General features: G+C 47.7%; 3 protein-coding genes, 1 non-coding gene and 2 pseudogenes across 6 annotated transcripts; 2 read left to right on the forward strand and 4 right to left on the reverse strand.

Moving 5' to 3' along the window:
* Positions 1-5,912: 5,912 nt before the first annotated feature.
* On the reverse strand, positions 5,913-6,328 carry LOC138075272 (proline-rich protein 13 pseudogene; annotated as a pseudogene).
* A 6,770-nt stretch (positions 6,329-13,098) lies between these two features.
* TRNAC-GCA (transfer RNA cysteine (anticodon GCA)) lies at positions 13,099-13,169 on the reverse strand. Its single transcript has one exon. It is a non-coding gene; the product is annotated as a tRNA-Cys (tRNA).
* Positions 13,170-21,721: 8,552 nt separating this feature from the next.
* SBK1 (SH3 domain binding kinase 1) lies at positions 21,722-26,032 on the reverse strand. The gene is made up of 3 exons (XM_068969605.1): positions 25,807-26,032; positions 23,852-24,054; positions 21,722-22,561 (listed from the first exon to the last, which is right to left on the reverse strand). Exons 1-3 carry the CDS (start codon positions 26,030-26,032, stop codon positions 21,722-21,724), a joined length of 1,269 nt encoding a protein of 422 aa, XP_068825706.1.
* A 61,148-nt stretch (positions 26,033-87,180) lies between these two features.
* LOC138076160 (tissue alpha-L-fucosidase pseudogene) lies at positions 87,181-88,596 on the reverse strand (annotated as a pseudogene).
* A 10,679-nt stretch (positions 88,597-99,275) lies between these two features.
* On the forward strand, positions 99,276-99,686 carry LOC138076790 (histone H3.3A-like). The gene has a single exon (XM_068969109.1). It carries the CDS (start codon positions 99,276-99,278, stop codon positions 99,684-99,686), a length of 411 nt encoding a protein of 136 aa, XP_068825210.1.
* A 17,355-nt stretch (positions 99,687-117,041) lies between these two features.
* Positions 117,042-224,272, forward strand: XPO6 (exportin 6). 3 transcript variants are annotated; one of them, XM_068967327.1, is made up of 24 exons: positions 117,042-117,218; positions 154,255-154,345; positions 157,334-157,446; positions 158,425-158,622; positions 161,740-161,899; positions 163,851-163,928; positions 173,503-173,956; positions 177,207-177,333; positions 181,934-182,043; positions 190,956-191,064; positions 192,519-192,611; positions 193,734-193,803; positions 199,920-200,079; positions 203,139-203,231; positions 208,277-208,421; positions 210,228-210,374; positions 211,289-211,478; positions 214,179-214,334; positions 215,291-215,405; positions 215,569-215,740; positions 217,084-217,245; positions 220,489-220,587; positions 220,725-220,955; positions 223,714-224,272. In XM_068967327.1, exons 1-24 carry the CDS (start codon positions 117,216-117,218, stop codon positions 223,813-223,815), a joined length of 3,378 nt encoding a protein of 1,125 aa, XP_068823428.1. In that variant the 5' UTR covers positions 117,042-117,215; the 3' UTR covers positions 223,816-224,272. The 3 variants fall into 3 exon arrangements, with proteins under 3 accessions (XP_068823428.1, XP_068823429.1, XP_068823430.1); XM_068967328.1 differs by lacking the exon at positions 210,228-210,374; XM_068967329.1 differs by lacking the exon at positions 157,334-157,446.
* Positions 224,273-239,300: the final 15,028 nt, after the last annotated feature.

A 239,300-nucleotide genomic window follows, 5' to 3' on the forward strand; every position in this document is an offset into this window, starting at 1 on the left:
CAAATCTGCATCCCCTGCTTTAGAAGTGTGGGGTCTTAACCACTGGACTTCCAGGAAAGTCTCTATTTATATTATTTAAGGCCATTTTTAACCCTTCCTTCAGCTCTGTGATATAGCAAGTATTGTTGATCCTATTGGGGATGAGAAAACTGAGACTTGGAGTCATGAAATGACTTTCCCAGGACCTTGCTGAGTGGTGGCACTGCTTCCGAAAGGGGGCTTGTCTGCTCCTGAGCCCCACACACAGATTTCTCCAAGTTCCCATGGGTGCAAGGGGCCCCTCTTCCTCCCTCTCCCCCAGCCCCAAGGCGGAGGCTGATCCTCAGAGAGGAAATGTCACTCGAGGCCCCAGCTGCAGGGGGTGGGATGAGGCTTCACCAGGTGGCTGCAGCACCAGCTCCTGTGTGAACAGACCTCATGGGCTGAGGGGCTGGGAGCCTCAGCCGCTCAGCCCCTCCCTGCAGGGCTTGGTCACCTCTGCGGGGAGCCCAGCTCTCCGAGGAGGCGAGAGCATGCTCTGGGCAACCCTGAAGTCCTTGAAAGAGACCTCGGCTCACCACTCACCAGCTGTGTGACCTGGGGCGAGGCCCTGACTTCTCTGAGCCTCAGTGTCCTCATCTGTCAAATGGGCAGGTTGTGGGGAGACTCAGAGGGGAGGATGTGTGCAGAGCAGGATGGTGTGCAGGGGTTGCAGGGGTTGATTTGTGGTGGCCTGCTCATGTGAGGCATCAAACAATGTGTTGATTTCTACCCCCCCCCCCCCCCCCGCACCCAACAAAGGCAGCTGGGAATGGAGACTTAGCCCAAACTGCCAGTTCAAAGGACTGTGCCAGGTGTGGCCCAGAAGGGATCGGGGAGGGGAGGCCAAGTGGGAGAAAAGGTTTTCTCCTTGCCGGCAAGTGAGGAAATGTATCCGATCCAGAAAGGGGATGGACAGGGAGAGTTTGAGGTGACGGGGAGCCTTGGTGGGGTTCTTCCCTCCCTCTCCTGGGGAACCCATCCAGGGGCGAGGATGGGGTGGGAAGAGGGCAGCCCCTCAAGGAGTTTGGGGTCTTTGAGGAAGAAGAAAACCAGCAACCTTCTCAACTGGATTTTCTGGGCCGGGTCCTTCCAGACAAATCCAGTCCCTTCCCTCTGAGTTGTGCTGCCAGGGGTGGCAGATAAAAATATAATATTTGGGCCACACTGACACAAAAACATTATTGATTTTCTGAACTTTGAATTATTTAACAAGTCTACCATGGGCTTGAAAGGAACAGGAGGGCATTTCTGGGGGGAGGGCGTATCCCACGGCCTATGCCTAGAGAAAAGGCCTTCCAGAACTTTCTGTGGACTCCTAGGGGAACACAGAGGAAGCTGGAATGAACAGCTTGGGTGCTTGCCAGCAGGGAGGCTCTTGCTTCTTGGAGGTGATGTGACCGTGTAGCTGAGGGCTGGTACCAACCAGGTATCGAGCAAAGGGTTGAGAAGCCTCAGCAACAGTGAACCCAAAGAAGAAAGCCTTGAAGCTGTAGGGGAAACCACAGCGTTCCTGCTCATCCTCTCCCCAGGGCAGGTGGGAGGGGGTGGGGCAGAAGCACCAGCCAGGCCCCAGCTCAGCCTGACCAGTCCTAGAGGCAGATGATGGGGGAAGAATCTCGTGACCACTGTCATAAAATGGCTGAGACTCAGTCTTCACCATGATTGAAAGTCACCAGTCTACACTGGATTTCCCTGATGCCATCTCCATTGTGGTGTCAGAGGTGATGCGGAGGGTGGGGCATGGGAGGGTGGGAAGGGTCCAAGTCAAGAAAATTAGGTCCAGAAAACAAAGTTGTACTTTCTTCGTCTGCTCCAGGATTCTGTGATTTTCGCTTCTGCAGGGAGCGCCTGGTGTGGAGCAGAACACCCAGCCCCGGATCTGGGGTGGAGGGTCAGCTGGGAACAGGGCCTTGAGGGTGATGGATCAACCAGGGTGTAGTGTGAAGGAGTAAGTTGCCTGGGAAGTAAGGGCCCTGTGACCTAGACCTTGAGGTGGCAGGGGCAGGGAGTGAGAGCTGGCCAAATGTGGACCCTTGAAGGGGATATAGTGGCTTATTTTTATTCCGACAACCCTCACGCAGCATTGCTGTGGCCAGCCCTGCCTTAAGTGCTTTATAAATAGCCATTTGTTAATCCTGGTTGGAGCCCTTGGAGGTAGGACGACTGTTATCCCTACATGGCCAGTGGAGACACTGAGTAACTGAAAGATTAACTTAAGTGACTTGCCTGAGGCCCAGAAAGAGATAGTCCCCCTCTCGTTGCAACATAAGCCCAGCCTGCCTGTTCAGGCAGCTCTGGGCCCCAGCCTCTAACTGCCATTCACCACCAGGGAGCTGGACCTCAGTCATTCATCCAGTAAATCAGATAAGTGTTGAGATGGCCTCCAGTGAGGGCCTTGTGCTGGGCTCTGGAATTTCTGCTCTTGGGGTGCACTCGGCCCAGTGGGAGAAACAGACAAACACAGTGTCCACAAATCAGTGCCATAAAAATGAGCCTGCTGTAACGAACATTCACCGTGGGGCAGGCCCTGTCGTTAAGCCGGTTACCCAGCTTATCTTTTCATCTTTGAACAACCCCTTGAGCTGTTGTTGGCCCCATTTTGTAGATGAGTAAACTGAGACTTAGAGAGATTCAGTAATTTGCCTAAGGTCATAGCAATAACGTGACAAATTTGGGACTCACTAGGGGAAGTTTGGAGTTCTATAAGGGCATATCCCAGAGGGCTTCCCAGAGGAGGTGTCCTGCTCTTGCGATGTACCAGAGAGGGAACTGGTCCAGTGGAGAGAAGAAGGCAGGTGATTGAAATAAAGAAAACTCTCTGCAAAGGCCTGGAGGCTGAGCAGCCTGGCATTGAGGGAAGCTGCAGGCCATTCTCAGGAGCTCTGGCTGGTCTGAGCTGAAAGAACCGGATGAGGCCCCAGGGCAAAGACCCAGCCTTGCTGGGCCCTTGGGCAGTGCTGGTGCTGATGGTGATCATGGAAGGGAGGGCCAGAAAAAGTCACCAGGCCAAAAAGGCAGGATCGTATAGTGAGTCTGTGCCTGGACTCGGGCCATGGGCCGCCTGAGTTGGATTCCCTCCTGTGTCCTTGTCTGGCTCTGTGACCTTGGGCAAGTCGCTTCCCCTCTCTGGGCCTCAGTTGCCTCATCTATCAAACAGGGACCATAGTACCTCATGGCCTTTTATGAGGACTAAATGTCTTCATGGATGCAAAGGGCTTGGAGCAGAGCCTGGCTGAAGTCAGCACTCCAGAGGTGTCAGCTGTAATGAACACCGAGGCTGCATTTGTCTGGCGGGTTCACTGCTTTCACTTAGGGGGAAGGAAGTGAGGAGTTGTTAGAGAGCCTGGTGCCCCCCGACCCTCACCAGCCACCCTGCCCACCTCTCAGATCCCGGCCTCACCAGCCCCACCACCAAGCCCCCACCACACTTGACACCAGAACCGACTGGGGGTGGCCCTGGTGGCCCTGGCTGGGGAAGCAGAGGCTCCCGGCTGTCGGGGGAGGGGTGGGAACCAGAGACCTGGTGACTAAGACAGAACCCGAAATGCACTCTTCTGTGGGGGGGTGGGGGGAGGGGAGGCTTCTTTCACTCTGGCTTGGGGCGAGTGACTCATGCGGGGGCAGGTACGGGAGGTGCCAGGGCGCAAGGGGTGATGATGCATGTGTCTTCCAAGAAGCTGGGGGTCCAGTGGGCTATGGAGGGCTGGGATTTCTCCCAGATTCTGGGGTTTGGAGGCTGGATAGATCCTGTGACTGAGCGGCCTGGAGCTGGAAAGACCTAGGTTTGGATTTGGGCCGTTGCTTTGTGGGATTTCCCCTCTCTGTGCCTCAGTTTCCTCACCTGTAACATCACGCTAATTAAATCCACTTCCCAGCGTTAAGCCTTTTCTGCTGTGCTTTTATTGGGGACTTCCCACCTCAGAGCCCTGCAAAGGCTCCCTGGTCCCCACACAGCAAAGTGCAGACGGGGCCCAAGTGCAGTCTTCCATCAGGGGGAGCTTGGGACAAGGGGGAAAAGGAGGAGGCACATTTTGGAAGGTCTGCAGACACTCACAGCCTTGTCTTGGTTAAACCTCACACACATCTATTTACAACTCAGAAACCCACCGCCAAATGTGCGCACGCTGAACCTTGGGAACACCGAAGAGTAATTTATAAATGTACCTTAACTTGGCTCTTGGGTCTTCGTTCTGTCTCCAAACTTAACATTTATGTCACATTCCCTTTTTTGAATGTGTAAAATTGTTTGTAAAGGCACCAGACCCTTGCGATTTCAAAGATGAGTCATCAGACAGTTTAGATTGATGAAATTAAAGGTAATTTCAGTGTTACTTAAACTATTCTAGATCAGAGAAAAAGATGGACACTCTCCATTTTATTTTATGAAAGGAACATGACATTAATATGAAAATCTGATAAACATAGTAAACCAGTAAACAGATTACAATAATAAAAACAGAAAGACAAAACCCAAGCCAATAAATTGTAGACCAATCTCTCCACATTTGGATGCAAACCTTATAAATAAAAAGCTAACATGCAAAATAAAATTACATATCAAAAGAATAACATAATTTGAGCAGATAGAACTTTATTTCAGGAATGTATGACAGGTTTAATCTCAATAACTCAGTTGGTAAAGAATCTGCCTTCAATGCAGGAGACCCCAGTTCGATTCCTGGGTCAGGAAGATCCGATGGAGAAGGGAAAGGCTAGCCACTTCAGTATTCTTGGGCTTCCCTTGTGGCTCAGCTGGTAAAGAATCTGCCTCCAGTGTGGAAGACCTGGGTTCAATCCCTGGGTTGGGAAGATCCCATGAAGCAGGGAAAGGCTACCCACTCCAGCATTCTGGTGTGGAGAATTCGAACACAACTGAGCAACTTTCACTCAAGCCAATTGATCAATGTAATTCTTTACATTACATTAAAGGAAAGTAACAATGTGATCATATCAATTGATGTAGAAAAGTCAGTTGAAGAAATTCAATAGCTTCTTCAAAAAATTCCTAAAAAAAAAAGAAATTAAAAGAAATAAAACTACTTAAAGATGATAAGTTTTCTCTGCCAAACATTGACAGCAAACATTATTCTAAATACTAAAGCCATTCCCTTGAAATCAAAATAAAATAGTATTTTGGAGACTCTATCAAATACACCAGGATTTTATTATTATTATTATTTTTTGCCTGCTGGGAAATGTTTATTTGCCACTAAATCGCCGAAGCACGCTACAATTATAAGAAAGGTACAGGTCGTTTTTCCTTTCCATAACAATATCCATAGCATCTCCTCAGTCATAAATATTACAAAAGAAAGTTAAAAAAAAATCACATTTTACAGATCTTAGACTTGTCTTTGGAGAAGGCAATGGCACCCCACTCCAGTACTCTTGCCTGGAGAATCCTATGGACGGAGGAGCCTGGTAGGCTGCAGTCCATGGGGTCGCTAAGAGTTGGATACGACTTCACTTTCACTTTCACTTTTCACTTTCATGCATTGAAGAAGGAAATGGCAACACACTTCAGTGTTCTTGCCTGGAGAATCCCAGGGATGGGGGAGCCTAGTGGGCTGCCGTCTCTGGGGTCGCACAGAGTCGGACACGGCAGCAGCAGCAGCAGCAGCAGATCTTACCATCTCCAAAAAACAGTTCTGTCAAACTCATCAGCTAAAAGTTCTATCCAAGCAGTGAGAAGATGGCCTTTCTTAGCCCGTGGAAATTCTTTTCCGATTTGTCCTAGCTAGTTAATGCTGAACAGCAGAATGAGGATTAGATTGCAGGGGTGGGGGTGAAGGGGTAGCAAGAGTTAATTTCCCCCAGTACAAGATGGCATCTGAAGCTTGAATGGGAGAGCTGAACTGGAGAGAATTGAGGGAAGGGTCCAGGCCCTGTATTCAGTCAGAGTTACTGCTGGAAGAGGAGGAGGAGGAATGCTTGTCATGCTTGTGGTGTTTCTGCTTCTTTTTATGAGCTTTCTTCATTTTCTTGTGCATCTTCTGGTCAATCACTGTTCCTGGTCCTACTATACCAGGAACCAATGGATTCACAGGACGCATGCCAGGGCCAGGTGTGGAGGAGGGTAGGGACCTGAGGGCTGGCATCCTGGATATCCTGGCTGTGGCACAGGATGACAGGGCCCACCAGGGGGAAAGGCTGGATTCCCCTGGGGTGCTCCTGGGGGAGTGGGAAAGGGGCCTGGAGGAATGGGAGGGTTGGCAGGTGGTGCATGGCTAGGATTGCAACCTCCAGGATGCCCAGTGTTAAGGGGGTGTGGATATGGTCCTGGCTGCCTGGCATTGGGATTCCACATGTTCAATGTTTCCTTCAGCCCAGGAATTGAGAAAGGAGACTGGGGTATCTAGATGACCGGTCACCCTTACACCCCACACCAGGATTTTAAAACGTGAAATGCTCACTCTGGACGAAGTAATTTGATATTGTAAAAAATTATTGGTAGAAACGGGAAAAGAAAAATATTTCATTCACAGTTATATTATCAGAGGATGTAGGATCTCTATGAAGGAAAAAAATGTCTTGAAGGAAAAATAAAGAGGCGACATCAGAAAACAGGGTGTTTTTTTTTTAAGAAAATAGGGTTATTTAAAACATCAGAAAATATGAATGCTCCCACATGCAGCTCCCATTAAAATATAAATGGGGTCTTTTTGAAATTAGGTAACATGATATAAACTTTAATATAGAAGTTCACATGGAACATGTCAAAATCTGCAACCAGGACAACTAAAGAGACAACCCAGAAATGGATCCCATTATCTATAATAATCATTACAGAAGTGGAACTTCACATCAGTCAGAGAGGGCAGTTTGTTTATTTTTAACTTTTTTTTGGCCCACACTGGTGGCCTGTGGGAGCCTAATTCCCTGACCAGGGATCGGAAATCGAACCCGTGCTCCCTGCAGCAGCACCTCGGAGCCCTAACCCCTGGACACCAAGGAAGTACCAGAAGAGGGCAGTTTATATAGTAATGTGTTCCAGCACAACTGGCTGTTTGGAAGAAATAAAGAAATAAAATTGAATCAATATCCCCTTATATCATAGGCAAAAGTAAATTAAAGATGAATTAAAATCTTAATAATAGTCTTAGAAGAGGGACTTCCTTGGTAGTCCAGTGGTTGAGAATCCTCCTGCCAGTGCAGGGGACATGAGTTTGACCCCTAGTCCTGGAAGATTCCATATGCTGTGGGGCAGGAGCCACAACTACTGGGGCCTGTGTGCCCCAGAGCCAGTGCTCTGCAACAAGAGAAGCCTCTGCCATGAGAAACCCAAGGACTGTAACCAGAGTGGCCTCTGCTTGCCACAGCTAGAGAAAGCCTGCGGGCAGCGACGAAGACCCAGTGTAGCCCGAAAAAAAGTCTTAGCGGAAAATTCCGGAAATTAGATTTACAATCTAGGGCTTGGGGGAAATATTTTCAAACCAAGTCAAAAAGCCCAGAGGCCGCCAAAAATCTTTAGATGATTCTATGTTAAAATTAGAGGGAAAGGTATGGGAAGATACCATCAGCAGAGTTAAAAGAATAATTAGGGACTTCTCTGATGGCTCCAGGGTAAAGAATCTGCCTGCCTGCGCAGGAGACAGGGGTTTAATCTCTGATGCAGGAAGATTCCACACGCCTCAGAGCATCTGAGCCTGTGCACCCTAACTAGTGAGCCCCAAGTGCCCTAGAGCCTCTGCTCTGCAACAAGAGAAGCCACCGCAATAAGCCTGCACACCGCAACTGAGAGTAGCCCCCCACTCATCACAACTAGGGAAAAGCCTGAGCAGCAAGGAAGACCCAGCACAGCCAAAAATAAAGAAATAAAATTATTTTTTTTAAAAAAGGGATGATTTGTATTTGCAAAGATGGTCCAGGCTTGTTCCGCTCAGACAGTCCTTATAGGTAGACAGCAAATCCAAATGGCAAACCCATAAACTAAAAATGTTCAATCTCATAGGCAACAGGGAAAGGCAAATTAAAGCTCCAATGAGCTGGCAATTTATACCCAGCAGGTAGGCAAAAATGAAAGAACTGGAGGGGTCTGGGGTTCATATATTGCTGATGGAACTGCAAACTGTAACAGCTCTTTTAGAAAGCAATTTACCAACATCCCATAACAATTTTTGCAAGATTTTATGCACACTTTATTGAGCAACTGCAAAAGAATGTGCTCCACCAAAACAAGAGAGGAAATCAAGGAGGCTAAACATAATTTCATATAGAAATAGGAGCTCCAACATAGAAAAGAGGGAAGGGACTCCTCTGGGAAATATTGAGAGACAGACCCCAGGATGACATGGCAACAGGTTCAGAGAGTGGTCAGTCCACCTTGGAGCAGGGCGAGGGGCTCCAGCGGAGATTTTCTTCAAGAAGATTAGATTTGTAAACCAGTTAATCCAACCGAACATCTTGAGAAACAATTTAAACAACTGGTGGAGAGTCTGAGGTTGAATTAACACATGCATGGCTTTTTCTAAGCAGATTGGGGGGGGAAAGAAAGAAAATTACTAACACCAGGAAAACCAAAAGTGCAGAAAGAGAAGGTAATTATAATTTACTACTTGGCTCAGCACTGAGTAGTGTTTACATGTCTTAGCGACATTGGCTGAGATTCTTTGATGGACAGATTAATATCTCTTTCATCAAGTTTAGGAAGTTTTCAGCCACATTTTCCCTCCCTGCCCCAATATGTTTTTCTGTTTTCCCATAGTTTATTTATTGATTTTCGACTGCACAGGGTCTACGCTGCTGCTCACGGGTTTTCTCTAGTTGCAGTGTTCGGGCTTCTCATTGCAGCGGCTTCTCTTGTTGTTGCGGAGCACCCGCTCTGGAGTGCGCGGGGTTTCAGCAGTTGTGGGGCAGGGGCTTGCTTGCTCCACGGCACGTGGGATCTTCCCGCACCAGGGACTGAACCTGTGTCTCCTGCCTTGGCAGGCAGATTCGTTACCACTGAAACCACCAGGGAAGTCCCGTTATTATTTTTTGGCTGTGTTGCATGGCTTGTTAGTTCCCTAACCACAAAATGAACCGGCACTCTCAGAGGTGGAGGCACCAGTCTTAACCTCTGGACCCCCAGGGAAGTCCCTGTGTTATTAATAATAAGTTATATGTAAGTGATTATGAGATTTTGTTTTCATGCAGCTTTGGGGAACCCAAACCCTAAACCCAATTTAGTTTTATTCAGAATGATGAACACATGCGGTGTCTTCTGGTTTATAATTTGATAGTTATGCTTTCCTGGTGCAAACTGGCAGCTCTCTGGGGCTTGGCCATGAACCATTTTCTAGGTCATCCATTTTGCCAAGCCTCAAAAGGAAAACATCTTTTTTAAAAACTATAAATTAAAAAAAATAAAATCAGATCATGTCACACCCTGCTTGAAACCTTCCAGGGCTTCCTCACGCACTCAGGATAGAATCCAAGGTCCTTAAATGACCCAGAAGGGCTGACAATAGCAGCCTCTACTCAATTAGGCTGCAGCCATACCTTCTCCCCAGCTTTTTATTTTTCAAATATTCAAACACGGAGGAACTGAAGGAATGGTATAACAATCACTCATCGTCTGATTCAATAATTACCAATAATTGCTTTATTGCTTGGGCCGTGTGTGTGTATTTTGCTAAAACATTTTAGTTAGTTGCAGGCAACATGACGTGCGTGCATGCTAAGTCGATTCAGTCATGTCGGTCTCTTTGCAACCCTATGGATTGTAGCTTGCCAGTCTTCTCCGTCCATGGGATTCTTCAGGCAAAAATACTGGAGTGGGTTGCCATGCCCTCTTCCAGGGGATCTTTCCAACCCAGGGATCGAACCTGAGTCTCTTACATCCTCTTGATTGGCAGGCAGGTTCTTCACCACTAATGTCACCTGGGAAGCCCAGAGCTCATGACACTTTACCCTTAAAGACCTCAGCATGAATCTGCTAAAAACAGGGACATCTTCCTTCACAGTCCCATGCCCTCATCATATCCAAGAAAATGAACAGTAATCCTCAAATATCTTCTAATACTGAAGGAGGAAACAGAACAGGCTCTGTCTTGAAAGCATGACTCCATCTTGGGCCAGACTGTGGACTTTGAGCTATATGTCCAGTATCTATGGAAACGACATACCGACTGGAAAACCAGGCCTCCAGAAGGAAGAGCCCCAGGGCTCTCCATAACCTAAAAGAGTACCCTAATTATCTGTGTAACTGAATAGAATCATACATTCTATTATGCTTACTGGGGTATGACCACAGGCCTATTGATAATTGTCCACTGTTAACTACTTAGTCTTAAGGCATATGATCGTGGGTTAACTTTGTATCTTTCTTTTTCCTTTGTTCAGACTAGTTTCAGGGAACCTTATACACTTAGGGTATATAAGTTTTCACAAAAACTGGTCAGGGTCCTTGGCTAAGAGGAGACTCTGTCTTGGGCCCGCTGGTGTGAAAAACTGCACTCCACTATCTGCATTGTCCTTCTGAGTGAATTTGTTTCCCGGAACCCATGGCTACAACAATACTGAGTCCACATTCAAATGAACCCAGTTATTTTCCAAATGAGTTTACAGATGTTTATTTCTTAAATCAGGACCCAGTAAGATTAATATGTTGTATTTTTTCCGGTCTCTGGTAGTCTAGAACAGTTACACATGGTGAGGTTTGGGACCACAGATTAGAGCACCTGGAACCTGTTAGAGATGCAGCTTCTTTGGCCCTGCTCCTGACCTCCTATCTCCAAACTCTGGGGGTGGAGCCTGGGAATCTGTGTTTCAACTAGCTACGTGATTCTTATTCATGCACAAGTTTGCGAATCACTGATAGACCAGCCCAACTTTTCTTCCCCCTGCTTCCTTGTCCTTCACCGTCTCCTGGAGATTGCTCAAACTCGCGTCCATCAAGTCGGTGATGCCATCCAACCATCTTGTCCTCTGTTGTCCCCTTCTCCTCCTGTCTTCAATCTTTCCCAGGATCAGGGTCTCTTCCATTGAGTCGGCTCTTCACATCAGGTGGCCAAAGTATTAGAGTGTAGGAATTTAGAACCAGAAAATTGGTAAGTACCCAGCCAGTTGTCTTCATGATCATTTCTGGCCATTCCGCTCCGCTTTAGTCTATCAGTTTCCTCCCTCTTGCTCTCTCTCTCCAGTCCTGTAGCAGAGAAATGTGGCTCCTTCCCTCTTGGGCATTTATTTCCCAGCCTCCCGTATGGTTAGTTATTGTTTAGTTGTTCAGTCATGTCTGACTCTTTGTGACCCTATGGTCTACAGGCTCCTCTGTCCATGGAATTTTCCAGGCAAGAATACTGGAGTAAGTTGCCATTTCTCCAGCGGATCTTTAGGTGTGGTCATATGACCAGTTCCAGCCAATGGGATGTGAGTGGAAGGTGTGTTCCATTTCTGGGACAAAGAGAGAGAATTTATCCTCTCTATATTGTTTGCCATCTCCCAACTGAGGCCCCAGGGGGAGCAGAACCACAGACAGAGGTCCTTAAGTCACCATGCAGAAGACCAGCCTCAGACTGTTTGGTGAGGCAGATATAATGTTTGCCACATCAGTTATGATGTTAAGCCACAGAGATTTAGAGTTTCATGTGTTACAGCATCAGTTTAACCAACACACTGACTGTTCCTGCTTCTCTAGGCTCAGATTAAACACAGCTGCCCCGTGACTTCTACGCACTCGTATTTTATTGAGATATTGAAGCAGGTATTGATCAACTTCTCAGTTTCAATTCTACACCTCTGGGAGAAAGACTCAAACTGGCCCAACTTGGGACAGCTTGAGACTACCCATAAGTTACCAGCTATGGCACAAACATGGCAGCGGACCCCTCCATTGCCAGTGGAGGGACAGGGCCATTCTTAAAGAAGATAACTATTTCAATACTTTCTAGTCCTTAAAAACATATGCGTATGCAGATAAGGAGTAAAGAAAAACAGGGGGGGTGAAACTCCCTGGTGGTCCAGCAGTTAGGATTCTGTGCTTTCACTGGGTTTGATCCGTGATAGGGGAATTAGGATCCTGCAAGCCATGTGGCACAGCCGAAAGATAATAAAAATAAAAGATGACATTCTGATGTTAGTTTGCAGGCTTCCATGTGTTGTGCCGTGCTTAGTCACTGAGTTGTGTCCAACTCTTTGCGAACACACGGACTGTGAAGTAGTACTTAGAAAAAAGAAAAACGGGGAAAAATACAAAGACAGTTATCCCAGATCCATGAAGAAGAAACAAACATGGTTTCGTTGCAATGGGAGAAAGTAAGAGACATTGAGCACCCAGGAGCAAACCCCCTTTCAAGCCTCAGGATCACACCTGGGCTCACATTGGGCTAATACCTCACTGACTGCAAGTCATACGCTTTGACCCCAGATTCAAGAGAATGGGCAGGTCATCCTGCCTGTGGTTGGAGGGCACTGCAAAATAATCTGGCAAACGACGTGGGTGGAGAGAAGGGTGAAGAATTGGAGGCAAAGGATACATCCCCCACACCCCATCTGAATTTTCCCTGGGAGAATACACCCTCTCTGTCAGTTCCTTGAGTGAGGTTCCACCTCCTGCTCAGGGGTGGAGTAGCTGACAAGGCGTCAGCCAATCAGAGAACTTCATTGCCCTGGCTACTGGTGATTGGCTCATCCATGATACAGGATCCATTCAGGACCAACCAAACGCAATGCAAACACCAGCCAGGACAAGACTGAGAGGAAGGGGACTCACACTCTTTCCAGCTGGGAATCACTCTGAGATGACGCTGGCTGGGGGGACTGGCAGCCATCCTACGCCACCGGCAGAGAGGAAGTCCCGGAATAAGTTGACACAGAGGGGGCCGAGCTGGTGGAGAGGGAAATCCATCGCGGTGTTGAAATTGAAGCCTCTGCATAAGCTGACCCTGATTTGTGCTTCACTTTTACAAATCAGTTTCAAATCAGCCAGTCTGTGTTGGTTTATCTATTCCTGCTGCTGCTGCTGCTGCTGCTGAGTCGCTTCAGTCATGTCCAGCTCTGTGGGACCCTATGGACTGTAGGTCGCGCCAGGGTCCTCTGTCCATGGGATTCTCCAGGCAAGAATACTGGAGTGGGTTGCCATTCCTTCTCCAGGGGATCTTCCCAACCCAGGGATCGAACCTGGGTCTCCTGCATTGCAGGCAGATTCTTTACCACTAAGCCACCAGGGAAGCCCCATTTATCTGTTATTCCGGATCAAATAGATCCTGATGAACACTCAGGTAATCTCAGCCTGAGAAGTGAGAATCTAGACCCAGAAGGGCTCAGTGGCTTCTAGAAATCAATGTTACCTATGTTGATCCGTGGCTGCTGTGGGACAGGACCCCATAGATACTGGTGGTTTCAGGGGTCTTACAGATTAGGTTTCTCTGCCTACCAGTCAGAGCTCTCTCTCTCTCTCTCTCTTTAAATTTATTTGGCTGCATTGGATCTTAGTTGCAGCACACCAACTTAGTTTCCCTGTGGCATATGGAATCTTCCTGGACCAAAGACAGAACCTGGGCCCCATGCATTCCAAGGTGGGTTTTTTACCACTGGGCCCGCAGGGAAGTCCAGTTAGAGCTCTTTGTTTGCAAGGGACAGACAATGAACTCAAATAGATTTGTGAGGATATGTTGGCTCATGTAACTGCAAAACCCATTTTGATCTAATTTCAGTCATGGAAGCATGCTAAGTTGCTTCAGTTGTATCGGACTCTTTGCAACCCAGTGGATTGCAGCCCGGCAGGCTCCTCCGACCGACTCTTTGTGAGCCTATGGACTGTAACCCGCCAGGCTTCTCTGTCTATGAGATTCTCCAGGCAAGAATACTGGAGTGGGTTGCCATTTCCTCCTCCAGGGGATCTTCCGAACCCAGGTATTGAACCTGTGTCTCTTATGTCTCCTGCATTGGCAGGCAGGTTCTTTACCACTAGCGCCACCTGGGAAGCCCATGGATCATTCATGGATCCTTGTATTCAAATAATGTCATCAGAGTCCATCACTCCTTGTCTCAACTCCGCTTCACTCACTGTGTCGGTTTCATGCTTAACGAGAATCTCCCCAAGTGGTGGCAATGATGGCCACCAGGCTTACATCTCACAGGTTACAGCTCTAATGAAAAGAGCATACTTTTTCCCCTAATAGGTGCGGAGAAGAGCCAGGAGCTGCCTAAACGTAGTTATACAACCTGGGCTGTATAACCCAGTTCTGTAAACCTGAGCCAATCGCTGTAGCTCATGAGTAGGAAGATGCTGCTTGACAAGACCTGGGTCATGTGATCACCCCATGGAGCCAAGGGATGGAGTAAGCCCCACCAGAACCACGTAGATCAAGAACATGCAAGGGAAACTTGGGTTGCTGTCACCCAGAGAGGGGCAAATGAGTGCTGAACAGGAAATAGCAGATGTCCACTAAGTCTTCTGTTATTCTTAGCATCCCATGGTCCTTATCACAGCTGTAATTAATTATAAGCCCCAGTCCTCTACTTTCTGCAGTTGCCCCCATTTTCCTTAAATATCAGAATAAAATGTCATGAACCTCTCACCACATGCTAAGGATATCCAGGCCCCTCCATGATCTTTCTGAGGATTCCCAAGTTGGGGCTCACTGTATCTTTTTTTTGGTTGAATCACCTGGCACGTGGGATTTTAGTTGCCTGACCAAGGATTGAACCCACATGCCCTGCAGTGGAAGCCCAAAGTCCTAGCCACAGAACCACCAGGAAAGTACCAGGGCTCACTGTCTCTTGAGTTAGGCCATCCTAGTTTATTACTTTTTTTTCCTTAGCTTTATTGAGGTTTAATTGACAAAATAAAATTCTTATATTTAGGGTGTACAATGGGGCTTCCCAGGTGGCGCTAGTGGTAAAGAATCTGCTTGCCAGTGCAGGAGATGCAGGAGACATGGGTTCGATCCTTGAGTTGGGAGGAAATGGCAAATCCACTCCAGTATTCTGGCCTGGGAAATCCCATGCACAGAGGAGCCTGGAGGGCTGCAGTCCATGGGGTCGCAAAGAGTCGGACACCACTGAGCATGCACACACGCCATGTACGCTGTACAACTTGATGTTTTGATATGAGTATATTATGAAATGATTACCACCATCATTAGCTAATTAATATATCCTTCAACTCCCATAGTTCAAATTTTATGTGGTGAGAACACAAGGTATACCTTTGTGGCAAATGTCATGTATACAATACAGTATGTTAATTATACAGCCTACTCTGTGGCTGTCCCCATACGCTCTCGGCCTCTGAAGCCACCATCCTCTTTCTGCCCTTTTGTTTCCACATGGAAACCCCTGAATTCCTCCACTGCCCCAGAGCTCTGTTAACCCAAGGCTGGGTGATGACTATTCTCCTCCCCTCAACTTCTAGTAAATACCTCAAATTTACTTTTCCTCCACCCATATTTCCACCCCAATCCAGGCACTAGATGGCTGGGTAGGGCTTGACATTTTTGAGACAGAGATGCTGTGTGGGGACTGTCTTCCTGAGTGATATAAGTTGAGCAGCCATCCACTGTCTGGCATGAAGGGTATACTGGGAGCTTTGAGGTTGCCCCCGCCAGTGCTCCTTGTCTTGACAGCCTTAACTGTCACTGGCGAGGACTGGGGAAATTTTGCCTGGGGTTCAAGGAGCACCTTGGGGAAAAAGGAACCAAAGAAGAAAATCTCTTCTCTTCTGAAGTTCAGTGTCATAGGAAATCTTTTGAGGGACTAAATTAATCTAGACTGAAGACTATGGGCAGGAAAGGACACTAAATGCTCTGGAGAAGAAACTTTCCATGATCAAGGGGTGGTTCAGTTCAGTTCAGTTCAGTTGCTCAGTCGTGTCCGACTCTTTGTGACCCCATGAACCGAGTGTGCCAGGCCTCCCTGTCCATCACCATCTCCCGGAGTCCACCCAAACCCATGTCCATTGAGTTGGTGATGCCATCCAACCATCTCATTCTCTGTCATCCCCTTCTCCTCCTGCCCGCAACCTTTCCCAGCATCAGGGTCTTTTCAAATGAGCTAGCTCTTTGCATCAGGTGGCCAAAATATTGGAGTTTCAGCCTCAACATCAGTCCTTCCAATGAACACCCAGGACTTCAAAAGCGTCAATTCTTCTGCACTCAGCTTTCTTTATAGTCCAGCTCTCACATCCATACATGACCACTGGAAAAACCATAGCCTTGACTAGATGGACCTTTGTTGACAAAGTAATGTCTCTGCTTTTTAATATGCTGTGGCCTGGGCTAAACAGAAGGATCCAAGGGATTTCCGGGGGTTGGTTGGGTTCTGAAACAGTGTGATGTTTTTATGGAAACCCTTCTTGTCAAGCCCATTTGAGCTGGCAGGACAATGACTTCTATCACCTGGAGGATGCCTGAGTTCAGCAGTGACACTGAATGGCAGACAGAAGCAACAGCACAGAAAACCAAGGCCCCCTAGTGGCAAGTCCTGGCATTCTCTGACACATTGTTCAGTAGCTAAGCTGTGTCCTACTCCTTGGGGCCCCATGCACTGCAGCACGCCAGGCTTGACACATTGGGGGTTACAAAGAGCATGCCAGGCTTGACACATTGGGGGTTACAAAGAGGGGATATTTGTACATTAGTAGATTTCCCTTCCATCTCCATGTTGTTGTTGTTTAGTTGCTAAGTCGTGTCCAACTCTTTTGCAATCCCATGGACTGTAGCCTGCCAGGCTCCTCTGTCCATTGGATTCTCCAGGTAAGAATACTGGAGTGGGTTGCCATTTGCTTCAGGGGATCTTCTTGACCCAGGGATCGTACCCATGTCTCCTGTATTAGCAGGCAGATTCTTTACCACTGATTCACCAAAGTGTTCTGTTTTGTAGGGGACTATTGCCCCCAGGTATCCACCTTTATCATTGCAAACAAATAGCAGACATTTTCAAAAAATTCTTGGGTAGGATTCCTTCCCCATCTGATCTAGTCTGGGTGGATTTTTTTTTCCCCTCGCTGTCTCTATTTTTTTTTTAATTTGTTTTTATTTATTTATTTGGCTGTGTCAGGTCTTAGCGGTGGGATCTTCCATCTTTGTTGCCTCTTGTGGAATCTTTGGTTGTAGCATGCAAACCCTTTAGATGTGGCATTTGGGATCTAGTTCCCCAACCAGGGTCCGAACCCAGATGCCCTGCACTGGGAGTGCAGAGTCCTAGCCACTGGACCACTAAAGAAGTCTTTTTTTCCACTTATTTCCCCCCTTTCTCTTTTACCTCCATGCCTCTCAATTTCATAGATAGTTTTGTAACCTATTTAATGCCTGTTTTTAGCAAGTAAGCTTCAGGAGATATGGATTGTATATCTTGTTTATTTCTATATCCTCGGCCCCTAAAATAGTATTAGGCATTCATTCACTCAGTTGACAAATTCTTATGGAGTGTCGTGTGCCAGGCCCTGTACTAGGCATTGGGTGGGGGTGGGGAGGGGAGTAGCAATTTGCCAAATACTGACTCTGCTCTTATGGAACTTATGTTCTAGTGGGGAGAGATGGAGAACAAACCAATACTTGGTATCGGGAATGGTGGGGCGTGAAGCAGGGTGAGGAGCATCTGCTCCAGGAAGTGGACTCTGATCATTGGCATTGGAGCAGGGACCTGAAGGAGGGGAAAGGGAGCTGCAGGGAGATTTGGGAGAGCCCAAGGCAAGGATTCAAGCCCTGAGGGTAGAGTGTACTTGGCTGACCTAGAGGCCAACAGGGCCTGAAGGCAGCACAGGCTTGGAGTAGGGAGTGGGACCTTTGAAGGCCACTGTAAGGACTTCAGCTCTGATTTGGAGTGAAGTAGGGAGATTTTCTGGGGCTTCCCAGGTGGTGCTGATGGTGAAGAATCCCCAGCTAATGCAGGAGATGCAGGAGACACAGGTTCGATTCCTGGGTCAGGAAGATCCCCTGGAAGAGGGCATGGCAACCCACTCCAATATTCTTGCCTGGAGAATCCCATGGACAGAGGAGTCTGGTGGGCTGCCATTCATAGAGTTGCAAAGAGTTGGACACAACTGAAGTGACTTAGCATGCATGCATGCAGGGAGCTTTTGTAGGCTTTCCAACAGGATGACAGGTGTCACCTATGTGCAGACTCATTCTGGCTGCTGTCCTGATAAGACCCTGAAGAGGCTCAGGAGAGGAAGCTGGGAGTGAGTGAGGAGCACCAGGCAAACGAGGGGTGCCAACTTCCTTGCTGGCAGTGCATGCACTCAGATTCTGGGTAGAGCTGTGGCTGAAGGCAGAGCCGACAGAACTGTTCTGTTGTCACGAGTACATAATTAATAAATATTTGCTGAATGAATGTCGAATCATGAAACTCCTCATCGCCCGCCTGACTCCCCTGCGTTAGAACGTCCATTTGCCTGCTGCCTCGAGTCTGCAGCCTCAGCCAATCAGCTTTTTTGCACCCGCTGTGCCTGCCACCCAGACAACAAGCCTCTGGTCTCCGTCTTTGGGGAGTTCCTGCCGCCTCCGAACTTGACCGGCTTCCCGGTTACGTAATTTCGCAGCCCCCAGCCTTCCACGTGGGTGATGTCTGCTACATCAGTAGACCACTGGCTGCCCGAGGATGGGGCCCCATCTGTCCTGTTTACTGGCACATCCCCAGGCCCCGCTAGGAAGCCAGGTGCACAGAACGCGCCCGGTAAACATTTGCTGCTGGGCGGCTGGATGAGTCGCCTATTCTGGTCCTCTGGGCTTTTTGGCCGCTATTTCCTGCCCAGTCTGTAGGGCTCCATGCTGAAGCTGGAGTCCAGTTCAGGGAAAGCTCCCTACTTCTCCCCCACAGAACCCAGGTCCTTGTTCCTTTCATGCTCCATCATCCCTGGCTGGGGCCTCCTCTAGCTCACACAAGAGGTCGCAGGAGGCCTGGGGTGGCTGCCTTTGGACCCTGCAGACCCCACCTTAAACCATGTGTTGTCTTGTTTCCAGAGTTAATTCTGCGTATCTCCCTCTCTAGGCCCTATCTGAGACAACACAAGACACCCAGTGGTAATTTTTCTAAACTTTTCTTTATTTTATAGCAATTGTCATGATTAGAGAAGTAAATAACACATTTAAAAACCTTCTGAGGGTCAAAGGATGCCAGAGTATTTACAAACACACGGTGGAGGACGGTGGCAACATGAGGGTCTGGGGCTGCGGGGCTGGGATCCCACCCAGGCCCCGAGTCAGGCTGGAATGCTGACACCAGCCACCAGGATGGTCCCACCGGCCACAGCGTGGGCCCGGGGAGCATTGGCAGCCTTAGGGCTCTGCTCAGCTGGCCTGGTGGCAGACCGCTTAGCTAACCTGTGGCCCTGCCTCCTGCCCAGGGGCTCACCACACCCCACAGGCCAGCTCCAAGGGGCCTCTGGGAAGCACCGAAGGACAGGGGGCAGTGTAGGGGGCGCGGGGCTGGGACAGAGGTCGGGGATGACCCGGCCGGCCCCAGGTGGGACAGACACGTGCGCGTGTGCGCACACACAAACACCTGCACAGAAGAATCGCGAGGGTTTTTTTTTCCTAAGTTTTCAGGTCTACGGTGTGATTCATTTTTTTGCTATTTACTTGTTCTTTGACAGTGACATAAACTGAGGTAAACATCTGTGACCAACACCTCTCCTAAGGGGCAAAGGGTCCCAGCCCCCACAGCAGAGGTGGTGGTGGCAGCGGCGGCGGTGGCAACGCGGAGGGCGGGCAGAACCGGTTCCAGTCCTGCTTCGCTGTAGGCTGCCGCTGCCCCCCTCTGTGCCTCTGACAACAGGGGCTGGGCTACAGAACTACGGTCCCTTCCCAACTCTAACATCCTAGGTACTACGACGAGGGAGAGACTCTCAAACAGGATCTTAACAGAGAGAGAGAGAGAGAAAGAGGGCGCACGCGAGGGGTGTCTACTTGGAATCTCGCTTCCGTGTTATTGCAGGAGAGACGGGATGTCGAGAGGCCTAAGGCAAAAGGAGAAGTCGCGGCTGGGAGAGGTGCCCAGATGGGCTCCAGGTGGGCTGGGGCGGGGGCAGTGATGGGGAAGCAGGCCCTGCTCCAAGGCTTGGCCCTTGGTGGGAGGGGGGGGGTTGCTACTTACCTGGCATGTGTTGGGCCCCCATGCCCGCCGGGGAGGTGGGTCTCTAGATGGGCGGGCACACTGAGGAGAGAGGGGGACCAGGCCCTGGGGCAACCACACACTGTAAACTGGACCCGGGCAGGGCGGGGGGACCTATAGCCCTTTTACATGGTGGGAATGAGGGTGAATGGAGAAGTGGGGGCTCCTGGCCAGAGGGTCCCCCCTGGTCAGCATGGCCCACTAGGGAGCCCCCTCAAATGGCCGAGAACCCTGGAAGGGACCCTGGAAGGTGTGGCCTGGGACAGTGGGCGGGGTGCTGCCAGGCAGAGGGAGCAGCCTCTCCCAGGATGAGGTTATTGCGGGGTCCCAGGCCTCTACGGACAGGGCAGGAGTTGTGAGGGCGGGCTTTGTGAGTCTGGGCTCCTCCGGCCTGCGGGTGCCTCCTTGCCAGGATCCCTGAGGGGTGTGCTGAGCCGGGGGCCTGAGCGCCCTCTGGCAGCTGCCCGCTGAGAATCCTGGGGCGGAGTGACTGGAGGGTCTGGATGCAGTCACTGAACACACGAGGCTACACGCACACAGGTGCCTTCTGCATGTGCTCACACCGCACAGGTACCTGTTCACACGCTCACTCCCTCCCATTTCCAGGGCCTCTTGTTCTTACACCCACACCCCAGTATGAGCAACTTGGGAGACATGGGGATGGAGTCAGCCCCAGGCTCAGATGTTGGACTCCAGCAGAAATCCGGGAGAAATTCCTGGCACAAGTAACCTCACCGCCTGCTCAAAGTCCAGGCCACTGTCTGGGCTGGGGCAGCGAGGATTGAGAGGATCTGAGCAAGGTTTCCCTGGCCTGGGGAAGGTGCCAGTGGGCAGGCCAAGCTGGGGCGCGCCCGGGCTCTGAACTCATTCCCCGGGCCTGGTGATGCAGGGGCATGAGGCCCCTGGCCACGGAGACCAGTTGTCCTGAAATCCCTGTAAGGGGAGGGGGAGGGCTGCGGCCTCTCTGGCTGTGTGTGATCTTGGCCGGCCGCCGTCCTTTTGGGCTCTATGTCCTCATGGGTTGGGGGTAAGGACTGGATGGTGGGAGAGTCACTGGATTCTTGGGGCCTGTGTTTACACACACACACTGCTGTGACATCCAGACGTTTGCTACATTTTTGCAGGGGGCGTGGTCCCTCCCCTCTAACCCTCCCTGGAAAGGGGCCGGTCTCAGATGAGCAACACCCCTGCCCTCGGCTCACCGCCCTCCTCCCGTCAGTGAGTGCCTAGACGCCCTAAGCCCTTTCTCGGCCCCAGCACTTGAGTTCCTTTTCGTTCCCAGGGTGGGGGTGGGGGCGGGAAGGTTGGGAGGGGGGCAGGAAAAGGGGTAGGGCTGCTGGATGATCTGCCAGGGGGTTGCAAAGGGCCCGGAGCCACTAGTTCAGGGTCCCAGGTTCAGGGAGGTGTGGGGGAGTCTGCCGGCAAGCTCCCTTGCTCCTGGTGTCGGGGGTGGGGGGCGGGGGGGGGGGCCTCTGAATCCTCGGGTCTGTGGGGCTGGGCTCCTTTGGTGGCATCTCACCGGCCTGCCGCCGGGCCGGGCGCCTGCCTCGCCTACCACTCCTCCCTCCTGCCGCCGCAGGGGGCTGGCCGCTTCGGCCAGGGCGGCTCCCTGCGCCCCGGCCTGGCTGCTGCTCGGCGCCCGGGCCCCGAGGGCGGCGGGGGCGGCTCAGACGCAGATCTCGATGGCCGTGGCCAGCACCACCTGCCCTTTGCTTTTGTCCGGGCGGCCGTCGGTCCTGCCGGGAGGCCCTGGGGGGGCCAGGCCGGGCTCGGGCACGGGGACCGGCACGGGCACGGGGACGGGGACCGGCACAGGTCCGGGCCCGACGGTGGGAGGCGCGGGCCGAGAGCCGCTGCCGCTCTCGGTCAGCACCGTCCGCTTGAGCGGCCCGGGCGCCTCGAGGCGCAGCGGCCCGGCGGCCGGCGGGCGGTCCCCGGCGGGCTTGCGCGCGCGGTGCGAGGGCCGGCGCCGCAGCTCGGACGTGAGCTCGTGCTTGAGGAAGCGGAAGACCTCCTTAGCCGGCCCGCGGCGCTCGGGCTCCAGCGCCAGAAGCCGCTGGAACATGCGCAGCGCTGGCTCGGTGAAGCGGCGCCACTGCGACGGCAGCCCCGGCAGGCGGCCCCGCTGCCAGCGCACGAACTCCTCGAAGAAGGCGTCGGCGCCCGACGCCGCCTCCCACGGGAAGTTGCCGGTGAGCACGCAGAAGATGAGCACGCCGAAAGCCCACACATCCACGCCAGTGTCCACCGCGAAGCCGTCGGCGCGGCCCGCCTGGCACACCTCGGGCGCTGTGTACGGGATGGTGCCGCTCACCCGCTTCACGCGGCAGCCCACGCGGCGCGTCATGCCGAAGTCGGCCAGCTTCACGCGCCGGCACTCGCGGTCGAACAGCAGCACGTTCTCCGGCTTGATGTCGCGGTGCACCAGCTGCCGACCGTGCATGAAGTCCAGCGCCAGGCCCAGCTGCTGCACGCAGCGCTTCACGGTGTCCTCGGGGAGCCCCACCTGTGGCCGGGGGAGAGGGCGGGAGGGCGGCTCAGGGGCGCGGACAGGTTCCACCGGGCCCTCTCTCTCCACCCCCGCCCCGCCCCCGCCCCCGCCCCGCCCCGCCCCGCCCGGCCCTCTCCTCCCACCCCCGCCCCGCCCGGCCCTCTCCTCCCACCCCCGCCCCCCAACCGCCCCCTCCTTCCCACGCCCGCCCCCCCACCCCCGCCCCCCAACCGCCCCCTCCCTCCCACCCCCGCTCCCCAACCGCCCCCTCCCTCCCACGCCCGCCCCCCAACCGCCCCCTCCCTCCCACCCCCGCCCCCCAACCGCCCCCTCCCTCCCACCCCCGCCCCCCAACCGCCCCCTCCCTCCCACCCCCGCCCCCCAACCGCCCCCTCCCTCCCACGCCCGCCCCCTCCCTCCCACGCCCGCCCCCCAACCGCCCTCTCCTTCCCATTCCTCCGCCCCTCCCATCCCCGCCCCCGCCCCGTCCCTCAACCCGAACTCCTTGCGGGGTCCCTTTCCTGGGCAGATCCGGGGCTAGCCGCCCTTCCTTATCCTACTTGGGCATCCCCGGCTCCCTCCCTGGCCCCCGGGTTTTCACACACCTCTCGAACCTTCCCCACCTTTTCCCCCAGTACCTGTACGGAGCGCCTGCTTTGGGCCAAGTACTGGGTTAATAAGGACCCTATCCGGCATGGTGTGCTGTATGCCCATCTCACTTAAACGGCAGCTCTGAGAGGCCTTGTCACTTATCCGGTGAGCGGCAAGGCAGTGTTTCATCCTGGCCGACTGCAAAGCCAGGTGTCGGGAATCCCCGGGGGCAGTCTCCCCATCCCGGGCACCTCCTCTGGGAAGGCTGGTGGCCCTGCCACCTTCCCTCTTGGGTCCCCACCTCCTATACAGCAGCGGAGGAGGGGGCTGCTGGACTTCATCCCACCCACCGGCTGGTCCTTATCACAGTACGGTGCCTAAGTCAATTCAGTCGTGTCTCTTTGCGACCCTGTGAACTGTAGCAGGCCAGGCTCCTCTGTCCCTGGGATTCTCCAGGCAAGAATACTGGAGTGGGTTGCCATTCCCTTCTCCATCATCTTAGTGCCTCATGTGGCCAACTGTGGAGTGTCTGTTTCCCCCACTAGGCCCATAGCAGGAGCTTTTGTTCACTGTGTATCTGCAGCCCTCCAAACAATGACTGATACACAGTAGGCGCCTAATAAATGATTTAAGCGAGTGGCCTGACTCCTCTTCAGCTCTCACACTCGGGGACCCAGAAGAGCCTCTCCCCTCCCTCAGCCACCGCCCCAGTACCTGAGGAGGGATAATGTCGAACAGGTCCCCGGCGGGCGCGTACTCCTGGGCGAAGACATAGCAGTCTTCCGTCTCAAACACGACGTCGAAGACCTTGATGATGAAGGGGCTGGAGGAGAGGCTGTTGGTAATGCTCACCTCCCGCAGGAAGTTCTTCAGCTTGGTTTTGCTCTTGTTCACAAACTTCAGCGCCATCTTCGTGCCTAGCGGGGCGATAGTGAGAGCGGTGAGGACCCCTCTCCCTGCGCCCCTGCGCTTCACACAGCCGGGCCTGTCTGTGCAGCCTGTCTGGGCCGCAGCGCATGACTCAACGGGAGCCCCAGTGGGCAGGCTGTTTCACAGGTAGGAAACTGAGGCCCAGAGAGGGGAAGGCTCTGCAGCAAGTCAGGCGTCAGCCTGGGTCCTCTCTGCCCCGCCTGCAGCCCTCCATGAGGCGGGCCTGCTGCTTCCTCCACCCTCTGGTTTTCCTCCTGACACACTGTGTACTTACGTATCTTGTCTGTCTGCCCCTGGTCAGAAGGCCCTTGAGCACAGGAAACTATCTGGGTTTTTTTTAAGATTTTTTTGTTGTGGACCATTTTTTCAAGTCTTTCATGAATTTGTTACATTATTGCTTCTGTTCCTTGGCTGTGAGGCATGTGCCATCCCAGTTCCCTGACCAGGGATGGAACGGGCACTCCCCTGCACTGGGAGCTGAAGTCCCAACCACTGGACCACCAGGGAGTCCCAGGAACCTGTGTCTTGTTTGCTCTTGTATCTCCAGCACTCACAGAAGAGCCTGGTGCACTGCAGGTGCTCCGAAAACTTTTGTTAAGTAGATGAATAAGTAAGAAGGCACTAGACACACAGAGGTGAGGGCCTGCAAGGCACGTGTCCCCGACTCTGAGCTTGAGCAGCCATCTGTACCCACCTGGGTACAGAGCTGTGTGACACGTGTGTGTTCACAGAGAGCTTACACATTGCGGGTCTTGCCTTCTGCACTTCATGTTCACAACTCACTTTTTATAAAAACCCTATCAACTGGGCATTAATACTCCTCTATTTCACAAAGGAGGAAACCTAGGCACAGAGAGGTTAAGTCACTTGCCCCAGGTCACACAGCAAGCAAGCAGCCAAGCTCGGGTGACCCCATGCCCAAGGTTCCTCCTTCTGGCCCGGTCCCCTCTGAATGCAGCTGTGGGCACCTATGCAGCCCCCATCCCTGGCTGGCTGATGGGCACTGCAGTGAGCTTACACTGTGGGGAAGGCATCACGTTTAGCAGTTAAGCGAGAAGGCCCTGGAGCTGATGACTGGGGGCTCATCCTAGCTCACACTTTCTGTAGCTGCATGACCTGGGCTGAGTGACTGCATCTTTCTGGGTCTCAGTGTCCTCGGGATCTGAGGAATGGAGCAGCCACATGGACCTCACAGGGCCCTCTCCCACCTGCTGTTAAGCATGGTGTTCTGTTCGCGAGGACCCCAGTTCAGTTTGGTCCAACCTCCCGGGGACAGCTATCACATATATGCTGGTCATCTCCCAAACACCACTGCCAGCCCTGACCTTTCCCCTGATTCCACACGTCCCCAGGCACACCTCCTCGACTGTCCTGAGGGCACTTTTGTTCAGTTGCTCAGTTGTGTCTGACTCTTGGTGACCCCATGGACTGCAGCATGCCAGGCTTCCCTGTCCTTCACTATCTCCCGGAGTTTGCTCACACTCATGTCCATTGATTCGGTGATGCCATCCCACCATCTCTTCCTCTTTGGCTGTCCTCAGGGCACTGTGGATGGCCCCAGAGCAGCCCACTTTCCCCAGAGATTCCTCCCTTGTCCCCTCTTTCCCGGCCTGCTTCACGCCACACTCTCTCCACTGGTAGCACAGACTCTCCTTCCCTGCTGGCCTCCTGGCCCCCACAGAGAGCCCCCACCAGGTCCCCACTCCTGTCTTACAGCGGGCCACCCTGCAGATACTCACCCGTGCCCTTGTAGGCCACGAGGTCGACCTTCCCATAGGTGCCCTTGCCCAGCTCCCGGACGAGTTCGTAGTGCTTGGTGACGTCGCTCGCGGCCACTGTGCGGAGGGTCAGCGCCTGCATGTCTTCGGTGAGGAGGGGCACGCCGGCACCCAGCCCGGGGGCGGTCCCTGGCCCGCAGCAGGGCAGGGAGTGGGGCGGCTCGGGCTCTGGGCAGCCCACGCTCATCTTCTCCCTGGTGTGGGGGTGGGGAGAGGGATGGAGTGTGACATCAGACCCCTCCACTCCCCACCTCCTCCCGGTCCAGGGCCCAGGATGTCTGGGGCTGGGCCCGATGCCAGGCCTAAGATGACCACCAGGCGGCGACAAGCATCTTTGCTGCAAATGGTTGGTTGTTTAGTTGCTAAGGTGTGTCCAAACTCTTTGAGACCCCACAGACTCGTAGCCCACCAGACTCCTCTGTCCATGGGATTCTCCAGGCAAGAATACTGGAGGGTGTTTCCATGGCCTCCGCCAGGGATCTTCCTGACCCAGGGTTCAAACCTGCATCTCTTACGTCTCAGGACAGGTAAAGCGGGTTCTTTACCACTGAGTCACCTGGTTCAGTGGTAAAGAAGAATCACCTGGGAAGTCCCCATCCTTTCCCTGAAGCTTCAGGGTCAGGCCTGAGCCAGCAATCCCCAGAGACACGGCCACTGTCCCACCGCTCCCTACTTGGGCGTCTCATGCTATCATCCAGACACAGTGTCAGGCAAGGCACACGTGTTTATGTCACACAAAGACATGCCACATACTGAGTTCACACGGGTGCTCCCATTCACAAGTATTGATCAGCACCTGCTGTTTGCCAGGTGCGGTTTGGAGCCCTGGGGACACAGCCCTGAACACACAGACTTATGTTCAAGGTGGGGAAATGGACAATACACAGTAAGCCCACAAATTATATATTGTGATAAAAGGTGACATTGGCTATAGAGAAAATAAGGCTGGGGAGGGGCAGGGGGGGTGTGAGGGGAGGTTGTTCAGTCAAACAGTCGTTTCGGCTCTTTGCGACCCCATGGACTGCAGCACGCCAGGTTCTGCTGTCCGTGGGGTTTCTCAGGCAAGAATACTGGACTGGGTAGCCATTTCCTTCTCCAGGGGATCCTCCCGACCCAGGGATGGAACCCAGGTATCCTGCATTGCAGGCGGATTCTTCACCAACTGAGCCTCCAGGGAAGCCGTAACAGGGGGCAGAAGTCTCAGATAAAACCCTGGCAGGGCGGCGCAGGCTGGCCACATTTCCACTTTTAAGGCCTTATAATCCGTCCCCCGACCTCAGACGACCACACACAGCCCAGCTCAAGTACACAGCTGCAGCTGTAGCTCCTGGGTCCCCGCCCAGGCTCCTCGGATACAAGGACAGAATGCCTGTTCCACCAAGACCCACCCTCCACTTTCACCGCTGGTCCCCTTCCGTGTTCACACGGGCTGGGGGAGGGGGCTTCCTGGACACACCCACCCCTTCGGGGATACTGAGTTTGCCTCCTGATGGTGGTGGGGGCGCAGAGAGCTGCAGTGGGAAGCGTTCAGGGGTGGGTGACAGTGAATGCTTATCTGGGGTTTGCATTTCTCGTCCGTCTAACGAGGGGAGGCTTAGACCAGGGAGCCAAGCAACCGGGAGCAAGTGTCTGTGTGCCCATGTCTGCCTATGCACCAGTGAAGGAGGCCGCCGATGAACCCCCTCTGGGCTAAGCCTCAGCAGCCATCCCCGGGTGCAGCTCCTCCGCCCTCGCTCCCTTCTCCCTCCTGTAGGTGGACCACCAGCGCTCTTGGTACCCACAGCCTGCCCCTCAGCCCCCAGCCCTGCCCTCGTGGTTCAGAGTGAAGGCACAGACTTGGAGCCAGACTGCCTAGTTGGAAGCCGGGCTCGATGACTTGCTAGCTGGATGTCCTTGTGCAAGTTACTTCCTGTCTTTGTGCCTCGGTTTCCCCATCTTATAAAAAGAATACAATAGTATCTTTTCCCTGAGGATTATAGGACATGAAGTGGTTGGTCCCTGGTGCACAGTAAGCGCCCCCCAAGAGGCAGGTGTGGTTGGGTTCTCATTCCGATGATGCTCGCCTGCTGAGCTGGGGTGAGCCCAGCCCGGGAGCCTGGTGTCTCTACCCTGGCCCGGCCGCTCCCCTTCCAGGCCCAAACCCTCTTTCCCTCCTCTGCTTTCCCCTTCCCCCTCGGCACGACCCAGCCTCCCACTTCACGCGGAGAAGAAGAACATCAGGAGGGAACTTCCTGCCTCCCACCCAGCCCCAAACGGAGCTCCATCTGCACGTCCTCCTGGCTGGCTGCGGGGGGGGGAGGGGGGGGCGGGGGACGGTGGTGGGGACAGGGAGGGTGACAGGGAGGGCGGTGCAGGGGACAGGGAGGGTGACAGGGAGGGCGGTGCAGGGAGCCATCCTCCCCTCCTCTGCTCTGGCTCCCGCCCCCTGCTTCATCCTCGGTATCCCGCTCCCCCACACAGGCCCCTCCCCTCCATTCATGAAGTCCCATACGGTGCTCTCCTCTCCGAGAGAGTCTCCAGCGAGAACCTAGGACCCCCAACCCTGCTCCCTCCACCAGCAACAGTGTGTCGAACCCAGCCCTGCCTGGCATGGCCACGGAGTCTATGCAGTGCCTGCTCAGGGCAGGACAGCACTGGGCATCTCCCTGCTGCAGGGCTAAAGTAGGGTGACATCTCCCCATGACAGTCTCCGGGCTAAAAGGGTCAGCTCTCCCAATCCCGGTCACATGTCCGCCCACTGCCTGGGTGGAGAGGACTCCAAGAGGGAACAGCCAGGTCACGGGCTCTGGTGCAGCTTGGGGAGTAGGGGGGTCAGGCTGTTCCTGTGGAGTGGGGCTCCCCCTGCCCCCTGGGTGCTGATGAGTACGCATCCTCTTCACCTGGAGCTCTTCCCCCCTGCCCATCAAGAGACCCTGGGCTGCTCTGCTGACCTACTTCTGATGTGTGTGGACTCCCCAAGGGCTCCCTCGTGTGTGCAGGCACCTGTGTGCACACATGTGGCGATGCTCCTGCTTCGGGCTTTGGTCCTGTCAGGTCCCTTTGGGGCTGTTTTCTGCATCCCCTGGGAGTTTGGCAACTGCAAGTTGCTAGAAGCCCTTCTTCCCTCCCCCAGGGACTGTGGGGTGCCTGCTTCTCTCTGCCACTTTGGCCTCAAGAGTTGCCCTGGGCAGGTTCTGCGGGCTGGGTGGGGGGCACACCAGCTTCCTCATCCTCAGGCTCAGCCCAGGCTCTGACCACTGCCCAGCAATGCTGCTCAGCAGCTTGAATGTGCCTCTCCAGCGCCCTCTGCCATTCCTGCTGGCCTGCCCTCCCCGGCCCCTGCCCCTTCCCCTTATCTCATTATCCTCAGGTCCCACTCCTCCAGGAAGCCTTCCCTGCTGCCCCAGGTGTCAGTTCCTGTCTCTGAGGGGCCCCAGGGTTCAGGCAGGGTCTGTATGCCTCTCTCTTCCGGCCCCTGCTGAATATCTTGGGTGGTCGCAGCTTTATCCTGTCAGTCCCCATCAACAGGCCAAGACTACCCTGGGGGCTAGTGCTACATCAAACCCAACTCTCCATGGTCCCTTCCCTTGATTCTGAGGGTCCAGGTTGTGGGACCTCCATTTCTTCCCCCACTCACTTCTTCAACCCCTCTCTTCCTCCAGGCCTGTTCTCTGCAAGGTGTCAGCAGGAGACAAGGGACTGACCTGCACCCGTCCCTGACTGATGCTGCCGCGTCATCCCCCAGGTACGCTGCCTCTGACCCAGTTACTACGCACGTGACTTCAGAGGCGCAGTGGGGAAGCGATGGAAACAGCACGGGCCTTGGGGCTCAGCAGGTTTGGCCTTGATCCTAAGGTGTGCCACTTTTTAGCTGGGTGACCTTGAGTAAGTCACATCCCCTCTCTGGGCCTCAGCTTCCTTATCCGTAAGATGAAGAAAATAACAGTAGTAACAGGGGTGACGGCTGACACTTAAATGTACTCACTGCATGTCAAGCCCTGTTTGGTTGGAGGCTGACCTCATCTCTCATTTTCACAATTCCAGGCGTGCATGCATGCTGAGTCCCTCCAGTTGTGTCTGACTCTTTGCGACCCTGTGGACTGTAGCCTGCCAGGCTCCTTTGTCCATGGGATTTTCCAGGCAAGAATATTGGAGTGGGTTGCTATTTCCTCTTCCAGGGGATCTTCTTGACACAGGGACTGAACCTGTGTCTCTTATGTCTCCTGCATTGGCAGGCGGGTTCTTTACCACTAGCATCACCCGGGAAGCCCACAATTCCATGAGGTAGCTGGTATTATCATTATTGTTGTTACTACTACTATTATTATTTTTGGCTGCACTGCACAGCTTGTGGGATCTTAGTTCCCTGACCAGGGATTGAACCCATGCCTCCTGCAGTGGAAGCATGAAGTTTTAGTCTCTGGACCACCAGGGAAGTCTTCAAGGTAGGGATTATTAGTATCCCCATTTTAGGGGTGACGAGCACGAGGCACAGAGACTGTATAATTCGTCCAATGTCATCTCGCTAGTGCTGGCACTGGCTCCAAAGTTGGTGCTTTTAACCACCTCTATTTTTTGCCCCAAGACAGAATGTGGGGACATCACCTCCAGCTCCCTCAGTATCCGAGCAGGGAAATGGAGTCCCAAAAGGGGGCACAGCCTCAGCCAGGGACGCACATGCCCTCCTGGAGCTCCTGTGGCGAGTCGACTGGGGGCCAGGCACTGGTCCAGATATTAACTCACTTAGTTCTCACAACAGTCCCTGCGGCAGGTGTGTGTGCTTGCTCAGTCGCTAAGTCGTGTCCAACTCCTTGGGACCCCTTGGACTATAGCTCTCCAGGCTCCTTTGTCCATGGGATTTCCCAGGCAAGAATACTGGAGTGGGTTACCGTTCCCTTCTCCAGGGGATCTTCCCGACTCAGGGGGTTGAACCATGCATCTCCTGCATTGGCAGGCGGGTTCTTTACCTCTGAGCCACCTGGGAGGCCGAGGTATACCAGCTCCTTTTTTCAGGTGGAGACTCGAGCCCTTCAGCCTCGCTGGGTGGTTGAGGGCATAGATGTCTGGTATCATGGGGAACTTGACCTTGAGCTATTTCACCTTCAGCATCATCACTTCCTCCCCTTGGAGGAGCAGCTGAGAACTTGGTGGCCGTGAACTCCCCAGCACCAGGCGTGGAGGCCCTGCCTGGCCTCCGTCCACCCTGTGTAGCTGGTACTGCATCTGTGCACACTTGAGGGCTGTGCTGCCCTTGGGGACCCCATGTGACCTGTACCTCCAGTGTGTGTCCTTGCTGATCCCAAGGGAGGCCCTCCATTCCCCATCTGTGCTGAAGGCAAGAGGGCCTCGCCCAGTCTTCATGGCAGCAGTGGTGGCCCTGACCACAAAGGCTCCAGCCCTGTGGGCTGGGTCTTCCGCCACAGGCTGGGCGGGCCACGGTGGTGGGGGAGAGTTTCCTAAGCAAGACCGAACCACCTACCACTTCCTGTTGGCAGGTGGCTCGAGCTGGGTTCCACCTTTGTGAAAACAATACCCAGTGTGTAACCCAAGTCAGGTCTACACTGGGACCCCCTTCGCTACCATGCGTGCGTGAGCACGCACACACACACGCGCACGCGTGCGCGCACACACACACACACAGTGCCACACTGGCAAAATTGCACTCACTGAGTCCTCATAAGTGCCCTCAGAAGGGGGCAAGATGCCTCCTATTTTTAAAAATCTGCTCAACTGAGGTGTAACTGGTATATCTAGGCTTCCCTGGTGGCTCAGTGGTAAATAATCCACCTGCCAATGCAGGAGTCACGGGTTTGATCCCTGGGTCGGGAAGATCCCCTGGAGAAGGAAATGGCAACCCAAACCAGTATCCTTGCCTGGGGAATCCCACGGACAGAGAAGCGTGGTAGGCTATAGTCCGCGGGGTCGCAGAGAGTCAGACACGACTTAGTGACTGAACAACAATTGGCAATCACAAAACTCCCCCATAGCAAGTGTACAATCCAGTGATTTCAGTAAATGTACGGAGCTGTGCAACCGCTGCCTCCATCAGGTGATCTCCCTCACGGATGAAGAGCAGAGGCCCAAGAGGTCAATGACGTCTTGTGGTGATCACAAAGATGGCCAACTGCCTGTCAGAGCTTTGTGTTCCCTCCTGTGATACAGAGCTGTTCTGGAGGGTGGCGGTCAACAGGGAGCTACGTCCCTCCCCTCCCTTGCATCCAGCTGTGGTCACCTGTGGCAGGTTTTCCCCAGTGGCATGTGAACAGAAACGAGGTGTCACTTCTAGGCTGGGGCTTTTAAGAGTGGCTAAAGTGTCTCTCTTCTGTGCCTTGATGCAGAGGACCCCAAGACTCTAAAAGATGGTGGTGGAACTAAAGATGGGAGGAACCTGGGTCCCCAGGTGTTGGAGGCCCGCTGCTGACCAGTATTACCTGCTCTGGTATTTTGTGAGCTGGAAGTAAAATGCTGTCCTGTTAGGCTGCTGACGTATATGAGATTTAGTTGTTAGAGCAGCTGACATCACCCTGACTCAAGGGTTATGCTGCAGGTAAGCAAAAGAGCTGAGATTCACACCTCAGTGTTTGGACTCCTGGGATGTGGCCAGAGAAGAGAACCCAGATGGTGGTAACACTGGCAACCAAGCGACAAGAATTCAGTTACTGGATTAGGTGGAGGGTGACCAGTCTGTGAAGGTAAGGGAATCTGCTCTTCTCCTGTCTTGTGGGAGAATAATCATCCTGGCAAATATTTACTGAGTGTTGACTGTATGCCAGGTGGTATGCAAACAGTGGATTAAATCATTTCATCCCAACAAATCTGCGAGGTGGGTGCTACTCTTATCCCCATTTTATAGAAAGGGATACTGAGGCACAGATGGGTTGAGTAACTTGCCCCAGAGCTAATAAATAGCAGAGTGGGATTTGAACTCAGGCTATGAGGTTTTAGATCCCATGCTCTCATGCGCTGCGTCCTGCGAGGCTCCTGTAGGCAGACAGCAACTCAAAAATGAGACAGTTCTCACAGTCTCACAGTCTCACAGCAGGGAGGAAGTGCGTTCTTCATCGCTGGGAGCAGAGAAGCAGATACTGGAAGCCCATCTGTTGGGGGGAATCGGTGGGGGGTGAGATTGGACCGAGCCAGCCCTCTCTAACTGTCACTCTGGGATTCTGAGATTCTCAGTCCCCATGCCGGGGCCCCTTCACTCAGGTCACTGGACCCATGCTCTGCCCTTTGCACAGGCAAACCCCAAGGGTGTCCTTACAAAGCCCTGGCCTGGAAGGATGCCATCAAACAGTGATTGTGCCTTGGGGGAGGGGTCCCCTCTCTGCATCTGCACTATCACTAAAAGTTCCCATGAGAAAGCAGCCACGATGTGGAATTTCAGGTGATGAATCGGGATGGAAGTTGGCCTCTCTCACCTGCTTCACTTTGCTTCTGTGTCAAATGAGAGGCTGGGCTTCCCTTGGTGGCTCAATGGTAAAGAACCTGCCTGCCAATGCAGGTGACCTGGGTTCGATCCCTGGGTCAGGAAGGTTCCCTGGACAAGGAAATGGCAACCCACTCCAGTACTCTTGCCTGGAAGACCCCATAGAAAGAGGAGTCCAGCGGGCTACAGCCCAGGCTTAGAGACCAAACAACAATAACACCAGCGAGGGGCTGTCACTTCATTCCTTCACCCTGTGTGGCTGAGCCAGCTCGCTGCACCCCACATTCTCCCCTAGCCTGTCTCCAGGTTTCTCCCCTCTAGTCCTCCCGACCTGTGGGGTCAGATAAATTGTCTCAAGGCCAGAGTTGACCTGATCCTTGCCTCGTTCGCATTTTTGGTGGTTTCTTGTGTCGGCCTCTAGTGTGGTCTCCTGTTCAGCATCACTTCCCCTTTCTCTGGGGAGTGGTTCCCTCCTTCAGTCCACTGGTTCAGTAGGGCTGTCCCCACCCTGACTCTCAGCGCAGAGCTGGTCCAGGGCCAGTCAACCACGGGGTGCCTCCCATCTGCAAGGTCACTCTGGCAGGTTCTAAGATGAACATGTGCTCCAAGGTGACCCACTGAGACCTCACTTTAGGACTCTTGCTTAAGTTTTGAGAAAAGAGATACCTCTGACCCCTGGCCTACAAAGCTGGAGAACACAGGCCTGGAGCTGCTGGGGGCTGGCTTGGCCAGCATGAGGGTAGCCTGAGAAAGAAGCAACAAAGAGATAAGTAGCGCTGAAAGATGGAGAGATTTCTGATGACTCTGAGCATCTGGCTCCAGATATGCCTAAAGTCAGTCATACTCCTGAAAGTTTGTTTCCTGAATCAATACATTTCCTTTCAGCTTAAGCCATTTTGAGTTGAATTTATGTAGCTTACAGCCTAAAGCCTCCAGACAAGTACATCTGTTCAAGCCCAGGCACTGTGCTGGGTACTGGCACTGGGTGAGTAGGTTAGATAGAGGGTATGAGCCTACAAATCAAGGAGGCAAAGCAAAGAAGGACTCAGATAATCATAAGGCCAGGAAGGCCATGATCAGTGCTCTGCCATTTCCAAGAAGGACACTGGCAGTGGGGATCAGGGTGCCTTCCTGGAGGAGGTGACACCCGAATGGGCCTTGAAGAGGATTGACAATCTAGCAAGAAACCCAAGAGCTCCTTGAAAGCAAGCCCCATGCCTTAATCATCTTGCTATTCCTAGCTCTTAGCCAGGGTGTGACAAATGCTGGGTGAATAATTCTTTACGTGTTTGGGAAGCTGTAACTTTTTATATCTTGGCTTTCCTGAATGTGACCCTGCAGGCACATAGCTATTTTCTCAAGGGTCTGCATGAGATATCATTAGCCCCACTTTACAGGTGCAGAGACCGATGGCCAGAAGAGGACAACGATTTGCTCAAAAATCACACACAGTCAGTGGCAGGGCTGGACTAGAAGCCAGGGCGTCTGCAGGACAAGGTGCTATCTCCCTATAACAGCCCCCAGCCCCAAACACAGCAGAGATGGGAGTGGCGGTGAGCAACACTGGTCACTGTGGACAGAGAGGCTGGGGTGCCATGATCAGAATGCTGAATACAAGGGAGAGGAAGTTGACAGCAACAGCTAACACTTAAGGAACCCCTGTCCTGTGCCAAGTCCCTCATGTAAATGAACTCGTCTACTCTATTATTCACTCCAGTTTACAGACAAGGACACTGAAGCATAGAGCAAGTCATGTCACTTGATCAAGACCATCCATCCAGTAAGTGGTGGGGCCAGGATTCCAATCTAAGCATTATCACTGCAGTGTCCAAACGCTTCTCCACCATGCATTACAGCCTCTAAAATGATACATTAATAGTCAAAATGACTATTTATTTTCTCAATTGCCAATGCTTTACATTGCTGCTGCCATTCAATCTTCACAGCAACCCCATTTTACAAATAAGGATCCTGAGGTTCATAGGGGTTAAGCAGTTTGCCCAAGGTCACCTAGCTGGTAAGAGGAAGAGCTGGGAATTGAACCTTGAATGCTTCCTGCTCTGTCTCCCTTTTCCTATCTTTGGTCTCTGGTTTGCAGCCCAGACCTCCCTTCAGCTCCATTATCTTCAGCACCACAGGCGTGGACAGCACCCGGGCTGGCATTAAATGCAAGGCTAGGGGAGGTCCAAGGAAGCTGAACTGCAGGACAGAGGAACTGCTGACAGACCCAGGCCCCCAGGGCATGAAAAGGTTTGTCTGAATATAGGTTGTTGCTGTTGTTTAGTTGCTAAGTCATGTCCAACTCTAATGAGACCCCATTGACTGTAGCCCGCCAGGCTCCTCTGTCCACGAGATTTCCTAGCCAAGAATATTGGAGTGGGTAGCCATTTCCTTCTCCACGGGATCTCCCTGACCCAGGAATCAAACCCACATCTCCTGCATTTCAGGTGGATTTTTTAACCACTGATTCACCTAGGAAGCCCATGGATATAGACACTGCCATTTATTTAACCAACTGATAGATGTTGACTGTGTACATTCAACCTTTTGCTGCCACAAACAATGAGCAGCCTTGTACATAAGTCCTGGGGCAGTTGGCAGGTGTGTCTGTAGGATCGATTCTAGAAGTGGGTTGCCAGGTTAAAGGATGAGTGCACCTGGGATTTCTATACAGAGCCTGATGTCCCCCTGGGGGCTGTGCCACTGGCCCACCCCAGTCATCAGGAGAGGGCTGTGGGACACAGCAGCTGCCACCCGCTTCCTGGCTCTCTCTGGGCCTCCATATCACTTTGTTTAGTACGTTATTTTGAAGTGAGGGGGGAAACAGGAATAGGTTTCTTATTTGCTTGCATTTGCATAAAGTAACTCTGGATGCAACCAGACACTAATGAAGGTGCTTGACCATCCTCAGCACTCACTCCCACTGTTCTGAGCCATCATCAGGGCTCAGCTACTGTTCCCCACCCCCTCAACCTCTCCTGACACAGCAGCCAGGGAGCCCTTCAAACACCAATCAGACCACATCACTCCCCGGCGCATCACCCTCCAGGGGCTCCCAATCTCAGTCCAAGTCCTTACGACAGCCCTTGATTTACCCCTCTGACCTGTCTCGTCCCTCCTGCTGCTCCAGACACACTGGTCTCCCTGCTGTTCCCTGAACACGCCAGCTCCCCACCCGGGAGCTGTTCCCTCTGCCCCCAGACATCCACGTGGCTCATTTCCTCCAAGTTCTGTTCCAACAGCACCTTCTCAGCTAGCGCTATCCTACCGCACTCCTCTTTTCCTGTTTTACTTTCTCCCCCAGCAGAGCGTAGCCCTGTCTAACATAATGTCTATTGTGGATGTCTCTCTTTCCCACGAGAATGTAAACATCAGGAGGGCAGGGACTCTGTCAGGCTGGTCTCGTTCACTGCTGTATCACCAGCTAGCACAGTGCTTGGCATATAGTAGAAAACTTAATAAATTTTGGTGAATGAATGAATGAATGTCTGGGGAAAGAAGTGGGAACTGAATGACCAGGAGCAGGGTGAGAATTAAATTTTCACTGGGTACAGTCCTGTTGGATCTAGGGGGATATAAGGAACCAGGCATGGATAGGGGGGTCAGACAATCCCAAGGGAGAGTGTGAGGGGAGATGGTGCCCACTTACCCAGGCTCAGCACCCTGGGGTGGGCATCCCCAGAGAGGGGCCTGGTGGGGAGGAGTGGCCCAGCTTGGTTGCCCTGAATCACCACATGGAGCTGGCCCAGGCTCAGGAAGGTGGGGGAGCTGGGAACCCCCCTGACATTCACCCCCGAGGGGAGCCCGCCCCCCTCCTCTCCCATGGCCAGTGCCCCAGTCCGGTTCTCTGCCACTGAACACCTTCTCAGAAGGGTGTCCCTGACCCTCCTGGTTTTTACCCCAGGGTAGGAGTCAGTTCACACGTGGGCTCTCCCATCCACTGCAAGTGAGGCGGGGGCGGGGGTGGTGGTCCAGAGCTGGGTCCTCTCACCCCAAAAAGAGAAGTGTGAATTGCCTGGGAAAGCTCTGGCCTTTGCTGCTCATGCCCAGGGAACCTTGTGCAGCCCTGCCCCGAGACCCTTATCTGCACAAGTTTCCAATCTAGGATATGAGCTATTTCATGTTCCTTCATGGGTCACCAAAGTCTCGGTTCTCTTTACCCTGAAAAATGTCCCCAGCCACCACCTACACACTTCTGCATACGACGTCAGGGCCCCAAGAAGCCCGTAAGAGAGGCCAGGGAAGTCCTCTCCCTCTCGTTGGTCCTTTGACACAAATAACAGACTCCACCAAACACTCCGTTCTGGCTCAAGAGGAAGAGGAGAATATTCTCAGATCTTTTCATCTTCCCCTCGTGGTGCATATTCTGGCTCTATCCCCTGCCTAAGCCTGACTAAGCCTCAGTTTGTCCATCAGTAAAATGGGATAAGAATGCCCATTTAACGTGATGGGCTTCTGTGAGAGTTAAAGGGGCACTTCCTACAGTGCTTGGCACAGAGCAGATGCTTGGTAAGAATTTGCTGCACGGAGGGGACTGAGACCTTGGTTCCATCCTGGACCCTGAAGACGCTGTACCGTCTTGAGTGTCTTGGTTTTCTAGGCTGGACATGGGGGCCATGCTAGCTCTGCTAAATCTCACCCCCCAGACCTGCCTGAGCCAGGAGGGACCTTGGAGATCATGTAGCACCCCCCCTCCCCCGCCACACATCTCCCAGGTGAGGAGACTGAGACGGAGAGCTGAGACTGACCCGAGATCAAGCAGCAGAGGCTGGCAACTGCTTCCTGCTGCCCTCCCCACCAGGGGTGGCCTGGGGTTCCCTGTGCTGCCAGGTTGCTTCTGGCTCCAGGCTTTGCCTCAGCCTCCTGCCCAGCTGGCGCAGTCTGCCCCTTCCCCAGGGCACAGCCTTGATGGTTATTAATAGTCTGTGCTACGCCTGCCTGCAGCTGGTGCCCAGAGCTGGGATAGGCGTTCTAGCCAGGCCCTGAGGGGAGGTGGGAGCCCTGGGCCTCCTTGTTCCCAACCTGCCTGTGGCAGCCCCTATGGGTGCGGGAGGAGGCATGAGCCTTGTTGCTGGGTGATGCGGGCAGCCTGGCCCTCAGGGTCCTTGGCTGATCGGCCACCAGTGGAAGGGGGCAGTCACTGGGTGGGTGAGCAGGAGGCTCCCTGCAGAGCTGAGCCCTTCCCCAGCCCTCTCTGCGGCCCCCTGCCCTGACCCCTAGCGAGGGATGGAAGGGGAGATGCAGCCTAGCTTGGGAGCCTGGAGCCCAGTTTCAGTCCCCCCTGGGTGGAACCAGGTCACCACCACATCCTGCCATGAAGAAGTCACTTGGTAAGTCACTTGCTTTCTCTGTGCATCCATTTCCTTGTCAGGAAATAGGGTTAATAGTGGTCTGGGTTAAAGTGTTATTAATAATAGCTGACATTTATGAACCACCTAAAGTACTTTAGACATATTGACTCATTCATACTTCACAACCATTTTAGGAGAAGCTGCTCTTGCTGTTCCCATTATATCCCTCACTGCGCAGGAGACTTGAGACTCAGAGAAGGGGCAGCTAAGTGACGTGTCCAGTGGCACGCAGTTAGGGCAAGGCTTACAGAACTCTGCCTGGCTCCAGAACATTCAGTAGATGTTTGCTGAGCACCTACTATGTGCTTGGAGGTGGAATACATTCATGAACCAGATGAACAGCCCTGTCCTCAAGGACGTTACATTCTTATTTGGAGGCAGACAATGATAAAGGTAAGTAAGAGGATGTTCTTTTTTTTTTTTAAAGAGGATGTTCTAAACAAAAAAACAAAGCAGGGAGAGGCAAGGAAATGCTGGGGGTGGGGAATGGAACTGTAGAAGGACAGGGGACGAGGGGGTCAGGAAAGCCCTACTGAGAAGGGTGTAAGCACATGGAGAACTGTAGGCCTGTGAGTCTTTTTTAATATTTATTTATTTGGCTCCACTGGGTCTTAGTTGTAGCACACGGGGTCTTTAGTTGCAGCCTGTGGGATCTAGTTCCCTGACCAGGGATCACACCTGGGCCCCTTACACTGGAAGCTTGGAATCTTAGCCACTGGACACCCAGGCAAGTCCTATGGAGACTGTGGATCTTGTAGGGGAAGAGTCCTCCTGGCAGAGGCATGTGCTGTGCTTGGTGTGCTCAGGGGACTGTGAGGAGGCCGGCATGGCTTGAAGTAGTGGGTAAGGGACAAGGGCCAGAGGGGAGGGCAGAGGTAAGGGGTGAGGGGCAGTGGACAGGGCCTCGGAGGCCGCAGTGAGGACCTGCCTTTCACTCCGAGTAAGATGCGTGCCAGTCTCTGGACCTGAGCAAACCTTTCCTGAAGCCAGCCCATGTGCCAGGCCCCAAGAGGCCAAGAGACTGCAGGAACCTGACCCTGCTGCACTCAGAGACCCCTTCAGGCCAGCAGCATCCCACCACTGTCCTTGGAGGGGCCGAGAGAAGAAGGAGTGGGGAGCCTTTCAGGCTTCCTTCGAAGATTCCTCGGTGCTGCAGCTCTCAGCTGCCGTGGCCCCAGGTGAGGTGTGAGGGCAGTATGTCCAGGAACACGGCCAGAGCCCAAGCTAGTGTCTGCCGGTTCCTTCTGTCTGGCCATGCCCTGTGGGCTGTGTGTGAATGATGGAAGGATGGATAGAATCCTCTCTGAATCCTAGATATGGACGCTTGAGTAAAGACCTTTAGCCCAATCCTCTGTTTTTTTTTTTCCCCACCTGTAAAATGGGGCTAACATTCCCCTTCTGCTCAGGGCTTCAGGGGGCTGATATTAACAGCAAAGCAAAGAGGGTACGTGGTGCCATTCACAGCACTTTACACAGCTTCATCACTGAGTCTTCACTATGACGCTACAAGTCAGGGACTAGTCTCATCCCCTTTTTTTGTAGCTGAGGGATCTGAGGCACAGAGAAGCTAAGCACCTTGCCCAAGGTCACACAGCGGGTCGAGAAGTTGTGCTTTTGGCCACTAACCCTGTTAACTGTGGGTCCCGCTGCACTTCCTGGAGACATGTAGGATCAGGGCTGGCAGGTACCTGAGCTCTCAGAGTAGGATGATCTCATCTGCCTTAGGACTGTGGGCCCCCAGTTTGAGAGAGCAAGACACCTTCTTGCTATGTTGCGGGCCCATCAGATGAGGAGCTATCCTGGGGTGGGGATCGGTACAGCCTCTACAGGGCCTGACCAGAAGGAGGCTCTATCCTGTCCACTATCCAGTCCCCATCCCTGCCCCTCAGGGTCATCCCAACATGCAGAGGCAGCTGGAACATTCTCTGCCTCTCCCAGGACTGGCTAAGGTCACAAGGAAGGGAGTCACAGTGGCTGGACCCACTCACCGCGGACCCTGCAGCCGGTGGCAGAAGTCACAAGCAAATACTTAAGTAGCAGATGCCATTCTAAGGGCTCGACCATGTAAACCTCCCCACACTAGGAAGGAGCTCGTACTATTCCCATTCTTCATCAGAAGAAATTGAGGATGGAAGAGACTGCCTCATCCAAGGTCACACAGCTGGAGAGGGGTAGAGGCAGGTCTGATGTTTCACACGAACCTTTGGGAGTTCACAGGGCTGGACTCAAATCCCCACACTGGGTTAATGAGGTGCTGTTCTTCGTGCTATGGGAGAGGGGACGTCCAGAGACTGGCGTGGGACACTTGACACTAAAAGATGCTTCCCTGAACCCTGATATTACATGGCTCCCCGAATCGGGGCCGAGCTGGGAGTCTAGACCTGTCCCCTCTCAGGCTGTGGCCAAGCTATATGGTGGGGGGAGAGGAGGATGGGGAGAAGAAGGACAGGAGAGGAGAGGTGCTCTTAGGGCCCCACCAGACTTTATGCCACAGCTTTCTGAGACCGAAGAGGGACTAAGGAAGTCGGGGAGGGAGGGGGAAGCCTAGAGCAGAACACATCTGTTGGAGATGCTGGTCTGGCTCTGGCCAGAGGCCCATCTGCCTGGACAGGAAGTCTGGGGACACAAGCCTGGCAAGTACCTCACCTGGAAAGCAGCTCTGGTCAGGAAGAGGACCTCAGCTACAGCTAACATAGATCCCACCCCTCAGGCTTGACTTTCACCCCACCCCCACCCATAGCAGGGGCATGTCATTAAGCACCACACAGAACTGCTCAAACACCCACCTCCCCTTTCCTGAGGGGAAAAGCCCTCTGGCTTCCCCAGTAGGAAAATCAAGAATAGTTTCTGAGCACAACTGGCTCCTATTGGAAAGGGCATTGGCAAGTGGATGAGTAACCCTTGGTGGTAATGCCACCTGGCAGATCCTGTCCAAAGCCCTTTTCATGCGTTAGTTCACTTAATCCCCCTGCTGACCCCGAGGTAGGTATTATCCTTGTTTTCCACATAAGTAAAATGAAGCTCAGAGAGGTTAAGTGACTTGCCCGAGGTCACACAGTGGCGATTCAAACCCCAGAAGTCCAGAGCTCAACTACAGAGCTCTGCTGATTCCTTTGGCCTCAGGATGCTGCTGACCTTTATCCAGGAAGACAGCACACCCCCTTCTAGGGACATGCCCTGTGCCTGGGGCCCACTACTGATTCCTGACCCCTGTGCAGCTACTTAGTATCACCCCTTGGTTTCCTCAGTGTTTAGGGTAGGTTAATATTTTTGCATGACTTTGAGACCCCCCCCCCCCACCTCTTCTGCCTGACCAAAACTTAGAGCACTTTAGATTCAGTCCTAGAGTGTTAGAACAAGGAGGAAGATTACAGCTGACAGAACCTCTAGTCCAATTCCTCCCTGACACATGGGGAAACTGAGGCCTGGAGGGCAGTCCTCCCCCTTGAGGCCTCAGCAAGACCTTGGTCTAGCACCTGGGACTTTTGCTCCCGGGGCATGTGGGACAGTTAAAACAGGATTTTGCTGGCTGAATCCTTCTAGAAGAGGGGAAGGGGCATAAGATGGGGCCCAGAGTGTAAAGTGAGACCAGGGTAGAGATGCTTCTGGCTAATGGAGGAATTCAGGCTCACTTCATCTTTTGGCCTAAAAGACCTTGGAGAGCTGCTGCTCTGTGGTTGTTCTAACCTGGCCACGCGGAAGGCAGGGAAGACCTGAGTGCACAGATATACAGAGACAAAGGTCACCCGCTGAGCAAACATTTTCCGGCCTCTACCTTAGGCCTGCAAAGCTAGATGCTACATGAGGGACCAGCAGGTCATGTAAATGAGTGAACAGGCCAGGTGGGGCCTGGGGCCAGCTAGATGATGACAGCTTGCCTAAAGGAGGTCATCATTCTTCAGCTCTGGTCGGGCTTGTCACAGCATCTGATTTTTCAAGAGGACCCCCAGATCAATATTTGTATGTGACACTGCATGTTTGTTTAGCATTGGCAACAAACAGGAGAAAAACACTGTTTGGATCAACAAAATGTGTTGAGAAGTTGTGTTTGACAACATGTGCTGTACAATATGCTGGGCTCTGGGTTAGGCAAAGCCGATGCTGCGGGGAGTGGGGGACAGACCTGGTCCTGTCTCCTGGAGTTCGGAGTCTGGAGGTGGAGATACACTCTCACAGCCACCAACCATCACCCAGCCCAGCTCTGCTCTCCATTCTGTGCCAGCCCAGGTCAGAGCAAAAGGGGAGGGTGGAGACAGAGCGCTGCCCGTGAGCCATCCTGCAGTGGGGCTTTTCAGGTCGGGGGAAACAACACGTGGTGGAAGGAGGGAGCTGGGGGACAGAGATGAGCCCGAAGTAGAGGATGGAGAGTGAGGAACGAACAGGAGGTGATACTTGGGAGGTGGTTTCAGGTCACACTGCAAAGGGCTCATTCCAGACTCAATGGGGAGCCATCGCAGGTGAGCCTGGAGGGAAGAGCTTACTCTCTGTCTCCCTCTGGTCTCTTGGTGGTTTTCCCTAGTCACAGTGACTCAAATCTCCATTCATTTAGCCACCGACTCCACTCCTTTGCCGGTGAGTTGTCTGACAAGGCCCTGGGCTTTTGGGAACCCAGTGGGGGAAGAGGAGCTCCTTGAGAGATGGAGAGGGCACACCTGGATACTTCTGCGGGCCCAGGTGCGATCCACATCCACCCTGCCAGCTGCAGAGTGAATGGCTTGCTGTCGTTCTCTCTGGGAGATGCCACATGCTTGCCCAAGGTCACCCAGTCTTCAGGGCAATTGGCTCCCCCACAGCCTGAGCTGAGGCTGGGGGCTGTCTCAAATGTCCTTGAATTTGAAGGCGGGGCCGCCAAGGATCTGACCTGGAGCCCCCAAGCCTCTTCTCCTGCTGACCACATCCCACCCTTTAAGTCAACACCAGTAGCACGTAGGGGTGGGGGCACTTGGTACTGGGAAGTGGGGAGAAGAGGAATCTGCTACCCAGGCTCAGATGCTTCAGGTGTGGGATCAGAACTGACCAGACCCACCTCAACTGGTCCAACCAAGTACGGGCAAATTGAGAACAGCAAGGGGACGTGATGAACAGGAAAGATCACGAAAGGGGATGAAGTGGGAAAAAGGACCTTGACTCCAGTACCTGGTACCTCACAGAACACTAGCTAAAAGGTTTGTTGAATGAACCAGTGAACAAAGGAACTCCTGGTGGGGCTACCTATACCCAGAGTCATACCTTCTTCAGCATCACTCTTCGCATGCAGAGGGCTGAGAGAGGAGGCTGGTGGACACCCCAGTGGCTCCGTGTGTTCCCTTGCACAGTCCCATCCCTTCTCAGGACCTCTGATCCAGAATTCAAGGATAAAACATCCCCTGGGCCTCTCATCCTCCCATGAGCTGCAGGGGCTGGGGTTCAGGACCTCACTGATGGCCGGGCGGGGATGCTGCTTTGTACACCACCTGTAAAGCTGAAGCCGGAACCTAGAATGGTTCCTTGGTTGTCCAGGACACACTGACCCCACCTGAGGTTTGGCCCTGGGTGTCCCGGAGGTCAGGAGGACAAGGGAGAGCCTTGGCTTTGCTGCCCGTGGGGCAAATGGGGACAGAAAGGTGCCCTGACCTGAAATGGCTCCTTGATCCAGACTTCTGCCCCTCCCCAGAAACCAGAGCCTCACTTTAGAAAGGGCTTGTCCCCTCCTCCTTGTCCTGCAGGGAGCACAAAGTATGGCCTGGGTGAAGATCCCCCCACGCCCCCTGTAGTTTGGGTGGGGGGGGGGTGCAATGGGATCATAGAGAAAGGAAGGGGATCCCACTCATTCTCTCAAACACACCCCTTCCTTGACTTTCACAGACAAAGACACACACCCAAAGCCCCAGCCATCACCCTAGGGCCACCCACTGCAGGCCCCCTCACCTGTGGACACCCCAAATCTTCTCTTCCCAGGAGAGGACTTCACTTGAGAACTCAACCTGGCCTTGGGAGGAGGGGTGTATATCCTCCAAGGACCAAGGGTCCCAACAGCTCCAGGCTCGCGATTTTGGGGGTGGACTCCCCACCCTCTTCTCCCTTCTTCGCGGCCGAAGGGTCTCTGCCACCACTCCCCCGCGGTCTGGGGAGCTGTGCCCGAACCCCAGGGATAGGGTGGGGGGTGGGGGAAGGGAGAGGAGGAGGGGGCGGCTCCTCCAAGCGAGACACAAAGAGACGTCCTTCAGCCTTGGCTCCATGGCGACGCTGGGGAGGGGGCCGTGCGCACCCCATACTTCCTTCCCCACCTGCAGGGCTAGGGACCTCGGAGGCCACTCACCTGCTGCCCCTCACCTGGGCCCGGCTTACCTGAGCTGGGGCCGCGGGGACGCCGCGGCAGGGGGCCTGGGCGCCGTCTCGGTTTCCGTTGTCAGCCCGGCCCGGGGGGCTCAGGGCGCCACGATCATGGGCCGGGATGAGAAAGGGGCCGCGAGGGGCTCAGTCGCCCTGGTCCTGGAGCTTTCAGTGAGGGTCCCCGAAGCCTCTTGCTGGTGAGGGATAGCTCTTGCTGTCCTCGGGTCCCTAGATTTGGGGTTTCTGTGCGCCGAAATCGGGGGATCTAAGATCCCTGATCTAGGGGCGTTCTGAGCTGGATCTTCGTGTCTTGAGGTGTGGAGTTGTAATGGCCAGGATCTTGAGAAGGGGTCCCCACAATCCCGGACAGGGGGTCACTGCGTTCTAGGTCTTGTGGGGGCCCAGACTGAAGAGGGGGAGTCCGCGGAACCGCAGGGAGGTCGCTGTCTTCTGAATACGGAGGTAGTCTCCGCTTTCCCCGGGTGGGGAGTCGATCTCTGTTGGATCTGGGGGGCCACTCGCTTTCCTAAAGGTCTCTGGGTCCTGGATGTGGTGGTGGGGGATCCCCGCGCTCCCCGGCTGCGGGGGCTTGCCGAGTCCCGGCCACCGGCAGGAGCTGGGAGGAAGCCCCTCAGCCGCTGGGGGGCTCCGTCGCCGCCGCTACGAGCAGCCCGGCCCTGCGGTCCCGGACCCCGGCCTGGTCCGGGCTCCGGCTGTGGCTCCGGCTCGCGCTCCGCCCGGTGCTCGGGCCCCGGCCCCGGCGCCCGCCCGGGCAGCGCTCCATCGCGGCATCGCGGCTCCGCCCTCCGGCCTGCGCGCACCTGCCCGCCTAGCCCGCGGCTCCGCCCTCCGGCTCGCGCGCCACCGCCCGCCCCTTTGTCCGCCCCGCTTGGCGCGCGCCCTCGCGCACGCGCACTACCCCCGGCGCGCGCTCGCCCTCCCGCCGCGCCCTCCTGCTGCGCGCCGCGGGGGCGCAGATTTTCCCCGCGCGGAGGGAGTGGCGCGCGGCGCCCCCACCCCGCCTTCCGGCCGCGCTGGGTCCTAGCGCCCGTGGGCCGCTGCTGTCTCCTTCATCCCCGTCTTTTCTAGGTCAGAGCCCACAAGGGGGCGAGAATGAGGTTAGAGAGGACTCGGGGGAGTCTGAGAGGGTCACCTGGTCCACCCTCCAGGCCCCTGCGGGACCAGACTGTCTCAGACTGTCCCAGTCTGTTGTGGGGCGGAGCCTGTGTCTTTTTCAAGGAGGGAAACATCTAAGCTCTGCAATCCGATATAAATTCATCAATCCGTCCATCCATCCATCCATCCATCCATCCGAGGAGGACCTCAGAGAACTAACTCAGGAAATCCTACTTAGGAAAGAGGTTGTAAACTGAGGCTTTCAGGGTCAAGTCAGCCCAGGTTGCGTTTTCGACCCCTATTGTAAACAGGCAGTAGCCAGTCATGAGATGCAGCTGGGATTCACAGAGTTCACCAGATAGAAGGAAGGGAAGGGGATTCCAGGCAGCAGCATGTGCAAAGGCACTACCCAGGTATGAAGGACCACTGTCTGGTAACTGGAAATTGATGACCTGGAAGGAAGTGGGGTGAATGAGGATGGAGATGAGATGGGAACCGCTCACCCTCCCAGCCTCTATTTTCCTTTCTCAGCCTCATCCGCGCAGCCTCACCCTCACTGTTTCCCTAAGGAGAAAACCTCCTCACCTTTCCTGTTTGTCCACCCAGCACACTCTTTCCAACCACACCTCTCCGTTCTTCTAGAAGCTTGAGTTTGTTTCTGGCTGTGCCACACAGCTTGTGGGATGTTAATTCTCTGACCAGGGATTGAACCCTCCTAATTACTAGTCTGCCAGGGAATTCCCCATTTCTAGAAGTTTGAGAGCCATTGATTGCAAACTGACTAGGTTCAGGTGTGACAACATAGGGAATGGTGGCAATGAAGCAAACTGAAGTATCATGGGCCCTGTGTGGACAGATGATTTTTCAAGCAGGGAATCCATATTCTAAAATACAATTTTGGCCATGCCACACAACTTGTGGGATTTTATTTTCCCACCCAGGGATTGAACCCAGGCCCTCAGCAGTGGGAGTGTGAAGTCCTAACCACTAGACCACCAGGGAATTCCCCAATTGTCCAACTTTTAAATGTTTGAGACGAATCCCCCAAATTCAGAAATACTGAATGGGTCAAATGAAACACTGGTATTTTAGTTGCTAAGTCGTGTCTGACTCTTTGTGACCCTGCGGACTATAGCCCACAGGGCTACTCTGTCCATGGGATTTCCCAGGCAAGAATACTGGAGTGGATTGCCATTTCCATCTCCAAGGAATCTTCCCGACCCAGGGATCGAACTCTGGGCTCCTGAATTGGCAGATGGGTTCTTTACCACTGAGCCACCAAACATTCTTTGGGACCAAATCTGGCCCAGGGCCATCAAACTTCTGCCGGGAAGAATATTGCCTTACTTTCTATCTTGTCTCCCTCCAGCTTCTATCGAAACGTTTAAAAAAGAATCCAAGTCTATGTGACCATCAGCTCCGTAAAGTACATAGTAGATTGGGTTAGTCCCCTACATAAAATTACCAGTAACTTCCTGTTACCTCTGAAAATACTTTCGAATTGTGATGCTGGAGAAGATGCTTGAGAGTCTTTTGGACTTGGAGGAGGTCAAACCAGTCAACCCTAAAGGAAATCAACCCCGAATAACCTTTGGAAGAACTGATGCTGAAGCTGAAGCTCCAATACCTAGGCAAAGAGACAATTCATTGGAAAAGACCCTTATGCTGGGAAACATTAAGGGCAAAAGGAGAAGGGGGCAGCAAAGGACGAGATGATTAGAGAGCGTCACAGACTCAATGGACATGAGTTTGAGCAAACCCTGGGAGATAGTGAAGGACAGGGAAGCCTGGTGTGCTGTAGTCTTTGGGGTTGCAAAGAGTCAGACACGACTTAGCAATTGTACAACCACCACCTCTGAAAAAATCTAACCTTATCCTGGCATTCAAAGCCCTCAGCCTTTTGAGTCTCCTACTTTTGCCTCTTCTCCATTTGGCCTTGACCTCAGCTGGTGTTCCTAGAACGTCCTAGAACCCCTCTCTGTTTTTCTGTCTCCTCTGTCTAGAACATCTTCTCTTCCTTGTACTACAAACAGCTGCCCTCCAAGCTACCTCCTCTGTGGGGATTTCTCTGGTGGCCCAGTGGTTAGGACGTCACGCTCCCACTGCAGGGGCACTGATTCGATCCCCAGGCAGGGAACTAAGATGACCCCACACGCTGTGTGGTTGGGGGGCGTGGGGATTGAAGATGTCTCCTCTGTGTCTGTCTGCTTTTCCTCTCTCCTCCCGGTCCTGCCAGTGTTTCAGATTTCATCCTAACTGTGATCTAATCCTTTCCACCTGCGGCCTTATTGCCAAAATCAAATGAATGGAGGCAGCTCGTAGAGGGAGACTAGAGAGGGAGGAAGGGGGAAGGGAATATCTTCCTGAGTCTAACATCTGAGTCCCAGAACATTAGCTTTTAGAGAGTACTTCCTCTTTTTGCAGATGAGGAAACTGAGGCCTAGAGAAGGGCAGAGGTGGAATTGAAATGTTCCCAGCCATGGTTATCAAGGGTAGTGCTGTTCAAGGCCACTTTCAGCAGAAGCCATCCCTGATTCTTCAACTGGGGATTTGATTCCTACCACTGTGATTAGTGGGTTTTCCAGGTGGTTGGTAAAGAACCCACCTGCCAATGCAGGACACATAAGAGACATGGGTTCGATCCCTGGATCAGGAAGACCCCCTGGAGTAGGAAAATGGCAACCTGCTCCAGTATTCTTGCCTGGAAAATTCTATGGGCAGAGGAGTCTGGCAGTCTACAGTCCTTGGGGTTGCAAAGAATTGGATGCAACTGAGTGCATGTGATTAGTAAGTTTGCCAAAGTGCACTGTGGGTAATCGGCCTCCCCACCCCCCAGCTCTGCAGGGTTGGAAGTCCTGGTCCCCAAAGGGAGCAAACTCTTACTAGGGGACACAGCATGGGTCTCATTAAAATTTAAGCAGCTATGGTTGCTGCCAGGACACTCTGGAAACTCCGTGCTGTGGGACCAGCAGGTAAGAAGAGAAGTACCACTGTTCTGGTGGTAGACACCGACCCTGATTGTTTAATAGAAGTTACTAGAAGTACCCTGACCAATTATTAAAATTGGTAATTCTAGTACCAATTAGGTAAAAGCAGGGCTGCCTTTACAAAGTGGGAGCAGGAAGATATACACGTGGAACCCAGTGAGCCATCAGAGTGATCTATTGGTTATGCTAACCAAGAGTTTGGCTTTTTAAACTTTTTGTAACTTTTGTTTTTGGTTGTGCTGGGTTGCTGCACGTGGGCTTTCTCTAGTTGTGGCACACGGGCTTAGTTGCCCTGCAGCATGTGGGATCTTCCCAGACCAGGGATCAAACCTGTGTCCGCTGCATTGCAGTGTGGATTCTTAACCACTGGACCACAGAGAAGCCCCTAACCTGCCTGGGCTTCCCAGGTGGTGCTGGTGGTAAAGAATCCATCTGCCAGTGCAGGAGATGTAAGAGACCCATGTTCGATCCCTAGGTCAGGAAGATCCCCTAGAGGAGGGCATGGTGACCCACTCCAACATTCTTGCCTGGAGAATCCCACGGACAGAGGAAACCTGGCGGGCTACAGTCCATAGAGTCGGACATGACTGAAGCGATTTTACATGCAACCCAGAGTTGAGACCCTTCAGGACTAAAGGTCACACCAGCAGGTAACCCACCAAGATCTTCCCAGGTGACAGTTGAGCGTTCGGATAATTGAGAATGGGTGGTGGTGGGGGTGGGGGAGATGAGAACCACTTATGTCCTCAGGTCAAGGGCAGCAGAGGGCAGGGGAGCTGTAGTTTCTTCCACTATGCTCCCTCTTGAAAGTTTCTGCTTGGAAAAAGAGGCTCACGGCCCCCATGGAAGAGCTATGCGGCACAAGGGGCGGGATGGGGCAGTCCTGAAAACGCACCGCCTGGAGCTCTGACTGCAGGGCTGCTGACTCTGGGGGCAGCAGTCGTGGAGTCTGCAGAGTTCACACAGGAGGTGCCTTTGATCCCCTCCAGCCCATCCCAGCTAATGACTGAGTGCGGCAGGGACTCTCAAACATCTAGTTCCTGGGAGACACAGGGCTTCTCTGATGGGCCCCTTGAGATCAAGGACTCTCCATTGGCTTTGTGGGAGCTTTCTTAACCTTGCACTGCAGTTGAAGACTCTTCCTATCCCCTATTCCTTCCTTCTTTCCTTTTGCCAAATATCGGCTGTCTTGCAGTCCGATGGTTCTCCCAGCTTCCTCTGGCTCCTTCTGTATGTTCCTTCTCAAGCATTCCCTGCCCCGTACTGTAAATCCCTTGCACATCTGACCCCATCATGGCTCGCTTCTTGGAAGGCTGAACCAATACAGTGTATCTGAAGAGAAGAACTAGAGCATCTGTTTGAATGCTGCAAACATTGTTTGACATTCAGAGACAATCCACCTTGGCCCACTCACAGTTTTGTATCCACAGCAAATGCTGCCTTTGCAAGAGAAGGTCCTGATGGCTGCGGTTTTCATTTATTTATTTAATTTTATTTTTGGCTGCACTGGGTCTTCGTTGTTGCGCTCAGGCTTTCTTTACTTGAGGTGAGTGGGGGCATCTCATTGTAATAGCTTCTTTTATGGAGCACAGGCTCTAGGGTGTGCAGGTTTAGTGGCTCCGCAGCATATGAGATCTTCAGGGACCAGGGATCAAACCGGTGTCCCCTGCATTGCGGGATGGATTCTTCACCACTGGACCACCAGGAAGTCTGATGGGGGTGATCTGAACACAAAGTAAACTTTGACTGTGACCTCCATAGCGACACAGAAGAAACACTGGAAAACAGAGATCTCCATTTAGAGTTCCTTGCCCATATCCCTCTCCAGTGCTGACATGTCCTCATTCTCCCGGGCGGTCACTTGCTGATCTCCTTGCAGGGAGGCAGGTGAGACCAGGAACTTCAGGATTTCTGATGATTTATGCACCGTCCCCCCAGGTGGCTGCATTTTATATTCATTGATGTGTCAGAAGTTCCTGTTACCACTGCGGGAAGCAGAGAAATCGAAATAGAATCCTTGTCCTGTAGTAGGAGGAGGGTCTTTATGGCTCAGATCATAAACAGTCTGCCCGCAGTGTGGGACACGATATCGTGTTTCAGACTGTATGAGTTTGGGTCACTCTACCAGCCGTACTGAAAGGGCTCTGTTGGGACAGTGTCTTGGCCATATCGACCGTCTCCATCAGTGGAACAACGATGGCCCTTGTGGTCTATGTTCTGCGGTGCTCCTTATCACGTCTGGCCCCCGTCATGATAGGGAGAGGACATTCCTGGCTTGTTGATCTGCATTGTGATCGGCTTGTACAGAGACAATCTCCTCTCCTGGATGGCCACCATCAAGTCCAGGACCTTGCTGGTGGCAACTGGCTGGTGCAGCATGATCAGGGACCCTGGTGGCATTGGAGGCCGAGTAGCTCAGAGCTGATCAGGCTTAGGATGCTGAAGACAACGGCATTTTAGGCAAAGGTCCAAAAGCTTCTGGGGCTTCCCTGGTGACTCAGTGGTAAAGCATCAGCTGCCAACGCAGGAGACACAGATTCAGTCCCTGGGTCGGGAGGATCCCCTGGAGAAGTAAATGGCAACCAGTGTTCCAGTATTCCTGCCTGGGAAGTCCCATGGTGAGAGGACCCTGGCGGGCTACAGTCCATGGGGTCTCACAGAGTCAGACACGACTTAGCAACTGAGCATGCGCGCACCAAAGCTGCTCACAGCCAGGAGTGGGAACATTCAGGGCCACTGGGAGACACAAGTCAATTTGTAGCTGATAAAGAAAACCATGAATCCACTAGAACCCACGATGGATCAGAGAGAAGGCGGCGGGGCAGCCCAGGACATATGGCAGCTGGAGGCCATGGATCTTTGAATCTCTCATCACCTTTTTGGAGAATATATTCTGAAGTGAGAAACATGGTGTTCAGCAACAGTCCTGTTGGGCTCCACACCTCCCCGGTGGAAATACAACTCTGTGATGGTGGCCAGCAGGATGCCAAGGATGACGGGAAGTACAGAGAGGAAAGAACCCGCTTTTTATGACATCGCAGAGCTACTGAGTTGTACTTGGAGCTGCTTTGAAGGGAATTCTGTCCCTTGCAGCTGAAAGCATGCCAGCTGATTTGAGAAGACATCTGTGGTTGCCCCTTAGGGATGGAATCCAGGAAATGGGACTGGGGTTGGGGCAGATCATGGGAGTTCACTTTTATCTGTTATATTTTAGTCTTTTTTTGTTCAAAACATCTGACACAAATACAATAAAATGTTACCATTGATTTTAGTTATGGATAGGCACAGGGTTACCCTTTTCTCTGTTTTCTTTTTCTTTTTTTCAAAATAAAAATTACTAACTGGGAATGCTTTTAAATGGGATCTGGGAAAAAGAGAGGAAAAGGACTCCCTTGGGGGTCCAGTGGCTGGGACTCTGACCTCCCAGTGCTGGGGGCCTGGGTTCAATCCCTGGTCAGGAAACTAGATCCCCCATACTGCAACTAAAGATCCCACATTCTGCAGCTAAGACCTGGTGCAGCCAAATACATGTTTAAAAAAGAGAGAGAGAGAAAGAGAGGAAAAAAAGAACTTTTTCACTGGGGGATTCTGTTTTCTAAAGCCAGGTCTAGAGCTATCTGAAATGATCTCATCTCTTGTTCTCTGAAGGCAGAAGAGAGTGACAGAGGATGAGATGGTTGGATGGCATCACCAGCTCAATAGACATGAACTCAGGCACACTCTAGGAGATGGTGAGGGAAAGGGAAGCCTGGTATGCTGCAGTCCCTGGGGGTAGCAAAGAGTCAGAAACAGCCTGGAGACTGAATAACAACAACTTGACCTCTGAGGATTGTAGGAACGGGTAGTATCGAGTTGGCCAAAAAGTTCCTTCGGGTTACAGAAACGCTCGAGTGAACATCTTGGGCAACCCAATACATTTGGCTCCCGGGCCCCCAATACCAGTCCCTACTGCTCACGGGAGATCAGGACACTCAGGCCCCTTAGGGCTGGATGTGGCTGCTTCCCTGGAGGTTGTGACCTGAGGATCTGAGAGGTCTTTGCCCTTCCCCTGTCACACTTACTGCAGGGGGACCAGGGAGCATCCTTGGAGCAGAGGCTACTCAGAGCCCATTCAGTCTCTGCTCCTGCCTCAGGAACGTAGACATTCTGAAGGAAGCCAGTGAGGTCTGGTATGCATCCCTGGGGGGCTGGCTTTGATGATGTCCTAGTTTGGGTTTCCTAGAAACAGACCCTGAACCAGGAATTTGAGATCATTTTTTTTGTTGTTGATGCTAGGTGATCCCAGGTAGAGGGGTAGAGAAAAGAGACAGGGAGGCAGGGAGGCACCTCAAGTTACCACTGTGGGCAACTAGAGGTGAACCCACTGGAGAGCTCTCAGAGATAGTGTAGAACACACACGGACACACACTGAACACGTATGATATCCCATCTCATGTCAGTCATTGGTGAGAGCTGCCGGTTGGGGGCTGCAGACTGGAACAGAGGAGGTACTCAGGAGGAGAGGCAAGGATGCGCGTGAGTAGAAGTGGGGAAGGGGCCCAAGGAGATCTGAGGCTCCCCAGGTGGCACAGTGATAAAGAATCTGCTTGCCAAGCAGGAGACCTGGGTTCGATCCCTGAGTTGGGATGATCCCCTGGAGGAGGAAATGGCAACCCACGCCAGTATTCTTGCCTGGAGAATCCCATAGACAGAGGAGTCTGGTGGGCTACAGTCCATGGGGTCACAAAGAGTCAGCCACGACTAAACATGAGCATGCATGAATTCCAAGGAGACACAGGCAGAGAAAGGACAATATCTGCCACAAATAACAAGCACTTAGAACAGGGCCCTGGGGCTGGCTTGATGCTCACCTATTCCAACTGGAGTGGAATTCTGGTACCCAGTATCACCTGTCCCTCATTTTTACCAACAGAACCCCAATTTTCCTTTGGGGATTCACATTCCTTGACATACCTTTCCCTACTCACTAGGGGTTCTGAAGGTGGGGCTTACCTCTTCGGCTCTAGGGCTAGGCTTGTGACCGCAGCTCCCATCAGTTAGCATATGCCAGCCCCCTGGCCACAGTGATTGTTTCTGAGATGGGTCTGTGATCCACACCAGGCTGATGTGCCAGAACTTACTATTGCACTGAAAGAGGGTGGGATGTCAGCCTGGAGTGGCTTCCACCAGGGAGAACCTCCCAGAGGAAGAAGCCGACATAGCAGAGAGCAGTCAAGAGATGGAGAGTATCAGAAGCCACATGCCATCATTTGAGCCCCTGGATCCAGCCATGCCTGAAGTCCCTGGGCTTTTCAGTCTTGTAACCTGATAAAGTCCCTTTCGTGCTGAAGTCAGTTGGAATTGGGTCTCTGTCATTAACACCCCCAAGTGTAAACTATGTGTAAATGGGGGTTTCTAAAGTGTTTAAGGATGCAGGTGTAAGTGAAAGGTTCTCCTCTCTGTCTGCCATAATCCCTATTTGCTCAGCACCCCAGGATGTCTGAGGAGATTCTCAGAGGGAGCTCAGTGTGTCCAGGAACAGGAGTTTGGAAGCCTGGGAGTTCCAGCTCCTGTCTCCTTAGGGTATCGTTCTTGGGGTCATGTGAGGAGCATGCAGGGTGGGAACCTGGGCTGCCATGTGGCCCACTTCCCTCTAAGCATCAGGAACCTCTGGGTTCCTGCATGCATGCATGCATTCATACATTCACACTTATTCGTGGGCACCTACTGCATAAAGGGGGCTTCCCCGATGGTTCAGGAGTAAAGAATCCACCTGCAACGTAGGAGACGCGGCTTCAGTTCCTGGGTTTGGAAGGTCTCCTGGAGAAGGGAATAGCAACCCACTCCAGTATTCTTGCCTGGGAAATACCATGGACAGAGGAACTTGGCGGGCTACAGTCTATGGGGTCGCAAAAGAGTCGGACCGGGTGACTAAATAACAACTGTAAAAGTGTACCAGGATAAAAAAGGTGGGCTAAACAGACAATCCTTGCTTTCAGGAGCTTCCAGTCTAGTGGGGGGTGGGGGTGGGAATCTCTATACTAATTACACCAATAAATGTCAGATTCTGAGCTAAGTAGGTAAAGGGCCACACCAGTGTTCAGGGCCTCATCTTACTCCCTTCTGATCCTTGATGACTGCCCATCTCTCCCCTGAGCCCTCTCAGCAGCTCAGACACACTTTTTCACCTTCACACCTTCCGGATCTTGTACTCCTCAACTCCGGAAGTCCCACCTCAAGTCTAATCTGCATCCTGCCTGCTGCCTGCTCAGCCTGCTTTCTTTGCTTTGGTCCCCAGGGAGGTGAAGGCCATTGAGCATCTTTTTGTGTCACCTCACTGCTCAGGGATGAGTCTCTAGACATTTATCAAGCATCGAGGGTGTGCCAGGTGCTTGCAGAAGGTTAGACCTTCCCCAGATGGAGAAACTGGGGCATGACCGTGGGAGTCCTGCGCTAACAAGGCCAGCCTCTCCCATCCCCTGGAGTAGGAACGGGACACCCTGTCCTGTGCCCTTCTTGCTATTTGTCCTCTTAACCTCTCCCAGGCCAAGGGTTTCACTAGATTGAGGGCAGGAGGAGAAAGGGGCAACAGAGGATGAGACGGTTGGATGGCATCACCGATTCAATGGACATGAACTTGGGTAAACTCCGGGAGATGGTGAGGGACAGAGAGGCCTGGCGCGCTGCAGTCCATGGGGTCACAGAGTCAGACACGACTTGGCGACTCAACAACAACAGCAACAACAACAACAACAACAGGCCAAGGGTCCCTCCCAGTTGGCAGCCCCTGCTTGCAGTTCCCAGGCCCAGTCCACTGCCTGCACCCAAGAGCCTGCCTGGGGGTGGGGGGTCTCCCTGACCCCTGAGGATGGCCCCTTCTGCCTGTCTCCTCCCCTCCTCCAGCCCCTCCTACTTATTTAACAAACACACATTTGGCCAGATTTGAAGCATGAACTCATTTAAACCTCATAATATACTTACTGTGTGGGTGAGTGATCATTTTGTATCCGAGATGCAGGGAGGGAAGAGGTTGCCGAGGCTGACCCATTAGCTGGGGCTCGAATCCAGGGTGGCTCTGGAGTCCAGGCCCCTAACCACCTGGCTGCCCAGCCCCTCCAGCCCCCACCATCCTGGCCTCCTCTCACCTGATTCCACTGATCTCACCTGCATCCCTCTTCCCACCCACCTCTCACTCTCTATTTCCAATCCTTTGGTCCTGGGCTGCAGCCCGGGAAGAGGCACTGGGCTGGTCCTACCAGAAGGAGGGACACTGGGTGGAGGCCTGAGAGCTGGGGGGCCCAGCCCCGCCCCCACCGGTTCCCAGTCCTGAGTGGATGAGAGGATGGGTTGTGCCAGGGCCCTCGAGGAGGTGGGCAGGGTTGAAGCAGGGAGGGGAGGCTGGGTGGAGCCAGGCCTGCAAGCCCTAATTAAGTCAGTTAATTAGGTGGGGAGGAGAAGCCTGTGGGAATTAATGAGCTTGGCTAATTAAGTGGATCTGGCAGAATGGCTCCGATCCTAGCGGCTCCAGAGAGATGGGGGCTTAGGCAGGACACAGGGTCGGAGGCAAAGTGCTGGGCACCTCCCCTTTTCACCAGATCTGCAGCCTCCACTGGGCTAAGGCCACTACCAGGGCCCGCACTGACCATCAGGGTCTGCGGCCACCTCCTGAAGTTACAGGCCATGCATGCTACTGATGCTTGGGTTCAAGTCCCCATCGAGAACCTGGTGCCCTGTTACCCATCCCTCAGGGGTTGAAGCTCTATCCCCCCTTTGAACATTTCGGAGATGGAGGCTGAAAATGAGCCCGACCAGGCTCCTAGCAGAGCAGCCACTACAATCCCTGACCGGCAACCATGACTGCCACCCACACGTCCCCCAGGTTTCAGAGGGAAACCTGCCTGGTGCTCTCCCAGCTCACAGATGCGGCAACTGAGGCTGAGAGGAAGGGGCGTGGCATGTCTTCCACCCATTGCTTACAGCAGTGGCTGGCCCGGGAGCCTGGGGGCTTTCTCTTGCTGGGCACTATTTCCCTCTGATCGTGGGCCGTTGAGTAACAACAGCAACGGTGCCCACGGCTGGAGTACATACTGTTTGTGAGGTGTGTGTCCTTGACACAAGGGTCAGCTACAGAATGTGAGGCTTCTTGTCTAGAAAGCAGGAGAGAAGCTTTCCCTTCCTATCCAAACCTCTCTCTCTGCCTGCCACAGTGTTCTATATTTGCTATTGAACATGATGCTGCCTTGGGCATCACGGATGCCTGGGGCCCCTTGATGCACACCCGACGTGGAACCTTCCTGGTATCCAGGCCGCTGCTAGACCAAGCACATCAACCTTGACTGTGGCATGCAGGACCGTAGTTCTCCGACCAGGGACTGAACCTGTGCCCCCTGCAGTGGAAGCACAGAGTCTTAACCACTGGACCACCAGGGAAGTTTCGCTTGTGCCATCATTACTCAGACTTCACTTACACTTCAATGATGATATGATGAAGAATGGCAAGCTGCTGGGAATACCCTGGCAGTCCAGCGGCTAGGACTCTGTACTAACCTGAAGGCATGGGTTCAATCCCTGGTTGGGGAGCTAAGATCCCACAAGCTGCATGGCACAGACAGAAAAAGAAAAGAAAAAAGTCTAAGATACCAACCACAGAGCATTAGAGCCCAAGTTTGGCGCCCTGCGTGATACATATTAACTGAGTTCTCACAGCCACTCTGATCACTGGGGTTGTTACTGCCCTCGTTTCACATATTTGTTCATTCACCCATTCAATTACTAAATATTATCAAGTGCCTCCTATGTACCAGGCAACATTTGCAGTGAACAAAACAGAAAAATCACTGCCCGCATCCATTGTAGTGAGGGGAGAAGACGACAAACAGGGTATGTGAAGAAAGGACTTCACAGGATTTATGGAGGGAAGACATAAAGCCGGGAGGTCTTCACAGAGGAGGTTCCTTTTGAGCAGAAACTTGAAAGAGGTGAGGGAGGAAGGGAGCCATGCTGAAATGAGGGCAGGCAGGCAGAGGGAAGAGCCAGTGCAAAGGCCCTGAGGCCAGAGTGTATGCTTGGGGATGCCCAGGAACAACGAGGCTGATGGAGCCTGGGAGGAGATGAGAGGTGATGGGGACAGTTCATCCAGGGCCACAGTAAGCCTTTGCCTTTTCTGAGAGCAGTGGCAGTCCTTGGAGGGTTTTGAGCAGAGGAGGGAGAAGCTGGATTATAGGTTTTAACAGGCTCCCTCTGGCGGCGCAAGAAGGGAAGTGAGGAGGCTCCAGTACCCAGCGAAGTGAAACAAGATAGCAAGGGACCAGGTAGTAGGAACAGAAGTGATGAGAAGTGACAGGATCTGCTGACGGACTGGACAGTGGGGTGGGGTGTGTGTGTGTGTGTTATTTGCCTTCAGCCTCTGGACTGTGAAATTCCACCAACAGCCGAGGACACCAAGCAGCTCTCTGGACCCTGGATTCCTTGCCCCTGAAGGTCTGCTCTCAATTCTGGAACCCTACCCCTCTCCCTCTGCGTTTCTGCCTGCCTGGGGCCAGTGGCTGCAACATGGACAAGGTACATGAAGCCTCTCGGGCACAGTTCTCCTTTCATGGAGTCAGACTGAGACACTGAGTCCCCAGGGAGGGACTGTGAATGGGGTGCATGACCTGGGTGGGGGACAGGGGTGAGCGGGAGAGCCCTAGCCCATCTGAGTGGTGGCCTCCCCTCCCCTGGGGCCATTGCTGTCATATGGGAATGTGAACTCAGGTTTTCAGAGCTTCTAATTTTCCAGGAGAAGTTAGAAACCTGGATCTGATTTGTAAAATGTTAGCAAATCATTGATTAAAAAAAGTCAGGAAGGCTAGACCCCCTCTGAGGGACCAAGGATAAGACAAGGGGGGCTGCTTCTGTGGGTCTTCTACACATCGCGACCTCCATACCAGCGGCCTCGGCCAGCCTGGGAATTCAGATACACGAAGACACTTCTCCCCGAGGTGTGGCCTCGTAGGCCAGCTCTTGGCTGGTCTGGGCAGGATCCTGGAAGGACCGGGGCAGTTAGGATGGAGCACCCCTTCTGAGCCCTTGGTGGGGGCACCAGACGGTGACATTTCTCAAGGATGATATGGTTGCCAGGCAAGGGCAACTGCTGGTCCCCTGGCTGCCTGGAGGAGCAGGAGAAGGCCTGGGATCAGAAGGAGAAGACCATGGCCAGGAATGAGCCACAGGGTGAAGTCTGCTCCCAAACAAAGAGAACCAGCAAGACTAACAGGAAAGGGAGGCACCCAGGCTTGTTCCTGCCTTATAGGCCGCCCTTAACTCTGCCTCTGCTCTGGAACATTCCAGAAGCTGACCTCTGTTTCTTCCCCTGGATCTAGGCTGGGCAGGGCTGGGCTGAGGGGCTGCAGGAGAAGCAGAGAGAGACAGAGGCGGTGGCAGAACCTCCGGCACTGTCAGATCGGGTTAGCCATCGCCCAGTGTGGCGCAGCGCTTCACACGCCTGACCTCATTCATCCTCTGAATCGTCTCAGGTCAGAGTTACAGCTGTACGGAGGACGAAACTGGGTCACAGAACGGTCGGGTAACTGGCTAAGGTCACGCAGCCTAAAAGTAGCGGGACCTGGAGTTAAACCCAGGGGTATCTACCTAAAGAATCTGAGCTTGGACATAAACTGTCAGAAAAAGACCGAAGCATCACGGACGGACGGACAGAACGAGCGGTGCCGTCCCTGCATGTGCGGGCGCGGCGCTCCCTCTAGTGGCCAACTCGCCGCAGTGCAGGACAGACGAGGGGCTCGCCGGCCGCCGGACTCGCTGTCTCTGGGTCTCTGTCTGTCTCACAAGCCTGCACGCACGCACGAGCGCGCACACACATTCCGTTTTCCAGCGGCAAGACCGCAACATCTCCACCTTCTCACCTGCCACAAGCGGCCGCTACCCGGCTTCCCCTTTCCCCCTTGTCAGGCTCCATCAGCGATGCCAGCCGCAGGGAGCTTTCCGGTTACTCCCCTGTGTCTCTTTCTCTCTGTCAGAACCTGGGTGTCCTTGTCTATACCCGTGGTTCTCAAACTCTGCTGCACATGCTAGTCTGCCCGGGAGCTTTCAGAAGTCCTGATGCACGGCCACGCCCAGAGCAAAGGAATCAGCCTCTTCTCTCACCATCACTAGACCTTCGGAGTTCAAACCTCAGCTGGAGGGTGGAGATCTCAGCCTTTTGGTTCTCTGGCCTTTCCTGACACCTTTAACCCTCTCTACTCCCTTCCACCTCTGAGGCTCACATCCCAGACCATATAATTACCCCACACCCCACCCGCTCTGAGATTCTGTTTTGATCACCTCCCCCTGTGTTTCCCTCTCCATCCTCTTCATCTGGTACCCACAAGCAACAGTTTTTTAACCCCATCAAGGCCACCAGTCCAGGGCCCCCATCCCTTTCTCACTGCCCATCAGCCCCCTTCTGCCATGATGGTCCACCGTGCCCTGCTTGGGCTCTGCACACCATCACCATGGCTGCTCCCTGGCACCTTCATCTCCACCCCGCTGTGTCCAGCTCTCCTGTTGGAGAACCTGCCTGGCAAAACGCCAACCATCACCTGCTTTCTGCCTGTACCATACAACCCAGCACTGGTCCGAGGGTCCCCCACTAAGTAGAGAGTTTCCCTTCATGGTCTTCAAGGGCCACCCCACAACCCCAGTATGCCTGCCAGTAGCCCTTCCCCACTCTCTCTGACCAGGCCTTCTCAAATTTTAATTTGCTTGCACCTCTCCTAGGAATCTTGGTGAGGCCTGAGCTGCATGTCTAACCAGCCCCACAGGGGTGCAGATGCTGTTGGCCTCTGCACCCTCCTCTGAGCAGCAAGGTCCTCCCACCTTCTCCTCACTTCTCAAACCATGGTTCCCATTTCACTGAGAATACAGGCGGACCGGATGCGGTTTCATTGGCTCCTTTTATCAACGCACAAACCCACCCAGCCCCTCACTCTCTTCCAGCAGCTTCAGTGAGGGTGGGGAGGCCCTTGTCCCGAGGCCAACCCCTCCTTTGGGCCCTGGACTCTTCAGGACTCCCCTCCACCACACGTCTCCATCCATTTCTATCAAGAAACACGGGCACCTCCCACTCCCATTTCCCACTGCTTTGGGACAATCGTTCCCATCCTTTTAGCTGATTATTAGTAATTTTCATTCCTATGTTTTCTGCGTAGCATGTTTTAGGTTATGCTTTTCATCTCCTCTTCTCATGTTGGAAGATGAAGATGGAGCCACTTCGTGTCTCCCACCCTCCGGGAACAGTTGCATCATAGTATTGATAAGATTGGTAGTGTTGGCGGGACTTCCCTGGTGGTCCAGTGGTTAAGAATCCACCTGCAAATGCAGAGGACATGGGTTCGATTCTTGGTCTGGGAAGATCCCACGTACCGCGGGCCTATAAAGGCCATGTGCCACAAAGACTGCACCGTCCTCTAGTTTAGACCTCCTTTAGACCGTGCCCTAAAGCCTGTGCACCGCAATCAGAGAAGCCACCATAGTGAGAAGGCTGCATCTCACTGTGGCATCTAGAGAGTAGCCCACACTTGCCATGACTAGAGAAAGCCCTCGTGCGGCAACGAAGACCCGGTACAGCCATAAATAAATAAATAAATAAAATTTTAAAAAAACGATTGATAGTGTTGGGGACTTTCCTAGTTGCCCAGTGGTTAGGGCTCTGTGCTTCCACTACAGGGGGCGTGGGTTTGATCGCTGGTTGGGGAACTTTGCCACACAGCCAAAAGGGAAAAAAAAAAAAAAAGATTGGTAGTATTTACATAGTGTGGAAACACAACTTTCTGTGGGATACTATGATTTCTTTCCCCCCTTTTCCCTTTTATGATAGATTTTCTGTTTTAGTTTTAGATTTATAGAACAACTGAACACAAAGTACAGAGACTTTTCATGTATACCTCCCCCCTCTGCATTTTCTCTGATTATCAGCATTTTGCATTAGTGTGGTGAGCTTGTTACAATTGATGAACCAGTGCTGATAAACTAATATTAACTAAAATCCATAGTTTACATGAGGGCTCCCTCTGTCGTACAGTCTATGGGTTTTGACAGATGGATGGGGTCACGGACCCATCTTTCCAGTATTGTACAGAATAGTTCCACTACCCTAAAAATCCTCCGAGCTCCACCTACTCACTCCCCGCTCCCCACCAGCCCCTGGAAACCACTGATCTTTTTCCTGTCTCTAGTGTTGACTTTTTCAGAATGTCATAGAGTTGGAGGCATACAGCTCATAGCCTTTTCAGACTGGCTTCTTTCACCTTGTGGGGTGGTTGTTGTTTAGCCGCTGAGTCATGTCTGACTCTTTGCAACTCCATGGACTATAGCTTCTCTGTCCATGGGATTTCCCAGGCGAGAATGTTGAGTAGACTTCCTTCTCCAGGGGACCTTCCTGACCCGGGAATTGAACCCCCATCTCCTGCATCGGCAGGCGGGCTCTTTACCACTGAGCCACCAAGGCCATATGCATTTAAGATTCTTGTATGTCTTTTTGTGGCTTCATGGCTCATTTTTATCAGCAAATAATATTTCATTGTGTGGATATATCATAGTTTGTTCATCTATTTGCCTGTTGAAGAACATTTTAGATGCTCCCAAGTTTTCAGGCAATTATGAAAAAGAGCTTTTATAAACATCCATGTGCAGGATTTTGTTCAGACATACGTTTTCAACTCATTTGGGTGAGTACCAAGGAACGCTATTGTTGGATCATATGGTAAGACTATGTTTAGCTTTGTAAGAAACTGCCAGACCCTCTTCCAAAGTGACTGTATCATTTTTGAGTTCTCACAGCAATGAAGGAGAGTTCCTGTTGCTCCACATCCTCCCCAGCATTCGTAGCTGTCAATATTTTGGGTCAGTGTGTAAATGTATCTCACTGTGGTTTGAATTTGCCATTTCCTGATGACATCTGATGTTGAGCATCTTTATAAGCTTATTTGCTGTCTGTATATCATCTTTGACCTAGTGACCGTTCAGCTCTTTTGCCCCCTTCTTTAATGGGGCTGTTCCTTCCCTTTCTTCCTTTTCTCTTTCTTTCTTTCTTTCAGCTGCACTGGGTCTTCATTTCGGCGCGTGAGCTTCTCATTGCAGTGGCTTCTCTCGTTGCAGAGCGCAGGCTCTAAGCGGCTTGGCCTTCGGTGGTTGCTGCGTGTGCGCTCAGCAGTTGCAGTTCCCGGGCTCTAGAGCTCAGGCTCAGTAGTTGTGGCGCACGGGCTTAGTTTCTCCTTGGCATGCGGGATCTTCCTGGACAAGGGATCGAATCCGTGTCTCCTGCACTGGCAGGCGGATTCACCACTGAGCCACCAGGGAATCCCTGTCCTAACTCTTTTAAATGTTTTCCATTTCTGCTCTGATTTCCTTTAGGATTGACGGAAATCTGTCAGTCTTAAAGGAACATCAATCCTAGAGGAAATCAGTCCTGAATATTCATTGGAAGGACTGATGCTGAAACTGAAACTCCAATACTTTGGCCACCTGATGCAAAGAACCGACTCGTTGGAAAAGACCCTGATGCTGGGAAAGATTGAAGGTGGGAGGAGATGGGGATGACAGAGGATGAGATGATTGGATGGCATTACTAACGCGATGGACATGAGTTTGAGTAGGCCCTGGGAGTTGGTGATGGACAGAGAAGCCTGGCGGGCTGCAGTCCATGGGGTCGCAAAGAGTTGGACACGACTGAGTGACTGAACTGATCTGAACTGAAATCTGCTATGATACCCTTTTTTTGAAAGTTGAAGTACAATTGATTTACAATGTTGTGTTAATTTCTGCTGTACAGCAAACTTATTCAGTTATACATACATATATATGTACATATATATGTATATAATATATATTCTCTTTCATATTCCTTTTCATTCTGACTCACCACAGGATATTGAAGATAGTTCCCTGTTCTGTAGAGTAGGACCTGTAGTTTATCCTTTCTATGTATACTAGTTTGCATCTGCTAACCCCAAACTCCCATTGCTATAATATTCTTAAATTTTAAGAACTTTTTTGTTTTGTTCATCCTCGGAGGTTTGTTTTCTTTCAAAATAGCATCTAGTTTTCATTTCATAGTTACAATATATATTCCTAAATCTCTGAGTATTGTAGTAGTTTTTTGGGGGGCGCTCTCCAGGTGGCATTAGTGGTAAAGAACCGGCCTGCCAATGCAGGAGACGTAAGAGACACAGGTATGATCCTTGGGTTGGGAGGATCCCTTGGAGGAGCTCATGGCAACCCACTCCAGTATTCATGACTGGAGAATTCCACGGACAGAGGAGCCTGGCGGGCTACGGTCCACGGGGTCTTACAGAGTTGGACAAGACTGAAGCAACTTTGCGTGCGTGCAGGGAGAGAAGAGAACTAAAACCGGAAATAAGAGACCAGCAAGAACAAAATACCCATTGTCAACATATTCCGAGGCTGAAGGGAGTGAACTCTGCTGTGTCCTGGCTGGAGAGCCTGGACCAGATTTCACTGTGCTGGGAGCCGACGGGGGAAGGATGCTCCAGGTGATGGGGGCGGGGGCAGGACACCCCACATGCAAGATGCAAATATTCAAATAATCCCTCGGGTAGAGCATAGAACTCCTCCTTATCCTCATGGTGCCCTGTCCTCCAGTTCACAGACCCTGTGTTTTATCCTCTCTGGGGAATAAGCCTTCAGTCTTTGTCAGGGTGGGGGAGGGGCAGCTGCCCCGCGGAGCTGAGCAGAGAAAGAAATCTGAGAATTAAAGCCCTTCTTAGAGCAATCCTACTGGTTTTGGCCCTAGCTTTACTCCCCCTTCCAGAGGTACTTAGTCCATTAACACTAGGGCCTTTCGAGGTTTTGTGGTGGAAACTGTGGTGCCCCTTGTTTTTTTTTTCTCATGCCCAATTTAGGGTTCCCTTGAGGCGCCACGTCACCGGACCGCTATATCCCTCACCATGTTCATCCGTTTTCTAGATTCCAATGTCGTGTTGCTCTTGTCTCCTTTTTCACTGTATAAGTTCTTGCTGATTCACGCTGTGGGAGGCAGAATAATGCCCCACCTAATTCCATTAATGTCTATGTCGTCATCCCCAGAACCTGGGAGTATGTTACCTTAGGTGACAGAAAGAGGCTTTGCAGGTGTGATTAAGGTTAAGGACCTTGGGATGGGAAGATAATCCTGGCTTGTTCAGGTGAGCCCAAGATAATAGCATGCAGCATTAAAAGCTGAGAACCTTTCCCAGCTGTGGTGCAAGAAAGATGTTGAGAGAAGCAGGGCCAGAGAGACGCTGCCTCGCTGGAAGGAGGGGGGCCCTCTGGAAGGTGGTACCTTGGAAAAGATAAGGGGGTGGATTTTCCCTGGAACTTCCAGAAAGTTCTTCCAGAAAGAGTTCCCAAGAGCAGCCCTGTCAACATCTTGACTTTAGCCCAGGGAGACCCATGTTGGACTTCTGACATATAGTCAGTAAGATAATCAATGTGGTTTTAAACAACTAAATTTGCAGTAGTTTGCACCTTAAAACCCACTCACACGTGGAGAAAAGGGAGTACACTGTTGGTGGGAATGTAATCGATGCAGCCACTGTAGACACAGTATGGAGTTTCCTTAAAAAGCGAAGATAGAGCTGCCCCACAACCCTACATTCCCACTGCTGGGCCATATACCCAGGGAAAACCCTAGTTTGAAAAGATACACGTACCCCCAGTGTTCGTAGAATAGCCGAGATGTGGAAACAATCTCGATGTCCACTGACAGACAAATGGATAACTAAGAGGTGGTATGTTATGCGCAGTGGGATATTAGCCGTAAAAATGAAATAATGCTATTTGCAGGAAAATGGCTGGATCTCGAGATGATCGTCCTAAACGAAGTCAGACAAAGACAAGTATCAGATGATGTCACATACGTGAATCTAAACCATGGTACAGACTGATTTATTTGCAAAACAGAAGCAGACTCACATAGAAAACAAATTTGTGGTTACCAAAGGGGAAAGGAGGGGGGAGGGATAAATTAGCAGTTTGGGATTAATTGATACACATATTAAATAGATAAGCAACAAGGTCCTGATGTATAGCACAGGGAACTATATTCAATATCTTATAATAAACCATAAGGGAAAAGAAAATAGTAAAACCCACTCGTTTCTTTTTCATGGGGTTTCAGGACACAGATAACTTAAATGTGTGTATTCAATCCACCATTTTTAACCGGAAGTCTCCACTCACCCCTGCTCCCGTCTGCACCTCGCCAGGAATTGTAATTATCCAGGTCACTTTCGACTTCTGTGCTGCTAGATCGATTCTCCTTTTCCTTGGCTGTTCAGCATCTTTGAAGCCAGTTGTCCACCTCTCTCTCTGCCTTGAGACACTCGTCTCTTGGTTTCCATGGCTACCCACGCTCCTGGTTTTCCTCCTACTTTATTTCTCTCCCGCCCTGTTAGCATCTCCTCCACGTGACCTCACGTTGGTAGTGTTCCTCCGGGCTCCATCCTGGGGCCTCTCTGTCCCTCCAGTGTGACCTCATGGCTTTCAAAGCCACCTTCATGCCACAGTCTCTGATACCTCCTAGGTGGCCCACAGACTCCCGCTTTGAGCTCCAGTCTCTTAGTACCAACTCCTCCTTTGACATCTTCACTTGGGCGTCTCATGTGCTTCTAGGATGAAAACCTCCATGGCTGAATTCCTGAATTTCCCGCTATCTCTCTTCCTGCCCTTGAGCCTTCCCCTTATCCACACATTTATCCAACCTAGAAACCTCAGATTCATTCTTGATTCCCTTCGTTTAACCCATCAGCAAGTTCTGTCTCCTAAATATATCTAGAAAGTGTCTATTTCTCCCACGCCCTAGGGACACCTTGGTCCAGGCCGACACCACGGCCCCCCTCCGTCACCACCATGACTTCCACACTGATTTCTGGTGTCTGCTCTGGCCTGGCTGCCACGGATTCTCCCCAGAGAGCCCAAGTGATCGCTTAAGATGGCAATCAACTTATGCCACTTCCCCCTTTTCCAGTCACATTTTATACCAGAATAAAATCCATCCTCCTCATGAAGGCCCATAAGGCCTGTATGATCCAGCCCATCCCTGTCTCCCTTCATTGCCCATGTCTCTCTCCCCATCACTTACCTGCCCTGGCCATACTGACCTGATATTTTCTCACATTCCCCAAACTCTGACCTGCCTCTGGGCCTTTGCCCTCCCTATTCTCTATGCCGGGAATACTTCTCCCTCAACTCTGCTCAGCTCCTTCTCTTTCTTGAGGTCTCAGATGAATTGTCCCTGCCTCCCCTCCCCCTTATGCCAAGTGGTGTCTCCCTACCATGCCTCTGGTAATTTCCTTAACAGTATCTTTTTCTAAAATATATAATATTTGTTTACTTATTTGACTGCATTGGGTCTTCGTTAAAGAACGCGGGCTGTTCGTCGTGTCACATGGGGTGTTTTTGTTGCGGTGTATGGACTCAGTAGTTGTGGTACCCAAGCTTTCTTGCTAGGCGGCGTGTGGGATCTTAGTTCCCTGAACAGGGACTGAATCCATGTACCCTGCATTGCAAGGCAGATTCTTCATCACTGAACCACTAGGGAAGTCCCAGCAGTGGGTTTTGAACGTGGGTGATTGTATTTGTTTACTTGTGTTTTGTTTGACTCCCATTTTGATAAAAGCTCAATGAGAGGGAATTCCCTGGTGGTCCAGTCGTTAAGACGCCATGCTCCCAATGCAAGGGGCATGAGTTCGATCCCTGATCAGGGAACTAAGTTCCTGCGTGCTGCACTGCAGGGCCAAAAAACAAAAATTCCAATGAGAGCAGTGAGATGTTTTCTCTGTCCAGTTTCTAGGACTAGGCCACTGAGGGTGCTCAGTGAAGGCTGCAGAATTTCCGCACAAACATGCTGGGCACCTCTTCTGTGCCAAGTGCTTTCATGTATACCAAACATATCATCTTCACAACAGGACTATGTTCCCGAGGTTTCTCTTGTAATTAGCTGCCCTGGCCACACAGCGTGGGCAGGAGTGAAGTAGGCCACTTGCAGCTTTGGTTTGGAAAACCCTTCCATGTGATCTCCACCCTTCTTTGACTGCCTGTGAAAGCAGAGAATCCAGTGGATTCTAACGCCCTGGGTGATGACGGCATCACAGGTGGGCGGAGCCTGGGTCCCCGAAAGACTGAGTGGAGCAGAGTCTCCCCTGGCCCCGCCCAGCCCTCTCTGGACCTAGCATGAGCAGCCAGGGAGGGTCTGCCCTTTGAAGCACATGTGGTTTCAGTGGAGCCTCACCTAATTACGCATCAGACATCAAATAGAGATGGCTGGTGGGTGATGCTTTTGTTGACAAGTTCTCATTAAATGCAGATGAGTTCTTGGTGGGGGCGGTTTCTCACTTCAGCCCCAAACAGAAACGGAGTTCACACCTCAATGGCAGGCAGCACGTTGCACTGCAAGCCATTGTTTCAGCGCGTGTTCCCTGGCTCTTCCAGGGAAATGCCTGATTCCCTGGCTCTTCCAGGGAAGTGCCTGATTCGTGTTCATCTCTTTGGCCTCAGCCTCTAGTCCTGGGAAGCCTTGGGGAATCTTTGTTGAATCCACAAATGAGGGAACTGGTCTCCCTACATTCCTTTTTGCATCTCTGTCCCTAAAAGCGCCCCAGCAGCTCTTTAATTTTACAGAGGCTCAAAGAGAAGAAAGGACTTCCCCGGCATCCCAGAGAAGCAGGATGCTGCAGAATTAGCACGCCCTGGGGCAGCTAAACACGCAGCAAATTGGGAGTGAAACCTGGCGCCTTCCAGGGGCTGGAGAAAGGCTGAGAGTGGTGGGGGTGGGGAGCAGGCTCCTCTAAACCCCCAAGGTGACCCCACCAAACCTCACTGCTCACCGCCCCTCCTCCACTAGGGAAAAAAACACTCCAGAACTTCCCCCCGCCAACACTACCCACTAGCACTGCCTGGCTCCTGCAGCCTGGGCGTCCACATCACTCAGTATTTTTAGCTTCACCACCTGGCACCTGTGGTCACTGTCTTTGCCCAGCCTGGTGGTGTCCCCTCTCCAGATCTTAAAGGGCCAGTACCCACCAGCTGGAAAGGAGACCAGATTCTGCCAACGCAGGTCACCATACTGCCAGGACAAGAGGCTGAGGGGCATGCCCTACAGGAGGAGTCCCCAGAGTTGGAGGAGGAAGATGGGGGGATGAGGGAAGAGGGCAGGATCTCATGACTGCCTGACTCTAGAGCCCATCCCTGTCTCATTCTGGGGTTTCCCAAATGCTGGTTTATTCAAGCTGCCCACCTGGCGGGGGTTGGTTATTGTTTAGTCACTCCATCCTGTCTGACTCTCTGCGACCCCATGGACTGTAGCCCCACCAGGCTCCTTGTCCAAGGGATTTCCCAGACAAGAAAATTGGAGTGGGTTGCCTTTTCTTTCTCCAGGGGATCTTTCTGACCCAGGGATTGAAACTGGGTCTCAAACAGGTGGATTCTTCACCACTGAGCCACCAGGGAAGCCCCACCTGGTGGGGGGCTGATTAGAAATATATATTCATCCCCTCTGAGACGTGAGGCCACGAAGTCTCCAGGGCAGGGCCTGGGAGTGTGTATTTTTTTTAACAATCAGCTCAGTGATTCTGATGTTCCATCTCCCCACATCTCATCCATCCATCCATTCATTCAATCATTCAACGAGCATTTTGAGTTCCTATTATGAAAACAGTGATGCTCTCAGGAGTCCATTGTTTTGTTCGGGAAACATTTCCACACCTGTGGTCTCACTGAATCACCTAACTCGTTCCATTTTGCTTCAACACCCTCCCCACAGCTCGCTCTGTCACCTATAGATCAAGTCCTGGGCTCAGCAGTCAAGACCCCTGGTGACCTGACCCCTGCAGACCCTGCCAGCCCCATGCCCGCCATGCCCACACAGTTTCTTTCTCACGCCACTGGGTCTTTGCTCTCTCTCCATCTCCGCTGTCTGGAATGGCCTTTCCTTCACTTCACTCCTAGACTCACAGACGTGGAGAACCATCTTATGGTTGCCGGGGTCGGGGGAAGGATGGGGGGAAGGGATAGTTAGGGAGTTCAGGGAGGTCACGTACACACTGCTATATTTAAAAGGGATAACCAACAAGGACCTACTGGGTAGCACAGGGAACTCTGCTCAGTATTATGTGGCAGCCTGGATGGGAAGGGTGTTGGGGGAGAATGCATGCATGTGTATATCTGTCTGTCCATCAGAAACTATTACAATTTTGTTAACTGGCTATACTCCAATACAAAATAAAACGTTTTAAAAGAACTTCACTCTGTACCTGGAAGAGGACCTGTCCTTTAAGACAGACCTGCAGGGGCTCCCAGGGTTCCCGTGGGCAGGGGTGGTCAGTCTCTCCCCCTCACTCCCTGAGCCCAGTGCACTTATGCCCAACCAGTGCCCATCACCACCAAACTGATCCATGTGATCGAGGTCTCTCCTAGCAGGCTGGACCCCAAGAGTGCTGGGGTCCTGGCGCTCTGAGTACCCAGTCACTGCTGAAGGATGAACTGACCATCATGCACCATGCACAGAGTAGCCCACTGTTCCACAAATGAGAAGACAGAGGCCCATGGAAGACAAATGACCCACCCAGGTCCACCAGTGAGATTTAGGGAGGAGCCTGTCCCAGGCTGCAGGAGCTCCCGCCCTCCTGCTAGGGGCCAGGAGGGCACACCTGGGCTGGCACTGAGCCTGCGCTTCTCCTGACCCAGGGCAGTGCTGACTCAGGTGGTGATGGAGGTGTGGGCGGGCTGGGCTGGAGCAGAGGTGACCCCTGTCTCCCCTACAGATGTTGCATCTATTCCCAGAGCCTGTGGTCACAGCTTGGGAAATGCACTTGGCTGGAGCCTGGGTTTCCCTGAACGTGGGGGTGGGAAGAGGTGGCCAAAGAGACACTGATCTGTAGGGCACAAATCCCTCACCCCTCCGGTCCCAGTGCACACCCTGCCCCCTACCATGAGTACATAGAACTCACACCTAGTGCCACAAACATACACACACACACACATACACACTCACCCCCAAATACCCAATCACCTAGACACACAAGCCTTCCATCCCCTCCCCTCCCTTTCTTTTATACAGACACACACACACATGCGTGCTTACACACATGAAGACATTTCCACTTATTAATTCAACAAAAACCTAACACTAAAAAGTGTCAGTGCAGTGTAGGTAGGAAAGGTGACTCTCAGCTTGGGATGGGGCAGGGGCTTCCTGGAGGGCTTCTTGGAGGAGGAGGTATGGCAGCTGGGCTTGGAAGGAGGGGAGCTAGGGGAAGGCAAGTCTGGGCAGGGTTTCATGGAGGGTGAATACAGGGGAGAAGAGTGAAGATGAGGTGGGTGGGGCTGATCTGATCTCACAGGCCTTGAATGTCCAGCTGAGTGTTGACTTCACTGTGTGGGAGCCGGGAGTCACGGAAGACTCTGAGCAGAAGGGGCATGACCACAGGGGGAACAGACAGGAGGGTCACTGTGGGGGCAGGATGGGAGAGACAGGGAGGAGGCTGTGGGGTACCCTGGTGAGAGATCTGGGAGTCTGACACAGGGAGGAGGGATGGGCTGGTAAGCAGTGGACAGAGGAACTCAGAAGCAGGACCCCCGGCCCCCAAGGGGCCCCTTCCCAAGCCCTGTGCCCTCACCTTGCCCACCCACTGCCCACCTCGGGCACTGACCTCTGCAGTGGGACCTCTTCCAGCAGCTCCTCCTCCTCCTCCCTGTGGAAACAGACGAAGCAGAAGGCTGGCACATCCTCCTTCCCACAGCGCAGGGGCCAGGCCGGAGGCAGCTCCAGGACGGGGCAGGGGCGGCCGGTGGCGGCCTCGACAGCATCGTCCCTCGCCTGGGCAGGGCTCCCCGAGCCAGCGTGCTCCAGGGTCAGTAGCCTGTTGGCCTCGGGACCCTGTGCCTGCGCTTGCCCACCTGCCACCTGTGCCTTTTCGCTCAGGTTACCCGTCGCCTCGGTGAGCGGGAGAGCCCGTGACTCTGTCTGATGGGATCGGCTGTCCTGACTCACGGTCCTTCCAGCCCCGAGGCTGGGCCCTCGGAAGCAGCTCCCAGTAGGCTGGACTCAGAGGCAGCTGGCCGGCGGACAAAGGTCCAGCAGGGCCCCTCGCCACCCCTGGTGGTGCCTGAGGCTCCTCGGCTGCCTGCTCCACTGCAGCTGGTCAGAGGCGTGACCCGGAGGACAGGCTCACAGATGCCCTGTCCATCTGTTCATCTGGCTGTCCGGCTGTCTGCTCCTTCCCGGCTGGCCAGCACAGGCGATAGAGGTGGTTTCTCCAAGAAAGTTTGTTCTCCCCTTGGGGGTGGGTGGCATGGGTGGCCTCCAAGAGGGAGGGTCGGGACCTGAAGCTGAAAGGTGGGCGAGGACCAGATGAGGTTGGCACGGTGCCCACGCTGTCCACGAGAAAAGTTCTGGTCCCTGGACTCCTGGCTCCAGTGCCAGCTCGGACTGGAGCTCCCTGGGCTCAGGGCTCCTCCGGCTCCTCCAGCGGCGGCTGCTCTGGCACACCGGCTTGGCTGTGGGTATTAATAGCTCCACATTCACGCTGAGAAGCCGGGAGGTTAACTCCTTCTCTGCCGGAGCTGGGAGGCCAGTGGGCGGATGGCCACAGGGAGCAGAGGGAAGGCGGCGCCTGAGATCTGCCCACGCAAAAGCCTAGCCTGGCCCCCTCATCCCCCCTGCGGGACCCTCCGATGCCACCTCCTGCCCGTGAGTGACTATGCAGCGCTCGGCATCTGGATTTCGAACAGAATGCCCTGGCCGCCTGACCCCACCAAATGCGCCTCCAGGAAGCTGGATTAGACTGGGGGCTCAGGGCAGAGTCCCTGGCAAGGTCAGGGCACTGAGTTCTAGGGAGCATCGCCAGGACTCCTTCATTCACACATCCCACTCCTGGGGCCCCTTGGCATTCTCTTAACAAATAATTACCGTCACCAAGTCTGGGGCCAGTTTTGTTCCTGGCTTCCTGTGGGATCCCCCGCTAGATGAACCATACACAGCCCCAGAGATGGACCACATGCGTGGTGCATTCTACTGAAGAGTGTAAGGAGTGGATGGGAGTGGAGGAATCTGAGTAAGGTTTGTTTGCTTGAAAAATGTTTATTGCAGGACCTCCCCGGGGTCCAGTGGCTAAGACTCCACGTTCCCAATGCTGAGGCCCAGGTTCAGTTCCAGGTCAGGGAACTGAAACCACATGTCACAACTAGGAGCTCACAGGCTGCAACCCGTTGCAGCCCAATAAATAAATATTTTTTTAAAATGAAAGAAAATGCTTGAGCACCGGCTATGTGCCGGGCACTGGACATACAGCGACGGCGACAGCAGACACCTGTCCTGGTGGGCTTGCCTGTCACAGCTGGAAGACACTGGGGCTGAAATTTGTATACCTGGTGGCCTGGCAGTGTGTGAATTAGGGAAGGCGCTCCCGCTGGGCAGGTGCAGCCTCTTCCACAGCCCCCAACCCCTCTCCCCAGCACCCAGCTTGTAATGTGAGTTGCAAGGTGGCCTTTAGCCTCACTCACCTCCTCTGCAACTTACAACATGCATAGCCATTCATTGTGGACCTGGAATCACTAATAAACAAAGGAAAAATTCAGCTTGTGAAAAGGCTTATGAAAACAGAAATCAAGGAGAGGTGAGGGAGACTAACCAGGAGGTTGTTGGATAGGGTGTTCAGCGCAGACCTCCCACGGGGTGACACTGGAGCTGTGACCAGCGGGAAGAGGAGCCAGTGGAATATCTGGATGGAAGAAGGGTCAGCAGCTGCAAAGGCTCAGAGGCAAGAACTAGCTGGTATGTTTAAGGAAGAGAGTGAGGAGCAGTGAAGGTCTTTAAGCTGAGTTTGAGCAAGAATAGAGTTTCCCCAGGGGCTCGAGAGGTGGGGTTTCACCAGCAGAGAGGGCAGAGTCCCTGCAAAGACTCATGAAAGGATGCATAGGGCTTTCCTGGTGGTCCAGTGGTTGAGAATCCACCTGCCAGTGCCAGGGACATGGATTCGATCCCTGGTCTGGGACGATCCTGCCTGTGATGGAGCGACTAAGCTCATGCGCCACGACTCCTGAGCCTGTGTGCCGTAAGTGCTGAAGCCCGCACTCCACAACAAGAGAAGCCACCACAATGAGAAGTCTGCTCGCCGCAACTGGAGAGTAACCCCCATCATTGCAACTAGAGAAAGTCCATGTGCAGCAACAAAGACCCCGCCTAGCCAAAAATAAATAATAAATAAATAAATCTTTAAGAAACAAAAGAGAAGGGGGGTTGCATGGTGCCTTGCAAGGCAGGAAGAAGATGCAGGCACGGTCAGAGATGTAGGAGGTATTCATTCCCGAATTGCTTCTCCTGGGGCTCTGAGGAGGAAGGCTGGGTGGGAGGAGGATGGAAGCAGGGACCTGGGCCAGCCGAGGGGCTGAGGAGGTGTGTGGGAGATGGAGCAGCTTAGAAGGAAACATCAGTTCAGTGAACTGAATTCTGCTGGCTGGGAGGACAGATCTGGGTCTCCCTGGCCCAAAAAGGTGGAGCCCCCACATACAGTTGTTTAGGCTCCACACTCTGCACAGGGCACCCTGGCAGATGGTGAGTGGGGGCTGATATCCAGCCCTACCTCTTGCTCTGCCAAGCCTTCCACCTTTAAAACTGTGACCTCATTGGGGGAGGGCACCTTTTTCTCATTGGTCCACTCGAAAGAGTTCCTGTTTCTTATTGGTCAGCCTGAAGAGGGTCTTTTTAAAAGTTAGTCCAAGGATCTCCCTGGTAGTTCAATGGCTAGGACTCTGAGCTCCCAATGCAGGGGGCCGGGTTTCGATCTCTAGTCAGGAAACTAGATCCCACGTGCTGCAACTAAGCGTTCGCATGCCACAGCTAAAGATCCTGCATTCCGCAAAGAAGAACGAAGATTCCCAGGTTCTGCAACTAAGACACCAGTGGAGCCAAATAAATAAATATTAAAAAAATAAAGGTTAAAAAAATCAGTCCACTTAGAGGGATCTCTTTTGAACTAGCCTGTTCAGAGGGCACACTTTCATTTAATTGGTTCCCCCAGACAGGTGCCATTTTCCAACTGGTCAATCCAAGGGGAGTGACCTCTTTTTTTTGGGTTTGCATGAAGGTACCCTATAGGCTGGACTGGGAGCGAGATTGACTGGAGGCCCCAGGTCCTAGTATGGGCTCTGTTTGCAGACCTGCTGTGTGCTTTGGGCCAATCACTGTCCCTCGCTATGGAACCACAGATCTATGGACTTAGCCAGAGGAATGAGCCCAGAAAGGGGCAGACTCCCCCGAGGTCACACAGTGACACACAGCAGAGCTGGGCAGACCTGACTCTCCTCTCGGCACTCCTGTCTTCCTAGGTTGCTTGCCTTGGAGACTTGTTTCTTTGAGACAGGAAATGAGAGGGGACAGGAGGACTAGTAGAGATTCATGGAGAAGGAGAGGAGGGGAGGTCAGGCCAGGCCAGGACTCCCGGGGGGTGGGAGTCATAAGGGGTCAGGTGCCCCAGGCCTCTGGGCACCCCTTCTCCCTCCCCTGGGCCCCCTGGGGTTGTCATTTGTGGATGTTAATTATTCATGATGCTGGTGCTTTGCCTGGTTTTAATGCACTCTGATGGCCTTCTCTAGCTAATGGGGAAAATCAATAGGTTTTAATTCTCAGTGGCTGTGAAGCTCTGTCTGTCTCCTGTTTGGGTGGCTGGGTCTGGCTCTTGGGCTGAGGGTGGGGGGGTGGAGGCTCAGACCCAGTTCTCAGGAGCCTGAGACTCTGGGTCCCACCCGCTCTGACTTCAGCCTGGAGAGAGAAGATTAGTCATCAGGCATCTCCAAACTGCCCCGGGCATCCTGGGAAGAGTCTGAGCACTACATCTCAGCCATTTAACCCCCTCCAAGAGGGACTGCCCCGGCACCAGACTTATGGGCCAAAAATGCATCAGCAGGGGCAGTCCCACCAGCTCTGGGGGACTGGAGTCAGGCCTGCAACCCTTGGTACTTAGGGTCAGCCCCAGCCATCCTCCTGGGCTCAGGCTCCGCTCACAGAACTGTCTCAGGCGTCAGAGGAGTCTGGCCCAGGCTTCTGAAGAGACTTAAATGTAAGCTTCTGCTATGGTTTCTAGATGCAGTTATATATTCAGGCATGACAATTTTCTGATGGGGTTGATAACCAAGAACATTTATGGAACATTAAGAGCTTGTCCCATCTCAGATTACACTCTCCCCTGACCTCATGGGTTATCCCTGAGTCAGTGTCCTTTATGAATCCTGTCGTTGTCTTGTGAGTGGAATATCTGTCTTGCACTCTATTTGCGCGTGTGTTAATTAGGCAAGTGTAAACATTTATGATGGGTTTCTCAGATGGCGCTAGTGGTAAAGAATCCGCCTGCTAATGCAGGATTCATAAGAGATGACAGTCGGATCCCTGGGTCAGGAAGATCCCTTGGAGGAGGAAATGGCAACCCACTCCAGTATTCATGCCTGGAAAATCCCATGGACAGAGGAGCCAGGCAGGCTACAGTCCACGGGGGTCGCAAAGAGTCGGACACGATTGAGTGAACACTCACACACATAAACATTTATGATATACCGCGGTCTTCGTTATGCTGTTTTTGGCATTTCTGAATGTTTCCAGGACACAGTGAGCCTCCCAAAAAGAAGGAGTCCTGGCACTTCCCTGGTGCTCCAGTGGTTAAGAATCTGCCTGCCGATGCAGGGGACCCAGTTCAGCCTCTAGTCGGGGAAGATCTCATGTGCTTCGGGGCAACTAAGCCTGTAAGCCGCAACTACTGAAGTCAGTGCTCCGCAACTACAGTCTGTATGCTGCACTGAAAGATCCCATGTGCTGCAACTAAGACCCCACACAGCCAAATAAATAAACATCTAAAAAAAGAAGTGAAAGGAAAGAGGCTTGCGATGTGTTCACCTTGGAGAGGCCCTGCCTTCTTCTCTGAGAACCTGGGCCTTTTCTGATGGACTCTGGACCCACGTCTTGCTGTCTGGAAGCACTCAGACCATTTGCTGGGTTCCCAGCCTAGTACCCTGGCCTTCAGAAACCAGGAACCAGTGTGAATAGTGACTGCCAGGCCTACAACCTGTCCTGCCTACCCAGGCCCCATGCCCCTTATTTTCCGTTTGGATTCAGGTATTCAGAAGGCAGAGTTCATTCTTCCCCTCAGTTCATGGCGGGGACTTCCTTGGAGGCTCAGATGGTAAAGTCTGCCTGCACTTCAGGAGACCTGTGTCTGATCCCTGGGTGGGGAAGATCCCCTGGAGAAGAGAATATCAACCCACTGCAGTATTCTTGCCTGCAGAATTCCATGGACAGAGGATCCTGGTGGGCTACAGTCCATGGGGTTGCCGAGAGTCAAACACTACTGTGAGACTATCACTTTAATTTTCCCTTTCCCTTTTCAGTTCATGCACATTGTTATTCTCAGTCTATGCAGACCCCCTTCTCCCTTGTTTTGATTCAGTTCTCATTGTTTTTCACCCCCAAGGATGGTGAGCAGGCAAAAGCTGCTGGGTTTTTTTCCAAACACCCACCTTGTGGGATTGTGGGAAGAAATGTATGAGCCAGTCAAAAAGAGGCCTCCAACTACAGTGGCTAAAAAAATCTTCTGACAAATTAATTAAGAGCACATGCCAGAGTTTTACTTCAGGTTTGCCATGGAGAAAGAGGCTTATGGCCAAGTTGATTCAAGGAGAACTCTCCCTTTCAGAGGAAAGAGACTGCTGAGATATTTGTTGTTTGATTTGTAGAAACAAGGAAAGAAGAGTGTCTGATATTAGAACATTAGGTCCCTGAGTGACTGACAGCTGAGTAGATAGGAAACTCACTTCCTAGAAGAGGTCTTACTCGAATTAAGGTTTATCAGAATATTGCTTATGCATTTTGCCACAAATGCCAATGTTTTCTCAGAAGGATCTTGAGGATTATATCACATGGAGAAAGTTATATCTCAAACCCAGGTTTGTTCCGGGTTTTCTTTATTACAAGTGAATTTTGTTTCTCTCTAGGTAATAGTCTAGAGATAGGTGGTCCTCTAGGTTGAAGCTGGCTCATTGGCATCATGCTGAGTTTTTAGTCCTCAAGAAAGAGGAGAGATGGAGTGATGCAGAAGGGGCTTTCCTCACCTTCACTTGTATTCTGTCAGCAAGCAATAGGTCCTTTAGCTGCAAGAATGACTGGGAAGTTTAGCCCCGAACTGCACAGTCATACGCATTTTTAAAAACCAGGGCAGGGGTTGGGTATTACGAAAAGGGAGAAGGGAATCCAGTTTGAAGTCAAGAAGGACTAATTCATAGCTGAGGCTCTGAACTTTCCTTTCTGCTTTCTGCCATAAACTCTGTTTACCAGTCCACCTTTTGATCTTTTTAAATGAAAAAATAGAAGGGGTAATCAGTCTATTTTGGTCCAAGAGGACAAAGGTGCCAAGATATCGATTATATGATGTATGTTTGGATCTATTAAGAAGAGACTTTTCGTTTTGTCAAAAGGGTTTGAGTATGCATTAAGGAAGGTGAAATGGAAAAAAAATGAAGAAATTATTAACTCCAGGGAAAACAAAAAGTTGCACAAGAAAGGAAACGTAATCAAGGTATATTATGTGACTGAGCTGTGACTATTATCTATGAAAGTGAAAGTGTTAGTCACTTAGTCTTGTCTGACTTTGCGACCCTGTGGACTTTAGCCTGCCAGCTCCTCTGTCCATGGCATCCTCCAGGCAAGAATACTAGCGTGGTAGCCATGCTCTTCTCCAGGGGATCTCCCTGATCCAGGGATTGAACCTGGGTCTCCCAGGTTGCAGACTCTTTACCATCTGCGCCAGCAGGGAAGCCCATCTATAAATAAATAGTAATGTAAATAACAAAACTGTTTTAAACAAAAAGGTACCTGACTATATTAGGAGGATGGGGATAGGATCCACATGTGTGGGGACAGGGGGAGAAGAGAACAAAACTTTCCCTTTCTATATTAGGAAGTAAGATCAAAAACAAAATATCAAGAAATAGCTATATTAGCATGTTAGTTAGAAAAACGCCCAAAGAATGATCCAGGGACAGGTAGCATCAACATCATCTGGGAGAGCTTGTTAGAAATGCAGAATCTTGGAGCTCGCCTCAGACCTGCTGAATAAGAACCTGTATTTTAACAAGATCCCAGGTGATTCATGTGCTCCTTGAAGTGAGAAACCCTGACTTAGAGAATGGAAAAGATAAAAAAAAATTTAAAAAAAGAAAGAAAGAGCGGCAACCAGAAGGGACAGCTGAAAGATTTGAATTCATCGCCTTTAGGAAAAGACGTGGAATACAAGAAGGGGGAGGGTAGGTGACTGCTAATTTTTGATATAATCCCTGTAGCTCAAACTGTGTGGAAGATTTGCATTGCTGAAAAAGGTAAATCATGTGTGTGATTTAAAATCCCCTAAATATCAAATGGTATACAAAAGTTTTCTCCCACATGAGACCCCAGGCTCCCTTTTGCCTTGTCAACAGTTTCTAGAATATTCATTCAGGACATTTCTCTGCACATCCAGCCTGCATGCATCTGGTCATCCTGCTTATTTCGTACAGATAAGAGCCCATGCAATGCACTGTTCTGAGTCTTGCTATTTTTACTCAACAATACCTTGGAGGTCATTTCAAATAAGCACATATAGATCTGCTTAATTCGTTTATAGGTTGCTTTTATAGACTATTACAGGATGCCTAATACTGTAATTTATTTAACCGCTCCCCTACTGATGGGAAATTAGGTTGTTTCCAGCCTTCTTCTGTTACAGACAGTGTTGCAATATAAGCATTTTGTAACTGCAATAAGGGCACAGGCCCTGGATGTAGAATGCCTGGGACTGGAGACAGGCTGCTGCTACTAAAGCCAGTTATTTAACCTTTAATTTCTGTAGCTGTGAAATGGAGATAAAAATAATACTGGGATTTCCCTGGCTGTCCGGTGGTTAGAACTTCACCTTCCAGTGCAGCGGGTGCAGGTTTGATTGCTGGTCTGGGAGCTAAGATCCTGCATGCCTCGTGGCCAAAAGAACAACCATAAAACAGAAGCAATATAGTCACAAGTTCAATAAAAACTTTTAAAATGGTCTACATAAAAAATATTTTTAAAATTTAAAAATGATACTTCTGAAAGTGGTTGGGAGGAATTTGGTCAACAGATATTTTTTGAGCACTTACTTTGTGGCAGGCACCATCCTAGACACAAAGGACTCAGTCATGATCAATGATAAACATATAAGATAAAGTAAAAAGCAAGATCAATTAATAAAATAAGCATATAAGCAAATAATAAAATAAAAAGCAAATCAGCAAATAATAAAACAAGCATATAAGAAATAATAGGCTTGTATTCTAGTGGTAGTAAGCATATAAGAAAGATAATAAGCAAGATCAATTAATAAAATATATGATGAAATGTTCTAGGGAAGTGGAGCAAGGAAGAGGGATGCAGAGGGAGGTTTGCAGTTTTAGATAAGGTGGTCAGGAATGGCCTCCCTGGTAAAGTGACACTTGAGTGACAGACCTGAAGGAAGTGAGTGGTGAGTTATGTTAATACTTGGGAGAAAACCATTCCAGAGAAAGGATCACTGACGGGGAACTCACTGCCTCCCAAGATGGATTCTGGAAATGGGAAGGGCCCCTGTGCCTTCTACCCACTAGCCCTGTCTACCCCTGGGGACTCAAGCTAAAGAAATAAAATCCTTCCCCTCCGTTTAGCAGCCCTTCCAGCAGATGCCAGCTAGAGAGCGGCTGCCTCATGCTCCTGTATTGTCATGAGCTGTCCAAGAACTACCGTGGTATCAGCCATAGCTGAAGAAGTCTGGTGGCCTTAGAGATGTGACCGGATTCCCAGCCCAGCATGGTTAGTCCCTGGCACCAGTGGACTCTGCCTTCAGGTCTGGGTTCTCCTTCCAGAGTGGTATGTGGTGGGGAGGAGGAACCAGAGAGTGGGAGGCAGGGAATGTTGTCTTTGGGTCAATATACTGGGTGGGCTCAGCCTTGTGGAGAAGTTTCCTGGGCTGGATGAACTGCCGGCAGGTCTCAGCAAGGTGGGGGCTTCCCAAGTGGCGCTAGTGGTAAAGAATCCACCTGCCAATGCAGCTGATGCAAAAGACGTAAATTCAATCCCTGGGTTGGAAAGATCCCTTGGAGTAGGAAAAGGCAACCAGCTCCAGTAGCCTTGCCTGGGCAATCCCATCGACAGAGGATCCTGGATGGCTACAGTTGCAAAGAATCAGACACACTGAGCGACTGAGCACTCAGCAAGGAGGGTCTTGTACCTGGGATAGCAGCCCCGTCAGATCTTGATGGTCTCTCCTTCTGAACCCAAGTAAGGTCAGTTTCATCATTTCTCCATAGACATCTTTGGGAAGGCAAGCTGATTACAAGAGGAAGAGGAGCTTGTTTAGAGGCAGCGATGGAGAACCAGGCTGCCGCTGAATTTTATGTTTATTTGCGATGACTTTGTAGGGGGTGATTGATGAAGTGGTGGGAGAGTTTAAGCCCCTCAGTCACCCACAATCATCACCATTGCCCCAGGATCAATATGGGTCCTCTGTCCTCCAGTCCCGAAGTGTGCCTCTAGCGCCCCCTATGGGCAGAGTTTACCACAGCGCGCTCACCCCGGCAGGACTGCAGCACGCCACGCTTCCCTGTCCATCACCAACACCCGGAGTTTACTCAAACCCATGTCCATTGAGTCAGTGATGCCATCCAACCATCTCATTCTCTGTTGTTCCCTTCTCCTCCAGCCTTCAATCTTTCCCAGCATCAGGGTCTTTTCAAATGAGTCAGTTCTTCACGTCAGGTGGCCGAAGTATTGGAGTTTCAGCTGCAGCATTAGTCCTTCCAATGAGCCTCAGCCTCTGCAAATAACTTCCCAGGTGGCTCAGTGGTAAAGAACCCGCCTGCCAATGCAGAGAAGGCAATGGCAACCCACTCCAGTACCCTTGCCTGGAAAATCCCACGGACAGAGGAGCCTTGTAGGCTGCAGTCCATGGGGGTCGCTAGGAGTCGGACACGACTGAGCGACTTCACTTTCACTTTCATGCATTGGAGAAGGAAATGGCAACCCACTCCAGTATTTTTGACTGGAGAATCCCAGGGATGGGGGAGCCTGGTGGGCTGCTGTCTATGGGGTTGCACAGAGTCGGACTTGACTGAACCGATTTAGCAGCAGCAGCAGCCGCCAATGCAGGGGATGTAAGAAACACAGATTCGATCCCTGGGTCAGGAAGATCCCCTGGTGGAGTGCATGGCAACCCACTCCAGTATTCTTGCCTGGAGCATTTCATGGACAGAGGAGCCTGGCAGGCTACAGTCCGTGGGGCCGCAAAGAGTTGGGTATGACTGAAGGGACTTAGCACACACGCATCCTACGCATTGCAAAGTCCAGTATAGCAGGGGTAGATTTGAGCTCAATGCCCGGTCCCTGGGACATTTCAAATTAGTGAAAAAAAGATGGCTTATTAAAAAAAAAAAATGGGCTTTTTGATAGTCTTTGAGAAATAGAAATCCGGGCCCTCACTCATTGGATAGCTCACTCGTTAAAGCATAGGAAACAACAGATGGATCAGAGATCTCAAAGTTAAAAATAAAGCTATAAATGAATTAGAAAAAAAATACGAATGAATTTAAAAAATAATCTCAATGGGAAAGTGTTTTCAGGGTGAGAAACCAAGTTCAGAAATTATAAATTTGACTACCAAAAAAAAAAGTTAAAATTTCTACACAGCAAAAACTACCACAGAACAAACAAACACAAATGGCCAACTATTTTTAAAGTATAGTACAAATGACAAATAAAAGCTAGTGTCCTTAATAGAAAATTCACTCTTACAAATCAGAAACAAAGGACCATGAACCCAATAAGAGCAGGAGCACAGTCTGTGAACTGGCAGTTTCAAAACAAAGAAACAGCCAATAAGTACATGGGGGAAGATATTCAACTTCTCTCATCTCCGAAGGGGCTCTGCATTTCCTGTTCATTTACCTGGAACACTCCTCTAGGTAGTACCATCGCTTTGCCACAGGGGCCCTCAAGTAACAGTATTTAAGCTGGGGAGGCCCCTGGAAGATCATCTTTGTGAAGTAAGGCCAACCGGGACCAGGCTGTGTGAGCGGGTGAAGGGTTTCGATTTGATCCTAAGAGTAAAGAGAGGCTAGTGACAGGGACAGATTTGTGACTTGAAAAATTCCCTCTGGCTACTGAGGGCAGGATGGGGGTGGGGAACTCACGTGGGAGATGCTGTGGTGGTCCAGGTGACAGTGGCCTGGAGCGGACTGGAAGATGTGGATGAATGTGAAAGCTATGTTGAGGGTAAATCTCGGGGTATGGTGAGGTTGGAGGACAAGGGGCACTTCTGGGCTCCTGGCTCATGTATCTAGACTGGCAGTTTCGCCAGTCACTGAAACAGGGAACGTGGAAAGAGAATTGGTAGGAGCATCAGGTGGGCAAGCTTAGCCTCATGGGCCCTGCGGGTGTGGGAAACATCCGGGTGGAACTGACGAACAGGAAGTTAGATGTGCAGAACCAAACCTCAAGGGTGGGTTTGGCCAGATGGTGATTAAACTCAGGGAGTGAGTGACATCAAGGAGGGTTAGTGTGGAGTGAGAGGAAAAGAGGGTCTAGGACCCCACCTTGGGGAACGCCCATGTTTAATTGCCACACAGAGGGGGATGAGCCAGGAACAGGAATGAAGAATGGGAAACCTGGTCACAGAAGTCAGCTTTTCAAGATGCAGGGAGGGAGGGTGAGTGTGAATGCTGCTGAGAGGCCAAGAGTGATGAAGACTGAGAAAAGTTCCCCTGGATTTAATGTCGCTGGCAGAGGCTACCTCAGGGCTGGGATTCTCAGCCTCGGCCCTGTGGATGTTTGGCCTGGATGATTCCGTGTTGTGGGGCTGTCCTGTGCCTTGGAGGGTGTGTAGTGGCAGCCCTGGCTGATGGGGTGGCAAGTTTTTGACCGTCCTTTGCCACTCCTTTTTTTGGCGGTGGGGGGCTGTGCTGGGTCTTGCAGTGTGCTGGATCTCTGATCTTCACTGAAGCACATTGGCTCTTTAGTTGTGGCCTGTGAGATCTAGTTCCCTGCCCAGGGATTGAACCCGGGCCCCCTGCACTGGTATCTTGGAGTCTTAGCCACTGGACCACCAGGGAAGTCCCTTTGCCACTCTCTCATAGGTGAGAAATGGCCTTAGTGTGATTTTGATGTACATTTCTCTTATTATGAGTGAACATGGCATCTTTTCATAGGTTGAGGGGAAATTTCTCTTTAGAGATTCTCTTTGTTTTTTACATTTTTACCCATTTTTCCTATTGGTTCATTGGCCTTTTTTCTTATTGACTTTAGGAATTCTACAGATTAGGCAGAAAGTCCCTGCATTTGTGATATGAGTTGCAATAGTTTCCCTTAGTATGTCATTTTTCTTTAAACTCTCGTGAGACAAAAGAGACATAGGCCTCTGTGTATATTTCCGATAGGCTGTGCAAATTGGTACAGTTCTTGTGATTGGTAATTTGTCATTGTCTATCAGAATTAAAGATGCCTTGGCTGGGGGACAGAAGGATTGGGAGTCTGGGATTAGCAAATGCAAGCTATTATACATAGGATGGCTTCCCTAGTGACCCAGGTGCTAAAGAAGCTGCCTGCAGTGCAGGAGACCAGGGTTCGATCCCTAGGTCGGGAAGATCCCCTGGAGAAGGAAATGGCAATCCACTCCAGTATTCTTGCTTGGAGAGTTCCATGGACAGAGGAGCCTGGAGGGCTACAGTCCATGAGGCCACAAAGAGTTGGACACGACTGAGGGACTAACACACACACACACACACACACACACACTGTATAGCAGAGGCAACTATGTTCATTCTCCTGTGCTAAAGCATAATGGAAAATATTATAAACAGAATATACACACATATAACCAAATCATTTTGATATATAGCAGAAATTAACACAACATTGTAAATCAACTATAGTTCAATAAAAGTTTTTTTCAATAAAATTTTAAAAATTACATGTGCTTTTATCCTTTGATAAAGAAGTCTCACCTCTGAAAATTTATGCTATTGAGCAACTTGGCATGGATGAAAATATGTGTGTCTATGTGTGTGTGTGTGTTGGTTACTGTTTCTGTTGACCATTTTTCTTACAAGACTGGAAATAGCCCAAGAAGCCATCAATAGGCTATTCACTGCATAAGAATTTTTGATAAGAAATAGAAACACTTATCAAGCTTTTAGAAATTACAGCAGAGGAAAAATAAGATCATATGAAATTTGAAATGATAAATATTATCATAGTTTTAAGCAACTTGGAGGTTGTTGGATTGAGATTATTAGTCATTCATTCAAATAATAAACATTTTATGAATACTTGCCATAGACTTTTTAAAAAGACTGAATCACTGCTATAAAAAAAATGAAAGTTTCTATGTACTGTAGTGGAAAGATCGCTGGGATACACTGTTATGTGAAAAAAAAAAAGCAAGAGAAGAAAGAGTATATTTAGAGTGCCATCTTTTGTGTAAGACACGAGGGAAATGGGAAATAAGAAAATATATTTTATTTACATTAAACAAAACACTGAAGGGAAATAGTAAAAAGTGATTACCACAAAAGGTTGGGACACAGGGAGGGTGGAAAACAGAAATGACAAATAGAAATTTATTTTGTGTTTAGCATTTTTTTTAAACAGTAAATTATTTACTCAAAAAAATTAATGGGATGGATTTCATTTGAGAGAAAGTGTTGGAAATATAGAAGAGATGGGTTCTCAGAAAAGTAGGAGGGTTGGGGGACTTCTTTAGTGGTCCAGGGGCTAAGACACTGTGCCCCCTATGCAGGGGGCCCTGGACTTGATCCCTGCTCAGAGAACTAGACCCTGCATTCTGCAACTAAAGTTCCCACATGCTGGAAGAAAGATGGAAGATCCCACGATCTGGAGCAGCCAAATAAATAAATTAATTAAAACAAATTTTTAGAAAATGTCTTAAAAAAAAGAAGGTAGGAGGGTTGGGATTCAAGGCCCAGGTGTAAACGTAGGGGTTTGCCTCAGTTTCACCATCTGTACCATGAGCTAACCAGGAAGAGCACTTAGCACTGAGTTTATTGAATGGAACTCGCTTCTTCTCTGAGGCCCTGAGTAGGCCAGCTGCAGATGCCAGGTTGGGGAAGAGACCTTGTCCATACCTCCTCCAAGTGCATCCTGGGAGGACAGTCAGCGGTCAGTGCGGGGCCTGAGCCGGTCCCAAGCCTCACCGTGGGAGAGGGAGGGAGACCATGAGTGAGGATGAGAGGCGGGGAGGCTGCAGGCCTGCAGCCATCACTTCACGAGTCCACCCACACCCTTCTCCAGCTCCACAAGCCCACGGTGGGGACAGATTGGCCCTAAATTTAGCTAAAAAGCAGCCCCAGGGGGAGCTTGAGAAGCAAAACGTACAACGGCAGACATCAGCAGGTTAAGCCCCTTAAGAAAGGAGAAACCAATGCTTCACAAAAGAAGAAACTGAGGCTCAGAACGGGCAGGAGGCCCAATTACCCAGAGCTGCACAGCAGGGTGGGTCTGGCCCCTGCTGGCAAGTGTGTGTTCTGGAGTGCTGTCCCTCTACCCCACTTCATATGTGGTGTTGGAGAAGACTCTTGAGAGTCCCTAGGACTGGAGGAGATCCAACCAGTCCATCCTAAGGGAGATCAGTCCTGAGTGTTCTTTGGAAGGACTGATGTTGAAGCTGAAACTCCAATACTTTGGCCACCTGATGTGAAGAGCTGACTCATTTGAAAAGACCCTGATGCTGGGAAAGATTGAGGGCAGGGAGAGAAGGGGACGACAGAGGATGAGATGGTTGGATGGCATCACTGACTCAATGGACATGGGTTTGGATGGACTCCAGGAGTTGGTGATGGACAGGGAGGCCTGGCATTCTGCAGTTCATGGGGTTGCAGAGTCGGACACGACTGAGCGACTGAACTGAACTGAACCCCAGAACCTTAGAATGTCACTATGTCTGATGCACAGTGAGGCCAGACAAAGTATCGGAGTTTGGAACAGAAAAATATTTATTGCAGGGCCATGCAACAAAGGAGATGGCTCGTGCTCCTCAAGCCCCCAATTTCCTGAAGGTTTTCAGGAAAGCATTTTTTTTTTTTTTTTTTTTTTTAGAGAAGAGTCGTTTATTATAAAGATGGCGATAAAAGAGGAAAATCAAAGTGCAGGCGGTGTCCCTTTCTTCTTGAACTCCAATGATCACTTCACTCCTGTCAGCTTTATGGTCCAAGCAAACTCAGTTGGAAGAGCAGAGGGTGGTAACTCGGGCAGGAACACGAGGAGACCTTTATCTGGATTTGGGGACCACTTCAGATCGTTTTGGATTCCCAGCATTGTTACCTCTGTAGCTGAAGTAGCTATAGGGGATATAAGCCTTAAGATTCCATATTCTGGCCAGTGCAGTACAATGGCATAAACAGCTAATCCTTTAGAGGTATACCACACAGAGGAGTTCTCAGATTGTACTCTCCATGGTTTGGAGGCATAGATAGCCTCTCCATTGATGCTCAGCCACTTCCCAACAGCAAGTAGCCTTTCTTGGAAGATGGGAACAATCAGTCCGTCTTTGGTTGGTCCAATGTTGAGAAGATAGTTGCCTCCCAAACTTACTGTCTGAACCAGTTGCGAAATGATGGTGGATGCGCTTGCAATGTCAGCCATCTCCATGTCTCGCCGGTAGCCCCAGGACCGCTGGTCTATGGAGGTGCACATCTCCCACTTGTGATGTGGCAAGGTCTCTGGCTGGAATTTATCTTTACAGTTGTAGTATCCTCCATGGTGACAGGAACAGTTCTGACCCCATCGGTCATTTACTACGACCTCATCCTTAACTGGGCTATCATTGTAGAGCCAAGCAAGAAAACCTGTAGAGTTCCAGTAAGTATCAGGACATTCCTACTCTCCATCAGACCAAATCAAGTCAGGTTTATACCTGTTAACAAGGTCATAGAGCTCTGGCATTGTTTTTGCATGGACGAAGGACTGTGTTTTGAAGCCATTTTCCTTATCACGTAGGTAGAGAGGATGGAACCATTCTAAAAGTGAATGATATAGTCCATAGCGTATGTCCCTCTTCCGGATGGCTGTTCCCAACTCACCAACCAAATCACGATGGGGCCCCACATCCTTAGAGTTCCAGTTCCAAGACACAGGGCTTGGCCAGTTTGTATAGCCTTCGTGATGCTTTGTCGTCAGGACTACATACTTGGCCCCGGCGGCCTTGAAGAGGTCAGCCCAGCTGTCGGGGTGGAAGAAGTGCGCCGTGAACCTTGGCCCGAAGTCGGCGTAGCTGAAATTGGGCGGGTAGTTCTCTTTCATGAAGTTCTCGTACTGTGGCAGCTTCGCGCCCTGCCAGTGCCACCAGAACCACTCGCTGCCCCAGGCGGGCACCGAGAACACGCCCCAGTGTACGAACACCCCGAATTTGGCTTCATCGAACCAGGCCGGCAGCGGCCGGGAGTCCAGACTCGGCCAGTCCGGGGTGTAGCGGCGCGGAGGGTCGGTGCAGCGCCGAGGGTCGGTGCAGCCCGGGGGCCGCACCGCCAGGAAAGCATTTTTATTTTTATTATCATTTTATTATTTATTTATTTTGGCCTGGCTACTCGGCAAGTGGGGTCTTAGTTCCCTGACCAGGGATCAAACCCATGCCCCCTGCAATGGAAGCATGGTGTCTCTTTTTTCCCCCTTTTAAAAAATTACTTATTCTTAATTGGAGGATAATTGCTTTACGATGTTGTATTTGTTTCTGCCATTCATCAACATGAAGCAGCCGTAAGTACACCCACAGCCCCTTGCTCTTGAACCTCCCTCCTACCTCCCATCCCTCTAGGCTGTCACAGCGCACCAGGCTTAGCTCCCTGTGCTCTACAGCAATTCCCCATTAGCTATCTATTTTATACGTGGTAGTGTATATATTTCTATGCTACTCTCTCAATTCATCCCACCCTCTTTTTCCCCTGCTGTGTCCGTAAGTCTGTCCTCTGAGTCCTTATTCCTGCCCTGCGAATAGGTTCATCAGCATCATTTTTCTAGATTCCATATATAGGTGTTAATATATGATATTTGTTTTTCTCTTTCTGACTTACTTCATTCTGTGTAATAGGCTCTAGTTTCATCCACCTCACTAGACCTGATTCAAATTGGCCCCTTCTTATGGTTGAGTAATAGTCCGTTGTATAAATGTACCATAGATTCTTTATCCATTCATCTGCTGATGGACATCTAGGTTGCTTCCATCTCCTGGCTCTTGTACATAGTAATGCAATGAACATTGGATACATGTGTCTTTTTCAATTATGGTTTTCTCAGGATATATGCCTAGTAGTGGGATTGCTGGTTTTTAAAGAAATCTCCATACTCTTCTCCATAGTGTCTGTATCAATATACATTCCCATCAATAGTGCAAGAGGCTCCCCTTTTCTCCACATTCTCTCCAGCATTTAGTGTTTATAGGGAAGCACAGAGTCTTAGCCACTAGACTGCCAGGGAAGTCCCAACAAAGCATTTTTAAAGGCAAGGTGAGGGAGGGATGTGGTTGGTTGTTGCAAACTTCTTGGTGTTGGAATCCTTTCTTCTTGCAGTTGTCCACATAAGTCAACTCAAGGTGTTCCTGTAAACCTCAGGAGACAAATACTACTCTCTGTCTACAACTTTTTATGTCTGTATGAGTGGAAAAGTGTTAAACTCTTAAAGGTCAGAGTGTTGAGAATGGGCTGTTCTCTATATTTTAGGCAATAAGCAACATTCTTAACTGGAAGTAAAGGCTATAGAACACAAAGGTTAAAGCAAAAGAAACAGGTCTAATATGGAGTCAGATTTGTTCTTCGCTGTTACAACTGTATTTGGAGATGGTGTCTTTAAAGAGGTAATTAAGGTAAAATGATGTCATTAAAGTGGGCTAATCCAATGACTGGTGTCCTTATAAGAAGAGGAGATTAGGACAACACACAGAGGGAAGACCAAGTAAAAACAGGGAGAAGACAGCTGTTTATAAGCCAAGGAGAGACAATCCTAAATTTCTAGCCTCCAGAACTGTGAGAAGATACATTTTGTGGTTTAAGCCCCCCAGCCTATAGAACTTTGTTATGGTGCTCAAGCAGACTAATATAGTTCATTTTCCATTCATGTCAAATAAGCCTGGAGTAGGGCAGTCCAAGATGGTATGGCCACTTTTACTTCACTTTTCTCCACTTTTACTTCCACTGTCTATTTTCAAGGTTACCTCTTGGACCAAGATGGCTGCTGCAGCTGCTTTATTCCAGGCAGCATAAAGGAGGAAGGGATAAAGGATGGGTCCCTCCCTTTCAAGGCAACTTCCTTCAAGTTCCATGGAGCAGTTTTGATTACATCTTATTGGCTGTTTCTTAGTCACATGATTATACCTTGCTGCAAGGGAGTTTGGGAAGTGTGCTAAAAGCCAGGGTTTATTCCTAAGGAGCAAGGGGAGAATGGATGCTGGGGGAAGCAACCACAGACCGTGACCTCAGTCTGTGTACTTACTCACGGGTACATGAAGAACTTTCTTTGCATTTTCTGTATCTTAGCATAATTTCTATTGCAAGCCAGAATGGCACTTAATGTCACTGTGTGAATGTCTAATTTCCTGGGTGGTTTTCGAAATGCCCAGTAACGCTGGATGATATCTGTGCTGAAGTCCTCTATCTATGTTGTTTTTGTTAAGTCACTGAGTCGTGTCTGAATCTTTTGCGACCCCATGGACTATAGCCCTCTAGACTCCTCTGTCCAAGGGATTTTCGAGGTGAGAATACTGGAGAGGGTTGCCATTTCCTTCTCCAGGGGACCTTCCTGACTCAGGGGTCTGCACTGCCAGGTGGGTTCTTTACCGCTGAGCCACCAGGAAAGCCCTCTGTCCATGTCAGTGTGTCCAGACATCAGCTCTTAGGTATCTGCCACTGACTTGTTCAGGTTCTCTTGTTTCTGTCTGTGAGTTCTTCTGGACCGTCCTCCAGGCTCAAGGATCATTCTGTTGCTCGCATGCCTGCATTCTTTCCACCTGCTCTCAAAATCTCTTTCTGGGATACTTCAGGAAGTAGTTCTCCTGGGTTTCCTTACTCTACTGCCCTCCACCCGGGTACCCTTTCCCAATAAAATCTCTTGCTTTGTCAGCACACGTGTCTCCTTGGACAATTCATTTCCGAGTGTTAGACAAGAGCCCAGTTTCGGGCCCTGGAAGGGGTCCCTCTTCCTGCAACAAATGGCGACTCTGGTGGGACTCTTCTTCGCCAAGACTGACATCCTGACCACTGGGGGTACTCAGGGGCCAGCTTGCCTGCCAATGGACCAGACCCAGCAGCCGCAACTGGGACCCTTTAGTCCCTGGTTTCCTCCTGACGCGGACAACTGGCCAGAGTGCCCCGACCGGTAAGGAGCAAAAGACTTTATTGCTCTCTCTCCCCTTCCCTCTCTCTTTCCTCTCCTTAACCCTTCCTATCCTTCCCTGTTTTTCTAGTCCCCCGGTCCTGGACTCAGGAATCTGGTCAAAGGGCCCTCAGCCTGAGCTGAGGATTGGAGACTGATCATCTCCTCTTGGCAGAGAACTCAAATTCTGGCTCTGGTCTGGTCTGATTTCTGGTAGGGCCGAGTTCCAGTCCTCCTTTCTCTGGAGGCCCAGGGAAAACTCCCATAACGCCTGGGTATCTGTAGGTGGCAGGAGATGTCTGTAAGGCCACCCCTTTTGCCCCCGTCTCCCGCCTCCTCCCCCTTCTTCTTTCAACCTGGCTTCCTTTCCTCCCTTGAAATCTTTGATGTTAGTACTTGGATCTGAAGTTCTGTGTCTCTATAGGAGGTTTTCTGAGAGACTGTATTCTTGTATTTAAGGGCTTCCCTGGTGGAACAGAGGTTAAAGCGTCTGCCTGCAATGAGATTTAAAAAAGGGAGACCTGGGTTCGATCCCTGGGTCGAGAAGATCCCCTGGAGAAGGAAATGGCAACCCACTCCAGTATTCTTGCTTAGAGAATCCCATGGATGGAGAAACTTGGTGGGCTACAGTCCACAGGTCGCAAACAGTCAGACACGACTGAGTGACTTCACTTTCACTTTCAGGAAGTACAGTTCAGGGCCTCATCCCCAGAGACTTCCCAAACTCTCTCTTTTTCATTACCTCTCTTCCGCCTCTCTCTCTTTTGTCCCATACCTCAGGGGAATATTTCTGATCTGAGGTTGGCAAGCCTCTATGTTTCTCCAATTAGAACTTAAGCGACTGGGACACAAAAGCCAGATTCATGGCTTTTTACTGCTTTCTACCTGCTCACATTCCTCTCTTGAGGTGACAAGCACAGGTTTTGACTTGACAGCAGGAAAGAAAAAAGAAAATATCAAGGGATAGAAAAAAACCAAAACAGGTTAATATCTCCAAATATTATCCTGCCACATGTTCAGTAAACTTTCCTGTGGTTGACACTATTTGGCATTCTTCACCTCCTTCTCTCTTGTCACTACACAGTCTAGAAAGGCGAAATGTTTTCTCTCCCAGCCTCTCTTACAGCTTAAGGAAGTTGTATTTCTCAGTTCTCATCAATAAGATGAGAGCAGAAGGCTGTTCAAGGTTTACAGGAAGGCTTTAACTTTATTAAAAAAAAGAAGAGGCGGGGGCAGATGTGGCTGCCACCACCATCTCTTTCCCTCTGCTTCTTACTTAGGATGTGAAGACAATACCTGGAGCTGCAGCAGCCTTCTTACCACCATGAAGGCAAATCTAGGAGAATCAGAGATGCTGTGGAGCCATTGAGCAGCTGAGTCTACATAGCATCACTTATTTACTGTTAAGCAAGAAAAATGTCTTTGTATCTTGCTGCTGAAAGCACTTCTAATGTATATACTATTGCTTCCTTCAAGTTAGCACAAATGAGCTTCTCTTTGTTGTTGCAGCTGGTCCCTAGGCAGTGACAGTGTCTTAAATTCTGGGCCATGTGGATACACGAGAATTCTTAGCCACCTTCCATCACGTTCAGCCCAGACCCAGTGAGCAGCTCTGTACTCTGGTGTTCCCGACACTAGGCTCTATGTTTCAAAGGGAGTCACATGGGTAAGTAAATGCTGCCCAGCAGTAATGAGTGGACAATCTTGGTTCTTCAAGTAGGCTGAAGGGTGGAGATAGTTCACCTACTATTGTCAACCTTGGGACCCACCACACCTCCTTGGCCTTCTTTCTGGGAAACAGAGGGCCCATTCAGTGAGTATCTGAGGAAAATCCAAGCATTTCTAATAGAGTCTTCTCTAGGGTGTGTCATGATATGTCAGGCAGGTTCCTGACTGCTCTGGAGAGAGGTCCCAGCCTGAGGTCTGTCTCCCTTTATGAGAGGGCAAGTCCTTTTTCGAGCCCCTTCTTTCTGCACCTTCCCTCAACTGAAGTCATTAAGGCCTGAAAATAGAGGGGTGACAGAGTACAGATACGGTCAGTGTGTGAAGCCTGTGTACTATCTAGAACTTAAATCTGACTTCATACAGCTCAAGAGTGATGGCCCAAGCCTAGCCAATCTAGAATGAGCTCTCAGACTCTTCCAAGAACAATTCAGGAGGAAAATCTTTCTTTCCTTTAGAATTATTCCTGAGAGGATAATAGTCTGGAGCAATCAGGGTCCACAACTAGAGGAGACTCTGGCCAAGTGCAAAGCCAAAGTGAAGTAATAGAAAGATAATTGATGCTTTTGAATTGTAGTGCTGGAGAAAACTTTTTGATAGTCCCTTGGACAGCATGGAGATCAAACCAGTCAATCCTAAAAGAAATCAACCTTGAATATTCATTGGAAAGACTAATGCTGAAGCTGAAGCTCGAATATTTGGCCACCTGATGCAAAGAGCTGAGTCACTGGAAGAGACCCTGATGCTAGGAAAGATTGAGGGCAAGAGGAGAAGGGGGCAAGATGATTGGATGGTATCATCAACTCAATGGACATAAGTTTGAGCATATTCTGGGAGATAGCGAAGGACAGGGAAGCCTGATGTGCTGCAGTCCGTGGGGTCACAAAGAGTTGGGCATGGTTGGGCAACTGAACAACGACAAGAGAAACCAAGGATGTGGGAGAAGCCCCTGGATCAGGCTATGCCTGGTCACCTGCACCTAAACTTTTAAGAATATATGTGAATCAGAATACATCACTGTTTTCTTAAAGCCAGTTTGAATTGCTTTCTCTCATAGAAACTAAAACCATCTTGAGAATTTCAGGTCATGATGAACAGTGTGGCATGTAGGCAGCTAGGCTGAGACTTAAGGCCCACACTGTCTGCTGTCAGATCCATTGCAATGCAGTGATTGACCAGAGCCTGATTCTAAAGTGTCCCTGGGAGAATTCGTGAGCACAAAGCTTCTCCTGATGTTTGAGCTCTGCTTTGTCCCTGAGGATTCCCCAGGCCATTGGTTCTAGCCCAAAGTGCATCCCTCAGCCCTCCACACTTATCTGTGCAGTGCATTTGGCACTAAAGTGTGTACCACTGCATTTGTTGCTATCCTGAATGAGTCTTTGAAAGTGAAAGTCACTCAGCTGTGTCCGACTCTTTGCGACCCCATGATTCTCCAGGCCAGAATACTGGAGTGGGTAGCCTTTCCCTTCTCCAGAGGATCTTCCCAACCCAGGAATCGAACCCAGGTCTCGTGAATTGCAGGTGGATTCTTAACCAGCTGAGCCAAAAGGGAAGCCCAAGAATACTGGAGTGGGTAGCCTATCCCTTCTCCAGGGACTCTTCCCGACCAAGGAATCAAACCAGGGTCTCCTGCATTGCAGGCAGATTCTTTACCAACTGCGCTATCAAGGAAATGTCCAGTGAACTGGTCTTTAAATCTTGACAAACTTGGGTTGCTCTTAGCTTTTCTCTTTTTATGTGAATTCCTCCAGGCCAGGAACTGGTTTAGACAGCTTAGGGCTCTGCACACAGACGGAACTTTTGGATGACAGCATGGAACAATGGAAGATACACTGGCTTTGAATCCTGGCTTTGCCACATACTAGCTGGGTGACCTTCAGCCAGTTACTTAACTATTCTGAGTCTTATCAGGGTTACTGTGAAGACTAAATAATATAAAATATCATTCATTTTTTTCTCCATTCAATAAATACTTATTTGAGTGCACACTCCGTATCAGGCATGGGGCCAGGGGCTAAAAATATAGCGAGTGAGTGTACCAGTCAAGATATATTTTGAAAAATCTTAAAAAAATATTTATTTGTTGCTGCGTGTGGGCTTTCCCTAGTTGTGGCAAGCGGGGGCTACTCTCTAGTTGCAGTGCACAGGCTTCTCATTGCAGTGGCTTCTCTCATTGCAGAACATGGGCTCCAGAGCACACAGTCTTCAGTAGTCGTGGCCTATGGGCTTAGTTGCCTTGTGACATGTGGAATCTTCCTGGATCAGGGATTGAATCTCGCGTCCCCTGCATTGGCAGGTGGATTCTTAACCACTGGACCACCAGGGAGGTCCCAGTCAAGATATACTTTGTTTGGTAGTAAGTGATGGTGGCTAGCACAGTTTCTTTGTTCATCCTGGCACAGAGCTAGACTACATTTCTTAGTTTCTCTTGCAACTGGGTGGGGCCATATAGCTAAGTTCTGGCCAAGTTTGCCAAGATTTAAAGACCAGTTCCCTGGAAATTTCCAGAAGTGATATATGACACTTTCAGGGCTTTCTTCTAAAGTACCTCCAGTGGATTCCTCTACTTTCTATTTCTTTTTGCCAGCAGATGCAGAGGATCTGAAAGACTCCAAGTTCCTAAAGGTGGGTTGAACCCCAAGATGCAAAAGGTCTGGGACCCTGAATGACTATGTGAAATGGAGCCCTCCTGTCAAATCACTGATCATGACATGAATATGTGATAAGCTATGGAGATTTGATTTATTTTTTGACTGCACTGTGTGGCATGCAGGATCTTAGTTCCTTGAAACGGGATTGAATCTGCACCCCCTACAGTGGAAGCGCAGAGTCTTAACCATCGGACACACCAGGGAAGTCCTGCTACTGAGATTTTAGATTATTTATTACAGCAGCATAGCCTACCCTCACATCACCTGTGGCCAACTTAAGGAAAAGTGAATTTCTTGGAAGGAAATGGGCTGCTCATGGAGTCAACAGGAAGCTTGGAGATGGGCAATTCCAGAGACCAGGAAGGGGAACTTGTTACATGAAGTGGACACCGTATCTGAAGTTACAGTCCAGTCATTTCACTCTCTTTGTCCCAATATTCAAATTCCCAGGAAGAGGGCTCCTTCTGGCCTGTGTGTGTGCTCACGTGTGCTCAGTTGCTAAGTTGTGATCCTATGGACTGTAGCTCACCAGGCTCCTCTCTCCATGGAACTTCCCAGGCAAGAATACTAGAGTGAGTTGCCATTTCCTCCTCCAGGGGATCTTTCCAACCCAGGGATCGAATTTGTGGCTCCTGGGGCGTCTGCACTGGCAGGTGGATTCTTTACCACTGAGCCACCTGGGAAGTCCATCTGGCCTACTTTTAACCATATGCCCCTTCCCTTTGCTAGAGAAGAGAAACCTTTTCTTTAAAATTTATTTTTGGCTGTGCTGCGTCTTTACTGCTACATACCGGCCTTCTTTAGTTGAGGTGAGCAGTAGCTACTCTTGTTGTGGTGTATAGGCTTCTCACTGCAGAAACTTTTTTTGTGGTACAGCATGGGCTCTTGGGCCCTTGGGTTTCAATAGTGGCTCCTCTTGGGCTCAGTAGTTATGATGCATGGGCAGCATATGGAATCTTCCTGGACCAGGGATTGAACCCATGAACCCTGCATTGGCAGGGGTATTCTTAACTCCTGGACCCACTAGACCACCAGGGAAGTCCAGAAAACCTTTGATTTCAATCCCTATTAATTGTATTTGTTGCCAAGCAAGGGCTCATGTATCCATGGCACAGAAAGCCAAACTCTGAGAGTGGATGTTTGCAACAAAGTAAGGGTTTGTTTGCAGGGTGCCAAGCAAGAAGAAGAGGTGGCAAGAAAACACAGAAGAACTATACAAAAAAGATCTTAATGACCCAGATAACCCGATGATGTGATCAATCACCTAGAGCCAGACATCTTGGAGTGTGAAGTCAAGTGGGCCTTAGGAAGCATCACTACGAACAAAGCTAACGGAGGTGATGGAATTCCAGCTGAGCTATTTCAAATCCTAAAAGATGATGCTGTGAAAGGGAGGCACGCAATATGCCAGCAAAATTTGGAAAGCTCAGCAGTGGCCACAGGACTGGAAAAGGTCAGTTTTCATTCCAATCCCAAAGAAAGGCAATGCCAAAGAATGTTCAAACTATGCACAACTGCACTCGTTTCACACCCTAGCAAAGAAATGCTCAAAATTCTCTAAGCCAGGCTTCAGAAATATGTGAACCGAGAACTTCCAGATGTTCACGCTGGATTTAGAAAAGGCAGAGGAACCAGAGATCAAATTGCCAACATCTGTGGGAAAAGCAAGAGAATTACAGAAAAACATCTACTTCTGCTTTATTGACTACACCAAAGCCTTTGACTGTGTGGATCACAACAAACTGGAAAATTCTTCAAGAGATAGGAATACCAGGCCACCTTACCTGCCTTCTGAAAAACCTGTATGCAGGTCAAGAAGCAACAGTTAGAACCATGCATGGAACAACAGACTGGTTCCAAATTGGGAAAGAAGTACGTCAAGGCTGCATATTGTCACCCTGCTTATTTAACTTATATGCAGAGTACATCATGAGAAATGCCGGGCTGGAGCAAGAACAAGCTGGACTCAAGACTGCCAGGAGAAATATCAATAACCTCAGATATGCAGATGACACCACCCTTAGGGCAGAAAATGAAGAGGAACTAAAGAGTCTCTTGATGAAGGTGAAAGAGGAGAGTGAAAAAGCTGATTTAAAACTCAACAGTCAAAAAACAAAGGTCATGGCATCCGGTCCCATCACTTCATGGCAAATAGATGGGGAAACAATGAAAACAGTGAGAGACTGTTTTCTTGGGCTCCAAAATCACTGCAGATGATGACAGCAGCCACGAAATTAAAAGATGCTTGCTCCTTGGAAGAAAAGCTGAAATAAACCTAGACAGCATATTAAAAAGCAGAGATGTTACTTTACCAACAAAGGTCTGTCTAGTTAAAACTATGGTTTTTCCAGTAGTCATGTATGGATGTGAGAGTTGGACCATAAGGAAAGCTGAGTGCCAAAGAACTGATGCTTTTGAGCTGTGGTATTGAAGACTCTTGAGAGTCCCTTGGACTGCAAGAAGATCAAACCAGTCAATCCTAAAGGAAATCAACCTTGAATATTCATTGGAAGGACAGATGCTGAAGCTGAAGCTCCAGTGCTTTGGCCACCTGATGTGAAGAGCTAACTCATTGGAAAAGACTCTGATGCTGGGAAAGATTGAAGGCAGGAGGAGAAGGGGATGACAGAGGATGAGATGGTTGGATAGCATCAGCAACTCAAAGGATCTGAGTTTGAGCAAGCTCTGGGAGTTGGTGATGGACAGGGAAGTCTGGCATGCTGCAGCCCATGGGGTCACAAAGAGTTGCACACGGCTGAGCAACTGAGCTGAACTGACATTCCACAGACAGAGTATGGGACATCTTGGAAGGCAAGAGGCCTTAGGAGAAACACATTCCACAGAGTATGGGCCATCTCAAAAGACAAGAGAAGCCTAAACTTTCATGTTTTGAGACAGTGAGATTTTGGGGTTGGTTTGTTACTGCAGCATAACCTGGCCTTTCCTGACTGATACACATGACCATGTGTGCAAAGATGAACCCCCATTGAATCATATCTATCAGTGTTCTCAGCCTTATGTAGTCCCCTGCCCTTGAACCTGGACTGGACCTGGAATTCACTTCTGACCAATGAAATGAAGTAGAAGGGAGCATGACTTCCAAAGTTAGATCTTAGAAAGCCTACAGCTTTTGCCCAGGAATATTTCCCTTCAGAGTAAATCAGCCACTGTGTAAGAAGTCCGATTACCAAAGACGGCCATGCTTCGAGGAAGTTCTGGCAAGCCACATGGAAAGACAGTGGGAAGAAGGAGACAGTTGGCTGACCAGCTTCCAGCCATCACAGCTGGCCCAGCTGAGGGATGAGGCCATCTTAAATGGTCGAGCCCAGTCAGAACTTGGGAAGACTTCAGGCCCAGCACCTCTTTGACTGCCGCTGCATGAAAGACCCCAAATGGGCCGTCGCTCTCCAACGCCAGCACCACCTCAAGCTCGCCGAGCTCCAGCTGAAGGAGAAGCGGGGTAAATAAGGAGGTCTCTATACCATGGCTCGTACAAAGCGGACTGCCCGCAAATCGACCGGTGGTAAAGCACCGAGGAAGCAACTCTCTACAAAAGCCACTCGCAAGAGTGCGCCCTCTACTGGAGGGGTGAAGAAACCTCATCGTTACAGGCCTGGTACTGTGGCACTCCGTGAAATTAGACGTTATCAGAAGTCCACTGAACTTCTGATTTGCAAACTTCCCTTCCAGTGTCTGGTGCGGGAAATTGCTCAGGACTTCAAAACAGATCTGCGCTTCCAGAGTGCAGCTATTGGTGCTTTTCAGGAGGCAAGTGAGGCCTATCTGGTTGGCCTTTTTGAAGACACCAACCTGTGTGCTATCCATGCCAAACGTGTAACAGTTATGCCAAAAGACATCCAGCTAGCACGCTGCATACGTGGAGAACGTGCTTAAGAATCCACTATGATGGGAAACATTTCATTCTTTAAAAAAAAAATTCTCTTCTTCCTGTTATTGGTAGTTCTGAACGTTAGATATTTTTATTCCAAGGGGTCAAAAAGTACCTAAGTATATGATTGCAAGTGGAAAATAGGGGACAGAAATCAGGTATTGGCAGTTTTTCCATTTTCATTTGTGTGTGAATTTTTAATATAAATGCAGGGACATAAAGCATTAATGAAAGTCAAAATGTTTCAGTGAACAAGTTTCAGCAGTTCAACTTTATAACAATTATAAATAAACCTGTTAAATTTTTCTGGACAATGCCAGAATTTGGATTTTTTTTTAAACAAGTAAATTTCTTATTGACTGCAACTAAATGGTGTTTGTAGCATTATATCATGCAGTAGATTCCATCCATTCACTGTACTTTTCTAGCTAAGTTGTCCTACATGCAAGCACATGTTTTTAATGTTGTCTGTCTTCTGTGCTCTTCCTGTGTTTGCTATTAAAATACATTAAACTAAAAAAAAAAAAAAAGAAAGAAAGAAAGACCCCAAATGATATCCAGCTAAGGCTGGTCAATCCACAGAATTGTGACAGATAATAATAAGCTGTCTTAAATCATTTACATATTGGAAGACAACAGTATATACCCAGTACCTGTAACAATCCAGAACCAGGACGCTATAGCAAGGTCTGCCCTTTAAGGGAGCCCGTAAGGAGCCATCACAGCTCCTTCCTTTTCAGACTATGGAAACCAGTTGCCCATAACCCCAATCAACCACCAGGCAACCCCTTGACAGGAGACCTGGCCCATTTTCTGTTGACTGTGTCCTTAAAAGACAGAGAGTGCCTGAGGCTCATATCTTGGAAGATCAAGACCATCCAACCTGGAGACACTCCCAGGTCTCCCACAGCTTCACTGAGCCCCAGGCAACCTTCAGATCAGAGCCCTCCAGCTCAAACCCAACCCCCCACCTTCACCATCAGCTACTTGCTGACATGGATTTCTCTTTGAAAGAACGGCAGACTTTGAAAGAATGAAGCAGGGCATATGTATTATTAATTTAAAAAAAAATTGTGAGGTTGCAATACCTTGATCCTGAGCAGTGTATGGAAGAGATATATATTTTTTTGTAAGAGATATTTTTATCTAAATTATTCCCTCAACATCTAAATTTAAGAAACCCATAAATAACTTGCTTTTTTAAATGGCAAATGAACATGGGGAGGGTGGTAAAAGATCGCAAATGATTTCCAAAAATACGGTGCTGACAAAAGAGAGGATGAGCCCTGGTCTGTAGACGGATAAGGACAAATTGTGTGCAAAACACCTCTATTTTATATGCAGATTAGACCTAATGGGGGGAAAAATGTACAATGCAGAAAACTAAAAGAACAAGTTACGGTAATTCCCTGGCGGTCCAGTGGTTGGGACTCTATGCTGTCACTGCCAAGAGTGTAGGTTTGATCCCTGGTTAGGGAACTAAGGGTCCACCAGCTACATGGTGCTATAGTCAGAGTTTTTTTTTTAATTAAAAAAGAAAAAAACTTATTATGAAGCAGATGACAAAGAGGAGATAAATCTAGGGCTGTAATGAAGGAAGATATAACAAGAGAAATTAAGTGATGTAGCTACAATATAATCAAAGTCTTAAATACAAGTGTAACCCAAGTGCCTGCTGTGTCTTTGTCCTCTGACTCCTGCGTGCTCTCCTTTTTTCCTTACATCAACCTGGATGCAAAACCCAAAACATCTTCAAATTTTCCCAGACAATTCACTCACACTAAAGCAGTGTTTCCAGCTGGGGGTGCAAACAGGTCATGTACGAGAAATATCTCAATAGATGACATGATCCTGGCCACGGAGACAGTAAGGATCATGCCCTCACTCCTGGCAGTCACCGTAACCAGTAAAAAAACCAGCTCCCAAGTTTTGGTGGCACTAGTGATAAAGAACTCGCTTGCCAATGCAGGAGACATAAGAGATGTGGTTTCGATCCCTGGGTCAGGAAGAGCCCCTGGAGGAAGTCATGACAACCTAGTCCAATATTCTTGCCTGGAGAATCCATGGACAGAGGAACCTGGCAGGCTACAGTCTATAGCATTGCAAAAACATGACTGAAGTGACTTAGCACGCACAGAGACAGTACCATCCTCAAAACAGCAACTGTGCACCAGAGCCACGAGGACCCATCTTTACTAAAATTTTCATAAGAATTCAGAAGAAGGGACTACATCACCCAACCCAATGCAAAATAACCTAAGACCTTCATTCATGCTTTCTGCTTTTTTTCTCTACAGTTCTTGCATCAGCAAAACTGCTACTGGATTATTTTTTCTTTAGCTCATATCTCTCATAGTGCCTGGCAGTCTAGTTTATTTCTCTCCCTCCAGAACTTCATTCCAAATCCCAAGTTTCTCTTCTTAGTATTACACAGAGACGAGACATATCACTGCCCTGGATGCTACCCCATGTTTACATATCCATGCTCATCGTTTGCTCAGCAAAGCAAAGGACCCTCACATCGAGAACCCGTTATTCTTAAAAGGTGTTTTTTTTTGGGGGGGGTGGGTGTTGTTTTTTTGGCCACACTACCCAGCTGGCAGGATCTAAGTTTCCCAATCAGGGATTAAACTGGGCACCGGCAGTGAAAGCACCCAGTCCTAACCACTGGACCAATAGGGAATTCCCTAGAAGGTGGTTGAGCCACTATCACTGGTTACCTGAAAACATCTTGAAATCATACCACAAGTGCCATGTCAGCTGTGTTTGCTCTGGAGCATTCTGACAAAGGCAGCTGTTTGTACCTTGTTACACAGGAAGAACATGGAGGGTGCAGGACTGTCATTTTCTTCCTGTCCCTTGTTCTGATAACCCCAATATTGCTCAGACGGTAACTTTCCTCTCCTCTCAGTGAAGTATGGCTGGACTGATCCCACTCCTTGGTGTCATGTGACCTGAGGGGTAAGCTTGTGACCCTAGATAATATATTTTCCATTCTTTTAATAACAAAACCAATGCTGTAAAAAATAATCTTGTGCATCTATGCATGTAAGTGGACTAGAGGGTCTAGACTAAATTCACCAAAGTAGAACTGCTGGGTCAAAAGGTGTTTTTGGTGGACTGTGCCAACTCACTCTTGGGAGTTGTGGACTCCTACCAGGATATGTGCCTGCTAAGTCGCTTCAGCTGTGTCCAACTCCTTGCGTCCCTATGGGCCATAGTCCTCCAGGCTCCTCTGTCTATGGGATTCTCCAGGCAAGAATACTGGAGTGAGTTGCCATGCCCTCCTCCAGGGATTTTCCCAACCCCACATCTCTTAAGTCTCCTGTGTTGTCAGGTGGGTCCTTTACTACTAGCGCCACCTGGGAAGCCCCCTACAAACTACACAGAGTATCTATTTCCACACAGATTGGCCAAAGGATATGTTGTCAAACTTTTGAATTTGGAGCTAAACTGGGAGGTGACATCGCAACTTTTTGGTGAACTATCAATTTACATAATTAACCCCTCTCTTTCTACTGAATTGGTGGACTCTTGTCTACATTTCTAAAAGTTCTTTTTGTAATTAGGAGATGATTATCTCTTTGTGACATTGACTTGCAGATATTTTCCCCAGATTGTCATTTGTCTCTTGACTTTGCTTATGCCTTTACTTTGCCAGGAAGTTTTAAATTTATTTTTTACAGTTGAATTAATCAATCTTTCATGGTTTCTAGATTTTGAATCATTTTAGGTAATGTCAATGTTGAAAGGAATTTGCTCAGGCTTTCTTCAAGTACTTTTATAGCTTTGAAAAAACAAACCAACAACAGGTAAAACTTTGGTCTGAGTGAGTGAGTGAGTGAAGTTGCTCAGTCGCGTCTACTTAGAGTTTATTTTGGTGTACAGTGTGAAGGTGAGGTATGAAGCCAGATCTGGCTTGAGATAGGAGAAATAAAACCCAAACCAGGCACAAACTAAGGTGACTTCGTTCCCAAAAAGAGACCAAGCCAGTTGCCAGGACCTGATATACAGAATGAAAAAAGTGGCCAGAACTGACCAAGGTTAGACTCTAGGACAGCAAGAGCCAACAACAGGTCCCAGTAGGAAGATGGCAAGAAGTGGGATCAGATGGCACGTCCAAGGTCCCAGGCAGCAGAGGAACAAGGAGGCCAGGAGAAGGCCTGGGTAGCTGCCTCTGGAACTCCAGACAAAGCCTGCATGTAGCATGATCCCCGGGAAAGCCTGTGACTCCAGGCCTCCCCAGCCTCATGGTCAACATCAGCTTGAACCCTACTAACCTGATACATGAAGGGAGGTGGGAGAGAGTCCTTGCCCTCAGTAAAGTCCCCCTTAGGGGCATCCACAGGGAATTTCCTGGTGGCCCAGCAGATAAGACTACAAACTTTCACTGTGGGGGACCCAGGTTCGATCCCTGGTTAGGGAACTAAGATGCCAAATGCCTCCAGGTGCAGCAAAAAATCAAAGGAGAGTCACAGCTGTCTGCCACTAAATCTAATAAAGATTGAAAGCAGAATAAAGGTCAAGAAACACTGATCGGGTCTCTGCTGGTGGTCCAATGGCCAAGACTCTGAGCTCCCAACGCAGGAGACTGGGTTCAGTTCTGGTCAGGGAACTAGATTCCACACACTGCAACTGAAGATTCTGCGTGTTGTACTTAAACATGGCAAAGCCAGATAAATAAATAAATATTGGGGGAAAAAAAGGAACACTGAGCAGTACATTCTGACCAGGGGTGCTTCTTGTAGGAAGGCATTTGAGCTGAGACTTAAAGAGTGATAAAGAATCTGCTTGCCAATGCAGGAGATGCAAGTTCAAGTCCTGGGTCAGGAAGATCCCCTGGAGGAGAAAATGGCAACCCACTCCAGTATTCTTGCCTGGAAAATCCCATGTACAGAGGAGCCCGGTGGGCTACAGTCCACGGAGTGGCAAAGAGTCAGACACGACTGAGCACACATGCAGACACATTAAAGAATTAGTGAGGTCTGAACAGATGGGATGGAGAAGGCAACGGCACCCCACTCCAGTACTCTTGCCTGGCAAATCCCATGGACGGAGGAGCCTGGTAGGCTGCAGTCCATGGGGTCGCTAGGAGTTGGACACGACTGAGCGACTTCACTTTCACTTTTCCCTTTCATGCATTGGAGAAGGAAATGGCAACCCACTCCAGTGTTCTTGCCTGGAAAATCCCAGGGATGGGAGAGCTTGGTGGGCTACCATCTACGGGGTCGCACAGAGTCGGACACGACTGAAGCGACTTAGCAGCAGCAGCAGCAGCAGCAGCAGAACAGATGGGAGTTTTTTTTTTTTTTTAATTACAACAATATTTACTATATAGATCATCTTAGGAAGAAGTGGCATCTTTATGCTTTGACTTTTCCTTCAAGGAAGTTTGTCAAGTTTGTCAAGACCTGACTTCAGTCTTCTTTAGCATCATTCAGCAATGTTTTTAAGTTTCCTTCATAGAGATTTTATTCATTTCTTAGTAAGTCAATTCTTAGGGTCTACCTTTTGTGTTGCTGTTGCAAATGCGGGTCACCACTTCCATTATATCTTCTAAGCAGTTGTGGTTGATATAAATAGGGAAGTTATTGATGTCCTTAGTTTAATTTTGGACCCAGCCAAGTAACAGAAGATTTTTATTATTTGTTTGTTCAACAGATTCACCTGGATTTTCCAGATATACGACTGTATCATCTATAAACCATGTTCGTTTTACCTCCCTTTTTCTTTTCTAGAGATGACTGAAAATCAAAGAGGGCATTCCTCCTGGTTTCAAATCCTGCAAGTTTGATAGTGAGGAAGACAAGAGAAATTCACATCTTCTGTAGTACCTCATGGCCTTTACATACATTTTTTTCCTTTGCCACCACCTCTCCTTTTACATTGGAGAAGGAAATGGCAACCCAGTCCAGTATTCTTGGGCTTCCCAGATGGTGCTAGTGGTAAAGAACCCACCTGCCAATCCAGGAGATATGACAGATGCAGGTTCGATCCCTGGGCTGGGAAAATCCCCTGGAGGAGGGCATGGCAACCCACTCCAGTATTCTTGCCTGGAGAACCCCATGGACAGAGAAGCCTGGTGGGCTATAGTCCATGGGGTTGCAAAGAGTTGGACACGACTTAGCAACTAAACAACAACTCTTTTACATTGGAGATTCTGATTCCCATTGAGACAGGAGGGAAGGGGGTAGGGCCCAACTATTAAAAGAATAACATAGTTGTTGAGGATACCACAAAAACTGGTTAGAACCAACTAGCTCCAAGATGGCAGAAGATCTGACTTCTAGTAGACCTTGAGCTTCACTATGCATTTATTTTAATGCATTAGCATCTAAATGATATCAACTTCCCTGGTAGCTCAGCTGGTAAAGAATCTGCCTGCAATGCAGGAGACCCTGGTTTGATTTCTGGGTCAGGAAGATCCGCTGGAGAAGGGAAAGGCTACCCACTCCAGTATTCTGGCCTGGAGAATTCCATGGAGTGTATAGTTTGTAGGGTCACCAGGAGTCGGACACGACTGAGCAAGTTTCACTTTCAGTTTCACTAAATGACACAACCACAGGACCCATGACAGTTCTGAGGCTAACCATAAAAGGCCAAAAAGTGGATGGCGACCCCAAAATCTCTCTAAATACACTTGGGCTTTCACTTTACTGTGTTTCATTCTTGAATTCTTTCCTGTGTGAAGCTATGGACTGTCACTTGGCAGCTGGCCCCAGGGACTCCCCTGAGACCTGGGAAGTGACCATCCCCTCACACCCCATTTTTTCTTGCAACACCATCACTCTTCAAGCCTGAGATGAAGTGTTGCCTCCTCTGGAAAACTCTCTCTGACTACATAGCCCAAGTCTAGGTGGCTTGTACTTCTCCATCATGGAGCTCACCCCAGTCCATTGTACTGCCCTGTGGGAGGATGTGATTAGCCTCCTGTAGGCTGGGATTCTTCAAGGGAAGAGAGTGCTCATTTGGGGAGTATTTGTTTTCAATTTACTGAACATTCATCTCCCCCTCAGTTTCCTTTTGATGTTTTCTTCCTCTTACTGAATATGAAACTGAATCTCTCTCAAACTAAGTTCTGCTGAGTTTCTGATTAATCTCTCTATCCAAAACTTCATTCCCTTTCTTGTCCCAACCCTGTTCCCTTCAGAATTGAGGAATAATCGAAGAAAAGGTGGGTGGGGATTGAAGCCAAGCAGGACCCTGTGGGCCTTCTCCAGCGCAGAAGTCCCTCTGTGACCTCCATTCTTTCTTTTTCTCTTTTAAATACTTTTCTTCATTTGCTCTTGGCTGTTCTGGGTCTTTGTTGCTGCACGGGCTTTTCTCGGGCTGTGGGGCGCGGAGCCCACTCTCTGGTTGCCGTGCGCGCAGGCCTCTGATTTTAGTGACCTCTCCTGTTGCAGAGCATGGGCTCTAGGGCTCTCAGGCTTCAGTGGCTGCAGTGCGTGGACTCCATAGTTGCAGCTCCCAGGCCCTAGAGCACAGGTTCAACAGCTGTGGTTCACGGGCTTAGTAGCTCCGCAGCATAGGGGATCTTCCTGGATCAGGGATCGAAACTGTGTCCCCTGCGTGTGGCAGGTAGATTCTTTACCACTGAATCACCAGGGAAGCCTCCCCTCCCAACCTTTTTAATGTAATTATTTACTTGGCTGCAAGTAAGTAATTTGCAGCTCTTAGTTGTGGGTCTTTGCGGGATTTAGTTGCAGCAGTTGGGATCTTCGGTCTTCCCTGCGGCATGAGCGCTCTTAGTTGCAGCTTGTGGGACCTAGTTCTTGATCAAGGGTTGAACCCAGGTCCCCTGCATTGTAACGTGGATTTTAAACCATTGTGCCACCAGAGAAGTCCCTCTATTTCTTGTTTGTAGGAGAAAAAAGGCTTCAGTCTCCAAGGCCTTCTCTGAATTTCAAAGAGCAGGCTCAAGCAATCAGTGATTAGGACAAGAACCACAGGACTCCTAGTCCCTCCTAAAAGGAAATAGATAACAATCTGATGCATATCTTTGGGTTGTTCTGTAGAAACTAAGACCCCCCCACCCAGGTGGAGGATGGTGAGTTCATGCCGCTTTACAACAGACCCCCTGCTGACTGGAACCAGAAGGCTGAGATTCCTGAAACATCACCCTGTTACCTCACCACCAACCAGTCAGAAGAAAGTCCACAAGCTGTCCACATACTATGACCCTCCCCTCACCACCATCTTTAAAAACCCTTGCCACTGAAACCACTGAAGAGTTTGGGTCTTTTGAGCATGAGCTACTCATTCTCCTTGCTTTGTTGTCTAGTCACTCAGTCCGACTTTTGGCAGCCCCATGAACTGCAGCACACCAGGCTTTCCTGCCCTTCACCATCTCCCAGAGTTTGCTCAAACTTATGTCCATCGGTCAGTGATGCCATCCAACCATCTCATCCTCTGTTGGGCCCTTCTTCTCCTGCCTTCAATCTTTCCCAGCATCAAGGTGTTTTCTAATGAGTCAGTTCTTTGCATCAGGTGGCCAAAGTATTGGAGCTTCAGCTTCAGCATCAGTCCTTCCAATGAATATTCAGGACTGATTTCCTTTAGGATTAACTGGTTGGATCTCCTTGCAGTCCAAGGGCCTCTCAAGAGTCTTCTCAAACACCACAGTTCAAAAGCATCAATTCTTCAGTGCTCAGCTTTCTTTATGGTCCAACACTCACATCCATACATGGAAAAACCATAACTCTGACTAGACGGACCTTTGTTGGGAAAGTAATGTCTCTGCCTTTTAATATGCTGTCTAGGTTTATCAAAGCTTTTCTTCCAAGGAGCAAGAGTCTTAATTTTGTGGCTGTAGTCACCATCTGATTCTGGAGCCCAAGAAAATAAAGTCTCTCACTGTTTCCATTGTTTCCTCATCTATTGGCCATGAAGTGATGGGACTGGATGCCATGATCTTTGCCTTTTGAATGTTGAGTTTTAAACCAGCTTTTTCACTCTCCTCTTTCTCTTTCAAGACGTTGTTTAGTTCCTCTTCACTTTCTGCCATAAGGGTGTTGTCATCTGCATATCTGAGGATATTGATATTTCTCCTGGCAATCTTGAGTCCAGCTTTTGCTTCATCCAGCCTGGCATTTTACATGACGTACACTGCATATAAGTCAAATAAGCAGGGTGACAATATACAGCCTTCATGTACTCCTTTCCCGATTTGGAACCAGTCTGTTTTTCCATGTCTGGTTGTACCTGTTGCTTCTTGACCTGCATGCAGATTTCTCAGGAGGCAGGTTAGGTGGCCTGGTATTCCCATCTCTTGAAAAATTTTCCAAAATTTGTTGTGATTCACACAGTCAAAGGCTTTGGTATAGTCAATGAAGCAGAAGTAGATTTTTTCTGGAATTCTATTGCTTTTTCTATGATCCAGCGCACGTAGGCAATTTGATCTCTGGTTCCTCTGCCTTTTCTAAATCCAGCATGAACATTTGGAAGTTCTCAGTTCACATACTATTAAAGCCTGGCTTGGAGAATTTTGAGCATTACTCTGCTAGCGTGTGAGATGAGTGCAATTGTGTGGTGGTTGAACATTCTTTGGCATTGCCCTTCTTTGGGATTGGAATGAAATCTGACCTTTTCCAGTCCTGTGGCCGCTGCTGAGTTTTCCAAATTTGCTGGCATAGTGAGTGCAGCACTTTCACAACATCAACTTTTAGGATTTGCAATACCTCAACTGGAATTCCATCACCTCCACTTGCTTTGTTCACAGGGATGCTTCCTAAGGCCCACTTGACTTCACATTCCAGGATGTCTGGCTCTAGGTGAGTGATCATACCATTGTGATTGTTTGTCTTTGTATAGTTCTTCTGTGTATTCTTGCCACCTCTTCTTAATATCTTCTGCTTCTGTTAGGATACCATTTCTGTCCTTTACTGTGCCCATCTTTGCATGAAATGTTCCTTGGTATCTCTAGTTTTCTTGAAGAGATCTCTGGTATTTCCCGTTCTATTGTTTTCCTCTAATTCTTTATGAAATGTATTTCTCTCTAAATAAATCCATTTATTACCTATCACTTTATCTGAAAACAAAATCAGCTCATTCTGCTGGTCTCGTGTGGGTCAGGAAGTGGTTCTGTCCTGTGCAATCACTTCATTTCATGGTGCCACAGTTTCAACATGGTGCCTCAGGGTTCACTATGGTAGGAGAGAGCAGAATGGAAGAGAATCACCCACGCAAAGAAATGCTCTGGCCCAGCAGTGACACGGGTCACTTCCACTCAGTCAACTGCAAGGAATGGGGAAGTACAATCTGTCCTTGACATGGCTGGACATTAGAGGTCTCTTGCATAATACTGTACCCATGGATGATTCCTGTTGGATATTTCCAGGGGCTGTTACAACCAGGTAAAGCTGCAGGCAATATTTCTCCAACGTCATATTAATGATGGTTTATTAACTCCTTTTATTCAGGTGGCTCAGATGGTAAAGAATCTGCCTGCAATCCAAGAGACCGGGGTTCGATCCCTGAGTTGGAAAGATCCCCTGGAGAAGGAAATGACAACACACTCTAGCGTTCTTGCCTGGAGAATTCCATGGACAGAGGAGCCTGCTGGTCTACAGTCCATGGAGTCACAAAGAGTCGGACAGGACTGAGCAACTAGCACTTTCGCTTTCATTTTCTTTTACTCCACAGGAAGAGGACGCTCTGTGGGGGACATCTGCTTTTGGTCTTTGGGATGAATAGGAGATTGAAAGGGGTCAGGAAAAGGTCATCCTAAGATGGAACAACATGAGCATAGGCGCAGAGACATGAAAGAGCCTACTGTCTTCCAGGAGCCATGAGGATTTGAAGAAGAGGAGTTTGAAAGGAGGGCTGGAACTAGGATGGAAATAGTAATTGCTAGCTAAAATGATTGAAAATCTTTAGGGACTTTCCTAGTGGTGCAGAGGTTAAGAATCTTCTTGTCAATGCAGGGGACGTGGGTTTGATCCCTGTTCCAGGAAGGTCCTACATGTCATGGGGCAGCCAAGCCGTGAGCCACAACTAAGTGTACACCTTGGCATGTTCTGCCGAAAAAAACCCAAAACCCAACAACAAAAAACTTTAAATTTTTAAATGCCAGGTTTTGTTCTAAACACTTCATGGTACTCTGCTCGTTCTCTTCTATTCCCCTTCTCTGCCTAGCCCTGGGTCTAAGAGGTTGGTTGCTATGAACAGTATCAGCAGCATCCCTTGGTCCCTGGCTTCTAGTTGGATTTATGCAATGGGGAGTCCCAGCAGGAGAGAGGGGGAGGGAAGACAGTGAGGTCAGCGTATTTATTCCACTGGCTTCTTCCTTGCAGGATCACCTTGGCTGGGTGCTTACTTCAGCTGCTTTCACATGATTCTCCCTTGTCAGAGTCTGGCAACCATGCCTCCTCTTGCCCTGTTAGGTCTAGAGGTGCAAGCTGTCCTCCTATTGCTAGACTTGGGGTACTGTATTACCCTTTGTAGGGTTTCCTTACCCACCTTTGAATTACACCCTTGTCAATCCTTCAAATCTAAGCTAGGGTTTCCTGATAGAATCTGACTCACACAGGTACCTGTACTGATGTTATTCCCATTTCATGGATGAAGAAACTGAAGTACAGAGAGTTTAAGTGACTTGCTCAAGGCCACACAGCTAGTAAAGGGCAGAGTAGAGACTCAACCCAGAGAGTCTGGTTATACAGTTTCAGACTGTCAAAGGCCTTGAATGACAGGCTAAAGACAGTTTTCCTATCACCTATAGAGGGTGCACACCTTTACCCTTTTTTTCACCCCCTTCTTTCACCAAGTCCATACTGAGTGTTACTGTTAACACACCTTTTGAGAAACTAACATGTTTCCTCATCTGCAAAATGGGAGAATTCTCCAGGTTCTAACAGCCTGGCAGAACTGTGGTTGGGCTCAGAGAGAACTTGGCCATTCCCTTGAAAGAGACATTGTGGAGCTTGGGGTGGAGCATGTGACCAAAGTCTAGCCAATCACAGCATCATATTCACCCCTGGTTGGAATGACTGGGTCATAGTGAGCCAACGAAAGCCAATGGGATTATTTTCCTGGAACATTTGTAGGAGAGGCATACTCTCTTTTCTACCAGGCTTCCATCTGGGAGAAGATAAAGCCTGGGTATGCAGGGCCCACCACATGGGTATTCAATCAGAACCAAGAAGTGGGGAAAAACTGAGTTCTGTAACATCATTTCAGACCCAGAATTCAGTTGTGTCTGAAATCCATGCAACCCGTTGGATCTCTCCCAGAAACAATACAGTCCCTTTTTTGTCATATGATAGTTGAGTTCCAACTCTAGGGTCCCAATGTTGTCACTTGTAGTGGAAAGAGTCTTGTCACAGTAGAAGACAGCTTTGAGTTGGAATAGGAGTTGGGGACACTGCTGCATTCAGGTGAACTTCTATTCATCCCAGAAGATCCAACTGAAATGTTACCATTTTTGTTTAGCCTCACAACTACTTCCCCTACTATTGCTAGAAGACTTATGAAAGTGTGTGTGCTCAGTTACTCAGTTGCTTAGTTGTGTTCGACTCTTTGCAACCCCATGGACTGTAGCCTGCCAGGCTCCTCTGTTCATGGGATTGTCCATGGGAGTGGGTGACCATTTCCTACCCCAGGGATCTTCCCGACCCAGGGATCGAACTTGCATCTCCTGCGTTGGCAGGTGGATTCTTTACCACTGTGCCACCTGGGAAGCCCAGAAGGTTTGTATCTGTCTCTATTATAGCATCTCTCACACTGTGGTAATTGTTTGGTGGCTGTTTCTACCACGAGGCAGTGAACAGTTTGTCTGAATCTTATTCATTTTGGAAATCTTAGGTTTTGCAAAAGGTCTGGCAGAAAGTTGATACTAACCGAATATTGAACAAATAGCAGAATGAATGAGACCAAGGCAGTGGCAATAGGAATGGGCAGAAGGAGACGGATAGGGGCCATCCCTGCAGTGCCAACAAAAGGTAACAGCAGCCTTAAATCTTCTTTTGGAATAGACACGCTTGAGATTAATATTAACAACAAAATGTTATTTAGTTGACTTGGACAAAATCCCTGGAGTAAAATTAATAATAGCTGTGATGTATTGTCTGCCTTATGCGCTAGATGTTTTGTGTACATTAAATTTAATCTTCACTCTAGCCTGGCAATGGAGGTATGATGGACATGGTGGTGACGCCAACAAATCCACTTTATTCTGGGGAATTGAAATCAGCCCCAGGGGAGGCTTCTTTAAGTCAGTCTTAGCAATTCCATCTTCTTCTACATGGCCAGTTCAGGGATGGGCAGGCCTGGGTCGATTAGGACCAGAAGTGTAAAACTTACTGCCATGAGATAAGACATGGGAAAATATGCTCTCTCTCTTTTTAAAATATGCATTTATTTGGCTGTGCTGGGTCTAAGTTGTTGGACGTGGGATCTTTAGTTGTGGCATGTGGGGCATAGTTCCCTGACCAGGGATTGAATCCTGCTCCCCTGTACTGGGTGCACAGAGTCAGCCCCTGGACCACTAGGGAAGTGCTCTCTCTTGCTGGATGTGAACAGGGAATTGTGTGGCCCTGGATGGCACTGGCTGCCATCTTGAGGACAAGGCTGATACACCTAGGATGGCAAAGCCAAGAAAGTCCTAGATTAATGGATCTGGGACACCCATTACTCTCAGCCTGAAGCTGACTTATTTCTGGTTGTCCAGGTTTGCGAATCATGTGAGCCAAAGGCATACATCTGTTCTTTTGCCATGTGCCATATGGGATCCTGATTCCCTGACCAGGGATTGAACCCACAGCCCCTGCATTGGAAGCACCGAGTCACGACCACTGGACCTCCAGGGAAGCCCTGGCGTACTTCTTGTTGAGAGTCAGTTGACTTCCTGTTGTTTCATCTAATTACACAGTGAGATAATTAAGACTTTGATAGTCTCTTGCTCAATATACCTCAGCTAGTGATTAAGAGCGGAGAAGGCAATGGCAACCCAACTCCAGTACTCTTGCCTGGAAAATCTCATGGATGGAGGAGCCTGGTAGGCTGTGGTCCACGGGGTCGCTAAGAGTCAGACATGACTGAGCGACTTCACTTTCACGTTTCACTTTCATGCATTGGAGAAGGAAATGGCAACCCACTCCAGTGTTCTTGCCTGGAGAATCCCAGGGACGGGGGAGCCTGGTGGGCTGCCGTCTATGGCGTCACACAGAGTCGGACACGACTGAAGCGACTGGCTCAGATGTTAAACCGTCTGCCTACAATGCGGGTAGATCCGGGTTGAATCCCTGGGTTGGGAAGATACCCTGGAGAAGGAAATGGCAACCCACTCCAGTATTCTCGCCTGGAAAATCCCATGAAGGGAGGAGCCTGGCAGTCCGTGGGGTCGAAAAGAGTTGGACATAACTGAGCGACTTCACTTTCACTTTCAGTGATAAGAGCTGGGTTTCCCACTCCAAATCTCTCATTCCAAAGTCTTGGCTCATTTCACTACACTGAGCCAAGACAGGGCAGGCCACTTGGCATCCATCCTGATTCATCTGTTTATCTTCTGAGATGGCTTCTCTTGTACATACAGTTGGAGATTCTTTCCCCTCACTTTGCCTAGCTAACTACAACATGTCATTCAAGCCACGGGTAAATAAATGTCACTTCCTGACAGCCTCCCCATCCAAACCCCCAAGATTAGCTTAGATCCCTTGGCTGTTAACCCTCAAATGGTTTGTATTTTTCTTCAATGCTCTTATTGCAATTATAAGTGATGACTCCTTTGGTAATACTTTTAAAATAATTCATCTCTCTATTCCATAAAAGCCCAAGTGTGTCTGTTTTATCAGCACTGAATCCTCAGAACAGTGGTTGTCACTTAGTGGGCAATAATAAATATTTAATGAAAGAATAAATGAGAGCCATTGCTTTCTGTGGCCATGAGTTATGTCAGCAGTCCCCCAAGGGTGATCCCTGGACCTGGAGCATTAGTATCACCCAGGAACTTTTTAGAAATGTAATTTATGAGCTTCTACTGATTAGAAGCTCTGGGAATGGGGAAGGACAATCAGTGTTTTAACAGGCCCTCCAGGTGATTCTGATTCATGCTGGAATTTGAAGGCCACTACACAGATTTCCACAATAAACTGCAGAAAATTCTGAAAGAGATGGGAATACCAGACCACCTGACCTGCCTCTTGAGAAATCTGTATGCAGGTCAGGAAGCAACAGTTAGAACTGGACATGGAACAACAGACTGGTTTCAAATAGGAAAAGGAGTACGTCAAGGCTATATATTGTCACCCTGCTTATTTAACTTCTATGCAGAGTACATCATGAGAAACACTGGACTGGAAGAAACACAAGCTGGAATCAAGATTGCCGGGAGAAATATCAATAACCTCAGATATGCAGATGACACCACCCTTATGGCAGAAAGCGAAGAGGACCTAAAAAGCCTCTTGATGAAAGTGAAAGTGGAGAGTGAAAAAGTTGGCTTAAAGCTCAACATTCAGAAAACTAAGATCATGGCATCTGGCCCCATCACTTCATGGGAAATAGATGGGGAAACAATGGAAACAGTGTCAGACTTTATTTTTGAGAGCTCCAAAATCACTGCAGATGGTGATTGCAGCCATGAAATTAAAAGACGCTTACTCCTTGGAAGGAAAGTTATGACCAACCTAGATAGCATATTCAAAAGCAGAGACATTACTTTGCCGACTAAGGTCCATCTAGTCAAGGCTATGGTTTTTCCTGTGGTCATGTGTGGATGTGAGAGTTGGACTGTGAAGAGGGCTGAGCACTGAAGAATTGATGCTTTTGAAGTGTGGTGTTGGAGAAGACTCTTGAGAGTCCCTAGGACTGCAAGGAGATCCAACCAGTCCATTGTGAAGGAGATCAACCCTGGGATTTCTTTGGAAGGAATGATGCTAAAGCTGAAACTCCAATACTTTGGCCATCTCATGTGGAGTTGACTCATTGGAAAAGACTCTGATGCTGGGAGGGATTGGGGGCAGGAGGAGAAGGGGACGCCAGAGGATGAGATGGCTGGATGGCATCACTGACTCCATGGACGTGAGTCTGAGTGAACTCCAGGAGTTGGTGATGGACAGGGAGGCCTGGCGTGCTGCGATTCAAGGGGTCGCAAAGAGTCGGATACGACTGAGCGACTGAACTGAACTGAACTGAACTGAACACAGATTTGGTTCAGCCCATGACTAGCAGCACCTCTGCTGCTGGGCATTGTTTCTTGCTTCTATTTCTTAAACTCACTTCTTTCACAAGTAAAGTGGGTTGGAGGATAGAAACAGGAACCAGAACCTACCACGTCTTTGCCTAGTTAGAATCTCTGCAGTTGCTGTTCCTTAACTTTGATCACGTTGGCGGCTACTGACTTTATCCTCAGGCTTGTTTACATTTCCATCCCTCCCTTCCATGTTTTATCTGGGGCCCCTGTGCGTTCGTTCGTTCATAACACTCACAACACTCCTCGTTTCTTACAATTAATTTATTCACTTGGTTGCTACTTGCTGCTTATCTGCCTCCTTGAGTGCAGGGACTACATTGATCTTCTTTACTGTACTAGTCCTGGCATCCACAGCTGAGCCTGGTCCACAGCAGCTAAAATGTCTATGGGCTGAATGGATGTAAATTCCACAAGGGAAGAGGCTGCGTGCCACCGACTTCTAGCCGGGTGCTGGGCAAATAGAAGGTGCTTTTCAAGATGGGTGGAATGAATGAGCTCAGGAAATGAAAGAGAAACCGCCCCTTTACCAAGATGGCAGGGCCAGTTCCCTTTACCAACATGGCCGCTTGCCCTCGTGGACCGGCGGAGGGCGGCGGGCGTGGGGCGGGGCCGGGCCCAGAGGGAGCCGTCAGGTGCGGCCCCGCCCCGCGCCCCCCAGCCCCCGCCCGCTCGATTCCGGATTGGTCCGGTTCCAGCGCCGCAGCCGGGCGGCCGCGCCGTGGGGCCGCGCCGAGCGCTCGCCACTTCCGGCGCGTTGGGGCTGTTGGTTGGGGGCGGCCGCGCGGCGCGAGCGGGCAGCTCCGGGGCGGGCGCGCGCAGGGATGCTTCTGGGGGCGGCGGCAGCGGCTGTGTGGGCTGAGGCGGCAAGGATAGCGTGGGCTCCCGGGCCTTTCCCCTGAGTCGGCCGCTCGGACTGCGCCGCCCAGGCCCCTTCAGCCTCCGCCCCTTCAGCCTCCGGGCCGGGCCCGCCGCCGTTTCTGAACGCGGGGGCCGGGGAGCCCCTGCCTGGGCCCGGAGCCTCCCCTCGGGGGTCGGGCCCGGGCGGGGGGCCCCGAGCCGCTGCCCTCCTCGTCAGCCCTCCGAGCCCCATTTCCTGCTTTTTTCAGTTTCTCTGGGGAGGGGTGGGTGGGTCTGGATGAATTGTTCCGGGGGTCCCCGATGAGGCGGGCCGGGGGGCCGCACTCTTTTTAGAGGGTCCCCGCGAGGCTCGGGGGTGGGGAAGCGGTTGTCTTTGCATGGGCGGGGGACTTCCCGAGCCTGCGGGACCATGACCTGAACTGTGCAAGCCGGACGTGTCCGAAGCCCGAGAGCCAGCTCACCTGAGCCGCCCCCTCCCCCGGCCAGCATGGTAAGTGGGGTCGGAGCCCCTTCCTTCCCGGGTGCCAAGTCGGAGCGGTGGGAGCGGGCCCGGGACTGCTGAGCCATCGCTTCTCCCTGGGGCGGGGAGAGGCGCGTGCCGAGTCCGGCAGTGACACATGCGTGCAGGGTTTGCAGCCGGGCTCTGAGCTCCCATCCCCCCCCCAAACCCCCCCTCCACCCCGCCTCCCGCCCCAGGGATGGTTCAGGACTGGGAGGGACCTGGACGCGGAGCAGACACTACTCTTGCATCTGTTGTTTGCCTCTCGTACATTGTAGCTCATCACGACAGTAGCTAACAATTCTGTGCTAAGTGATTGACTTGTGTTATTTAATTAGTACACCAGCCCTGTGTTCTGAAGTAGGGAGACTGAGGCACAGAGCAACTAAATATCCAGCTCAGAGTCACTCTTAAGTGACAGTGGCGAGGTTTGAACCTAGTTTGATTTCAGAGCTCCTAATAGAACACACTTGACAGAGCTGGGGTGGATCTTGGTTTAGCCGGCTCAGTCGTGTCCGACTTTTTGCGACTCCATGGAGTGCAGCCCGTCAGGTTCCTCTATCCATGAGATTCTCCAGGCAACAGTACTGGAGTGGGTTGCCATCTTGGTAGAAGCTTATATACAGGGCAGCTGAGAGGGTTTGTGGTTTGCAAAGGCCACTTACCTAGATGATAGCAAAGTCAGGAACTGTACTCTGTTGACACTCACTCTGCCTGTCTTTCTACTACATGCCCTGACCTTTGCCCTGGAGTGCCTGGAGATCGCTTCATCTTTCCAGATCTGGTTCAGAAGCCACCTCTTCTGAGGATAACATTCCACATTTTCCAGGCCCAAAGGCACTCTCAGTACTTCCTGAGATTTGTGCACATCTGTTTTTAAGCATTTGTCTTGTTGGAGTGATTATTTCTGAGCCGTAGTCGTCCATTGCGGTGAACTCAGTTTCCTCAAAGGTGAAATTGTCAGAATTTTTATCTTCTCTGGCTCTTGGTACATAGTAAGCCCATGGAAGGTGGTTGATCGTCAAGTCTGTGTTTGAGCTGTGTTTGTCTCCAGTTATAGGGTGCCCATTTTATCTCTGTCACGTTAGGGGTTTAGTAGAGAAAAGGAGGCCATGACATCGTCTGTGATAATAGCTCTTCAGGCCAGTGTGGTTTTCTGAACGTTGGAGTGTCCTGTGGGTGATGTGTTAGGTCTGGGGCAGAGAGAGGAGACCTAGGCTGTAGCCCGTGTCTTCATAGTGCTTATAACCAGTCAGATAAAATGCACCGTTAATGCCAGGCAGCACTGTATAGTGTTGCCTGTACCAGGTGTAGGTAGGATGGATAGTGGCAGATCAGTTAAGCTTTTTGAGTCCCAGGGTCCTCAGCTGTAGAATGTGGAGACAGGAATTCTCTAATGAACAAAGGTATGAGGTGTAACACTGAGTGAATGATGAAAGGAGTATTCAGTGGTCCTTCACTGATTCTTCCAATGAATTAAAAAAAAATGGTGGTAAAATATAGGTAACATGAAATTTACCATTTTAACCTTTTTTTTTTTTCTTTATCTTACATGCACGGGTTTAGTTGCTCTGTAGCATGTGGGGTCTTCCCGGACCAGGGATGGAACCAGTGTCTCCTGCATGGGCAGGTGGATCCTTTACCACTGAGCCACCAGGGAAGCCCCATTTTAACCATCCTTAAGGGTACAGTTCAGTCACATTAAGTACATTCATAGTGTGTCCATCCCCAGAATTAGTTTCATCTTGTAAGACTGAAACTATACCCATTAAACAAAAACTCCCATTCCTTTCTTCTCTGTCCCCTAGTGACCACTCTTCTACTTGTCTCTGAATTTAACTACTGTGTAAGCCTTCATATAAATGGAGTCATACAGTTTTGTTTTTTTGTGACAGGCTTATTTCACTGAGCATAATAATGTCTGCAAGGTTCATCTGTGTTGTAGCATCTGTCAGGATTTCCTTCCTTTTTAAGACTGAATAATATTTCATTGTGTGTGAAGCCCACGTTTTGTTTATCCGTTCATCTGTTGATGGACACTTGGGTGTCTTCCACCTTTTGGCTATTGTGAAAAATGCTGATATGAACACGGATGTACACATCTTTTAATGAATTTAAGTAGCCACTGTATGCGAGGCCCTAGCAAATGTCAGATAAACAAGACAGACAGGTACCTTCTCTCAGGTAGCTGACAACATTGCTTTAGCACAGAATTGCTTTTGGGCAGAATTTTACTGTTTATCAACTTAGCTGGCCAAGCACCTGTGTATTCAGGTTTCATTTTAATTAAGAGTCAGGAGACCGTTATGAAAATAACCACCTTTGAGCAATTAATTGTGAAGTCGTTGACTTCATCATCACCATTTACAATTTTTTTCTAGGATAACTTGTGAGTCAAGTTTTGTAACCTTCCCCTCACTTATTTTAGCACACAGTGGGTGACCACAGCGGATGTAAGGCCAATAGGACTGTCAAATCATGTCCTCTTTGCAGCACTGATCCCAGGGGTTTGTCTCCTTAGATGTCCCAGGTTCAGGGGTGTGGCTGGGGCAGGCCTTGCCCCCAACTGCAAGGAAGCTGTTGCCTGGTTTGTGTCTCATTTGAGGGGAGGGATCACAGTTCTTTATTTGTTCCAGAAACTCTTTTTCCATTTCGTACTGACTTAACATTTTTGCTTTAAAGAGCCTTGAAAGAGTTGGCAAATAAGTTGGGGCCTTTGTAATATCTTTTTAAAATTTCAGTTCCCTTATAAGATGAAAATGGTGTAATATGATAGAACTACCATTGATTAAGTATCTACACTAAACTAGCTGTGTTTCATTTATTTGTTTCCTTTCAGTCATTCAGTATCAGTTACGCACACCAGTCCTGCTAGGTTGGTTACCATATTGCCATCATTACTAGAGGAGGAGGTGAACACAGCTGGTGTAGGATACCTGTTTAACAAGAGGTGGAGCTGGCATTTGGACCCAGGCTGCCCTTCTCCAAAGCCTCTGCTGCTTAAGGCCAGATGCTGCCTCACACGGAAGATGGTTGGGAATGTCATCCAGCTATAGTTTATTTGGTTCTGAGATAGTGATGTGGGCAAGGGACCATGGGAATTTCCTTTAAAGTCTCCCTCTAGGAAGACGAGTTTTGACTTGCAAATTTAGAATTAATGAAAGATTTGTAGGTTCAGGATGGAATACCTGGAACAGTGAGACTGTAACTACCTTTGATGAAATCATTTTGGGTTGAATTCTCATGAGTTCTCAAGTGATGTAACATCTCAGAGGTTCCCACCACTTCTCTGAAAAGTTCTTACTTAATGTCAAATTTGCTTATTATGGAAATTTTGTGCAAAACTGAACCCTTGCTTAAATTAGTGGGGTTTTTTTTTTTTTTAGTTGCCTGGAAGATTGCTTTGGTTACTAAGCCTTCTCATTTTTGAATGTCCTCTTTGGTGAACAGTCCCTGTAATGGAGGGAAAATCAGACCTTAAAATTGGCTCCTCACTTGGTGTGCCTTGCATTAGTTTAGCAACTGTATTGCATTGTGCACTGTAGGACTGGAGGCGTGAAGAAGCTGTGGTGGGTGGAGGGAGACCACAGGGTAAGGTTCAGCGGTACTCAGGTTCTCTGTGGCAGTCATGGCACAGAGGTTTTCTGGGAGATAGGTTAACTATCCAGAAATGACTTGAACATCTTCTGAAAAAATTAGGAGATGGTATGGTTCAAATGATAAAATAACCTGCTAAACAGATCCCCAAAACACTATTAACGTGGTGTCGAGAAGTTATTCTGTACAACAGGCCAGAGCTTTGTAGTGCCTCAGTTTATTCCTCTGTTTATTGACTTCCTGCATCAAGCTTAAAATCCTAGGATCTGTGGATACATTATCATCATGAAAGAGTCTCTATGAAAGAAAGAAAGTGAAAGTCGCTCAGTCATGTCCAACTCTTTGTGACCCCATGGAGTGCAGCCTGCCAGGCTTCTCTGGAGGTCCATGAAGTTCTCCAGGCCAGAATATTGGAGTGGGTAGCAGTTCCCTGCTCCAGAGGATCTTTCCAACCCAGGGATTGAACCCAGGTCTCCTGCATTGCAGGTGGATTCTTTCCATCTGAGTCACTAGGGAAGCCAGAGTAGCTATTCCCTTCCCCAGTGACCTTCCTGACCCAGGGATCAAACCCAGGTCTCCTGCAGTGCAGGCAGATACTTTACTATCTGAGCCTTTCAAACAATGCCAGGAGGCAGAGACTATTTTTATTTCCCATTTTATAGATGAGAACGTTCAAGGCCCAGAATGGTTAGGCAGCTTCTCAAGGTCACGGTGCAACCAAGTGATAGAACTGGCATTCAGAGCCTGGCAGTCTGGTTCAAGAATCAGTGCTCTCAACTGCTACACTTTTACCCCAGGAAGGGTTATATTGCCCCTGACCTCTGAGAGTCAGTTGAGTGAGGAAATGGGACATATATTCTGGTAATTACGAGAAGCTGTGTGATAAGATTTAGCATAGTAGAAGAATAGGGCTTCCTTGGTGGCTCAGATGGTGGAGAATCTGCCTGTAATGCAGGAGACCTGGGTTGGATCCCTGGGTAGGTAAGATGCCCTGGAGAAGGGAATGGCAACCCACTCCAATAGTCTTGCCTGTAGTCCATGGGGTTGCAAAGAGCTGGGCGGGACTGACTGACTAACGCACAGCAGAATAATTCTCTGGTACAGAGGTAGCACACCCGAGGGAGGTTAGTGGAGCAGAGTGGCCAGCGAAGAGTTCCCAGGAGACATATTTGAGTCGTGAAGGATTCAGAAGAGTTAGACAAGGACAGAAAGGGCCTTCTAATTGAAAATTTGCAGATAGTTACAAAGATTAGATATAGATCAATAAAAATAACAGAAAATAAGGGTGGAAGTGAAGGAAGGAATTAACATCTGTTGAGTGCTGGACTTTGTAGGGCCCAGTAGCTGTGGTGCACGGGCTTAGTAGGGGCTCTGTGTGCCCATATGGACACAGTACACAAACATGCTATTTTTTCTCATCGTGAATACCTTTACTGCTACCTTCCTGGCCAGCTGCTGCTCTATTTCCTTGTTCCTCTTCAGCAGAACTCCAGGAAAGAGTGGTCTTTAATTCCTCACCTTCCTTCCAGTCTCTCTCAAGCTCACTTGTCCAGGTTCCGCCCCACAGTTGTTGAACATGGAGGTTAGTCCTCATCTTACTCGGTCTGTTGGTAGCACTGGACACGTTGAGTACTCCCTTCTCTGTTAAGTTTTTCTTCACCTGGCCTCCAGGATGCTAAAATGTGCTTTTGGTTCCCCCATCTGGATATTTCTTCTTCATCCCACGATCTTTTAACAGGTGGAGTGCTCTAAGCCTTGGGTCCAGTGAGCTCCCAGGCCGGACCTGTCTCCCCAGTTGCCTTTCTCACATACACAGCTGCATACTTGACATGCAGGCTTGTTTGTCAGGCATGGCAAATGTAACCTGTCTAAAACTCCGCTCCGGATCTTTGCCTTAATTCCTTTGCACCCACAGGGTGTCTCTGTCTCAGTTGGGGGCAGCTCCATCCGTTTAATTGCTTGTGCCAAAAACTTGGAGTCATCCTTGACCTTTCTTTCTCTTCTGTCCCACATCTGGTCTGTATCAGGAAGGCTGATTGTTTTCTACCTTTGAAATGTAGCCAGGATTTTCACTTCTTGTTCCCTCTACTGCTGTCTCTCTAGTTTAGGCCTTGAGCATCTCTTGCCTGCATTATTGCAGTTGTCTCTTAACTGTTCTCTTAGCTTCTGACCTTGTGCCTTTATAGACTGTTTTAACACAGTAGCCTCAGTGGTCCTTTGAAAAATCGAAGGCACCTAATATCTTTTTTCTGTTTCCTTGGCTTCTCAGCTCACTTAGAGTGCAGGCCGTGGTGCGCCTCCGTGGCCTACTCTGCCCTCCATATTCTGGCTGTGATTACTCTCTGAACCCATCTCCTGCTCTTCCCTGCTTGGCTCACTGTTCAACTACCCTGGCCTTCTTGCTGTCCTTGAGAAGCTCCAGATGTGTGCCTGCCTCCATCTGTTGTCTCTCCTTGGGCTGTACTTTCCCCTAGATAGCTATAGGAGCAGTGTGAACTTCTTCAAGCCTTCTCAAGAGTAATCTTCCCAGTGAGGCTGGTCCTTATTGAAAACTGTGATCCCATCTCAGAACTCCCATTCCACTTCTTTTTGTAGCATATACACTTTTAAACATTTTACAAACTTAATGTTATTTATGAGGTCTATTTTTTGTTACTTCTTTCTGCCAAAATATTAACTTCCTATGGCTTTGCTCTGTTCACTGATGTATCCCAGGAGCATAGAACAATTCCTGCTGTAGTGGTGGTGGTGGTTTATGCGCTAAGTCGTGTCTGCCTCTGTGACCCTATGGACTGTAGCCTGCCAGGCTCTTCTGTCCATGGGATTCTCCAGGCAAGAATACTGAAGTAGGTTGCCATTTCCTTCTCCAGGGGCTCTTCCTGACCTGGGAATCAAATCTGGGTCTCCTGCATTGCAGGCAGATTCTTTGCTGACTGAGCTATGAGGGACATCCTAGACAGTTATGTTGTAGTTAGGAATGCTGTGGCAGTCTTGTGTGTTCAAGGTTTTTAGAGAAGGAGAGTGAATAGAACTTGGAGAGACAGGGCACTTCAGAAGAGAAGGGTATAACTGAACGTGTAGTGTTAAGATAGCGTCTATAATAGACTAGTTTGGCAGTGGTGGAGATTTTTGTGAAGCAGCAATTAGAAAGCTTTAAAAGCAGTGAAAAGCTGGATAATGGAGGGCCTCCAGCCCTACCCTAGGGAGTTTGGCTTCATTTTTTGGTTATTTTTTTCCTTGAAGGAACATTGATTCATCTGCTGTGTGTAGGTTAGATTGGTGTAGGAAACCAGATAGAACACCTGTGTGGACATGACAAAGGCTTGTCTTTGGATTTGGAGTTAGGAGTGGAGAGGAAAACTTGACCAAGAGAGTCAGCACTTATAACGGATGGACTCTAGATGCAAGGGACGAAGAAAAGGGAGGAACTCAAGCTGATTTTGGAAGCCTCTAAACTGGCGATTGGGAATGGTGGGAAATTGTAATTAATTGGTGATTGGATTTGGTAGAGATGAAAGAGATGGCAGGTGAACTGATAGGAAGATGACAGGAGATAGGCCATGGACTGATAAAATAAGGAATTTGGCTCTGTCTGTAGATACAGAGTCACTGCTCTGTCGAGATGAAGGTGATTGTCTTTGGACAGGACAAGGATTGTGACGATTGTAGGTGGTTGGGTTGTCAACGTGTCCTGTGCAGTTACAAGGGAGATGTAACCGCACAGGCTGGGGTGAGGAGGGACAGAATTCTTGAATGTGTAGCTGTTACTTATTGCTTCTTTTTCCTCCTCCCTTTTTCTCTCCACCAGTGGTTTGTTCTGCAACCCATTGCAGACTGATTTGTCGTCACTACTTTCTAAGACCACCAGTGACCACTGTGTGCTGAATTCAGTGTACAGTCATCCCTTGGTATCCATGGGGGTTGCTTCCCAGAGCCCTGAGTATACCTAAATCCACAGATTCTCAGTTGGTGTAGTACCGTGAATACATAAATAGCCTCTTTTCAGTCTTTATGCCCTCTTTTGGCTATTGGCAACCACTGGTCCCTTCCGGCCTCCCGCCCGCCCTTCCCCACTCCCTGCCCCAAAACACTTTTTCTTGGTTCCCATGATATAACTCTTGTTTCAGTCTCCCTTGATCTTCTTATGACTTCAGCTATGACCTGTGAACCAGTGAGAACTCAGTCACCCTCTCTTGCCTTGGACGTCCACTGGAGTGTCCTGTAGACATCAAATTAAATGTGTCAAAAAAAAAAAAATGTGTGTTAACCAAACCCATCGTCTTCCATTTAGGTTAGCGCCTCCTCCCCTATACCCTAATTCTCTTAGTGATCTTGTTCACCGGATACTCCAGTGATAAAGCTGAGTCATCTTTAAATTTCTCTTTGCCTTCAGTCCCCCATTTATGGACTTGTTGATGCTGTAGCTAACTTATGTCTGACCTCAGCCTTACCCTCTATTCCCTCTGCCTTGGTGAGGCTACTGTCATCTCTTGCTTTCGTAGTTGGTGTCTTGACAGCTTCCAGATTCTTCCTCCACCAATCCATCTTCTTTCCATGTTCCTGCCAGAGCTACCTCATGGACCTCAGACGTGGTCATGTCCCTTGACCCCAAAGTGTTCTGAGCGGAGGGTCCCCAGTGTTGTCAAAGACCAAGTTTTATCACAAGAGAGTAGTGGAAAGCACATTGGCCCTAGATTTTCACAATTTCTCTTACTTTTAGTCCTCTCGGTAAGGATGAAGATGATTTATTAAATGCTTATAGTGGTTTGTTCAGAGTATCTTTTAAAGGCTTCTCAAATTGTGTCTTGTTCTATAGCCTCTGCGAGCCAGCTGTCATCCCCGGAACACCGAGCACACTTCGATGCGTCTCTGCCCTTGTTCAGAGCTGTTCCCTCTGCTTGAACATCTTTCCTTCTTTTTGAGACCTTACCTGCCATGACCGTGGCCCCCTTGAGGCTTTCCAGCCACTAGTTTAACATTTATCATCTTTGATTATAGTTAGTTTTTTTTTACTTCTATTATTTTGATTTATTTGTTTTTATTATACGAGAATTACAAGATTATATTCTCGTAGTAAGTGTCAAATAATTCATAAGTTTGAAGAGCAAAATGGGAACTTCCTCCATCCTTTCCCTAGCTTTCTCTCCCTTCCTCCCCCTCCAAGCCTGGGGGTGGGGAGGATTGATTCCTTCTCTTTATGATTCCATAGCAGAATGAGTCTCACTCTTTACATTTCCAGTGCCCAGTAAGCATTCAGCAGATATTTAGGTAATTGAAGAAGTCAGGTGTGATGGGCCTTCCCTGGCGGTCCAGTGATTAGGACTCTGCTTTTGCTGCTGCAGGCTCGGGTTCAACCCCTGGCTGGGGAGCTAGCTGAGATCCCACAAGCTGTGTGGTGGAGCCACTCCCCCCCGCAAAACAAAAGAAAAAAAAGAGGTGTAAAAACAGCAAATCCCAGAAGGTCATTGTAGGCCCTTGAGGTTAGTAGTTGATAGTAGCAGCATTCAAAGAGTGTAGTAAGATTGAAATAGAGTATGAGTATAATTTTTCCAAAAGCCATGTAGCCAGCAAGCTCAGGTAATTTTTCGGGCAGGTAGAGATGAGGAGCAGGTGAGCAAGAGGAGTTGTCAGAACAAATGCTGTGTAGATGGTACACTTCCTGGGAGGCCTCCAAAACTGGGAGAACTGCTGGGGGATGAGTGGGGGTGGGGTGAGGTGAGGTGAGGGCCGTGGATAGTGACTGAGGAAACCCACAAGGCAGAGAGATGGTGAGAGGCTGATGGGAAGGGAAAGAAGCTGGGGGTTAGAGGGAGAAAAATGGCTGAGTGTGTTTCACGATTACACTCCGTGCTAGCTTCGTTTAGGGCCCTCGTGTACTCAGGACCTCATTTGTCTCTTACAGGTGTTCTGCAAGGTAAGTATGATTGTTTGTTCCCATTTTACAGTTGAGGAAGATGAGGACCCTGAGGCTCAGGGAGGGTAATGTAAGTACGCAGCTTGTCCAAAGTTACATAGCAAGTTGATAGAGATGGGGTGTAGACGCCAAATTCTAAACTCACAGCCCATGTTCTTTCTGTAGCACTAGTTTTCTTCTTAAGCCTGTGCACTTTTACATAGGCATATTTACTTGAAATGTAGCCCAAGTGGGTATGTTGTCCCAGGAAAAGTAGTACATATAGTGACAATAACCTTAAAACTTGCATAATTTACCTCTTATAATAGAAAGGGCAATATGGTAAAAGTTTGATGATAACGAATGAGAGAAAAGAGATTTCTGCTTATTCTCTGATGTGATAGAATAGAGAAAATGTGACTCCTGAGGGTGACGTGGTAGCTGGAGCACGTTACAGAGCAACATAAAGGAAGGTTCTTTGACTTTATGTGTTTCAGTTCAGTTAAGCCAGTTAGGCTTAGCATATGCAGTAGTTCATTTATCAGAGCAGTCTGGTGCTCTTTTATATGAAGGTTATAATGAAAAAGGTCTTTGGTCTCAGACTCCCTGGAAAGCTAAAGGTATTTTATGAGTTAAATGCAGTTAAGATAGAGGGGAATCATTGGTTTTTCTTTCTCTCTGCCTTGTGAGGATATGCAGGCAATACTGGTGTGGGTTGCCATGCCCTCCTCCAGGGGATCTTCCCGATTCAGGGATCAAACCTGTGTTTCTTTCTTATGTCTCTTTCATTGGCAGGTGGCTTCTTTACCAGTAGCCCCACCACCTGGGAAGCCCGCATTGGTTTTTAAATTGGCTAATAATCAGACTTGGGATAAGTTTTTTTTATTTTTAGAGTAACAACTGGGTAATTTTTATAAAAATTATGTATGCTCATTCAAAATCAAGCAGTATCAAAAGGTATAAAGAACATGGCAAAAAAAGAAATCCTCTAACTCCTCGTACCCTGAACTATGATTAATAGTCCACATATCTTTGTTTCTGTCTGTCTATAAGATGAGAATAGATGCCTAAAATAAGTACTTTTATTAAAAAAGTGATCATGCTGATTTTTTGGGGTCATGCTTGTTTACAATAAAAATAATTTTATTATCATTTGCATTTAAGAAAGTATATTTTTTGCAATATGTATATACTCAGAGAAAGTTGCAAAACGAGTACAAGGCTTTCCATTGTACCCTTCACCCAGATTCCCCCCAATGGTGACATTTTACATAGCTGTGTGCAATATCAAAACCAGGAAATTGACATTAGTACATGTCAGTTATTGACTAGACTATAGACTTAATTCCCTTTTTACCATTTGTAACCTGCATTTGCGTGTATATGTGTGGTTCTGTGCAGTTTATTCCATGTATTGATTCATGTAACTACCACCACAGTCAAGGTACAGAGCTGTTCCATCACCACTGAAGGTCTGACTCATTCCTAATATTTTTTTCCCCCTAATACCCTTTGTAACATTCCTCCTTGTTTCCTGGCAACCAGTGTACTATCTGTTCTCCATCTCTGTAGTTTTGTCATTTTGAGAGTCGTGTGAATGTAATCTGCAGGCTGTAACCTTTTGGTATTGATTTTTTTTTTTTCACTGAGCACATTGCTCTTGAGGTCTCTCTATTTCATTTCAGTTTAATAGCAGAAAAAGGAACAAATGAAACTGAAAGAGGATTTGTTAATTTCAAACATATCTTTGCTTCAATAATTATTAGCTCTTGATAAATTTCAGTAGGTTAAGGAAAAAAGGTTATGGAAGTGGAAAACATTTCTGTGTAATGGAAACCATTACAAAGATGGCATTATTTTTAATATGTTCCATGTTTCAGTTCTAGGCAGCATCAGTGAACTTCATAATAGGAAAAAGAAGAAGATGTGTAGTCTTTCCACTTTTCCCTCTTTACTCTTGTTATTTTACTTTGTCATTGTCTTTAGAACCTTTATAGTCTGTTCTATAACCACAACACCCTCAGTGTTTAGTCTTAGTTTTATATTTTAAAGGATCCAAATGTCCCCCCCACTAGTTCTTTTAAGTATGGTCTTTCCATGTCTGAAATTTTTGATTCATTTCCCTGTAAGCTAGATTTTATTGTCACTCTTAAGAAACAGTGCCTTATTTGGTGATTTAAGAATGTCTCTGGCTTTATATATGAAGGACATCTTGGCTGGGTATAAAATTTTTGGAATGCACTCTTTCCCTTAGATCTTGTAGACATTGTTTCACCATCTGGGATTGGGTGTTTTCTTGAACCTTTTAATTTATTTAACATTGATGAGCTGATATATAATGTGTGTGTATACATATATAATTTTTTTTCCAAAAGAGTTTATGGTTGCTCTGTTTCCTGAATTACTCATTTTGAAAGTTTCTGTTGTCCTTACCCATAAATGACAGCTTGGCTGGGTGTAATATTCATGGGTCATACCTTTTCTTTTTTCAGAATTCTTTGGATATTTCTCCATTGTTTCCTTCCATTGAAGGTTCAGTTCAGTTCATTCCAGTTCGTTCGCTCAGTTGTGTCTGACTCTGTGACCCAATGGACTGCAGCATGCCAGGCCTCCCTGTCCATCATCAGCTCCTGGAGTTTACTCAAACTCATGGCCATTGAGTCGGTGATGCCATCCAACCATCTCATCCTCTGTAGTCCCCTTCTCTTCCCGCCTTCAATCTTTCCCAGCATCAGGGTCTTCTCAAATGAGTCAGCTCTTCACACCACTTGAGTCAGCTCTTCACACCAGGTGGCCAGAGTATTGGAGTTTCAGCTTCAACATCAATCCTTCCAATGAACACTCAGGACTGATCTCCCTTAGGATGGACTGGTTGTATCTCCTTGCAGTCCTAGGGACTCTCAAGAGTCTTCTCCAACACCACACTTCAAAAGCATCAATTCTTCGGCACTCAGCTTTCTTTATACCAACTCTCACATGCATACATGACTACTGGAAAAACCATAGCCTTGACTAGACGGACCTTTGTTGGCAAAGTAATGTCTCTGCTTTTTAATGTGCTGTCTAGGTTGGTCATAACTTTCCTTCCAAGGAGTAAGCGTCTTTTAATTTCATGGCTGCAGTCACCATCTGCAGTGATTTTAGAGCCCCAAAGAGTAGAGTCAGCCACTGTTTCCACTGTTTCCCCATCTACTTGCCATGAAGTGATGGGGGCAGATCCCATGATCTTAGTTTTCTGAATGTTGAACTTCAAGCCAACTTTTTCACTCTCCTCTTTCACTTTTATCAAGAGGCTCTTTAGTTCTTTGCTTTCTGCCATAAGGGTGGTGTCATCTGCATATCTGAGGTTATTGATATTTCTCCTGGCAATCTTGATTCTAGCTTGTGCTTTATCCAGCCCAGCGTTTCTCATGATGTACTCTGCATAGAAGTTAAATAAGCAGGGTGACAGTATACAGCCTTGACGTACTCCTTTTCCTATTTGAAACCAGTCTGTTGTTCCATGTCCAGTTCTAACTGTTGCTTCGTGACCTGCATACGGATTTCTCAAGAGGCAGGTCAGGTGGTCTGGTATTCCCATCTCTCTCAGAGTTTTCTGCCGTTCATTGTGATGCACACAGTCAGAGGCTTTGGCGTTTGTCCTGAAGGTTGCTGTGTGGGAAAGCCTTGTCACCCTGACGCATGTGGTGTCCCTCTCCCTTTACTTTGGTGAGAGAGAACGTGCCTGTTTTGCGTGGTTGCTGGAAGAACTCTGCATTACTAAAGTTCAGTAGCTCAGTTAGGTTATCTCTAGTGTGGATCACTCTTCTATGACTTTTCCTGGGAACATGGTATGCCTACCTTCATGTTTATACCTAGTTTCCTGATGTTGGATACTTTAGATTTCTAGTGTGTTTTGCATCAGAACTACAGTCAACACATTAAGTGTATCTTTATCCATTTTTTGTGAGATTGTTGGATAAGTTTCTAGAAGTGGAATTGTGGGGCAAATGGTACATTTAAAAATTCTGGTATTTAGTGCTTCTTCTACAAAATGATTATATCAGTTTATATTATCACTAGTGGGAGTCTGGCTGACACCAGTAAAACTTTTTAATGTGAAAGATGAAAATGACACTTTAGGAATTTACATGTTATGTTTGGTTTTGAGTGAAGTGGAACATCTTTGGATGTTTTATTTCCATGTGTTTTTTTCCTATGTCAGCTGACCATTCCTGACCTCTATTCATTTTTCTGTTGAGTCAGCCAACAGTGTTTTGAAAAATGTAATTTGGCTGACTAGTTTCAGAATGTTGATAAAATTAGGTTTGGAATAGCCTGTACATTTGGTTGATTAATCTCATGCCACTAATTTTAGTTGGATTAAGAACACTATAATTTCTTGTACACTGATATTGTAGACGAATAAAATGATTGTCTTGGGATAGGACTGTATAATCTGGTAGTTTTGGTAATTTTATGAACCGTCATACATTTAACTTTTGTCTGATGATCTGTGTAGTTTAGTTGTGTATTCCTCCCCACTTGGTTTCAGGTGTATTTGTTACAGCATAATGTAAGAACAGGTTTAATTGCAGGAAAGTGGTTCCATTGCCAGAAAGTTGCAGAACTCACCCTGGTGAATGGTTTTTCTGGTAATCATTTGTTGCTGATCCTCTTAGTTTGGTGTATTACTTTAGAACGTTAAAGCATATATGAAGTAACTTCATAGGAGAGTTTATCAGTCACGCTTAGGATTTCTCTGATTTTCTGCTGAAATTCCTCAAATGGCAGAGAACCTATACTTGCTTAAGAGAAGGCCCTGTCCTGGGGCTTTAGGTCAAAACAGCTCTCTTCAAACCTGAAATTTCTTGCAAATCTTGAACTGTATGTTAAATCTTTATTGTTTAGAAGTCAATAATATTGTTTAGAAGTCAGTATATATTTTTCTTTCTTCCTCTCTCCCTTTCCTTTTTTCTTCCCTTTCCTCCCTCCCTGATCTTTACAAAGATCCAGGCATATATATATATATATTTTAAGTCTTTATTGAACTTGTTTCAATATTGCTTCTGTTTTATGTTTTGTTTTTTTTGGCCACAAGGCATGTGGCTTCTTAGCTCCCCAATCAGGGATCCAACCTGTGCCTCCAGTATTGGAAGCTAGGAGTCTTAACCACTGGACTGCCAGGAAAGTCCCAGACACATACATTCTCTTTGAGGAGCACTCTGTGTCCACCGTCACGTTTTTCTGTTGGGGTTGACTGATCCATGTCTCCAGAATTCTTTGGATAGACATACTTATCTGAGGAGTGCTGAAAAATCATATCATGGTGTATCTGTGAAGGAGACTTCTTATGAAGGGAAAAAACTTGAAGACTTGAAAAGACCTCAGAAATATAAACCATCCCTCTTTACACCGTAAGAGTGAACAGATTGAAAGAGAACTGTTGGCATACTCAGTAGACTCTTGATATGTAATACTTGTGTTTTTGGTTATTTGTCAGTAACTTTCAAAGCCTTTGATAAATCATTTGTTGTTTTAGAGAAGTGTGACTTGCAGTGCTTTCAGGTGTCTGGAACAAGTCTCTTGGCTGGCATATAAGTGGGCCTGTCTGATTGCCTAGCTCAGTACAGCCTGGGGGGTTCTTTACTCTTCAGGGTTATGGCTTGAGAGTTATGAAAATCTTCATTAATTTATGAAAAGTAATCCCCCAAAGAAATTCAGCGTGTGTAGAACTGAATGAAACGATCTGAGGAAGTTAAAGTTCTTAGTTAGCATAGAAGAGCTATGGACAAATTAGAGTACAGGGTTAAAATCTGGTGTCTTCCACACTCTAGTTGTGGAAAGAAAGGAAAGCAATTCGTAATACTAGGTGAATGCTGGGCCATGGCAAACATTGCTGATTGGAGAAAGTTGAAAAGACAGTTAACTTGTGATGTTACTTTGTTCACCAGGATGTCTGTAATTTTAATTCTTTACTGAAATGCAAAGTCAGGAGTCGGAGGAAGCACTGTTGGTGAATTTGGGGCCTCACTTGCAACAGAGTTCCAAAATAATTGCAAATCAGCTGGCCTGCAGCTATTGAATGTAAACATGGGAAGGGCAACTAGAAAGTATGGGGGTGTGTGTGTGTAGGTGTGTGTGTGTGTGTGTGTGTGTGTGTGTGTGTGTAAAGATGGGAAAGGGTGACTAAAAGGTGTGTGTGTGTGCGTGTGCACATGTGCACGCTCAGTCGCTCTTTGCGACCCCTTAGACTGTAGCCCGCCAGGCTCCTCTGTTCATGGAATTTTCCAGGCAAGAATGCTGGAGTGGTTTGCCATTTCCTTCTCCAGGGGATCTTCCAGACCCAGGGATTGAACCTGGGTCTCTTGCATCTCCTGCATTATTGGCAGGTGGATTCTTTACCACTGAGCCACCTGGGAAGCCCTGACTAGAAGTCATAGAAGTTTTTAACTTTTGGAAGATGAGATGTGCACGGCAGCAAGTGATTACAGTGCTGGGGGAAAAGTACAGAAATAGGCAGCGATGATGGTGTCTCCAAAGGCAGCTACTCTTGGAAAGGCTTTATTTAATTACTGAGGAAAGGAGCTTTATTATTGTCTAGGAAATTATTCCTCTATACTCTGAATCCTGTTTTTAGATAAAGAAATTTAATTATTAGTAGTAGTAGTAATTTTTTTTGGGCTATGTCATGTGGCATGGGGCATCTTAGTTTCCCAGCCAGAGACTGAACCTGTGTCCCTTGCAGTGGAAGCATGAAGTCTTAACCATTGGACTACTAGGAGGTCCCTAATTTTTATTTTTTATTGAAGTGTAGTTAATTTATAATGTTGTGTTAGCTTCAGGTGTACAGCAAAGTAATTCAGCTGTATATATATGTATAATATATATCTTGCCTGGAAAATCCCATGGGCAGAGGAGCCTGGGGGTCCATGGGGTCGCGAAGAGTCGGACACGACTGAGCGACTCCACTTTCACTTTTCACTTTCCTGTATTGGAGAAGGAAATGGCAACCCACTCCTATGTTCTTGCCTGGAGAATCCCAGGGACGGGAGAGCCTGGTAGGCTGCCGTCTATGGGGTCGCACAGAGTCGGACACGACTGAAGTGACTTAGCAGCAGTGTAAGTTATATATATATTTTCAGATTCTTTTGCATTGTAGGTTATTACAAGATACTGAATATAGTTTCCTGTGCTATACAGTAGGCCCTTGTTGTTTATTTTATATATAGTAGTGTGGATCTGTTAATCCCAAATTTATCCTTCACCCTCTTTTCCTCTTTGATAGCCATAAGTTTGTGTTCTATGTCTGTGAGTCTGTTTTATAAATTATTTGTATCATTTTTTAAGCTTCTTCATAAATGATATCACGGTATTTGTCTTTCTCTGTCTGGCTTATTTTATGTAGTATGATAATTTCTGGGTCCATCCATGATGCTATAAATGGCATTATTTCATTCTTTTTTAATGGCTGAATTGATGAGTATGGTGTGTCACTGGACATTTGTGTTGCTTCCATGTCTTGGTTATTTTAAGTAGTGCTGCTTTGAACATTGGGGTGCATATATCTTTTCTAATTAGAGGGTTTTTCTTTTTTTGGATATATGCCCCAGACTAGGGTTGCTGGGTCACATGATAGTTCTATTTTTATTATTTTTAAGGAACCTCCATACTGCTGCACCAATTTACATTTCCCACCAAGAGTGTAGGAGGTTTCCTTTCTCTACGTTCTCTCCGGCGTTTATTAAATTTAGACTTTTTGATGATGGCCCTTCTGACCAGAGTGAGGTGATACTGCATTGTTGCTTTGATTTGCATTTAGAGAAAAAACAAATTAAGTGATCTATCCCAGATTTATGTATTCAATTTAAGCATCTGGTTTTGAGATATTTTAGACTTTCAGAGGAGTTGCAAAAATAGTACAGGGAGTCTCTTTATACTCTTTTTCATAGGAATTTATTGAAGTCAAAAACAGTCACAATAGCCCAGTCTTCCCAAGATTTGTGGCCAGTAGTTTAGCTCAGTTTCTGCACCTACTTGCTTCTAGTACTGTTTGGCAGTTAAAGTTGATACTAATGTGATCACAAAGTCTTCTCCACCATTTTTTGTTTGTTTGTTTTTGCTTATTTTTTCCTGATTATAAAAGGTATTTTGAACTCTGTAGACTATTTGACAAGTATAAAATAGGCAAGAAATTACCACCATCTGATTCAGCCTCTAATAACATTTTTCTTTTCGTCCAGTGTGTTTTTCTATTTACTTTTAAAAAATGGTTGAGATCACACCATAAATGTACTTTTTTCTTTTGCCTTTTCCACTTAATATAAGTAGTTTTTTCAATCATTAAATACTTCATAAGTATTTACAGTGGCTCTATAATATCACATTGCATGGATTCTTAGATAGTTAGATTGTTCCATTTTTCACCATTGTAAATAATATGTGATTAATGTTTTTGCTAAAAGCTTTTTCTGTGTTTCAGAAAATTACCTTAGAATAGATTCCCAGAAGGACCCAAAGGGTATGAAGTTTTTCTTTCTTTTTTTTAAATAAATCTTTTACAGGTATGTCATTAGCCTTTTTCCGGAAAGCTTATACCAATTTATTCTCCCACAAGCTGTAGAAAAATACTCACCAGCATTGCGTAGCCTTCAGAAAAATTGTTGTAGAATTAGTAGGTTTTAAAAATGGCTTTTCATTGTTCCTCAGTTTCTTTTTTTTCTTTGGTAGGAAAAGTTTTTACCAAGTTAGATTTTATTTTTGTTTGTTTATAGAAGACATCCCTTATGCTTACTTTACTTACTATTTATCCTTTACTGTCATCTGTTGGAAGTGGTGCCTTAAGCATTTTTTCCCCGTCGTCTTAAGTAGATTTTTATTATTATTTTTAACTGTGATAAAGTACACATAACAGAGGAACTAAAAAGCCTCTTGATGAAAGTGAAAGAGGAGAGTGAAAAAGTTGGCTTAAAGCTCAACATTCAGAAAACGAAGATCATGGCATCCGGTCCCATCAGTTCATGGGAAATAGATGGGGAAACAGTAGAAACAGTGGCAGACTTTATTTTTTTGGGCTCTAAAATCACTGCAGATGGTGATTGCAGCCATGAAATTAAAAGACTCTTACGCCTTGAAAGGAAAGTTATGACCAACCTAGATAGCATATTAAAAAACAGAGACATTACTTTGCCAACAAAGGTCTGTCTAGTCAAGGCTATGGGTTTTCCAGTGGTCATGTATGGATGTGAAAGTTGGACTGTGAAGAAAGCTGAGCGCCAAAGAATTGATGGTTTTGAAGTGTGGTGTTGGAGAAGACTCTTGAGAGTCCCTTGGACTGCAAGGAGATCCAACCAGTCCATTCTAAAGAGATCAGTCCTGGGTGTTCTTTGGAAGGACTGATGCTAAAGCTGAAAGTCCAGTACTTTGGCCAACTCATGTGAAGAGTTGACTCATTGGAAAAGACTTTGATGCTAGGAGGGATTGGGGGCAGGAGGAGAAGGGGATGACAGAGGATGAGATGGCTGGATGGCATCACCGACTTGATGGACATGAGTCTGAGTGAACTCCGGGAGTTGGTGATGGACAGGGAGGCCTGGCGTGCTGCAGTTCATGGGGTTGTAAAGAGTCGGACACGACTGAGCAACTGAACTGAAAACATAACAGAAGGGCTTCCCCAGTGTCTCAGCAGTGAAGAATCTGCTTATAATGTGGGAGCCGCAGGAGACATGGATTTGATCACTGGGTCGAGAAGATCCCCTGGAGGAGGGCATGGTAACCCACTCCAGTATTCTTGCCTGGAGAATCCCCATGGACAGAGGAGCCTGGTGGGCTACAGTCCATAGGGTCGCAGTGAGTTGGACATGACTGAAGTGACTTAGCACAGCATGATACATGTAACAGAAGGTTGACCATTTTGAAGTGTACAGTTTAGTGACATTAAAACTACATTCACCATGTTATGCAACTACCACCACTCTCTAGTTGTAGCGCTTTCTGACTCTCCTTTGGAAACCCTGTACCCAGGAATAGTCACTCCCCGTTTCTCCCTCTTCCTAGCCCCTGACAACCACAAAGCTGCTTTCTGTCTCCATAGCTGTGCTTATTCTGATGTCTCGTATATATGGAATCATATTCAACTTAAAAGAGAGTCACAGCCTAAAAGTTGAGAGTTATGTTTTATTTGGTGAAAACTTTAAGGACCTAAGCCTGGGAGACAGCATCTTAAGTAGTTCTGAGAGAACTGTTCCAAAGAGGTGAGGGGAGGAGTCAGGTTATATAGAAGTCTTAACAACAAAGGGCAGGTAGTCTGAACGTCAAAGGATTACTGTTAATTAAAGAAAACCAATGGACGTGAATTTGAGCAAACTCTGGCAGATAGTGAAGGACAGGGAAGGACAAGGAAGCCTGGTTTGCTGCAGTCCATGGGACTGCAAAGAATCAGACATGACTTAGCGACTGAATAGCAAAGAAAATCTGATACCCCAAGTTAAGAAATTTAGCAATTTTTTTTTCCTATGTATGGTAAGATGCAGGAGTCTGGGCTCACTGAAATCATTCCTTTCAAATGCATCTCAACTATCCTGCGGCCAGTATCCTGTGTTTTCACATGCTGACCGCTGTCGAGCTCACCAGAGGGAGTGGCTGCAGTCTAATGACTGTTAGATCACAGGTACTTCTCTCCTTCCTGAGGGCCCTGCAGGGCTGGAATCGCTGAAAACTGTGACATCCTTGCTTATTGATATGGCAGGAAGTATTCCAATTCTCACAATATGATATGGCCTCTCAGTATCTTTTAAAGCAGAAAAAAAGATGAATTAGATTAAGTAAAATTCAGATTGAATCTATGTGTTAATATTAGAGTTTGCTAATTGACAGTCCATCTATTAAACAGTCTTAATTCAGCATATTTACTGGTCAAGATTTCCCATCCCTAGTTTGTGATTGTTGGTGGTGACAGAGGGCCACAGGCCTTCCAGGGAGGAGGGAACCTAAAGTAAGGACAAAGATAGAAAGAGTATGGTGCTTGGAGAGTGAAAGCCAATGAAGTGAAGGCACATTCCATAGCTGGGAATATACAGGAAGCCCTTCTCAAAGTTAACCTCTACAGCAGCATGATTTGAAGAACTTTAGGTAAGGTGCCTCCCTCTGTGTCATAAAAAAAAAAAAAGGCAACAAAATAGCCTAAAAATGAATAAGTTTTTGACAGTATCTAATGCACAAGAACTCAGGAAATGGGTGAATTTTTGCTTAGAAGTAAGATTGGTATTGGGGACAGCAAAGACAGACAGAGAAGGGCCAGGGCATCTGTTTTTCATGTTTGATCTCTTCACTGAAAGTCCTGGGAAGTGGGGGAAGTTTTGTGTGTCTGGTTTTTCATTTTTTACATGGAAGTTTTTCCAAGGGCCTTCAGAGTTTGATCAGATGCTCACTGAGATGGAATGCTGCGTGTAGATGGAGGATTGTATTTATGGAACCATATATAGCTTCTGTGGTAAATTCTTCTGTGGGCAAGTCAGTGTCTTGTTTTCATTAGTCAAGACGTTAATCACTTTCCCAGAGTGGGTGGGGTCAGTGTGAATCAGCAAACCCAGTGATCAGCACTTGGGTTAGAGATACCTCAGTCCCCCAAGTAGGCAGTGACCTCATTTTATTTCAGCGTTGCTTATGATTAAGCAGTTAAGGACCGATTTTTGCAGCAGGTATTCAGAAAGGAGTACATTCAGTGTTTAGTGATTTTAATACATTCCTAGATATCTGAAGACTAGTATAACCTCTTGTTTAACAGCATGGGTTTGGGGCCTGAGTTTGAATCCTGGCTCTTCCGCTTAACCAAGTATATGACCTGGGACAAGTTACTTAATCCTTTTGGGCTTCTGTTTCCTGTCTGTGCAGTGGGATTGTGTACGAGGATTAAAGGAGTTGATGCCAGTTCATTAGGACACTCTGGGGAAGTGATTAACTTGTTTACTAATGAAAACAAGATACTGACTTGCCCACAGAAGAACTGACCACAGAAGCTGTATATGGTTCCGTAAGTACACCAAGCACCAAGTTAGGACAGGGCTTCCCTGGTGGCTCAGTTGGTAAAGAAACTGCCTGCATGTAGGAGACCCAGGTTCGATCCCTGGGTTGGGAAGATCTCCTGGAGTAGGGCATGGCAACCCACTCCAGCCTTCCTGCCTGGAGAATCCCATGGACAGTGGAGCCTGGTGGGCTGTAGTCCGTGGGATGGCAAAGAGTCAGACACGACTGAGCAACTGACACCTGTAGGACAGTGCCTGGTGTGTACCAAGTGCTAAGTAAATGTTAGCTTTTTAGGTTATCACCATTGGGTAACTAGTTTACAGCTTCACTTAACGTAAGAGAAAGAACTAAAGTAACTCCTGTGACAAGTGTTTATTAAGTGCCTGCTGTGTGCTTAGGTAGACCCTGGAAATAGAGATGAATTGGAAGTAGTCTCTGCCTCTGCACTCCAGGCCACTGGAGGGACCTAGCAGGAAATTTCTTTTTTCTCCCGTTCTCTCTTTCTCTTTTTAAACAAGTGAACAAGGTGCAAAATTTAAATGATGCAATAGAGTGTACAGAGAAAAGTCGGCCTCTTTCTGTTCCCCTGCCCCCAGTACTCCATTCTCTTCTTCAGAAGCAGCCACCATTGCCAGTGTAAATGAGAGAGAGTATGTGTGTGTGTATGTGTGTGTTTTTCTCTTAGCCATTCTACCTCTACTAATGGCTAGCATACTATACTTACTGGTATATTGTTTCACAGTTGCGTAGTATTCCATGATGTGGATGTACCTTATTTAACTAATCTTGCTTTGATGGAATTTTAGGTTGTTCCCAATCTTTTGTTTTATAAAGTGTTGACCTGAAGATCTTTCACACATAAACTTTGGGCGGGGGTGGAGGGGGTGTGGGGTGGGGAAAGAAACTGCTGAAAGTATACTTGCTGGATGAAGCTATCTGTGCATTTAAATTTTTGTAGATGTTGCTAAATCGTCTTCTGTTGTGGTGGTACTGGTTTTCAGTCTCACCAGCATTATATGCAAGTCAAAGAGGTCGTTTCAGTCCACTGTCTTCTGTATAATGTTAGGAAGCCCACAAACAATGACTGGCCCAGCCGGGGGAATTTCAGTAGGTTTCATGGAGGTGGTGCTTTTCAAGGAGTCTTGAAAAATAAATGCGTAGATAGGAGTTCCCTAGGTAGGGAAGGTGGGAACGGCATCTGAGAAGACGTGGAGGTGTTGTGTGGAGAAGATGGGTCTAGCTGGCGCCCAGGATGGGTGAGGAAACTGGAAGAGGGAGTGTGGGCCCGGTGAGGTCCAAGGGGCAGGTCAAGGCCAGGTGACGGGGTGACTGGATCAGCTGTGATGGTCAGATGGCAAAGACCCTGGGTGGTGGTGAGAGGCTTCCAGTTGAAGGATATTTAGAGAATTTGTAAACCAGTCTTTAGCAACCATTTATTACCTGAAGAAAACTTGCCATACTTGGTGGAACCTGAATCAAAGCTGGAAGGGCTTTAAAAATGCTAGGAATTTTAGTGTGGTGGTTTCTTGGAGAGGTCCTGAATGCTGGATAGGTGTTTCAATTCTCCTGTTCATCCCTGTTAATTCAGCAGTCTCTGATTGAGTCTGTATTATGTATTGGGATTCTGTATAATATTATTTCCTTAAAAAAACAAAAGCAAACCAAACAGCTTTTGCTGCTGCAGTCGTGGATTTGGTTCCAACCCATGTTGTCCCAAACACAAACAGAAGCCTGGAAGAGGACGGCACCATTCCTATAGTCTTTGTTTGTAGCCCTGGTGAAGATGGTGGCATTCTTGGAATTTTTTTGAGCATTTAGTTGACTCTTATTTGGAATTTTTGTTTCTTTGGTGTCTTCCTTTTTTTAAAGGTTACTGACGCATCAATGAAAAAAATAGTGAAATAGTTTTGCTCCTTTATGGTTAAGGGTGCCAGTGGATTTGTATGTTACGTCATTGACTTCTCATAACTACCTAGAGTGGGGGGAGACTGTTGTAAATCCATTTTGCAAGTGAAATACCTGAGGCTCAGAGAGATGAAGTCATTTGTTCAAGGTCATGCACCAAGTAAGTGGTGAAGTTAGAGGTCAGACACAGGTTAGAGGTCAGACACAGATCTGGAGAGCCCATACCCCTCGTGGTTATGCTGTGACAATTCACTTTTAAGGCGTTCCCAGGAACGGTAGTGTCCAGCCTTCCCAGTAATGGTGGAAGGGCGCACACAGGTGCAGTGGTGTGGAATTTCTGTCCCTTGGCTTTGGACTGTTGCCCATCAGTTCAGTTCAGTTCAGTCACTCAGTCGTGTCTGACTCTTTGCGACCCCTGAATCGCAGCACGTCAGGCCTCCCTGTCCATCACCAACTCCCGGAGTTCACTCAGACTCACGTCCATCGAGTCAGTGATGCCATCCAGCCATCACATCCTCTGGCGTCCCCTTCTCCTCCTGCCCCCAATCCCTCCCAGCATCAAAGTCTTTTCCAATGAGTCAACTCTTTGCATGAGGTGGCCAAAGTATTGGAGTTTCAGCCTTAGCATCATTCCTTCCAAAGAAATCCTAGGGCTGATCTCCTTCACAATGGACTGGTTGGATCTTCTTGCAGTCCAAGGGACTCTCAAGAGTCTTCTCCAACACCACACTTCAAAAGCATCAATTCTTCAGTGCTCAGCCTTCTTCACAGTCCAACTCTCACATCCATACATGACCACAGGAAAAACCATAGCCTTGACTAGACGGACCTTAGTCGGCAAAGTAATGTCTCTGCTTTTGAATATGCTATCTAGGTTGGTCATAACTTTTCTTCCAAGGAGTAAGCGTCTTTTAATTTCGTGGCTGCAATCACCATCTGCAGTGATTTTGGAGCCCCCCAAAATAAAGTCTGACACTGTTTCCACTGTTTCCCCATCTATTTCCCATGAAGTGATGGGACCGGATGCCATGATCTTCGTTTTCTGAATGTTGAGCTTTAAGCCAACTTTTTCACTCTCCTCTTTCACTTTCATCAAGAGGCTTTTTAGGTCCTCTTCGCTTTCTGCCATAAGGGTGGTGTCATCTGCATATCTGAGGTTATTGATATTTCTCCCGGCAATCTTGATTCCAGCTTGTGTTTCTTCCAGTCCAGCGTTTCTCATGACGTACTCTGCATATAAGTTCAATAAGCAGGGTGACAATATACGGCCTTGACGTACTCCTTTTCCTATTTGGAATCATAGTGAGGAGCAAAGCTGAAAGGTAGGAATCAAAAGCAGCACTTTCTCTTTCCCTCTCTTGCTCTCCTTACTCCAGTTGAGAACTGTGAAAAGGGCCATAATGTACTCCTCTTTCCAGCTAGTTGTTCCTGTTATGTGGGGATTGGAGGCTGGTGGAAAGCTGTTGAGTCATCCCTGCCTTACCCGGGGATATGAGCAAGGCCAGGGTTCCTGGCAGGTCAGACAATTGGACAGGAGCTAAGTATCCATTTCCTTTCTCCTGTGTACCTCCCACCTCCACTTCCCCCACTCCCCTCACCCCCCCCAAAAAACACCCCTGGAACTGCCACTGTTCTGCCTTTGTAACCCAGTGAATCTTCAAAGGGCTGGAGGCACAGGATCAGTATATTTTCAATATTACAATAGCTTTTCCATATTGTAAAAGTTACAGCTTTTAAACAAAATCACAGTTGTGAGTACCAAGCTTATTCTTGAAAGTAAAACTTAGAAGACAGCTGCATCGACTAGTAGAGCTGTGCGGAACCCAGCATCCAGGAGAGTCCCTGGCCGAGAGAGTTGCTCTTACAAGAGCACACGGTGTCTTCTTTCCTGGTGGCTCGTGGTCATCTGTGGTGACGGGAGGAGCATCTAGAGCCCCCAGCCAGGAAGCGTCGCTTCCTACCGAGCGCACATCTCTGCTTGTGCAGCAGCACCACACTTCCTGCAGCCAGCAGCGCCCTCAGAGGTCCTCCGGCAGCTGCTCTCATGGGCATCGTGGTTTATGTTGTGTGGGATACATCAGCACCCTTGGGCACTTGGCAGTGGTCCTTTGAGAGCCTTAAAGTAATGTGACTGATTGTAAATTAAGAATTACAGTATTAAGGTGGTGCAGGGTGTATTGAGAGGGACAAGCTGACGACAACTTTCGAGGACATTGTCTTTATAAAAGCAAATCCAAACATGGAGGGTGGGCTGAGAGTAACGTACAGTGAAAGAGGGATAACTTATTAGCTAACATTTACATAGTGCTTTATCATCAACTTATCTGGTGGCTCAGAGAGTAAAGAATCTGCTTGCAGTGCAGAAGATCTGGGTTCAGTCCGTGGGTTGGGAAGATCCTCTGGCGAAGGGAATGGCAAACTCACTCCAGGATTCTTGCCTGGAGAATTCCATGGACGGAGGAGCCTGGCGGGCAGCAGTCCATGGAGGGTAGCAAAGAGTCGAACACGACTGAGCAATTGAACGCTTTGCATTTTCCTTTTATCATCAACTGCATGACACACACCTGATTGCATTTAGTCCAAGGATGCCTGTCCAGCAGCTTGCAGGATTTGCCCAAAGTCACATAGGCTGTACTTCGGAGCGGGGCCTGCCTCTCACCTGGCATTTTCTCTGTGGCCAAGGACCTCTTAGTGTTAGCACTGGCTTGCATGAAGCCTGTTCAGTCATTTCTCATGTAAAGAACTCGTTTTCTGTGTCCCTTCATTCCTGCTGTGGTGCCCACTTGGGGGATTGTTGTCTGTACCCGAGGTGGGAGTTGTGCTGGAGCAGATTCTTCTGGGCTGTGTCTCCCACCTCACTTTTTTTCCTTCCCACAGGAGAGATTGATCACTGATATGCTTATGATGAGTGCGTGGTGGCAGGGAGCCTAGTAACATGGCCCGCATCTACCGGGTAGAAAGTCATTGCATCAAAGCTACCCAGCTTTCAAGCCTTTCACCTGTCTCCCCGCAGGAGAAGCTCATGTTGCTCTGTGTCCTCTCTTCCTGTCGTGGCTGGACCTGGGCAGGCTGGGGCAGTTCAGAACAGGAAGGCGGCTGCAGCTTTGCCCATCCTGAGGAGGACATTAGACTTTGATCTGTACTTCGTCTCTTGAGATTATGTATCAACGGATAGAACTAGGGTGAGGGAAAGGAAATGATTATATATTGATGGATAGAACTAGGGCGAGGGAAAGGAAGTGATTATACTCTCCCAGATTCCAGCACTCTGTAATACAGCCTGGAGATGTTTGCCAAAATTTCAAACATTATTTTAACTGTTATTTAGAAAGGCAGTTCTGTTCCAGAGTAATTTAGGAGGCATGTGGTATGGGATTTACAGGAGACTTGCTGCTAAACAGTTCCAGTGGCAACAGCAGTGAGATGAAATCAGTTATGTTTGAGCTGCAGTGGTAATTGTGATTCATGTTTGCTGCCTGTTTTTACGGTGGTTCATCAACCCTGCACCCATCCACTTCCTGATTTCATCAGAAGCAGGGTAATAGCAGGTCATTCACCATCCCTAGCTCTTGGAGCAGAACACCTCTGCGCTTCTTCAAGGGGTAGAGGAGCTACGGCTGGGAAGGGACTCTGGTGGCCCTGCCCAGTGACTTGACCAGTAGCTTGCCGACTTTGGGCAAGATGCTCTCTCTGAGCTTTATTTTCCTGATCTATAAAAGGGGGTTGACTTGCTGTTCTTTGGGGTTTTTTTTATTTCTCTCTTAAGATTCCATGGTCCTGATTTAGGAATTTTTGGTAGCATGCCTTGTGTTAAAATGTGCTCAGTGCATATCTTTTAAGTTTAATTGACTCTGCATGCAGATGTAAACATTGGTCCTCCTGGGATATGTACCTGGGAAAGAGCAGCAGATGGGATTGTGAAGAGAGAGCCCAGTCTTGGCTGTGTTACTCATTTATTTTAGACAGTTTCTTGCAGAATAACTATTTTTATCATTTACTTTTTTGGCTGTCTAATTAAAGCCTTCTGACTAGAATATGAATAAATAAGGATATAAATTGTATGTATTTTAGCTCCTAGTGGGATGTGGTTATAGTCCAATCAGCAGATGCAAAATTTTTAATGTCTGACCTAGGTATTATCCTTTTTCAGAAACAGTGTGAGATAATAAATCTGGCATCTGAGAAAGTAAAATAATTTCTTCCTTTATTGTATTCTCTTCTCACGTTTTCTTTCCTCTTTGACCAGCTAACTTGGAGCAGTGTGGAGCCAGATGGAATGTACCAATCCAACAGATGAGATTTTAAAAAACTTCACTTGGGAAAATTTCAAATTGGCAAATCTGGCAAAGAAAGAGTAGTACCAGGAACACTCTTAACACTCTTTCTACAAACTCACCTTTTGTTAACATTTTGCCGTGTTTGCTTTATTATTTGCACTTCCTCTCTGTATCTATTATATATGTATATATATGCATATACGTCCATGCACATGATATTTTCTGAATCATTTGAGAGTAAGTTGCCTATGTCATGGTCCATTGCCCCTGTATAGTGTATTTCCTGATAGAAATATTCTCTTACATAACCATGGTGCACTGTCAACTTTAATTAATTTAACATTGATTCAGTAGTTTTAGCTGATCTACCATCTGTATTCCAATTTTGTCAGTTTGCCAAATTAAGTTCTTTATAGCATTTTTTCCCCCCTCCAGTGTAGTATCTAGTCTAGAATCAGGTATGAGTTACTTGTGATGACTCTGTAGTTTTCTTTAGATTTGCTGGAAATTTTTGAAACCAGTGCATCTGTCCATTCATAGCTAATTGATGCTTCTTGTTTCTATAGCTTGTCCAGTAGTACAGGGATAAGGTTTTCCCAGCATAAAACACAGTGTCTTCTGGGTACGAGATGTTTCCTCTAATTGGTCCCTGTGGGGACAGAATACACTGCTTTGACTTTCTCGTGACCGCAGTGGGACCAGTTGGGCTTCCTGGCTCAGACGCTGGGCTGTCATACTGCTCCTCACTCCCAGTCCTCAGCTGTCAACAGAGCCTTTTGTTCATGGAAGAAACAGAATCTGACTGGGCACTGTCTGCAGACCCAAGAAATACTGGGAGCGGGAGGGGGGGATGTCTTGCTGTTGATCAACTTTATGGTAGATTTAGATTAAAGCAGAAAGGTGCCTTTTTATGGTTAGAAATATGTTTAGATGTAGCCGCAGTATATGTTTTAATCAAATATTAAGTATCTGCATGATGATATCATACAAAGTTACATCTGTAGTTACTCTCAAAGGGCAAATATCATTCAGATTTAAGCTGTAAGCGAGACAGCCAGGAGCCTTTGTAGGCACATGTGTAACTTCAGTATTAGTTGCAGACACATGTTCATAGAGTTGTGATAAGTACATCTGCCTGGGCTTTGTTTTCCCAGAACAAGGTGTGGCGCTCCCTGTATTTCCATCAGTAGAAAACGTGTTCCGCGCCCCGTGCCCCCCGTCCCCAACCACTCCTGCCCTGCAATTTTTGTGTATAACTTAATTACTCCTATGTATCTGTTGTCTCAGCATTCAACAACCCAAGTGTTGGACTTTGAAGATTCAACTGGTTTCACCAGTTTGCTTTTAGAGAAATAAAATGAGTTTTCTAGTTCATCATGGTTTGTTTAGTGTGTGTCTCAGTCTGCAGACACTGTCCTTTAAAAAGCAAAGAGCAGTGATGGGCAGGGTGAGAAGTCTTGTTCTGCGCACCCTTCTCCTGCCTGGGTCTTCCCTGATGTGCTTCCTGGCGTTTTGAACTGCCTGTAGGAAGGGATGGACGGATGGATGTCACATTGATTTCCATTGTGTGTTATTTTAAGCTTAGTATTTCATCTCATATTTATATGCAGGCCTAAAGTCCAAGGAGATTTTCCTTCATCAGTTTTCTTTGCAGTGGTGAAGGGTGCAGGGAAGAATGTGAATTTTCTTTTGAGAGTTTAGACATCCGTGGTAATCCTCTTAGCTTCCAGAGTTTACATGAGGTTGAATTTCTTTGCTAATGAAATCTCTTATTAACACACCAGGTGTCTTTTGCATACTTTTTATTTTTAACCTTGGTCAGCAGTTAGTATAGAATCATTTTTCTCCGGAACCTTCTTTAGATAGAAGCAACTGGAGTAGTAAAATGTTCTGGATCTGCTGTAGGAGTCTTTGAGCTCAGATTCTGCTATATGCTTGCCCTCATATTTAGGTTTACTATCAAGGAAGCATCAACCTGAGTACAGAAGGCTCATGTGATTCATCTCATTGAAGAATAGACAAAATGTAGCTCTTGGCAAAGGTGATGAAAAGCTCGATTAACAACCTTCTTTTAAAGAGTCTTTTTTTTTCCAGTACCAATTTTAAAAAGGTTTTGCTTTACAGAGGGGTGTTCTAGAGGCAATTAGGTAAAACATTGCAGATTAATCAGGATTTGAGAAAACTGTCGTCTAGGTGTCCTGTCTTAGGAGACAAAGCACAATATTATCCATTGTCAATCTCAGTGTTTTTACGATAAATTGTTAGCAGTCTCCTGGTTTTCAGAACCTAATCATTGAGTGTTTGTGAGCAAAAGTCATTATGATCAGAGCTCTTCAAAGGGGGAAATTAAAGCACAGTCATATGTATCTTGCATTTGGAGGAATTACCATTACTCCTGAGAAACGATATCAACAGTCTACTTGTTCCTTTTACTCTCCTGAATTTGGTCTGTAAAATAATTGAGTGCCAGTCAACACTGGCTTCCCTGTGGCTCAGATGGTGAAGAATCTGCCTGCAATGCGGGAAACCCAGATTCTGTCCCTGGGTTGAGAAGATCCCCTGGAGAAGGGAATGGCAAGCCACTCCAGTACTCTTGCCTGGTGAATCCCACGGACAGAGGAGCCTGGTGGGCTACAGTCCGTGGGGTTGCCAAGAGTCGGACACGACTCAGCGACTGACACTCCTCCTACTACCATACTGGCTGTTACAGGAAATAGGAACGCATTAGGCAGAATCTCTTTCCACACAGTTTCATGTTCTCATTAGAGAAAGAGGCCTGGTATCTATGAATTATTAACAGGTACACGTGTGACGTCACATCCTTACTGTATTCCTGGCATTATGTTTACTACATGCTTTACACAGATTGTTTTCTTTAATCCTTAGAACAGTCTTATGAGTTAGGTTTTCTTGTTATTCCCAGTTGTGCGTAAGAGGAGAGTGACAGGTTAAATAACTAGGCCGAGGTTGAGATGTGTTCTGATTTGAACCCAAGGAACCCGACACCAGAGCTTGTGCTCTTTAATGGTGCCATTCTGAAGTGAGCAGAGAACATTGCCATGGGCAAAATTCTGTGGTACCGCTTACGAGGAAATACAGAAGATGAAAACAAGGGAGGGTTCTGTACTGAAAACTTCATAAGAAATTTCATGAAGGTGAAACTCTGAATTGCCGTGCATACGTGCTAAGTTGCTTCAGTTTTGTCTGACTCTGTGTGACCCTATGGACTGTAGCCTGTCACGCTCGTCTGTCCATGGGATTCTCCAGGCAAGAATACTAGAGAGGGTTGCCATGCTCCTCTTCAGGGGATCTTCCTGACCCAGAGATCCTACTCGAGTCTTTTACATCTCCTGCACTGGCAGACCAAGGAGCAAATGCAGGATGGGAATAGCTATTTGTTCTGGAGACCATGAGTATTCAGACCGGAGTGATGGCTTCCTGTCTTGAGTAACAGTGAATCAGGCATAGGCATGCTTTCCTGCTAGTAAACGTTGTCTGCATTCTTCAAATCCCAAAGTATTTTGTCATCTCTGTGAAGCTTTCCCTGTGTCTCTCAGAGTTCTGTTTGGGCTCCTAAAGCTATTTATCCGTATGTCACTACTGTAGGATATAAACCGTCATATTCTACTTTTCCGCCCCCCCAACCCGGGCTCCCCAGGCCATCTCCAGTTCTTGGAAGTCAAGGACCGTCTTTTGTATCTCAAGGACCTAATGCAATATTCATTACTTAGTGAATATTGAGATTGTTTCTTGAAGAGTTAACTGAACATCTCAGTTGGTCCAGATATAAAGTCTCTTGAAAGCTAGATTTAGGTTAACTGGGGCAGAAAATGGCTATTTAGAAGCATTTATCTGGTAGTGAAGTAGAGATGGAATTGGAATTGGGAAAGCTGACATCAGGATGATTAGGTAAAAAGTTCCAATAATCTAGGCAGGAGGGGGTTAGGGCCTGGTAGAAGTGGTAGTGGGGAAGAGTCAGAAGATTTAAATTATGTGGACCTTCCCCTTCTCTCAGTTTTTTTTTTTTTGGTAAGTTTTTAGGTAATTGTGAGTCTTGGTTGACTTAATAAATAAATCAGTCATATAGTATAGTGTCTGAGCTGCTAGACCATGAGCAGTGCCATAAAAAAGCAGATAAAGTTAAGGCAGGAACAGTTGAAAGCTCCACTTGGCAGATTTTAACTCCTTCTGGAACAGAAAAGATTTTTTAGATATGTACATAGGTCTCCACAAGCGTATTATGAGCCACATTTAATTCACCATCCTGTCTAAATTTGCTGTTGAGGGAAGTCTAAGGGAAATACAGACTTCGGGATTGCAACTTTCTGTTGTCATCCTTGCAGCTTTGAGGAGAAATAGGTGATGATTCCTAGGAATTTAGGAGTCTCATGCTCAGACTTCACCTCTGGGTCCCCAGACTGCTCTTAATAATTGTGCTATTAGAGGAAAAAAACACAGTTTCTAAAATCAGAGTCTGTAGACACCAACCAACCTGAATGTTGAAAATAAGTATTCCTTTAAAGTTTCAAAACTTGTGTGTATGTACTTACAAAGGGCATAAAGCAGTCATCCTTGTGTAACTTTCAGATCAAGAAAATAGAATATTACCAGCATCCCAGAATCCCTCTTCCCCAAAGGCTAATAATAATCACTTCTGATTATAGGGCTTCCCAGGTGGCTCAGTGGTAAAGAACCTGCCTGCTAATGCAGGAGACCCAAGAGACATGGGTTCAATCCCTGGGTCGGGAAGATCCCTTGGAGTAGGAAATGGCAACCCACTCCAGTATTCTTGCCTGGAAAATTCCATGGACAGAGAAGCCTGGCAGGCTACAGTTGATAGAGTTGATGGGGTTGGAAAGAGTCGGACGCAGCTGAGCACGCATGCATTCTGTAACATCATGGATTTGTTTTGCTCATTTTTAAAAGTTAGCATAAAACAGATAAGGTTGGATGTGTCTTGGCTTCTTTCATTCAGCTTTGTTTGTGAAACACACCCATGTTGTTGTATGAAGCAATATTCATTCGTTTCTACTGTTACAACATCTTCCTGATGAATGAACCACAACTTATCCATCCCACTGGTGGTGGACATTGGGTTCTTTGGACTCTTTGGATATTATGAATAGTGGTATTGTGAACATTCGTGTACATTTCGTGGGGTACAAATTTCTGTTGGCTATATTGTCAAGGAGTAGAATTACAGGGTCATAAAGTATGCATGTGTTCATTTTCCAAAATGATTATACCGGTTTATAGTCCCACCAGCAGCATCTTCAGCAATTCCTGTTACTGTCTTTTAAACTTTAGCTGTTCTGATAGATTTGTGGCATTATATTGTTTTTAATTTACATTTCTATGATGATTAATGAGGTTGAGTACTTGTTCTATGTATCAGCTTTTGGAGTATCCTCTTTTATAACTATTAGCCTGTTGAAAAAAATTGAGTCATTTATCTTTTCCTTATTGATTTGTAGAGGTTATTTTACGCTGAGTTCTCTGTTACCCATATTGATGATATCTTTTTCCAGTTTGCGGCTTTCTTTTACACTCTCTTCATGGTGCCATTTGATGACCATTTCCATTTATCAGTCTTTTTCTTTATGTTTAGTGTTTTCAACAATTTTTTCCCTACCCCGGGGTCATGAGGATGATCTATATTTTCTAGAAGCTTTATTGTTTTACCTTTTATATTTTATATCTGCCATGTAACTGAAATTTTATTGTATATGGAATGTGCCTTGCTTGGTTTTTAGCTGACCTCGTTTTTTTGTTCTGTGAGATCTGGGTCTTAAATTGTGTCCAGGATGGGAAGCAGTCAGGTGTGTCTGAATTCTAAATGTTTTTCATCAGTTAATCAGTGCAGTGCTTGAATAGCCTTTGGGAATTGAAACCTCTCTTCCTACCACATCAGGGCACTTGGTTTTGTTTTATTTCTTTGTCCTTTTATTACTTGAAAGTGTAGTCTCCTGTGCTTACTTATCACTAATTTCTTAACCCATTGCTGTCTGAATTCTGGCTTCACCACCTGCTTAAAACAACTGGCAAGGAGTCCACTGGCCATCTTGCCAATTAGGGATAGTTCTCCAATATCCCTTCAACCATTTGCAGGTCTTGAATGTTATCCTTTATATCTCTGTTCTGACTGTGTGACCTTAGTAAAGTCTCAGCCTCCTTTCCTTCCCCTCAAAATAGTTGCGTTTTGAAATCCAGTTAGAAAAGCCCCACTAAATTAAATATGTTTGGGACAAAGCCCTTAGGGTGTGAATCTCCAGTTTCAAAGGAGGCCTGAGTACTTCTATTGTTTTGCTTTGGTCTGCTTTCATTTGGTATCTGGGACTAAATAAAAACGATAGCAGCCATACTGTGAATTAGATAGCTCCTAGGAGTTTACCCAGCAGCTTAACGTGAAGTGTTTCATTTGATCCTCTTAACACCCTGTGGGGTAGGTATTCCTTTTGCAGTTAGAGAAGTGATTGAAAATGCAAACAGCACGTTATTTGTTCTTGTTGAGAAATTCCTGGTGACGGCACTGGGTTATTAGGTTTTGGAGGTTTCCTTTTTCATATAGCGACCATCATTTGGTAAGAAGCACATCCTATGGTTTTGGTGGGTGTTCATCTTTCCCCTTTCTGTGGGAATGTTAGCTTCTTGGGTTGGACCTGTGAGGTTGGGTGTGATGGGACTGGAGTGGAGATAGAGATGGATTTTCTGTGGAGGCAGAAACTTGCTGCAGCAGCCTTTGATATATGACCAGTGATTGGCAAGTTCATGAACTGCCTCAAGAACCCATCTGAAATAAACCTTGACAGCCTGAATGTGATGAGTTCAAGTTTTTTCTAGTCTACGCTGGTGTCGTTCACTGGAAGAATAAGTTGTGGAGGGACTCCCTGGTGGTCCAGTGGTTAAGACTCCATGCTTCCACTGCAGGGGGCCCAGGTTTTATCCCTGGTAAAGACCCCATAAGCTGCATGCTTCCGCCAAAAAGTAAAGAATCACTTGTGGAGCAGGTGTGACTTGAAGATGTGTCTTTAGTGTTCAGGAATTTATTTTGGCTCCAGAAAACTATTGATTTATTTCAGCTAAATAGCTGGCTTTAGTTCAAGAAATATGTCTTGATTTATGGTTATTATTATTATTATTATTATTTTTTGCCAAAAAGTTACTTTAACATAGCAGATTTTCCTTTGGTTCCTTCAAATCTTCTCACAAACTTTTAAAAACCGAAAATCATATTTTCAGATGAAATGGTGCACCAAGTTGATCTATGAGGCAGACCAAAGCATTCTTTTATTTATATAAATTCATTTTGAAATTTGAATTTATAACACTTAGAAAATCTGTCAGTAAGAACAGTGAGACCGTTTTGATCAACACAAACACACACAAAAGGATTGCAGTCTTATTTTTGTCCCACATTCTGGTTATTTCTGCATTAAAAAATTGTGTGGTTTAGAATTAAGCAGCTTGCAATCCAATAATTTTTCTTGGTTGAACTGATGTCTTGGTTTGAAAAAGGAATAGAGGGCTAATGCTTATCGTGAAATTCAGACAAGAAAGTGCTTCAGATTCACAAGTGCTAAAACTGTTGAGCAGTAATTCATCACCCCACATGTCAGAGTTCAGCTGTCATTGCAGGGCTGTCACCGTGACCGCAGCATGGGAGGGACAGCTGTGCCTGGCACTGCTTGAGTGTGACCCCCGTGTGCGGAGGCGTGTTTACATGTGCTGGTTGGTGTAGATGGGCTGGTGCAAGCCTGATTCAGCCTGTATAATTAGTACCAGTCCTAAAAAGTGCTGGTTCACCCACAGAAGTGGCCCAAGTTCCTCAGTCTCCTGAAAAGCCAGTTACCAAGTAGAGGCCCCTGCTAATACTACAGTTTGATACATGACACATTTGAATGTGGACTTGTTTTAAATGCAGTTTTTTAGACAAATGTCTATTTGTTTATTCAGCTGTGATGGGTCTTACTTGCGGCAGGCGGGATCTTCCATCATGGCGCAGACTCTCTAGTTGTGATACAAGGGCTCCAGAGCCCACGGGCTCAGTAGTCGGCGACCCAAGGGCCGGCAGCAGAATCTTAGTTCCCTGACTAGGGATCAAACCTGTGTCCCCTGCATTGCAAGGTATATTCTTGACCACTGGGCCACCAGGGAAGTTCCCTTAAAATGCAGTTTTAATGGTCAGCTCTCACTCGGGGGGTAGTGGAGAGGATATGGGGAAGGTGGGTGGAAAGGAGGAAATTAATAGACGATTAAGAAATCAGAACTGCTGTTGTCTCCTGATCATCTCATGGTAGATTAACGCCAGTGAAGATTCACAAAGGGCCTGCTAGCGCTCACCTTGTCATAGACTGGTTGGCTGTGTGAGGAGTGTTGACTCAAGTTCATTGCTGTGCTTGATGTTCCTGCCTTCAGTAAGAGAAGAGGAAGTGGGTTTGGGGCTCCGCATGGAAAAGGGAGAGGAGGAGCCCTGGGGCCCCTCTCTTCTCGTTCTCCGCTGGCGTGGTTCAGCTGAGAGTAGGGCTCTCTGCGGGTCTGTGGCTGGGAGGTGCTCTTATTTTGAGTCCTTGCTCTGCTTGGCTCTTAGCTACACCTTAATCTCTGTTGGCTGCTCATGTGAGATTGAGAGTTGAGGGATCATGTTTGGCTCCTGGAGTCCCTTTGAAAACCCCCAGAAATCCATGCGGCAGTTTGACTGCAGTTGTTCTGAGTCAGAATATGGCCAGTAGTCTGCTGGCTCATATTACGGTAAAGAATCCACCTGCAATGCAGGAGACCCGGGTTTGAGCCCTGGGTCAGGAACAGCCCCTGGAGAAGGGAATGGCTACCTACTCCAGTATTCTTGCCTGGAGAATTTCATGGACAGAGAAACCTGGTGGGCTACAGTCCATGGAGTCTCAAAGAGTTGGACACAACTGAGCGACTATTATTAACACACGCTATTCAGACAAGGGGCAAATATATTGTTGACGGATAGTCTATAAAGCACCCTAACCTTTCTGAATCTCTTCACTCTACCTGTTCAGTCTAAAATAAGTCAGGGACTGTTAATTTGCTTTTAATATGTTTCCAGAATTAAATTTTAAATTATCGCTCCCATTTTCCTTAGCATAAATAATTGAAAATTAATTGCACGGTAACATGAATATATACAGTATTCTAAAGCTTTGGGCACTGAGCCAAGTGGGAAATTCCCTGCAATTTTTCTGGCTTATATCATGCATCTGAAGAATGTTGACAAGATGTTTTGAGGAAGTAAATTACTATGACTGTTGAATGTGACCTGGACAGAACTGAGGAGCATAGAACTGAAAATACAGTTGCTGATTTTTTTTTCAAATTCCTTTGTTAGGCATCTGAAGAAGCCTCTCTCAGGGCATTGGAAAGTCTGATGACAGAGTTTTTCCATGACTGTACAACCAATGAAAGGAAACGTGAGATAGGTAAGTGAAGTGTTGAATTCTAAAGAGTCATTTATAACGAACAGACCCCAGAGGGGAGGAAGGAGTTGGTACTCTGGACTGGTCAAGCCTAAATGTTTCCCCTTGAGTTCTGGCTTTTTTTTTGCTCCAGTGCTGCTGGTCAGTGACTGGTGGGGTCTACAGACCTAGCTGCAATGGATGTCGTCAGCAGAGCCCACTTTAATCCAGAGTGATGATGTGGAAACCCCTCCTCCTGCTTTGCTCTTAATTTCAACAGTGTTGAACTTTTACAAGAAGTCTGTGACTTAATTAAAAAAAAAAAATCTCATAAAAAACATTAAAACAATCATACTTTCGGTGTGTAGAAGTCTAGCTGAAATCTTATCTAGTGCCCAGAGATCCTTTAACCGGTGTTACCTCCAGTTCTTGCTTTTTCCTTATCGCCATTGTTATTCCTCTCCTTCGGAAACTTTTGTTGAACGGAAGCTTCAAACAACAGAGAGATGTAGGTATAATAACTTCAGGTATTCTGGGAATCTCAGCACCTTCTAGAACCTCTTTCTGAATTTTATGTTCATCTACATGCACGATATTCATTAAAGCACGCTGTACATTAGAAGGGTATTCAAGTGCGAGATCTCTGCTTCAGAGACATGCTGTACTTTGGTCCTAGAGTAGTCTTTCTCTCTGTGTCTCCAAGTCTTCACTTAACCCCTGAACTTGAAGTTGAAAACTGTTCTTCCTGATCCAAACTGGCAGGCCTGCCCCTGCATGTCTGGCTGCTCTGCACTGACCTTCATTGCTTTCACTTCCTTGGAGGCCTTTTTCTGTGTCTGCAGGACTCTGTAGAGCCATTTCTCTGGCTCATGTGGCTTCTCTAAGTTATGTTAGCCAGCTAAGTGGTATGGCTGATCTCTCCCTTTGGTCCAAAGCTTGATTAGGGTTTGGATTTTCAGGTGGCCAGTCAGTAAAGCTTTGGCTGCAGCATCCTTTGAGCATCACATCAGATCCTGGGGGATGTACCTTCTTATCGCTTTTCATTTTAAACGTGATGGTCTCTTTTGGACCTCCCCTGTATATGCCTTTCTTTTCTACGGGAGTGTGCTATAGGGAACCAGAGCATTTATCAGTGGGGGATACTGACAGAAGCTGGGCCCACTTGGATGATCAGGCATCTGGCTCAGAAGACCCACTTTGCTTGCTCCCCTAGGTTCCCTTATTACTCAGTTGTGTTGATGCAACTCCTGCTCCCGGAGTGAGCCCCTTATTAGTTTTATGCTACCAAAGTACCTTAGAGTAAAAACATCGTTGGTGATTTTTACCAAAGGAGGTGAAGGATCTTTCCCTTAAATCAGTCTGTTAAATATTCCAACACAAATTTCTCTGTAGTCCTGTTTTTAGCTTATAATGGACATGCTTTTGTTTTTTTCTTAAATTTCAGTTTGCAGTGCAAGTGTTATTCATCTTCAGTGTTCATGCATTAAAAGTGGTATCATTTTAGCATGTTTGTATTCTAATCTGATTTTAAAGTAGTTTTAAATAGCCAGATGCTACAAATGTCTAATTTGAATGCTAGCTAAAGGGAATCCGGGGGCTCAGTACTAGGCGTGCCTTAGTTCAGTTCTCTTTGTACCTAGTCTCCGTAGATTTATTTGAGTGTGTGGGCTGGAACCACTTCTTGCTTCTTTTTTGATATCTTAGAATAAATTACAGCCTTTCCACACTAGGTGGGGGAGAGAGGGAGACCTTTTATTATAGGGGCCCCACCCATCCTCCACCAGAAATGTGTTATTAGTGCTCTAGAGACAGAGCTGATAGCAGGGAGCCTCTGGAGACAGATTGGTCATTTTTAAAAGTGGAGAAGGATGGAGCATCAAAGAGGAGCAGGGATTCGCTTGGGCTCAGACTCAGTGAGTTAGTGATAGAGTCTAGAACAGAGCCCAGAGCTCCTCATTTCCAGTCAGAGGTCATTGTCTCTGGTTGGGCTTTGCCTCTGGGGTACATGGAAGGTTTGCCCGATTATTGTAAGAAGGCACCGTGCGCTTGCTTCTCTGGGATTCGTAATGAGACTGCCCTGGTGCATTTAGCCTGAGTGGTGGGGCTCTGGCAGAGCAGTGACTGTAGGATCAGGATGGGCTGCTGTGCTCGCTGCTTTTCCGGGGGCTCTCGAGAATCTCTCAGGGTCATGGCCTTTGTATTTTTACCCACTTTGTGTTACAGTTTATGACCCATGCAGCATAAAATATGACTTATGGGCAGCATGTCTGGGAGCATGGTGATAGACTCTTAATGCTGCTGTCTGTCCAGCAGCCTCAGGAGGAAGAAAACCATTTCCAAGTGATTTGAGGTAGACAGGGTTCCTGGAAACTCCCACGGTTGCTACTCTTTATTTACCGACTTCTGACTCTTTGGGTGGTGTTTTAAAATAAAACCAACTCACATGAAAGGAGTTAACCATCTTGAATTCTCTTGCATTTTTTTCCAACTCTGTATTTATAAGATTAGTCTTAATTTTTTTTTCCTACTTTTCTAGCCGTCATTGTGTGTGTGTAATTGTATGTAAGAATAGTGTTGAGTGAGTGGCGTGGATATATCTACCTTATCTGTCTATCTATCTAGATATATGTGTGTATAGCCATACCCCAGAGGAAGTAAGTCACCAATCAGCCATCATAAGGTGAAAATGACATTCTTACAGCTATCTATCCACTCATTAGGTTAAGCACTTCAACAGTGACAGTTTCTCTGCCTAAGAAAGTGTCCATAGCTAGGTTATGTATTGGTATTTTAGACTCAGTGTTCATGGTCACCTTAGGTCAGAAAAATACTGTATGCTTTGTCCTTTCTATCTTGAAGAGTCAGCTGGATATTGTAGGTTTTTTTTTTTTTTTTTTTGGTGTCATTGCGTTGTGTGGAGAGAGGCATTTAAAAAAAAATAATAAGACAACCCAGCTTTGTATTAATTTCATGTATTTTCATAGCTTTTTTGTTGCTGTTTAACTTTTCCAGAGGAACTTCTTAATAACTTTGCTCAGCAAATAGGAGCCTGGAGATTCTGCCTGTATTTTCTCTCCAGCACTAGGAATGACTATGTAATGATGTACAGTTTAACGGTTTTTGAGGTAAGTTGTCGGATACTTTTATACTATTCTGGAGAGTACTTTGTAGTCACATTGCCTTGTCCTTGGCGCTGGACTTCACTCTTGATGTGTACGTGGTTGGGAAATAAGCACAGGGACTTCTTCCCATGTGCTGCCTTTGTCAGGATTCTCTCTCCTTGACACCAGAAGGTAAGATGGGGTAAGGTTGGGAGGGCTTCTGTGGTAACATATAATTTTGTCTTCCCTGTTATTATTTAAAAGAGATAATGAAAGAAAAGCAGTTTGGGAGGAGGGGTGTTGTTACCATTATACCATCCCAACCACAGAAACCTTCATTTATGTCAGCCCTCCTCCAGTCATTGTCTTCCAGTGCATACTTTTAAAAAATGGAGTTATAAGCTCACATTGCCCATGCCACGTGCATTTGGTCCCTCCCTCCCTACACTTACCTTTATGTAATATTCCTGTAAGTGGTTGTACCTTTACTCACCAAACTGTTCTCCTGCCCCTACATTAAAGTTGTTTCTGTCATTATTTTTTAATAGAGACAATAGTGCAATAGAAAATTTTTGTACCTGCCCTCTTTTGTTTCCGTTAGATTATGTTGCCAGTTTTCCCAGAAATGAAGTTGTTGTATCATAGAATTTGAATATTTCATTATTCTCATTGCCAGATTGCTCCAAACCTTTGTTTGAAAGCAGAGCTTCTTGTTTGGGAGGTGCTGCTGGTGCATGAAAGCCAGTTTGTTTAGTGTTAGATAGTTGTTGTTTAGTCACGAAGTTGTGTCCGACTCTTGCGACCCCGTGGAGTGTAGCCTGTCAGGCTCCTCTTTCCGTGGGATTTCCCAGGCAAGAATACTTGAGTAGGTTGCCATTTCTGTCTCCAGGGGATCTTCCCGACCCAGGGATTGAACTCGCGTCTCCTGCATTGACAGGTGGATTCTTTACCACTTAGCCACGAGTAGATTGTTAACTTAAAAGATGTGTGCTTGTTTTTCAGAACCTGATCAATAAAATGTGGCTTGGGGTCCCATCTCAGGATAAGATGGAAATCCGTAGCTGCCTGCCCAAACTCCTCTTGGCTCACCACAAAACCTTACCTTACTTCGTCCGGAACAAGCTCTGCAAAGTGATTGTTGACATTGGCCGTCAAGATTGGCCCATGTTTTACCATGACTTTTTTACTAACATTTTACAGGTAAGGAGATACTTAGGGAAACTTGATCTTGCAAATAATTTGTTTGTAGGAGTGATTCTTTTCTGTTTGGAAGAGGCATTTTAAGACTTCTTTAGACCTGCAGTGGTGAGGGCTCTGTGGGGTTGATTAGCTCATTCACTTAAGCTTTGTTCTCCAGATGGGTTGTACGTTGGTGCAGTTGAGAAGGTGGGGGATGGGGAACCCCAATTGCTGTGGTAACCTCTTGTGAAATTTTGTCCAGCAAATATTGGAAGCCCTGTTGGGTGCCGCTCTAGGTGTTGGGTGCCAGGATGAAGTTATAGTTAAGTGGGAAGATTGCTGTGCAAGTAATAATTACCCTACAGTATGTAACGACTGCAGTGGAGTATGCAGATTGTGGTGGTGACACGGCATTTAGACTCACGGAGGTGAGTGTTGCATTTCCAGTGTTGCTGGTAATGCGAGGTGGTAAAGTGGTAGAATGAGAGGCTGGGCTGATGGGCAGGGCCAGGGAAGGAAGGGCCTTGCTCTCGCAGGGGGCATCGGTGTTTGATTCACAGTCCTTTCTTGAGGACTGAGGAGAAGTTTGGAAAAGGAAGACAGCGTGGTCACAGTTTTATACTGGAATGACAGTTCTAGCAACAGTGTGAACTCTGAGTGGCAGAAGGCCGAGGTAGTAATGGAGGCTAGGAAGGCTGCTGCTGGAGACATTGAGTGAGCTGAGGGGCCTGAGCCGAGCTGGGGCCTGCCTGGTGAACCTTGATGGGGAACAGAGGAGGCGGAATCGCGAGGCTTTGGGCAGGGACTGCGTTGTGGGGATGGGGGGAGGAGGAAGCTAGACTGCTTTCCAGGTTTCTGGCTCAGATGGTAGATTTTCCAGGCCAGGGATGGAGGAAGAAGAAATGGGTTTGGATAGAAGATGGTGTGTTCAGTTTCATAGAGAATACATTTAAGATTTGTGTGTTGCTTCTGCGTCCATCAAGTGAGACATTAGGAAACGTGGATCTGGGTTCAGGATTTGGAAATCATCAGGGAATAGGTGGGACCTAAAAACCAAGGGGGAGATGCTTTCATTCTTTGACTCCTGTGATAAAGTTGGAAGTGTTTTTATATTATTGAGGCAGTCTTGGGTGTGCAAGAAATGGGTATCATGTACAGATTATAGCAATAACAATCTTTGAAAATTGATTATAGTCTCAGTGACTGCAGGTTCAGAATTTTCCTAAACAGTACCATTTTCTAATGTTTGGCTGCTTCTCCCTACAAACCATTTGAATGATACAGCAATTAAAACAACAGCAGCATCCATCTTGCTTTCCTCAGATTGCCTCTCAAAGTGGCACAGCAGTTCTTCATTCAGTACTATTTCGTTTTATATGGTGATTCATGTATCTAGAGATTTATTGCATTGATATTGTAAAGAAAATTCATGCATCTATTAAAATTTTTTTTCTGAGATTAGCATTTGTTTTAGTTTTGGCTGCACTTGGTCTTTGTTGCTGCATGTAGGCTTTCTCTGGTTGCAGTGAGTGGGGCCTAATCTCTAGGTGACGATGTGTGGGCTCCTCATTGCAGTGGCTTCTCTTATTACCGAGCACGGGCTGTAGGGTGTTTGGGCTTCAGTAGTTGTGGCACATGGGCTTAGTTGCCCCACAGCACATGGGAATCTTCCCGAAACAGGAATCGAACCTGTGTCCCCTGCGTTGGCAGGCAGATTATTAACCACTGGACCACTAGGAATGTCCAGATGCATGCATTTAGTAAACTATTTGTTGAATACCAGCCACATGTCAATACTAATAACTAAGCACGTCATGGGGGGATATAGTAGTGAACAAATACCCACCTTTATGGAGTTTATAATCCCAAGGGGGAGGTATCAGTAAGCAATAAGCAAATAACTTCTTTCAGGTAGTTAATAAAAGTATTGTGCAAAAACTAAATATAAGGTGAGGAGGAGGAAATATCAGTATTATTTAGCAGGGATGATCCTGAAAGCCTTTTCTATGAAGCAGATATCTGAGCAGAAACCTGAGTGGAGGTGATGGAGGGAGCCATGTAGACATCCAGGGAACAGGAACAGTGTTGTAGGCAGAGGGAATAACCGTGCAAAGGACCTGAGGAGGGCAGGAGGCAGGAGCCTGGAGTTGGGGGTTAAGAGGCGAGAGGCTTGCTGGCTCTCTGACACACTTGCCTTCTCTCCAAGTTGGAAAGAACTTGTGGTTACTCTCCATGTTCTCTAAGAGGGAGCCGGGGAGTCCACGGAGATGGAAAGGATCCGGAAGGTGGGGGTCTGAGTGGTTCTCTTTGTGGGTTGGTCCGTGGTGTGTCTTGTGTGAAGCAGCAATGGAAGGTGAGGCAGACAGAGAGCTGAGTCCTGTCGGCAGCAATGAGGATGGCCCCTGGCGCGAGGCAGTGCCTGCGGGATCATTTCCTTTGATGAAGAACAGACATTACTTATCTGCCCGTGAGATTTAATTAATGATGGTAAATGAGAATCTGGAAGAGCACTTTTAGGTCAGGTGCTCATGGAGATTCCAAAAGGGTAGCTGTCTTTCTCTCTTCCCCACTACCTCCCTCTTCCCACCCTTCATAAATGACTCCTTTCACTTCTTGCAGTCCTCAGGGCTTCGAAACACCCCTTTGTGGAAGGGACACTGAACCAGGAGGTGGTGATTTTTGTTCCAAATCACCTTGACTTTTAGCAACTCCTGCCACTTCTGTGAGCTTCCATTTCTTTCCTTGTAAGATGTGAGAATTGGACTAAGTGTTCTTTAAAATTCTTTCCAGTTGTCTTATTCTCTGCTTATCCTTGCATGACAACCAGTCAGTGGTATGAAAGCCATGTCAAGAACCATTGGTGTTCCATTGCTGACATTTCTGATAATGATGATAAATTTCTTCAGGTATGAGTAAACAAGATCAAACTGGTTCTGGAATCAACTTCACCATTATATGATCTTCTGATTAAATCATCTGAAAGGTTGTTTTTTTTTGGCTTAGTATCCACAGGGGTCCTGAAACCAGTCCCCTGAGGATACCGAGGAACAACTGTACTTCGCTGGTTTACCATTAGTTAGCCTTCTTTGTGCCTTAATTAGCCAGACACTGTGCTCAGAGCTGACTTTTTCCTGGCAGTTGATCCAGTCCCCCGTGACAACTCCCCTTGGGCTGATCATGTTGAAGACAACTTCAGAAGAGTTGGCTTGTCCCCGTGAGGACCTCAGCGTGGCTCGGAAGGAGGAGCTGCGGAAGCTACTGCTGGACCAGGTGCAGACGGTGCTTGGGCTGCTGACAGGTGAGCGGTTGGGTGGCACCAGGAGGCAGAGTTCTGTCTGCAGACGCCGAGTGTGGCCCTGGAGCTCAGAGTTCTTGAGCTTTAGCTATTACCAAGACGGTGCGTGAAGACAGAAAGAATGTGATGCCATAGTCCCAGCACCCAGCCCAGTGTCTGGCACATGGGAGGAACTAAAAAAAATGTTTGTAATTTATTTTCCTTTTAAAGTCTCCCCTTATTTGAACCTGACGATAGCTATGATTAATGAGATATAGACCGGGTCATGGGAAGGTGATTGAAATACTGATGACTACATTAAAAGTAAGGCAGGTGGCAGGCACTTTATTTAAGACGATTTGAATTTAAATCACTAAAAGTTGGAGGAGGAAGACGTGAACGTTTCAGATACGGAGCGGGGAGGTGAGCCCAGGTGTGGAGTTGGAGCTCAGTGCGCCAGGTTGGAGCTGTATATAGCGTTTGTTTTGTCATCTGGTCTGTTGTACTAGAGCCTCGTGATGATGAGCGAAGAGTAGCAACAACTCAAAAGCAAACTGCAGAATGAGAGAGGATGGCAAGGAAGAGAACGGAGCCCCTGTGTCTTGAGGGCAGCAGGGCGGAGGCCGTGCCTGCTGAGCTACTGGTGGAGCTGCAGGTTCTGAGACACCCGAGGCTCTGGGCTGTGCCAGGCGGCGAGGCCAGGCCACGCTGCTGGAGAAAATAGTGTAGGGAAGGGAAGGGTTTTATCTCCAGCTCTTTGACCGAGGCTGCTTTTTGGATGTCTAGGAACTTTTTTTTTTTTTCGGCATGTGTTAACAGAAGTGCTTAGCGTGTGGTGGGCACTTAAAATTGGTTGTCAGAGTGCTTCATTAAAAAGTAAACTTGTCACTCCTCCCCTACCCCCCCACCCCCTCATCCTTCCCCAAATCTCTAGGAGGAAACCCAGACCTCAGAACATTTATTTATTCAAATCATATTTATTGACACCCTCAGTTAGATGTTAAATTTCTAAAGTTAGGGACCATGTCTGATACCTGTGTCCTACTTGTGTGGACATTGACATTTTTTGAATCAAGATGTCATTCATGTATCATGAAGTCTACCATTTTAAAGTGTAGCAAGCAGCTCAGTGATTTTGAATAGAGTCACAAGGCTGAACGACGAGCACACTGTCTAGAACATGTTCGTCACCCCCAACCCTGTCACCTCTCAATGGATTTTCCTATTTAGACTTTTCATAAAAATGGAACCATAGAATACATGATTTTTAATGTCTGGCTTCTTTTGCTTAGCATGATATATTCAGAGTTTTCCATGTCGTAATATTAAATATTTTGAGAACAAAATATTTTTGAAAGCTTTTATGATCTTGTTATGTACCAGGTTCTGTAAGGAGATACGAAGAGTGCTGAAACATAGTCCCTGCCGTCTTGTACTGTGTACTCTACTAGGGGAGAAGGATAATGTGCTAAGAGTTAGGGTAGTCATGTTTCATGTGCAGGCAAAACTGAGCAGGGAAGACTTCTTGGAGGAGGTGACAACTGAGTAAAATTCTGACAGATAGGTAGCTGTTAGTCTGGTGAAAGGTCAGGTTGGATTGGAAGGAGGAGAGCAGGTCAGAGATTGAGAAGGAGGTCACATGAGGAAGGAGCAGCTAGCAGTGCAGTGTGATGAAGCCTGTGTGTGGGGTGCAGGTGAAGCCAGGTTTGGAGAGCAAAGGCCCATGCCGAGATTGCGTGGGATGGTACTTATGTCTGGTGAGGAACGTGAGAAGATTGGTGGCAGCTTTGTGGGAGAGAATACACTGAGTTTGGAATATCCAAGTGGTGGTGTTCAGAAAAAGCAGCTGGAGAGAGAGACAGATTTTTAAATACTGATGTTGGATCAAAGATATCAATACATTGTTTTTCTAAATCTGACTTTTATATGTTGGGTTTTATTTCTCTGTTCAACTCAGTTTCTCCTTTCTTGGTAGGTATCTTGGAGACTGTCTGGGACAAACACAGCGTGACTGCTGCCACCCCACCACCATCCCCAACCTCAGGAGAAAGCGGTATGGCCTGCAGCACACACGTGCTCCTCTCTTAACTGCACTCGGGGTCTCAGCAGGGTAACAAACGTTTATCTGTGCCATATACAGATGTAGATTCTTCCTTAATCTATTTTTGGCCTCTCTGCCTTTGTCTTCTGAGTAGCTGTCTTTCTTACTTCTTAGTTCCTTATAAGTACTTTCTAATATAATATTCTAAACAACATAGTTTGTTTTTTCTTGCCCATCAGGGAGATGGACTTTCAGCTTATGACTGCTGTCCTTCCTGGCTTTTTCTTTTTCCTTTTTCTTAAATTCCTTGGCTGTCTTGTTCCTGCTGAGGTTGGCATGAACCTGTGGGCGTGACAGGTCTGCTTTGCAGGCCTGCAGGGGTCAGGTCATAGGAAGTGGGTGGCAGCCTGAAGGAGCTGAAGTGAGCCTGTGAAGTGTTTTCTTCTCCATGGGCTCAGGGAAAAGTCATGTTGGTCTGGGTGGACTGGAGACCAGTGTGCAGAGATCAGCACACCTTACTTCAGTTCAGATCCATTTGATAAAGTGTGGACGTATTTGCACTGCCCATTAACTAGTTTACTGGTGGCTTAGTATTGTCCCTGGAGAAGGCAATGGCACCCCACTCCAGTACTCTAGCCTGGAAAATCCCATGGATGGAGGAGCCAGGTGGGCTGCAGTCCATGGGGTCGCTAGGAGTTGGACACGACTGAGCAACTTCACTTTTACTTTTTACTTTCATGCATAGGAGAAGGAAATGGCAGCCCACTCCAGTGTTCTTGCCTGGAGAATCCCAGGGACGGGGGAGCCTGGTGGGCTGCCGTCTCTGGGGTCGCACAGAGTCAGACACGATTGAGGTGACTTAGCAGCAGCAGCAGCATTGTCCGCAGTATTAATATCTGTTTCAAAAGTCAGAGTGCAATTCACCTAAAAATGGCTCTTTTCAAGGATGGATGGAAAGAGGAAATTGTGTCTGAGCAGGAACTTTTAGTTTCTAAACGGCTTCTGTTTACACCAAGTGATCACAAATGCTTTTCAAGTAGAGTACATCCTGTGAAGTGGCGCACACTTCTTCCTCTACTGTAAAGGCTGATGTGGCTAATGAGAAATGTTTCCTCATCTTTCTCTTCTACCTCGGGAAATAGGCTGTTGAAATTGGACAGCTCTGAGCTCCAACGGTTTCATGTAGCCTGTTGTTAATATGTGGAAGTTGAAATTCTTGCAGTTACTGTAGAATTGAAAATATATTGAGGTTGAATTGAAAATGTAATTGAAGTTCTGAGGACTGCTCACAGTTTACTAATTTATTCCAGTTCTATTTATCATACCTGGATTAAAAACTGTTAGAGTCTTTTGTCATACTTCTTAGATAAAAACTGTTACAGAGTTCTAGAGGATATTAGAAGCCTACAAGAAATTGAATTTTATTTTTATTTGGTGGCAAACCTTCATTTTCAAAGTGGATATCTGAGGTGACTTAGCAGATTTATATTTTGAAATATTAAATGATTAAAGAAATTGCAAAGTTGGAGAGATTTGATTTTATGAATAGATACCTTGAAATCTCTTGCAATTTGGCTGATCTTAAAATTTGACCTTTTGGGAATTCCCTGGCAGTCCAGTGGTTAGGATTCTGCTCTCACTGCGGAGGACCCAGGTTCAACCCCTGCTTGGGGAACTAAGATCCGATAAGTCTCGAGGTGCGGCAAAAAATAAAATCTCATTTCAATAGTAATTTGCTAAAGTCAGTTCTTTAGATGGTTGAATACTAGCTTAGTGTCATGATTAAGAGAACAGCAGCAGTTTAGTAAAACTTGTTGTTTTCCAGTACCAAAAGCTGTGAGTTTTAGTTGACTTCTTTCAGGTACATATTCTGAGCTAACTCAGTTTATACTTTGATAGACTTATTTTCTGGAGGTCAGGTTGGGTGATATTAGATAATACAAATAATAAATGCTTGCCTAGGTTTTGTTCAGGCTTCCCTGGTGGCTCAGAGGTTAAAGCGTCTGCCTCCAATGCGGGAGACCTGGGTTCGATCCCTGGGTTGGGAAGATCCCCTGGAGAAGGCAATGGCAATCCACTCCAGTATTCTTGCCTGGAGAATCCCATGGATGGAGAAGCCTAGTAGGTTACCGTCCATGGGGTTCGCAAAGAGTTGGACACGACTGAGTGACTTCACCTTCACCTAGGTTTTGTTTATGAAGTTAGGTGAAATAAAATAAGAACTCAGTTAACATTTCCATATAAATAAAACCTTAAAATATGATGCATACTTTTTGAGAGTTGCCTCTTAGGCACTACTACAATTTTTGAAGTTTTGAATTTTAGTATTTGAGACAAAGCAAAATAATTGAGACTAGTGGGAGGATGGACCAAGGAGTTAAGTAAACTTTTAAGCTGGCACACTTCCTCTTCAAGGGAAAAAAAAAAAAGAATTACATGTTCACTTGTTAACTCTTTTTCTCTTTATGACAGTTGCAGGTGAAGTCATCAGGTCTTGCTTCACTGTTTGGGCAATACTGATGATTTAATCAACTTCTGTTTTGCTCAACTGCCTTTGTGCCCTTAAGACCCAGTTAAGTGGTAAAACTTTTAGAAAATTCTTTAGCTCTCTTGACTATCAGTTCAGTTTTATGAAGGAAATTCCTTCTGAGAAACTGTGAGGCCCAGTGAGTAGACCAGATAATTCCTAAACACACACTGTGTGCAGTCCCTGCCAGACTCTCACTGCCCTGCCCAGCTGCCCATCAGACTTGGCCCTGTGAGCTTTTGGTCTCTTTTTTCATATACTTTCTTGTAATATCATTTTCTGTCTGATCATTTTGAAAGAGTAAAACCCAGGGACTAGTCCCTGCAACAACTACTCTTAATAGTCTGGAGGTAGAAAAAGTTTTGACGAGTATATGTAGCTAATTTCTCAGAGTAGTTCCCCCAAATTGTTGACTCATCTCCTAAACTCACTTCACCAGGCCATAATCCTGTGAAGTCAATAGTGGTTTTATATCTCATTTACTAAAAAGGAAGCTGGGGTTCATGGTGGTGGGGGGTAACTTGCCAGAGGTCGCATCACCAGTGGAGGGTTGCAGTGACGTGAACCATCATTCCAAGTTGAGGTGTGCCGTCTCCTGAGTTTGCTGTCTCAGTCACTCTCGGCACTTCTGCCCGCCGCCTCATTCCCCGGTGGAGTCCTGGCTCTGACGCTTACTCAGTTTACCTTCTCTGCCCTCGGATGGCCTCGTAGAAGAGCGCCTGTGCTCTGGGGAGTGAGGGAGGGGAGGTGGGTGTGCCCCGTCTGCGTGCTGCGGGTCAGCTTCCTTCTGCACTCGTGCAGCCTCAGCCCTCTCCCTTAGGTACTCTCCTCTTGTCCTCGCTTGGGGGTGGGGAGGAAGTGGCCGAAATGGAATTACACAAATACTGTAGTTTTGAACTAGCTTTGATTGTTCTGTAGTAAAAATTAAGAGGCCATATTGTCCTTGCCCACATGGTGTTTAGTTTTAAATAACATGTGTTCAGTCATGACTAAGTTGCTTCAGTCATGTCCGACTCTGTGCGACCCTATGGACTGTAGCCCGCCAGGCTCCTCTGCCTATGGGGATTCTCCAGGCAAGAATACTGGAGTGGGTTGCCGTGCCCTCCTCCAGAGGATCTTCCTGACCCAGGGATTGAAGCCAGGTCTCTTTTGTCTTCCGCATTGGCAGACGTGTTCTTTACCGCTGGAGCCACCTGGGAAGCCCAGTTTTAAATATAGACTTGGACATAGACTGTTGATGGAAAGGTTTTAGGTAAATGTGTTAGAGAGCCTGAATTGATTGCGAGCAGTTTACACCTTCCTGTTTTTTTTTCCCCCAAACTCATTACAAGTTGCACAGGTTCATGCACTTACATATCTTCTCACCTGTAGAAAAAATGGGACTTGTTATCACAACTCTTGAGATCTTGTTTCCTCCTCCCAAGGGTTTCTTGAAAAGAGTTCCTCCCCATTTTACTGGACTGAGGCTACAGTTAGGTCAGAGGTTCTCAGTTGGGGTGGTTTTGCCCTGCAGGGGATATTTGGCATTGTGGAGAAATTTTTTTTTTTTTTAAGAAAAAGAGCATTACTGGGATCTGGTGAGTGGCGGCCAGGGATGCTGGTAAATATCCTACAATACATAGAACAACAAAGAATTAGTCAACCTCAGATGTGAGTAGTGCTGAGGCTGAGAAACACCTAGTAAAGGTAGAACGGAATAGAAAACATGTGGAATTTCAGTAAGGAAGAAAATGAAGAAGCTGAGGAGATCTTTTCATAAAAGCCCATTTACGAGTGTTCCAACCATGTCTGAGGTACTCCCAAATTAGTAAATGCCCCAGAGTAGCTCACATACTACTTTGGGCCTGAGTGCCTGTTGCTGCTGGTGCCTGGCCCATTTCAGGGATGATGAGGTCACTGACATGTTTTTGTATAATCGAGGAGGTAGCTTGTTAAAGGAGAAGGCAATGGCACCCCACTCCAGTACTCTTGCCTGGAAAATCCTATGGATGGAGGAGCCTGGTAGGCTGCAGTCCATGGGGTCGCAAAGAGTCGGACACGACTAAGCGACCTCACTTTCACTTTTCACTTTCATGCATTGGAGAAGGAAATGGCAACCCACTCTAGTGTTCTTGCCTGGAGAATCCCAGGGACGGGGGAGCCTGGTGGGCTGCTGTCTATGGGGTCGCACAGAGTCGGACACGACTGAAGTGACTTAGTAGCAGCAGCAGCAGCAGCAGCAGCTTGTTAAAGCTCTTAGCTTTGCTTTGGAAATACTGCGGCATGAAGCAGGGTGTCTGTTCTGTGGGGACTCCTACACTGGGATTCAGGTAACAGTTTTGTTAAAAACTCTTCTTTGATTTACTAAAATTCCCCTGAAGATTGAGAGTTGAGTAAAATATTTTTATCGAGAAACATTAAAAGGTACTTGGTTTGAGAGGGGAGAAGAATCAGAGATCACCCTGTATCATTATCAGTAGGTTGTATTTTATTTACCTTTGCATAATCCTGTTCAGTCTTTGTCCTTGTGCCGATATCTTTTCTATAGTTTCGGTCATGGTGGACACACACTATTTTACATATGACTTGAGATCTTCGGTACTTTTCTATATTTGAACATTAGTTTTCTGACTGTTCATTTTTCCTGGCTGCATAATCTTTCCTGACCTGGCTTCTGGTAAGGAGCATAGGCTTTGTGTATACTAAGACCCAAAGCCTTAGTTTTAGCTAGACCCTGGTTTTAGTTTCAACTCTGCCTCTGACTAGCTGAGGAACATGGGGGAAATGCCTAGTTTATCTGTGTTTTAGTTATTCTAAATCCCCCTGGAAATCCCACTGTGGAAAAATTCTGAACTGAAGAAAAGGGCTGCCTTTTTTGTTTTGAAAGCCAGGATTTCTTTCTTTTCCATACGGTTCAAGAGGCTTTAAAAAAGGTCCAGGGTCCCAAAGATGTCTGGGTGTAATTAAGATCATACTGAGGTGGTGTTGATTGGTTCCCCCATTGCGAAAGCCTCAGTTTGATCTGGTTGATAAATGCTCTGATAATTTTAAGAGTTGGGTAATGGTGATTTCCTCTGACTTTGGGCTGTTCCATGATCCATGATCCATGTTCCATGATGAAAGAAGCAATACCAGAAATAGTCATTGATAGAGAATAGGTTGTGTGACTTAGGTGGATAGCTGCCACAGCAATCAAAATAATTAATCCAGTAACAAACTGAAATGTTTGCAGTCTTCTTGAATATCCTTCTGTATTATTCTCTGAGGCCAGGTTTTCTGATTATCAGCTTGGGTAGCTGAGATCATGATGAGTCTCATCTGGTATCAGATGCAGCTCTTTCAGAACAGAAACCAGCAAACTCCTTTCAGGATAGATGCCAGGGGACAACTGTTTAATCTGGTTTTAACAATGGAAATTAAAGTCCTTATTAATAAATCACAAAAGCCTCATTTTAATGGCTGAGGAGATTGAGGCTGAGAAAGGTTAACTACTTTGTTCATATTAATCCAACATTAATATAAGGTGGCAGGTCTCAGTAGGTCTGGGGACCCCCGGAGGTCACCCCCACATGCTTTCAGGTCCCAGAGGTCAACCATGTGTTCATAAAAATTGCTAAGACAAGGTTTGTCATTTTTATTCTCACTCTCATGAGTGTACTGAAAAACAAGTGCATTCAGATCCTACATTGCAGTTAACCTTTAAGAAATTGGTACTTTTCAAATTTTGTTATTAGAATAGCTGCCATTATCTGAAAAGGCCACTAAAATACTCCCTTTCAGTTTTATTATCTGTAAAGCTGGGTTCTCTTCATATATGTCAGTAAAACAACAGATTGAGTACAGAAGCAGATGAGAAAACCTGTCTCCTTTCAGAAGTGTGTTAGTCACTCAGTTGTATCTGACTCTCTGCGACCCAGTGGAGTGTAGCCTGCCAGGTTTGTCTGTCCATGGAGTTCTCCAGTCAAGAATACTGGAATGGGTAGCCCTTCCCTTCTCCAGGGCATCTTCCCGACCCAGGCTCAAACTCTTATCTCCTTTATTGCAGGCAGACTCTTTACTTATCTGAGTCACCAGGGAAGCGCCTCATTTTCTTTTAAGCCACACAGTAAAGCGAGTTCCAGAAATGTAAAGGCAGTGCTGTTCTTCACATTAACGTTTTGTAGGGCAAAATATCTTTCTCATTTATAAATGTTATTTATGATAATGTAAATAGGGTTAATTATTACTAAATGAATTAAATATTTGAACAATTTCCAGTTTTAATTTCTAATGACAAATATCAATAGAAATAACCAATATAAACATGTTTTTGGTGTCTTCAATGATTTTTAAGAGTGTAAAGACTTCTAAGACCCAAAAATATGAAAACTGCTGCTAAGGTAAAAAAACATTTAAAATGTAAAAATTTATCTAGTATTCCACCTTCCAGAAATAGCATCGTTTCAGACCTTTCTTTCTACGTAGATAGAAAGGTAGAGTAAGCTGAATAAAAGGACAGAATAGCATCATAACACATGTATTTATTTTTTAAAGAAAAGCTGTTTATTTTTTATTTTTTGGCTGCTGGGTCTTCATTGTTAAGCTCCAACTTCATCTCGTTGTGCTCGGGCTTCTCATTCTCGTGGCTTCCTTGTTGCGGAGCATAGGCTCCAGGGCGCACAAGCTTCACTAGTTGCGGCTCACGTGCTTAGTTACTCTGCAGCATGTGGAATCTTCCTGGACCAGGGAGCGAACCCTTGTTCCTTGCATTGGCAGGTGGATACTCAAACCACTGGACCACCAGGGAAGTCCTATTTTTATTTTTTTATAAAGACTATTAAATTTTAGTTTTACTTGAATTTAACAGAAAATACTAAATGGAAGTAATTGCTGACCGTAAGATACTTTTTCCACAAGGAATATTAGTTTGTAACAGATATCTCCAAGGATAAGAAAAGGTTATGAAAACAAATTTCTGACTACATGTTTTAATTTTAGTCCATATATTTTGAGACTTAATGCTTGTGGAAGATGAGAAAGTTAGCTAGCACGGCCTTCTATTATTCTCCCGTTTGTTCGGTCTTGATTCTGTATTTAATTCAGTCCTTGCATTAGTCCCTTTGCCACAGCTTCTCCATTCTGTAATTCTTCGTTTTTATTTATCTCTTTATGTACAGGGTTTCTTGTTCATTATTCTCCCTAAGAATTTGTGGGCAATATATTATTTGAATTTTTGCATGTTTGAAAAAATGTCACCTTTCTTTATACTCAAAGAGACCTTTGGGCTTGAGTCATTCTTTGCCCCAGAACTTGCGACAGTGCACCACTGTTCTTCGGCTTTGAATGTTACGGTCAAGTCTGACTTCAGGGTTTTCTTCTTTGTGTAGGTGCTTTTGCTGCCTTCATTCCTTCTTTATTCCTAAAGTTTTTGTATTGATTACTCCTTATTTTTTTTCTTGGGGCAGAATAAGCCCTTTTATTTTATAGTCTCATCTTTATTTCAGAAAGACTTCTTGTTATAGTTACTGAATGTCTTTTTTTTTTTTTTGTCTTTTCTAAAATCGTTTTATAGCCATCTCCCCACCCCCAGTTTCATTTTGTGTGATTTCCTTTGGTGTTTAGTTCAGGGCTCTTCAAAACTAATGAGCAAGCATAAGAATCACCTGGAGAGCTCGTACAGGCGCAGCTTCCTGACCCTCCTAGCTTCTGGTTCAGTGGGAGTGAGTGGCACCTGAACATTGGTATCTCTGACCAGCTCCCAGGTTATGTTGATACAGGTCCACAGACCTCACCTTGACTAGCCCAGTAGTTTCACATTTTGGTCCTCGGGCTTGTTTATTCTCTCTCTTTTTAAATTGAGATATTTAATATAACTGACATGTAACACTGTTAGTGTTAGTTTCTGGTGCATAACATAATAGTTTATGTATATTTTGCAGAATGATCACCACATTCTGATCTATCAACAGTAAATTTATTAACACCCATTACCACACATAGTTACAAATACTTTTCTTGGGGTGAAAACTTGTTTTATACTCTCAGCAGCATTCAAATGCTGTATTGTAAACTATATTTTACATCACATCCCCTCCCCAGGGCTTATTTATCTTATAGCTGGAAGTTTGTACCTTTTTAATGCTCTCAGCCTGTTTGACCCACCCTCAGCTTTGGTACTCTTAAGGATTATTGAGGTCCTCAAAGAGCTTTATGAGTTTTATCTGTTGATATCAAAACTGAGAAAATTTAGAAATATCCTTTTTTGGGAGGTGTCATTTTATTTCTCCTCATATAATTCATCTTGGTTTTATAGTGTATTGTTGTAGTAGTACTACTTTATATTTGTGCACATTTCAGAACAGTGTAAGATTTTATGACGGCTCTCCATTGTGGCCACAGGCTTTCTCTGGTTGCGGTGAGAGGGAATAGGGTCTCTGGTTGCCGTGCATGAGCGTTTTTTGTTGTGGCACAAGGGCTTCTCTGGTTGTGGAACATGAGCTCTAGAGTTCACGGTCTCAGCAGCTGTGGCCCTCGGGTTCTTTGTTTGTGGTTATGTAGCCTTAGTTGCCCCGAGACATGGGGTATTTTAGTTTTCTGACCAGGGCTTGAACCCATGTCCCCTGCATTCTTTTTTTATTGGAATATAGTCAATTTACATATTAATTCTTTTAAAAGTAACTGTACTGAACTCAGTACATATAAACAAATAATATATCTTAATGAAAAAATAACTTTCCAAAGCAATCAGAAATTTTTACTTAGAGTGGAGTTATTTTATAGTTTGTAAATCTCTAACATGTAGCTTAATGATAGATAGCTTTTGCTTTTTCTTGCTTGTGGAACGTAGCCTCTGGAGAGCTCTGTTTTACACTTGAGAGATAATAAAAATGAGAGGGGAAAATAGCATTTTTAAAAAAATATTGTGAATTTGTGAACCTCCAAAGGGAGTTCCTGGGGACTGTTAGGGGTCCCCGGACCAAACTTTGAGAACTTCTGCTTTGCACTAATGCTTCGTTTTTTTGTTTTTTTAAGGAGAATTCTTTCTTAAGTTCGTTTGTAAGAGATTTGATGGCGTGTATCTTAAAGTCTTTTGTATTTCAGGTGACTTACTGAGTAACCTGTTGCAGAGTCCTAGTTCAGCCAAACTGTTGAATCAGCCAATCCCCATTCTTGATGCGGAGAGTGAGTATATCTGTTCCCTGGCGTTGGAGTGCCTGGCCCATCTCTTCAGTTGGATTCCTCTGTCTGCCAGCATCACCCCGTCCCTCCTTACCACCATCTTCCACTTTGCGCGCTTTGGCTGTGACATCCGGGCCAGAAAGATGGCATCAGTTAACGGCAGCAGCCAGAACTGTGTGTTGGGTCAAGAGCGAGGCCGGTTGGGGGTCCTGGCCATGTCCTGCATCAATGAACTCATGTCCAAGAACTGTGTGCCTATGGAATTCGAGGAGTACTTACTGCGTATGTTCCAGCAGACTTTCTACCTCCTGCAGAAAATCACCAAGGATAACAATGCCCACACAGTGAAGAGCAGGCTAGAAGAACTCGATGAGAGGTAATGAAAACAGGTGTGGCTTCGGCTGTGCCCCAGAACGGGCCTTGACTGTTGATCACGTTGTGCTGCCTAGTGTCCATAATCCTCTTTGGTTTCAGAACCTGGGGCTCCTGGTGAGGAACGGAGAGGTAGGTATGTGCCAGTAAGTCTGAGCTTAGCCAGGAGGGCTCGGGTGGTTAAGGGAAATAAGTTGAGGAGGAAAAGCGATTGTACGTTGTACAGGTTGGTTGTCTTCTTTGCCCGTCCATCTCCTGTCCTCCCTTCCTCCCTCGTCCGCCCTCTTCCTCACTCTTTGCCTGCAGGTCTGAGGTGGTGCAGGAGCGGGGACCGCTGCTCAGGCAGAGCCAAGCACAGGAGAGGAGGCCCGTGGAGGTACAGGAGTTACACTCGCCTTTCCTCGCTTGGTGTTGCTTGTTGGTTCTCACTGTTTGACTTTTCCCAAATGAACGTCGTGCAGTGTATAGGAATGTTGTCACTATTGTAAGTTTTATGCCGCTGGCAAGGTTTCCTCAGAAGAGAGGGGAGATGTTCATGTGAGCAGACATCTGTGTTTCTTGGTTACTGTCCTCTTGAAAGCAGCCTAAAGTCACTTCGCCTGTCTTTGTTAAGGACTCAGATGACTCCACAGTGAGCTGAGGCACAGTCTCATTGTTTATTTCCCTTAGAGATGATGTCACTTATGAATCTTACAGTGTTCATTAATGTGATGCTACTGCTGTGTAAAAACAGGGGAAGATTGGAAGCTTATATATCAAGAACATTATGTTGACCGTTAAGAAAGTTTCAAGCAGATAAATTGTATTGAATTAGTAAATATTTCTAGATTGCCTGGGAGCAAAAGTCATTAGTCTTTCAATCAATTTTCCTTGGTTTGTTTTTGTTGTTCTATGCAGAATTAAGCCGTTTCCTTTTCCTTAAACAGTGGGATATAAAGTCAAGTGCCTAAAGTCAAGACGGTTCTAGTCTTTTTTAAATTTAGCGAGTTTGACAAGTTTTTCTAAAGTTGAAAAAAATTGGTATGTAAGATTATTTTGGTTTGGTTCATTGTGAACAAGCTTTCTGTGAAATTTTCTTTGTATGTTCACAAAGGAACTCATAATCTGATATGGTAATATGTGGGTTTATTTTGCATTGTTTGATAATGGCTTTCTATCTGAATTCAAAGGTATCAGCTTTCAAACACACAACTGTATATGTTTATATCCTTTGTAGCTTTGGTTAAGTAAGGCTGTATCTTCGTATGGTTAAAAAAACCCAACAGTTAACCTAGCAGCTTACACCAAGCATCAAATAGATATCAGTTGTTTTGACTTTTACTTGTAGTCTAATGTCTGTTACGGCTTACATTTGGGTGGTATAAAAATGTCATCATGGATGATGTATACTGATTTTATCACATGTAACTTTTGTGCTCTTGGTTTTATATTTTAATCCTATGCTTCCTCTTGCCCTGTGAAAGCTGAGAGGTGCCTGGAAGCAGAAAGGTGACATGAACAATACTGTGTGCTTGCTTCCTGGCTCTTGGGTCCCTTCCCCCTAATTCTAAACAGCTAAGTCCTTTCTCAGTTGTTTAGGAGCTACTTAACCCCAGGTTTCTTGCCTCTCTTCTCCTGCTTTTTTTTCTAACTTTCTACTGCTCATTAGCACCTGTACCAGAAGGTGGGCAAGGGAAAGAAAATGAGGTGAAATAAAATCTGAGTGTTAGCTGCCAAACAGTCTTGCCTGTATTCTTTTTAAAAATTGAGTTGGAGATGAAAATAAAATTGAGATTGTGTGTTACATGACCTACGACTTTTCCTTATTCTTTTATGGGTGGTAGGGAATTGAGTACGGCTTCCTAAAGAGCAGCAAAATGGTTGACAGCTTTGAATAACCACGTCAAAATGTCATAAGCAGAGCGAGGAATGAAGAGTTCCTGCTCTTGAGTCTTAGTGATTGAAGGCTTCAGAGAGGAGTTCTTTTGTACTTTCCCATCTCTAAGTACAGTTGATTGGTGCCTTACTGTTTTTTAAGTGTTTGGCCCCATGATCCTTATCAAACAAAATAATTTTTTTTAAAGCTTCAGATAAACATACCTGTGTGTGGCAGCCACACAGACCGATTGGTCACCCTCAGGTGCTAGGTCCCAGGAGCAATTTGGGACGTTTACTGATGGGCCAGTTTTGCTCTTCTTAGGACTAGTCTTCTTCCCCTTTATTATCTCATATATCTTTGCTTTAAACAAAAAGGCCAGCTTTTTGCAGTTAGGACTGTCAGAACTGCTTTTAGCCAACATATAATTTTTGGCTAAGACCAGGTTTACCTTTTTTTAATCAGTCTCTGAAATGTGATTTATGGAGGTACACCCATCTCATTTTCTAATCACCTTTTGGTATTGAGGGGCTTATAATGACAGTTTCTGAAATGTGAGAGTGATGATGTGCTGTGTATTTAATAACAGACATCTCTTATCCTTACAGCTGTGACCCACACTCCTCTGTGAAATGATTTTTGCATACAAATGAATTGGGAACTCCCTGTGATGTGAAAAGAAAGAGCACTGGATTGGGAGTGGATGGTGGTCCCATTCTTCCATGAGTTGGCTGAGTGACCTTGGGCCAGTCACTTTGTCTCTCTGGGCCTCATCTGTAAAATGAAGCATCGCTAAATTGTCCCTGAGTCTTGTCCAGCTCGAACAGCCCTCCTCCCTTACTTCTGAAATTTTTTAGAATGGATTGGGATGTGCTATGTTTAATTAGCACCAGAGCTAGAGGGTGGGGAAAAACACGAACATTGGGTTGCAAGCTTGAATAGATCTTACCTGGATGCCACGCCTTTTGTATAGCCTTGTTTTATTTTGGGGTTTTTAGCACATTCGTTGTAATATTTTGACCTCTTAGCAAAGAAAACCAGCCCTCCAGACGTGCCACATTGAAATGACAGCCGATCCGCCCATCGACCTTTTTAGTACCGTTTCCTTTCCCTTTAATTGGGTCACTGAGTTAGCAAATGTGAGGATGCTAGCTTATAAGGTGCCTTAGTAGATGGTATCTGAGGATTAAAGTTGCTTTTCTGCTGTGTTTCAGGTGGTAATGGAATGAAGGGTTGCCTGAGCTGTAGGTAATTGTTGCAGGCCTTTATATTTTTAACTGAAAATATGTTATAAATCTGTATAGTTCTGTACTGAAAGAAATTTGGATTGAATTGAATTCTCCTCTAAGGAGGTAACTGAGTTTCTCACTGTTGCCTTTTGTCTTCTTGTCTTCTCTAGCTACATCGAGAAGTTTACTGACTTTCTACGGCTCTTTGTGAGCGTTCACCTAAGGAGAATCGAGTCCTACTCCCAGTTCCCTGTGGTGGAGTTTTTGACACTTTTGTTCAAATACACATTTCATCAGGTAAAGCACTGGAATGACCCATATCCATCCCTTTCCCACCCAAGAAGCCCACTTTGTTATTTTGGGGAGAAAGAACTTTATTTTATTTTGTGAACATTTACGTAGCGCTTACTATATGAAGATGAACACCTTTATCCTTCATAACAACCCTATGAGGTAGGTATTATTATCATCCCCATTTTACAGATAAAGAAACTGAGGCACAAAGAGTAACTTGCTGAGGGTCTTAAGAGTTGGTAAGCAGTGTAGCCAGAATTTGAATCCATAGGGCCTTTAGCTGTAGTCTGTAGCTGTCACTAAGCCTTCCCACAAGGAGACGGTAGATAGTACAGCTCTCAAGAGTTCAGTTTTGGTGGTTCAGTTGTTCCCCCCATTCAGCAGTTGTTTTTTGAGCTCCTATTGTAGTTCCTCTTAAGCCAAGTCCTTTCTTTTCATTAGAATTTACATTCTGGTGACTCAGTATTTTTGTTTCTGTATATATTTTAGCAACTTTATTGAGATAGAATTTACTTGCTAAGAAATTCACCATTGTAATTGTACAATTCAGTGGTGTTCGGTAGATGTATAGACTTGGGCAGCCATCATCACAGTGCCATTGTGGATCTTTCAGTCATGCCCTTTCACTTGTGCTCATTTGCATGTCTTTTTTTCCCCCTTTTATATAATTGTCTTTATTTTTTTAAACTTTATTTTGTTTGGGGGTATAGATGATTAACAATGTTGTAGTAGTTTCAGGTGGACAGGATAGAGACTCAGTGATACATATACATGTATCCATTCTCCCCCAAACTGCCCTCCTATCCAGGCTGTCATGTAACGTTGAGCAGAGTTCTCTGTGCTACACAGTAGGTCCTTGTTGCGTGTCCTCTTTAAAATAAGCTTTTTGGGGAGTTCCTTGGTGGTTAGGATTCTGGGCTTTCACTGCCATGGCCTAGGTTCAATCTCTGGTCAGGGGAATTGAGGTTCTGCAAACCTCAAGGTGCAGACTGCCCTGCTCCCCTCCACAGCTTTTTGTTGAAGGGTTACACACCTAAAGAAGTGTGTAAATCATGCGTGTACAGCTTCATGAGGTTTCCCAAAATGAACAAAGATTTCCCAGGTAACCACCACCCAAGTCAAGAAATAGAATTTTACCAGAATCCCCAGAAATCCCCTCATGTCCTTCCCAAATCCTCCCCAGTTCTGACGTCAGCAGCTCAGATTAGTTGTGCCTGTTTTAGAACTCCTCTAAATGGAAGCATACAATGTAGATTTGTTTGACTTTTTTCATTCAACATTATGTTTACGAACTTCATCTGTGTTGTGTGTGGCAGGAGTTTGTTCTCACTGATTTATAGGAAGTCATTAGAAAAGCCGCGCCACTGCTGATTTGGGCTACTTCCAGTTTCTGGTGGCCGTGAATCATGCAGCAGACGCTCTTGTGCCTGCCTTTGGTGACATGCATAACTCCTTCTGTTGGTGTGTGCTAGGAATGGAGCTGCTAGGTCAGGGAGGGCAGCTGATCTTATAAATAGTCATTTGGTAGTTTGAAACATGTTGTAACTTCATGAGGCTAGAGGAGAGGCAAGGGTGGAGGCTGGGAGGGGTGTGTGAATGTAATAGGGGATTTGGAAGGGCCTGGGTGGAGGAGGAGGAGGTTGAAGAATTGATGAGATGTCTGATAGAGGGGCCAGTGAGCTCAGAGCGAGGAGGAAGCCAGCTAAGCTCACCAGGGCTAATATGGGACAGAGAGGTGATGCGATACAGGAGGGTGAGGATGCAGGAGAGAAATATCAGAAATGGGAGAGCTTTGACATCGATCTGGAGAAACTGGAAAGAGAATTAGGAAAAAAGGAAGGCTTTGATTGATACTTTAGAATAAGTGCAGTAGATGTGAGAGAGAAGGAACCCGTGCTGGGGGCAGAAAGAAGGGGTTTATTTGGGAAAACAGAATGAAATGTCATATAACTTTGCTCTCTATGTAAAATGGGATCTTTTAAAGATGCATGTTATAGAAGAAAGCTTAAAAAAATGTTTTAAGTATGCATGTCTAATAACTACTTCTTTGGGTGTTTGAGCTCTGGTTATTTCTAACAGGCCTCTGTCCTTGGACAAGTCTTTTAAATTTCTAGGGATTTAGACTGCAGGGGGGCATCTTTTTTTTTTTTTTTTTTAAATTTTTGACTGAGCAGGGTCTTCTTTGCCACACGAGGGCTTTCTCCACTTGGAGTGAGTGAGGGCTACTCTCTAGCGGCGGTGCAGGGGCTTCTCGTTGCACAGCACGGGCTCTAGAGCATGTGGGCTTAGTAATTGTGGCTCATGGGCTCAGTTGCCCCACGGCATGTGGAGTCTTCCTGGACCAGGGATGGAACCTGTGCCCCCTGCATTGGCTGGCGGATTCTCAAACATCGAACCACCAGGAAAGTCCTCTAGTTTTTTTGTTCCTTATCTTGTCACCTTAGCAGGTGACTTTACTTCTGAGCCTTGGTTTCTTTAGTCTGTAAAATGGAAAGAAGAAAAATTTCTCTCCGTTTTCCAGGACTATTGTGAAGGTCAGATAGACCAAATGCAAAAGGAAACAAATCTCCTGGAGAAAGAAGTAGTGGTATCATTAGTTTCTAAAGGCGCTTGCCAGTTAGTCTTTATTGACTAACTGGCTCTGGAATCTGATGAGTAAATCTGAGTATAGATACATTTTAGAAAGGAGTCTGTGAGGGCTCTGCAGAGTTGACACCAAAAGTGCGGTCAACCCATCGAGCTTTATGAGCTTAGCCTTCTGTGCCCAGAGCAGTCATCAAAGGCCAGATTGTGGGCAGCACAGGAGGCCTCACAGTGGGGCCTGTAGATGTGGATGTGAACCGTGGTGTTTCAGGTCCTGAAGAGGGTGTATCTGCCCAACTTTCTTACAGCCTCAAGACACGTAGTAAATCCTCAATTCAAAGGCATAAGAAAGACATGTGTAATCATGAAGCACTTTGACATAGCCATTAGCTCTTGGCTTTTCTCAAAAGCCACATGCATCTGATCAGTTATGTTTTTTGGTGAGGGAGCTGGTAGGTATTGCTTTTCAAATCAAGGAAAGGCGACTAGGTAAGCTCCTGACAAGGAAGCACAGCACACTACAGCCAGGACAAGGCTACATCTCCTGGCTGCCAGTAGAGTGCCTGTCCCCAGGCTACCCATATTATTTCCACATGGCTTATTGTGGTTTTTTTTCCTGCTTATTTTTCTAATTCATTTTGTGCTCTGAGGATGGCCCTGCCGGTGGTCCTGATTGAGCTGTTAACAGTCTAGTTCCAGGGCTGCCCTGTGGATTATGAGTGGAGTCTGCCATTTTAAAAAATAAAAGTTGACATATTTGGCTGTGTTGCGTCTTAGGTGTGGCTCTCCGCTGTGGCACATAGGCATCCCTAGTTGTGTAGCATGGGCTCCAGAGCCCCCGGGCTTAGTTGCCTCTCAGTATCTGGGATCTCAGTTTCCTGAGCAGGGATCAAATCCAAGTCCCCTGCATTAGAAGGCGGGTTCTTAACCACTGACCACTAGGGAAGTCACTGCCACATTTTTTAAGTTTATAGCTTTTCTGTCTTAGACTCAGCCTGGGTATAGAACTCTCACTGTACACCACCACCATCATTGTAAGTTACCTCTTAGACAATTTCCATACCTGCCCATGTAAACGTCTGGATTTTCTTGGATCAGAAATGGAAGGAAGCTGATCTAAGAAGATAGTGTTAGTATTTCTTGCCATATCTAATCCTGCTACCAATGATGTAGTTGAATGGAGCAATCACAAGTAAAACCAAGGAGTTCTTGTAGGTAGCAAGAATTTGAGGGGATACATAAGGGCTTGTGGGGCAGGGGTGCCACAGATGAAACTGAATGTGAATGAGGAAGACAGGATACTGGAGAAAAGAGTGCCTGGATTTTACAGAACTCCTGAGAAAGTGCAGTGGTCCAGTTGCTACGACCCTACAAAGACTTGCTCTCTTCTCACTTTGTCCTTGTTAAAACTCAGGCAAGAGGTTGCTGTTAGCCTGTTTGACACATCTACTTTGCAGATAAGCCGGAGCCTGCGGGTCAGACTTAATGCGCTCACTTTGTCATGTAGGAAGACTGCAAGTGTTTCTTTCCTAATGTTCAGATGTGTAAACTTGTCACTTAGAAGCCGCTGAAACTTAGTTTTGGTTTTATAATAGTACATAGTGGAAAGAGCATTGGCTGGGGGAGTAAAGAGACCTGCTCCTATCCCTAACATTGAACATATCTCTGGAGCTCAATTTCTTTTTCTCTGAAGCAGATTTGAATCGGAGGATCAGTGAGAACTCTTCACATCGCAGTCTCAGAGTTCAACATAGGTGTTCTCTCGGCTTATTTTGTAAATTGGTTTGTTCTGCATAATATCTCCTTAATAGTATGTTCCATGGTAACCTTGTCTTGTTAGTTCAGCAGGGCCCAATCGTGAAGACCAGATAAAAGACACCAATTGTGGTTATTACTAAGAAGTCGAGGGAACCTAGGCTTATGGTTGTAGCGTTCTGGTGGAAGTAAACACTGGTGGGTGTGTTTCTAAGGAGTAGTTCCATTAAGTAATTTCATTGTCTGGATTTCTTTTGCACCATAGCCTACTCATGAAGGTTACTTCTCTTGTTTGGATATCTGGACACTCTTTTTGGACTATCTGACAAGTAAAATTAAAAGCCGTCTGGGAGACAAGGAAGCAGTTCTCAACAGGTAAACCACAGAAACATTAATAACTAGAAATAGACATTTTGGTCAGTTTCTCTTGTGGCCTAAAGAGTCCGCCATGCAGTCAGACTGCTTTAGTGAAACGGAGTCGCATAAGCTGTTCAGGTAGTAATGCCATTGAACATTGTCTTCTTCTCTTCCCCTTAGATACCTCATTTTTAAAAAACATTTTTCTGATTAAAAAAGTAACATGTATTAAATTTTTAGGTATGATAATGCTTTTGTGGCCCCTTCTCTCCCATGATCCTTACTTTAGAGATATAAGTTGAAGTATTTATTGGATGAAATGATATAACATCTGAGATTTGCTTTAAAATAATTCCCTGGGGCTAGTGGGGGAAGTGGATTGACCATGTGTTGACAATTGATGTTGAACTCAGTTGATAGGAACTTGGAGTTCATTGTATCCTCACTTCTTTTGTATGTGCTTGAAAATTTCCTAAATAATGAATACTTGTCAGGGAAAAAAGTATTTATTTTAAAAACTAGCAAAGATAGAAAAATATAAAGAAGATAAGTTTTCTATAATCCCACTATCCAGAGATAATTAGTTTCGTACTTCTTGTTATAGTTTAGAAACAGAAAATGGGGAAATGTTTTTTCCCCACGTTTCTCAAGACCATTTTTCTTGTTTGCAGGCAGAAAGTATGTTTCCTGTACACTGTGGTCCTTATATATCTAACTATTAGAAGCTAACATATCTAGAGTGTTCAGCACATTACAAATGCTCAGTAAATAGTATCAGTGGTGGATGGTGGAGATAGTGAATACGTCTCTCCTAGAGAGTACCAAATGGAGGTAGTGAGGAGAACTCCCATCTGGGGAGAGTTGGACTGAACCTCTTAAAACCCTTTCCATCTCTGAGGTTTGAAGAGTTTTTAAAATTCTAAACGGTATTTGCATTCCAAGTTTAAGCATTTGCACTTTCATTTCCCAAACTATTTTTATGATTGCAAAATAGCTTCCAGTTTGTTATGATGTCAGGTCACATATGGTTCTGGGTAGTATATTTGTGTATCAGAAACCTTCTTACACAACAGTAGATCCTGTTTTTGGTGAACTTGCCAACTGTGAGTAATTGTGTTGTTGAATGAGATTCTTCAAAGAAAAGGCGCTTCCGCCAGATTCTCTTTCTTGTATGTTGAGCAGTCGCATCCTTTGCTTCTGGGACTGTGCCTGATTTTGCTATATTTAAGTGGTTAGATGGTCTTTCACATCGCTCAGACTTTTTGGAAGAATAAGCTGAGGACATGATCAGCACGAAAATGCTTTTAAAAGCGCAGTACAAATGTGCTTTAGGTGGGGAGAATACGGTATTGTTCCACTGAGAGGTACTTGTGCTGATTACTGCACCAATAGAAGGAGCAGTGGTGCAGTTTAAATCCCTTTTCTGCTTCATGCTAGCAGTGTTACTGTTGGTCAAGTCATATGGTAATCTCATTTCCTCTTGCAAAATGAGCATACTAATACCTCTCTTGTAGAATGGCTAGGATTCAAGGAAATCGCGTATATAAAATACCTGGCTTAGTATCGATCACATGTTAGGCACTCAATGGATGGTCACAGTAATGACCACACAGTAATAATAAGTCATAGAAGATGTTGCTGTTGTTTGACTGAGGTGGTGACTGTGGAGTTAAATGACAGGACCCCTGGACAGCAGAGACTCCTCAGCCCACTTGCAGATGGTGGCCTGCCTGCCTGCCCAGGCATCTGTCGTTACAGTTGTCAGCGGTCCTGGCTGACCACTTTAAACACTAGGGATTTTTCTCATTGATCCTTTGATTATTATCCTAAATAAGGCTTTCTGATTTTTCATGACTTAAAAAAATACACACATAACACTTTCACACTTTAACAACCCAAACGTCCAAAGCTCGTCTGTGGTTTATGCCGTTAACGGTAACCATCATCTGGGGGAACAGCTTGTCAGTCTGACACCCCCTAGTGGTCAAAGGTAGTAGACGACAAAGAAAGATGTACAATGCAGTCTACTGCCTGCTCAAAGAAAATAGTTGAACTCTGTGTTTCCTGTCACCTCTCACGGAGCATATTTATAGAAGTACATACTCAAAAAACCTTAAATGAAAGTTTTGAAAGTTTGGCAACCACAGCTCTGGGTTATCTTAGAGATCCCAATATATTGAAGCAGCTGATAAAGAGCACTGGCTACAGATAATTACTGCATTGATTTTTAGTGAAGAGCTTGTCAATGCAGTCAAATGCTTTTCAACTGATGAAATATATCTGAAAGAAGTCAGGGGGCTTTTGTGACTTGAACCAGAATTTCAGAAGCAACTGGTCTTGCAGGAAGTAGTCAGATGTTTTCTTGGTGTCTTAAATGGGAGACGTAGGTGTGGTTAAGTCGCAGAGACAGCATTCAGTTCCTGTCTCTTGTGGTTTATAGGTTTTGCATCATTCCTCACAACAAAGTGGTAGGCTTTGTAGGCTACAAATTTAGAAGTACAAATGTACATAGAATTATTTTTGGTCCTAGGAGTCTGGAAATTGGAGTTCCACATGTTCCTTGCTCAATGAAGATGCTCAAGAATTTCTTGTTCAGAGCTGGTGGGGACTTGGAGAACTTGAGTCCCATTGTTAACAGATAAATATTCTATAATGCACCCAACTGAACTAATTGCTAGTGGGGTCACTGTCCAGGTTTGCCATTTTGAATCAGTGGTGTTGGAAGACCTGAATTTCGGTCTCCATTTCCTCTTTGTAGTTTGGGAATGGTTGTGCCTACTTTACAAGTTCTTGAGCAAATTAAATGAACCAGTGTGTATAAAGTACCTTGGCTGATAGTAGATGTTCAGAAAATAAGTATTAGTTCTCATCCTTTGTCTCTCTTTCTCTAACTTCCTTCTCTCTGTGCTTGTCAGTGTGTAGGGAGACACCTGGGTAGAAACTTATTTTTATAGGAGGATGAGGAAACTTGCAGTGTGTTAAGTAACCTAAAGTTACTGAGTCATGTCCTGTGAACCCCTTTGTCATGAGAGTACTGGCAGGTGCTGGCCACAGACCTGCCAGGGATTCTGGGTGACATTAGATTGGACTGTAAACAAATGTGGGCAGGCGTGAGAAAACTTGCTGCCCTTTTCTTGTGAGTGGGTTTTTCTGCTTAGTAAAGAGGAAGTGCCATTGTGACACACAGCATTTTGATACAGTTAGTAAAAGGTATTAACCAGGTTTATGTCAGAGCTCCAGTAGCTTTCTAGCTCTTGATACACGAAATTCATGCTGTTGACTGCCCCAGAGAGCAAGTGAATAGGATATATTCAAGTGAATAGGAAATATTCACTCAGAATATTTCACTGAGTTGAAAAAGCTACCCAGGATTATGCTTTGGTGCCTTGTAGTTATCTGACTTGTAGGTTTGTCTATTTATTGCCTGCATATTGATTCATTTGTTCTCTTTCATTCATCACACATTTACTAAGCAGCTGCTATGTAGTTGCCTTAACATAACATTTTATTTAACTCTCAGAAGAAGTTGGGGTGCTTCTGAAATCACATTTGTGGTTTGAGCACACCAATCTGTAGGTTTATTTCCATTGTATATTTAAGCATTTAATGCTCTAAGTTTCCCTCTGAGCACTGCTTTAGCTTTATCTATCAAATTCTAATAGGTATTGGTTTCCTTTTCATTCAATTTATTTTGTAATTCCTCTTGAGAATTCCTCTTTGGTGTTTAATTTCTAAATATCTGAGGATTTTCCCTGTGTCTTCTTGCTGTTGTTTTCAAGTTTATTATGATCTGCAAACATATTCTGTGTGGTTCCAGTTCTTTTCAGTTTGTCAGGATTTGCTTTATGGCCTGCTCTTCTTGGGGCTCATTCACTGTGCTTGAGAGTGTGTGCTCTGCTGTTGCTGGGTGCAGTGTTATCCGTATGCCAGATCAGATTGATTGAGAGTGTTCTACAGGTTATCTTTTTATCCGGTTTGTTCTGCCAGTTACTGAGAGAGGGGTGAATTCTCCCAGGTAAAGTTGTGGATTTGTCAACGTCTCCTTTCAATTCTATCAGTTTTTGCTTTGTTTGTTTTGAGACTCTCTTTGTTAGTTTCTAGAGAAGGAAATGGCAACCCACTCCAGTATTTTTGCCTGGGAAATCCCATGGACAGAGGAGCTTGATGGATTACAGTTCATGGGGTTGCAAAAAGTCGGACATGACTGAGCAGCTAAATGACAACTGTTAATTTCACACAAATTTAGTTTTCCCTTTGAGTGTATCTACTGAGTGTTTGACTATATTTATGAGTTTTTAAAGTCATTGGTCTGTATATTAAAATGCATATATATTTAACTTTTCGAGTTGACGTATTACCACGTCAAGTGTAATATAGAAGCCTCACTACTTTTTTGCTCTCTCTTCTTGCATTGAGGTTGCCATGTATTTTCCGTGAAAATCCCATCAGACAGTGTTCTGTTTTTGCTTTCATCCAGCATTCATATTTTAAAGTTCTTAAGAGAATCAACAGAGGAGCAGTTGTATTTACCCAGAGATCTGCCAGTTCTCTTGCTTTCCCTTCATTCTGAAGTTCCATGTTTCTGTTTTAAAATTAATTAACTAACTGATTAATTTTGGGGGGCTGCACTGGGTCTTCGTTGCTTTCTCTAGTTGTGGTGATTGGGCGCTGCTCTTGCTTGCAGTGCGCAGCCTTCTCATTGAAGTGGCTTCTCTTGTTGCAGAGCAAAGGCACTGGAGCACGCAGAGTTCAGTGGTGATGGCTCGTGGGCTCAGTAGTTGTGGCGCATAGGCTTAGTTGCTCCACGGCATGTGGGATCTTCTTGGACCAGGGATTGAACCCGTGTCCTCAGCATTTGCAAGCAGATTAAAAAAAAAAAAAAAAACCTTAAAAAAAAATTTATTTATTTAGTTTTGGCTTTGTTGGGTCTCTGTTGGCGCGAGGGCTTTTCGCTCGTTGTGGCAAGCAGGGGCTGCCCTATAGTTGTGGTGCATGAGCTTCTCCTTGTGTGGCTTCTCTTGTTCCAGGGCACGGGCTCCAGAGCATTCGGGTTTCCTTAGTTGTGGCATGTGGGCTCAGCAGTTGCAGTGTCCTGGGAAAGGCAGGTTCTTAGGCACTGGACTACCAGGGAAGCTCCCAGGTTTCTTTCTGATTATTGTTTACCTTCTCAATCAGCCAGCTCGGGTTGCCATAATGAAATACCACTGACTGGGATGGCTTAAACAATAGAAATTAATTTTCTCTTACATCTAGAGAATGGAGGTCATAGATGAGGGGGCTGGCGGATTTGGTTTCTGGTGAGGGCTCTCTTCCTGGCTTGTAGACGCTGCCTTCCCTTCATGTCCTCATGTGGCCCCTCTTCTGTGCTTGCACGGGGAGGAGGGAGCGTGAGCACACTCCACTCCCTCATGTCTCTTTCTCTTCATGTAATTAATGCCCACCCCGCCCTTATGATCTCACTCAACTTTTATTGCCTTTCATAGGCCTTATCTCCAAATACAGTCATACTGAGAGTTGGGGGCTTCAGCAAACAAAGTTTGAGTGGACACAGTTTAGTCCAAAACACCCTTCAGCTGAAGATCCTCAAGAAGGATGCTTATAATAGCTTGCTTTAAAAATCTTCGATAATTCCAGCATCTGTGTCATCTGTGACAGTTTGCTGATTGTCTTTCCCTTGACAGGTGTTCAGTGTCTTCTCATTTTTTGTGTGTCAACTAGTTTAGAGCCCTGTACATGTTTGTTCTACCAGCTGTAGGCATGACTTCCATCTCCACAGTCACTGTATGGTCAAAGGTGGGTGCTGAATCTAAGGCATCGCACCCGTGATTCAGGCAGCAGGAGTAGAGGGGAGAGGTTGGACAAAAGCAGCTTTCCCAGCGGCCCCACCAAATAACTTCTTTTAAAATTTCCTTGACCACTCCTGTCTGCAGAGGAAGACTGGGAAACATAGTCTTTCATTTGGCATCAGGGTCTCGTGTTCTCTTCCTGGGGAAGAAGGGTGTTGGGTAGGCAAATGACAAATATAAGCTCTAGGCTCAAGTGTTTGAACTTAGCCTTTTTCTAAAGTCTACTGAAGTGGGATTTTGATTCTGTTTGCAAGTTTTCCCACAGATGTTGCCTATTTTATTAGTGATTTTTTTCTGCTAACATTCTCCTCTGGGCCATCATGCTTAATTACTTATCTTGTCTAGCTTGTTAAGTTATTGGCAAATAATGAGGGACTCTTTGAGGGATTGAGGGGGGACAGTGTCTCTGTCTCTGATGAAGAAATGAGCTCCTGTGCCCACAGAGCTCTGAAATGTGACATTTCAGGAGGATTTTTAAGTAGTCTTTAGACCGTATCTCAGAGAAGGCAATGGCACCACACTCCAGTACTCTTGCCTGGAGAATCCCATGGACGGAGGAGCCTGATAGGCTGCAGTCCATGGGGTCGCTAAGAGTTGGACACGACTGAGCGACTTCACTGTCACTTTTCATTTTCATGCATTGGAGAAGGAAATGGCAACCCACTCCAGTGTTCTTGCCTGGAGAATCCCAGGGACGGTGGAGCCTGATGGGCTACCATCTCTGGGGTTGCACAGAGTCGGACACGACTGAAGCGACTTAGCAGTAGTAGACCATATCTACAGTCTCAGTACAGGGGTTGTAACTCTTAGACTGAATGAACTGTACTTGGTCTTGGTATTGGATACCTTTTGGCTTTGATTGTCTTGTTGTCCTGGTACTCTCGGTATAAGATGAGGTGATTGATAAGTTAGAGTCTTGTCAGGAAAACAGAAATTACACTTACTTATTTTAAGAATTCAGTGTAGGAAATTGCTTAAACAAGTTTTAGAGGAGTGGAAAGCAAAAAGGGAACACTGAGACAACACAGACAATAGCTACAGGAAGCAGTTTCATCCCTAGGGCTGGGGTACCATGCAGAGGTGTCGGGGACATTGACTATCAATGGCCCGAGAGATGGCCTCCAAGCAGCTAGAGGTCAGATCTCTGAGGGGAGGGAATCCCCCAGTTGCACAGCTCAGAAGAGGGCCCCCAGGGAGCTGGGACTTAATCCTTTGAGGAGAGGTTGTGACCTGGGTCCTATTGGCACCTCAGAGAGAGGGTGTGATTCAGCTGGCTTGGGGAGCGTGGAAGCTGGAACCAGTTATTGCTGCTGTTACTGCCTGGGGACCATTGTTGGGGTGACACTGCCAGGACAGCAAGCCCACAGGAAGAGTGGGGTCCCTTTGCCGTTCAGTTTTCCTCCAGTGTTTGATCGAGTCCAGCAAGCAGAGATGAAGCATGTTGTGTGCAGTCTCAGTCCCAGCATCACAGAATATGGAGAGCGGACTGGTGCTAGGAACTGAACCACCAGGGTGGGTGCTTTGCTCTGAGTGGGCCCAGCCCTGAACTTCTCGTAGAAACATTTCAGGAAATGTTTAAGGCAGACGTTTAGGCCACATGATTTGTTCTTGAAAGTTAGTGGCTTGTTGGCCCTTGTGGTAGCAACTATTACATATAACTTTGGTGCTGAGTTAGATTCTTATCACATGTGGGAAATATCCAAGCCTCCGGCTCCAAATGTTTCTTTGAGAAATTATTTTTAGACAGATCAAGGGGTCAGGGTGTCCCTAGACTTTTCCCATGTCTTCTTTTCGGCTTTAAGTGTTGTTAAAAGTTGACTAAAATTGAGGTTTTTGGGGAATGGGTGGAGCAGGCTCAAAGCCTATTGGTGGTTTATGTGTAGAGAGAACATGAGGCGTTGAGTTAGGGAGCCCTGGGTTCAAACCAGCTAGCTTTGTGACCTTGGGCAGTTGATTTAACTTCTCTTAACTATAATTTCCTCATCAGAAAAGTATCAGTAATACCACCTACCTCTCACAGTTGTTGACAGCATTGAATCGTTGGGTTCCCTGGTGGTCTGGTCCTAGGGTTCTGGACTTTCACTGCCATGGCCTGAGTTTAATTCCTGCTCAGGGAACTGAGATCCCACAAGCCATGTGGTGTAGCCCCCCACCTCTCCCCGCCAAAATTAAACCATTGAGTTAATTGATATTTATATATAGCACGTATAATCCTCAGGGCAACCACTGAGAAAAAAAATTTTTAAAATATATGGTAAAAGAAATGGCAAGGGAATTAAAATAGTACACTCAAAACTATCTATTTAACACAAAAGGAAGCAGTCCTAGCAGAAGTAAGGGGTAAAAGATGAAACATAGAGAAAACAAATAGCAAAATGGCAGAAGTCAGTCTTTCCTTATTGGTAATTACATTAAATATAAAGGCTTAACTTCCCTAGTTAAAAAGCAAAGATTGGCAGAATGGACTGACTTCACGTTGTTTACAAGAGACTGACTGGAATTTTAAAGGCACAAATAGGTTTAAAGTAAAAAAAATAGGAAAAGATATTCCATGCCAACAGTAACCAAAATAAAGCTAGGGTAACTACACTGTGTAGGGGGGTATTCTTAGTCACTTATTCGTGTCCAGCTCTTTGTGACCCTTTGAGGTGTAGCCCACCAGGCTCCTCTGTCCATGGGATTTTTCAGGCGAGAATGCTGGAGTGGGTTGCTATTGCTTCCTCCAGGGGATCTTCGCAGCCCAGGGATTGAACCCATGTTCTATGTCTCCTGCATTGTAGGTAGATTGTTCACCCACTGACTGTACTAAGTTAGACAGAATAGACTTTTAAGACAAAAATTGCTACCAGAGACAAAGGATATTATACAAGAAGGTTCTGGAACATCGTTGAGTAAGTCACATCCCTGCTCCTGTCCCACTGTCACGTAGCATTTGCCAAACCATAAACTAAGTTTAGTTTAGATGCTTCCTGTGTGTGGTAATCCAGTGTAGACACCATTCCCTTCAGAATGCAGGGGGCCTTTTTGAAATCCTAGGCTAAGAGCCTGCTCTCACCTGATGCTGCATTTCTCCCTGCCACGCAGGTACGAAGACGCCCTAGTCCTCTTGCTGACGGAGGTGTTGAATCGCATCCAGTTCAGATACAACCAGGCCCAGCTGGAGGAGTTGGATGATGAGACTCTAGATGACGATGTAAGCAGCATAGCCTCGTTGGCCTTAATCCTTGCCATCCTGTGGTATGAATGGAAATGGAGACTTGGAACCCATAGCTCTTTGCTCTGGAGACCATCTTTAAGCCAGAGCAGTCTTACAGTTTGAGTTACACATTTGAAATTTGTATTCTGCTGGTCGATTTGGGTTTATGAACTGTAAAAATATTTTACAGGCATTTACCTATATGGACTAGAGATGTAAGTAAAGCAACCATATGTACAGTGAAAAGTGGTTTAGTAAGAACTTGGCATCCCACCTATTTTCCCCTGCCTTGCATCCACATTCTGGGCAACAAATATAAGCCAGCTGGATACTGGCAGAGATAGTTAGAGATACTTAAATGATAAGGCTAGAATAAAAGGACATCTCTTTTGACTATATGTTATTAATATAAACTCATATCTCTTAAAATTAACCTTGAGTTTATTGATGCTGACATGCTTCACATTGGTAAGAAAAACGTCTTTAAGGATATAATTCCAGTGTTCCTTTTTCTTAACCACCTTGCATTTAAACATTTTCAAGTCACTGTTATGGCTCTCAGAATAGCAGCCACTGTGCTGTGGTTAAGACCTTGAGGGTAGCCATATCTGGGTTAGAAACAGCCTCCTGCTTGGAACCAGATGGCCTAGATTTGACTGTGCAGCCTTGAGTACAAAGAAGGTAGCAGTCTGGCCACTGAGTTTCCCTGAGGTTTAATTTCCATGTCTCCCAGAAGAGGAAGGCTCTCTCTGAACCGACCTGTGTTGACGGTTACGTGCGGGCACCACACGTGGATATGGTGGCACGTGCCTGGTGGGTGGTAGGTGCTTGGCAGCACTTGGTAGACTTTAGCTTCACATCTGTTACCTGTCTGATGTAAGCCAGTGCATCTCATAGTTTAGCCTGAATAAGAGGCGCTGTGAGACAGTTTGTTAAGCAGACTTTGATTCAGGCAGTGTGTGGGGGGAGGGGTGGGGGGGAGCATGGCCAGAAGTTGCATTTCTGACAACCCCCCACCCCGGAGATGCCGATGCTGCTGTTCATCAACCATACTTTGTGTAGCACTGGTGTGGCCGGTTATGTAAGCTCAGGAACGGGCTGTCTCAGAAGGTAATGAATGACAAATTCCTATAGCTGGAATGACGGAAAGGGGACTCGAGCATTTATTTTACCAGTCACTTTTTTAAATCTCTTATTCCTATGACAGAGAGAAAAGTAGGTCGTTTTATGTGAATCGTTTCCTTTTTGAGGAACCATGTTCTTATGACATTAATTTATTGGATCAAAAATTTTTTTAGCTTGGCATTTTTAAAGTACCAAATAACCTGGTTTACTGTTTCTCCACATACTTATATTGGAGAGTGGGCTTGAGGTGGAGGGCAGGCTGGCAGGAAAGCTGATGAGCCTCTGCCATTCTGGGAAGAGCTGATCCTTCTGTGTTTGCCCCGCAGCAGCAGACAGAGTGGCAGCGGTACTTACGCCAGAGCTTGGAGGTAGTGGCCAAAGTGATGGAGCTCCTTCCCACACACGCCTTCTCAACACTGGTAACTCACCATTTGGAGGGGAGTGAAGAGCCTAATTATTTCCCTGCATATAGCATGAGTAGTAAGGCTTTTGTGCTCACCAGTCTTATAAAATGTATATGTTTTAAACAGAGAATAATAATTATGATAACTGACCCTTGAATTTAATGTGTATAACATTTCCTCCCAGTATTTTAAAATGAGCTTTTGGAAGCTCTGTTTTTCTTTCCTAAACTCCTGGGTGTAGTATAAATTTTACTGATGCCTTTATGCTTTCACCAGTGGCTTACAAGTGGCCAAGCCAAGTGGAAGATTTATTTTTAAAAATTACACTGTTGGAAAGTTAGCCTTCATAAAACTCACAAAACTGTTGGCAGATTATTTGCTGGGCACTTTGTGTCTATATTTATGTCATAAGGACTGATTGCATTCGCCAAGTGATGCTTGTTATTTGAAGGGATTTCGTTAAGTCCGCGTCTCCTCTGAAGGCACGATAATTCACTGGGGTCGGGTTTGCACTGCACCGCCCAGCTGTCTTGTGTTCTCTCATGGAGAGTGCCATCTTATTTTGCCATCTGCCTTTCGTGGGGACCTGTCACAATAACGTCTTAATTTTATCTTAATGGTGAGTTAGCAGCTTTAGGAAGAAAAGATAGAGCTCTGATTATGAAGGTCCTGTCTGCTAAATGAGTAAGGCAAACTGACTACAAATAATTTGGCTCTCTTCACTCTATCAAGCACTTAAATAAGGCTTAACTGCGCTTTTTTTCAAGGGCAGGGTTTTCCTTGGACTTGAAGGGAGGTGGGTCCTGTGTTAGAGCTCTAGAAAGTATAGATCATTTGGGGGCTTGATATCTTCCTTTAAGGACATAATTGTCATAATAATCATAGAGCCTTGTTTAGAAAAGTATGGAACTAGTGCTTTATTTTCTTTCTTATTCCAAGTATTAACTGGTGGTTTTAATTGTAGAAGACTTTGGGGGTGGGAGGTGCTGAGGGGTGCCACCTCTTAGCTGTGTGTAAAGGCTCCCAGAGAAAAGTTTTTTACCCTGCTCCTCCCACTACAGGTACTTCTTTCAATGTTGAAATGCTGTTAAAATTCGCATTTATGTTTTTTTTAATCTTCTGTTTCTTTGTTTTCAGTTCCCAGTTCTTCAGGACAATTTAGAAGTTTACCTGGGGTTACAGCAGTTTATAGTTACTTCAGGGTCAGGTAAGCTGTCTTTTATTTTCTAATTTCATGTTCAGAAAAAAGGTTCTGAAAAATCATCCTCCCGGGAGGACTTGGGAGCAAGCTCTGCAGCAGACGACCTGGTAGAGCCGATCATGGCGATTGTCAGCTCTCTTGTGTCAGCGTTGTTGTTGTTTAGTTGCTAAGTCGTGCCCAACTCTGTGACCTTGTGAACTACAGCTTGCCAGGCTCCTCTGTCCATGGGATTATTCTGGCAAGACTACTAAAGAGAGTTGCTGTTTCCTTCTCCAGGGGATCTTCCCGACCCAGGGATCGAACTTGTGTCTCTTGTGTCTCCTGCACTGGCAGGCAGATTCTTTACCGCTGCACCACCTGTTAAGCCCTCCTGTGTCAGTGGCCCTGACTGTAGCCATTTGGAAAGGCTTTGGCCTGCTGTTGGCAGATTTCACCAGTTGGAGGTTTAGGGTTAGCATTTTGGGATTATTTTGTTAATAATAATAGCTTCTGTTTGTAGAAGAGGTACTGCATGCCAGGCACCATATTATTTGTTCTTGTTATTTAATTCTCTCAACTCTCCTGTGAGGTGTAAGTACTAATCACAGTTCTCTTGTTTTACAAAAGAGGAAATTCATGTTCAGAGATGTTAGTTTACCCAGGGTTACATAGCTTGTGGCGCTAGTCTCAGGAGGGTATACTAGGAAACGATAAAAAGTTGAATTAGCCAAAATCTGATATTCATTCTGCCAGCCGAAAGCACCAGGAACATCATTCTTGCAAACACATTTGTGCTACAAACACACACACATACACACGCACAGACACATAGGAACTTAACCAAGTGCTTGCAAACACTTGTGCTGCACACATGCCCACCCACCCATACGCCCACACAGTTTTCCTTGCAGGAGTTACCCTGGCCCTGGCCAGCTGCCCCTCTCTTGTATAACTGCTGCTTCAGCCTGGCACACAGCTGCCTGGGGTACAGCCCAGCGCCTGGATGAGCTTGTTATTTGTGGCAGAGCCTCCCCAAGAGGCTCTTTACGAGGCTGCCCTTCTTGGTGGCCTGTGACTGCTTGTTTCCATGACCAGATTAGCTTCTACCAATAAACAACCCATTGGGCCCCAGGAGGTTGATGGGCTTGGCATGCCCCAACTCTAGACCCTGATTTGTGTAGATTGAGTAAGAACAACTTCTGTAAAACTTTAAAAAGACTACTTTTCAAAGCAAATGTGCCTGTATGATATGCCATCAACATTCATGGAAGTCTTTGGACTGTGTACAGATGCTGCAAATATTTCCAAAATCTAGGAAAAAATTCTTGGGGAAAAAATCATACTGTAATGTTTTCTCCCTCAGGGCTCTTGTTCAAATTAGAATATACTCAGGACCCTAAAGTGGCACAATGGTAAAGAATCCACCTGCCAGTGCAGGAGATGCAGGAGACACAAGTTTGATCCCTGGATTGAGAAGATCCCCTGAAGGAAGAAATGGCAAGCCACTCCAGATTCCTTGCCTGAAAAATTCCATGGACAGAGGACCCTGGTGGGCTGCGGTCCATAGGGTTGCAAAGAGTCAGACTGAGCACACACACAGGATCCTAAAAAAGTTATTATTGATCTTAAAGATAAAATTGAGCATGTACTCTTTTCCTCCCAGAATAGATACCTAAAGTCAGTATTAGTAGCTGACTTTTTAACATTACATTGAGTCTGTCTTCAGGTGGCAGTCTGCAGTGATTCCCAAGTCCGTTATCTCATAACTTAGATTTTCTTGTCCGGGAGGATAATCTGATTGACTTCTCCCTGAATGAAGCATTGTAGGCCTGCTCTCATCGCAGCCCGTTTGCTGTCAGTTCCACAGTATGCTTGGCTCTTCCAGGTCATTTCTAAACCTCATCCCAAGCACTGATCCTTGGGGCATATACTCAAGGGGCAGACCCTCTCAGGCCAGAGAAATACTTATTTCCTGTTTTAAAATGAGCTTTCTTATCCATGATGAAGCAAAAGCCAAGTTTCCAATGCAAAGGCTATTAAAAAATGGAAACTCTGAGTACGATTTGTTCCTTGGTTCCCATGGTCGTTTACCCCTCACATAACCTTCATGCTATATTAGTCAGCCTTACTGCCTCTTACCAGAAACCACGTTCTTTTCCCCAGTGGGTTTGGGCTCATTCCTTTCATTTGCATTTACCTTCTCCTGGCCTGAATTCTGGAGTGATGGAAGCCTTACTTTTTTTTTTCCCCTGGCTACATTTGTGAGGCAGATACAATCTTAGCTCCCTGACCATGATTGAACCCAGGCCCCCTGCATTAGGGGCTCCGAGTCTTAGCCTCTGGACCCCCAGGGAAGTTCCTGGGAGTCTTACTCTTTACTCACTTCTGTTGATCCCCCTGTTCCGCTTCCTTGGTAAAGTCCAAGGCAAAGCGTGCCGTCGCTGCACCTCCTCTACCCCGGCAGTCATCTTGGCCCTGGCTGGCTGTCTTTTGCACTGCTTGTGGTCTCCGTCACCCCCTCATCAGTCATTGTGCCCCTGGTGCTGCGTTTGTGTCCTTACATGTCCCGAAGGGTCTGTCCTGTAGGTGTTTGGCTTCTGCCGCTGTTCACCGAGATCCTCCCCCATTGGGGCAATATTTCTGCTCCAAGCAGTCCTGCTAACTTTTTTGTTTAACTGTGCAGGCTTCCCTGCCTAAGAGATTGCTTATGATACAGACTTTTGGACTTAAATTCTTGGTTCTGCTTAGGTTCATTTATGACTTGTTTGTTCTCTCTGAATGGAATACCTTAAGTGCTAAGTTTTATATTTTTATTGCCCAGTCCACCACCCCCCCCACCAAAAAAAGACTGAATTTATTTTTTTAAGTTTTTTTTAAAATATGGACCATTTTTAGTCTTCATTGAATTTGTTACACAGCTGCTTCTGTTTTATGTTTTGGCTTTTTTTTTTTTTTTTGGCCCCGAGGCATGTGGACTTCTAGCTCCCTGACCTGGGATCAAACTGACACCCCCTGCTTTAGAAAGCAAAGTCTTAACCACTGACCTCTGAATTACCTTTAACATTAATATGTTTCTTTACGGGGCAGTGACTTTCCAGTGAGCTGTTCTTTGTGGGTTTTTTTAAGTTTTTTTTTTTTTTTTGATGTGGAGCATTTTGAAGTCTTTATTGAATTTATTATAGTATCGCTTCTATTTTATGTTTTGTTTTGTTTTGGAGAGGGGCTGTGAGGCATGTGGGATATTAGTTCCCCGACCAGGGATTGAACCCACATCCCTTGTTTTGGAAGGTGAAGTCCCAACCACTGGACCGCCAGGGAAGTCCCGTGGGCTGTTCTTTGGTGTGGCTTAGGGGACATCTGTCGAGACAGCTGCAGGGTAACGTGGTTTATGGAAGGTTGGACTTTGGTGTGGCCCTGGTATCTTCTGTTTCTGAAACCTACACGTCACAGTGTCCTCACCTGCAGGTTCCACTGTGTGGATGTTCTGTGTTGTTGATGGGAGCGAGGAGGAAACTAAGCCTCAGCCAAACAGAATAAAATGTGGATTGATCTGAACAGCCTTTCACAGTGGGAACTCTGGCCTTCCCCCTCAGGTGGCAGTGTGGTTACCTTGCATGATTTTGTGGTGATGGTAGTATGAGGTTTCCAGGCTGGGGGGCAGGGCTAGAGACTGATCTGGGGTACTTACTGCCTGTGCGTTTGGCTGCATTGCAGACACATCAGCAAAGAAGCAGCTGCCGTTTTGATTGATCTGAACCTTGGATGGCACATAGTGTTGAGTTGAACTCTATGAATTACCATGGTTCTGTAGGCCAGAAACAGTCAAATAGCAGCAAATTGATGTGGTTCAAACCAATAGTTCAAAACACACACAGCAGTTCCAGGCTGTTTCTCATTCTAGGACTGCTTTTTTATCAGAAAAATTAGGGCAGGTTTAAACAAGAGTGATGAGAATGGCCAGGATTCTGCAGAGGGGGTGAGCACAGAAAACAGAAGGGACCAGGCGTGTATTTCAGCCAAGAGGAGATTTGCAAGAATGTGACCCTCCCTCCACATCTCCCCAAGACTGCCATGTGTCAGCAGGCTTAAATTAAGCTTGTGTTTTGTTCTCCCCTGAAAGGGTGGAAGGGCTTCCCTGGTGACTCAGACAGTAAATTGTCTACCTGCGATGCACGAGACTCGGATTTGATCCCTGGGTCAGGAAGATCCCCAGGAGAAGGGAATGGCAACCCACTCCAGTATTCTTGCCTAGAGAATTTAATGGACGGAGGTGAGACCAGGGGATGATAGGAGGAATTATCAGGGAGACCCCTGTGTTTCTGGCCAAGCTATCCAAAGGTGGAAGACTCCCGCAGGAGACATCGGGCCCTAGCATTCTATTGAGGGGTCCGGGAAGAGGCTGAGGGGCCAGTGCTGGGGAAGGCCATGCGCCAGATGTATGTGTGGATGAGGGGCAGAGGGGAAGAAGGCTGGTCCCTTGAGGATGACTTTGAAGCTGTCTCATGCCCATCCATGAGGGAAACTTGATGTAGGCTGGTGTTTTGGTTGGTTTTTAATAGAGAAAAAGGCTCTTTCCTTTCATGCTGAGAATTAGTACAGTGAAAAAGTTGAAAACGAGTTACCAGGGTAGAGCTATGTGGGTGATGAGGATGGGTGTGTGCAGGGAGAGGGAGGGCCCCTGATGAGGAATCGGAACCCCTCTCTGGCAGGTTTTAGTTGACCCTGGGCTTCGGTTGCATAGTGGTGGCCCTGGACAGCCTTGACGCTCAGAAGGTGTGTGCTGGTGGTGCTTTTCTTAACCGGGAGAGGAGGGTGCAGAGGCCCCGCTCCCCTCACATGACCGCACGCGACCACAACCACTGCTTGCTCTGTGTGTTCTGTGGGCTCCTCTGGCTGGCAGTGTGGGGTGCTCACCCTCTTGCTCTGACCCTGGGAGCTGGCCCACCCTCCTTAGCCACCCATCTCATGGTCTTGGCGGGGCTGCCTGCAGGCTGATAATCCTTCCGGGGGACGTTTCTGCGCCAAGGCTATGCTCTCCGTGGGGAGTGCTGCAGGGGGGCAGGTGGTCTGGCAGGTCGGGGCCGCTTTGTCACCGGCTCTTCCTCCTTCCTTTTGTCCTCTGGCCCCTCGGGGCACGACCCACTGTCATAGTGCCCTGGCCACAGTGTCCCTCATTCCAGGCTCCTGTCCCCCTTTTGGGGCTGTCCTGGGCTCTGTTCCAGCCTCATCACTTGGAAATCTATGTGGCGTCGAACTTGTTGACTCATCCCCCCAGCTCTTAGGTGTCAGCCTGCCTTCTTCCTCTCTACTGTGTTGCCTGTCCATGTGTGTGTGTGTGCTCAGTTGTGTCCGACTCTTTGTGACCCCGGTGGACTGTAGCCACCAGGCTCCTCTGTCCATGGGATTTCCCAGGCAAGAATACTGGAGTGGGTTGCTGTTTCCTTCTCTGGGGGAATCTTCCTAACCCAGGGACTGAACCCGCATCTCTGCACTGGCAGGCGGATTTATTACCCCTGCGTCTCTGCATTGGCAGGCGGATTTATTACCACTGAGCCATCAGGGAAGCCCCGTTACTTATCCTTTGTTGTTGTTCAGTTGCTAAGTTGTGTTCGACTCTTTGCGACCCCATGAACTGCAGCACTCCAGGCTTCCCTGTCCTTTACTGTCTCCTGGAGTTTGCTCAAACTCGTGTCCACTGAGCCAGTAATGCCATCCAACTATCTTATCCTCTGTCACCCTATTCTCCTCCTGCCCTCAATCTTTCCCAGCATCAGGGTCTTTTCCAGTGAGTTGACTCTTGGCATCAGGTGACCAAAGTATTGGAGCTTCAGCTTCAGCATCAGTCCTTCAATGAGTGTTCAGGGTTGATGTCCTTTAGGATTGACTGGTTTGATCTCCTTGCAGTCCAAGGGACTCTTGGGAATCTTCTCCAACACCACAGTTGAAAGCATCAGTTCTTTGGTGCTCAGCTTTCTTTGTGGTCCAACTCTCACATCGTACATGACTACTGGCAAAACCATACCTTTGACTAGAGGGACCTTTCTCTTGAGAATCCCTTGAACCATATGGAAAGGCAGTTATCTGTAGTGGGAATTAGAGCATGTTCTTCCTGTTGAAAAACCACCTGAGGCATTCTGTTTCAGGACCCAGGCTGAACATCACAGCGGAGAACGACTGCCGGCGCCTGCACTGTTCCCTGAGAGACCTGAGCTCCCTCCTGCAGGCCGTGGGCCGCCTGGCCGAGTACTTCACTGGGGACGTGTTCGCCGCGCGCTTCAGCGACGCCCTCACAGTAGTGGAGAGGTGGGTGGGCAGTTCCAGCATGGATCTCAACTTTCCTGCTTGTATGCGGTGCTGTGGTGGCCAGGCAGCTCTGCCCTGTGCAGGTGACTCGAGGCTCCGCCGCACACAGGGGTGTGGAGCGTTACTGCCCTTCTCTGAACTTCATTCAGGTGCTGGTAAAATGGAGTGGACATAGTATCCTGTGGGTTTATTGTGAGATTTATATGAGGTAAGGCCCTGAGCCTGGGGCTTAGTATGTAGCACATGGTAAAGATAAGCTGCGATTTCATGGAAGAGCTTATATTTAAAGACAGGAGTAACCTCAAGAGAAACCAGGTGTGGTCATAAAGAGACGTTAAGACAGCCCTGTTAATAAGAGGACAGACAAGTAGGCAGTCTGCACCTTGACCAGGCAGCCAGATGCCGGAGCGGTCTTCTTCTGGTCCTGTTAGAGTGGGCCTAGTTTTTGCAGTCCTCTTAGGGTCCTGAGGAGTGGAAGCAGGGCAGCCGCCAAGCCTGACTGCGGGGCGGATCCCCACCTTCCCTGCACGGAGCTCCCGTTACTGCTTCTTTCTCGAGGGGCCCTCACAAGCTTTACGGCTGCATTTGTTGAGGTCCTCCCTCTCCCTTCTCATGAACTCAGGCACCTAAAACGTCATTTGCTGAAAATAAAAGGGACAGAACGTTCAGGTCATTTCATGGTAACCAGCAAGTAGATTAGATCAAAACCAGGTGGGTGTGGATCCAGCCCAAAGTTGAGACACCTGGTTCTTTCGTCGACACAGTGGCTATGTCACTGGTAACACACTAGGGGGAGCTAGGGCCCAGGCCAGCTTACTTGCATGCCAGACTTTTCTTTGTTACTCTTGGCTTAAAAGCAGACATGACTGAGAATTTTAAATAAATCTGAAAATCCAGATTAATGTTAATAAGAAAAGCAGTATACAGTAATAGGAGATTTTAGAAAGTAATTTTGTCCATTTTCTTTCTATATTTTGAGGGACAGGTATTATCACTTTATCTGAGTAAACTGTGTCCCGGAGGGCGAGTGCCTTGCCTCAGACCATGCAGTGCATGAGAGGCCGCACATGGACTTTTACCAGTTTCTTGAGCCCAAATGCTGAGCTCTCTCCAGACACAGAGCTTCTACTTTAAGCTCTTTTTCCTCTTCTTCCTACACTAGGCCTGTTTCCTCTGATAGTCGAAACATAACATGTCTTTCTGACTGAAGTCTATATTTTTTGAATTTAAACTTAAGCCATGTATTGTATCCATCAGTCATTTCGGCTTCATAGGGAGGTGACTGTTCAGAGATTCTGGGTTATTATTTTATAGGTTCTTATGTATATACATCTTTCTGCATTGCTTACGTTTGCAGGCTCAGTAGTTAAACGCACTTGGCTCTTTTGTCTTCACTTAGAATAAAGTGTGAGAGAAGCCTCTTTGTTATGGCTATAGCCACTGTCATCAGTAGCATTTTTACTTGTCGGTTACAGAATATTAGTATCAAGACTGCTAAACATAGAAATATTAAAAGACAGATTTAGAAGTTCATTTTTAGTGTGGAGGAACATTAAAGAATGCTGTTGAATGTAAGTGAAGAGTATCAAGTCACAAGCTGTATGATTTCACTTCTGTGAGGTACTTAGAGTTGTCAGAATGATGGAGACAGAAAGTCAGTGGTTGCCAGGGGTGGAGGGGTTGTGGAGAGTTACTGTTTAATGGATACAGAGTTTCAGTTTTCTAAGATGGAAAGAGTCATGGAGATAGATGATGGGGGTAGTTGCATGTTATGAATATATTTAACACCAGTAAATTGTACACATATTGTATGAATGTAAACCAATTTAAAGAATTAAACACTGGGCACTCATTGGTGTATTACTTACTGATGGTGACTTTTTTGATGCCTACTTATCACCACCACCATACCCCACTTCCTAGAACTTCAGATGAGAACCCCTGACTCTTTTACTTAGTTCCTGGCTTACTGGAAATACCTCTTTCTGACTGCTCTCCAACCCTGAATAACTTGTGACTCAAGCTCGTGGTTTTTTATAATAAAATCCTTTCTGCCCCTATCAGAGAGGAATATTTTTCAGAATATGGACCCCATGCATCAGAGTCCCATGGTTGCTCTTAGAGATGCACATTTCTAGACCCCCTCAGAGCTGCAGTGTGCGTCTGTAGGGTGGCACCAGCAAGCTGTATTATAACTAGTTCCCCAGTTGATTCTTCGCTCAGTGAAGTTTGAGACCTTCTGCGCTGTTGGGTTGAGGGAGCAAAACACACACCATCTTCCCTGGCATGCCCCGCAGACCTGAGTCCAGGGTTCCTTACAGAGCAGGCACGGAGAGAACTTAGCCAAGTCTCTAGGTTTTTTTTTTTTTTTAATGTTTACTCAGAAAGGAGTATCTCTAATGGAAGAGCAGTCTCCCATTTTCCAGTAGAGCTGGTCGTATTTAATGTTCATTTGTATGTAGTGAGCCCTTGGGCAACCAGTGGGCTCAATAACTTGCTTCTTAAAGAATTGTGCTGAAAATTAAAAATACCTTAATCTACGTTAAAAGCTTTTGTGTCCTCCCTTTCCCAACCCCATCACAGTGTTGTATCGTGAACATTTCATATCTTCAGAAAGTTAAAAAATTGTGTAGGTAATACCCATGTACCTATCAGCTAGATTCTACAGTTAAATTTTGCTGTATTTTCTTTATCATATGTCTATCTACCTGAAACATTTGTTTTTCCATTTTTAAAATTGTGATAAAGTGCACATACAATAACAATTTCCATTCTAATCATGTTGTTGGATGTATTATATTATGTTGTCTATTGGATATTTATATTGTTCTCAAAAAGTTTGAGACTGTAGGTAGTGCTTTAGACTGTGTCTTAGTATATAAATCTTTATGCATATCTCAGAGTACATCTTTGGGATAAAATTGAAAACCTGGTCTTGATTCTTTTTTGATTGGAAAAAAGTGCGTCCTCAGGACCTTTGTTGATACCTTGTCCATTTTGTCTGCTTTAGTCCACAAACTGAGCGTGGCCTCATTCGTACAATTCTTCTTTGCCAACAGATTGGTCAAAGTCACTTTGTATGGATCTCAGATAAAACTGTACAACATTGAGACTGCTGTGCCATCAGTATTGAAGCCTGATCTCATTGATGTGTAAGTATAGTTAGATGTTTGTGTATTCTCAGAAAGACTTGTTCTCTGCCCCCAAATGGCTTTATAGATAAAAAGGGACTGTAGTGGCTGTCGTGAAAAGATGAAAAACTCCCGTCTCCAAACCTCAAAAGAGAGAAAGCTTGTTATATCTGGGGACTGGGGTGGCTGGAGTGAGTGGCATTCATCAGGCAGATGAGAGCTGGGAGCAGAGGGTAGGTATATGGAGTAGGCATTTCAGGAGGAAAGAATAGCACATGCCGAGACACGGAAGTGGTGCAGAGTCGCACAGGTAGGGGTGTGGGGAGCAGCTGGTGTGGTGGGAGGTGAAGCTGGATAGGCATGTTAGGACTGTTCACTGTGAATGCCATGAATTGTGTCCTGAGACCAGTGACTGAAACTGCCCCTAGAGATTCTGATGACAGCAGGATGGTACAAGGCTTGGGTGTTTGCATATTAAATAAGAACCCTAAGTGACTTTGAAGCCAGGCACCCAGGGACCACACTGAGAAACATTATCGACGGTGGGAGGCCATTAGGAAAGTGACATAGAGATGGGGTGAAGGAATGGGGACTGGAGATGGGGCCCTCTCCCAGAGGTCACTGCCTGGAAGGCCTGCTCTCGGCTGGAGAGGCATTCTGCCAGATTCAGCCCTGTGCTAGCTTTTAAAGATACTTTCATTGGAACAAAGCCCTGCCCATTCATTTACATATTACCTATGGCTGCTTTTGCACTGTAGTGGCAGAGTAGTTGAACAGTTCTGGGTGAGAGTGGATGGCCTACAAAAACAAACATTTATATTCTGACTTTTTTGCAGAAAAAGTCTCTGATCCCTGTTCTAGAGCATTCTGGAGCTTCAAATTAGATACATAGAAAAAGAGTCTCATTTACTATGGTGGTTAAAAAAAATTTTTTTTTTAATATTGCTCTCCTTTTTGATAATTTAGAGAAAGCTTCTTCCAAGAAAGAGGCTAATTTGCTCATAAACACGCATTGCACACAATTTTGGGAAGTTTTCCTTCAGGCTTAAGGAACTGTATAAATGTAAAAAGATTGGCAGAAATTCTTAGACACCCCTTTCAGAGGACAGACTTTGATGCCTTTCTCCTTTCTTTTTGTACTTTTTGATCAATGGATTCTTAAGATAAAATACAAAATAACTGTTTTGTCACTGTGAATAGCAAAATCCCCAAATTTATAGTTTCTTACTGTAAGGTGTTTAGTACCTATTCTTACCTACCTTTTTAATTTGGAAAAGCTCAAATTTATAGAAAAGAGGGTAATAGGATGAACACCCATATACTATACTCTGAAGCTTGATTCGTTATTGACAAGTATTCTGCCACATTTGCTGTGTGTGTTTGTTTTTCTGTTTTTGCTTCTCTCTGTATACACATTTGCATGTGCATTCTCAGCGGCTCAGCTGTCTGACTCTTTCGTGACTCCATGGACTGTAGCCCGCCAGGCTCATCTGTCTATGGGATTTTTTCAGGCAAGAATACTGGAGTGGGTTGCCATTTCCTCCCCCAAGGGATCCTCCCAACCCAGGGATGTAACGTGTGTCTCCTGCACTGCAGATGGATTCTTTACTGCTGAGCCATCAGGGAAGCCCTGCACACGTGCACACACACACATGTTTTTTGTGTGAACTATTTGAAAATAAAGGGCAGGCAACACATCATTTCACCTTTATATCCTTCAGCGTTTATCTCCTAGGAGCATTCTTCTGTATAACCATAATACATTATTAACACTCAAAACCTTCCATAGGGGCAGTAATGTCATCTCCTGTTTTTAAGCATATCTATTTGGTGGTATATTCCAGTTTACCTAATTGTCCCAGGAATGTCCTTTATACGTGTGTATCTATAGATGTATATATTCTAGATCCAGGTTCTAACTAATGAATCTCATTATGTGTTTCTCTTATAGTCTAGACAAGTTAGTTCCCCAGATTGTGTGTTTGGGAGGGGTAGGGTGGGGAGAGAGACTTAGTTTTTGGAGATTCACATCTAAATTTTTTTTTTTTTTTAAGAAAAACTTAAAAATTTTGATTTGTCTAGTTTTTGTCTGTATTAGATCAAGGTTAAGCATTTTAGCAAGAATGTTATATATGTGATGGTGTGTCCTTCTTGCATCATGTCTAGAAGCCCTTAGAGGTTGGTTTGCCCTGGAATTACTGATACTGAGTTTGATTTTTAAATAGTGTCTGCTGTGTCCTTGCTTCTCCACTGAAAGGTCCTAGAAGCAGTGACACCACAAGCAGCACTCCCTTTAGTATTCAGGCTCTTGGTTTCTGAGATACATTCTCCACCAAAAGGAATCAGGGCTTCTTGGAGAAATGCTACAAGTCTGGGGCAGGCTAACCCTGGAAAATCTTGCTGAGCCAATTGGGAAGGTTGGGAATGTATGAAAAGGACATGGGGGCCAGCTAGAAAGGGTGCTTCCTGGTCAACTTGATGATGTGATCATCAAGAAAGAATAAGAATGATAAGGAGTTATAATATATTGAATATACAGCATCCATATGATTAGAAAAGAAGATCGGGGAGAGGAAGTTCTTTTTACAGAAGAATATAGCTAATGAAAAGAAAAAGAATTAGAAAAATCCCTCGTTTGCAACCACCAAGTTTTAAGAATGATTTATGCATGGATTCTCAACGGGTATTTGTTGTGGAGGGTGTTAATTATTTATGGAGTCTCAAAGTATCACCCCACCCAAAAAATTACTTAATTTTTTCAGAAAAGGGAGAAATTACCCATTTATGTTTATTAGACGGTTTGGTGTTTTGTAAGCTCTGGGACAACTGCCTCACTTCACTTTTTCAAAGATTTATTCTTTTTGGTGAATTGTGAGCTTTTATGATGTAAAAGAATACACAAAAGAACTGTACAGAAAAGATCTTCACGACCCTGATAATCACAATGGTGTGATCACTCGCCTAGAGCCAGACATCCTGGTACGTGAGGTCAAGTGGGCCTTAGGAATCATCACTACGAACAAAGCTAGTGGAGGTGATGGAATTCCAGTTGAGCTATTTCAGGTCCTAAACGATGATGCTGTGAAAGTGCTGCACTCAATATGCCAGCAAGTTTGGAAAACTCTTACAGTCTAGACAAGTTAGTTCCCCAAATTGTGTGTTTGGGAGGGGTAGGGTGGGGAGAGAGACTAACTTTTTGGAGGCCACAGGACTGGAAAAGGTCAGTTTTCATTCTAATCCCAAAGAAAGGCAATGCCAAAGAATGCTCAAACTACCGCACAGTTGCACTCATCTCACACGCTAGCAAAGTAGTGCTCAAAATTGTCCAATCCAGGCTTCAACAGTATGTGAACCATGAACTTCCAGATGTTCAAGCTGGTTTTAGAAAAGGCAGAGGAACCAGAAATCAAATTGCCAACATCTGTTGGATCATTGAAAAAGCCAGAGAGTTCCAGAAAAACTATTTCTGCTTTATTGACTATGCCAAAGCCTTTGACTGTGTGGATCACAATAAACTGTGGAAAATTCTGCAAGAGATGGGAATACCAGACCACCTGACTTGCCTCTTGAGAAATCTGTATGCAGGTCAGGAAGCAATGTTAGAACTGAACATGGAACCACAGACTGGTTCCAAATAGGAAAAGGAGTACGTCAAGGCTGTATATTGTCACCCTGCTTATTGAACTTATATGCAGAGTACATCATGCGAAATGTTGGGCTGGAAGAAGCACAGGCTGGAATCAAGATTGCTGGGAGAAATATCAATGACCTCAGCTATGCAGATGACACTGCCCTTATGGCAGAAAGTGAAGAGGAACTAAAAAGCCTCTTGATGAAAGTGAAAGAGGAAAGTGAAAAAGCTGGCTTAATGCTCAACGTTCAGAAAACAAGATCATGGCATCTGGTCCCATCACTTCATGGCAAATAGATGGGGAAACAGTGGCTGACTTTATTGTTTTGGGCTCCAAAATCACTGCAGATGGTGACTGCAGCCATGAAATTAAAAGATGCTCACTCCTTGGAAGGAAAGTTATGACCAACCTAGATAGCATATTCAAAAGCAGAGACATTACTTTGCCAACAAAGGTCCGTCTAGTCAAGGCTGTGGTTTTTCCAGTGGTCATGTATGGATGTGAGGGTTGGACTGTGAAGAAAGCTGAGTGCTAAAGAATTGATGCTTTTGAACTGTGGTGTTGGAGAAGACTCTTGAGAGCCCCTTGGACTGCAAGGAGATCCAACCAGTCCATTGTAAAGGAGATCAGTCCTGGGTGTTCATTGGAAGGACTGATGCGAAAGCTGAAACTCCAATCCTTTGGCCACCTCACACGAAGAGTTGACTCATTGGAAAAGACTCTGATGCTGGGAGGGATTGGGGGCAGGAGGAGAAGGGGATGACAGGATGAGGTGGCTGGATGGCATCACCAACTCTATGGACATGAGTTTGATGAACTCTAGGAGTTGGTGATGGACAGGGAGGCCTGGTGTGCTACGATTCATGGGGTCGCAAAGAGTCGGACACGACTGAGCAACTGATGTATATTTTGTCGTGTGTATGGTGCAGTACAACATCGGCAGAAACTGTAGTCTTTGCTCCTTCAAGCCTCAGCCAGATACCATGTATGGTGTGATGGAAGCTTAAAGCTGAGAGTCTTGTATCAAAGCTTATTCGTAAAGCTCTAATTCCTGGTAGTTTTCTACATCCCGGTCTGTAGTTAGGGTATAAAATTTTTACTATTTCCCAGTCTAACACATTATCACTTAAATTCTTGGATTCTGGTTTTATTATTTACCATTCTCTCACCTGACCCCATGTGTGTCACAGAAAGATTGAATGAGATCTGATAGACGTTTGCTAACTGCCTTCTGGGTTCCAGGCAGTGGTGGCAATATTTAGATGATGGGTTTTAACTTTAGGTCCTTAGGGCACAAGGAGAAGATTTCTAGCCTGTCACGCGTGGTGTAGATTGGTAAATGCGATGGGTGGAATTCTTTCCTCCTGTGAAAGTAGATTTAGTGCTGATGTGTTCTGACCCTAACCTGTAACATCGCGTCTTCTCTCTCCGCAGGCATGCTCAGGCCCTGGCTGCCCTACAGGCCTACTCTCACTGGCTCGCACAGTACTGCAGCGAGGCGCATCGGCAGAATACCCAGCAGTTCGTTTCGCTCATCTCCACCACCATGGATGCAGTCACACCTCTCATCACCACCAAGGTCTTGAAACAGCGCAGGCTGCATCTCTTCTCTAACTCCCCATCTGTCCTCCTCTTCATATACCCATTTATAATGCCACATAATATGAGACCCAGTTCTTGCCGCCGTGATAGAACTGTGCGCCATTTCATGTTCCTTTTCAGTTCTAGCCCATGTAAATTCAAACATACCTATTCGTGCAGTTCTCTAAGTCTCCCATGAATACATGCTCATTGTCTAAAAGTAAAATACTGTTCAAATGTATGGTACTCTCTTAATTCCTTCCTCCAAAACATTTTCCTTTCCAGGGTAAGCACTGTCAGCCGTTTGTTGCATAGCCTTCAGACTTTTTCCGGGTCTCATACACATAGGTAAATGTTTGTAGACAGCTGGAGGTAAATTAATATCTTCTTTTGTGTCACAGTGTGCCTTGGAGACCTTTACATGTGGCAAACAAATGTAGTGTGTGAAGCTGGCCAGTGCTATTCTGTAGTGGGGGTGTATGATAGCTCTTCTTTTGTTGGAAATTAGACCCTTGTATGTACATCCTTGGAGGATAGGTTCCTAGAAGTGTAATTGCTGGGTCTAAGGTTCTATCCATGTAAAACTTGATAGATTCTAAGCTGTCCTCTAAGGAAACCACCAAGTTATATTACTAAAGCATGTAGATTCTTCTTTTCCTTTTTTCTTCTTTTTCTGGTAGTTTTACTCATATATGGCATTCTGTACCACTGTTAACAGAACAGTGTGCTGTTTTCTGTAAATTTTTGTTGTATTTATAATTGTAATTTGTAAATGAGTTACGATAATCCTGTGAGGGGGTGGTTTCAGAACTCACCTATCCATCGCTGATCTTTTAAATTGTGTCCCATTTGTTAACAATTCATTACAGATAGTTTTGAAATGTGTGTACTCATGACTGTAGCTTTATCCTTTTAGGTAATTTGTTTAGAATAACTGGGATTATAGGGTTCAAAGGTTAGGGATATTTTGCGGTTTTAGGAAATTATGTAATTTTTCTAAATTATTCTGCATACCACTGGCTCTTTGGTGTGCTGTTGGATTGTAGTCTTACTAGCATCTGGTGCTGTTTTGGAAGCATCTTTTGTTTTGCTAGATAACTTGAAAGGGATAGAATGGTACTTAAACCATGGGTTTGATTGGCCTGTTGAAGTGAAGGAAGTAGGCAAGCCTGGTGTGATTGATGGACTGCAGAATGGGAGGTTAAGAGAGATCTCCGCTTGACTAGAGTAACAAGAGTCAGATGAACGATCCCCAGTTGTTTGGATGATATGCCAAGGAGTTTGCCATGTGGTTTAAATGCTGACAGGGAGCCACTGTAGATTCATGAGCTGAGAAGTGACTGAGTTCGTGGCTGAGAGCTAGAAAATTAGAGACGATGGTCTTGGCTTGAGGGCAGCAGCTGTGGATGTGGCAGGGAAGAGGAAACCTTGTTACTGGGCATCATTATAGGAAAACTTCTTTGAGACAGAGTCTAGTTGTGGCTTCGCTGGTGTCTCAGGCGGTAAAGCGTCTGCCCGCAATGCGGGAGACCCAGGTTTGATTCCTGGGTCAGGAATATTCCCTGGAGAAGGAAATGGCAATCCACTCCAGCACTCTTGCCTGGAAAATCCCATGGACGGAGGAGCCTGATAGGCTACAGTCCATGGGGTCGCGAAGAGTCAGACACGACTGAGTGACTTCACTTTCTAGTTGATGTAGTTTGGCATCAAGCCCCGTATTCAGCTCATGGTTGCCTCATCAAATTCTTCTAATCCCAGTCTCACAGGAGACGTTGTGAGCTGACATGTCTTCTTCCCTCCCCAGGTCCAAGATAAGTTGCTGCTATCTGCGTGCCACTTACTGGTCTCACTGGCTACCACTGTGCGACCTGTCTTTCTGATCAGCATCCCTGCAGTGCAGAAAGTATTCAACAGGATCACTGATGCCTCTGCCCAGCGACTTGTTGATAAGGTGAGGCCTCAGGGCTCCCCTGGGGTCCCCAGAGCCATGTGGCTCAGGCTCAGAGAGGCTGAGGAAGAAGAATCTAACCTTTCGTCTTGTACTTAGAGCTTACAGGCCCTGCCAGTGTATGTGGATTTCTTACATGTATGACACTGATGCAGCCTCAGTGCTCTCTTGTTAAGACCTTCCTTCTCAACACAGTCAGTGTGCTGATTCAGACATAAAAAGTTCCTCCCGACAGGCCTGGTGATTATGGTGCTTTGAGAGCTGGCAGTTTGGCTGGTGCTGGGAGAGTCCTCTTTGTATTCTTTGTGGTTTAAACAGTCTGTTTTTATTGTTAAATGTTTGTTTTCTTAGGGTTGAGACACTCCAGACAAGTATATTCTCCTACAATCCTCTGGGAGGCTCAGGCTAGAAGTTTAAAGCAATGAAATGGGGGCAGGGTCATAGGGGCGTCAAAGCAGTTACTTAAAAGTACCTGGACTGTGAATGTGTTGCTTCTGACTTGTCCCTAAGGGCACATTGAGTGTAAAAGACTCGACAGCAGTGTTCTGAGTAGCTTCTCGGCGGAGGGGTATCAGGAGCCGGTGGCCGAGGGACAGGTTAGACTCAGTATCAGTGATTTCTCCCCCTCTTAATGCTTCAAGCAACGAATTAGAGGGAAAGTGCCAGCAGTAAGAATGATGATAGAGGCTGGCCTTCAGATGTGCTGGGCCCAGATTTGGTGTTGTTTCTTCAGTTTTTCTCTCCTTCCTGGATTGTTCAAGTTGGACCTAAGTCCCAGGCCCAGGTTTTAAGAAAGGAGCCCAAGGCCTGAGCTCAGTGTGTGCGGTCGGTGTCAAAGGTCATGTCAGGTGCAGCCGCTCTGCTGTCCACGTTGGTCGTAAACTTATGCTGGATGGATACCCTCGGGTCTCTTCCAGGCTCAGGTGTTGGTGTGCCGAGCCCTCTCGAACATCCTGCTGCTTCCATGGCCAAACCTCCCAGAGAGTGAGCAGCAGTGGCCTGTGCGCTCCATGAACCATGCCAGCCTCATCTCTGCGCTGTCCCGGGATTATCGCAATCTGAAGCCCACTGCTGTCACCCCACAGAGGAAGATGCCCCTGGATGACAGTAAGTGGCCCCAAGGCAGGGGCAGCCTGGGGAGATAGGTAGAGCTGGCATCATTCTTCCTTTGTAGCAGATGGGCTTTGCATCTGGGGCTCATGGGTGAATTAATCTGCCCACTGTCACCCAGTTGCTCAGCCACAGAGTTGACTCAGGTAGAACCATGCTTACCTGTGGAATTCAGTGAACACATCACATGGACCTATTCCCTGAATGCAGGGTGCCCGTCTCTTATTTAAAATGTCAACAGTAAGAGATACATCCATTTGAAGACCCTATTTGATTTGAAGACCCTATTTGATGATGACTTCTGTGGGTAAAAACCCTTCAGTGATTATTGATCCATCTCAGGTACTTGTATAAACAGTCAAAGCGGATGACTTCTCCACACTGGGAAACAGGAAACTATCTTTTGACTGTTTTTAACCTTTCTCAAAATATAAATGTTTTAGAGGCTTTGAAAGAGCTTTTTGTATCTTTAAAAGTGATTAAGCTTGGTATCTTCAAGTTTAGTTGTTTATATTAAATAAGGAGGAAAAAGAGAGAATTCAGTTGTTCAAGTAGAAGGCATCAGATTTCTCTGAACAATCTTCCTGAAATAAATATTACAGAAATAGTTTGAAAATTGTCTCTTTTCACAGTGAGAAAATAATAGAACATTATTGGATAATGTCAACAGAAATGCTTTGTGACATATTAGTAATATATACTGAATGTTTTTTTTAAAGTACATTACTTTTACAATTAAGAATATTAACACAAGCTCATTATACAAAAATACTAGAGTGGTATACAGATGGAAAAGGGAACTCTTAAATCTCATCATTTTTAGTATTTTGGAAAGTAACCCTTTTAACCATTTTGTCATTGTCAGCTTTGGTAATAGTCAATTATTTTACCAACAAAAGCAAGTTTATTCAGGAATAGCCAGAGGAATTGCAATTCTCAGGTTATGAGGACTGTGGCAGACCATAGGCAAATTCAAAGAGCTAGGAAGGGGCACTTTCTTTTTTAGGGCAAAGGGAGGGGTTGAGAGGGTCTGTAATAACTAGAGTCCATTGAAAGAAGCTGGGAGTCCAAAATTTGAAGGCTTCTCATTGGTTGGGCTGTTAACAGTCTCTGATTAGCTGGCTTGTCTTCAGGAAGAAGAGTAGTTTTCTTCTTCCTGCTGGATGAAGTGGGCAACACCTGCCTGTTTGGAGTAATTGGCCTGCATGGAAGGGCATAATAGCTCCCCCTGCAGGCCTGTCTTGACTCTTGTTGTCAGTTCAGTCCAGTCACTCAGTCGTGTCCGAGACTGCGAGCCCATGGACTGCAGCACGCCAGGCCTCCCTGTCCATCTCCAGCTCCCGGAGTTGACCCGAACTCATGTCCACTGAGTCGGTGATGCCATCCAACCATCTCATCCTCTGTCGTCCCCTTCTCCTCCTGCCCTCAATCTTTCCCAGCATCAGGGTCTTTTCAAACGAGTCAGCTCTTTGCATCAGGTGGCCAAAGTATTGGAGTTTCAGCTTTAACATCAGTCCTTCCAATGAACACTTAGGACTGATCTCTCTTAGGATGGACTGGTTGGATCTCCTTGCAGTCCTAGGGACTCTCAAGAGTCTTCTCCAACACCACAATTCAAAAGTATCAATTCTTCAGCACTCAGCTTTCTTTATAGTCCAGATCTCATGTGCACACATGACTATTGGAAAAACCATAGCCTTGACTAGACAGACCTTTGTCGGCAAAGAAATGTCTCTGCTTTTTAATATGCTATCTAGGTTGATCATAACTTTTCTTCCAAGGAGTAAGCGTCTTTTAATTTCATGGCTGCAGTCACCGTCTGCAGTGATTTTGGATCCCCCCAAAATAAAGTCTGACACTGTTTCCACTGTTTCCCCATCTATTTCCCATGAAGTGGTGGGACCAGACGTCATGATCTTCGTTTTCTGAATGTTGAGCTTTAAGCCAACTTTTTCACTCTCCTCTTTCACTTTCATCAAGAGGATTTTTAGTTCCTCTTCGCTTTCTGCCATAAGGGTGGTGTCATCTGCATATCTGAGGTTATTGATATTTCTCCCGGCAATCTTGATTCCAGCTTGTGCTTCTTCCAGCCCAGCGTTTCTCATGATGTACCCTGCATATGAGTTAAATAAGCAGGGTGACAGTATGCAGCCTTGGCGATATCAGCAATTACATATATTTTCAGCCCCAGGAGACCGAGGTCTGATCAGGCAGTCAGTTAGCGTGGCAGCAGCAGGTCCGCTCAGCGGGTCCTGTGTGGGCCATCAGGCTGGAGTCAGACTGGGAGGTGAAGGGGAGGGTTCAATCTGCATGTGTCCATTCCCACCTGTGCCCTTATGACCCTCACGTCCTCACTAGTCTGTTCACCATCTTAAAGTCTCAAGTCCAGGACACCAAACCCGAGGGACATTCCATCTTCTCTGTGGAGATGTTTCATGTGATAAGAGGCAGAATAGAGGCAGAACACTGAGCAGGCTGGCTGGCAGGCAGTTGGAGTCCTGACAGTAAAAAGGGAACAGAGAGAAAGAAGATACAGAGAGATCCAGACAGAGATTGAGAACGCAGTCGAGAGAGGCTTCTGTGCGACTGTCCTTCAGAGAAAGACCTTTGCGGATTTCGTCCCCTTCTTGGTGTTCCCTCTTACTCTGCTTTTCTCCTCAGACAAGTCATAACCTGCCGCTCACTCTCGGTTTGCAGCCAAAGTGATCATCCACCAGACACTGAGTGTCTTAGAAGACATTGTGGAGAATATCTCTGGGGAATCCACCAAGTCCCGACAGATCTGCTATCAGTCATTGCAGGAATCCGTTCAGGTCTCCCTGGCCCTCTTCCCAGCTTTCATCCATCAGTCAGGTAGGAGCTGGCTGCGGGCCCCGCTGCTGGGTGGTACTGACAGGGCCCAGAGTCCTGCCTAGCTCTGTAGGGCAGGCCGAGTCGGTCGGCTGCGCAGACTAGAGGTGCGGGCTGAGGGCAGTGACGTCATGATGTGCTGAGTCACTTGGGAACATAGCAGTGGATGGGGCGTTATTCCAGGGCCGACATAGAACTTTTTCTGGGAGTTCTACTTATTTATTATGTGGCAAGGTGAGTTTTGCTGAGATGCTAACCCTCCCTGCACTCTGTCACCATCGCTCAGAGAAGCACTCTCTCGGTCTCTGGGTATGCTGGCCTGGCTCTCCTGAGCAGTGACCGTGGTCCTGTCAGTCTTGTGAGAGAAATACCAGGACTTCTCAGTCAGCACATCCTCACTAATTGCCCCCAGGTGTATGTGGTTGAAGCCAGAACATATTCTACAGATGATTTTTGAGATCTGGAAGTGCAGCCACGCTAAATGTAACCAATATTTTCGGCAGTTAGTCCATTTAATGGCCCAGGGCATGCAGTCAGAAGTACACCATTATCCACTCAGCGGCTTGACGCTGGACCCAACTGCAGAGAGAAGTGGCTGAAGCCTCCAGGTGCTGACCCAGTTCAGTAGTTGCATCCGCGAGCACAAGATGGCCCAGCCGCAGTGAGCGCTCTGCACAGCGCTGGATGCTGGGCAGTGAGGGTGGCTTCAAGGTGACCTTCGTTTCCTACCATGAGCCACTGGGTGGAGTTGTCCGTATTAGGGCTGTTTTCTCAGCATGTGCTTAATCATTTCCCACTTTCCGTCACTGGCTGTGATGGTCCTGGCTGAATTTCTTCCAGCAGGAAGCCTTAGAGCTGGAGAGGATAGTACAGATAGCAGGAGGCAGTGCGTCCAGCCCGGGGCTGCTCTTCACGCGGGTGTACATGCCTCTGATCACCCGCTTTGTCCCTTTATTTAGATGTGACTGATGAGATGCTGAGCTTCTTCCTCACTCTGTTTCGAGGCCTTAGAGTCCAGATGGGCGTGCCTTTCACTGAGCAGATCATACAGACTTTCCTCAATATGTTTACCAGGTAACCGCTGACCTGCTCGCTATCCGTGGTTTTACGGCTCCACGTGAGAAGTGGTGGGACCTGGCTGCTAAGCATGGGCCTTTTTGCTCCCTTTCTTCTCTTGCCACGTGCTGCTCCCAGAGAACCGTTTCCTTGGCTATGGTGTGCTTTCTCTTGTCTTCAGAGAACAGTTGGCTGAGAGTATCCTCCACGAAGGCAGTACTGGCTGCCGGGTGGTCGAGAAGTTCCTGAAGATCCTGCAGGTAGTGGTCCAGGAGCCCGGCCAAGTGTTCAAGCCCTTCCTCCCCAGCATCATCGCCCTGTGCATGGAGCAGGTGTATCCCATCATTGCCGAGGTACGAGGGGCTGGGTGGTCTCCCATGCTGCCTGTGACTGGGGAGGGAATGAGATATTGAGGAAGAGTTGTTGTGTTTTAAACTGAATTTGTTAGTTATTTTATTTTTCTCATAAGATAATATTTCTGAGAATGCTACTGGCTTGGTACACTGGCTGAGTTAATTAGAACTAATCTAGTATAAGCATAGCAGGTTCATTGTCACGAGGTTGCTTGGTTGGTAAGATCAGCCTCCCATGGGAAACAGTTTATAACTTTAGGTGAGTATGTGGTTTTCTCCAGCAGATATAACAGACGTTATAATAACAAAATTTTATAATACTTTCCTATTAAGAACTTTCATAATCTCAAGCATACAAAACAGGTTCCTAGAACCATTCAAGGTTTTCGTCATTAGAAAGCTCCTTGTCCTCCTTAGAAAACAGCCACTCAGCATGATCAAATTCAGAATCAGTATATTTTTACTGAAGTTTTCTATGATAGTTTCGTAAACAAGGGCTGTCCTTTCTAACTGCCCAAGCTAAGGCGTAAGTCACTCCAGTTGCTGTGTCATTAAACACATCTTGGCCCTCTGAGTGTTCTGTCATGGAAGCTGGTGCCCACTGGTCTTGATTTCAGTCGAGGCTGGATTAAATAGATCTGGGCCTTATAATGTTGACTTCTGCCAAGACACGTGGAATAATGTGACCTGTCATGATCTTCCACGACTTGGAGATTTTTGGATAAATTAGAAAATTATTGCTGAGCCTGCCTCCCTTTCCTCCTCCTCCTGCCGGTGAAAGAGGAGACAGACTCGGAGAGCAGTTAGCACCAGAAGCTGCCTCCACCATGAGGTGCCACTTCTACCTGGAGGCCCTCTCGTGCTGCTTTCGGTGGTTTCTAAGTGCTTTTTAAACTCCTTTTCTATAGAGGGCAGGACCTCTGTTAAGCCTTTTCATCTGTGTCTATCCTCAGAGGTTGCATAAGACCAATAGGTTAGCCGGGACACTTTTTAAATTCTGGCAAAGGAACATGACAGATCAGATCAACTGCTTTCTAAACAGGAAATCCATAGTCCTAATTGTTTTTCCACTTAGGAACCTTTTTTCCGAGCTTGAAAAGCTGTGAGTGCTTCCATCAGAAAAAGGGCCACTTGGCACTGAGCCAGGCATTGTGTGTCTCAGCTCTGGCCCCGTCTTGGCCTAAGTGCTGCTTGTTTGAACTGCTGAGAGCCACGCGGAAGGGGGCATGCTGCTGACTGTCAGCAGGGATCTCTCAGACCTCTTTCCTGCGCTGGGACCAGGCTGTGGGTGGCTCCTGAGCCTCAGGAAGGGAAGGTGCGAGGGTCTGTGTGTGTCTCCACAGCGCCCCTCCCCTGATGTGAAGGCAGAGCTGTTTGAGCTCCTTTTCCGGACGCTCCATCACAACTGGAGGTACTTCTTCAAGTCCACCGTCCTGGCCAGTGTGCAGAGGGGCATGGCTGAGGAGCAGATGGAGAACCAACCGCAGTTCAGTGCCATCATGCAGGTAACCTGGAGAGCTGGTGAGGCTGAGTGGAATCCACGAACAGGCAGGCCCCATTCTGGACGTCAGTGCATCTATTGGCTGACTGTCCGTCGCGTTGCTTCTCCGGCTCACGGTCCCACTTCCTCTAACGTGGCCGCTTCAGCGGGTGCCACAGAGTGGTGCTTTGAAGCCTCGCAGTTTTGGATCTGAAGTTCAACTCTCGCTCTATACTTGTGACGTTAGTTAATTTCCTGGAGCCTCGGTCTCTCCATGAAGTAGGGGTAACCCTGCCTGATTCACGGCTTTGTTGTGGGTTACATGAGAGCATACATTGTGTTCCTGGCCCTGGGAGTGCTGGGTCCACGTGAGCTCCCTCTGCCTTGCAGTGGGGTTAGCCCGCGTGTAGGCAGCCCCCTGCGTCGGGCACCCCTGGGCCTCCTCACCCACAGCACTGTGGCAGTTGATCTGCATTTTTCAAAGATAGTTCTGGCTTGTGCGACGGTAGGAGAAGCCCTGCCCTGGGAGTCAGTCTCCCTTTCCGATCAAGTGTGATGCTTGGTGAGCCCTGGGGGCCGAGCACACAGAGGGTGGCCAGCTGCTCCCTGACTGCTTTTAGGCACGCTCCTTGTTCTGCACTCAGCTGTACAACTTTTTAATTTTAAGTCTCGGTCAAAGTAGAGGGTTATTTTTATTTTCTGATTTTTCAGTGCTAGTTTTTCCTCATAGAGAATCCAAAGGGGTTTCTACTGTTATTCACTTTAGCTCCGCTCCAACACACACATGCATGAGACACACTCCTGGTGTGGAAGAGCAGTTGTTGCACCCCTGGTCTCGCCAGTTTTTTTGGTGTTCTTCCATCTCCGACACCACATGGCTGGCCTGGGTTTGGAGTATTCAGGTGCCTTCTCCCCTCCCCTCCTACCTCCTTCTTCAACTCTGTCCTTGCTTTTAAGGTGCTTTTGGTAGACAGACGGCTAGTCCTCCACTCAGGACTGGTGAAAGCCACTTTGGAAAACAGCTTCACAGTTTGGCGGTTTCTTACAAAGTTAAACATGTAGTTACTCCATGATCTGGCAATCTCGCCTCTAAATTTTTTACCTAAGGTAAATGAAGACATGTTATTCCCACAGACTGTACAGAGATGTTATAGCAGCTTTTTTCCTAATTGCCAAAAGCTGGAAACAATCCAAATATCCATCAGGCGGTGACTAGATAGCCGGTTGACACCTGCCCCTCAGCAGTGAAAAGGCACGTTCTCACTGTGCAGCAATGCCGTGGCCTCGCAGTACATTGCACCCAGTACAAGGAAACCAGCTCCAAAGGGTTGCTTTGGAAACACTGCCGATTCCATCCCATCATATGACACGTGTTTTGGAAAAAGCAAATCCCGAGGAACAGAGAGTAAGCAGTGGTTGCCTAGGGTAGGAGGAGAGGAAGGCCATGAAATTAAAAGACACTTGCTCCTTGGAAGGAAAGCTGTGACAAGTCTAGACAGCGCATTAAGAGACACTAAGAGACAGCCTCTGCTGACAAAGGCCGCACAGTCACAGCCATGGCTTTGCCAGGAGCCACGTATGGGTTTGAGAGGGAAACCATGAAGACGGCTGAGGGCCAAAGAATTCATGCTTTTGAACTGTGGTCATGGAGAAGACTCTTGAGAGTCTCTTGGACTGCAAGGAGATCAAACCAGCCAATCCTAAAGGAGATCAGTTTTGAATATTCATTGGAAGGACTGATGCTGAAGCTGAAGCTCCCAATACTTTGGCCACGTGACACGAAGAGTCGACACGTTGGAAAAGACCTTGTTGCTGGGAAAGATGGAAGGCAGGAGGAGAAGGGAGCAGCAGAGGAAAAGATGGTTAGATGGCGTCGCTGACTCAGCAGACCTGAATTTGCGCACACTCTGAGAGGTTGTGGACAGGGAAGCCTGGCACGCTGCAGTCCCTGGGGTTGCAAAGAGTCGGACACGACTGAGGGGCTGAACAGCAGCAGCAGCAGGGGGTGAGGAATGACCGCAGCGGGGGCGTGAGGGGACCTTCTGAGGAGAGGAAATCTTTGTTATTGATGATCGTGGTGGTTAGATTCCTCTGTGTGTTGCTTAGAACCACATGATGGTGAACATCAAAGGGGTGAATTTTACTCTGTTACACTTCAATAAACATGATTAAAAAATAAAACCATTGGATGTCGTGAAGGTTTCATCACGGCACAAGGATTATAAGACCCCCTTCTTACAGTTTAGGAGCCCAGGGACAGAATGATGAAGCTGTCAGCTGGCCTGTTGTGGGGTGTGTCCTGCCCGCCAATGGCTTTGCGTTTCATTGGCCTACCCTGCTCCTCCTCAGTCAGACTGCTTTTGTAATTTGTACGTGTTGTTCTCTTTGGCTGTGCTGGGTCTTCATTGCTGTGTGAGGGCTTTTCTCCAGCTCTCTCGTGGCGAGCGGGGACTGCTCTTTAGCTGTGGCACACAGGCTCCTTGCCACGGCTTCTCACTGCAGAGCGCAGGCTCTAGGGCGTGCGGGCTTCAGGAGTTGTGGTTCCCAGGCTCTAGAGCACAGCCTCAATAGTTGTGGCCCGTGGGCTCAGTCACTCTGTGGCCTGTGATCAGGGATGGAACCTATGTCTCCTGCATTGGCAGGCGGATTCATTACCACTGAACCCCCAGGAAAGCCCCCTCCTCAGTCACTTCCTGTTGGAGCAGGCCTCTTTGTACTTAGAGTGGGGAGGGTGAACGAGTAACGGAATTCCACAGCCCAGATCCTGCAAAGCAGTTTAAAGATGAGCTATTGCTTAACCCCAAGGCAGAGGCAGCTGGTTGTACAGGAGCTTCAAGGATTTGTGGTTTATAATACCTGGGATGCCATGGAGAGGGTGGCTTATGGGTGAGTAGTTGGCATGAGCCGGGGGTCGGCAGCCTCTGGTGTATTTGCCTTGGTATTTGCTGAGGTATTTGCCTTGAGGTGTTAGCTTCTTCCTCCAAAGACAGACTCTGTGAAGGAGGTTAGAGGTTTATTACAAAAGGGTCAAGATGCAACCAAGTAAGTGAGGCCCAGTGGGGAGTTCTTGGGAGCCCAGACGACACAGGAGCATTCCAAAGATCTGACCAGGTGGGCCAGGAGAGCGAGGCAGCAGGCGCCCTCACCCTGTGTTGACATGGGGTGCCGCCAGCGAGTATTGGGTCTCTGGGTGTAGGGAGGTGCCCTGGATGGGCTGGATCTAAGGGTGTATAAAGGTTGCTAATAAAACGGTGGTCTTACTTCCTAGGCTTTTGGACAGTCCTTTCTCCAGCCTGATATCCACCTATTTAAACAAAACCTCTTTTACTTGGAGACTCTCAACACCAAGCAGAAGCTGTACCACAAGGTGAGTGCCCTGCCAGCTCTCAGATAAAGGCTTCGTTGTCAGGGGTGTCATGGGCCCAGGCCTAGCCTCCCCCGGTCAGTGGCTGTGGAGCCTGCCGGCCTGCCACTCACCCCGCTCGTCCGTCTGTCTGTCTGCAGAAGATCTTCCGGAGCGCCATGCTCTTCCAGTTTGTGAACGTGCTGCTCCAGGTCCTGGTGTGCAGGTCCCACGACCTCCTGCAGGAGGACATCGGCATCGCCATCTACAACATGGCTTCCGTGGACTTCGACGGCTTCTTCACGGCCTTCCTCCCGGAGTTCCTCACCAGCTGCGACGGTGTGGATGCCAACCAGAAAAACGTGCTGGGGCGCAATTTCAAGATGGATCGGGTGAGGAGAGGGAGGCCCGGCTGAAGGGAGGAGGGCAGGCGTGGGCGCTCAGGCCTGGTGCCCGTTCCGAGAGGCGGAGCAGGCTGCCTCGGACATGCTCTGCTGTAGTTTGTGCGGCTCCTGGGGGACTCGGTGCTGTGACCAGACTGAGGGGCACGTGCTGTCCCTCGGGGTGGCCTCTGTGGCGAGTATATTCTTTGTCTCTGCTGCTCAGCCCCCAATCCCTGTTCTGGCCCCAGCCATCCACCTGGTTTGTCTCAGCTTCTTTGCACCCCGTCGAGCCCACCTCTGAGTAGGGCCCAGCTCTTGTTTCCTCTGGGTCGTGAGCTGGCACAGCCCAGACTTGTGACAGACCGAGAAGATTGGTGCTTGGAAGGGAGCCCAGGGTTAGAGGTGGGGCCTTGGGCTCTTCTCAGATGCTAGGCACAGAGGGGCTGACCTGTTGCTGGGGCCTGGGAGGAGCCTCCTGGCGTTCACGCTCTTCCCCACGCTGTTCCCCCGGAGGCAGTCAGGTGGCTGGGCAGCCCCTCAGGTGGGAGCTGGGGTGGTGAGGTCTCTGGAGTGTGGGAAGCCATCCCTGCTGGTGTGTCTGGGTCCCGTGGTGCCGGCTCTTCTGCCCTGGGGCCTCCTTGCTGGGCCCTCACCGGCCCTCTTCCTTCCTGTTTACCCTGCCAAGTCTTCGCTGCTCGCTTGCCAGGAGGCTCTTCCAGGACCTTTATGTGTCCAATAATTTTTTGTCTTCCGCCTCCTCACCCTTGGCGCAGTGATGCCTGCTCCTTCTGTGTCCTCTCAGTGTTGCTGACCTGACCCGTGTGCAACTGCCTGTCCACCTGCCTCTTCAGGGGCACGTGTTGCTCTTGCTGGGGAAACTCCACATGCTCCTTGATCGTCTCCTCTGTGATACGTGGCAGGATCATTCTTTGTTAGACTCAGCTCCTGTTTTCCCTTGTCTTGGAGTCTTTCTCTCCCTGGGATTGATGTTTTCTCCTGAGCTTCTTGAAGTTCACTTCAGCTAGTTGGGTCTTTCTGTTGTCCTTGTCCTGGAGGCCCTAATGTTCAGTGATTGGTTTCTAGTGGTGCCACTGTTAGGTTGACTTCTGGATTTAAACAGTGGCTTTGAAATCTCAGTATGCATCGAGCACCTGGGGTGCTTTTGCAGCAGTACTCCTGTGTTTCACTCAGGAAATTTGAACTTGGCATTCAGGAGCCATTGATTTTAAAAACATCCCTGGGTTTGTTTTCACGAGGATGAAATAAGTAGTCAGTGCCTTCATTCATTCATCCACCGTGTAGTTGAAGCTGGCTGCGTCTCAGGCCCTGTGCCAGGGTTTCCGGGAGCGCCACTCACCCTGCCTGCAAGCATCTTGCTGGGAAGACAGGCAACAGTGACCTCTGTGGACCTCACTGAGCCAAGCACCTTATGTGCTTGGTTTAAAAAAAAAATTTTATTTTATTTATTTATTTTTGGCTGGGCTGGGTCTTTGTTGCTGCTCGGGATTCTCTCTAGTTTTAGAGAGTGGCGGCTGCTCTCTTAGCTGTGGTGCGCAGGCCTCTCGCTGTGGTGGCTCCTCTCGTTCTGGAGCACTGACTGAGACGCACCGGCTTCAGGAATCGTGGCTCACTGGTTGGAGAGCACAGGCTCAGTAGTTGTGATGCACGGGCTTAGTTGCTCCACTGCATGTGGGATCTTCCCGGCTCAGGGATTCTGCACTGACAGGTGGATTCTTTCCCACTGAGCCACTAGCTCAGTGGAGCTGGTGGAGCTCAGCTCCATTGACTTCTTTAAGCCTTGCAACAGCCTTCTGTGAAGGGTGGGTCCTGTTGCCAGCCCTGCTTCACAGAGGAGCCCAGGCTCAGAAAGGTCAGCAGTACAGAACTTGGGATTGGTAGATTCAAGAAGCAGGATCCAGAGCTAGGGGTTCTGGCTCCGGAACCTGTGCTCTGTCCACGGGCAGGGAGAGCCACGGGCCTCCGAGAGCTCGGAGCAGAGGCGCTGACCTCCCCGGTTGAGGCCAGGAAATAGATCGTATCTGAGTGGCCTTTTTGGAAGAGGCCGCCTTTGAGAGGAGGGAGGGTAGCCAGGTGGCCTTGCAGGTGTGGACAAGCACTGTAGGTGTTCCTCTGTGTGTGGACCTGTAATCTGGCGTTACTGATCCAATCCCCAAGTGAAGAAGACGACCTCTGGTGGTCCCATAGTGGTCCGTGGCTGACTTTGGGCTTCCCGTGGGAGGCTTTCTATGTTTGCACTCTGTGGCCAGCAGGCTAGGTGTTGGGTGGCATGTAGGCCGCTTCCGGTGTGTGATGCGTGACTGGCAGGGCCTGCCTGGGCCCTGGTTGGAGACGGTTCTGCAGAGGGGCCTGGCTGGCCATGGGGAAGTGACTTCCGTCTGGACGCCCTCCCTTCCGGCCTGTGTCACCGGGGCAGGTTTCCTAGTCTCTCTGTGCTTCACTCTCTTCCCCCTTCCAGTGGCAGTGCTAACAGTCTGTGTCGCAGGCTGGCCGTGAGGATTGAATGAGTTCGTCTCCAAATTGCTTGGGGACAGGGCCTGGCACGTGGTGGGCACTAGGGCTGTGCCAGCTGTCGTTCTTTTCCTCCTGCCGTGCTTTTGCTCACGTGTGGGGCAAAGAATGAGGACAGTTTCGAGTCTGGTAGAGGGTCCGCAGAGCCCCGAACACCCTGTGGGAAGCAGTGGCTGAGAGATGTGGGTGGTTTGGGTGTCGTGTGGGGCTGGGCTGCAGCTGTGCCCCTGCCTTCCAGGACCTGCCCTCATTCACCCAGAATGTGCACAGGCTGGTCAACGACCTGCGCTACTACCGGCTCTGCAACGACAGCCTGCCCCCTGGCACCGTGAAGCTCTAGGTGTGGCCTGCTCACCGCCCGAGGGACCCCGACTCCTGCTGCTGCCCCTGCACCACCTCCGCTGGCTGCCACCGGTGTCTCCTGACCAGCCTCGGCTGCTCCTCTGATGCTCACAACTCCTCCGTGCTCCTGTCTTGCTGCCCGCCCAGCAGAACTGGCTCCAGGGCATCTCAGCACCAGCTGAAGGGCATGGGGTGTTTGGAGCAGGCGGGGGTCATGCGGCCAGGTACCAGGGCAGCACCGGGACGCCCTGTAGGGTGGTCTGTGCCGATCATGCGTGTCAGTCACCAGGCAGCGATGCCAAGGACAGCTGCGACGGTGCCACCTTCCCACCATTCCACCCCCCTGGCCCAGCCCGCTCAGGAGAGGCATGACGCTGGGGCTGCATTGGCGCTTCCGTCAGGCCTCTCCTCCCTCCCCCTAAATTGCCTTGAAGTCTCTGCTGTTTGTCAGAGATTTGCAGACTCATGGGTTTTTTTTTTTTTGGTTGTTCTTGTTTTCTCATCATTCCATTGTGATACTAAGAAACTAAGAAGCTTAATGAAAAAATAAAATGCTTATGTTGTTGTTATATAAACGTTGGTTAGGGAGCTTCTTTTCCACTCAAAACTTTCTCAAGAGGAAAAAAAAAAAAACACCACCACTTCCTCAGGGTCCAGCATCCAGGTGAAGGGTCAGGCCTGGCGGGGAGCGGGGCCATGAGGGGTGGGCCCTGCATCGGTGCCCTGGGAGAGCCCTTCCCAGGACTGGCTTCCATTCCACCCTCTTCTCTACAGCGTCTTTAACCATGAGAAGACTCAGGGGCTCCGTTTCTCATGTTCAGGAAGGGCGGGGACTTGGTTCCACTGATGGTTTCCCTAGTGGAGCGGGCTCTGGCGTCTGGGTGGTGCCCACCCTGTTGCTCATCGAGCCATGTCCACTCCTCCCCCTCCCAGGGAGTGGGCCCCTCGGGGTCCCAGGGTCTCAGCCGAGAGTGGCAGGGCGGCGGGGGTCTCCTGATGGACTTTCTGAGAGTGGTGGCTGGAGAAGGGAAGGAGGATGTAGCCATTCATGTGAGGGGCGAGGAGTGGGTGGGACTCGGGCTCACTGGTGTGTCAGGGAACAGACACATGGGCAGAGATGGCACTTGTCCTGGGAGTTTCTGGGCTAATGGATCAGTGCAACTCCTGCTTCAGGTGTGACGGGGAGTGGATGACAGGACTGGGTTGCTTCTCACGAGGAATACCACGCCTGGCAGGAGGAGGTATGCTCACCTGAAAGTAAGGGTGGGTTAAGGGTCAGGGTTGTCAATAGAACTGGAGAGGAAGGGAGCTGGCTGATGGCTTCTCCTGCCAGGGCCTTTCTTGGTCAGAATCGCTTTGGTGGGAGTGGGCCCCCGGGCCGGGTTTGAGCTGGGTGTATGTTTATGCACACAGTCCCCTGTTCCTTGTCAGTCACAGCCTCCCAGCTGCAGCTAGCCCCACTTCTGAGTTCATAGAGGAGGGAATTGAACTTCAGTCACTCTCCTACAGAAGGGAATTAGCATCCAGTTATTCTCAGGCTATAAATACTACCTCACCTGTCTGCTTGGCAAGGCCGGGAGCAATGTCTATTCCGGCATTATGAAAGGGCTTTCTGAACGCCTGGAGATGGAGGGGATGGGTTTGGTCCCCCGTGAGCTCCACTCATGAAACACAAGGCAGGACCTGGGATGGTAGAAGAAAGGCCCTGAGCAGTGAGGTGGGTTGGGATGGAGGGTTTTTATTCCAACACTGACAGGCACGGCCCCTGCTGTGTGGATTGTAGTGAGCTCCTGGGCCTTGGAGGTGGACAGGAGGCTGGATGACCTGCAGGAAGGCAGCCTCCCCTCGGGGGAGGTGCGACAGCTCTGATCTGATGCCTCCTGACTGCAGTGTACCGCAAGGAAAGATCCTGCGTGTCACAACAAAGACCCACTGCCACCAAATAAATATTTTAGAAGTTATTTCTGTGAATTTTCTTTCCTATATGTGTGTAGAAATGAACAATTTTCTCATTCTTCCTTTCTTTTAAAAAATTGAAGTCCCATTGTTTTTATAGCCTCCCTTTTATTTACTTAACATCACCATTTTCTCATGTTATTAAGTGTTAATCACTCAGTTGTGTCCAGCTCTTTGCAACCCTAGGTACTGTAGCCCACCAGGCTCCTCTATCCATGGAATTCTCAAGGCAAGAATGGTGCAGTGGGTTGCTGTGCCCTCCTCCAGGGGGATCTTTCTGGCCGAGGGATTGAACCTGGGTCTCATTGCGTTGCAGGCAGATTCTTTACCGTCTGAGCCAGCAGGGAAGCCCCATTATTAAGTATTACACTGAGTGTTATTATGTATTATACTAAATCATGATTTTAAACCTTGGACGGTATTGTAATTGGAAAGAACAAATCTGACTCCATGTTTGAGCTGTTTCTTTTGCTTTAACCTTTGTATCCTGTTCCTTTTGCTTGGAGTTAAGAATATTGCCTATTGCCTAAAATACACAGGATAGGCCGTTTGCAAGGCTCCAACCTTTAAGAGTGTACCATTTTTCTATTCATATAGAGATAAAAAGTTGTAGAACAGAGAATGACATTTGTTTTGCTGGAGGTTTACAGGAACATCTTGACCTAACCTACGTGGATGGAAGATAGCTGCATCAAGAAGTTTGCGACAACCAACAGCACCCCTCTGTCACCTGGCCTTTAAAAATGCTTTTCTGAAATCCTTCAGGGAGTTCAGGGTTTGGTGGGCATGAGCCTCCTGTCTCTTTGTGTGGCCCTGCAATAAACCTTTCTCTGCTCAAACTCCGACATGTCGGTATTGTTTGGTCTCACTGTGCGTAGGGCACATGAACCTCAGTTCAGTAATTGTATTCTTTCATATGGTGATAACCATGATTTGCTTACAGTTTTTTTTTTTAAATTTTATTACAAATGAAGCTGCAGTGAACATCTTTGTACATAAATCTTGATGCACTTGTGTGATTATTTCCATAGGTTCAGTCCTGCATGTGAAATTGCTGTGTCAAATATTTTTGAGGCTCACGATAGGTATCAGTGGGGCCTGATTTCTATTTCAGGAGAAGGCTGAAAGTTACAGATTTCAGAGCTGCAAAATGTCTGTGCTATAAGACTCCAAGTCAGCCCCTGGCTTTGTGGCTCTCAGGGCCTCTGAGCCCCCAGGGGCGCCTGGCTGGTTAGTGGCAGCCTAAACAGGCCTCCTGCCCACTTCTGAGCCACGTCGTTGTCCCTGAGGGACACCTCTGCAAGGCGGCTGGGACCCGGGGGAGAAGAGGTTACAGTTCTAGTCCACTCCTTGGGCCTTGATAGGAACCATAACTGATGGTGGTTCATCAGTTCAACAAACTTACCATCTGCCTTCTTAAGCCAGGTGCTAGGCTGCAACGAAAGGAAAGATTTGGAGACAAGTAAGACACGGCCTGTGTCTGCAAGGAACTCACAGACCATTGAGAAAGGCAAAGAGATCATTGCAGAATGTGTACTAGACTTACCCGGTGGTACAGTGGGTAAGAATCCACCTGCCCGTGGAGAGGACACAGGTTCAATCCCTGGTCCAGAAAGATTCCACTTGCTGCAGGGCAGGTAAGCCAGTGCACCGCCACTCCTGAGCCCGCAAGCAGCAGCTACTGAAGCCTGCTCCCCTAGAGCCCATGAGAAGAGCCAACAAGAGAATCCACCGTGATGAGAAGCCTGAGCACCACAATGAAGTGTAGCCCCTGCTCACTGCTACTAGAGAAAGCCCACACAGCAACGAAGACCCCACACAGCCGAAAAACAGAATCTAAGTATTCAGGACTGTTGGGGGTGATGGGGGTGAAGAATCTAGGAAATGGACAGAGGGTTGTTGAACTAGGGGGTCAGGGGAGGCTTCGTTGCAGGTGTCACCTGAGCAGGCTCTCACCTGGGGCAAGGGGTGGAGGAAAGGTGAAGACCCAGGTCCAATAGCATCTTCAGGCTGGTGAGCCAGGCTGGAACTAGCTGGAGACGTTTTGAAGACTGCCACGAAGCTTTGGTGGACAGATGGGTGGGGTGACTAAAATCTTCCTTCCAAACCAGGATGTGTTGAGTGAGAAGAGATTATCAACAGCAGTTCTGGGACTGCAGGTGTCAGCTGGGGCTCCTGTTCTCCTTGGTCCTGGAGGAGAAAGTGTCTGGCCCTGGGAGGCTTGTTTCACCGTAGCAGATCTTCCCTAGTCGGTCACGTATAAAGAATCGGCCTGCAATGCCGTAGGTCTGGGTTTGATTCCTGGGTTGGGAAGATCCCCTGGAGAAGTGGATGGCAACCCACTCCCCAGTATTCTTGGCTGGGGAATCCCCATGGACAGAGGAGCCTGGCGGGCTCCAGTCCATGGGGTTGCAATGAGTAGGACACAACTGAGTGACTAACACAAAGACAGACGACCCCCGATGTCCTTCCATTCAGCTTCAGGTGCAGCCTCCTGGCTCATTGGGAGGGGTCGACTCTGAGCTGGTCCCGAGCCCTGAGACAGAGGATGCTCAATAGTGTATTCCGCTGCTGCAGTCTGACCGGTTTGGGTTGTCTCCGCACCAGCTCTGGGGGAAAGCAGGGCTCCTCCCTGACCCTCTGGACGAGCCGGCTGCCCTCCCCCAGGCCCTCCCCTCCTCAGGAGCTCTGCCTGCCCCTTGACACAGGCTTTCTCGCTGACCCCGCAGCGCCTGTGTCCCCCACCAGGGTCGGGTCCTGGAAGGCCGGGGCGCGTCTGTATCCCCAGTGCTGTGTGTAGGGCCTGGCCTGGGACAGGTGCCCCCAGATCACTTGAGTGCGCGAGGATCTCTCCAGATTTATCCAAATGGGTTTTTCCTCACAGGAGGAAGCTGGAGTCACACTGGGGTCTCTTCTGGCTGATTTCTCGCATAATGAAGCTGTATCCTTGGTGTCTGCTCGGATCGCCTGGCCTTGCTTTCAGGCTCCTCAGGGAGAAGCGCTCGAGTGAACGGCTCTTCAGTGAAGGATTTCTTCAGTTCAAGGACTCCCTTTTCCGCTCTCCCCTGTCTGCATCATTTGGAGACATCTTTTAAGAGCCACTTTAATTAACTGGCTCAGGCCCTTGAGGGAGGTGGTAGATTTCACCGCCGACCTGGGTTTTGTAGCCCCTTGGGTCTAAGCCAAGAGCCTTGTGTGGTGGTGATGGTGGAGGGCAAGCAGAGAAAGGCTAATGGTTTAAACACCTCCAGTAGCTCCAGTGTTTAAAAATATATTTGATTTATTATATTTGTTACCTGCACTGGGTCTTAGTTGCAGCTCGTGGGATCTAGTTCCCCGACCAGGGATTGAACCTAGGCCTGCATTGGGAGTGTGGAGTCTTAGCAACCGGACCACAGGGGAAGTCCCACAGCTCCAGTTTTCCTTCTCTTTATTGTACAAATAATGCATGTTCCTTTCTGATAAAAGGAAATTAAAAACCTCTTCAGGCATTATGATGGCCCTTTCCCTGTGTGTCTGTATACCCACACATCTCTTTCAGGGTGAAGCAGACAATGCTCCATGCATGGCGAGGTCCGAGCCCCTTAGGCCCCTCTGCATGTACACGCCTTTTGGTGGGTCACAGGCCCCTTAGAGAACTCAGCTGTCTTTGGCTGTTTCTGCCAAGACATGACTGGGGCTGGTGAGAGAGAAGCGGCCCCTGGAACACTGTGAGAGGTAATCTGGGCCCTCATTTCTCTCGGACCCACATGAGTGTCTGGAGTTAGCATGAGGCCTGAAACAGGAGGCTCATCCAGAGGCGCAGCTCCTTCCAGAGGAGCCATCAGATGCTGTCTACTCTTGGAGCCCTCGAGGAAGGCTTACCTGCCATTTTTGCCGAGGTGGGGCCTGTGGTCCACAGGCTGCCATCAGCCCACCCCACCTCTCCCCACCAAGTGGATGACTCCTGAGCTGACAGGAATCGCTGCGACCTTGCTTCCAGCCTCTGAAGGGCACTGGAGTAGAAGTGATTCAGGCTCCGGAGAAGGACGTGCACAGCATCTCCAACTTCCTTCCCCTGAGCCTGCCCGGGGAGGGGCTGGAAACTCTGAGGAAGCTGTGAAAAAGTGAAAGTGTTAGTCACTTAGTCATGTCCACTCTGCGACCCCATGGACTGTAGCCTGCCAGGCTCCTCTGTCCATGGGATTCTCCAGGTAAGCATACTGGAGTGGGTTGCCATTGCCTTCTCCGGGGGATCTTCCTGACCCAGGGATTGAGCCTCGATCTCCTGCGTTGGAGGTAGATTCTTTACCATCTGATTTGTGTTGTGCCATTTTCAAAAATGGTTCCCACCTGCCGCTGGAGACAGGCTGCCTTCCAGATCCTGTCCAGGGCTTGCCCTCTGCAGGCACCCACCTCACCCCCTTAGGATTCCTTTGCTCTTAGAGCACACGCTTACAGAGGAGAAGACTGAGACTCAGAGAGAGGAGGCGACTTGCCCACGTCCCTGGCAAAGCTGGGGTCCCATTTTAGGGCTGTGTGCTCCCCTGCCTGAGTTCTTTCTGCTGTGCTAGTGCTCATGGAGGCGCCGGCCTCGGCTCAGCCGTGCTGTGGGCGTGGCACGCACCGGGGCCTGGAAGCTTCTGTGCTCCTGTCAGTCATTCCTAAGCCCATATTCCTTTTTTCCGGCCATGCTGGCACGTGGGACCTTAGTTCCCCGACCAGGGATTGCACCTGTTCCCCTGCAGTGGAAGTGCGGAGTCCTAAACACTGGACCACCAGGAAATTCCTCCTAAGCTCATATTCCAATGAGCTGGACATTTGTCATTATTCCTCTTAAACCTGAAGGACATTGGGGCCCGGAGGGGTTATGTAGCTTGCCCAAGGTCACACGGGCTTCCCAGGTGGCCCAGTGGTAAAGAACCCGCCTGCCCATGCAGGAGACGCAGGATACCTGGGTTCAATCCCTGGGTCAGGAAGATCCCCTGGAGGAGGAAATGGCAATGCACTCCAGGATTCTTGCCTGGAGAATCCCATGGACAGAGGAGCCTGTGGGTCACAGTCCATGGGGTCGCAAAAGAGTTGGACGCGACTGAAGCGACTGAGCAGGCTTATAAGGTCACACAGCTGGCATGCGGCAGGGCGGGAAACCAGGTCTCCAGGATTCCGAATACTGCTCCCTAGCAGAGCTGCTGCGGCTGCCATGCTCTGTATACTGCTTCCTGACGGGCCCCGGAGGAGGGGCTTTGTGGGTGGGGCTGCGGGGTTTCCAGAGCCTGAGCTGGCTGTGGGGAGAGCAGGAAGCTAAGAGCTCTGAGCCTGGGTCCCTGGGGGCTCAGGTTCACCGTGTCTGCCGGGCCCCATCCCTCTCTCTCTTACTTTCAGAGCCTGTGCGTGTGAGGAACAGACCTGCTTCCTGACGCACAGCAGGCTTCATTCCTAAGTTGGTTCTGCTTTCCCTGGTGGCTTTGAGAGTAGTTTGTAGAGTCCAGTTTGTGTAGGTGGCCCAGGTGGAGTATACTTCTGGGAGGCCCATCCCTGAGCACAAGGCTCCTTGAGGTTTCTCTGTGCGCAGGGGTGTGGAGTCAAGCCACAGCTGTGTAGGTTTCCCTTAATAGGATGGTGCGTGTCACTTAACGCTCAGTCTTACTGAACGTGTCACTCACCGGTTCAGTCTGCCAGGCTGTCACCAGGCATTTACTGCGGGACTACACTGTGGCCATTGCTGGGTCGAGGACCTATGCATGGAAAACCATGGGTCCTGCCCTCAACAAAGTGGACTGTGTCCTTTTTTAAAAAAGCTTAATTTTGTATTGGCATGTGCGCTCAGTTGTGTGTGGCTCTTTGCGACCCTAGGAACTGTAGCCCACCCGGCTCCTCTGTCCATGGAATTTTCCAGGCAAGACTGCTAGAGTGGGTTGCCATTTCCTCCTCCAGGGGATCTTCCTGACCCAGGGATTGAACCCGAGTCTCCTGTGTCTCCTCCACTGCAAGGAGATTCTTCACTGCTGAGCCATCAGGGAAGCCCTATGTTATACTGGAGTATAGCCAATTAATAGCATTGTGACAGCTTCAGGTACACAGCAGAGCAGCTGTGGATGTACATGTATCCACTCCCCTCCAAACTTCCCTCCCATCCAGGCTGCTGCATAACAGTGAGCAGAGTTCCGTGTGCTATGCAGTAGGTCCTTGTCGGTTATGCATTTTAAATAGAGCAGTGTGTACATGGCGGTCCCTAACTCTCTATCTCTTCCCCCATACTTCCCCTCTGGTAACCGTATGTCCAGTTCTTTAAGTCTGTGAGTCTGTTTCTGATTTGTAATAAGTTCTTTTGTATCATTTCTTTTTAAGGTCCACGTATAAGGGATATCATGCATATTTATCTTTCTCTCTAACTTGCTTCACTGTATGACAGTCTTTAGGTCCTTCCAGGTTGCTCCAAATGCAAACTGTTCCATGTCCTTTATATCATCATAATTACTCATAAGAGAGAGAGTGTGTGCGTGTGTGTGCCTGCACATGTGTGTGTGCACATGTGTACACGCACACGTGAGGGATGGTGGGCAAAATGAACTCTGATGTGACTCAGGAGTCCACAAAATGTGCCTGTTTCTAGAAATGATCTCATTTTATGCTGGAAAACTGGTGGCTGGAGAAATGTATTTTTAAAAAATTTGCCTATTAGGAATGATTCTCTCCAGATTTAAAACAGACTCTTCTGGATAAAATATTCAGTTAAAGTTCCAACTTTAGACAAATTCTGTGAGAGTTTCAAAAGGCACTCTTCCCCCATGCAGGTTCAGCTCCATACCAGGAGAATGGAGGGTGGGCACAATTTCAACCCACACTTGCTCCCTGAGCCAGGCCTTCTTGGACAGTGAGCAACCTGCATAGCTGTCCATGGCGAACTTGTCAAAATCCCCACTGAAACTCGTCTCTAGAGGCCTCCTTTCCCCCACATCCCTCTTCTTTCCAAGATGGCTTTCAAGGGGAGGGGGCTTATGTGTTTTGATGAGGTTAGGGGAGGGACAGCTAGCTCTTATTTTGGGTTTTTAATCCTCAGAACAACAGGGCATGAATATCCATCACTGACTCAATTCCGTGTCTGGGGCTAAGTGTGTCTGGGTGCCACTCCCTTGCCTGTGGCTTCTGGCCTTAACTGTCCCCACCAGGACACAGCAGGTGAAATATTGAAGTTGTCGCTGGTGTCTGGAGTCTCCATTTCCCTGTCACTCCACCCAGGCCCTGTGGGTTAGGGCTTCCCCTTCGGCCCTCAGCCACCCCTTCCCCCCACCCCCCCAGCGTCCAACCCCCATTACTCTTCCAGAAAACTCTGGACAGGCCATGACAGTAGAAAAAGGAGTTGGTGACAAGAAGTGACGCCAGAGGGGGACGGAGCCAGAGCTCAGGACAGACGGGCGTCAGTCCTGCTGGTCAGTGGGGCCTCACGCAGGCCGCTGCCCACACGGAGGCTCGACTCGTGTGGCTCCCGAGGGGTCTGCCGCTCACGGACTGGTCCAGCAGTTTGGATGTGGTGACAGGTGGCGGTCCCCTTCCCCAGCTTCTTGCTCCATCTTTCCTCTTTCTGGCCCCTCCGGCCTCCAATCCAGCCTCCCGGGGACAGAGCCATGGCCTCGCATCCTTGAGGGGGTCAGCAAGGAGAACTAAGAATATTTGATGTCCTAGGGACCGGGCGCTTCATGACCGCATCCAGACAGTCTCACCTGTCAGTGCTGAGCAGCAGGTGAGAACAGGAAGCTGCCCAGGGAACCCTGATCAGGCTTGGCGCTCCACCCCGGGGACCTAAACCCCAACCACTGGTCAGGCTTATCCTCTGAAATCTTGGTGTCCCCCACCACACTCTGCCTCCTACTCCAGCAAGCGACTGGACTCTCCTAAACTGGAATCCTAGGTGGGGGCAAATGATGGAGGCAGAGCCTGGGACAGGGAGGCTGGAACGCGAGTATTGCCTTCTATGTCAGGAGATGGACTCCCAATGTGAGAATGGCCCCCAGACACAAAGGCTGTTTAAAAGATGGTGGGCAGCTGCGTGTGTGACCTTTGGCCACTAGATGGCCACACAGGCATTTCTGGATCCCTCGGTCTCCTCCAGCTAGGGCTTCCCTGCCTGCCAATGCGAGAGATGGGGGTTTTGATCCCTAGGTTCAAAAGATCTTCCTCTTTGGAAGATCCCTTGGAGGAAGAAATGGCAACCCATTCCAGTATTCCTGCCTGGAGAACCCCCATGGATAGAGGAGCCTGGCAGGCTACAGTCCATGGGGACGCAGAATCTGACATGAATTAGCAACTAACACAGAGAATCCCAGAGGACTCTTCCTGCTAGATGACCCCACAGGCCCTCCCTTCAGGTTGGGGAGGAGGCAACAGTGTGTGTGGGGAGCTGGGCCTGGGCCTTCCTGGGGATCCTGCCTTCTGTCTTCCCCTCCCGGTCCCAAGACCCTCTCTGAAGGTGAGGACGCAGCCAGAGAGGTGGGTGTTTGGGAGCATGGTGGCGCTCAGAGTCCATCAGTTCTTGCCAAGATCTTGAGAGTCAGATTCGGAAAGATCTGGGGTCAAGTTCACACGTTACCACTTCCTACATGCAAGGCTAGATCTTAAACACTAGAAACAGTGTAGGACCAACTCCCCTGCCCCCAACCCCAAAGTAATTAAAAATAAAAATGCTAAGTCAATTGTACCTCAGTAAAACTGGGGATAAGAAAAAAAATCTAAGTCATAGAACTAGATTTAATATTGCAAAGTGATGTTACACTTGTCTGTGGGCTGATTTCTCTCTTGTGCTTCTAAGCACAAGTCAGTCAGCCCAGCTGTGTGACCTTGGGCAAGTCGCTTGGGCTGTCTGCTCCTCAGTCCTCAGCTGTAAAGGGGAATTAGTATGAGTTCTTCCCAGGGTTGTTGAAGGACCACGTGAGGTGATGGATGTATTCAGCTTCAAGCCTGGGTTGCCGTAGTTGCGATAGAACAGTGGTCCTTCGGATTGTTACTGATATAGACTCCTTTGGGCTGTTGGGGTGTGTAATCCACAGAGCATGAGGCCTGGCTTTGGCCAGTCAGGTTGGGGGATTGGGAGTTCAGTCGATCTGTTGTTGTTTAGTCACTTAAGTCGTGTCTGACTCCTTGCAGCCCCATGGACTGCAGCATGCCAGGCTCCTCTGTCCTCTCCTATCTCCTGGAGTTTGTTCAGGTTCATGTCCATTGAGTTGGTGATGCTATCTAACTATCTCATCCTTTGCTGCCCCCTTTTCCTTTTGCCTTCAATCTTTCCCAGCATCAAGGTCTTTTCCAGTGAGCTGGCTCTTCACATCAGGTGGCTAAAGTAGTGGAGCTTCAGCTTCTGCATCAGTCCTTTGAATGAGTATTCAGTGTTGATGTCCTTTACGATTGACTGGTTGGATCTCCTTGCTGTCCAAGGGACTGTCAAGAATCCTCTCCAACACCACAGTTTGAAAGCATTAGTTCTTTGGAGCTCAGAGTTCTTTATAGTCCAATTCTCACGTCCATTCATGACTACTGGAAAAACCATAGCTTTGACTCTATGAACTTTTGCCAGCAAAGTGAAGTCTCTGCTTTTTAATATGCTGTCTAGGTTCAGCTGATACGTGATTGTAAAGGATAGAGTCAGCCTGAGAACACTGTCAGACACATGGGCCAGGTGTAGACGTGAGGCAGGTGTCAGGAGAGGAGATAGTCCTGGGCTGGGCATCCCCCCAGGTCCCTCATGCACTCCCCAAACATTGGCCCCTGGGAGAGGTTATTCTCACTTTTTTTGCCTTAAAATTTTTTTATGTATTAATTTGGCTACCCCAAGTTTTAGTTGCAGCATGCAGAATCTTTAGTTGCAGCGTTTGAACCCTTAGTTGTAGCACGGGAGATCTAGTTCCCTGACCAGAGATTGAACTTGGGCTCCTGAATTGGGAGCTTGTTCTGCAGATACTAAAACCCTCACCAGCTGTAAAAAGTTAACTGTACACGATCTATAAGCATGTGGACCCCAGACCACTTGGAACCAGGAGGTTGATGATGCTGACTCCTGATGACCTCACCACCAACCAATCAGAAGAATGTCCACGAGCTGACCACGCCCTGCTCCTTGGACACTGTCAGACTCCCCACTGCCTCCTCCAGAGCAGGACGCAGGATCACAGTTTTGAGGGCATTAGCCCACTGGGGCCCCCTTTGTCTGGCAAAGCAGTACAGCTATTCTTTTCTAGTTCATCCCAAACTCGGTCTCTGTGCTTCTGTTCAGCACCGGTGAGCAGAGGCCGAATTTAGCAACAAAAATGACAGCATGTCACTTTGACCTAAGCCTTCAGAGGCCTCATGCTCACTTCCTTGTACCTCTGCCATTGTCAAGAAAAGAGAATGCCTGGGCCACCTTCCTGGCCCCAGGAGGAAGATGAAGAACACACAGAGAGGAGCTAAGACCAGCCCAGATCACCAACACAAGTCAGCTGCTGACACCTGAGCGAGCCTGCCAAGCTCAGCAGAGCCGCCCTGCAGAGCCCAGCCTAGGTTACCCCCAGGCAGGCAGGCAGGCCGGGCTGAGATCAGCAGACCTCTCCCAACTCTCTGACACTAGAGTGAGTTCGACTGGATAATGGAGCAACCTAGCTGAGACCAGCTGACCCCAGCCACCCCCTGAACATGTGAGCAGGCCCAGTGGAGATCAGCAGAGCTGTCCTGGCCAGTTCATTCTAGATCATCCAGCCGCAGATACCCCAGATGGCAACTGAGATTTTGTGGCTCTTTGTTACATGGTGTTATCTGGGCCCCTGGTTAACTGCTATACCATCCCCCCACATTTGACCCCACAACGGAGGAGAAGGGCTGAAGATGAAGATGTGTTATGCACCTCTGAGGGCCCCCAGGAAGCTCTCTGCCCATGCTTCTCTCCTGTAGGGATGCCTGTCAAGCCTCCAGCTCAGCCAACATCCAGCTGGCAAACAAGATGCCCTTCCTTGTAGGCACTCCCAGTCTGTCTACACAAGCCTCACAGAGCCTACGTCTGTTTAGAATGTGGGATCCTTGACAGCTTTTGTCCTGGGCTTCAGATCTTAGCTGCTAAGCACGTACAAAACAGGAACAATAAATCCCATGAGGTGGCCTGTTACCAGCATATTATCTGAATGAACGTCTGCAGCATCAGAGAGACTGCCCCCACTTTACAGATGAGGAAAGGGAGAACGGTGATGGTCAGTGTCCGGCACAGGTTGTAAGTGATGGGTCCCAGATTCAACACACGTGTCTGACATCAGAGCCCTGCTCCTAGTCCTGCCACATCCCCAGGAAAAAAATCTCAGCCAGGTGGATGGAGCGAGCAGCCCTCTCTGGCCACATCATGGAATCTGGGCTGAGATGGGCCTGCGGCTTCTGGAAGAAGTTCTTCAGGGTTCCTCTCTAACTTTCCACCACTGCTCGCCCAGAAGGGAAGCTGCTATACTTGGGTCAGGTTCAAGGGTGAGGGTTGGGTTCCATTTGCCAGAGGCAGAGTGAGAAAGGACAGGGGTGGGTGCCTGTGGCTGTGTCTGCCTCTCCCCATCCCCCTGATTCCTCTTTCTTTCTTTCTTTGACCAACATTCAGTGAGAATCTGCTACAGCCCAGGCTCTGTTCTAGGCCCACGGGACTCAGCAGGGAGCCACAGCTCTGGTCTTGCCCTCGTGTAACTTGCATTCCAGTGGAGGAGACAGAACAGCTCATAAATGAATAACAGTTGTAAATGACTAAACGTGGCCATTTGGGATCATGCAGAGAAATGCAGATGGCGCTGGGGCAGGGATGCATGCGCAGTCACAGGGTGAACGGTTGTGGGGTGACTCACGGAGGAGCTGACCTGGAGCTGAGACCCAGTGAGACACTGGAGGGGTCCTCAGGCGGGAGAAGCAGCCAGTGCAAAGGCCCTGAGGCAGGAATCAGCCGGATGAGCTAGAGAACACAAGGAAGGCCGATGTGGGTGGAGTTTAGAGGGTGAGGGGCTGGAGTACTATGAGATGTTATTTGATTATTTAAGTCTGCACATCTACTACTCTGATATGAATTTTAAATAGTAATTGAAAATCAACAACAGGACAAACCAGGGTCTTCCTTGGTGGTTAGGAGTCTGTCTGCCAATGCAGGGGACATGGGTTCGATCCCTGGTCTGGGAAGATCCCACATGCCGAGGAACAGCTAAGCCCATGCACCTGACTACTGAGCCCCCGCGCCTAGCACCTGTGGTCTGCAACAAGAGAAGCCCCCACGGTGAGAAGCCGGCACACCGCACCTAGAGAGCGCCCCCCGCTCGCTGCAACCGGAGAACAACGAAGCAGCAGCCAAGACCCAGCAGAGCTAAAAATAAAGTAAAAAAGAAAACAAACAAGCAAAAACCTCACCATAGTACAAACCATTACGCCCCAAGCCCCAGCACAGCCCAGGTCAGGTCAGAGCTGCTGTCCTGTCCCAGCTGCCTTGTATGGTGGGGACAGGGGTCTCAGTCCCTCATTTCAGCAGCCCTTGCTGAGGCTTGTTTTCCCGCAACCCCAAATTTGGGGCCCTGTAAACTCTCGGGCCCCGCGAACCAACCCCACATGTACAATAGTGGACAGGGTGCATCCTCTGGTGATGGCCAGCCTGGCAATGCTGCACAGGAGACAGGCACGCACACACATCCGCACTTGCCCCCTGGGGCTCTGCTTGGGAAGGCTGTGATTCTGTGATAATTGACCTCCTTGAAAGTCAAAGCAGGACACCCGCTGCCCTCTCCTGAGCACCTCTGGAGCCTCCTGCCGTTGGAGAAAACACGTCTGCTCTGCAATCTGGGCGAGGCTGAACTCTGTGAAACCCAGCGTCCTCGCTTTGGCTCCTTCTGTTTACAGAAAGGCCCTGCGGATGGGCTGTGAGAGAACCATCACCCTGGCTCTCAGCTCTGCTGCCACCGGGCCAAGAGACCTCGCACGGGTCCCCTGCCTTGGTTTACTCGTGGACATGACCAGGGAGGGATGTCGATCATCAGAGCTCCCAGTTAGGGCTGTGAGGGAACTGACGGCGAGTGTGCATGTTAAGTGCAGGTACATAGGATGACATGTGGGAGCGCTGAGTCCTTCTTATAGGGACCTGGAACTCGAAAGGGGTCTCTGCTCAAGCGTATATAAACAGCCTCTTCTCTGTCTGCCTCACCTCCTTTACTCAAAGCTGCTCTTCACAGCTCTCATCAACATCTGATCTGATACTTTTTTTTTTTTTTTGGTGGGGGCTGCTTATCATCAGTTTCTCTTCAAAAGAATGGAAGATTCTAGAAGGCAAAAAAAAAAACAAAACCCACTTGTAGTGGTTCACTGATGATGCCTTCCATGTCTCAGAACTGGTAAATGTAACCTTATCCTATTGTACTTATTTTTTAAGTATTTATTTGTTTGGCTGCGCCAGGTGTTAGTTGCAACACTCGGGATATTATAGTTGCGGCCTTGAGGGATCTTCCATCTTCACTGGGGTGTGTGGGCTCTTTAGTTGCGCCATGCAAACTAGACTCTTAGTTGAAACATGTGGGATCT

Source organism: Capricornis sumatraensis, chromosome 3, assembly GCF_032405125.1.
Source record: "Capricornis sumatraensis isolate serow.1 chromosome 3, serow.2, whole genome shotgun sequence".
Taxonomy (NCBI): Eukaryota; Metazoa; Chordata; class Mammalia; order Artiodactyla; family Bovidae; genus Capricornis; species Capricornis sumatraensis.

Bases quoted from the DNA above. Each gene is read 5' to 3' on its own strand.
- SBK1 (XM_068969605.1), bottom strand. From the start codon at position 26,032: ATGAGCGTGGGCTGCCCAGAGCCCGAGCCGCCCCACTCCCTGCCCTGC. The intron at 24,055-25,806 runs GTGAGTATCTGC...TCGCCCCGCTAG, and splicing joins CGTGGCCTACAAGGGCACGG to GCACGAAGATGGCGCTGAAG. The intron at 22,562-23,851 runs GTACTGGGGCGG...CCCCGGCCACAG, and splicing joins TCGACATTATCCCTCCTCAG to GTGGGGCTCCCCGAGGACAC.
- LOC138076790 (XM_068969109.1), top strand. From the start codon at position 99,276: ATGGCTCGTACAAAGCGGACTGCCCGCAAATCGACCGGTGGTAAAGCA.
- XPO6 (XM_068967327.1), top strand. The intron at 203,232-208,276 runs GTAAGTATAGTT...CTCTCTCCGCAG, and splicing joins AAGCCTGATCTCATTGATGT to GCATGCTCAGGCCCTGGCTG. The intron at 220,956-223,713 runs GTGAGGAGAGGG...CCTGCCTTCCAG, and splicing joins GCAATTTCAAGATGGATCGG to GACCTGCCCTCATTCACCCA.